Raw genomic sequence first — 288,358 nt, 5'->3', positions numbered from 1 at the left:
TCTGCTCCCAGACCCCGTGGGAGAGAGACCCCACCGCCTGGTCAGGTGGGCACTCCTCAGGCTGCAGAGCGGAAGAGACCACCAACTCTGCCTACCCTTGCCCACATCCCTGGCCCAAGAGGAAACTGTATAAGGCCTCTGGGTTCCCGTGGGGGAGGGCCCAGGAGCGGCAGTACCGCTGCGTCTGAGACACCGCCGGAACATGAAGGAAACAGACCGGATAAACAATTCTCTGCACCCAAATCCCGTGGGAGGGAGAGCTAAACCTTCAGAGAGGCAGACACCCCTAGGAAACCAGAAGAGACTGCACTCTGCACACACATCTCAGACGCCAGAGGAAAACACCAAACGCCATCTGGAACCCTGGTGCACTGAAGCTCCCAGAAACGGCAGCACAGATCTTCCTGGTTGCTGCCGCCGCAGAGAGTTAGTGGGCAGCACTAGCTAAAGCTCAAAACAAACATTGCACCTCACACAATAATAGTAGGAGATTTCAACACCCCACTCTCATCAATTTACAGATCATGGAAACAGAAATTAAACAGAGACATAGACAGACTAAGAGAAGTCATGAATCAAATGGCCTTTACAGATATTTATAGAACATTCTATACTAAAGCAAAAGGATATACCTTCTTCTCAGCTCCTCATGGTACTTTCTCCAAAATTGACCATATAATTGGTCAAAAAATGGGCCTCAACAGGTACAGAAAGATAGAAATAATCCCATGCATGCTATCGGACCACCACGGCCTAAAACTGATCTTCAATAACAATAAGGGAAGAATGCCCACATATACGTGGAAATTGAACAATTCTCTACTCAATGATAACCTGGTCAAGGAAGAAATAAAGAAAGAAATTAAAGACTTTTTAGAATTTAATGAGAATGAAGGTACAACATACCCAAACTTATGGGACACAATGAAAGCTGTGCTAAGAGGAAAATTCATAGTGCTGAGTGCCTGCAGAAAGAAACAGGAAAGAGCATATGTCAGCAGCTTGAAAGCACACCTAAAAGCTCTAGAACAAAAAGAAGCAAATACACCCAGGAGGAGTAGAAGGCAGGAAATAATCAAACTCAGAGCTGAAATCAACCAAGTAGAAACAAAAAGGACCATAGAAAGAATCAACAGAACCAAAGTTGGTTCTTTGAGAAAATCAACAAGATAGATAAACCCTTAGCCAGACAAACGAGAGGACACAGAGAGTGTGTCCAAATTAACTAAATCAGAAATGAAAAGGGAGACATAACTACAGATTCAGAGGAAATTCAAAAAATCATCAGATCTTACTATAAAAGCCTATATTCAACAAAAGTTGAAAATCTGCAGGAAATGGACAAGTTCCTAGACAGATACCAGGTACCGAAGTTAAATCAGGAACAGATAAACCAGTTAAACAACCCCATAACTCTTAAGGAAATAGAAGCAGTCATTAAAGGTCTCCCAACCAAAAAGAGCCCAGGTTCAGACGGGTTTAGTGCAGAATTCTATCAAACCTTCATAGAAGACCTCATACCAATATTATCCAAACTATTCCACAAAATTGAAACAGATGGAGCACTACCGAATTCCTTCTATGAAGCCACAATTACTCTTATACCTAAACCACACAAAGACCCAACAAAGAAAGAGAACTTCAGACAAATTTCCCTTATGAATATCGATGCAAAAATACTCAATAAAATTCTGGCAAACCGAATCCAAGAGCACATCAAAACAATCATCCACCATGATCAAGTAGGCTTCATCCCAGGCATGCAGGGATTGTTTAATATACGGAAAACCATCAATGTGATCCATTATATAAACTAACTGAAAGAACAAAACCACATGATCATTTCATTAGATGCTGAGAAAGCATTTGACAAAATTCAACACCCCTTCATGATAAAAGTCCTGGAAAGAATAGGAAATCAAGGCCCATACCTAAACATAGTAAAAGCCATATACAGCAAACCAGTTGCTAACGTTAATCTAAAGGGAGAGAAACTTGAAGCAATCCCACTAAAATCAGGAACTAGACAAGGCTGCCCACTCTCTCCCTACTTATTCAATATAGTTCTTGAAGTTCTAGCCAGAGCAATCAGACAACAAAAGGAGGTCAAGTGGATACAGATCGGAAAAAAAAGAAGAGGTCAAAATATCACTACCTGCAGATGATATGATAGTATATTTAAGTGATCCCAAAAGTTCCACCAGAGAACTACTAAAGCTGATAAACAACTACAGCAAAGTGGCTGGGTATAAAATTAACTCAAATAAATCAGTAGCCTTCCTCTACACAAAAGAGAAACAAGCCGATAAAGAAATTAGGGAAACCACACCCTTCATAATGGACCCAAAAAATATAAAGTACCTCGGTGTGACTTTAACCAAGCAAGTAAAAGATTTGTACAATAAGAACTTCAAGACTCTGAAGAAAGAAATTGAAGAACTTCTCAGAAGATGGAAAGATCTCCCATGCTCATGGATTGGCATGATTAATATAGTAAAAATGGCCATTCTACCAAAAGCGATCTCCAGATTCAATGCAATCCCCATCAAAACACCAATCCAATTCTTCAAAGAGTTAGACAGAACAATTTGCAAATTCATCTGGAATAACAAAAATCCAGGATAGCTAAAATTATCCTCAACAATAAAAAGACTTCAGGGGGAATCACTATCCCTGAACTCAAGCAGTATTACAGAGCAATAGTGATAAAAATTGCATGGTATTGGTACAGAGACAGACAGATAGAACAATGGAACAGAATTGAAGACCTAGAAATGAACCCACACACCTATGGGCACTTGATTTTGACAAAGGAGCCAAAACCATCAAATGGAAAAAAGATAGCATTTTCAGCAAATGGTGCTGGTTCCACTGGAGGGCAACATGTAGAAGAATGCAGATCGATCCATGCTTATCACCCTGTACAAAGCGTAAGTCCAAGTGGATCAAGGACCTCCACATCAAACCAGACACACTCAAACTAATAGAAGAAAAACTAGGGAAGCATCTGGAACACATGGGCACTGGAAAAAATTTCCTGAACAAAACACCAATGGCATGCTCTAAGATCAAGAATCGACAAATGGGATCTCATAAAACTGCAAAGCTTCTGTAAGGCAAAGGACACTGTGGTTAGGACAAAACGGCAACCAACAGATTGGGAAAAGATCTTTACCAATCCTACAACAGATAGAGGCCTTATATCCAAAATATACAAAGAACTCAAGAAGTTAGATCGCAGGGAGACAAATAACCCTATTAAAAAATGGGGTTCAGAGCTAAACAAAGAATTCACAGCTGAGGAATGCCGGATGGCTGAGAAACACCTAAAGAAATGTTCAACATCTTTAGTCATAAGGGAAATGCAAATCAAAACAAACCTGAGATTTCACCTCACACCAGTGAGAATGGGTAAGATCAAAAACTCAGGTGACAGCAGATGCTGGCGAGGATGCAGAGAAAGAGGAACACTCCTCCATTATTGGTGGGATTGCAGACTGGTAAAACCATTCTGGAAATCAGTCTGATGTTCCTCAGAAAATTGGACACTGAACTGCCTGAGGATCCAGCCATACCTCTCTTGGGCATATACCCAAAAGATGCCCCAACACATAAAAAAGACATGTGCTCCACTATGTTCATCGCAGCCTTATTTATAATAGCCAGAAGCTGGAAAGAACCCAGATGCCCTTCAACAGAGGAATGGGTACAGAAAATGTGGTACATCTACACAATGGAATATTATTCAGCTATCAAAAACAATGACTTTATGAAATTCGTAGGCAAATGGTTGGAACTGGAAAATATCATCCTGAGTGAGGTAACCCAATCACAGAAAAACACACATGGTATGCACTCATTGATAAGTGGCTATTAGCCCAAATGCTTGAATTACCCTAGATGCCTAAAACAAATGAAACTCAAGACAGATGATCAAAATGTGAATGCTTCACTCCTTCTTTAAAAGGGGAACAAGAATACCCTTGGCAGGGAATTGAGAGTCAAAGATTAAAACAGACACAGAAGGAACACCCATTCAGAGCCTGCCCCACATGTGGCCCATGCATATACAGCCATCCAATTAGACAAGATGGATGAAGCAAAGAAGTGCAGGCCGACAGGAGCCGGATGTAGATCTCTCCCGAGAGACACAGCCAGAATACAGCAAACACAGACGTGTATGCCAGCAGCAAACCACTGAATTGAGAATAGGACCCCCATTGAAGGAATCAGAGAAAGGACTGGAAGAGCTTGAAGGGGCTCGAGACCCCATATGTACAACAATGCCAAGCAACCAGAGCTTCCAGGGACTAAGCCACTACCTAAAGACTATACATGGAATGACCCTGGACTCTGACCTCATAGGTAGCAATGAATATCCTAGTAACAGCACCTGTGAAGGGGAAACCCTGGGTCCTGTTAAGACTGAACCCCCAGTGAACTAGATTGTTGGGGGGAGGGCAGCAAGGCGGGGAGGATGGAGAGGGGAACGCCCATAAAGAAGGGGAGGGGGGAGGGGGATGTTTACCTGGAAACCTGGAAAGGGAATAACACTCGAAATGTATATAAGAAATACTCAAGTTAATAAAAAAAATTTTTTAAATAAAAATATATTATTTAAAAAACCAAAAAAAAAAAAAAAGAAAAAAAAGAAAAGAAAAAAGAGGGGCTGGGGATTTAGCTCAGTGGTAGAGCGCTTACCTAGGAAGCGCAAGGCCCTGGGTTCGGTCCCCAGCTCCGAAAAAAAAAAAAAAAAAAAAAAGAAAGAAAAGAAAAAAGAAATAGAAGCAGTCATTAAAGGTCTGCCAACAAAAAAGAGCCCAGGTCCAGATGGGTTCAGTGCAGAATTCTATCAGACCTTCATAGAAAACCTCATACCAATACTATCCAAACTATTCCACAAAATTGAAACAGATGTACCACTACCAAATTCCTTCTATGAAGCCACAATTGCTCTTATACCTAAACCACACAAAGACCCAACAAATAAAGAGAACTTCAGACCAATTTTCCTTATGAATATCGATGCAAAAATACTCAATAAAATTCTTGTCAACCAAATCCAAGAGCACATCAAAACAATCATCCACCATGATCAAGTAGGCTTCATCCCAGGCATGCAGGGATGTTTTAATATATGGAAAACCATCAACATAATCCACTGTACAAACAAACTGAAGCATAAAATCCACATGATCATTTCATTAGATGCTGAGAAAGCATTTGACAAAATTCAACACCCCTTCATGATAAAAGTCCTGGCAAAAAGAGGAATTCAAGGCCTATACCTAAACATAGTAAAAGCCATATACAGCAAACCAATAGCTCATATTAAACTAAATGGAGAGAAACTTAAAGCAATCGCACTAAAATCAAAGACTACACAAGGCTGCCAACTCTCTCCCTATTTATTCAATATAGTTCTTGATGCCCTAGCCAGAGCAATCAAACAACAAAAGGAAATCAAAGGGATAGAGATGGCAAAAGAATAAGTCAAAATATCACTATTTACAGATGATATGATAGTATATTTAAGTGTTACCAAAGTTCCACAAGAGAACTACTAAACCTGATAAACATCTTCAGCAAAGCGGCTGGGTATAAAATTAACTCAAATAAATCAGTAGCCTTCCTCTACACAAAAGAGAAACAAGCTGAGAAAGAGATTAGGGAAATGACACCCTTCATAATAGTTCCAAATAATATAAAATACCTCGGTGTGACTTTAACAAGCAAGTGAAAGATCTGTATGATAAGAACTTCAAGCCTCTTAAGAAAGAAATTGAAGAAGATCTCAGAAGATGGAAAGATATCCCATGCTCATGGATTGGCAGGATTAATATATTAAAAATGGCCCTTTTATCAAAACAACGCTGAGATTTCACCTCACACCAGTGAGAATGGCTAACATCAAAAACTCAGGTGATAGCAAATGCTGGCGAGGATGTGGAGAACGAGGAATACTCCTCCATTGTTGGTGGGATTGCAGACTGGTACAACCATTCTGGAAATCAGTCTGGATGTTCCTCAGAAAATTGGACATTGAGCTACCTGAGGACCCAGCTATACCTCTCTTAGGCATATACCCAAAAGATGCCCCAACATATAAAACAGACACTTCCTCCACTATGTTCATAGCAGCCTTATTTATAATAGCCAGAAGGTGGAAAGGGCCCAGATGCCCTTCAACAGAGGAATAGATACAGAAAATGTGGTACATCTACACAATGGAATATTACTCAGCTATCAAAAACAATGACTTTATGAAATTCATAGGCAGATGGTTGGAACTGGAAAATATCATCCTGAGTGAGGTAACCCAATCACAGAAAAACACACATGGTATGCACTCATTGATAAGTGACTATTAGCCTAAATGCTTGAATTGCCCTAGATGCACAGAACACATGAAACTCAAGAAGGATGATCAAAATGTGAATGCTTCACTCTTTCTTTAGAAGGGGAACAAGAATACCCTTGGCAGGGAATAGAGAGGCAAAGATTAAAACAGACACAGAAGGAACACCCATTCAGGACCTGTCCCACATGTGGCCCATACATATACAGCCATCCAATTAGACAAGATGGATGAAGCAAAGAAGTGCAAGCCAACAGGAACCGGATGTAGATCTCTCCTGAGAGACACAGCCAGAATACAGCAAATACATAGGTGAATGCCAGCAGCAAACCAATGAAATGAGATCAGGACCCCCGTTGAAGGAATCAGAGAAAGGACTGGAAGAGCTTGAAGGGGCTCGAGACCACATATGAACAACAATGCCAACCAACCAGAGCTTCCAGGGACTAAGCTACTACCCAAAGACTATACATGGACTTACCCTGGGCTCCAACCTCATAGGTAGCAATGAATGGCCTAGTAAGAGCACCAGTGGAAGGGGAAGCCCTTGGTCCTGCCAAGACTGGACCCCGAGTGAACATAATTCTTGGGGGGAGGGCAGTACTGGGGGGAGGATGGGGGGGAACACTCATATAGAGGGGGAGGGGGACAGGAAGGAGTTAGGGGGACATTTGCCTGGAAACCGGGAAAGGGAATAACATTCAAAATGTAAATAAGAAATACTCAAGTTAATAAAAAAAAATGGCCCTTTTAGCAAAAGTGATATACAGATTCAATGCAATGCGCTTTGAAGCAATCCAATTCCTCATAGAGTTAGACAGAACAATTTGCAAATTCATCGGGATTAGAAAGAAACCCAGGATAGCTATAACTATCCTCAAGAATAAAAGGACTTCCGGGGGAATCACTATCCTTGAACTCAAGCAGTATTACAGTGCAATAGTGATAAAAACTGCATGGTATTGGTACAGAGACAGAAAGATAGACCAGTGGAATAGAATTGAAGACCCAGAAATGATCCCCACACACCTATGGTCACTTGATTTTTGACAAAGGAGCCAAAACCATCCAATGGAAAAAAGATAGCATTTTCATCAAATGATGCTGGTTCAACTGGATGTCAACATGTAGAAGAATGCAGATCGATCCATGCTTATCACCCTGTACAAAGCTTCAGTCTAAGTGGACCAAGGACCTCCACATCAAACTAGATACACTCAAACTTATAGAAGAAAAGTCGAGGAAGAATCTTGAACACATGGGCACTGGAGAAAATTTACTGAACAAAACACCAATGGCTTATGCTCTAAGATCAAGAATCGACAAATGGGATTTCATAAAAGTGCAAAGCTCCTGTAAGGCAAAGGACATTGTTGTTAGGACAAAACGACAACCAACAGATTGGGGAAAGAGCTTTACCAATCCTACAACTGATAGAGAGCTCATATCCAAAATATACAAAGAACTCATGAAGTTAGACTGCAGGGAGACAAATAACCATAATAAAAAATGGCATCCAGAGCTAAACAAAGAATTCACAGCTGATGAATTCTGAATGGTTGAGAAACACCTAAGGAAATGTTCAACATCTTTAGTCATAAGGGAAATGCAAATCAAAACAACTCTGAGATTCCACCTCACAATAGTCAGAATGGCTAAGATCAAAATCTCAGGTGACAGCAGATGCTGGTAAGGATGTGGAGAAAAAGGAACACTCCTCCATTGTTGGTGGGATTGCAGACTGGTACAACCATTCTGGAAATCAATCTGGAGGTTCCTCAGAAAATTGGACATTGAGCTACCTGAGGACCCAGCTATACCTCTCTTAGGCATATACCCAAAAGATGCCCCAACATATAAAACAGACACGTGCTCCACTATGTTCATAGCAGCCTTATTCATAGTAGCCAGAAGCTGGAAAGAACCCTGATGCCCTTCAACAGAGGAATGGATACAGAAAATGTGGATCATCTACACAATGGACTACTGCTCAGCTATCAAAAACAATGACTTTAAGAAATTTATAGGCAAATGGATGGACCTGGAAATATCATCCTGAGTGTGTTGACCCAATCACAGGAAAACACACATGGTATGCACTCATTGATAAGTGGATATTAGCCCAAATGCTCGAATTACCCTAGATGCACAGCATACATGAAACTCAAGAAGGATGACCAAAATGCGAATGCTTCACTCCTTCTTTAAAAGAGGAACAAGAATAGCCTTGTGAGGGAATAGGGAGGCAAAGTTTTGAACAGAGCCAGAAGGAACACCCACTCAGAGCTTGACCCACATGTGGCCCATACATATACAGCCACCAAACTTGATAAGATGGATGAAGCAAAGAAGTGCAGGCTGACAGCAACCAGATGTAGATCTGTCCTGAGAGACACAGCCAGAATACAGCAAATACATAGGTGAATGCCAGCAGCAACCTCCTGAACTGAGAACGGGACACCCATTGAAGGAATCAGAGCAAGGACTAGAAGAGCTTGAAGGGGCTCGATACCCCATATGAACAACAATGCCAACCAACCAGAGCTTCCAGGGACTAAGCCACTACCCAAAGACTATACCTGGACTGACCCTGGGCTCCAACTGCATAGGTAGCAATGAATATCCTAGTAAGAGCACCAGTGGAAGGGGAGCCCTTGGTCCTGCCAAGACTGAACCCCCAGTGAATGTGATTGTTGGGGGGGGAGGGTGGTAATGGGGTAGGATGGTGAGGGAAACATCTCTATAGAAGGGGAGGATAGGTTAGGGGGATATTGGCCCGGAAACTGGGGAAGGGAATAACAATCAAAATGTAAATAAGAAATACCCAAGTTAATAAAGATGGAAAAAATAAAGGTGCCAACAACATCAAAAAAAGATAATATTATGGAAAATATTTTTGGAACACTTTTTAATTTTTGTGTGTTCTGCAAACTTTCTTAATGACAAGTCTTCCCAGGAACTTACCTTTTCTAGCAAAGAAAAGAAACTTGTTTGTATACTCTGGTCTTTTTTTCACTCACTTGTATAAAATACTAATTACAAAAAGTACAATGTAGCCAGGAGCCTACTGACATCAGCTACACAAACTAGAATTATTCTCAGGCAGGGCATTGATGTTAGCATCCCAACTACAGAGTGCACCATGAGCTTCCTAATTGCCACCCACTAGAGACTTAGTCTTCTATCTTTTAAATAACGTCAGCAGCAGAGATATCTTGAACGTACAACATCACACTCTTTTATTAGTTTGCTCTGACTCACCCTCCTCACATTCTACCCCCAGATAAACTTTCCAGTAAATGATTTACCTTTCCTTCTATCAAATAGCAGCAAGCCATTGCCTTCCTTTTTCCTTATTTAGTACCACATACTTATATAGTGTCTCAATTGTGTTTGGACATTCATATAGACAGCTTTAATAAGACCCGCATCATGATCCAGCTAAGTAGACATCATTCCTTTGGAGTGCTAAAGAGAGAAATGAAGTGGCTCAATGGCTTAGCACTGACTTGTGCTGAGTCACTCCAGAGGCTTCAGTAGATAGATGGGTTTGGGGGATCAGAGAGCAAAGAAAATCCAGAGGTTCTCGCCCTAGAGGATAACACTGTATTGTTTTAAGAATTTGTACAGCCTTTGGAGTGAGAATTGTTTGGATGTTCTGCTCAAACCTAACAAAACTGCTATGTTATTCCATAAATAGGCTCTAGCTCATTAGGCTCTAGCCTCATGAGATCTTATAGTAGCCCTAAAGGAAAGTATACTCTTGTCTTTACTGTCAATTTCTGCTCTTCCAAAGCATAAGAATTGTGCCTATATTTCTTCCACAATTTCTTTCCATTCAAGCTAGAACTTGACCCTGACTCTGTCTATCTGCTATCCTTATACTCACACTTAGACATGACTAGGAGAGAGTACACTCATTTATCATTCATCCAAGTATGCTGGGAAAAGCATTTTCCCCTGTTGCATTGTCTCTAGGATGTTTTCTTTATCTCTTTGTAAGACATGTAATGGCTTACACCTATGTTCTTCTCAGTTATCTCTAAATTGGACCACATGGGATACATACTACAGGACTAACTAGTAAACATTGTTCTTTAAGAAAAAAGAAAGATAATAGACATGATAGACTGAAAAATCATGTTACATCTTTTCTCAATGTATTGGAGGTTTGGCTCAGGTTTGGCAAGTGCATAGAAAGTACTTTAATTCAGTTTGATTGTATGGATTTTACTGAAGCCATTAGTCAAAGAAGAAAAAGAGTAATGATGATTGGTGAGAATGGAGTAAAATATACTAAGTAGCTTTTAGTAGTATTACTTGCTGTCCTAGATACCTAACAAATATCAGAAAGTGTTTTGGCTATCTTTAATTCCTGTTTTCCTTCCTTCTCTGCATATCCTTTCTATGCCTCTAATCCTCTGAGCAAACCTGAACCTGAAAGAGATGTATGCATATTTATTTAAAGAAAGGCTTCCCAAACTTAAAAAGTAAGCAATTCACTCACTAACTAATACCCAGGAACCTAGAGGAGATTTTATTTTGAAGAGCAAAAAAGCTTAAACAGTCCTAGAGAGATGACACCAGTGAAGATACTTCAGGTAAACTGCTTACCTGTTTCCTGTTTGTGAGTGTGATCTATGGAATGCTTCCATTTGTTCTTCTATTTCATACAACTGCCTTCCATTCTACCTCTACCTTTCATATAGTGTTTGCTTCTCTCTGCTGTTCTCTCTGCTAGAGTTTTCTTTCCAGCGTTTCCCCCAAATGACCTTCCCACTCTCCTGTATTATGTCTCCTCCCCTTACACTTCCTCCCCCTTCCCTGTGGGCCTCTACTCCCATCTGCCTTCCATTATTTGTTCTACTACCATTTTTAAAGACCATAAAATATAAGGGAGACTTGATTAAAATAGATTGTGTTTATCACATTTTGTGATCTCCTTTATTTTGCAGGTGAAAAGCACTTCACATTTCTAATAGTTAAAAGTAAATGCCTAATTAGTATACTAAGTTGATATAGTGTCTCTCTAGGATCTAAGAGAAAGTAAAGGTTTTTACTCCCAACAGTACATGTAAAAGGTTCCTAAGGAAACAATAGATTTTCTAATCAGTTTATACTTAGAAAATTTTTCTTATCTCCATAGTGTTTAATCTGAGAAGATAAAGAGGAAAGATGTAATTGATTATTTATTAGATTAGATTATTGAACCAAAAGCTCCTAATGCAGAGGTTGCATTCATTTTCATTTTTGAGTATTTTCTCTCTCCCTCTCTCCTTCTCCCTCTCCTTCTCCCTCTCCCTCTCCCTCTCTCTCTCTCTCTCTCTCTCTCTCTCTCTCTCTCTCTCTCTCTCTCACACACACACACACACACACATACATCAAAGACCTGAAGCTGAGAAATTAGTTTTCTTACATTATATAGTAGCACACTTCTTTTCTAAATCTTCAAATAAAGTTTCAGAATATATTTAACTCTTCACAGACCAAGACCAACACCCTTTCATAATTTTGTCATCATCATGTCAAGTTAACAAAACAAATGCATATTTAATGTCATCAGAAAAGTTATTCAGCATTTGATAAATACTGCAATTATCATCACTGTTTTATCCAAAAGCATGATCTGCTGCCATCTAGTGTTGTAACAAAGAAATTACAGTTAATGACCCATGGAGCCAAGGTCTTCAGGTTCTCTGAATTGAGGATTGGACTCAATTGTTACATCTTCAGACTCTCCTCTGTATTAGGGATCTGTCTATAATGAGCTATTAGATCTTTTGCAACCATTCTGAGTAACAGAGTTTCACCTGCTAAAATCATATAGTGTTACGCTGACCAATACGTGAGAACATTAAAAGAAATGCTCTGATTTCAGATTTTGGGAGGGCAAGGGGGTCGGCTCAGGAACACCTCAAATAAATACAACGATACAGGAGCACATGCATGCTTTATGCCATATTGATGTCTCAAAAGTCAGTATGCCCTTACTGACTTTTCTACTGAACACTTTACAGTCATCATGGACAGGTACTACTTAGCTTCATGCTCTAGAGAGGGAGACACATAACAAACAAATAAATCCATATTGAGATAAATATTACAAAAATAAGAGTTGTAAAATAAACTCATTGGAGAAGACCACTCTGTTCAGTGTATACAGGAAAAGCCTTTTCTTAAAAAGTGGAATTTCAATGATACTTAATACCAAGAATATGTCAAATATAAAATAGCTGGAAAAATCACTCCAGATGGAGAGCTCAGCATGCAAGCACCCTGGGTTTCCTATGGAAAAGAACCCAAAAAAGAGAGATATGTAGTGGAAGTCCTTTGAATGACAGTGGAGTAGCGATTGTCCCTAAATATTGTTGATTAAGGACATAAAGAGAAAGATCATTTCTCTTTAGGCATTTAAATTTTAAAAATCAATGTGTAGTATATTTATTGAAATTCCTGTGGATAAAGGCAGAAATCCAAATTAAAATAAATTATCCATAAACAAAATCAAGTAACAGAGCACTTTCTGGGTTATGTAACCAGAGAGGACTTAAGTATATCTGGAGCTGCTAGGGTCTGGGAGTTCTGTCACTGGCTTCCCTCTCTGCTGCTTTTTGGGTGTTGAATTCAGTCTCTCTTCCATTTATCTAGAGCCATGGCTGCTCATAATTCTCAACTTACACACCCTGCTCCACCGGAGGAAGATCCTCTGTTGACCATCCCATGCTAATTCAACATTATAAATTCATTTCTTATACTGTGAAGAATGAACATTCTTCAATAGAGACTTGTAAGATCTTCAGTACATCATCATCACTCTTGTGCTTCCATGTCTCACTCTGTTTCTGTCTCCTGTCTCATTATGACTTGGACTTCTTATATAGTTAACAGTTAAATATGATTTTCTCTACCAACCATTGCTATTCACAAACATTAAATTTTTGCTTCCTTATCAATCATGTTGTGAGGGAAATTTTACTACACTCTAAAGACAAAAATATACGCACGTCAAGTTTTCGTTATTGAAAAGTGGCTTTTTTGCATTTTACAGTAGCTCTAGGATGGTGTGTGTGTGTGTGTGTGTGTGTGTGTGTGTGTGTGTGTGTGTTCTCATTGGTTTTTAGCTGCCTTAGAGAAGATTTTATATTTGATTGCTTATAAAAAGTAATATTCAATCTTGCTGAAAATGGATTCAATAGTGGATAAAATATGAATAATAATAATATTCAAATGCACAAATGCCTTGTTTTAGATTCCATAAGTTATTTTTTAACATTTTCTTCCATCTATTCACTTTCTGACCTCACTAATATGTATTGAATACTTGTAAAATGCTATGCATTGAGAAAAAGAAAGATTGAAGCTAAATACTTATTATGACCACACTCCACAGTAATAACTTGGTTTCCATTATTATTTAAATTTAATTTTATCACATGTAGAATGAGGTAATAAATACAGTGTGGGCTCTTATAACCTTAGAAATGGAGGATGACATTATCATGCAGGTGTAGGCAGGTACAAGATAGAATGAGGCATGACACTGGACAAGAAGGAATGATGTGGGGGTAGAAAAGTTTTAGAGAGATGAGGAGAGTGGAAGAGGCAGGAGAAGCAGCTCTAAGAACATGAAGGCTAATGTTAAGATTCTTCTCTGCACATTTACAGGTTGTTATGAATATTTTTAAGGGATGGATGTTTCCAAGGCTTATGATTAGGTAGGCAATTATAAAATAAATTGGACGAGAGGTTATTGTGTTGTGTGTCCTTTCATGTGGCAATTTAAGTTTAAGAGAGTATGTGGTGGCCAGAGACACTAAGCCACTACAGAATTGGTATGCATATTTCCAGCATGGTGGAAACCTGCCTTGGGAACTAGATGGGTAGAGAGATTGTTGCCAGGCTCAGAGAGAAGCCATTGACAGTGTGATATGGGATGGAACAGAGTGGGTGAGATGCTTTGCTAACTGAGATGAAGATATTTACTATATGTTTTGGGGCACTATGGTGCAAGATCTAATACAGGGTAAAAGAAAGCATTTTTTTTTTATAATTTTACAGCAACATAGAAATGTGGGACTGGTATCTGCTCCTAAACCCCGTAGGAGAGAGAGTTCACCGCCCAGGCAGGTAGGCACTCCTGAGACTGCAGGGCAGGAGTGACTCCCAGCATTGCCCACCCCTGCCCACATCCCTGGCCCAAGAGGAAACTATATAGGGCCTCTGGGAACAGGAAGATAGGGGCACTCAACACCGCGGTCCCGACACCACCCAGATCTGAAGGAACCCGGTCGAATAGCACCCTGCACCCAAATCCCTTGGGAGGGAGACCTAGACCTTCAGAGGGGCAGACACGCCTGAGAAGTCAGAGGAGACTACTCTCTAACCACATTTCTGACTCTAGAGCAAAACACCTAAAGCCATCAGGGCCCCCTGTGCTCAGGGTCCCGAGTGAAGGTGGGGCAGGTCCTTCTGGTTGTTGCCCTCACAGAGAGTTGAAACCCGGATCTGAGATGTGAATGCAGGCTCTGGACCAGAGGTAAGACCAACTTTTCTGCTCCAAGTGACCTTCCTGGTGAACTCAGTACACACGCTCACAAAAACACCTGAAGACCAGTAGACAGCAACGACTACACACCTGAAAGCAAAACACTCTGTTCCCATAACAGGCTGAAAGAGAAGAGGAAAACAGGTCTACAGCACTAATGACACACAGGCCTATAGGATGTCTAACCACTGTCAGAAATAGGAGAACAAGGTAACACCAGAGACAACATGACGGCAAGAGGCAAGTGCAGGAACCCAAGCAACAGAAACCAAGACTACATGGCATCATCGGAGCCCTATTCTCCCACCAAAGCAAACACTGAAAATGCAAGCACACCAGAAATGCAAGATCTAGATTGAACATCACATTTGATCATGATGATGGAGTACTTCAAGAAAGACGTAAAGAAATCCCTTAAAGAAATGCAGGAAAACACAAATAAACAAGCAGAAGCCTATAGAGAGGAAATGCAAAACTCCCTGAAAGAATTATACGAAAACACAATCAAGCAGGTAAAGGAATTAAAAATGGAAATAGAAGCAATAAAGAAAGCACACAGGGAGACAATCCTGGATATAGAAAACCAAAAGAAGAGACAAGAAACAGTAGATACAAGCATCACCACGGAATGCAAGAGATAGAAGAGAGAATCCCAGGAGCAGGAGATTCCATAGAAATCATCAACACAACTGTCAAAGATAATGTAAAACGGAAAAGGCTACCGGCCCAAAACATACAGGAAATCCATGACACAATGAGAAGATGAAACCTAAGGATAATAGGTATAGAAGAGAGTGAAGACTCCCAACTCAAAGGACCAGTAAATATCTTCAACAAAATTATAGAAGAAAACTTCCCTAACCTAAAGAAAGAGATGTCCAAAAATATACAAGAAGCCTACAGAACTCCAAACAGATTGGACCAGAAAAGAAACTCCTCCCATCACATGATAGTCAAAACACCAAATACACAAAACAAAGAATATTAAAAGCAGTAAGGGAAAAAGGTCAAGTAACATATAAAGGCAGACCTATCAGAATCACACCAGACTTCTCACCAAAGACTGTGAAAGCCAGAAGATCCTGGAGAGATGTCATACAGACCCTAAGAGAACACAAATACCAGCCCAGGTTACTGTGTCCAGCAAAACTCTCAATTAACATAGATGCAGAAACCAAGATATTCCATGACAAAACCAAATATACACAATATCTTTCTACAAATCCAGTGCTACAAAGGATAATAAATGGTAAGGCACAACACAAGGAGGCAAACTACACACTAGACAAAGCAAGAAACTAATCATTTTGCAACAAAGCAAAGAGAAGACAAGCACACAAACATAATGTCATATCCAAACATGAATATAACAGGGAGCAACAATCACTATTCCCTAATATCTCTCAACATCAATGGACTCAATTCCCCAATAAAAAGACACAGATTAACAAACTGGATATGCAATTGGGACCCAATATTTTGCTGCCTACAGGAAACACACCTCAGAGACAAAGACAGACACTACCTCAGAATAAAAGGCTGGAAAACAACTTTACAAGAAAATCATCTGAAGAAGCAAGCTGGAGTAGCCATTCTAATAAAATTGATTTTCAACCAAAAGTCATCAAAAAACATAAGGAAGGACACATAATATTCATCAAAGGAAAAAAATCCACCAAGATGAACTCTCACTCCTTAATATCTATGCTCCAAATACAAGGGCAAGTATATACATAAAAGAAACGTTACTAAAGCTCAAAGCACACATTGCACTTCACACAATAATAGTAGGAGATTTCAACACCCCACTCTCATCAATGGACAGATCATGGAAACAGAAATTAAACAGAGACATAGACTGACTAAGAGAAGTCATGAAACAAATGACTTAACAGATATTTATAAAACATTCTATCCTAAAGCAAAAGGATATATTTCTTCTCACCACCTCATGGTACTTTCTCCAAAATTGACCAAATAATCAGTCATAAAACAGGCCTGATAAGATACAAAAAGAAAGAAATAATCCCATGCATCCTATCAGACCACCACAGGCTAAACCTGGTCTTCAATAACAGTAAGGAAAGGATGGTCACGTATACATGGAAGTTGAATAATGCTCTACTCAGTGATAACCTAGTCAAGGAGGAAATGAAGAAAGTAATTAAAGACTTCTTAGAATTTAATGAAAATGAAGGTACAACATACCCAAACTTATGGGACACAATGAAAGCTGTGCTAAGAGGAAAACACATAGCTCTCAGTGCCTGGAGAAAGAAACAGGAGAGAGCATATATCAGCAGCTTGACAGCACACCTAAAAGCTCTAGAACAAAAAGAAGCAAATACAACCAGGAGGAGTAGAAGGCAGAAAAAAAAATAAAACTCAGAGCTGAAATCAACCAAGTAGAAACAAAAAGGACTATACAAAGATTCACCAGAAACAAAAGCTGGTTCTTTGAGAAAATCAACAAGATAGAAAAACCCTTAGCCAGAATCACCAGAGGACGCAGAGAGTGTATCTGAATTAACAAAATCAGAAATGAAAAGGGAGATATAACAACAGAGTCAGAGGAAATTAAAAAAATGATCAGATCCTACTACAAAAGCCTATATTCAACAAAACTTGAAAATCTGGAGGAAATGGACAATTTCCTAGACAGATACCAGGTACCCACTTTAAATCAGGAAGAAATAAACCATTTAAACAACCCTGTAATTCCTAAAGAAATAGAAGCAGTCATTAAAAGTCTCCCAATCAAAAAGAGCCCAGGTCCAGATGGGTTCGGTGCAGAATTCTATCAAACCTTCATAGAAGACCTCATACCACTACTATCCAAACTATTCCATGAAATTGAAAACAGATGGAGTGCTACCGAATTCCTTCTATGAAGCCACAATTAGTCCTATGCCTAAACCACACAAAGACCCAACAAAGAAACAGACCAATTTCTCTTATGAATATCAACGCAAATATACTCAATAAAATTCTTGCAAACCGAATCCAAGAGCACATCAAAACACTCATCCACCATGATCAAGTAGGCTTCATCCCAGGCATGCAGGGATGGTTTAATATACGGAAAACCATAAACATAATCCACTATACAAACAAACTGAAAGATAAAAACCACATGATAATTTCATTAGATGCTGAGAAAGTACTTGACAAAATTCAACACCCCTTCATGATAAAAGTCCTGGAAAGAACAGGATTTCAAGCCCCATACCTAAATATAGTAAAAGCCATATATATCAAACCAGTAGCTAATATTAAACTAAATGGAGAGAAACTTGAAGCAATCCCACTAAAATCAGGGAATAGACAAGGCTGCCCACTCTCTCCCTACTTATTCATTATAATTCTCGAAGTCCTAGCCAGAGCAATCAGACAACAAAAGGAGATCAAAGGGATACAGATTGGAAAGAAGAAGTCAAAATATCACCATTTGCAGATGATATGATTGTATACTTAAGTGATCACAAAAGTTCCACCAGAGACCTACCAAACCTGATAAACACCTTCAGCAAAGTGGCTGGGTATAAAATTAACTCAAATAAATCAGTAGCCTTCCTCTACACAAAAGAGAAACAAGCTGAGAATGAAATTAGGGAAATGACACCCTTCATAATAGTCCCAAATGATATCACTTTAACCAAGCAAGTGAAAGATCTGTATGATAAGAACTTAAAGCTTCTGAAGAAAGAAATTGAAGAAGATCTCAGAAGATGGAAAAATCTCCCATGCTCATGGATTGGCAGGATTAATATAGTAAAAATGGCCATCTTACCAAAAGCGATCTACAGATTCAATGCAATCCACATCAAAATACCAATCCAATTCTTCATAGAGTTAGATAGAACAATTTGAACATTTATATGGAATAACAAAAAACCCCAGATAGCTAAAACTATCCTCCACAGTAAAAGGACTTCTGGGGGAATCACTATCCCTGAACTTAAGCTGTATTACAGAGCAATAGTGATAAGAACTGCATGGTATTGATACAGAGACAGACAGATAGACCAATGGAATAGAATTGAAGACTCAGAAATGAACCTACACACTTATGGTCACTTGATTTTTGACAAAGGAGCCAAAACCATCAAATGGAAAAAAGATAGCATTTTCATCAAATGGTGCTGGTTCAACTGGAGGTCAGCATGTAGAAGAATGCAGATCGATCCATGCTTATCACCTTGTACAAAGCGTAAGTCCAAGTGAATCAAGGACCTCCACATCAAACCAGATACACTCAAACTAATAGAAGAAAATGTGGGGAAGAACCTTGAACACATGAGCACTGAAGAAAATTTCCTGAACAAAATACCAGTGGCTTATGCTCTAAGAACAAGAATCGACAAATGGGATCTCATAAAACTGCAAAGCTCCTGTAAGGCAAAGGACACTGTTGTTAGGACAAAACAGCAACCAACAGATTGGGAAAAGATCTTTGCCAATCCTACAACTGACAGCAGGCTTATATCCAACATATACGAAGAACTCAAGAAGTTAAACTGCAGGGAGACAAATGACCCTATCAAAAATGGGATTCAGAGCTAAACAAGGAATTCACAACTGAGGAATGCCCAATGGCTGAGAAACACCTAAAGAAATTTTCAACATGTTTAGTCATAAGGGAAATGCAAATCAAAACAACCCTGAGATTCCAACTCACACCAGTCAGAATGGCTAAGATCAAAAACTCAGGTGACAGCAGTTGCTGGCAAGGATGTGGAGAAAGAGGAACACTCCTCCATTGTTGGTGGGATTGCAGTCTGAGACACCATTCTGGAAATCAGTCTGGAGTTTCCTCAGAAAATTGGACATTAAACTACCTGGGGACTCAGTTATACCTCTCTTGGGCATATACCCAAAGGATGCCTGAACATATAACAAAGACACATGCTCCACTATGTTCATTGCAGCCTTATTTATAATAGCCAGAAGCTGGAAAGAACCCAGATGCCCTTCAACAGAGGAATGGATACAGAAAATGTGGTACATCTGCACAATGGAATATTACTCAGCCATCAAAATCAATGACTTTATGAAATTCATAGGCAAATGGATGGAACTGGTATCATGCATTATACCATCCTGAGTGAGGTAAGCCAATCACAGAGAAGCACACATGGTATGCACTCATTGATAAGTGGATATTAACCCAAATGCTCGAATTACCCTAGATGCACAGAACATCTCAAGAAGGATGACCAAAATGCGAATGCTTTACTCCTTCTTTAAAAGGGGAACAAGATTACCCTTGGGAGGGAGTAGGGAGGCAAAGTTTTGAACAGAGGCAGAAGGAACACCCACTCAGAGCCTGCCCCACATGTGGCCCATACATATACAGCCACCTAACTTGATAAGATGGATGAAGCAAAGAAGTGCAGGCTGACAGCAACCGGATGTAGATCTGTACTGAGAGACACAGCCAGAATACAGCAAATACATAGGTGAATGCCAGCAGCAAACCACGGAACTGAGAACAGGACCCCCGTTGAAGGAATCAGAGAAAGGACTGGAAGAGCTTGAAGGGACTCGACACCCCATATGAACAACAATGCCAACCAAGCAGAGCTTCCAGGGAATAAGCCACTACCCAAAGACTATACATGGACTGACCCTGGGCTCCAATCTCATAGGTAGCAGTGAATAGCCTAGTAAGAGCACCAGTGGAAGGGGAAGCTCTTGGTCCTGCCAAGATAGACCCTCAGTGAACGTGATTGTTGGGGGGAGGGCGGTAATGGGAAGGGCATGGGGAGGGGAATACCTACATGGGGGGGGGGGGGGCAGTTAGGGTGATGTTGGCCAGGAAACCGGGAAAGGGAATGACAATCGAAATGTAAATAAGAAATACCCAAGTTAATAAAGATGGAGAAAAAAGGAAAAAAAAGAATTATTTCTAGCAGAATTATTTCTGGCTTGTACGCACGTCTGTGAGGTCTTTTCTTAGTTAGTAACTGCTGTAGGAGGGCCCAGTCCCCCATGGGCAGTGCATAGGAAAGCAGGCTGAGCAATTTATAGAGGAAGTAAACCCTTTCCCTTTGAAAGTGCTTTTGGCAGGGACGATCTCAGCAACAAGAACACAAACTCAAACATTGTTCTTACAGAGAACTATCTTGTGGTTCCCAGCACCCATATCAGATGCTACAGCTACCTGTAACTCTAGTGCAGAGAATCTGATGCCCTCTGGCTTTGGTGGGCATCTGCCTACTCAGTATTCACATAAACTCACAGAGGTACACATACAGACGTATCAAAATAAATGTTACAAAGAAGAAGCAGTAATTCCTCTTCAGCATGGAATTGATTTTGGAACTTCCTCCTGCATAAACAGAAGAAAAAAAAAGAAATATGGGACTAGCGTAGATAGAAATGTTTACAGACAGTTGTATTTAACACCTTGTGGCAGGTTTTAAACAACATGGTCAAGGTGTGCCAAAGAACATAGTAGAAGACATTGAGGATGCTGTGGATCTAGCCTTTATGGAGCATGAATAGGTAATGAAGAGAGTGAAAGTTCTAGGTAATGGACATGAAAGGATTAAATATGTCATTCAGAAGTCTATTAAGGGATATTACATAATTTTATTTGACAGAATCAGATATATCTTTTTGTACGGTTGGATATGCATGAGGTCAATACATAAAGAGGGCATAATTCTTAGAGGTTAGAATTCAGATTAATTCTAAAATCAGTTTTAAAATTTTCTCTGTAACCGGTGATTCCTCAAAGGATGTGTATGTTTTAAAAATGCCTACCCACAAACAGAAACAAACAAACAAACAAAAAACCCAACCCTCCAGCAACCAAGTATCAGGAAACATTCAGAAAGAGGAGGCAGAAAGATTGTAAGAGCCATGGGATTTGCTCTGAGACTGTCTCCTACTAAGGTCAGAAGCTACACTCATAAAGTCTCTCCACCAGTATGACTACTAAATATGAGCTGAACAAGTACAGCAACAAAAGACATCCCAAAATGCATAAAGGAAAGACCATAAGTCCTCAACCTTCTACAAAGAACTTGAAATTGTCAAAAATAGATCCCCTCAGGGAAGGTTACACCAATTGGTTATATAATATTGATTTATCAGACCTAAAAATATACAAGTAACATTATACAAACAAAAGGTTATATTTATGAATATATGTATACACATAAACATATATGCAGAAACAACCATAATAAATGAAAATAGGTCATGCATTTGAAAGAGCAGGGGAGATATATTGGGGGATTGGTGTTGAAGAAAGAGAAAAGAAAGTGGAAATGGTGTAATTATATAATAATTTCAAATATACAAGATACTAAAAACTTTTAGAGCTGAAAAATATCTTTGCCTCAAAAATATATTGCATGAAAAAATTAATAAAAAATGTCTTTGCCATCGGCTCATAAGTATAGTGAGCACAGAGGCAGGAAGGGTGCAGACAAGTGCATCTGGACTCCTCCTTGTCACTTGTACAGGAAAAAGAACAGGGAAGTCTGATTTCTCTTGGTGCTATGGAAGCAGAGGATAGAGAGTATAAGATCTCGGGGTCAGAGAGCTTATCACATTGTATCATGAGAGGAAAGGGGCAGATATAAACTATTTTACTATCCAAAGACAAGTGATGTGATATCACATGGTGATGTAGAAATATGAGAAATGTCATTCAAATTCCAGATACACAGTCTGCAATCCCAAGGAAACAGTCAGATGAACTGTATACCTTTTGATTAAATGTCCAAGTTCCCTGTCATTCTCATAGGCATACTGATGCTTACCTTTCATGAACTGTCTCCATGTGCTCTACACCAAGCTTTAGAACACCTGCTTTATACCTTTACAAGAATAATAAGTACAGAGAGACATTTCATGCAGGTAATGATGGACAGAGTCAGAATTTGAATCTGGCTTTTGTGTTCTTCTAAGGTGTTCACACTTTCCAATATTCTTTGCTTTTCTCCTGTTCCTGCACTGTTTTCTCCTGTGCTTTCAGAAATACCCCAGCTTTACTATTTTAAATGTAAGTAGAAAAATCTCTTCTTCCTTGAAAAGGAAATTGGTAGAATCACTCACTTCATCCTTAGCTAAGGCAGGAGAATAAACACAACTAGAGTATCTCATGCTCCGAGGCATGCAGCTGTGCACCCTGATGGTGAGAAAGTAGTGCTGTGATATGGTCCCCAATAAGGCCTACTTTCTTATGAGGTAAAGAATATATTTTATTAATAAGAAATGTTGTTTGCAGGACTTTCATCGCCAGCTCTTCATTAAATATTATTTGGGACCCTGATTTTACTATTTTATCTTGTTGTGAGTTGGTACAATTTTTTTTATAATTATAGTATCTTCATCTGATAGTACAGCTGTGTTCTCAAAAAGCTTTTGTAAGACCCAGGTAAAGGTGCAACAAGAGAAATTCAGAATTACTTAAATATATATATTTCTTTATATCATTCTTTGGGACCAGTCTTGTAGAGTTCTTTGGAGAACATTAAAAATAAACTGTAGTGGGAGTTATACAGATATTCACAGTGTAGCTGTTCTCCATATGATTCTAGAAATATTTTTATTCTTTGATGATTTCATAATTGTATACAATACATTCTGTTCATTTGCAACTCCTATTACTTTCATTCCTAACCCCATCTAGTTGAACAGACTCTTCTCAATAAGCCCCATCTAACTCATGATTTTGTTTGGTTTTTTTTTTGTTTTGTTCTGTTTTTGTGAACAACTGAGTTTAATAGAGCTCCTTATTTCTCCTTCTTGTGTATATATTATAACTAAACTAAGGTTCAAAAAGGTGAAGTAGAATGTGTGGTAGAATGCTTGCCTAGCATTTACAAGACTTCTGTTCCATCCTTAGAACTGGAATGGTAGGCAGGTTTGTGTACTTTGAGTTATTTTTCTGTCATCAGTGGCTCATGAGGATTATAAGACACAAAATGAGTGAGTTGCAAATCTGGTGCTCTTATAGTCTAGTTTATACTTTGTTTTTGATGGTTTTCTTTATTGGCAACATTTTTCAGTGAAACAGACTAATGTACAAATAAATGACAGTCATACAAACCTTTCTGATAAAAAAAACACTAAGAACACTATCTCCCAAATTTTATGTCTCTATATAAACCAGAGGAACTCTGTTAAAATGTAGTAGAGATTAAATGCTTAATCTCATAGATCTGCCATGGAATTTGAAGGCATTTGGAGATTCTTAAATATGTCTCCAGCAATTTCTAAACTTTTTCATAATTACACATCATTTCATTAGATTTGATGCTAGCCACTTTTTATTATTTAATATTGTGGTTTCTTATTTAGATGTTATGTCTAAGTCACAACTCTATTGGCTGATTATTTAATAAATAATGAAATTAAGGTACAAAATGAATAACAGTCATTGGTGGGAAGTAAAGTAATACAGATGCTGCAGGGTCTATGAACTCACATCAAGAACCAGTCTAATAAACAGAGAAGGTACACTGATGAAGTCCCACCAAAATGGTGCCTCACATGACCTTAACATGACAAAAATAACAGTACACTTGCTGATGTATAAGGGGAAACCTCAGGCTTTCTCAGAAAAACAAAGAACTACAGGCAGCTGAGGAATGGGAAAAATAACCTTCCCTGAAGGAAAGCACACCAATTAGTTTTCCAAATTCTAATGATCAACCATGAAGATATACATATAAGTAACTCTGTGTGGACTGAGACTCAGTGTGCTTTTATTTTGTATTTAGGAACACACATACAGGCATGAACAAACACATATACATACAGACACACACACACCATCCATGCACAGATGCATCCACACATCTCTACAATTAAACAAAGAGGCCATAAATTTCAAAGGATGGGGAGGTGGAAGAAAGAAAAGAGAAATGATGTTATTACGCTATAATCTCAAAAAAATAGAAACAATTTTTAAGTGAATGGGAGAAAGAAAGAAATAGAAACAGGAAGAAGAACAAGGAGGAGGCAAAGGAGTAACAACAGTAGCAATAGCAGGCGCACCAGCAGGAGCAGCAGCAGATTGATAGGGAAATTCCACCAGGTGGCAGAAGTTCTTTATTTTTATCTCCAATGGCTGAATGCTGATTTGTGAATGAAAGGCTAGCTATCAGTGGATGACTGACTGGCTAGGTTAAGCCAGAGATGGGACTCAGGGCCCCACACTCTTTCTTGCTGTCCCCAATAGGCCTGCCCACAAGAGCATTTTGGTTGACAGCAAGTTTTCATTAGATGTATCCAGTTGCAACAGAACTACTCAAAAGCTTTCCCCAGAAACCTTGTCAAGAGGCTTGAAAAGGAAAAGGGAAAGTGAGATTTCCATGGTTTTCTTTCTTGTCATGGTGATTATAATATAAATGCCTAAGCAAAAAAGGGAGGTTCAATATGAAACATTTGGCTGGAGACAAGAAGAGGAAACAAGTTATTTACTCTGGGGTCAGGAGTACTGGTCAAGAAAGGAAACCTGCAGTCCAATCCCAGATTCATGCCACCACATTTGATGGAGAGGACTGTCAGCTTTACCCCAGAGCCCAGCAACCGAGTTTACAAAATCAGACTTAAAGTTAGGGTTAGAGGTTAAGATTCAAGATACCCAAGCCTGATAAAGGAGACCATCAGCTTCACCCCAGAGCCCAGCAGTCCTGTCCAGAATATAGGACACAGAAACTTGTTTCAGGGGACTATTAGATTCATCCCAGAGCCCCAGTAGCCTTGCTTCCAGATTCAGGAAACCAATCCTGATGCAAAGAACTATAATTTTATTCCAGAGGCCAGTATAGGTGTCCCCAGCTATACCATTGTCTCAATTTTTCTTTTTAACAGCAATTTTTAAAATACGGGTTTTAATCATGAAAAGAAACTCATCACTACTAAATCTTTCTTATCTTCAGGTTAGTTGATAACATTCCAGTAGCAGTAAGAAGGGTAATGAGTTCACTGTGCTGTTTGGGACTAGTCTCTAGCATGAGCCTGTGTATGAGGAGGCTCCAGCACTGAACTTTGGTGTGCTTGGTGGCATTTAGCCCTTATCCTGCACTATGTCTCTTGTACAGATGTGTATACCCCAAGGCTGTCTCCCAAAGGATACTGGCACCGTGTAGAGCAGTTTTTTACAATGCAGTGGTGTGGAGAGAGTGGAACAGAAAAGTGTAGCACAGGCCATGATTACTAATGCTGAGGGTGAGCTTACTCAGATCCTATGTTTGGGCTTCAGGGAGGCAGGCCCCTGAGTTTGAGGGGCCTAAGAAAGAATGTAGCTCTGAGTAAAGAACTAGATTATGAATAGCAGTCTTATTGTTTAAAGGTTACCTGCTATCATGTGCTTTAGGAAAAATTAAGGTACATACTACTGCAGTTTACCACCAGGTGCTGTCTACTAGGACAAGTGTCAGGGTTCATTCCTCAGTGTCCAGGTATTTCATCTTCATTTGTATCTCCAGAAGGTGTTCCTCTTAGCCTATAAGTGATCTTCTATTGAGTCATCTCCTCAGAGACCTCTTCCCTAGTTCTGCCTCCACTACAAAGCCCTATGAAAGAGTCAGACATTGGAAGTTTCCAGGGGTAGGTCCTCTGAACTCTAGTATTATCACAACCCCTGAAAGCCCAAGGCTCTATCAGTGTTAATGGAGCTTGAACTCTATCTCTGGCCAACTCGAGTATATCAATACACTTACTCCTCACTATTTTTCTGTGAGGTACTCCTTTTTACATAAGTAAACAGCAGCATAGGATGGTTAAGTCCCTTCAAAATCATATATCTACTAAGGCTACAGAGGAATATGAACATAGATGTGAGTAAAGTTCTGGCCCCAATACATGAGCTTTTAAATACTAATATACAATATTGGTAAGTATAACAAATTATTTATGAGAAAAGTTATACTTTGAAAGATAACATGAAAAACATGAATCCAATCATCCAAAAACAGATTTCTGACCCTAAGAAAGATGCAGCCTTTGGCATTCTGCTGTAGACCACGAGATTCTGTTCTCTGGATGTGAAGGCTGCAGTGTTAACACACCCAAGGGTGTGGTACCCTAACAGCTAGAGCTATATGTGTACTTCCTTGGCACTGTTTTGATAGCACTTCTCATAAAAGTCTGCCTTATCACTCTGACACACTTAGGCCAAAGCTTGAATCATAGGTTAATACACTGAAGTAGGTTACCAACGTGAATCACTTTTTGGATACTTTTAAAATAAATCCTTCCAACTTGAATTTTAATAACCTGTAATCCGATTTTTAGATCATAGCCTTTCTGGGAATTTAGTAAAAACTATCCCAAACACACACACACACACACACACACACACACACACACACACACACACCCTTCCTCATACTCCAAGACTATGACTTTGAGAAAGTTTGTACATTCCCTGAACTCTATGGCGAAATTCCACTCAAGATGACCACTATTTAGGTAGATTTAATTGGGAGGAAACCTACAGTATACTGTTGTCAACATTTTAGCTGGCAATCTAAGATAGGAAAGGCAATGACTCAGACATTATTCATCAAGTTCATACCTTTATACCTTTCCAAAACATATTATAAAATAATTATAAAAGATTAAATAGCCCTGCCTAGTCCCTAAAATATAGAAGATAATTAGGAGGAAACTTTAGCAAGAAACAATGGTATTTTCAAAGTGGACAACAACCAGAAACCTACCCCTACCCCTTAGAGGATACACCTCTGCACACAAAACAGCACAAAGTTTTCTGAGGATATTGGCTAAGGAGAGTTCATGGTTTAGAATCAGAAGACAGCAAAGGTTTGAGACCCATCCAGATGGCCCAACTAATATGATTCCAGGGCCTACATCCAGGTTTCCACCCTTACCAAAACCAGCTCAGCTGAGCCCTCTGGGAAGTCTGTCAGAGCTCCATGCACACTAGACCTAAAGTTAGTATAACAGAACTTTATAATCAGGACAGGGCAACCATTTGTTCTGGCTTATCAGGCATTCTCCAAATTTTAGAGCTGAAAGTTTTGCATCACAGGAAACCCTTAAACCCTGGGGAAAAAGGTCACCCTGTTACAATACATATTCCTCACTTTGTCATCTGCATACTTGAAGAGGGTACTTAATTGCTTGCACCTCAGTTTCTACTTTAAGTGAAAACAAGATCGTTTTATTTTAAGAAATTGTAAAGAGTTGGTTTAAGGTAATGGATATTAGATACCAAGCCCCAGTATGCCAGTCCTGAGTACACTAGCAACCTAATATTGATGATACTTCCAGGTTCCTGCTATGATTGCCCTCATACAAACAATTCTCTGCTCCCTCACCTTATTTGGCTTCAAGGCAGACCTGGCCCTAAATCCCACAGTTAGCTATCAGGAATCAGAAGGACATTTCAAGATTAAAATGTTATAGAAGCATAACTAGTTTTTACCTCTTTTCTTGCTGTTTTTAGCTTCTTCCATTCCTTCAAACTCTACACTTCAAATGCTCAAACTTTCACCTCAAACATTCAAACTTCCACCTCAAATTACTCTCAGAAGAAGATTACAAACTGTCACTAGTGGATTCAATTATTTAAAACAGACTTATGGTAGTGTTTGTATATTAACTTTCTTGTTTACATAACTGATGTTTGTATATCCCATTAAATTCACACCAAAGAATCTGCTGATCCTTTAATAACTGTATCAGTTCAACTAGGGTAAACTGCCCTGTGCATAGGATTGTAGCCATTTAAGCAAGGTAAGAGTATATTTTTCACCAGTCAAGTAGCAGTCTCCTGGCCACTGCTGATCAGTAATCTCCTGTTGTTGTAACAATATAAAAAATAAAAAAATGTAGTTGTCTTTTACCTCACTTGGTCCTACACCGTGGTGCCCCAAGATATCTGCTAGATATCTTGGCAGAAACACATCCCAACTCCTCAGCAGCCCAGTGTCTCCTGCCGCCACACACTTTGCTACACTCGAATCGTCACATAAAAAAACACAACACAATAATATTTGACCCAATTGGTAAGATATAATTGTGCACCTAAACATACAAAGCCCAGTACCATCCATCCCTTGAGAACATTGATAACAACCTGTAAATACACAGCCTTAATGTCAGCCTCCATCATCCTGCCATGGCTTCGCTCTCCCTCCCTCCTCCTGTCTCTTCCTTTCTGTTCTAGTCTCCTCCTCTTCCTTCAAACTTCTCTCCCACCCATCCTTCCTTCTCCTCCAATGACAGGCCTCCTGCTATCCTGTACCTGCCCCTCACCTAGACTTTACAAATTCAATGGGGAGAAGGTTCTGGTGATGCCACAAGACTTGTGAGTACTTGACTAGGCAGCTGTCCTTGGGGCAGTGGAATTAGCATCAAAATACAGATAACTTCAGGGCAAACCACAACATTTCCCCATTTTTGTCCAGTTAAAAAGCCTTTTCACTTATATAGAGAGTACAATTATTACCATTCTACAATTTATAAAGCATATGATATACTCAACACCCAGTCCATCATTATTTTCAGTTAAACAAAACGTTTAGTTATCCATTCCAGCTTAATAAAGCCTTAAAATCTATATTATATCTTGGCTAGTTGGTATACTATCTGATAGCTATCCAATAAACTATGTATATTCAGAGTTAAACAGCCTGATAGGCTATGAGACTATAATCAGTCTTCAGCCCCATCAGAAATCTGAGAATGACCAAATATCTATACACAAAGGAAGCCTAACATGGCTTCCAGAACTGAGAGGTTGTAGAGACAAATCTCCACTAGCACAGTACCTTGTTAGCAACATGTGAACACAAGTCTTCAGCCTTCTGGCCCAAAATCAACTGACAGACTCTTGAAATGCAGATTTCTGAAGGGCTGATCACCCTGTCTTGGCAGAGCTTATCAGTCAACTATTCTGCATTATTTGTCCTTTTCTGGACAGTATTAGTCTGCAGTTGAAACAGGCAGTTTGGTCCAGTGGCTACCTAGGCACAAAGTATTGCCTCACCTAGAGGTAGAGATGTTCAAATTCATCGTTAAATCCACCAAAGGGGAACTGTTAGGAACAGATATGTCTCAACAAAAGATAAATAACTTTAAATTTCAAATTTTGTGGATTTCTGATGTTTTTGAAAACCATCTACCTATGTAAGACAATCTGTACTGTTGTCTTTATATCTTAATAATATTTTGAAAGTACTCTCACAAAGTCAGCAATGTGTTTGCTATTTGGCCCTTAACTCACATGTGTAATAAACTCAGAAGTTTGTAATGACATCAATAGAAGGACTGGCTCTCAACCTTGTACTTTTAAACTCTTTTAACAAATAAATTCTATATCAAAGCAAAGATATGATTTTAGCTTAGTTAACAAATGAGATTACAACTGTATAACTCAATCTAGCTAATTCCTCCCTGTTAAATTATAACCATTTCTAAATTCCTCATAAAAACAACTTTAGAATAACTACTTTCAGCCCCCCCCCCAAAGTCCAGGGAATTGGGGCGATGACTCCTCTACAACTTCTTCAAGCTGTACATGGGCATTGAGATATCCTTGGGGGTAGGGGGTAGGAAGAATAAAGCACATTCTGTAGCCAATGTGTCCTGACTGGACCCAGCTGAAAGTCCTTGAGACCAGGAATCCAAGTAGGCACACTCTGTAAAATACAACTCTCAAGACAAAAGTTTAGAATCCAGGTATCTTTTTGTTTGATTCTCCTGAATAAATATTTCAGGTGGTCTACCTCTATCAAATCTGATCAGTATGACTCTGTGAGGTTTCCAGAGCCTAATCACACTTTTTAAAAACACAAAGACAAAATCTTTCTCCCAAAATACTGTGTTCCTTAGTCTGAAACCAGAAAAGCTTGTATCTTGCACTCTCTCCCACAGTAATAATATAACCATAAAACTCAAAGTCACACCCATCATGACTAAACAATTTTTTAAAAAGGAAGTAAGCTAAACAATGAACCTGATAGGCTTTTGTACACTGTGATATCAGGAAATTAACCCAAAATCCCCATGGAGCCACGTTAAGAGAATCCGAGTTTCCCATTGTGATAATATCAAAAGTAACCACAAACCCTCACTAGCCAGCATTAATGAGCCAATTGGCCTTTGGCAGGGTAATTCATAAAACAAACCAAATATTTTCTATCAATTCCAATATCAATAAGCAACACATCAAACCAGGACTTTAGCCGAAAATATCTCAATCTGTCAAGCTCTCTACTCAAAGCCACAGATTTTTCTTTAACCTTAATAACTTCTATAATATATGTCTGCATTTACTCTCCCTGGTGTTACAGACATTCATCACAACTCTCTACTTGGAGGTAGTGACTAATTTTTCCCTATCTAAGTTCTGAACTGTAGATGAAAATCCCTACCTGATTCAGGTAATCTCTTTACTCTCTTTTTTCTAAAAACAAACTTAATCACCTTTTAATAATACCTGTAATTAAGAAATAGCTTCTCTAACTAGAATTTCAACCCAAAATTCCCTTGAAGCCCACGTTAAAAAGAATATGAGTATCCTGAAAGACTTTCTAAACAACTTTCTTAAAAAAGCAGCTTTTAATGTCTAACTCTCTGAGCTGCCATTGCTTATCACACAGCCTGGGACCTACGGCCTGCCAGCCCAGGCTACTTCCCTTTTTCTTTGTTAAATTCCCACGCTTGAGAGATTACATAACTTAACATGGCACTGGCCTCCTCTTACTTAGAAAATAAAACTTTCTCTCAACTCTTAGGATTACTAGTGGATTCTTGCCCATCACACTGGTTCACCATCTGTGTGGAATCTTAATGTCAGCCTCCATCGTCCTGCCAAGGCTTCTCCCTCTCTCCCTCCTGTCTCTTCTCCTCTCTGTCCTAGTCTTCTCCTCTTCCTTCAAACTTCTCTCCCGCCCATCCTTCCTTCTCCTCCAATGACAGTCCTCCTTCTATCCTGTACCTGCCCCTCACCTATATTTTACAAATTCAATGGAGGAGAAGTTCCTGGTGAAGTCACCTGATTCCTGAGTACCTGACTAGGCAGCTGTCCTTGGGGCAGTGGAATTAGCATCAAAATACAGATAATTTCAGGACAAACCACAACAATCTCCCACCTTTGTCTCATTCCTAGGGCCTTTTCTTTCTCGGCTGTCACTTTCTGGCCCCAGGATTATGTCTGTTACAGCTCTAATCACGGCAGTCCACACAGTGTTTGGATACTAAGGAAGAAAGGGAGACTGAATCTAGAAAAAGCATCAAAGCATCAGCCCATAATGGTGTTCCCCTCATGTGACTGGCTAGTTAGTGGGATATGGCCATGATCACAGCAGCTGCAGGTCTCTGTCCCTCAGTGACTATGCCAAATTTCACTCCTACTCTGGCCAATAAAATAATGGATGGAATTCAGCTGATATTGGAGCTCAATTGTTAGCTCAATGGGCAAGCAAAATATTTAAAATAGACTCTCAGAGTTTTGAATCCCTACAGTACAGAAAATTTTCATATCTGGAGTTTAAAAGAATCTTACAATTTTTTGAGAATTTATTTATACTTTGATAGCTAATCCTTGAGTGTGTTATGAATTAATTCTACAAGTAGTCAGGAACATTTTTTTATTGGATTTTTTTATTTACATTTGAAATATTCTTCCCTTTCCAGGTTTCCCAGTCATAAGTCCCCTATCCTCTCTCCCTCCCCTTATGCTATGAGAGGGTTTCCCCTCCCCAATCACCCATGCTTCACACTCCCCAGACATTCCCCTGCACTGGGGGTCCATCCTTGGTGGGACCCATTGGCCCTTCTTCTCCAACTGGTGACCAACAAGATCGTCTTCTGCTACATATGCAGCTAGAGCCAGGGGTCTGTCCATGTGTAGACTTGGGGTAATTGTTTAGTCATTCAGAGCTCTGATTGGTTGGTACTGTTGTTCGTATGAGGTTACAAGCCCTTCATCTCCTTCAATCCTTTCTCTAATTCCTCCAACTAGGACCGCGTTCTCAGTTCAGTGGTTTGCTGCTCACATTCGCCTGTGTATTTGACATGCTCTGGCTGAGCCTCTCAGGAGAGAGCTATCTTAGGCTCCTGTCAGCATGCATTTCATAGCTTCATCAATATTATCTAGTTTTGGTGGCTATATATAAAAGGGCTGTATAACCAGGTGGGGCAGGCTCTGGATGGTCATTCCTTCAGTCTATGCCCCACACTTTGCTTCCATATCCCCTCCCATGAAGATTTTTGTTCCCCTTTTAAGAAGGGTTGAAGCATCCATGCTTTAGTCTTCCTTCTACTTGAGGTTCATGCTGTCTGTGGATATCATCTTGGGTAATTCCAGTTTTAGGCTAATATCCACTTATAGTGAGTGCATACCATGTACATAACTTTGGGATTGGGTTAACTCACTCAAGGATGATATTTTCTAGTTCAATCCATTTGCCTAAGAATTTCACGAAGTCATTGTTTTTGATAGCTGAGTAGTCCATTGTATAGATGTACCACATTTTCTGTATCCATTCCTCTGGGTTCTTTCCAACTTCTGGCAATAATAAGTAAGACTGCTATGAACATAGTGGAGCATGTGTCCTTGTTGTGTGTTAGAGCATCATTTGGGTATATGCTCAGAAAAGGTATACCTGAGTCCTCAAGTAGTGCAATGTCCAGTTTTCTAAGGAACCTCCAGACTGATTTCCAGAATTCTTGAACCAGTTTTCAATCCCGCCAACAATGTAGGAGTGTTCCACTTTCTGCATATCCTTTACGAGTATCTGTTGTGACCTGAGGGTTTGGGTTTTTTTTGTTTTTGTTTTTTTTTTATTATTAACTTCAGTATTTCTTATTTACATTTTGAGTGTTATTCCCTTTCCCCGTTTCCGGGCAAACATCCCCCCTAGTCCCTCCCCCCCTTCTTTATGGGTGTTCCCCTCCCCATCCTCCCCCCATTGCCGCCCTCCCCCCAACAACACGTTCACTGGGGGTTCACTCTTATCAGGACCAAGGGCTTCCCCTTCCACTGGTGATCTTACTAGAATATTCATTGCTACCTATGAGGTCAGAGTCCAGGGTCAGTCCATGTATAGTCTTTAGGTAGTGGCTTAGTCCCTGGAAGCTCTGGTTGCTTAGCATTGTTGTTCATAAGGGGTCTCGAGCTCCTTCAAGCTCTTCGAGTTCTTTCTCTGATTCCTTCAACGGGGGTCCCATTCTCAGTTCAGTGGTTTGCTGCTGGCATTCGCCTCTGTATTTGCTGTATTCTGGCTGTGTCTCTCAGGAGAGATCTACATCCTGCTCCTGTCAGCCTGCACTTCTTTGCTTCATCCATCTTGTCTAATTGGATGGCTGGATATTTATGGGCCACATGTGGGGCAGGCGCTGAATGGGTGTTCCTTCTGTGTCTGTTTTAATCTTTGCCTCTCTATTCCCTGCCAAGGGTATTCTTGTTCCCCTTTTAAAGAAGGAGTGAAGCATTCACATTTTGATCATCCGTCTTGAGTCATTTGCTCTAGGCATCTAGGGTATTTCAAGCATTTGGACTAATAGCCACTTATCAATGAGTGCATACCATGTGTGTTTTTCTGTCATTGGGCTACCTCAATCAGGATGATATTTTCCAGTTCCAACCATTTGCCTACGAATTTCATAAAGTCATTGTTTTTGATAGCTGAGTAATATTCCATTGTGTAGATGTACCACATTTTCTGTATCCATTCCTCTGTTGAAGGGCATCTGGGTTCTTTCCAGCTTCTGGCTATTATAAATAAGGCTGCTATGAACATAGTGGAGTACGTGTCTTTTTTAAATGTTGGGGCATCTTTTGGGTATATGCCCAAGAGAGGTATAGCTGGATCCTCAGGCAGTTCAATGTCCAATTTTCTGAGGAACCTCCAGACTGATTTCCAGAATGGTTGTACCAGTCTGCAATCCCACCAACAATGGAGGAGTGTTCCTCTTTCTCCGCATCCTTGCCAGCATTTGCTGTCACCTGAGTTTTTGATCTTACCCATTCTCACTGGTGTGAGGTGAAATCTCAGGATTGTTTTGATTTGCATTCCCCTTATGACTAAAGAGGTTGAACATTTCTTTAGGTGTTTCTCAGCCATTTGGCATTCCTCAGCTGTGAATTGTTTGTTTAGCTCTGAACCCCATTATTTAATAGGGTTATTTGTCTCCCTGTGGTCTAACTTCTTGAGTTCTTTGTATATTTTGGATATAAGGCCTCTATCTGTTGTAGGATTGGTAAAGATCTTTTCCCAATCTGTTGGTTGCCGTTTTGTCCTAACCACAGTGTCCTTTGCCTTACAGAAGCTTTGCAGTTTTATGAGATCCCATTTGTCGATTCTTGATCTTAGAGCATAAGCCATTGGTATTTTGTTCAGGAAATTTTTTCCATTGCCCATGTGTTCCAGATGCTTCCCTAGTTTTTCTTCTATTAGTTTGAGTGTGTCTGGTTTGATGTGGAGGTCCTTGATCCACTTGGACTTAAGCTTTGTACAGGGTGGTAAGCATGGATCGATCTGCATTCTTCTACATGTTGACCTCCAGTTGAACCAGCACCATTTGTTGAAAATGCTATCTTTTTTCCATTTGATGGTTTTTGGCTCCTTTGTCAAAAATCAAGTGCCCATAGGTGTGTGGGTTCATTTCTGGGTCTTCAATTCTGTTCCATTGGTCTATCTGTCTGTCTCTGTACCAATACCATGCAGTTTTTATCACTATTGCTCTGTAATACTGCTTGAGTTCAGGGATAGTGATTCCCCCTGAAGTCCTTTTATTGTTGAGAATAGTTTTAGCTATCCTGGGTTTTTTGTTATTCCAGATGAATTTGCAAATTGTTCTGTCTAACTCTTTGAAGAATTGGATTGGTTTTTGATGGGGATTGCATTGAATCTGCATTCAATCTTTTGGTAGAATGGCCATTTTTACTATATTAATCCTGCCAATCCATGAGCATGGGAGATCTTTCCATTTTCTGAGGTCTTCTTCAATTTCTTTCTTCAGAGTCTTAAAGTTCTTATTTTACGGATCTTTTACTTGCTTGGTTAAAGTCACACCGAGGTACTTTATATTATTTGGATCTATTATGAAGGGTGTCGTTTCCCTAATTTCTTTCTCGGCTTGTTTCTCTTTTGTGTAGAGGAAGGCTACTGATTTATTTGAGTTAATTTTATACCCAGCCACTTTGCTGAAGTTGTTTATCAGCTTTAGTAGTTCTCTGGTGGAACTTTTGGGATCACTTAAATATACTATCATATCATCTGCAAATAGTGATATTTTGACTTCTTCTTTTCCGATCTGTATCCCCTTGACCTCCTTTTGTTGTCTGATTGCTCTAGCTAGAACTTCAAGAACTATATTGAATAAGTAGGGACAGAGTGGGCAGTCTTGTCTAGTCCCTGATTTTAGTGGGATTGCTTCAAGTTTCTCTCCATTTAGTTTAATGTTAGCAACTGGTTTGCTGTATATGGCTTTTACTATGTTTAGGTATGGGCCTTGAATTCCTATTCTTTCCAGGACTTTTATCATGAAGGGGTGTTGAATTTTGTCAAATGCTTTCTCAGCATCTAATGAAATGATCATGTGGTTTTGTTCTTTCAGTTTGTTTATATAATGGATCACGTTAATGGTTTTCCGTATATTAAACCATCCCTGCATGCCTGGGACGAAGCCTACTTGATCATGGTTGATGATTGTTTTGATGTGCTCTTGGATTCGGTTTGCCATAATTTTACTGAGTATTTTTGCATCGATATTCATAAGGGAAATTTGTCTGAAGTTCTCTTTCTTTGTTGGGTCTTTGTGTGGTTTAGGTATAAGAGTAATTGTGGCTTCATAGAAGGAATTCGGTAGTGCTCCATCTGTTTCAATTTTGTGGAATAATTTGGATAATATTGGTATGAGGTCTTCTATGAAGGTCTGATAGAATTATAAACTAAACCCGTCTGGACCTGGGCTCTTTTTGGTTGGGAGACCTTTAATGACTGCTTCTATTTCCTTAGGAGTTATGGGGTTGTTTAACTGGTTTATCTGTTCCTGATTTAACTTCGGTATCTGGTATCTGTCTAGGAAATTGGCCATTTCCTGCAGATTTTCAAGTTTTGTTGAATATAGGCTTTTATAGTAAGATCTGATGATTTTTTGAATTTCCTCTGAATCTGTAGTTATGTCTCCCTTTTCATTTCTGATTTTGTTAATTTAGACACACTCTCTGTGTCATCTCGTTAGTCTGGCTAAGGGTTTATCTATCTTGTTGATTTTCTCAAAGAACCAACTTTTGGTTCTGTTGATTCTTTCTATGGTCCTTTTTGTTTCTACTTGGTTGATTTCAGCTCTGAGTTTGATTATTTCCTGCCTTCTACTCCCCCTGGGTATATTTGCTTCTTTTTGTTCTAGAGCTTTTAGGTGTGCTGTCAAGCTGCTGACATATGCTCTTTCCTGTTTCTTTCTGCAGGCACTCAGCGCTATGAGTTTTCCTCTTAGCACAGCTTTCATTGTGTCCCATAAGTTTGGGTATGTTATACCTTCATTTTCATTAAATTCTAAAAAGTCTTTAATTTCTTTATTTCTTCCTTGACCAGGTTATCATTGAGTAGAGCATTGTTCAATTTCCACGTATATGTGGGCATTCTTCCCTTATTGTTATTGAAGACCAGCTTTAGGTCGTGGTGGTCTGATAGTACGCATGGGATTATTTCTATCTTTCTGTATCTGTTGAGGCCCGTTTTTTGACCAATTATATGGTCAATTTTGAAGAAAGTACCATGAAGAACTGAGAAGAAGGTATATCCTTTTGCTTTAGGATAGAATGTTCTATAAATATCTGTTAAGTCCATTTGGCTCATGACTTCTCTTAGTCTGTCTATGTCTCTGTTTAATTTCTGTTTCCATGATCTGTCCATTGATGAGAGTGGGGTGTTGAAATCTCCTACTATTATTGTGTGAGGTTCAATGTGTGTTTTGAGCTTTAGTAAGCTAAAAATATGGAACACTTCACGAATTTGCGTGTCATCCTTGTGCAGGGGCCATGCTAATCTTCTCCGTATCATTCCAATTTTAGTATATGTGCTGCCGAAGCGAGCACGTCACCTGAGTTTTTGATCTTAGCCATTCTGACTGGTGTGAGGTAGAATCTCAGGGTTGTTTTGATTTGCAGTTCCCTGATGATTGAGGAGGTTGAACATTTCTTTAAGTACTTCTCAGGCATTCAATAATCTTTAGCCCATTTTTAATAGGGTTATTTGACTCTCTGGAATCTAACTTCTTGAGTTCCTTGTATATTTTGGATACTAGTCCTCTATAGGATGTAGGATCGGTAAAGATCATTTCCCGATCTGCTGTTTGTCATTCTGTCCTAATGATAGTGTTCTTGGCCTTACAGAAGATTTACAGTTTTATGAGGTCCCATTTGTCAATTCATCTTTTTTTTCTTCATCTTTTTCAAATTGGGTATTCCTTGTTTACATTTCAAATGTTATTCCCTTTCCCGGTTTACAGGCCAACATCCCCCTAACCTCTCCCACTCCCCTTCTAACTGGGTGTTCCCCTCCCAAATCTCCCCCCATTACCACCTTCCACCCAAGAAACCTTTTCACTTGTGGTCCAGACTTGGCAGGACCATGGGCTTCCCCTTCCACTGGTACCCTTACTAGGCTATCCATTGATACCTATGCAGTTGGAGCCCAGGGTCAGTCCATGTATAGTCTTTGGGTAGTGGCTTAGTCTCTGGAAGTTCTGGTTGGCTGGCATTGTTGTTCATATGGGGTCTCTAGCCCCTTCAAGCTCTTTCAGTCCTTTTTCTGATTCCTTCAACGGGGGTCCCATTCTTAGTTCAGTGGTGTGCTGCTGGTATTCGCCTATGTATTTGCTATATTCTGACTGTGTCTCTCAGGAGAGATTTACATCCGGTTCCTGTCAGCCTGCACTTCTTTGCTTCATTCATCTTATCTAGTTTGGTGGCAGTATATGTATGGGCCACATGTGGGACAGTCTCTGAATGGACATTCCTTCAGCCTCTGTTCTAAACTTTCCTCCCTATTCCCTCCCAAGGATATTCTTGTTCCCCTTTTAAAGAAGGAGGGAAGCATCCACATTTTGGTCATCCTTCTTGAGTTTCACGTCTTCTGTACGTCTAGGGTAATTCAAGCATTTGGGCTAATATCCACTTATCAATGAGTGCATACTATGTGTGTTTTTCTGTGATTGGGTTACCTCACTCAGGATGATATTTTCCAGTTCCATCCATTTACCTATCAATTTCATAAAGTCATTGTTTTTAATAGCTGAGAAGTATTCCATTGTGTAGATGTGCCACATTTTCTGTATCCATTCCTCTGTTGCAGGGCATGGATGTTATTTCCAGCTTCTGACTATTGTAAATAAGGCTGCTATGAATATACTGGAGCATGTGTCTTTGTTTTCTGTTGGAACATCTTTTGGTTATATGCCCAAGAGAGGTACAGCTGAGTCCTCAAATAGTGCAATGTCCAATTTTCTGAGGAACCTCCAGACTGATTTCCAGAATGGTTGTTGTACCAGTCTGCAATCACACCAACAATGGGGGAGTGTTCCTCTTTCTCCAATTCCTGGCCAGCATGTGCTGTCACTGGAGTTTTGATCTTAGCCATTCTGATTGGTGTGAGGTGGAATCTCAGGGTTGTTTTGATTAGCATTTCCCTTATGACCAAAGATGTTGAACATTTCTTTAGGTGTTTCTCAGCCATTCAGCATTCTTCAGCTGTGAATTGTTTAGCTCTAAACCCCATTTTTCAATAGGGTTATTTGTCTCCCTGCAGTCTAACTTCATGAGTTCTTTATATATTTTGGATATGAGCCCTCTGTCAGTTGTAGGATTGGTAAAGATGTTTTCCCAATCTGTTGGTTGCCGTTTTGTCCTAACAACAGTGTCCTTTGCTTACAGAAGTTTTGTAGTTTTCTGAGATCCGATTTCCCGATTCTTGATCTTAGAACATAAGCCATTGGTGTTTTGTTCAGGAAATTTTACCCAGTGCCCAGATGTTCAAGACTCTTCCCCACTTTTTCTTCTATTAGTTTGAGTGGATCTGGTTTTATGTGGAGGTCATTGATCCATTTGGACTTAAGCTTTGTACAATTTGATAAGAATGGATCAATTTGGGGTTGGGGATTTAGCTCAGTGGTAGAGCGCTTGCCTAGGAAGCGCAAGGCCCCAGCTCCGAAAAAAGAACCAAAAAAAAAAAAAAAAAAAAAAAAGAATGGATCAATTTGCATTCCTCTACACACTGACCTCCAGTTGAACCAGCACCATTTGTTGAAAATGTTATCTTTTTTCCAGTGGATGGTTTTAGCTCCTTTGTTAAAAATCAAGTGACCAAGTGTATGGGTTCATTTCTCTGTCTTCATTAATATTTAACTGATCTACCTGTCCTTTTGTCACTCTGCCTCTGTAATACTGTTTGAGGTCTGTGATGGTGATTCTTCTCGAAGTTCTTTTATTGGTGAGGATAGTTTTCCCGATCCTGTTTTTTGTTTGTGTGTTTGTTTGTTTGTTTGTTTTGCTATTCCAAATGAATTACAAAAATTGTTCTTTCTAACTATATGAAGCATTGAGTTGGAATTTGGATGGGAATTGTATCTGAATCTGTAGATTGCTTTTGATAAAATGGCCATTTTTCCTATATTAATCCTGCCAATCCTTGAGTATGGGAGGTCTTTCCATCTTCTGAGATCTTGTTCAAATTCTTTCTTCAGAGACTTGAAGTTTTTGTCATACAGACCTTTCACTTGTTTGATTAGAGTCACACCAAGGTATTTTATGTGATTTGTAACCATGCTGAAGGGTGTTATTTCCCTAATTTCTTTCTCAGCCTGTTTATCATTTTACTAGAGGAAAGCTACTGAATTCTTTGAGTTAATTTTATACACAGCCACTTTTTGTGAAGTTGTTTATCAGGCTTAGTAGTACCTGGTGAAACTTTTGGGGTCACTTATGTACACTATCATATCATCTGCAAATAGTGATACTGTGACTTTTTCCTTTCCAATTTTTATCTCTTTGACCTCCATTTGTTGTCTGACTGCTCTGGCTAGGACTTCCAGTACTATATTGAATAAGTAGGGAGAGAGTGGGTGGCCTTCCCTAATATGTGATTTTAGTGGGATTGCTTCAAGTTTCTGTCCATTTAGTATAATGTTGACTACTGGTTTGCTGTATATTGATTTTACTAGGTTTAGGTCTGGGCCTTGAATTCCTGATCTTTCCAGGACTTTTATCATGAAGGGGTTTTTAATTTTTGTCAAATGCATTCTCAGCATCTCATGAAATGATCATGTGTTTTTTTTTCCTTTGATTTGTTTATATAGTAGATTATGTTGATGGATTTCCATATATTGAACCATCCCTGTATCCCGGGGATGAAGCCTACTTGATCATGATGGATGATCATTTTGGTGCGTTCTTGGATTCAGTTTGTGAGAATTTTATTGAGTATTTTTGCATGGATATTCATAAGGAAAATTGGTCTGAAGTTCTCCTTCTTTTTGGGTCTTTGTGTGGTTAGGTATAAGCGTAATTGTGGCTTCATAGGAGGAATTGGGTGGTGCTCCTTCTGTTTTGTACTTTGTGGAATAGTTCAGACAGTATTGGTATGAGGTCTTCTATAAAGGTCTGATAGAATTCTGCACTAAATCCACCTGGTCCTGTGATCTTTTTGGTTGGGAGACTTTTAATAACTGCTTTTAGTTCTTTAGGAGTCATAGGATTGTTTACATGATTAATGTGATCCTGATTTAACTTTGCTGCCTGGTATGTGTTTAGAAAATTGTCCATTTCCTCCAGATTTTTAAATGTTGTGAAATATAGCAGGATCTGATGTTTTTTGTTTTTTGTTTTTTTTAATTTCCTTAGTTTCTGTTATTATGTCTCCCTTTTCATTTCTGTTTTTCTTAATTTGGATACACCCTATGTGCCCTCTGGTTAGTCTGGTTAAGGGTTTATCTGTCTCATTGATTTTCTCAAAGAATCACCTCCTGGTTTTGTTGATTTTCTGTATAGTCCTTTTTGTTTTGACTTTGTTGATTTCAACCGAGTTAGATTATTTCTTGCCTTCTACTCCTCTTGGGTGTATTTGTTTCTTTTTGTTCTAGAGCTTGTAGGTGTTCTGTCAAGCTGCTAATGTATGTTCTTTTTGGAGGCACTCAGAGCTATGTGTTTTCCTCTCAGCACTTTTTTCATTATGTCTTATAAGTTTGGGTATGTCATGCTTTCATTTTCATTAAATTCTAAAAAGTCTTTAATTTCTTTCTTTATTTCTTCCTTGACCAGGTTGTCATTGAGTAGAGCATGTTTCAACTTCCATGTATATGTGGGCGTTCTTCCCTTATTGTTATTGAAGACTAGCTTTAGCCCATGGTGGTCAGATAGGACACATGGGATTTTTTTCTATCTTTCTGTATCTGTTGAGGCCTGTTTTATGACCAATTATATGGTCAATTTTGGAGAAGTACCATGAGGTGGTGAGAAGAAGGTATATCCTTTTGTTTTAGGATAGAATGCTCTATAAATATCTGTTATGTCCATTTGGTTCATGACTTCTCTTAGTCTGTCTATGTCAGTTTAATTTCTGTTTCCATGATCTGTCCATTGATTAGAGTGGGGTGTTGAAATCTCCTACTATTATTGTGTGAGGTGCTTTGAGCTTTTGTAAGGTTTCATTTATGTATGTAGGTGCCCTTGTATTTGGAGCATATATATTTAGGATTGAGAGTTTATCTTGGTGGATTTTTCCTTTGGTGAATATGAAGTGTCCTTCCTTATCTTTCTTGATGGCTTTGAGTTGAAAATCAATTTTATTCGATATTTGAATGGCCATTCCAGCTTGCTTCTTCAGACCATTGGCTTGGAAAGTTGTTTTCCAGCCTTTCACTCTGAGGTAGTGTCTGTCTTTGTCTGTGAGGTGTGTTTCCTGTAGGCAGCAGAATGCAGGATCCTCATTGCATATTCAGTTTGTTAATCTATGTCTTTTTATTGGGGAGTTGAGACCATTAATGTTGAGAGATATTAAGGAATACTGATTATTGCTTCCTGTCATATTCATATTTGGATGTGAGATTATGTTTATGTGCTTTTCTTCTCTTTGTTTTGTTGCCAAGACAATTAGCTTCTTGCTTTTTCTAGGGTGTAGCTTGCCTCCTTATGTTGGGCTTTACCATTTATTATCCTTTATAGTGCTGGATTTGTAGAAAGATATTGTGTAAATTTGGTTTTGTCATGGACTATCTTGGTTTCTCCATGTATGTTAATTGAGAGTTTTGCTGGATACAGTAACCTGGGCTGGCATTTGTGTTCTCTTAGGGTCTGTATGACATCTCTCCAGGATCTTCTGGCTTTCACAGTCTCTGGTGAGAAGTCTGGTGTGATTCTGATAGGTCTGCCTTTATATGTTACTTGACCTTTTTCCCTTACTGCTTTTAATATTCTTTCTTTATTTTGTGCGTTTGCTGTTTTGACTATCATGTGATGGGAGGTGTTTCTTTTCTGGTCCAATCTATTTGGAGTTCCATAGGCTTCTTGTATGCTTATGGGTATCTCTTTCTTTAGGTTAGGGAAGTTTTCTTCTATGATTTTGTGGAAGATATTTACTGGTCCTTTGAGCTGGGAGTCTTCACTCTCTTCTATACCTATTATCCTTAGGTTTGATCTTCTCCTTAAGTCCTGGATTTCCTGTATGTTTTGGACCAGTAGCTCTTTCCATTTTACATTATCTTTGACCATTGTGTCGATTATTTCTATGGAATCTTCTGCTCCTGAGATTATCTCTTCTATCTCTTGTGTTCTTTTGGTGATGCTTGTATCTGCAGCTCCTTTTCTCTTCTCTTGGTTTTCTATATCCAGGGTTGTTTCCCTGTGTCCTTTCTTTATTGCTTCTATTTCCATTTTTAATTCCTTCACCTGTTTGATTGTGTTTTCCTGGAATTCTTTCAGTGATTTTTGTGATTCCTCTCTATAGGCTTCTACTTGTTTATTTATGTTTCCTGCATTTCTCTAAGTACGTTCTTCATGCCTTTCTTGAAGTCCTCCAGCATCATGATCAAATGTGATTTTAAATCTAGATCTTGTTTTTCTGGTGTGTTTGCATATTCAGTGTTTGCTTTGGTGGAAGAATTGGGCTCCGATGATGCCATGTAGTCTTGGATTCTGTTGCTTGGCTTTCCTGTGCTTGCCTCTTGCCATTAGATTGTCTCTGGTGTTACCTTGTTCTCCTATTTCTGACAGTGGCTAGACCTCCCTATAGGCCTGTGTGTCAGGAGTGCTGTAGACCTGTTTTCCTGTTTTCTTTCAGCCAGTTATGGGAACAGAGTGTTCTGCTTTCAGACTTGTAGTCTTTCCTGTCTACTGGTCTTCAGCTGTTCCTATGGGCCTGTGTCCTGAGTCCACCAGGCAGGTCACTTGGAGCAGAAAAGTTGGTCTTAGCTGTGGTCCCGCAGCTCAAGTTGCTCGTGGGGGCTGCTTTTGAGCTCTCCCTGAGGGTGGCAACCAGGAGGGCCTGTGCTGCCTTTTCCCTGAGCCCCCTTGCACCAGGTTCCCAGATGGCAGTAGGTGTTTTCCTCTGGAGTCAGAAATGTGGGCAGAGAGTAGTCTCTTCTGGCTTCCCAAGCATGTCTGCCCCTCTGAAGGTTTAGCTCTCCCTCCCATGGGATTTGGGTGCAGAGAACTGTTCAGGTCCGGTCAGTTTCTGGAACACAGGGGACCTGGTGCTTGAGTGCCCCTATCTTCTGGTTCCCAGAGGACCTATACAGTTTCCTCTTGGGCCAGTGATGTGGGCAGGGGTGGGCAGTATTGATGGTCTCTCCCACTCTGCAGTCTCAGGAGTGCCCACCTGTCTAGGCAGTGAGCTCTCCCAAAGGGGTTTGGGAGCAGTGAGCTGTGGGCCAGGGTCAGCGAGGGTGGGGCTCCAGCTAAAAACCGGAAGTGTCCAGTCCCAGAGGAATTTTCCCTCTGTGTGTCCTGAGTCACCAGGCAGGTCGCTTGGAGCAGAAAACTTGGTCTTACCTGTGGTCCACCTTTTCCCGGAGCCCCTGTGCACCGGGGTCCCAGATGGTGTTAGGTGTTTTCCTCTGGAGTCAATAATGTGGGTAAAGTGCCTGGCTTCCCAGGCTTGTCTGATGGTTTAGCTCTCCCTCCCACGGGATTTGGGTGCAGAGAACTGTTGATTGGGTCCCTTCAGGTCTGGGCGGTGTCTGGATCACAGGGGACCTGCTGCTCAAGTGCCCTGGTTTGCAAGAATATTATTGACTAATTTTATATTGATGTTTATAAGTGAAATTTATCTGAGGTTCTTCTTCTTTGTTGACTTTTCGTGGGGTTTAGTTATCAGGGTAATTGTGTCCTCATCAAATGAACTGGATAGTGTTCCTTCTGCTTTATTTTGTGGAGTAGTTTGAGTCATATTGATATTAACTCTTTGTTGAAAGACTGGTAGAAATCTGCACTAAAACCATTTGGCCCTGGGTGTTTGTTTTGTTTGTTTGTTTTTGTTTTGTTTTGTTTTTTGTTTTGTTTTTGGTGAGGGGACTTTTAATGACTGTTTCTATTTCCCTAGGGGTTATGGGACTGGTTAGTTAATTGATATGATCTTTAGTTATCTTCGATATGTGGTATCTGTCTAGAATATCATCCCTTTCATTTAGATTTTCCAGCTTTATCCAGTACAGGTTTTTGAAGTATGACCTAATGACTTGTTTGAATTTCCTCAGTTTCTGTTGCTTTGTCTCCCCTTTCCTTTCTTATTTTGTTAATTTGGACACTGGCTCTGTGCTTTTTAATTAGTTTGCCTGAAGGTTTGCCTATCTTATTGATTTTCTCAAAGAACTATCTCTTGGTCTTGTTAATTCTTTGTATTATTCTTTTTGTTTCTATTGGATTGATTTCAACCATCAGTTTGACTATTTCCTCTGTCTATTCCTCTTGAATATGTTTGCTTATTTTCCATCTAGAGTTTTTGTTTTTGTTGTTTGTTGTTAATCTGAGATCTCTCCAGGTACTTAGTACCTTTTAGCACTGCTTTCATTGTGACCCCTAAGTTTTGGTATGCTGTGCCTTCATTTTTACTGTATTGTAGAAAGCCTTAATTTTTGTGTTTTCTTGAATGTAGTTACATACTTTTCGTTGGAGCATCCTCTGTAGGGCTGGGTTAATAGAAAGTTACTGTTTAAATTTCGTTTTGTCATGGAATATCTCAGTTTTTCCATCTATGGTGATTGAGAGTTTTGCTACATATAGTAATTGGGGCTGGCATTTGTGGTCTCTTAGGGTCTATAAGACATAGATCCTGGATCTTCTGACTTTTAGAGTCTCCATTGAGAAGTACCATGTAGTTCTGATCAGTTTGCCTTTATATGTTACTTGCCCTTTTTCTCTTGCAGCTTTTAATATTCTTTATTCACTCTCTACATTTAATGTTTTGATTATTATATAGTAGGATGATATGAAGATTTTTCTTTTCTGGTCCAATCTGTTTGCTGTTCTTTAAGCTTCTTGTATGGTTATAGTCTATTCTTTATGTTAGGGAAGTCTTCTATGGTTTTGTTTAAGGTTTTACTGGCCTTTTGTACTGGGAATCTTCGCTCTCTTCTATTCCTATTGTCTTAGGTTTGATCTTTTCTTAGTGTCCCAAATTTTCTGGATGTTTTGGGTTAGGAACTTTTTACATTTGGCATTTTCTTTAACCAATGTATCAATTTCTTCTGGTGTATCTGCTACACTTGAGATTCTCTCTTCCATCTCTCTTATTCTGCTGATGATGCTTATGTCTGTAGTTTCTGATCTCTTTCCTAGATTGTACATCTCCAGTGTTGCCTCCATTTCTGTTTTCTTTATTGCTTCTATTTCTACTTTTAGGCCTTGAACAGTTTTATTAATTTCCTTCACCTGGTTGATTGTATTTTCTTTTATTTCTTTAAGGGAATTATTTATATTTTCTTCAAAGGCCTCTATGATCTTCATGAGATGGGATGTGAGATCACAGTCTTGCTATTCAGCTAGGTTAGGGTATTCACAGCTTGATGCAGTAGGAGAAATGGCTTCTGGTGGTGCCATGCATTGGCTTCTGTTGCTTATATTCTTGTTCTTGCCTTTTGCCATCTGGTTGTCTCTGTTTTGGATGGCCTGAATGTCCCAGATTTAAAGGGTGAAGGAAATTAATAAAACTGTTCAAGGCCTAAAAGTAGAAATAGAAGCAATAAAGAAAACAGAAATGGAGGCAACACTGGAGATGTACAATCTAGGAAAGAGATCAGGAACTACAGGCAAAACTGTGGCTGGGTGTGCTGTTGTATGCTGATCTGCAACTGCAAGTGTGGGTGTGGACCAGAAGGAGGATGGAGGCCAGGATTACTGGGCTTGCTATGGTCCCAGCAGGTGGGGGAGGTTTGTGTGGTGGAGTGGAGGGGCTGGGGGGTAAAGGAGAGGGGAGTGTCTCACCTATGTCTCTCAGTTTAGAGCAGATCTCCTGGGAGGCAGGTGGAATTGTGGGGTGGGATATGGTATGCTGATCCAAGATTGCAGGTGTAGTTGCAAGCCTGAAGGAGGATGAAGCTCTGACCAGCTATTTATATTTTAAGGAAGCAAGCTTGTTTTTCTAGTCAAGTGGTTGACTCCCAAAGAATGTGAGAAAAGCAACACTACAGTGAGAAACCCAACACACTCTAAAGATACTCAGATAACATTATACCTGATGGCTCACATTCTTTCCTTGACATGATGCAGTATGCAGTATGAATGATCCTTCACCTCTCAGATAGCCCTCAAAATTCTATACCTAGAATTGAGAAAACCACCAAACAAACCCAAATTAAAATGCCTGGGTTACATGGTTCAGTTCATTCAAGGATATCAAAAATATAAATTTGAAAAATTATTACGCATAAATGCCTAATAAAATATGATAAATAAATATAGTGTCTAGGATGGGATCTCAAAATAGGGAAAGGGTATTTTGTATCTGTAAATAATTAAAAAATCCTAGTGTGGTGTTTCTTCCCACTTATGACCATTTATGTTCCCAGATGAAAGTCACACACACACACACACACACACACACACACACACACACACACACACAGAGTCTTTATATTTTAATAGGCTTTAAGCAGCACAATAGCTGGCAACTGCCTATCCTCCATAGTATTAGAATCTACTTTCCCCATTGTACCTTCTGTTTCATCTGGGCTGCTGCTACTAACTCCCATTTTATGATTCAGCTAACACATGGAGGGACCTTTCCCCTCTCTTCAACACTCTTCTAAGGCATGGAGTCTCCTATCTCCTCCTGCTCCTCCTTGTGATCTCCAGAATGACAATTGAACCACAGTAATGTACAGTGTCACTAATAGAAGAACTACCAGGTGTAGTCATGCATGCCAGAGATCCCAGCACTTGGAAGCTGGGTGCAGGAGGATCTGAGATGAAGGTCAGTCTGGAATCTATAATGAAACAAAGGTAAATGTAAATTGAATTATGAGCTAAACCACAGAGGATTAAAAAACCCTCTGCTCAATCTCTATGACTTTTCTGTAAATCTGTAGCTTTTCTAAAATATATCTTTGAAAAAATTAAGAATTTATGTATGGGGGGCTGGAATGATTGACCAGTGGTTAAGAGCATTGACTGCTCACAACCATCTGTAATGGGTTCTAATACCCTCCTTTGGTGTGTACGAAGTATATATATTGTTTATATATATATACTGTTTATATATGTGTTGTATATATAATTTTTAAGAAAGAATTAATGTATCTACAACTATACACTTAAAACTGTAAGGAGGAGAGTTGAAAATACTTCCAATTAAATATGAGCTTTCATTTGCTGAAGGCAGTCATAATTTGGGAATGGGGTGTATTAGACGAAGCATAGGAACTATGAGATACACACAGCCTGTGTTCAGATCCTAGCATGGATCACTACTATAGTCAGTCCCTTGATCACTTTGTTCCTCAGTTCCCCATACATGTTACCACTGGGTAATAATGCACAAATGTTGCTTCGTAGGGTCTTTCTGAGGGAGGAATGTGGTGATGGATTAGAGAATTCAGTGTCTTGTATATAATTACACAATACATGTTAGCTGCAATTATTAAACTGCATGAGTTACTATTATATATTGAATTACTGAAAGCAGGTGGTTTTCTAAAGAGACCAACACGTTTTTCCCTGATTTCCAGGTCAGAAGCAACTTCCTGCTTAATAAATGGATGTTCTAGCTCTATCTCCATTCTAGATATTCTAGGCATTCTTCAGACCAGAGGGTGAGACACCTAGATAGAGCAAAACAAGAGCTCTGACCTAGACCATACTCCTGATCAAGCCAGAATTCAACTGAGAGTGCTTATGTCTAAGAATGGTGTCTTTTAATTTCCTGAGAAAATACAAATTCAATCAATGAGTGGGTTTAATTTGTGTCGGTGTAGAAAAATGGCAATTGTTTGAAATAATTCTAGCATTTGTTATGCAACAAAGAACATGAGTCTGGGATGATATATGCTTAGTAATGATGGTATTTAACACAAATCCCTATCATCCACCTATTTAGAGACTAGTTGGATGTTCATTATGGTTTCTCAGACATGAGAGCAGCCAAGGAAACTGAGTTATGCTGTATATGACCTTAACAATTGAGTGGGGTTCTTCAGGATTGGTTGTTGTCCTTTAGTTCCTGTTTTTTTCCCACTCTGTAAATAAACTTTCTATTAGGTTAATTTCTAATACACAAACTTCAATTCTTTCCACAGCAAACATCTCAATTCCAATTCTTTAAAAATTAGAAATTCTTGGAAAAAATCAGTAGCCTACAGATTGAAAAAAAGATCTTCACTAACTCCATATCTGATAGAAGACTAATATCCAAAATATATAAAGAGCTCAAGAAGTTAACCACCAAAAAACCAAACAACCTAATCAATAAATGCAGTATAGAACTAAACCAAGAATTTACAACAGAGGAATTTCAAAGGGCCAAGAAGCACTTAAAGAAATGTTCAAAATTCTTAGAGATCAATGAAATGCAATTCAGAATAACCCTAAGATTCCACCTTACAACAATTAGAGTGGCTAATATCAAAAATTCAGGTGACAGTACATGTTGGCAAGGATTTGGAGAAAGAAGAACACTCCTCCATTGCTGGTGGGATTGCAAACTGGTACAACCACTCTGGAAATCAATCTGGAGGTTCCTCAGAGAACTGGAAACAGATCTACCAGAAGACCCAGCTATACCACTCTTGGGCATACACCCAATAGATGCCTCACCATGCCACAAGGGCACATATTCCACTATGTTCATAGTGGCCTTATTTGTGATAGCCAGAGGCTGGAAACAACCCAGATGTCCTACAAGGGAAGAATGCATACAGAAAATGTGGTTTATTCACACAATGGAATACTTCTCAGCTATTAAGAATAACGACTTCACAAATTTTGCAGGCAAATGGATGGAACTATAAAATATCTTTAGTGGGATCACTCAGACGCAAAGGAGATGTGCTCACTAATAAGTGGATATTAGTGAAAAAAGTACAGAATACCCAAGATACAATCCACAGAACTCAAGAAAGTTAAGAAGCCAAAGGGTCCAAGTGAGGATGCTTCAGCCCCACTTGAGAGGGAGAAGAAAACCATCATGAGAGGTAGAGGGAGGGAAAAACCTGCATGGGAGAGGGTATTATGGGGGTGGTGGTGAAGGAAAATATGATTAAATATTGGGAGAGTAAGCAGGGCTCTTTAGGACCAACAGAAGAATGGAAATAGGCAACCTCAGGATGTGTGTGTGGGGGATGGGGTTTAGGGGCTTCTAGAATGTGCCAGAGACCTGGGAGGTGAGAGACTCTCAGGGACCTTAGATGAAATACCCTACAGTGGGGAGAGGGAACTTGTAGAGTCTTTAGTAGAAAGTGAAGGGATCGGGTTACCTCCCACAGTCAAAAACTTTGACCCAGAATTGTTCCTCTCTAAAAGAACTGCAGGGAAAAAAATGGAGAAGAGCCTGATGGTTCAGTGACAGGCCCAACTTGGAATCCAGCTCATGAAGAGGCCCTAAGGCCTAACACTATTACTGAGGCTACGGTGTGCTTACAGACAGGAGTTTAGCACGGCAGCCCTCAAGGGGCCAAACAAGCAGCTGAAAGAGTCAGATGCAGACACTTACACCCAACCAATGGACTGAAGTCGGGAACCCCTGTGGTTGAATTAGAGAAAAGCTGAAAGATGCTGAGGAGGGCGACCCCATAGGAAGACCATCAGTCTCAACTAACCCAGACACCCCAAGATCTCCCAGACACTGAGCCACCAACCAGGCAACATATACAAACTGATATGAGGCACCTGACAAATATACAGCAACGGACTGCCTGGTCTGGCCTCAGTGAGAGAAGAGACACCTAACTCTCAAGAGACTTTAGGCCCCAGGTAGGGGGGAGGCCTGGTGGAGTTGGGGAGTAGGGACATTCTCTTGGAGACAAAGGAGGAGGTATGGGATGAGGAACAGTAAGAGGGCAGATCGGGAGGGGAATAATGACTGGACTGCAAAAAAGATTTAATAATAATAATAATAATAATAATAATAATAATAGAAAATTAGATTAATTTCTTATCTTTTTGGTTGTGAGTCTAGCCTTTAATAGCTGAGCCATCTCTCCAGCCCTAGATGAATTTCTTAATGTGTTGTTTGATTTTGCCTAGCATTTCTTTGGTTAAAGTGATTCATAGGAATTAACTCTTACAAATCATTTTATGACATATCTAATTAATAGTCTCATTTTTTCCTAATATTTTTATCCAGTCCACCACCTCCTACTGAAAACAAATTTGTCATCTTGGTGTCTCAGAAATTAAAGAAATTAGAAAGGTGTCTCAGTTATTAAAGGCAATAGCAGAGTACCTGGGTTCAATTTCTAACACCTACATGGTGCCTTACGACCATCCATGACTCCAGCTTCATATCATATAATGCCCTCTTCTGACCTCCTCAGGTACCAGGTATGCATGTGGTGCACAGGCATAGATGCTGGCAAAACACTCATACATATAAAATAAATAAAATCTAAATCCAAGTCTCTTGATATACTTAAAATTAATTATAAGAAAATTCACATTATACACACACATGTATGCATGTATATATACATATATAATCTGAATTTTCTTATATGACTATTGCCTATGGAAATTCTGAGTACACATACATATATATGTATATCTGGCCTTCATCTTTCAGTGACTTCTTCCTCTCCTCTACCTTCCCCTTCTTCTTCCCTTCCCTTCCCTCTCCTCTTCATCTCCTCCCTTTCCTCTTCCTCCCCTTCTTCCTGCCCTCCTCTTCTCACCCCTATGCATCTCAGACTGGCCTCAAATACCATACTTCTGCTCCGTCTCCCAAGTGCTGAAATTGCATGCATACTCTAGCACAAGGCTGTTTGGAGAATATCCAGAAGGCATTCAGAGTGGATGGTATGCTCAACAAACCACATTCCTCCATTGTAAAGAGACAGGAAAAACCCTCACTGTTGGTCATCCGTGTGACTCACGACAGACTTCCACCACCACACCCAAACACAACATTGTAGAAGATCTGGTTAGACCTGACTCAGAAAATAAAATCATCATGGGTAAAATTGTGTTTCAGTGTCTGTCAACTGCCACTTCTCTCTGGTGCTTATAGTAGTCTGGATTTTTCTTGCAAATCACTTCACATTCCATGTATAGTTTTTTACTTATTTTATTTAAAATTATTAAAAGTTATTTTTGTTTGTGATACTTGCAGCATTCTAGCAAGTATGAAATCACTGACTAGTATCCTGGGGCCTTGGATTTGCTTTTATTTTATTTTCCTTTCTGTGTCAGGTTCAGGCCACCACATGTGGCAGGAACCCAGACCTGGGCTTCATATGGGGATTGAAGACCTGAAACTCAGCCTCTACAATAAGGACCACCAGGCCTCCAAGGAGAAGAAAGGGAGTGGGAATGGAACACTTGAAGATCCTCACAGCCCTCTGCACACCCCTTTATGGAGGGCCAGTTGCACTCAGAAGTCCTTGATTGTGAGAAGTGTTTTATATCTCAGAAGTAATCCTTCTGGTTTTTGTTTGAGTTAGCACAGGGTGCTTTTCTGCTACTTAAGAACTAAGGTGCTAAGAAATTTAGAGGAAAAAATAAAATACATATGAAGTATGTAAATCAATTTTTGATGAATTGTTTTAACTTTTCTCCTATATTGATTGTCCTGAGAAAGAAAAAAGATTCTACCCTGCAACAAGTCCATATTATTTGTTCAAATAACTACACCATGAGGTTTCATAAAACAAATTTTATCTTCATTACTTATTGTCAAGTAAAAACATAGTAATGTAAAATATGTCCTATAGATGTATAGGCATAAATGGGAAAAATTCCAAAATGACAATAAAAAATAAGGAATAGGAAAAATGCCTTTTAATACACACAGTGGTAGTTTCTTACTCAGTTTCATTTCAGTCTGGAACACACAACAAGAGGCTCACCTGTGTCTCTGGTACAGTATTCAATGTGGTTTTCTTTTCTTTCTTTTTTAAAAAAAAATTGACTCAAGGTTGAAAATCTTGGCTTACAGAAATAAATTATTGAGAATGATGATGATGGCAGTTCATGTTTAAGTTTTATATTTGCCCTTTCATTCTATCTTTATTTCTCTGTTATCCTCTCTATTTCTCTCTTATTTACTTGTTTACCTTGGCTATATTACACTTACACATAGATCAAGCTGACCTTGAATTCACAGGGGTTTGGCTCCTGAGTACTAGGATTAAAATTGCTGATAGTGACCCACCAAATTTTACAATATACTGAATGTACCCTGGCTTTAAAAGCATTGGGTCAACTACTTTATTAAGCACCTAACCACAAAGACAACTAAGGAAAAGTAAGATATTTCAAATAATTACAAGTAATATCCTTTCTGTAACCTAGACCACTATGGTTTTAGAAACTCTCCCCATTAGAAATCCCTCTTCTCTTTTTGTATTGATTGTATTGATTTAAACTACTACTTTGGGATTAGGAATGAGTTTGACAATGTGCCCCAATCCAAACCCACTTCTAAATACTGGTTTTCAGGAATGATAAAGAACAAGTCCCATTTGCCCTTCTTTTGCCTGTGTCCATCTTTCTTCAGCTTTCTTCATCTTGTCCACAGCCAGCCAGTTCAGTTGTCTTCCTGATCACAGTGCTTTCTCCCACTAGACCACACATAAACCATGTTGCCCTTGCAGGTTTCCCCATTGTTATTCTTGCCAAAGATGGCCTCTCCCTATAATCCAAATCCTGAATATTCTACAAGACATAGCACAGCCTCAACTTCATTCTGTCCCACAGTTTTCTTTTCTTTTTCTGATGTCTTAAGGGCCTTCAAGCATTTCTGTAACATTCAGTAACAGAGAAAAGTTTAGGAATCAATGTTAGAAAAAGTATCACATATATTATGCAGCTGTATAGAAAAAACATGGAATGCATTAGCATTTGGGGTAAACAATCTTGGTTTATGTTTTTTCCATCATTTTTGCAACAAGAACATAGTAGAGAAAGTGAAAGGAAATTTTTTAAAATGGGGAATTTCAACAAGATAACAACAAAGAAACAAGGGAGATCCAAGAGAAAAAGAGAGGGAAAGAAGGAAATTGATTGTAACAGGGCAGGAGTTAAAGGGGAAATTGAGGTGGGAGCTTCAAAGGAAAATTAAATATTAGAGCAAACTGCCCATAGCAAAGGACTGGAAATGCCTATGGGATGAGTACTTGGTTGTTGTGTTGACTGATATGTGTATTTTGTTGATACGCATGTTTGACTGATAATGCTTGGTTCTTATACATGCTTGTGAATATTTAAGAAAGCTGTTACAGTTCCTGAAATCTTTTACTTTCCACCTGACACAGTCAAAATAAATTATTCCTTGGTTTTCCAAATATTGGATCAAAGCACAAAATTAAGACCAGAGGGAATACAAGGAAAAGAAAATAATTTTTAAAGGTATTTGTGTCTTCATCTACAACTTCTATAGTTTTGTGTATTCAATGAATCCTTGCAGGAATAGTTTAAGATTTCATTGGCATTCTCATGTTACAGAGAAGCTGGTGGCTGCTTGAGAAGATAAGTGCTCATCCTACAGGTGGAGGTGGCAGGCCAGGCTCCAAAGACAGATCACAGGTTCCTGACCCCAGGTGCTGCCCTTCCTTCAGAAGCAACACCTTCATCTTTACCTTTTAACTGCCTCTTTTCTTTTTCTGGAAATGCTCCCCCCTCCCAAAAAACACACACACACTCTAAGTGACAAGAGCCTATTTCTCATTTAGTCCACTCACACAGCCATATTGACAGCCAGTGCTCACCCCTGTACCCAGGGAAAAGCACTAAATGGCTAGCTTTGGAAAAGAATGCCCTGATGATGAACACCTATCTACTTATCTTCAATTACAAGCTTGGATCTGGCTCTGCTGCAAGGCAAGATATCGAGATTAGTCAGCCTGAAGTCTATTAACTCTCCCTGGGAGGTCTGTCCCAACTCTGAAGATAGAAGATAAACTGAGGTAGAGAGTAGTATCTCTCTGGAACCTGTAAGAATATAGTCCAGGCACTTGCTCTTTAATCTGTGAAATAATGGCTGATGGAAGGGCAGTAACAGAGGAAGCCTGGTGAGTCTTCTGAGAGATGCTTCTCCAGCATTCAGCTAGACTAGTTCAGATCCTTGTCTTATTTCGGGTGTTGTGTTGTCCAGTCACCTTTCTGAAACCCGTGAAACTACAAGAAAGGGTCCCATGCAGTGTGTTCATTTGGCAAATGTGCAATAATCAGCTTTTGGAATACAATCCTTGTGACCACCACTTCTGTTTCCACCTTTTCTTGTTTAAGGGACCCTTCACTCACTATACTTTATATTTTGCATTGCACTATGCTAAGATAGACAAGATGCCCATATATGCAAAGAGTGCATGTCAAAGAACAATCTCAAACAGTGACCAACATCTCATTTCTTATGTGAGTTTGGCGGACTGCTGAGTATCAGGATTGTCCATGAACACTTAAGGATGCTTCAAATAGGAGTCACTTAACCATTGGGTTTCCTTTTGTGGGTGTGCCTGATTATATCAGTAGACAAATTTATAATTAAGGACTATATCTTTTTTAGTTCTGTTTCATGACTCTCCTCCAGAGTTTTAATTGTACACTATTTGGTGCATAGAATAAATGAAATTATATCAATTATCTTTTCTTAAAGATAGTCCCTGTCACCCATTCATTGCATATTCTCCCTGAACTGTGTTATTCTTACACTGTGAATATTCTAATTACAGGTGTAGGTTGGAAATCACTTGTAATTTTCAAATTTTTACAAGAAAGGTCAAACATTCTGCCCAGTGTTGGGAAAGATTTAGTGTTGGTCTACCTTGCACGACCTGAGTGTTGTCTTAGAGCCCTAAGACAGTGGTTGTCTGGTTCCCAGATGGCCATGGAAAGAAAAATTCTGTATAGAAAAAGGATATAGTCTTTAGACTAAGGTAAAAAAAATAGATTTGATTCACAGTCCTAAGAGTTAGTTGTGAGACTACCTAGTGAACCTCTCTGAGATTCAATATATTTTTTTATAAGTTGAGTCTGTTAATTAGAGCTGTTATTTTAACCTATATCACAGAGAAATTCTAGGTTAATGAAGAGATTTTTCGTGTCTTTTTTCCCCTTCTCTTCCATGGGGAATGAGTTTAAATCAAAAAGGAAAATTATAAATTATTACAGATAAAAGGAATAGGACATGGAACAATTGCAGACATAAGATCTTAGTACATTCTTACACATGGAAGGTAGGAAGGGAGCAATGGAAATGATCTCTTATAGAGTGGAGAAAGATGGACTGTGACAGAACAGAGCCAGAGGCAATGCCAGTCTGAGGACTCCACAGGCTGAAAAGAGGAGGCTTTACAGCTCGTGGTCAATGTCTCAGGTAACCTTACTCCACACAGCACAGTAAGTACACCACTTCAATATTTAGAAGAGTAAGAGTTCACAACAAAGCAGACAGTGCAGAAGAATAAGATATTAGAGAATCTATAAAGCATATAAGTGTCTGCCTAGTAGAAGTTCTAAAAAGAGACAACAAAACCAAGAAGGTACAATCCCACAGTGAATATGTACACACTTGGCAGGCACATCACTGGCATTTTGACACAAAACATTCTAGAGATACAAGGAGTCCCCTTTACAGTGCCATAGAGTGCTATGAGCCCTCATCTCACCACATGTTTCTTCGGGAAACTCTGACTATTGTTGAGGAGTACAGGCCACAACAGGTTTTTGCTTGATTCACATAGCTGGCATGAAGAGAACTAAGTCAACAGTAGTTTCTCTCCAGTGTCATATTGTCCCATTTTTTCATTTTGTTCATTATAAAATTATGTATAGATAAAATATTATGTATAGATTACCTATACATATTATTACCCATGTTTGATTATGTGAGAAAAGAATATATTGACATATTAATGAACAAATACTTAAGTTTCAAACAAGAAAATAGAATTTCAAATTTCAAGCACAACTCTAATTATCTGATTTGATCTAGTCCCTTGAGAAAAAAGCTTTCCTAATTCTCTTTACATTCATCTCTAAATCTGTAGTGTAAATTTGAAGAAACAATAAATACTGTTTTGAATGAGATCTTTTCTTTCTTTGCCTCCATTTATTCTCTAACACAATGTAGTCATGTATGTGTCAGAGAGACACATTAATTACCTGGGTTTATCACTGGCATTCTGTCCATATATGCAAATACAACACACATACGAGATTATGTATGAAATAGATTGTATGCTTTTGGAATCTGCATTGAATCTAATTAACAAATATAATGTGCCTAAATCCCCAGGGTTTTGTTAACAGCATGGATGATTTGGTTTTCTTCATAATTAGAGGACCACGATGTCACAATAAGAAGGTGAAAATATCCCAGGAAAGTCTGGTTCTTTCTAGTATCTGGTAGCAGGAAGACATGAATTAGTCTTTCCAAGTCAGATTCTATAATCCTTGGAGGCCATACTGAAGGCTCTCAACTTGTTTCTTCTTGGCACCTAGCAACCATCAAGACAATAAATCCTGGGATGGGCTGACTCAAGTAGCCCTCTTTGGATAATGGCCTAGCAAAGACACTGATTTTAAAGAGTGGAACTCTTTCCAGAGTTCCATACCTCAGGGAATGTAAAATTACAAGCTTCAGAAAACTTACCAAAGAAGGCAAACACATAGACAGAAGGCTCATGTGACTTCCTAATGAGCAGAAAGTACTAGATTTCTCTTGTGGTTTCCAGACATGTATTTGTAACTTTGTTTTGTGTTACTACCATTGGCCAAACCTAGAAATAGAATTTTTATGTATCTTTATGTTCTATTAGTTTTAGCAATTCATACCTGCAGTGTTGTTTCTGTAATCCTAGAGGATAATATTAACCACATGGCTACACTGTGAATCAAATTTTTCTTCAGTGACCCCCACCTGCCAAGGCAAATGCAAACATCATTGCAGAAAGAGGGGAAATCTAATTAACTGGGCAATATTTTCATTCCTAGTACTCCATGATGAAGCAGTCTGACAACACACTTCTGCAATGTGTATTCACTCCTCCATTTTATTTGCTAAATTTTATGGCACTGTGTAATAATAATATAATAGTATAATAGATGGGACAAGCCATTCTGATAATCTTCCAGCAGTAAGAGAATCATTTCCAGGAGACAGATCTTAACTGTTAGCCTATTTTTGGAGTTGCTATCTTCTCACTAATAATTATAGTTAGTAATTGGTTGTTCCAAGTATATTCAAGGGTCAGCTCCTGATCTCCAGACTCAGCCCCAGACATCTGATGGACCAACCTCTCCCTTTGCTTTTCATCTCACTTTCCTCAAGTGTCCATTCCAAGAGGACTCTTATGAAGAAGATCCAAACTGTTCTTTTTGATCCACAGAAACAAGAAGCAGGGAGTTTTGCCATTAAAAGAAGAGCTCGTGAAAATAGTTTGCAGGCATTTTTGTTTTGTTTTTGATCCAGAGCAAAGCTGAGCATAACTCATGAAAGGACTCAGCTGTAGGTACTGTATGACTCAAGTTCTTGTTTGGCCACAGTGCCAATCAAAAACTGCTTTTTGTCATTATCTTTCTTCTTCCTTTACTTTTCTGTATCAATTCCTTTCTCTGCATTTATTATATGATATGATCACAGTTTGAGTGGGTGACCTGAGAAGCATAATTCTCAAAGGAAGACACTTTCTTCTCTCTTATGCATAGATTTTACCAGTGAAACCACGCTTTGGGGGAATTTAGTATATGCCTATTGCATGAGGAGAAATGGTGAGCAATGTACCTGTTTTGCAATTAGCCTGTCTATTCATGAAGACTCTTTTATTTTATTTTCTGTCAGGAAACAATAAGACACTACATGTCACCTTACAAGGTCCAAGATTTCTGGTAGTGCTTCTTTTATAGGGATCTGAGTTGGTATAGAAATAAGCACTTCCCAAAGGGACTTCCAGGACATTGTGTGCCTCAAAAGGATTCTTTTTTTTTCTTGATCGGTCAAAGATCTAAATTATAATTTTTAAAGCATTAGTTCACATGTATAACATACATTCATTTATTGAACAATACTTTGCGGTTGGATTAAAACATGACTAAGACCAAAAAAGACCTTGTTACATTGGAACTTGTATCCTAATAAAAGCAGACAAATATGAACTTTTTAGAAGGTATATAAATTAGATTAATTTTAGATAGTAGTATGTGTTACAAAGAAAATAAAACTCAATAACGGTATAAGAAAGTGACCAGAAACAGGGTATACCTGTTACAGGTAGAGTGTTTGTGATGGCTTGAATAAGAATGCTCCAATAGGTTCATAGATTTGAATGCTTGGTCACCTGGTAGTGGCCTAATTGGAGTAAGTGTGTTTCTTTTTTTTTTTTTTATTAACTTGAGTATTTCTTATATACATTTCGAGTGTTATTCCCTTTCCCGGTTTCCGGGCAAACATCCCCCACCCCCTCCCCTTCTTTATGGGTGTTCCCCTCCCCATCCTCCCCCCCTTGCCGCCCTCCCCCCAACAATCTAGTTCACTGGGGGTTCAGTCTTAGCAGGACCCAGGGCTTCCCCTTCCACTGGTGCTCTTACTAGGATATTCATTGCTACTTATGAGGTCAGAGTCCAGGGTCAGTCCATGTATAGTCTTTAGGTAGTGACTTAGTCCCTGGAAGCTCTGGTTGCTTGGCATTGTTGTACATATGGGGTCTCGAGCCCCTTCAAGCTCTTCCAGTTCTTTCTCTGATTCCTTCAACGGGGGTCCCATTCTCAGTTCAGTGGTTTGCTGCTGGCATTCGCCTCTGTATTTGCTGTATTCTGGCTGTGTCTCTCAGGAGAGATCTACATCCTGCTCCTGTCAGCCTGCACTTCTTTGCTTCATCGATCTTGTCTAATTGGGTGGCTGTATATGTATGGGCCACATGTGGGGCAGGCGCTGAATGGGTGTTCCTTCTGTGTCTGTTTTAATCTTTGCCTCTCTATTCCCTGCCAAGGGTATTCTTGTTCCCCTTTTAAAGAAGGAGTGAAGCATTCACATTTTGATCATCCGTTTTGAGTTTCATTTGTTCTAGGCATCTAGGGTAATTCAAGCAGTGGCTAATAGCCACTTATCAATGAGTGCATACCATGTGTGTTTTTCTGTCATTGGGTTAGCTCACTCAGGATGATATTTTCCAGTGCCATCCATTTGCCTACGAATTTCATAAAGTCATTGTTTTTGATAGCTGAGTAATATTCCATTGTATAGATGTACCACATTTTCTGTATCCATTCCTCTGTTGAAGGGCATCTGGGTTCTTTCCAGCTTCTGACTATTATAAATAAGGCTGCTATGAACATAGTGGAGCACGTGTCTTTTTTATGTGTTGGGGCATCTTTTGGGTATATGCCCAAGAGAGGTATAGCTGGATCCTCAGGCAGTTCAATGTCCAATTTTCTGAGGAACCTCCAGACTGATTTCCAGAATGGTTGTACCAGTCTGCAATCCCACCAACAATGGAGGAGTGTTCCTCTTTCTCCGCATCCTCACCAGCATCTGCTGTCACCTGAGTTTTTGATCTTACCCATTCTCACTGGTGTGAGGTGAAATCTCAGGGTTGTTTTGATTTGCATTTCCCTTATGACTAAAGATGGTGAACATTTCTTTAGGTGTTTCTCAGCCATTTGGCATTCCTCAGCTGTGAATTTTAGGGTTATTTGTCTCCCTGCGGTCTAACTTCTTGAGTTCTTTGTATATCTCAAAAGGATTCTTATTTTTACCTGCTCTCTGAATTGAAAAACAAACAGACAAACAAAACAAAAACGGATTCTTAGCTGTCAGATTCCACAGGACTCTTCCTTGCCTCTTGTAACTTTTGGACTAGATATACATATCTTGGGCCAACCTAATCTTTGAGAAGTACTCCTTGTCTTGGCTTCTGGAGTCTAATACTCTATCAGTTTCCTTCTGCTCCTGCAGTTCCCTCTCAGCTCCTTTATTTCTTTCTTGATTTCATTTTACCCATTTCCTAATAAAAGTGGAAGGTTTCTGAATCAGAGAGGATGAAAAGGATGTAAAAGATGAAGTCTGCCTATAGAGGATCTCAACTCTTTGGCATCAAGCACATGATAAAGGAACAAATCAGAGGAGGCTCTCTCCTGGGTTGACCACCAGTCCCTCCAGAAAGGCAATATGCCCCTTGTTGGGATCCTACAGCGCTCCTTGGAAGATTTCTTCATGACTGAGTGTTCTGTTTGTTTGTTTGTTTGTTTATCTTTTTTTAAAATTAACTTGAGTATTTCTTATATACATTTCAAGTGTTATTCCCTTTCCCGGTTTCCGGGCAAACATCCCCCCAATCCCTCCCCCTCCCCTTCTTTATGGGTGTTCCCTTCCCCACCCTCCCCCCATTGCTGCCCTCCCCCCAACAATCTAGTTCACTGGGGGTTCAGTCTTAGCAGGACCCAGGGCTTCCCCTTCCACTGGTGCTCTTATTAGGATATTCATTGCTACCTATGAGGTCAGAGTCCACGGCTTAGCATAGGTCTCTAATACCTCCTTGTATCAAGAACCTGGTGCTAGATTTTTTTTTTTTAAGGATAAATAGTTGCAATATCCACAGACATTGTTATAGGAAATGCTGCCTCTATCTGTGCAGGGATTCTCTAAGATCCCCAAATGTGAAGACCTTCCTTTCATGGTTTCAGTAACTCTCAGTTACAAAGCAAAATACTTCAACTTCTGACATTAGTTTTTACTCATAGCCATTAATGTGCTGGGAAACAGTGTTTGACTTAAATACTGAGTCAAGCAAAACCTGAGAAATAGCATTGTTAAGCTTTATGGATTTTCATAACTTGTGGCAAATTGTAGTCAGTAAGTTATAGAATGCCAAATAGATCTGTTGATCTGAACGGAGACCCTCAGCTTCATAAGACAAAAAGATGAGAGTGTTCCCTTTATTTCCTGCAGTGTCTCTTCTCTTCCTGTCCACACTGTACCAACACCCTCTACATTTCTCTTTTCTTGTCTATAATCAACAGTACCCATGAAACACCACATTCCAGAAGCACATTTGTCTTTATTTACATACTGTATATTTCCCATTGCCACCCAATCAATCACCAACTAAATCCAAATAACTTGTAAGTTCCTGGGTCCCAGGGGAGTCCCAAGTTTAGTCTTTGCATATCCTTCTCTCTACTATTCCTCCCATAGGGCTTTACATAGAAGACTCTCAATGAATGCAAAATTAACTGGTTTAAATTCAATTTTTAAATATTCTGCTGAAAAACATAAGACTTTTTTTTTTCAGTCTAACGATTTTCCCTATTTTGGATGTAAATGATGCATGCCACCAACCAATCTTTGCTAATGACAGTTTGTACACCAAAATGTTTCAATTTATGTATGCATTCTTGCACTGCTACCTATCTTTTGAAATATTGGTGACATTATACATAGAGCACTTCACGAAGAAATGCATAAAATCCAAGAACATTGCTAATTAATTTGTGAGAAGTTGAGAGATATCCCTAAAATTGAAGGGGCACTGGACAACCATAATTCTGTTCTGCCAAGCTCCTTATAGCATGGCAAATCTTGCTCTGTAATGGGGCTTCTCTCTTGTCATCTGTCTAAAACCTAGCTCTCTAGCATGTTGACGAAAAACCACAAATCACAATGCTATTGTGGTGGCACAGGCTTTTTTTGTGGCTGGCACTAGTCAGCAGTATCTGCAGGCTGACAAACCCTTTGGATGAGTACTCAAAAAGATTGTTAAATTTCACTTCCAGCCCCAAACCAGGAAGTACTGCCTAAAATGAAGCCAAGTCAAAAGCAATTCAACATCAGAAATGTAGGCTCCAGAAAAGGAGATGACTTTAAAGTCCGTGATTGTCTGCTGATTTGGATTAGAGCAGGCAGGCTAGCTTCTGCTTGTAAACCATTAGTACACTTACAGAATTGCCTATATAAATAATCAAATACAGGACATAGCACACTCAGAAGTACACAAACACTGAGAGACCAATTTCTTCTCAAGATCCTTTCTCTTATCTTTAGTTCGGATTTAGGCTAGAGTTGAATTAGTGACAGATTGCAGAAAAGTGTCTAATTCTCCAAATTCTTAGGAAAGGAAGTCTAGACCACGCCCCAGTTTAGCTCTCTGGTTACACAATGTCTAGATTGGTCTGGACAAGTCCACCCGGGAACTGCAACCTCCAGCTTCCCCAATTTGTGATCCACTGAGAACCCTGCAGTTTTGGGGCCAGTCTGGGGAGGGTCTTGTGTACGAACCCTGAGCAGAGGGCGTTAAACTGCAGTTCAGGGTTGCTGACAAATTGGGCAGTGAGCGGCCCACAGGAAGAGGAGGGCCTAACCGGGCGAGGGGGAGCTGGCCCGGGCTCAGGGCTGGGTCGGAAAAGCTGCCTCACTGCGCCGTTCCGCTCCACCGCCCCGAGCTCTGGCCTGGGCCTCCCGTACAATTTCTCTGCGCTTTCCCAGAGGCTGCACTCGCAGCAGTTTCACCAAATAATGTCCCGGCCCGGCCCGAAGCCCGCCGCCTCTTCCAGGCCCCGGCGCGGGGCGGCAGCTAGCCACACCCAGGAGGTGAGTAGTACTCCGAACCGAGCCGCGGGGCAAGCGGCAGGGGGCCGTAGTCCAGGAGTGCCTCGCAGCAGTTCTGGGGCGTTGCCCCTCCTTGGCACCTTCCAGATAGGAAAAGGATCAGAGCTCTGTGACTGCGGGCAAGCAGGTGGCCCCAGGCTCTTTAAATTTGGTAGTGTCACGAGTTGGGTGGAGGGGCTCTTGGAGCAACACGGGCTAGTGAGACCAAGGCAGTGCACAAGGCATGGAAGCAGAATAAAGTATACTCCGGACTTTCGGAGTGAGTGGGCTCGTACGGCACGGCAGAGGGCCTCTGCCCTCCATGTGAAGTCACCCCCCACCCCCACCCTCACACACTTTCCATGTAGGGAGTGGCGGCTGAAGAACTGACACACACCTCTTTCCTAATTAGCCAGATCGGACAGGGCGGGACCACGCTAGCTGTGGGCGGGTCCTATCGCTCCTTTCCCTTGTGCCCTCCCACCGGGCAGCTGCGTAACACCCTGTGCCCTGTCAGAAAGGTCCCAGCCAGGCAGAGAGTCGTAGTGGTGCCACCAGCACCTCACTCTTCGTCCTGGACAGCTTCCCAGCAGCGCGGCTCGGAGCACGTCAGGGTTGTCGCCATGGCATTCGCAAACTGGTGGTACAAGACGGTAAATAGAAGGGACCGAGCTTGGGCAGCACTGGGAAGGGAGTGTATTTACCTCGCCCCACTGGCAGGTTGAGGAAATATGGCATGAAGTTGGAGGGCCAAGGGTGAGACCGGGTGAGAACTCCTTGCAGACCTTCTGGTTAAGCTCGGGCAGAAGCTGGAGGCTCTCCCTTCCGTGGTATGCGGACGCATACTGGGCGGTACAGTCTGGGCAGCGAGGTGCACCAGGCTCAGCTCGCATTCCCAAATTGAATGGACAGCAATCCTTAATTTCTGCCCTTTGAAACACTTACCTGGATACATAGAAAAGAAGCACTGAAGCCCAGGTTTAGTTTTTCGACTGCTAAGTAAAGATAAAAACTTACAAAGAATGGTGGGTGAAGCAGTTTCAAACTCGAAAGAGGAGGATGGGGAATGGAAAAGAAGAAAAGATCAGAGAACAATTGTGATCAATTAATACTCTGGCGGGAAGGGGGATGGGGGAGAGAGAGAGAAATGAGTATATGTCACTACTCTGTATTACTTTGCAAGAGGACAAACGTGTTCCATTTGGTTAGTGGTTAGTCTGTCCTACCAAGTATGTGTTATACCCAGTCAAACTGGAACTTGTAATGTTTTGAAACCAGGAAGCATGGTTTTTACATTACATTTAAAAAAGAAAAAACAACAACAAAAACAAAAGTTTCCAACCCTTTGTTGACAGAGAGTCATGAGGTGATTTATGGTGAGAATTTCAAAATCTTAGGTCCACCTTCTCAGGAGGTGGTATGGACAAAGTAAAGATGCAGTAATCAGATAATCTTTGCATCTACAAACTTTGGGTTAGAATTAGAAAATAGGCATTGAGAACTGATTGATCATCTAAGTGTGCTAGCCTTCAAGTGCACTGTAGAGTTCTTAACTCAAGTGGCAATGATTTCAATGTGTGAGTCTTTATGTTTTCATATCTGTCAAATACCAAATATTTACATAAGGACTATTCAGCAGTAGACATGCCACATATGTGTTTTCAGTGATGTTTCTTCATGAATGTTCTCCCTTACACTTTTCTGTGCTGTTTAAATGTATAGTTTTATTAATTTGCTGAGAGCGTATGTTTGCATTGAGTCATGATTGTCCCAGAATTCTTATCAAAATGCACCCATTAAATTATCTGCAAATATGGGTGGCAGGTGTTCAACTAACATCAGATTTCTCTGTCCAAGCTTGGCGTTGTCTAAAGGAAATTGTGCCAGCTACTTAGATGAAGATAGCTTAGATCTTTGCTTTTAATACCTACTGCACTGTGTGAGACACTTTGATATTTTTGCCCAAATTCCACTACAAGCCAGTTTGGGGATTATTATTTAAGACTTCTGCTTGTGCTAACTTTCTAGAACTTTCAGCATGCTTGTGATCAAGTTTTGACTTTTCTCCAGCAGAAAAGTACTATGATACCCAAAAGGGCTTTAAAAATTTGTAACAGTCCCATTAACAAAAATATTTTAAGAAGTCAAGTATGTTAATAACATTTTTGTTAACTGGCTCTATCCTAGGTGACATTTAAGTATGTAATCATGTGCTAAAAATGACAAGTCACCTCTTTTTGTGCTAATTACTCAAAAATCTGGCTGTGCAGTTATGTTATACTCACAGTATCTCCCAATTCCCATATTTCAGAGTTTCACTTGCCACTGTGGCTAGTGAAATAACACAGGCAGGAAAGCTCTAAGTGGCTTGTTCCTAATCTTCTTTTGTTTTTATTGTTGTTGTTTGTTTGTTTGTTTGTGTTTTTTACATTTCATTTTGAGAATGAAATATAGTACTTTCTCTCAACAATATACATATATAATTTGCCTCTTCAAGGCATGCAAAGTCTGCACAAATCTTTCTCCAATGCCAATTTTAACATATAGATACATATAAATGCATATGTTCTTATATTCTGTGCATATATAAAATATGTGTACATATTTTCATATGTGCAATGTATATATTAAGTAGTTTTGTTTATGTGCCTATGAATAAAAGTGTGCTGTTAAACCCTTTTATCACATATTCAGCCACCAATCAAAAATAATTTTTAAAAATTGAATCTTCATTGAACATGTATCAATTTCTTTTGTCATTATTCCCCAAGCAATATAATATAAAAATGTGGATATGCCTTAATATTGGGTATCATAGAGCACAGGAAGACAGTGAATAGTTTAGATGTGAACATGCTATTTCATACAAGCCATTTGAGCATCTGCAGGATTTGATTTCTCAAAACATTTCTAAAACCAGTTTCCGAAAGATACCAATGGAATTCTACACACACCGCACACACATCCTTGTAGAATACTTCTAGTGAGTCCTATAATTAGAATATCCTTAGTATCCTTAGTAAGATTCTTTAAATACTAAAAATAATATGAGTGATCTAACTTTATACAGAATAAAAGTAGAGTAATGCAAAGATATGTTCATTTAAGAGCATGCTACTTGTAAAGCCAACCAAGGAAACATAATATTGTACATTTTCACACTGATTACCATCTGAATATTTTTGATTGTAGTAAAAACCAACTTTATAAAATTTGTTAAAAAGCTACATTTAGAGAATATCTGATGAACATCATAATTATCAGAACTCAGTATACTTGGCTTACATAAATAATTAGATTCCTGACTCATATCTTGATTCTGTTACCTTGTGATAATTAAAGGTGTTTTTTAGTTTATTTAGATTTATAGCCCCAGTGAGAGCATAATCAAGGTACTCAGTCATTTGGAAGGCTCCACCATTGCAGCTAGACTGGCCAAAGTGTTGCAGACTACCCATGGCAAAACAGACAACTTGGTTGCAATAGATTTTCCGGGGGCAAGGGTGGAGGCAAAATTATGAGGTCTGCATAAAGGCTGTAGTATAGTATTTAAGGCAGCAAGAATGAAGAGGTCAAAGGTCACAATTTTTTGATTGGCAGTCCCTGAATGGAATATTTTTCCATTGCATAAAAGTTTTTTAAAATGAGTAACATATGATGATATTGCTCTTTAATCAGTTTTAAACCTTCTTAGAAAGTTAATTATATTATTCAAGTGGTTGGGTTGGAAACAAAGGGTAGTCATTGAGAGTCCAAGGTGGACAGACAACTGGTAGTTAGTTCTAAGCAGGTTATTTCAGCATCAGCAGGGTGTCTCAGTCAGACTTCCATTTTCTCACTTTGGAATACTTTCAAGATCTAAATCTTATTAGCATGGCAGTAAAGTTCTGTTCTTCAAGTTGTTTCATTTTCCTTTTATGAAAACTTATTAAGACTGTGACTACCGTGAATTGGAAAAGAGTCTCATCAGTTAAGAAAACATTTTAAAACTGTTCCATCCAGTGGAGATGGAGAACCAGTTAATTCAGTCGGGGTGTGTGTGTGTGTGTGTGTGTGTGTGTGTGTGTGTGTGTGTGTGTTTTGGTGTGGGGGTGGAGGGCAGTCAGTATGCCACAATGTACATGTGGAGATCAGAGAACAGCTGGTGCACACAGTCCTCTCCTACCTGCGACGTGGGTTCCAGGAGTCAAATTCAGCTGTCAGGCTTTGTTTGGCACCAAGTGCCTTTTCCTACAGAGAATCTCATTGTCCATATTCTCTTATAATATTTATTTTGTCTCCATGACATCTAGATTGTAGGGGACACTCACTGATTTTTCTTTTTCATGGTTAATAAACCCTAGTAGCCTTTTCTGTGAGTTTTGACACTTTTCAGTTTTAAAACTAGAACAGCTATGATTTTACCTTTAAGTGACTCTAGCCAAACACTCTTGAGATAACAGTCACTTAAAATTTTCAAAACTTTTTTGTAGTAAAACTTTCCATATGAGCAGAAGAAAAATGGCATAATTAGCACCCACAAATCAACTGGCATCATTAATGATCAACATTGTGTCAGTGTATCTCCAGATCCCACTTCCACACAAAGGATTTAAATGAGTGTAAATTGTCAGTTTAAGTTACACATATAGCCAAGTTGTATGATGTTGAAAAGAATGGATTTTCATTCTCTGTGTGTTTTTCCCCTCTCTGGTGTAATCTGGGGTGAGACAAGCACAGTGATGAGATAGAACACTAAATAATTGCTTATCAGCAACCAAACTTTTGACTTAGAAAAATGAAACTTTCATATTTACATGTCATTTCATGAAATCAAACTGATGTCAAAGGGAAAAGAGCTATGAAACCAACTGTACTCTTTAAGGTCGGCTTTGTCTCTGTGGCTTACCTCTGTTCTTTACTGTTGGCTTTATTCTCTCTGACAATGCAGAAGGAAACATGGGCTTAGACAATTCTAAAATCTCATTCTTTCTGCAATAGTGTCTTTTTCAATATGTCTTGATAAAAGCTATTAGCCAGAGGAGGAAAACAGACTTGGACCAGTTTACACTTTAACACTGAAATATACTGAAAGGTTGAATTATTTACCCAAGATCACACAGCCTTTGAATTTCTATTCTATCAGTTTTTCACTGTCAGCTAAGAGATAGAAGTGATTCTAAGCATTTATGTCTGTGCAATGTAAGACAGGAAGCAGGTTACCCAGGCAACAGATAAGATTGGAAAAACCAACAGAAAATGACAAGGCAGCCAGACCTTAAAAGTTATGAGATCTGCAGTAGCCCTAGGCAGGAGGAGCTGTAGTGTTACCTTGTAAAAGCCAAAATGACAATACTTTTGGCCTACTATCCTGGAAAGGCCCCAAGATCAGAGAGAAGATCAATGTGTGTGTGTGTGTGTGTGTGTGTGTGTGTGTGTGTCCCACCTATTCATACCACTCTAGATCCTTGATCAGTGGTTCTCAACTTTCTTAACAATGCAGCCCTTTAATAGTTTTCTCATGTTATCTTGATTCCCCAACAATAATTTTGCTACTGATATGAATTGCTGCAGCCCTTAAATAGTTTCTCATGTTGTGTTGAATTCCCAACAATAATTTTGCTACTGATATGGATTGCAATGTAAATCTCTGTGTTTTTCGATGTTCTTTGGCATTCAGTGAAAGGGACCTTAGACCTCTCAAAGCGGTCACAACCTACAAATTGAGAACTGCTGCTCTAGGTTCTCACCCAACTAGTAGTTGCCTCTTATTGGCCAACCCCAGGTTGAGATTATTCATTCTGAGAAGCAGCCAGAGAATATCTCTGGTAAAACCACTGTGTAAGTGACAACCAAGTGATTAGAAGATATATTCTTTGGCTTGGACTTGGACCAGAAATGCCAGTGTGAAATAGGGCACTGAGCTTCCTCCTTAAGCAATCAGTTTTCCTAGGAGATACCCAGAACTACACAGCCTGCCTAGCCCTGGGAAACTCCCCAAGGGTACCAGCTCAGTTGGTGTTTTGAGAAGCAGTGATTTCTGTTATAGTATCCATGAGTCTCCTTTAGAAGCCATTGTTCCCAATCCTGAATGCACAATAGAAACAGCAAACAAATTATAGAAAACTATATTCACATCCTGACCTACACAGACACAGTCTAATGTCCTACTCTCTGGCACAAGTGTTTTCCAAAGCTTCGTGGCTGCTTGTAGCATAATTGGCAACCCTGCTAATCTAATTGGGTGCTTCTCTGTCTTCTGCAGGATGCTGAAAAGAGCCTTCCTCGAGAGTTTGTGACAATACTGATAGAGCTGAGCTGCATGTGCTGGGGAGATCGGGGCTCCTATGAAAACCTTGATCTTGTTTTAATTTTTCTGTCATGTCTCTGGACATGATTATGTGACCTATGTCCAAACTGATGGACAGTTTTCAAGTAACATTTTCAATTTTTATCAAACAACTTTGTTTGGACATCAAATTCATTAACCATGTAGTTTATTCCTGTATAAACTCAATATTTAAATTTTATTTCCAGATTGAGGAAGTCAATCTTCCTAAAAGCAACTTTGTATCTGTTTTTTAATCCTTAATTTCAGAAGCACACTAGCTTTAAGCACTACTCTAATACTACTGGAATTGCTGGTGTTCTTCTTCCTTTTTAGGTAGACTTTTGTATTCTTCTGTGTATGGTATGCACCCTTGTCTGTGTGTGTATCTGTGTGTACCTTGATAAGTTAGGAAGGTCCCCAGATGTGGCAAAGCTCAAGTCCTTGTGACTTCTGACTCCTGATTTCTTAATAGGTTTATGGCTTTGCTGTGGAAAACATTTCTAGCATAAAACTGTCTTATGTCCTAGATATTTGTCCTTGCCAAATATCTGGGTAGAAAGAATTTGGATAATTATTCCTTTTTGACATAAGATAGGAAAGCTCTTCTTCTGAATTCTCCCAACCATCCACCTGCCATTGAACTCTTATAGCTAGTCACATTAGCCACTTCTATCTATCTACACCCTATGTGGTTTCCTGTCTGCTCTGCTTTAAGGCTGGCATTATGTCTTGCTTCTTTCTGCTTTGACATTTTCTCTGCTAGTCTACAACAGAACACATGTGTATTGAGCTTTGGTTAAATCTTTATAACAGATTGGTTTTAAACTAGGATCATGTTTTGCTTTCACGTTAGAGTGCTAGATTACTCTAAAGACTTGGTGCAAATCACACAATCCCAGCTAGGTTTTACATGTTTCTCTAGGACCCCATCTTTGACTGGACTGTAATCATTAAGTGGCATGACAAAGCCGAGCATTGACTTTCTTTACCCATAGATAGGACAACAGTGTCTGGTCCCTAGAGTCATTATGGAGAGAAAAGGGGGGCACATAGGGAGCTCCTGGCACTGGCACCAGATTCTTTTCCCTCACATATATAATCAAATCCATTAATAATATAGTCCATTCTCTCCTGGAATCTGTCATTGCTTCCCTCCCCATGCTTCTCTTCTCTGTGGCAACCTGTAGGTTCCTGAACTGGATCAATGTGATGTGTATCATCCCCATGAATTTGGTTCACCAACTTAATAGACTCAATTGTAGCCAGTTATTCCCAATGTAGGGAACTTGAATTTCAGTGAAAACATTTAACTACCTTAACATTATTAATAGATAGCTAAATATAGAATAAGCCCAAGCAACTATGAGGGCAATGATTAATCTATAAAATGACTGTTTAATACAAGAAAGCTAAATGTCAATAGGAAGTTCTTGATAATGTTCTTAGCATAATTATAACATTTGGCTTATACAGGGAACTGTGCTACATTTAATGAAGTGATTAGTGTTTGAAATGTCTAGTGTTTTCAATGTTTTTGCAATTTACTTTCTTTTTTATTAGTTATTTTGTTTGTTTTATTTCAAATGTTGTCCTCTTTCTTGGTCTCCCAACCACATTCCCCTTCCCTTTGCCTCTGAGAGGGTGCTTCCTCTCCCTACCCAGGTACCCACTTGTGACTGACTCATCCTTCTCACATTCCCCTTTGATGGGGCATCAAGGCTGTACAGGACCAGGTGCATCCCCTCCCACTGATGCCAGATAAGACAGTCCTCTGCTATATATGTACCAGGAGCCATGGACCCTCCCATGTATACTCTTTGGAGGTGGATTAGTCCCTGGGAAGTCTTGGGAGGTCCCGTTAGTTAATATTTTTCTTCCTATTGAGTTGCAGCTCCTTCAGTGCTTCCTCTAGCTCTTCCATTGGGGTCCCTGAACTCTGTGCAATGGTTGGCTGTGAGTGTCTGTACCTGTCTTAGTGAGATGCTGTTAGAGCCTCTCAGAGGACAGCCATGCTGGGGCTCCTGTCTGCAAGCACTTTTTGACATCAGCAATAGTGTCCAGATTTGGTGTCTGTGGATGGAATGGATCCCCAGGTAGGGCAGTCACTGGTTGGCCTTTCCTCCAGTTCTGCTCCATTTTTGTCCCTGTGTTTTCTTTAGACAGGAATGATTGTTGGTTAAAAATTTTGAGATGGGTTAGTGGCCCCATCCCTCAATTGGAGACCATGTGTATCTACTGGAGGTAGTCTCTTCAGGTTCTATCTCCCTGCTCTTAACAGTTTTGGCTAATGCCATCTCCATTGGGCCCTGGGAGCCTCTCCCATCCAGGCATCTTGGACTTTTTAGTGGTTCCCCTGTCCCTTATACCCCTCCTCCCTTGCACTACATCTTTCTATTCGTTCTCCTAGCTTTCTGGACTTCTGTCTTGTCTCTTCCCATACCTGATCCTGTCCCCTTTTTCCCTCCCTCTCCACTCCCCTGTCCCACTCAGGTCCCTCCCTCCTTCTACCTGCTGTGATTATTTTATTCCCCCTTCTAAGTGGGATTAAAACATCCACACATTGGCGTTTCTTCTTGTTATGCTTCATATGGTCTATAAGTTTTATCATGGGTATTCTGAGCTTTTTGGCTAATGACTGCTTATCAATGAGTACATACCATGTATGTCCCTTTGACACTTTTTTTGTCCTTTGTCACTAGGGTGATATTTTCTAGTTCCATCCATATGCCTGCAAAATTTGTGAAGTTGTCATTTTTAATAGCTGAGTAGTATATTAATTCTTCCATTGATGGACATCTGGGTTATTTCCAGTTTCTACCTATTATAATTAGGGCTGCTACAAACATAGTAGAGCATGTGTCCTTATTATATGTTGGAGCATCTTTTGGGTTTATTCCCCGTTGTGCTGGATGTCCACATCCTCGCCCTCATTTGCTGTCACCTGAGTTTTTGATCTTAGCCTTTCTGACTGATCTGAGGTGGAATCTCAGGGTTGTTTTTAATTGCATTTCCCTGATGACTAAGGATGTTGAACATTTCTTTAGGTGCTTCTCAGCCATTCTATATTCCTCAGTTGAGAATTCTTTGTTTACCCCTCCCCCTTTTTTATTTGATTCTCTAGAGTCTAACTTCTTGAGTTCTTTGTATATATTGGATATTAGCCCTCTTTCGGATGTAGGATTGGTAAAGATCTTTTTGCAATCTATTGGTTGTTGTTTTGACATATTGACAGTGTCCTTTGTCTTACTTTTCAGTTTCATGAAGTCCCATTTATCAATTTTTGATCTTAGAGCCTGAGCCACTGGTTCAGGAAATTTTCTTCTGTGCCGACATGTTCAAGGGTCTTTCCCATTTTGTCTTCTATTAGATTCAGTGTATCTGGTTTCATGTGGAGTTCCTTGATTCACTTGGACTTGAACTTTGTACATAAATAATTTTATTTGTGTGAATTATTGTTGATGAAAACCTTTCTATTCATTTAAAATGTAATTGTTTTGATATTAAAAATGTACCAATGCCTACAATACATTTTAAAGTTGAAGTTGTAACTTAGCATTTTCAAAAGCATTAATTAAATATGACTAACTCTCTGAAAATGTTATTTGGAATCTCCAAAACTTGGGGTGTCTTGTGTCTCTCCACAGAAGAAGCTAAATGCTTGGGTGGGAATTTACATTTAAAGTACCACAAGAAAACAACTTTTAAAATGGGGAAATTGCTATCACCATGCTTTTGGGCAGAGGTCGCTAGTGACTAGGTTCACACTTACCTGATAAGCCAGAAGCAGAGTGAGGGTTTGAGAAGGGAGACTTGTACTGGAAAGAGCAACTTAAGTTTTTCCACTTGTAGATTGAAATGTCATACAGAAAATGAACAGAGAATGAGCACTCAGAAAAGTGAACAGCCTCGGCAACACTGGGAGCCATGGCAGGAATACTGGGTATTATTCCTTCTTATTCTGAAAAAAAATATGAGGTTACAGAGAGCTTGTGAATGTGCTGTCCTTGTTCTGAAGTTTCTGAGTCTGTAAAGAGACAGAGTGGACAAATCTCATTGTTGTTTTGACCATGTCAAATACATTCTTCAAACTGAGTGGCTCTTTAGAAGTGGGAAAAGAAAAGTGTTCAGACAAAAATCAATCAGCCCTAAAGCCTAGGAAAAGTTGAGAGAGCTGGGTTTCAGCAGCAGGACAGCATGAGTTCACAGGCTGAACAAAGATAAAGAAATTACTGGATTGGCTACAGCTAGGCCTTTGTCCTATTTGGGTTATAATCTACCAGGGGCCCTCTAATTTTGTACCCAATCATCTAGCTGGCTTTTTGTAATTATCTGAGGTATTGAATATATATGAGTATATATTCAATTATAAATACAGTGTCCAGCTTCTGTCTTAGTACTCTAACAAGAATGTCCTACAGCGCTAACCTCAAGATAATGGATTCACGATTTGAGGAATCTATTCTCTAGCCCTTAGTCTTTATGAAAATCGATTGTAGCTTGTATTTAGTTCTAGTGTGCATGTGAGCTTTGTAGAATTACATATTTATTACATATTTGTTTGATAACTAAGACCCAGTCTGAACATGTTGCCCAGTCTGGTTCATGTTCCTGGATTCAAGTGATCTTCCACCTTAGCCTCCCCAGTAATCCTGCATCATCACACTTGGGTTATACATGGGCTTTTAAGTGGAGTTGTTTGGTTGTTTGCTTTTTTTTTTTTTAAGATTCATCAATTACTCAGTCAGTATTGATTGCTCTTAGTTTTAGATAAACAAACCCTTGACCTGGACACATAGTGATGCTAATCTCTACAGGAAATGTTTTTCATCCAACTCTTTCTTTTTTTTTTTTTTTCTTTTTTCCTGAGCTGGGGACCAAACCCAGGGCCTTGTGCTCGCTAGGCAAGTGCTCTACCACTGAGCTAAATCCCCAACCCCTCATCCAACTCTTTCAATATGACTCATTTCAGTGGATTCCCTTCACTTATCCCTGTGAGTGCTTCCTAGTGGAGAAAGTTTGCATTCAGTAAAGCATTTCACTGAAAGTTATGCATACAAAATACAGTTAAGGAGTATTCCTGCCATGAGTTCTTATGTTTTGGTCATTTTCTTTTTCTTCTAATATATCTACTGATATGAGTAAGGGCAATATCGCCTAATGTTATCTTCCATGCTAATGTGGGAAACAACAGTCTTGAAGTAACAAACTTGCTTTGTAACTGTTGAACATTTAGTCACATGCATCCTAAACACCACCAGATTGCTATTATGCTTTATTTTCTCATTTTTTCAGTATCAAATAAGATAATGCAAAATTATTACTATCATCACTACTATTACTCTTCTTATTTGACATAACTTTTGTCTACCCATCCATGTTATAATTTTTGCCCTAGAAAATATGATATTACTTGGTTTATATTTTATTTTATTATTTTATGTTTATAAGTGTTTTATCTGTATGTCTATGCACCAAGTATAAGGCTAGTAACCAAACCAAGGTCCTCTGGAAGAGCAGCCAGTGCTCTTAACCACTGGAGCTGTTTCTAGCACCAATAATTTACTGGTTTCAGTAAAAACGATGAGGATTAAAACAAACAGAGAACCATCATTTGATTTACATTTGACTCCCTTGTCTTATTTTTCCCAGTGTCTATCATTTCTTACAGCATGTAAGAAATTAATAATCCTTTGTCTTCTCTTCCAAAGAGCATACAAATATTTCTCTCAAGATGATCAATAGACAAAACTGAATAGACTTATTTTACCTTATTTTCAAGGCAAATGAGCATATGACCTTCTTGAAGATCTGTGTTCTGCATAAAATACTTATATGTATCCCTATTATCTGGATAATCTATCCTTACTGTCTAGAAAAATAGTGATGATTCTACTCATGAACATAGTTAAAATGGAAAAACATAAATAGGAGCAGTTGGATGCATGGATTTTCCTTCACATTTTATCATTCTGTGTTGGTAAATATTGAATGGAAGAATTCTAAGAGAATTCAGAGCTGTTGGAACTTATGTTTGACCTAGAATGTTGTAGACCTCTGTCTTTATCACATGCAACCTGCTTGTGCCCATGCTAAACTGATGCTTAAGACATAGCATGGTCCTTAAAAGATCTCATCTGAGTGATAAGCAGATGTCTCCCAGACTTGTAATCAGAAACCTATGATATACAGAGGATGAGATGTCAAAATGGCATTACTGTCAAGCTTTGTATCTGGTTAATTATAGACTGATTTCCTGGCTCCAAAATTAATATCTGTCTGATCTGTCAGAGGGTTTTGAAATCCTCTGACAAATTGAGACTTCCCAGTATTCTCTAGGAAAACATCAAAGGGATGCTTGTTTCTTTTCATTTGTTTGTTTTGTTTTTTGTTTTTGCTGTTTCTTATGCGTTTAGCCTTTTGAATTAAAGAGGCAATTGTCTTAAATCGCTCTACTCTATTAAATATTATCTATTTTCTTTTATATTTTAGCATGTTAATGAAAAGAATATTGGATCATCTTCTAAACCAGCAGAAAAGAAAGGATCTGATGAGGTAATTTCTGCAATAGTTATTGCCATTTTCTTGGTGATGCTTTTAAAATTATGAATTCTGCTTTTCAATATTAATCAATAATGTAGTAAGGTGTACTTACTTGACTGTTGCAAATTTAGGGAATTTTTGTATGTCTTTATACTATTCTCTGTGTGTGTATGTGTGTTTGTGTGTAAATGTGAGTGCTATGGGTGTGCATATACCCATGTACCTAGGTGTAGATGTCAGAGGTCAGTTGCCTTCAACTGTTGTTCAGGGTCTCTGCTATTTCTGGTATGTACTTAAGGTTAGCTGATCCAGACATTTCCAGGGATTCTCCTCTCTCTGCCTCTCATCTCTCTGTAGAAGCCTGCAATTACACACACACACACACACACACACACACACACACACACACACACACACAGTATATATATATATATATATATATATATATATATATATACATATATATATATATATATCAAACTTTTCATGAGTTTTGGAGACTTGAACTCAAGTCTTCATGCTTGCACGGCAAGTTCTTTTACCTGTTGCATGTAGCTTTTGCTACTCTGCCTAATATCCGGGAATAGTCTACCAGCCCCCGCCCAAAGAATATTGAATCCACAGATGAAAAACACAGACACACATTGCCCAATTTCAACCTGCCTTATTGCTCAACTGCTAGGCACTACCAATATACTGTGGCTAGTGTGCTCTCTATTAATACTAATATAATTATTAATACTCTTAGCTCATCACTTCTCAACCTGCCCTAGCTTCAGTTGCTCAGTTGCCTCTAGTCCCAGCCCAAACTCCAACCTCCTGCCTGGAGAGAAGCATGGTAAACACTCCTTCTCTTTCCTCTCATTGTGCCTGATAGCTTGCCCATGGGGACCTGGGGAATTTCCGCCTATTCCTTCCACCTAGCAATTGGCCCATGACATCTTTACTGATAGATGAAGAACCAGTTGGGGAACAGTTGGGAATCAGAACCACTCCTACATTTACCCACTGAGCTACTTTCCCAGTCTTGAAAAACTTACCTTTAACTATGATTTGATTCAAGAATGTTAATGGGAAATCATGAAAATAAAATCTTCATAGTAATCCTCAGAGTGGAACCTTTTTAGACAATTTCAGTTTACAAACAGAGCTCAGTTTTGGATGTCTTCCTGTGACTTGGTAACTTTTGTTGGTGAGCATGGCAAATATAGAAGGAAGGTGAATGTAATGGCAGGAGGGGACATGTTTTCATGTGAGTGTACCATGATGGCCTAGGTTAATAGATCATTCAGGATTGGAAACAAAAGCAAGAGAACTATTTTTATCTGCATCAGTTCAGTTGAGACACTGAAAGAATAAATTTTCCTGTTTTGAGATGTGTGTGTGTGTGTGTGTATGTGTGTGTGTGTGTGTATGTGTGTGTGTGTGTGTATGTGTGTGTGTGTGTGTATGTGTGTGTGTGTATGTGTGTGTGTGTGTGTATGTGTGTGTGTGTGTGTGTGTGTGTATGTGTGTGTGTGTGTGTATGTGTGTGTGTGTGTGTATGTGTGTGTGTATGTGTGTGTGTGTATGTGTGTGTGTGTGTGTGTGTGTGTGTGCTTTCTTCTTGTGAATTTATGCTTTGAGCTATTACTAGCTCCCCATTGTGAGCTACCAGTGCTGACCTAGTTCACTATGGAGGTATCCTGTGATAATTATGTTGTCCAAAGGGTACTGGGTTTGCATTTCTGTCTTGTTACCAATTTTTAGAGAATTGAATTTACTAAACCTTAAGGTTCTTTTGGAGAAGAGTTTATAGTTGTGGAAGTGGTTCGTGGCTAAGTTGTACACAAAAAATTTTAGGGAAGCATTGCACCCTGTCTTCTGCTATGGTGAATATTCTCAGTGGACCTCATCACTTTTACTTATAAGAAATTGTCTCACTTCCCATTATTAGTGACTATATGACCCAAAAGACTGGATATATAAAATGCATAAGTGGCTATCTTGTTTTTTGTTTTCATTATCAATATTGCACAGGTATTTTTATAAATTGACACTATGTTTCTGCTCATTACCTGCAGTTCTGGAACATTCAGTACGTAAGGAGGCTGTACTTATTTCTTGTCAACTTTCTACCTAAGTCTATAAAAATGTACTTCAGAGTATTTCTGTTTTTTTTTAAGAATTATTTATTTATTTATTTTATGACTACACTGTAGCTGTCTTTAGTCACAACACAAGAGGGGATCAGATCCCATTACAGATGATTGTGAGCCACCATGTGGTTGCTGGGAATTGAACTCAGGACGTCTGGAAGGGCAGGCAGTGCTTTTAACTGCTGAGCCATCTCTCCAGCCCAAATATTTCTTTTTATTACATTTTAACATTTATTAAATGTGTGTGTGTGCTTGTGTGTGTGCGCGCGCGCGCGTGTGTGTGTGTGTGTCTCTGTGTAGGTCACAGATATGACAGTGTGTGTATGGAGGTTAGCAGACAATTTTTTCAGAAGTCAGTTCTACCCTGTGGGTCCCAGAGGTCAAGCTTAGGTTACTATGCACTACAGCAAGAACCTTGACCCAATGAACCATACTGATCCTAATTTTCAATGTTCTGACCATAGACATTTGTGTTGAAAATTCTTCTTTCTGTGGAATGAATATTTTTAAAAATAAAAAGGAAAAGTAAGATTTCATTCTATTTTCTTTGAAATATATAATAAATTCCCATATAAAAACACACACCTTTTTTTCTATGAAAGTATCTTCTAGGGCCACTTAGAGGCAGGGTAGGTTATTGAGTCTTGGTTGGTTGCTGTTGGTTGTGGTTTGCTAAGTAGTTGTGGACAAAGGAGAAAGAACAGGAAGGAAATATTTGATATCCTGATGGAAAAGATCAAACTTGCCCAAACAAACTCTATATCCCTAATCAGAGGAAAGTTATCTAAGGATAATATCACCCCTTTTCCCCCTCTATCCTTTTTTTCTCTCTCATCTTGTGTTAGGGGGTTGAAAGGGTAGAAAAGGGAGACAAAAGAACCCACAAAGTAGCAAACACCAGCTACAATTTATCATGTTGCATTTCACATGCAAACCTTGAAGGTAGAACTGGATAAAAGCCTGTGAGAATTCCTGTACATCGTTGTTAAGAATTCATCACATTTTTCTCAGATGTAGGGACATTCTAAGACCAACAGACACATGGGCTGAGAAGGCCAAAATAGATCCAGAGTCCAGGAAAAGCAAAAACATTTAACACCAGCATCTTTAAATACAGTGGAAGGAAGAAGTCTCCCAAAACCTGTAATCAAATCTATTTAAGGTATTCGACTGACCCATCTGGCCACAATTGGGAAGTATAAGCTTTTTAGAAATTTACTTTAGTGATGTCCTGAAAAGTAAATTTAAAGACAACATGAAAGGATATGATCTTTCAGAGACAAGTTTAGTGATAGATGTGTTCTGTAACAAAAGAGCTATGTAGGTAGCATTAAAGGGAAGTGGACATTTATATGTTTATCTTGTCTGAATAACCTGGCTAGCCTTTTCTTCCTCATCATTATTTACTTCTCCTTCTAACATTTGTAAATCTATTATTGAATGATTCATGTTTCTGATACTATTTTTTTTAACAAAGTCAGTGTTTTTATTTAAAATCGGAGAATTAATATATACTGCTACAAAAATTTGTGTATATTTTTAAATTAATGTTATATATTCACAGTTGTTAAATATATTGACTTTTATTAACTGTTTAAAAGTACTGCATTTAAATATAATTATTTGAAAACAAATTTAAAGGAACCAGTATCATCTCTACAATCTAAAACCCAGAAATATGGCTACCTCTATATCTTTTTGCATTTACCTATGTCTTTGTAATACCACCATATATCCATTTTAATGGAGGACTGGCTTCAAGGCCAACTATGACTAATAAACTCCATGGATATTCACATTCTTTTATGTGAACATAATGTAACTTAGGATGTCCACTTAATCTAAGTCCTTCCATAATCCTCTATTACCTCTAGAATATTAAAAATGCTCAGTACAGGGATTGGGGATTTAGCTCAGTGATAGAGCGCTTGCCTAGGAAGCGGAAGGCCCTGGGTTCGGTCCCCAGCTCCGAAAAAAGAACCAAAAAAAAAAAAAATGCTCAGTACAAAGTTAATGTCATTGGAATAGTTGTTGTGGTATATTATTTATGGAAAAATAATAAGGGGAACATACCTATGTTCTATACATCTGTAATTTCCCTGAATATCTGTGGTCCATGATTGGTTGACTCCATATATAAGGACAACTGTATGTTTAATGAAATACCATTTTCTAAGCAAAGACAAGAATGGAGCATCATTAATAGGGTATGGACTAGAAATTAGTAATAATTTACTTTGATGAAGATCAATCTTTTCCAGTCAAAATAAAGAAGAGTCATCAACAGGATGTAGTAGCATCATGGACCTATGCGCACTGAGGAGAAAGGGGTTGGAGGATTGACCCTGATTTATATAGCTAGGTTCCTGGCCAATCATGGAAAGATTTTGTCTAAAATACTTTTGGGCAGGATTCCTGCATTATTATCAAATCCTGGTGTGGACTTCTAAATATTATTTTATGGTATATGTCAACTCAAGAGTCCATGCTGACTGCGGATCATTCATTATGGCTTGCGATCTCATGTTTCATTGTCAAATGGGGCATAGTATGTTAGAGATGTGCCAAGATCAGTCTCACTTGGCTTTCCTGCACACTAGTGCCCAATACCAAATCCACTTAAACTCAGGTTCTGATTTTTATATTCAGAATTCCCAATTTTAGTTTTTTTTTTAGTTGTGTGTATCTTTGTGTGCACACGCATGTTTCTATGAATGTATAGAAGTATGCAGGTGCCTATGTACCCGTGTGCATATGAAGGCCAGAAGTCAACTTTTAGTGTTATCCCTCAGAAGTGGTCTAAGCTTACTACCATACCTAATGCTCAAAAGGAAAAGTTTTACTAACTTACCTCTATCTCTAGCACCCGCCCATGCTCATGTTTAATTCTAAATTTAATTCTAAATTTTATTCACAGTGTAGAGTGTTTTTAATGTTATTTTGGGGGCGGGGAGAAAGCAGAGTTATGTGAATGTAAGCATACTTTCCTATTTAGTTTCCCCCAACAAAGTGAATCAACAAAAAATTATTGTGGATATGTTTGATTTTGCCTCAAGGTTCTGCAGAGAAGGTGACAGATGCAGCTCCATTCTGGTATATTAGGTGACTTATTTGTTTCTTTTGTTGTCTTAGTCCTTGTACACCAGTGTCTTAATTTTGTCTTCAAAGTTTAAACATTCATAAATATACCCCCTTTGTGATTTTTAAATATATTTTTCCTAGCATGTTTGATTTAAAAATGTGTCTCTTTGTTGTACATACTTTAGCTCCTCTTTCTCTAGTGGTGCTAGGGATTGAACCCAGAAATTTATACAGTTTGATAAGTACTGTACCACTCAGCTGTATTTCTACACCTCTCTTTTCTTGATTATATTGAAGCAAACTGCCTCAAGCTGTCTGTAACCTCCCTATAGTGCAGACAAATCCTCTTTTGCTTCCATTCATGTAATACTGAAATTTGATGTGCTAATTATCTGCTTCCAGACAATCCTCTTTTCCAGTTGATAGTTATATTGCACTATTAGTTGTTCTGAAATTGGTCCTTACTGTTTGTAAATTTCTGTTTGTAAATTATGCTCTTTGCAACTTAAAATACAGGTTTAAATGTTATGTTTTACTTGTTTGTGATTCTCTTGTCTTTTATCTCCACTCCAGTCTCCCTGTTATCTTTTTATGTCAGTTATGGTGGCAATACCATTGTGTTTAACAGGACATATACTCTTTCTTCTTGTGCTGTTATTATGTTATGCAATGTTCAGTCTTTTTATCTTCAGGATAAAAATTTCTAACTCCCTTTCTCTAGTATTTTTTTAAGTTTCCCCTTTGTCTTTACTCAAGATTAAATAGACCATTGTCGATCCTTGGAGCTTGACAGTGATATGAGTACACTGCTTTAATTCTGTTCCCTGTGTGTGTTCTTACGTTTTACCTTCTCTGTCGAACGCCTTTTTGGCAGGGAGTATTCAGACCCTGCTAAAATTCCATTTTCTAATGGGATTTTTACTCTGCATGAATCATGTATGAAATAAAATGCAGGGAGGAACTTCATTCCTATTACAGAAAGCCACAGCGAGTTAAAATGTAGAGACCACTGATCATGGGTTACCCAACCCCAACTGATACATATAACAACCTTTACAACTAAGGCTCAGGGACTATCAGAGAAGAAGGGCTAAAAAGATTGTGAGAGCCAGAGGACCAGGATGGGACATCTATTTCAAGGTAGTGTATTCTACATATGAAAGGGAAGGTTGCACTCATGAAACCTCAAAAATATTCTCCCAAACAAGGCCTGAAAAGTGACATTAATTGTCATGGTGTTCTTGTTAGTTTATGTCAAAAAGTAATTTGGCTAAAGTAATTTGGTAAGACTCTCCATTGAGGAAATTCCTTTATAAGATTTGCTTATAGGTAAGTCTGTTTGACTTCTTGATTAATGGTTGATGTAGGAGGGCCTATCCCAGCGTGGATAGTACCAACTCTGAACATCTGGGCCTGAGTTGTGTTAAGAAAGCAAGGTGGTATGCAGCATTTTTTACATGGTCTATTTCATTCCTATCTCCAGGTTTCTATCTTGAGTTCCTGCCCTGACTTCCCTCAGTGAAGGGAAATGAAAAAAAAAAAAAACCTTTTCTTCCCAAGTTGCTTTTTGGGCATGGTATTTTAAAATAGTAATTGAAATCCTAACTAAGACATATACCAATGTTGATGGGGGAATCCTTACAAGGCCCCTAGATGATGAACTATGGACAATTAATACTCAGAGAGAGAGAGAGAAAGAGAGAGAGAGAGAGAGAGAGAGAGAGAGAGAGAGAACATATATGAATTAATCACTCTTCTCCAGGGATAATAGATTATCCTGTCCTAAGTGGTCAGAGCTGAACTGTTATACAGTGCACACTAAATTGACGCAACGGGGTTATATATTTGTGTGTGTGTGTGTATTTGTATGTATATCGACATGTATATGTATAAATGTATATAAGCATGTATATATGTAAATATATGTATTAATCAGGCTTCTCTAGTGCAACAAAACTTATAAAATGAACACGTAAGGGGATTTATTGGAATGGCTTTCAGGTTGCAGTCCAGCTAATCTAACAATGACTGTCTGAACAGAAAGCCTAAGAATGCAGAAGTTGCTCTGTCCATGAGCTGGATGTGTCAGCTGGTCTACAGTAGATGGTAAAATTCCAAAGTAGTAGACTGTAATGCTAGTGAAGGAACGGACTTGCTAGCTGGTTGAAGGAAAGCAGGCAAAGAACAAAACCTTCCTTCTTCCCTGTCCTTATGTAGGCTTCTAGCAGAGGGTGTGGCCCAGATTAAAGGTCCATCTTTCTGCCTCAAGATCCAGATTAAAGGAATGAGTCTTCCTGTTTCAAGATCCGGATTGTAAGTGAATCTACCTACTTCAAATTAAGCAAAATTCCCTCATAGATGTGCCCTGCATTTTGGGATTTTAAAAGTTCTAAATGTAGTCAAGTTGACAACCAAGAATAGCTATCATTATGTGTGTGTGCCTATGTGCGTGTGTGTGTATGTATGTATGTATGTATGTATGTATGTATGTTTGTATGTATATATATATGTGTGTGTATATGTAAGTGTATACATACATATATATTTAGAAAGTAGTCATTAATTTAAGATGAGAGACATAAGAAGAAAAGGAGAAATTATATAAATATAGTATTCATGTATGAAATTCTCAAAAATTTTTAAAATTAAATTCAAAAACAATTCTGCACTAAAATACAAAGACCATACTCCATAGACTTTCATATTATGGTTGTCACAATTCTGTAATTTGTTTCTGTAGCTCCGTATTTTTCTTTTTCTTCCTTATACTTTATCACTCAAAGTCATATAGCATCATGGACCTCCGTGGTATAGCTAGGGTCCTTCCTCCTTGCAGATGGCAAGTGAAGGAAGCTGAGTCAGAGTACAGGGACAGCCAGCAGAGGGCAGCATCTCCAGACTCCTTGACAGCTCAAAGCCAGATGACACTGGAGTTCTTTGCAGATTTATACCCAGAGACTGATAAACAGGAAAAGAAGTAGGAGAAGGAGAAAAGAAGGAGGAGGAAGAGGAGGAGGAGGAAGAGGAAGAAGAAGAGGAGGAAGAAGAGGAGGAAGAGGAGGAGGAGGAGATAAAACAATAGAAACATTGCAAGAATAATTATAGCACTATAATTGAACCTGCCTGCCCTTTAAAAAGGCATATTTTTTCTGGATAATATTTTCAAATAATATGCTCTCATTTCCTGTTACTTAATGTAGTGACTATTAGTATGCAACTGATTTAACAAACATGCCAAAGCCTAAATATTTTAGCAAGGGATTATAAATCATGGTCCACCAAATCTAAGGTGGTGTTAATTAACATGAATAGGTTAAAGGCAAATAAGAAAATAATATAGGAAAATATGAGCAACCTTGTTTTATATTGATTTTAAGGTGTATATTAATTCCTAGAGTAATGAAGCAAGAAATGCATGACTTTAGAACAATAAAATTCAACAATTATCTGATGTTTTTCCATTATTGACATAATTGGAAAGCCATTTTTCACTGCCTTCACACTACAAAATACCTCTACCTGCCTCCCCCTAGGTTATTTTCACTAAAACTAATATTATTTGCTCCTGTGTTTACCCAGATAGGAATCTGAGTAACTTTGGCAGTTTTAATGAAAAGGTATACCTTTTTTCCTTTTTTTTAAGAAGATAAGCATTTGATTTACCTTTGAGAATATTCAGATAGTGTATTACATTTGTTCAGATAGTTCAACAAACAGATCCAACATCATTTTCAACAGTTATTTACATCATTTCAACAGTTATTTGATCATGTTAGTTTCCAAATTAAACCTTTGAAAGTTTCAAGAGTCAATCAGATACAAAAGTTTGTGTACTCAAAACTGTCAGGTAGAGATCCCGTCAGTCACTTGCTGTTCATGGCATGCTAGAGTCAGCATCTCCCCAGTTGAAGACTCAGGGACAGTTTATGTGCTTTAAGTGGGGAAGTGGACCAATATCTCCACACACTTATAGTCACTCTATGTGGAGATGGAAAGAGAATTTTTGGGTTGTACCTGGGAACTCACCAACTTCTTTGCAATGAGGCAGATGCATCATTACTGGGTGTCTCGGTATAAACTTAAAACCTGCTTGTTCTTTTATTATATATTCTTCATATCCATCACTGCAATAATGATTAACTAAAAGTCACCGATAATGCATTAATGTTTCATTAAGATAGATAGATAGATAGATAGATAGATAGATAGATAGATAGATAGACAGACAGACAGACAGACAAACAATAACTTTAAGTTAGAGTCATTTAACTAAAGGCAATCCAGATTTGAATTTTCTTCTCCATGATCCTGATGCCTTTCATGTTCCCTTTCTTGTTTTGAGTCTGAATCCATACCTACCTAAATGTGTTCTGTCTGTGTGTCTCTGTCCCTAACAAAGAGTTTTTCATTACTTTAGGTCAGGGGCATGGAAGAATACATAATTTATTGAACAGCACAAAAAGTATCCCATGGTGGGAAGGGATGGGATACTTCACAGAAATCTTTAACAGATTTTCACAAGAGATTGACTGATTCCAACTTATCAGACAAAATACAACACTATAAACATCATTGTTCACCAGCCATTGTCCACAGTTGTTCAACTCTTATGGTGGTTTTTACATGGTTGCTTTCAGCCTCTATATTTGCTGCTTTCAACTATGCATTACTCTGGGTCAGGGGCATGGAAGAGAACATAATTTAAGATTACAGCTGTGCTGTAGCTTAACTTGATTAACTTGATTAACTTAAAAGTTGATTACTTGGAAATCCAAGGCAAGTAAGGTTGTTACATTGTCCCTTAAAGACAGAGTACACAGTAGGATAGCAGTCTTTAGTGGTAAATGACCTCAAAGTGATCTTCAGTTACCAGGTCCAGCAAAAGTTCCAGTCTCTTAGAATGTAAGAAATGTTTTCATTATACTTCATTGTTACAGTATTTAATCCCTCGTGAGATTTATTAAAATTCTTAGATTGTTACATTTATAGTTACCATAAAATTGGGAAATATTTTGACCATATTTTCTTTAAACTCCTTGTTTCTATACATCCCACCTTTTCTTGGAAGTTGGCAGTTACATGTGAACTAGCAGCTTGACTTTGCCCCACTGTTGCCTGTGGCTGCTCTTTGGCTTTACCCCCGGATTAATACATGTGGATGTGTCTTCCCTTTCCCTCACTAATGGTCATGGATGCTCCTGGTACTTTCCTCTTACCTTTTTGCTCTGTAGGGTCTTTTGGGATATTTTCTGCTGCCATATTTCCAAGTCTTTTCTAATGAGTTCTTAATTTTACTTGCTTTAGTTTTCATTACAGACCCATTATGTTTGCTTGTAGATACTTGACTCATATCTTTATTATACATACCATCATGTCTTTCCTTAGCACATTTAAAACATTTTTTATTTCAGAAGAATTATAGATTCATAGGAATGTGGAATGCTTCAGCAGCATAAATATTGAGTCCTGTTATATACACAAAACTAGAGAATTGATTTTTATACATCATGTAAACATTGTTCTGGCCATGTTGTTATATGTTTAGATCTGTGTATCTAGCAGCACAATCAAAATTCTGGTGTAGGACATGCCAGGTGCCTACTCAACATTTAGGGAATTAGGCCAAAGTGGAACATGCATCAGAAGATCAAAGACTGATGATCTCTGGCCTTATAATTTATGCTGATAAGCACTGGTTTCTTTTCTCTCTGGCTCAAGCTTCCTCTCACTGGCCAGGCAATAGGCTTGGAACTCATTAACTCTTCATGAATTGGAGAAAAAAGAAAGGAAAAGGAAAAAAGTCTTTTATACAAGTAACACACACACACACACACACACACACACACACACACACACACACACACACTGGTTGGGCCTGACAACCTGTCGCATCAACACCACATGTGTTCATGTATACTTATATGCATACAGTATAACTACACACACACAGGCACACATATGCGCGTGCACACACACACACACACACACACACACATACACACACACACAATAACTTTAGCCTTTCCAGGATGACTTCTGACTGGGACACAAGACACATAGTCTCAGAATGTATGAAGAATGATGCTATGTTTTATTTTGTCTTTGCATGTCTTGTCTTAGCTTTTTATTAAACTTCCAGATAGTGTCTTGTTCATATAACTTTTTTAACCATATTTATTCCCTTTAATGACATTAAGTATGTTTTGGGAAAGATTATATATTCTGCAAATAATCCTAGGGGTCTCCACAACTGCTTCTCATTTTTCCATGGTTCCTAGAGGACATTTTCTAAATATAACTCCACTATAGTTACCTTCCTGAAGTACTTTGAGAGTAGTCAACTAGTGGACACCTAGATGTCATCTTGTGAGAACACAGACATAAACATTGCATTTCCTACCTTCTATGACATTGTTTATCCCAAAGGCAAAGAATATTTCAATTCATACTTTTATAGCAGGCATTTCAAGAAGTTAAATAATATTAGTCTGGCTTCTGCTGAGTCTTAAAAATTAATCAAAACCAAATTATCATGTTATACAATAAAATGTTTACTGCCCATATATGTAGAGTACCCATATATGTTATGTTTTCTAATCAGTGTCTTGGCAGCCCATACATATTCAATTTTGTCAATTTTTGTGGAGTTATCTCATAAGCCACTTATGAGTCCTTTGACTCAACTTCCCTCTTTCACTTCCCATCTGGAGGGAAGGGCTCTGGCTGCACCATAGAGGTCCATGATGCTATATGACTTTGAATGATAGAGTATAGGGAAGAAAAAGAAAAATAAGGAGGTACAGAAACAAATTACAGAATATGAAAGTCTATGGAGTATGGTTTTTGTATTTTGATGTAGAATTATTATTTAGATTGTGAGGTATAGAATGCACATGTTGCTTTTTTTGAAACACATTTATTCAAAGGATACTAGATATGAAGTTATTCATAAATGTGCATTTTATTTTCCTTCTTATTGCCTTTATTTTCTTTTTTTACAATTAAATAGTCTAATAAGAAACTAGAAAAGTCAAAGAAATATTCTTCTCAAATCTCTTAAACTGAAAATATAGCTCAGTTAATAAGATCCTAGTCTAACTTACACAAGGATGTTGTGTGGGCCTTGGATAATATTCCTATCTAAAAGTCAGAAATAATGAATATATATATATACATATATAAATATGGATACTTTTTTATACTGACTTTTCTCAGTGTGAAATACAAACAATGTGTTTTAATTTTAGGATATAGTTCATTAGAACATTTTATCCTGCCATTTGTCATAATATAACTCCGTCTCATGGGTATGTAGAGGAGACAGTCTGAAGCTGACATCCTGCACTTAGTACCTATGACCATAAAAAAGTTATTTATCCTATACCTCAGTCTTTTCAGCTTTAAAATGGAGATAACTGTAGTAGCAGATTTGTCAGCTAATGTCAAGGTTTAAAGCTTTTGCATTTGGTCCTCAGAACACTGCATGCACTCAGAATGCTGTTTTCTTAGATTTTTTTATTGGAAGAGTGCCATTATTTTCTTTTTGTAGAATAATTGCCTGGCACATCATAAGTATTCAATATTCCCAAGTACTGCATATTCTGTTTTCAATTTTTCATGTTACAGTAGTTCACATTTGAATAAAAATGTACTTGCTTTTATTTTTCTAAGACGTTTTTCTCAGTATAATTATGTCTTTGAGATCTATTGCTAAATCACCTCTATATGGGTTGTGTGACTCATTACACATTCTCTGTTGAACCATAAGAAAGGAGGTAGCCACTGCACTGGGAGTGACATTTTTGGAAGGGTTTCACTTTTATGAAACTTGCTTTTTGAAACACTCCTTATATATTATTTATATACTACTCTTCAGGCAACATTATGAAAATTACAAATATTCACTTACTTTGTGTATGTTTAGTGTGCTAAACTGACTGTTGTTTGATAAAATGTTTGTAGTAGTATAATAGTTTGCACAATGTTATGGTGTACTCTCCCACTGAAATTAATATTTTTGTTTTCTAAGAAAAAAGCAGCAACTTTGAGGAGTAGTCAGCCTCCCAGACCACATGTTGGTAGAGCAGTCACAGCCACCAATGTCAGTCATTCCTGAATCCAAGAAAGCCTTTGATCCTCATTGCTTTACAAGGAAGGCATCTGTGGGTAGGGCACAGAGGGAAAGCAGCAAGCATGCATACATACACCTCAGGATGCCTTCAAGGGCACACTTCCTCTAAAACTCCCTAAACAGTATCACCAATTGGTTCAAGTCTTGGAGCCCACAGGAAGCATTTATCACTTAAACAGCCACATAGTTGCTTGTTTATTAGTTTTGATAATTGATTGAAAGGCCATTACTCACAAAAATTATTGGATATCATACTGTTTCTGTGTTGGAAGAGAGGATGAGCTTCTCTTTTAGAAAATAAATTTATTTATGTGTTTGTTAGCTCCTGTGTGAGCTTTTGTGCATCATGTATGTGCAGGTGCCCTCAGAGGCAAGGAGTGTTAGAAGTACTAGAACTGGAGTTACAAGCAGTTGATAGCTGACATGAGTGGGAACTTGAACCCAGGTTTAAGAGCAATATGGGCTCTTACCCACTAAGCTATTACTGATTTAAAAATCTAGTAAAACCATTTATGGTATAATTATTGCTATACTAACACTATATAATGTGTTTTATAACTATTATTATAATAAATATCTGTAGATAGTCTTGGGCTTTTGCATATATTGCAGGTGAACGATTGTTCTCTGGATTCTTTAGAAAATTATTCAAATCTCTCACATGATCATTCTTCACACCAGGTTCTCTGCTAAGTGTTGTTTATAATTATCTTATAAGATCCATTCATAACATTGATTTATTTATTCCTCTATTACTTAGGAAACAATGACTCAAGAGTTAGGTTACCTTAATGAGCTCCCCAAGCCAGTAAGATGGAGGTAGGATTGGCCTGGGTTTCCGGAGTAGTCTGTGATGACGCGTTCCATAAACGCAGAGTCTCTTCTTGTAATAGTAACACCTCTGAGCTTTGCAACTTATAAAGGGATTACTGAAACATCACCATTCAACTCAAATGATCACTGTAGCTAGTAGTTTGGAATGCATACAATTTTCCTATTAATCCTATTGCAGTTCTGTGGCTGATTATGTACAAGATTATTTGAAACATTGTATATCTCATAATTCCCTACACAGCATTTTATGTAAATATCTTTTCTTTAAAACTGATGGTTATCACATGAAGTTTGTTAATCTTTTAATTTATGCCATTTGTTTGATGAATGATTGATACTTTAGCTTCTCCAAAATTCTCAAGGTACTTGGCAAAAAAGGAATCCAAACTTTGAAATGTTTGACTAAGGAAGCAGTACTTCTTCAGTGAGCATTAGTGTTGTAGAGTCCCCAACATTAGCAATAAAGGCTAAAACAGTGCAGTTCTCAAAGTCAAACAGCCCTATATTTAAGACTCATAGTCTTTCAATGTTCTTTGCGATTCTTACTGGCTGACAGAAGAGAGATTTGAAAAGGTCTATAGATACACCCAAAATGGTAAATTTGGGCAATAATAGCCCTAGCCTAATATTACAGATGCAACATCTTTTTAACTGACTCTTGAGTATCAAAATAGCTTGTATGGAATGTCTTTATAGAAAATTTTGCTGTTAGAATATAGTAGTCAAAGTTATTTCTGATTAGAATCTACCCTGGATCGTTTAGGATACAAATGAATTTCTTCAGGGAGAGTGTGATGGTTTGTATATGCTTGACAGAGGGAGTGACATTATTAGAAAGGATGGTCATGTTGGAGATGTGTCCCTGTGGGCATGGGCTTTAATTCCCTTGTCCTAACTGTCTGGAAGCCAATCTTCCCCTAAGGGCCTTCAGATGAAGATGTGGAACTCTGAGCTCCTCCTGCACCACTGCCATGCCTTGATAATAATGGACTGAACCTCTCAACCTGTAATCCAGCCCATTTAAATGTTGTCCTTATAAGAGTTGCATTGGTCATGGTGTCTGTTCACAGCAGTAAAGCCCTAACTAAAACAGACAGTAAATAGCTAAAAGATAACTCACAAGAATTAAGCAGAAGGAAACTAAAGCTTTGTTGCCTGGAATACTCCACAGCAGTACAGGGAACATCTCCAGTTAAATCCTGCTACAACCACAGCTCAACATTTAGTTGAGGACCTTATACCAGAAACTTCTGCCATCAAATCCATTTTGTAGCATTTCTGCCTTTATGGATAGAGGCATCCTTACATTGTTCATTTCCAAGCTCATCTTAACAATGACAAAAAAGGTTTATTTTTATTTACATGAATGTGTGTGCCTGGATATAGGTGAGTGGGAGCCCTCAGAAGGCAGAAGGTGTTGGACATGCTGTTATAAGCAATAGCTAATTGCCTGGTGTGGGCTACTAAGAACCAAACTCAGGTGTCCTTGAAGAGGTTAAGCACTCTTAACCTCAGCCTTCTCTGAATTCTCCAAATATAGCACATTTGACTGACCAGTGTAACTAACATGACTCAATCTTTCTTCAAGAGACTATGGATTGTATGAAGGCCATTCTTGTTCAAACTACCACACCAGGCATCTTGAATCATGTTTAGTTTATGAGATAGATGACTGTGTAAATAGGAAAGGCTTTTATTTTAATAATCATACATGTACTTTAATGTACTATAAATGACACTTTAAATTCATCATATCAATAATTTTGCTTAAGACAAGGCTAGATTATCAGTTTAAAGGGAAATCTATTTTAAAATTAATAATCATGATATATATGTAGCAGATTTTAAAATAATATGTAAATAATATATAAATAACTAACATTTGGTGATATGTTCCAGTTGGTAATTCTTATGTTTTTATATACATACTGAATATGTGGGAGTTATTGAGATGAAGTTTTTGATTCAGGACACCTGGAGTGAGGCTTGTATATCCTGCCTTTCTAACAAGCTCCCGGCTGTTGCTTTTGCTATGGTTTAGTGTTTAAATACCTCTGCCTTGGGTTACCTGTGTATCAATGGAGAATTTTGTGGAAATGAAGATTCTCAGGCTTGAGGCTACAGAATTGGTTCCCTAGAGTGGAGCAAAGCCTAGTACTTAAGTATTGAATAGGCGGCCCCATGTAGTGAAAATACCATAGTTTCTGAAAAACCCACTCAGTTGGAGGACAACACTCAGGGAAGATGACAACCACAGCAGTGGCTGGTGAGGGAATCAGTAATTAAGTAACATCCTTGCCTATTTCTGAGCATGGAAACCCCTATCTCCCTGGCCCGCAAGCTAAGAACTGCTGTAAAGTTCACTTCTATCTCTGTGGTTACTATTCTGACTCATCTGGAGCACAGAAGCCTGCCCCACTGCCTTCATTGAAGAACTCACAGCTACCTAATGCCAGAAGCCAGAGTAAAAGGAAAAGGAAAATAATCCACTGGGAGATGCACCTCGACAAGGCAGAAGGCAGATAGTACCACTGTGCTAACAATGGAATGTGGAGAACACAGCAGTTAAGGGGAGAGCTCCCCTCTTTTAATGATCTCTAATTATCATCTCTTTATTGGCTGAATGCATCCTGAGTCTTTGCTCATCTGTCATTACCTGGGTCTAAGGTCTCATTTGTCAAACACTGTACACCTACACTTCCTCAAGTTTAAGCCCAAGCAGAGGGGCCAGGGTGGTTATCCTAGTTGGTTTATGCCTTTAGGAAAACATTGATTTCCTTATGTCTTTTAAAATATGGTAACTAACTGCATCAGTCACTCTGTAACTTGGCTTTCTTTTCAAAAAGTATTGCCTTTCCCTTAATTAATTAATTAATTAATTATCAACCTAGAATAGCAGTATAGATTTCTGAATTTATAAATTTGGTGGTTTCAGATCTATTCTTCAGTTTTCAATCATGAAAATGATTTAGTACAATTCATATTATGTTAAGCTGTTCTTCTAAAAATCCAATATGAAGTTTTAGAGATTTTTATAATCTGGGATTATCACTGCCATCTTTCATTAACTTCATGGCTTCAATCATTGAGGTTATTTTGTTAGTCAAAAAGTGTTATCCTGGAGCAGTAGACCTGCCAGCCTTTGCTGCTGCGTATAGTACATAGTGTGTGTCCTACATAGTGTGTATTACGGGATACAGAGGAAGTTAACCAGTTTGGATATGCCAAGCCCTACTAAGAAGCACCACTAGGGAGCACTAATGGATTTCGGCCCAGGCGCTGCTGCAGGTTTCAGGTTTCAGGGCCAGCGTTCTGCGGAGGAGGGCGGGAGCCCTGGCATACCTCGCCCCGCCTTGTGAGCCTTGTGCGTCACTCTGCAGGTTCAGTTTAGGCTGGGAACTGAAACGGCAGAGGTTGAATTCGACCGACCCGGAATGCTGTCATTCCCTAAACCAAGCTGAAGTCTTGGCGCCAGTCACACTCTGAGTAAGTACTGACCTAGGTCATACTGCTTCAAAGCCGCTCCTGTCTGTCACAGGCCCAGAATGTATTCCCGGCCAGGGACACATTCTCTTACTGTTGTTATTGAAAGATCCCACGCAGAGAGACCCTTACTCAAGTCTTGGGAAATTGCGGACCCCAGACACAGAGAGACCATTTTGGATGTAATAAGCAAAGGCGAGGTTTATTACGGAGACCTATTACAGAGATCTCCGGGCCGACACATATCCCGCGCAGGAGACAGAGGTGTCGGCCCCGAAACTCAAAAGTCAGAGGGTTATATAGAGAAGGCTAGGGGGTTTTGGCGTGGTTACATACAATTGGCTCATTCAAACATAGCAGTGAGAACAAAGCAGAAAGAGTACGTGCTAGAAGTCAGGGGCTTATCAGGGGCCGGAGGATGGCCCTCAGTGAGCTGGGGGGAGATGTCTTCCTGCCAGACGTCCCATGAATCAGTCCCATTAACTCAGGCTGGTTCTTGCATTCCTTTTCTTTATGGCTTGTCAGTCCTGCCTGAACAGTGTTTCCTGTGCTCCTTTATCTTTATGGCCTGTTAGTCTTGGCTGCAGGGCTTAGCCCTGGGTCTGTGGCCTTTTGGGGTTTATTCTTTTAATTTTTATATTTTTAAACCTAGAATTCGTATAATTTTCTTTTCATTCCCGTCTTCTCCTACTAAATAATTCTAATCTTAGAATTTTGATATCAAGTCTCGTATTTGGTCTCACCAGTTGTCCTAACTGACTGGTACTGTTGTCTCACAACCATCAACCGCACAGCACCCACTCAATTTTTAACAAAAGCAATTAACCTGTTTGTCACGCAGGAGCCAAAAACTAAAACCAAGAAAATTATTAATAATGGCCCAGCTGTAGCAGAGTGTAGGGTAGTCATCCAGGGAGATCTACTAAACTAGCTCTCGAACCATCTCTGATGTGTTTTTCTGTCTGTCTTTTGTCTAACCTTTTTTTAAGTTTATTTATGGAGTCTTTAATTATTCTTGAATGGTCTGTATAGAAGCAACATTTTTTTTTCAGTATAGCACACAGACTCCTTTTTTAAGGAATATCAGGTCTAATCTTTTTTTTATTTTGAAGGACTACCTCTGAGAGGGAGGTTAGGTATTCTTGGAGGTCAGCTAAAAAGTCTTTTACTCTTTTTATATCTGAGTCAATGGCAGTTCTGAATTCTCTATAAGCCTTGTATTGTAGGGCAACAGCAGATGTCCTTGTGCTGCCCTTGTAGCACCTAGATAGCCCTAGCCCTAAGTAATTCTCAACTCCTTTTTTTTGTCTCTTACTAAGTCTTTAGCATCAGGATTCCAATCTGGACACTATCTGAACCTATACACCAAGGTCATGACTGTCTTTCAGAACTTCTAAACTTATATAGGTTGTGATCCCTGAGGCACAGTCCCAAGAAGTGTTAGGAGTACTAACATATGTAATGTTACATCATTTGTAATAGAAATCAAGCCTATCCCACACCTATCTTGATAGAACCCAGGACAAACATGACTGAATTTCCCTCTAGGTCCCAGCTCTCAGCCCTAACAGCTAGTACACGGCTGGTGAGGGCTGAGAATTGACGGCTGTCAGGGTGGTCAGCAGCACCAGGCACGGTCCTTTCCAGCGAGGCTCGAGTGTCTGGGCTCAGTGTAGCTGCTTCCGACCTGGAACTGATGGGATGTCTCAGGGGTCTCCGGGGCATAGGCTGCTGTCAGCTGTGAGCAGATTTCTTTCTGTATCACCTGTAGGTCTTTTAGCCTGGCACACAAATCATTATTACTATGGCACTATGACATGTTGGTTCAGTAACATCATCTAATACAGTCAGGGGAGCTTAGGCCCCATATAAGATCTCAAAGGGGGTAAAGCTGAGTCTGGAAGGGGTATTTCTTGCTCTGAAGAGAGCAAGAGGGAAGGAGTGTCACCCAGTCTGTGCCAGTCTCCATGGTCAATTTGTTTAGGGTCTCTTTTAGAGTTCTGTTTATTTACTCTACCTGTCTTGAACTTTGAGGTCTGTAAATATAATGTAATTTCCAATCGACCTCTAAATATTTGGCCACACCCTGGCTTACCTTGGCAACGAAAGTAGGACCGTTGTCTGACCAGATTACCTTGGGCATTCCAGACCTGGGGAAGATTTCTTTCAGTATCTTCTTGATGATTGTAGAGGCCGTCTCTCGTTTGGTGAGGAAAGCTTCTGTCTATTTCTGAAAAAGTATCTACAAGCACTAGGAGATTATATTTTTCTGGTTTTATCTCAGTGAAGTTCATTTCGACTTTTCGTTAAACTCTCTAGGTCTCTTTGTCCTGTTTGTTTGTTAAGCATTTATTTATTGACGTATTTTATACTTTTTTATTGTCTCTCTTGGCTAAAATCTTAAAGTCTATTATATATATTTTAACTATTTGGACAAACTTCTTATCTCTTAAATGAGTCTATTTTTTTTTTTTTTTTTTGGTTCTTTTTTTCGGAGCTGGGGACCGAACCCAGGGCCTTGCGCTTCCTAGGTAAGCGCTCTACCACTGAGCTAAATCCCCAGCCCAAGTCTATTTTTTTATTTGGCAAAGTGAGTCTTTTCTTTGTTCTCTGGGGAGTATAGCTTCCCCTCAAGTGTGCCATTGTCCTTTATCTTTTAAGCAATTTGGGCCTTTTCTAAGTGAGGCCATCCCTTAGTCTAATCCTAGTTCTCAGTGGCTGTCTCTTGCAGGCCTGTAACCAGGATAGGCTCCTGTATAGCCATTTCCCGAGCCACTTTATCTGTTTTGTCACTGCCCCATGTCACTGAATCTCTTCCCTCCTGTTTTCCTGGGCAATGAATAGTACTCACAGTTGTTGGCTTCATCCGGGCATCCAAGAGATGGCAAAGGCATCTGTGGCGCTGATGTGCTGGGGGGGTAGAGGTTCAGCCATTCTAGATGACATTGTGTTGTCCACCATGGCAGCACCCACTTATCTCTGACCTTTATTCATGAAGAGAACTGTTCCCGTCTGTGGACAAGGTCCTCGGCTTTCAGCAGGGGTCAATCAGCCAGTCGCACAGGTCTTTCCTCCACCCATGTGCTTCTGTCAGTGTTTGACACTCGTGCTGTGGTGGCTCCAGGTCCGGATTGGGCAGCAAGGTGACCAGATTGTCCCCAACCGGTGGAGAATCTAGTCCATGGCTGCTGACCAGTGGTCCCATCTTTGGACACTCTATCAGCCACTCTATCACAGTTTAAGTCCTGGATTGGGTGATAATTGTTAGTGCCCGGCTGGCAGGAACGGTGTGTTCCAAGCAGAAAAGCACTAACTCATTCATCTCCCAGCATCAGTTACTGGTGTACTGAGACAGGTCTTAAGCTCCACATATACAGTCTATAGATATGTATACACATGGCCTCATCCAGCCATTTCAGCCCACGCAAGCCAATTTGGAGAGCAATTTTCTCATGAGCAAGGGATAGGGGCAGTCAGGGATGACCATGAATTAGTGGGTGGGTTACCCGGCCCACGCCAAGGTCCACTGTTCTTCGGGCAGTCCATAAGTATTGTTCGTTGTCAGTAGCTCCTTGCACTCAAGGTCTTTGGATATTGGCCCACAGGGGGGCATAGGAGCACAGAGCATTGGGTCCCTGTATCCACAAAACAACTGGGCGGGCTTCCCTTCCATCTCTGTGCATAGCCAGCACCAAGAGGCTCTCCAGTGTCCCCTCTTGTTCTTTCTGGGGCAGTCCCTGACCCAATATCCTTTTTCTTCGTATTAGGCACACTGATCTTTAGTCAGGAATTCTCTTCTGTTGCCAGGTACTATCTTCCTAGGTTCCCTAACTACTGTGGCCAGTATATGTTCCTCTCTCGTCTTTTATCTCTCTTTATCTCTCTAACTTCCTCTTCTTTTTGTCTCTTTTTTTTTTTTAGCTTTCTGTTCTTTTTACCTCTTTCTCTGTAACTTGTACTAACTCTCAGCAACTTAACTTAACCCTTTAAATTTTTGTAACTTTTTCTTCATATCCTTTCTTTATCTTAGCCAGATTGGTGGGGCATTTTCTAGCCCCTCAGAGACCCACCCTTGGAGCCTGGCGGCAGACCTGGCACTCCCTACCTTTAGGCGTCTGAAGAGAGCAGGCAGAAGTGAGGGCCTTCTATCCATCTCTGGAACACTTTTTCTGGCCTCTAGTAGGATTCCGTCTTTCCTCGGTGGTAAAGAAGACCTGTAACAGTTACTAACAAGCATCTCAAATGGGATGGTGAGAAAACAAGAGAATCTTGAGAATAGAGGTCCACTGAAGAGGGCAAATAGCATTTAGTCACACAGCTAAGCCAAGAGGCTTTCTTGGGACAAAAAGACCTTGTGTCTGTGAAACAGAAAAGTGAGCAGAGGGGCAGCCTATCTGTTACCGGCTGTCTCTCTGGACTTAGATTTTCCCTTAAGGAGTACCTTCCTTTAGTGCCAGCTCAGTGGCTTTATCACTCAAGAGACCCATCCTCTAAATGGCACTAGGCTTTCAGTAACAACTAATAATAAAAGGATGGAGAGACGATAGAACCTGAGTGTTAGATACTAAGCAGCTGACAAAAGAATTGTAACCAGTTCACCTGGGGCTTCTTGTCTCTTATATCTAATAAAGAGATTGTTAATACTATAGTACCAACCTTTAATAAAAAAAACTATAGCTCTCTCCATGTCTCTGAATATCAGGACTGTAGTAGTAGTCCTTTACCAAACTGTCTCAGTGGGCTAAGGGCCCATGGAAACGAAAACATTAATCCTGACCTCGGCCACAGCCAAAGCCTGAATTCTAAATTTAAACTGGCAAAACAAAACAAAGTTCTTTACAGTTTGTTGTAGATTCTTTGAAACTATTTTAGGGGCTTCTCTGCCCCCCAACCTGGGACATTTCTACCACAGGGGCAGGAACTGGCTGCTGTGGGGATAGGATCAAAGGCATTCTCCATGCTAATGATGACCAGTGAGAAAAGTAATTTAATGCTGGAGACTGGCTCCTCTCTTGGAATAGGGCCAGCAGATAAGGCAGGCTCCTTAAAGAACTTCTCTTAATGAGCACCCTCTTTCTGTGAGCAAGAGTTGAAGGTCTGGTCACTAAAAGCAGAAATTCCTTTCTTGTTCTTGTTTTTCTTAGAGTCCTCTCCCACCTCACTCTCAGCCTTTTTAGATTATTCTTTATGTAGCATTTTTAACACAGCCTGTCCCTTTTTTATAGCCTGTTGACAGCATTTCTGATCTTTTAGGCAGCTATGCACTAAGTGTCATACCGGCTGAAACTCCACCTTTAAGATTCTTTGTTTCTAAGCAAAATTTAAATCCTTTTCCAGCTTATCTCAGCTGTCCACCATGAGATTCCCAGAGATCGCAAACCAAGGTGTAGTAATTCACTAAGAAATCTTTTTATAGTGTTTCTTTTTACCTTAAGCCTTTTTCTTTTAAACAGCTCCTGAAGAGCCAGAAAAATTGGGAGAGACTTGAGAAGTCCCCATGCTCGCTGCAGCAGCTCCGCAGCTAATTTCGCTCCCCCCTACTGTGTGTTTCAAGCACAAGCACAGATAAAACACTATGTTTTAAAAAATTAACGTTGGCTATCAACCAAAACACCGACACTAGAGCGGGGTCCATAAAATTAAGTTTCTTACTCACTATACTTGTTTCATACCGGAGGCCTAATCTGGGGAACTTTTTTATTTACGAGCAGTTTTGTCCTCAAGGTTTTTGTTAATGTCTGTTTACACAACTGTTAACAGCAGCTAGGCTGATCAAGGGGAGTAAAGGGAGGGGTCTCTCTCCTTGGGGAGGAGGCTCAAGAGAGAAAGACAAAACTCCCTGGCAGAAAACAATTTCTCTCAAGCAAATTATTTTTAACTCTTAACTTAAGCACCAAGAGGACCAAGTAAAACTCTTTGACGAACAAAGCAAACAGTTTCATGATTTCAAACACAGTCATCAGTCCAAGATTTTAAACACAGTCGTCAGTCCAAATTCGAACACAGTCGTCAGTCCAAAATTCAAAAACGAAACAAAAGCCAAAAAGACACTCGACAATACCACAGAAAACAAGCCAGACAAACAAGACCAAGACAAAGCATCTTATAACCAACTTTCACAGATGTCTGGTACCTTCAGTACGTGGCCCAAACTGCAGCTTAACCTTAGCTGCTTTTGGGATGAGATGGACCATCTGATTCCACCTCCCAACAGGATTCCAGAGTGTCCTCTTGTCTTAACGACCAAGCACACTTGTCCGTGCCTATATTTAAATAGGCAGCCGAACTCGACCTCTGACGGAGTGGGATTCCTCGTCCACTCCCGCCTAGGTAAAAGGAGCATTCCATCTCCTTTGTTCCAGAAAACCAAAGTCAGGTCCTCCTGACTGTCTATAGCCGGGCTCTCCCGACTGTTCTCCGCCCGTGGAACGTCTTCCAGGGGCTGCAGCCTTGCGGGCCCGGGGCGTCCCCCCTTCCGCAGCCAGGGGGTCCTCACGGACCACAAAGGCAGCTGCACTGAGTGGGGATACACATCCACTCTCCTACAGGGCAGGAACACACATCCACCCTCCTAGCACAGGGCAGGAATACACATCCACCCTCTCAGCACAAGGCAGGAACACACATCTGCCCTCTTACCACAGGGCAGGAATACCCATCTGCCCTCTTAACACAGGGCAGGAATACCCATCTGCCCTCTTACCACAGACCAGTACTAAGACACACATATATACACACACGGCGGAACCAAAACAGAGACAGACACAGACTGACAATTGCGGCGCCGCTCACACAGAAACACTCAGACAAACATCCAACTCACCTCCAAGGGGTCTTCGGAGTCTGGGGTAGTCGCGCAGATCCCGGACGAGCCCCCATAAATATGAAAGATCCCACGCAGAGAGACCCTTACTCAAGTCTTGGGAAATTGCGGACCCCAGACACAGAGAGACCATTTTGGATGTAATAAGCAAAGGCGAGGTTTATTACGGAGACCTATTACAGAGATCTCCGGGCCGACACATATCCCGCGCAGGAGACAGAGGTGTCGGCCCCGAAACTCAAAAGTCAGAGGGTTATATAGAGAAGGCTAGGGGGTTTTGGCGTGGTTACATACAATTGGCTCATTCAAACATAGCAGTGAGAACAAAGCAGAAAGAGTACGTGCTAGAAGTCAGGGGCTTATCAGGGGCCGGAGGATGGCCCTCAGTGAGCTGGGGGGAGATGTCTTCCTGCCAGACGTCCCATGAATCAGTCCCATTAACTCAGGCTGGTTCTTGCATTCCTTTTCTTTATGGCTTGTCAGTCCTGCCTGAACAGTGTTTCCTGTGCTCCTTTATCTTTATGGCCTGTTAGTCTTGGCTGCAGGGCTTAGCCCTGGGTCTGTGGCCTTTTGGGGTTTATTCTTTTAATTTTTATATTTTTAAACCTAGAATTCGTATAATTTTCTTTTCAGTTATGACTGAAGTTTGTATTTCTTTCCAGATAGGCTCTAAGTTTGAAGGAAATTAACTTACCAGCCTTGCTGTCCATAATACTCTTAATGATCTTATAGCATGGAATGTCTCTGCTGACTGGACATGAAAGATTACAAAACATGGGTTTGTGTCCCCTGGACCTCATGTTGAAAAATCATTAACATCTTATTTAATGATTTGGCTTGACACTTTCTGATCTTTAGCATTAGATGCTCCCTGACCCCACCTACGCTGAAGGTCTGTGACTCCCCCCTCCCCCGCTCCCAAGCCCCTCCTTCATGACTTGTGTTTCAGAGAATGAGCTCACTGTATGTGACCTTTCTGTGTACCTGACACTTACTGGGTGTGGTGGAGCAAGTGTTGTAACATGTTTTAGCTCTGTTTTCCTGAATACAACCAGAGACTGTAGAAAGATAACATCACCAATAGAAACTTTTAAGAACATGTTGTTTTATCAGATTTCAGGATGTCTTCTGTAATGTTAAGGTCCCACATTCTCCAGTTGTTTATACTTTCTGAGAAGGAAGTTCATTATTCCCTCTGTGATCCCTGAGAAAATGAGGCAGAAAGTTTATGCACCTCATTCAGTGTGACTTGGGAGCCAGGGAGTCTTAAAGAACACCCCCCCCCCCCATGTGTCCTATTCATCAGTGAGAGCAATGCTTACTCAGCAACTCTGGAAAGTTCCTGCTTGTCAAGATGTTTTTCTAGAGGAAATTTCTGCCTTGCACAGTAGCTCCTTAAGGACAGCTCAAAGGTGGAAAATGTATTCCCTGACCAATGGTTGATATTTTGCTTGTGGGAATGAATTTGACTTTTGTGCAATGATTTTCCAGTATCTGAAATGAGTATTAAATTTCACTAGGATGTGATAAGTGGTGCCACTTGGATTCTAAGAGGCATAAAGTGCTAAAATGAAGTGGAAAAGGCTAGCAAATTTACTTCAAACTAGAAAATTAGCATTAAAGACTGATGGAGAAGGGAGACAGCCATTCGGGTGTGAGAAGCTAAAGAGGGAAACTCTGGGTGTGTGTGTGTGTGTGTGTGTGTGTGTGTGTGTGTGTGTGTGTGTGTGTGTGTGTGTGTGTTTTAATTTTGTGTCTGTTACAAACTTGAGCTTTGCAAGCTTTGAGATGGCATTTATGAAGCAGCCATTCTGATAAGAATGCTGTCTTTGTGGCAGTTCAGTTGTTTTGACAGAGGATTCCCAGAGCATAAAGGGAGCTGATTATATAGAGTTAGTCTCCAGCAATTTACTTTCAGTTCTCTGTTAGAACTGGATAAGAATATATCTCTCCCACTAGGAAAATGTAAGAGGTATAGTGTAAAACAATAATTTAGAAGACTGAAACCAGAAAGAAAACTACCAGCCAAATCCAAGTAATTAATCGGAGCTAACTTCTTAAAAATGTCAGATGTTAGTTTTTCTATTGATGATTTATAAGAACAATTGTATCTCACAACTTAGGCAGAAGTACTTCCTTCCCTCAAATATGAACTGTCTGATGAATCTAGGCTTGTATTCCTATGCACACATATATCTTTGTATCTTCACCCTTTTTATAGCTTACAGTTCCCACATTTTGGAAATATTATGAATCTGAAATCTATATATTTCATTCTTATGTTTGGCCAGAGAACATATTTTTCCAATATGCTGCATGAATAATAGGACTTCTGGAATAGCACAGTGGTTCTTCATAAATAATTATATGTTGCTCTGAATGGCTAGAAGGAAAGTAAGTTGGCTACCTGATGCTTTTCAACATATTCTTGGCACTTTTCATGACAGTCCCGACTTTTTCTGTTAACTCCATATTTTAAGGCTAATTTACAACATCTAGAACTTGATGGCTTCTGAGTAAGTCTGTTTATTTGAACATTAGCTATTTTGGTAACAACTGTGCTCATGCTATTAACAAAGAGGCATTGATTAGTTCTTCCCGAGTAGTGCTCTATTATCTACACTAAACAGGAGTAAGTTAGTTCAAAGTGACTGCCATAGGGCCTCATAAAAATAATTAGCAAATTCAATTAATATTGAAACAATATTAATCCTTATGACTATATTTCCTGAAAAATATTGTATTCTCACCTACACTGAGCATTGATGTATCATGGTCATGGTGCAGATATAAAACACTTTTATTATATCCATTTAAAAATTTAGAAATGCAATATCCACCCAATTTATTACTTCCTATGTCTATTAAACAGCTCTCTGTACTTACCAAACATTGAGTCTTATTACATGGGAAGTTATTACATAATCCAGTCTTGTTGGCCTATAGTGACGTCAGTGAATTCAAGTTTTACTATTCTGTGAGCCTGTAAAAAACATAAATTTATCTCTGAATCTCTACAGTATCTGCCATGATACCTTCAACGAAGCATTTGCTCAATAATTATTTCATTAAATGGATTGCAAAATATCTGACCCTCATTTCTATTTTTGCTATAATACACTCAAACTGTAGTCAAGTAACAAACATGTTAAGTTTCAAAAACCATATTTGCAATTTGTAGAGAACCAATAATAACGAATGTTGTTTTACCATTGCTATCTAACCCGAAAGAAGTCTCTACATTGATGCAACAGTACCCAGGGACTCTGTTTATATTAAAACAAAACCAATTTGCAGATTTAAAAACCCTGTGGTTAGATGCTCTTGACTACCTTCCCTTGTGTATGGATTGGATTTGCATTCTCTGTCATGTATGTCAGAGATTTTCATTTTGTCCTGTAGCTTTCCACAGCTAAGCTGGAAACCTCATAGCAGCAGCAGCAGCAGCTGTCCAAACTTCTTTTCAGTGTCCAGTTACTGATTTTGAAGTGTGTGTGTGTGTGTGTGTGTGTGTGTGTGTGTGTGTGTGTGTGTGTGTTTAATGTACAAAGTACACCAAGGTATAAAATAGGAGAGGGAAGCTTATGGACAGCTAGAATTACCTGCCCCAGAATTTTATGCGTTTCCTACCTCCAGTGACACATTTGGGTCACTCAAGTTTCCGACTTCATATTTGGCATCTAGCATCTGGAGGATGTGTGCCTTTAGCTAAAGCAAATTCCACTGTGTTTGTAAATTCATGATCATCCATTGCCCAGTGCAAGGAATTTTGGGATGGTGTTCAATATGTGCTTGTGGCTCATCTGTTCTTTGTATTTCCCAGCTTCATGCCAATAACTCCGCACAAGGCCTGTAGCAGGATTCCTCTCATCTGGACTTACTGGGTTCCCAGTTCCAGCCGTGGGGTTTCTTTCTGACATCATTGTGAGCCAATTATCTTCCAGTGTGCTCAGAGGAGGTTTCAACAACCGTTAGGCTAAATGATTCATATAACATTTCATTTTCCCTTCTCAGTATTTGTATATTTATAAGATAAAGGTACTTAAGACATATTAATATATCTTAACCTAATAACATAATATTACATATATTTATATATGTCATATACATAAATATGACATATTTATAAATGAAAAACCAGAGTCTCAAAGAGTTTAAATATGTAACAGATAGCAAGATTAACCTTGATTCTGGTTATTGTTTGTTGACAAATCATACAAAGTATAGGACTTAGCTTACTTATAAATTTTATGTATAACTAAGCAGAACGTATATCAAAATTTAAGTAAGCACTGGAAATCAACTTACACTTTTATTGTTGTACCTATTGTGTTAATATTATTTGATTTTTTTTAAATAAATAAGGTTTATGTCTATTGATTGGAATTGGGAAATCTGCTGGTTAGTTTTGTGTCAGCTTGATGCAAGCTAAAGTCATTTGAGAGGAGGGAGACTTAATTGAGAAAATGCCCCCATAAGATTGACAAATGTCTAGGCCATTTTTTGTATTAGTTATTGATGGGAAAGGGCCTAGCTCACTGTGGATGGTACCACCCCTGGTTTATGGTTCTGTGTTCTATTAGAGAGCAGAATAAGCAAGCCACGAGGAGCAAGCCAGATAGCAGCACTCCATGGACTCTGCTTCAGTTCCTTCTTCCAGGTTTCATTGAATTTTTGCTTGGCTTCCCTCAATGTACTGGGACATGGATAAATAAGCCAATTAAAATCTTCCCTCCCCAAGATGGTTTTGGTCATGGTGTTTCATCACAGCAGTAGTTATCCTAACTAAGATAGAAGTAGTAGCTTAATTGGTCTTCTTTAAACCATTTAAATCGGCAGCACAAAAAGAAATATTAGCCATCTTTTAATATAGAAAATATTACTACTTATTAATGCTAAATATTATTAATAATAATAATAATGGCATATATTAATAGGAGTTCTAATACTGTTATATAGTTGAAGTATTAGTGGTATGTAACTAAAAATTCCCTTGCCATGTAAGAAATACAGGACTTTTGCTCAGATTGAGAGATAAGCAGTATTGCTCATTTTGTTAAATTTCAATTGAATTTCAATATACTTTAAAATATACCTTATTCCACTGCATTTCTGCTTGAAATGAGAGTGGAGTGAATTAGTAATAAACTGGGGGGGGGGGTGCTTGCTGCTCTGTGAAATAGGCACAGGACAGTTCAGAACTATGCTAAAGGTCACACAGCACTCATGTGATCCAGACTCAGAGTCAAGACCCACAGATACCAATTATTCTCTTTGCAGTCATGCTGACTCTTCAGTATTTGTAAAGATGTTACTTTCTATCAGTGTATATTTTGAATTTCCTAGTGCCATTTTATTTCATTCCCCATTTTAATTTTAGTCATCAGAAAGTCAGCTTGAATAAGAAAACATTGTTATAATTTTTGCCATTTTAACACTTTTATTGTTCAGAGCCAGACACTATGATGCATACCTATAATCCCAGCATTGCAAAGGCAAGGTTAGTTTCTTCTTTGAGAATGATAAAGAAGATTAGTGTATAACTTTTCAGAGCAATGATAACCATAGGACTGCCTGTCATTATAGGACAAATTGAATCAAAGTCAGTAAACTCTTACTGGTTAACTTTGACTTAATGACTTATGTGGACTTTTCTAAGCTTATAGGATGGTCAATGATAGGACTCATAATCAGACACCGTCACCTACTCTTTGATCTTTCTAGCTTGTGTTGAGATCATATATTAGCTGTGGTTATTGTCCAATTGCTAGGCAGCATTTATGTGTTTATTTTTATTACATCAGAGGCCAAAGTTTCATGTATGCTCCACTGCCAAGAGAGATTAATGTTTTGGCACTCAATTTTTATCTTAGATTAGTCATCTTTTTCAATGTGCTCTCATAAATGTATGACGGTCTCTGATGAGCTGTTACTATTCTTCTTTCCCGGATTGCTTCATTCTGAAGTACTAGATCAGCTACACTTTGAGGTGAATATCTGTAGGATTTCCCCATATCCAAGTTATGTGTAAGCTATTTTGCTTATCTGGAATGCTTACCTCATTTAAGAATTCATTTGCAGTTTTTGTAACCTCCAACATTTTTAGTTTTTTTTTAAGTTGAATAAATGAAATTTGTCATAGCAGAATATTCATGAACCTTGTCCATGAACCTTGTCCATGAACCTTGTGTTCAGGCCTAGGCTCTATCACTTCCAAGCCTCACTTTGTTCATTTATTAAATATTGGTAATGATGTTTACTTCCTAAGTATTTGTAGAGATGTCCTGAAATCAGGCATGTAAAGCATTTGTCCTAGTTCCTGACAAGATTCTGTGCTTCCTCATCTCCCTATTGATCACATTATACTAAATATGCAATAAATAGCAACTCTTTCTTTGATGCCTTTCCTAACCATCTCTGGGATCATACTTGAGAAATACAGACTATGTCTGCTAATTACCTGTTATATTTAGTTCTACATTAGGTATTCTTAGGACCAACAACTTGCTAGCACACTTTTGCGTTCTTCCTAAAATAGCTCAACTTCATTTATAAATAACCATTTGTTTCTCTGCTACCAGATTTACATGTTGTTATATACATGTATTGTATAGCTCACAGTACATCCCAAACTCTCTGCCTTAATGCTGTAGAGCCCACAATGATTCTTATGTGTTTGATTTTGAATTAGGTTTTAGTCATTTCATTTTAGAATATCTTATTGTTTGTAATTATTGTAACCTCCCTGTTCAATTTATATTGAAATTATATGCAATTATAAGAAATTGCATGATAGATGACTATATTGTAGCTCTTACTAAAAGCACACTTGAGGAAGGAACCCAGTCTGGTGTGACAGCAGGCAGTAAACAGAGAAGGGTCGATATTTCACGATAAAGCTGCAGACAGATTGATTGTTGTCAAATGGAAAAGTAGAGCACAGGCATGGGGCTTGACATTTTTGATAACCTTCAATAAAGGCTCACCCAAAAGTATAAAGGCCCATCAGTGCTCCAGTTCGGGATACTTTAAGGATCTCATTGCTAACTTGGGAAAGGAAGCAAGGTCTACCTTCGGAGAACAAAATCTAATATATCTGGTGTTGTATTCAGTATTTTATCAACTGAACCATCAGGCAGAGGTGAGGAAAGAGATTGACATGAGTGTAGAGGAATTTTAATCTAGAAACATGGCTGCTCTGCCAAGAGATTGAATCCAATGACCTTTAGGTTTATGTGATCCAGCTGTAATGCAGACATGCCACACACCTTTAATCCCTCTGACTTGAACACACACACACACACACACACACACACACACACACACACACACACGAGAGAGAGAGAGAGAGAGAGAGAGAGAGAGAGAGAGAGAGAGAGAGAGAGAGAGATTGATTGATTTTACTGTGACAATTTTACAGAGACACGTTGCCGGTGAAAACAGAACAAGCAAGATAATCAGAAGGAGACAGAAGATTAGAGCAGATTGCCAGTCAGTCAGATTGAGGTCAAGCAGAGCAATTCAGCAATTCAGTCAGCAGCCAATTTGAATCAGTCATTTTGAAGAGGAGTTTCAAGTCAGAACAACTGAGTTGATCCAGCCAGCTTGAGTTCAGAAAGAGAAAGAAAAGGTAAACTTGTTCAGAAGTGAGCATTTGAGATGATAGTTAATGTCAGGCAAATAAAAGTTACTTTATAAATCTGGCTGGCTGGCTCCAGTGGAGGTAGTGAAGATATAAAAGCCATGTATATATGCCTGGAAAGAACTCAAATGCCTCCAGCACCCAAGCATTATGTTTAGGTTTATGTTAGGTTCTGGCTTTGTAGCCAGAGAGTTAAGAAGCTGAGGGAGTACTTTTTCTATTACCTGGAATTAGTGTCAAGAGAATGGATAAAAGATCATTCCAGAAGCCTGTCCCTTAGTCAGAAACTCAATTCTCTCACCTTTATAATAACCCATTTATTTATAAATGGGAATTTATAAGAACCTTCAGGGGCTCTCAAAACCAAATTTGATTCCACCTTTACAAATGGCCTTCCCTTCTCATGCAACCTCACTAGATATACACATTCAACCCTAGGCCCTAGAGAAAGATGCAGTGGGTATGAAACGGGTCAATAGCTTATTTAAAGGAGGCAGATTTGGTAGAGGAGGCCATTCATGATGCAACAATGTTACCACTTCCTCTTTATGATAGAGTGACCTGGGGTTGAAGGAGGATTCTCAGCAAGACTGACTAAGGTAGAGAAGTTATGATGCCAGGCTGAAAGCTGGGGGGTGTACCTTAAAGGGCACATGTGATACTCATGTTTTAAGAGGGAAAAAAAGTTCTTACCAGTGACATTTTCATGATAATAACAAAGATAGGGATGATTATATGGTGTGTGTCCAAAGATCCAATGTGCTAGCCATTCTATAGTAGATGATTGGAAATGATGATGCAGTACTGGAGACTTAGGGACTTTAAAGGCAAGTGAAGCAATTTCTGGTTTTGTATGATATATTTCACAGTAGGAACCTTTGCTCATTCTGCCTAAGCATTGGAGATGTGGCAGAAAGGAAGGCTTATATGCCCAGAATGGGAGACTTTGGGGAAATAGAACCATTTCTATTTTTTTTTCAGAGGTCTTAAAACCAACTTTTCTTTCACTCATCTTTCTAATCTTCATTGTATTAAATTTCAGGAATTCTTACAATAATGAATATGCAAATTTGAGATTTTAAAAATAATGTCAGAAAATATAATATTTAGTTAGAAAATTAAATGTTTATTTTTTATTCTATAGCTAATGTCTTATCAGCATTGTTTTATTTTAATGTAACTTGTTATAACACGCTTGAGTTGGACCTTTGTTTTATCCCATGAGAAACCTTTTAACACTTCTGCTGCATCACTTAAGTTATGAAACAAACCTTGGTGTGCTTGTTTATTTTGTTTGCTTTTTTGCCACTGGACTCAACTACTCAAGGCCATAGTTATGTCTTATTGTGTATTCTCAATTTCTGGAGCAGTGCTTTTTAGATTATGTCTCTTTGGTGGGAGGATGGTGAATTATTTTTATCAGGGCATTACCCTGACGCTTGTTACTTGATCCTGCTTTAGCTCACATAAATACTCAGCATCTCTGGGTACTTAGACATTCCTTGGGTTTGCAAAGGTATGTATAGTTTCAACTGTACCCTGGTCTGACATGCAGTGCTAGCTCCATGGAGGTATTTTAGTGAATGTATGAGAATATTTGAAAACTGATAGCTCTTGACATTCCCAGGACCAGTGAGTGCTAGGCATTGCAGTGCTGGGACACAATGGGCCTGGTGTTTGTGCTAGCATAGGCAACTATCCATTTTACATGGATGCATCTCCTTGGACTTTTGTTTATATGCTCCCCCCACATCCTGTGTTCATATGTAATCTATCATACCTTCATATCATAGTCTGAACTTTCATGGGACTCTCACTTGCTGGAGTGATTGTTTAACTCATGTCATTTCTGCCTAGGTTCTTACCTTTCACAAAGGCAAAGATATATATCATCATCACAATATCCTCAGAACTTAACACAGACTCATACTGTGTTCCACATAAACTGAAGGAACCAGTAAACAGTGGTGAACCCTGGAAATGAGACTCCATTTTTCCATCTGTTTAGAGTCTATTAAGTTAGTCATTAACAAGGTCATTGCTAACACTCTTTAAAGATCTCGAAGTTAGCTTTTCATAGCTTTTCACTCACTATCGGCATTGATGTTCATGATTGGCTATGCAGATAGTATGGAATGAAGGTATATTCATCCAGTTTCTTACATGAAATAATAAACATTAAACACTCCTTGCTTTCACCTATGGGATAAGAGCTGAACAAGCCATAACAACCCAGAGTTGAGAGGGTTAGTAATGGTATGGGGTCATTTCCATTTTTTCAAGTCCCCGAAATCAGAATTTATATTTCAGTTTTTGGAAAATTTGGCATGTCTTAATGTGGAATTTCCATGGAGGACTCTATACAGATGCAGCCAATGTCTAAGTCCCATTTTGACCATGCTTCTGTATAGCTGGTATGTGGAGAGGTTTTATTATTCCTAGTGAGCATTTAATGTCTCCATTATTGGACACGAGACTCCGTTTCAGGATTTATTTAATGGAGTAGTAGTTGGGCAGAGATAATCCAAAGATATGTGCTCTTATAAATATTTTAATAAATTTAGATGTTTAAAATCAACATTTTATGAAGCCAGAGAAGAGTCCTTGGTACTCTTACAGAGTATTCTCGTTCAATTCTAAGCACACACATGGTGGCCCACAACCATTCATAATTCTAGTTCCAGGGAACATGATATTCTCTTTAGATTTCTTCTGGGTACCAGGCATGCACATTGTGTGTGTGTGTGTGTTTGTGTGTGTGTGTATATTTACATATAGGCAAAACTCATACAAATAAAATAAATAACAAAAAACTTTACAAATTTAATTTTCACCTAAATATTTTCATCATAGAAAACACTTTTTTTTCCTACAATTTGTTTCTGCTGCTTGTTTGACATAGATGAGGAAAGGCACTTGCTGAATTTGGTTAGAAATTCATAAATTTCTATCTTCACAATATGTGAAGAACAAATTTTATTCTCAGTGAAAAATATGGCTATTTATATATTTCTCCACTAATTTATCTATAAAGATAATCTATCTTTCTTATCCTTAAAAGAAAGTGTAAGAGAGATTATTATAGTGCTTGTGGAGAAGGTGGGGAGGATATGCACACATGCTGTTGGGACACACAACTGATTCCTGCCTTAAGAGTGCTCAGAAAAAAAGTATTTTCATATGGTTTTGTTTGAAAAGTCAGTGTGCTAAAATTGTAAGTTACCATAGTTGAGTTACTGTAGTGTTAGCCGAGGTCTGTGGATAAGTGATTTCAGTCATGGGAACTAGGTAACAGGATCATACTACGATCCTCTCGCGTGGGAATATGAGTGGGAGAAAAGGAAGGAGGAGGAGTGAAAGGCTCCTTGTGATGCTTCTTGACATAACTTCTGAAGTGGCTCAGGGCCAGGCATTGGAGACAGAGTGAGGCCCACATTATATCCTTTCCACCTTCCTAATAGAGTTACAGCTATATTGACAGTGAGTTGTTCAAGTAGGCAACTTGTGTGAGATGAGATTCCTTAGCTGTGAAGTCTAATGTATTCAAATGTGAAGAGCTTTAAGTGAACCTGAGTTGGCATTTGCCAAAATGGCCAATATCTGTTTTAATATTATCAGCTAAATAATAATATAAACCAAGTAATGGAATAATACTCAATATATGAATGCATCCACAGGCTCGGGCATCTCCCACTTCTTAGGTGATTCACTTGTAGGACTCCACCTCCACTATGCATTCCAAAGGAGGGCATTTCAGTTTCTATTTGCCCTGTCTTCCATCTTCTTTTTCCTTATATGGCATTAAAGGACAACTGCCATTTGTGTTGTGTACTTGTTTATTCAAATTTTATAATGTATTTAGTTAATTACTTGTTAATTACTAGTTAATTACTTCAATACCTGAAATAATTTATGTAAAGAAAGCAGACTTTATTTCAGCTCACAGTTTTGGTGTTCACAGTCCACTTATAACCATGCCATCCTAATGGCTCCATTCTTCCAGCTAAGCTCCACTTCAAAAAATTCCATAGCTTTCAAACAGCACCAGTGCAGGACCAAGTATTCAGAAGCATGTGGGGATTCCTTCTCATTCAAACTATTTCATATTAGAAATAATGTGCTAGTATAATGTACACAATTATCACAAATACTTATAAAACCAGCAAAATAGGAATATGTCATATTTTACATGGCTGAAAAACTGAGACAAAGTAACAGGTGCTAGTAAATAACACCTAGCTAGGATTTAAATAAAGTTATAAAAGGGTTCTAACAAGTGTCAAAGTACACATTGTTTTTAAAAATATTAACAATTATAACAGTTTACCATATATATATGCCATATATATATTTATATATATATATATAAATGTACAAGGTAATTGTTATCTACTGAAGGAAAAACCTGTTTAGGAAACTAAACATAAAAAACTCCTGGCTAGTATTATGTAACACATAATAGACTCTAAATTTGAATCCATGATCACAAAGACTTTGCCCTCTGGCTGGCAATACAGATTGGAGTTTGTGGACATGGTACTACAAACAAGGAAAAACCATGGTGGAAATATGGGCAGTGCAGTGAAGAAAAGATGAGGGCAATTTTAAGGGGTTATGACAAGTCTGACTTTTTATTTCTCTCTTTTCTAGGTGACAGCTTCCTCTGCTGCCACTGGCACATCTCCCAGAATGAGTACCACAGGAGCTAAGGTAAAATCCTTTGGGGGGCAAGCTGAATGCATGCCCTTTAACTTGTTTGTCAGCAATCTCCTTAGCTTAGGAAACTCGCATTCTGTAAGTCAGCATCTTCTTCCTGAGTTGGAACCTTGTGCAAATTCTCTGTTGTTTGAGACTCTTTCAAAAGAGTCACTGCAGAATTTTTTCCCTTGATTACATTTTGGAAAGAAGAGATAATCACTCCAAATAACATCTCCTGGCACTGAGTGAATAGCAATCCTTGTTTCTTGGTAATAATTGTAATATTTTTGGTAGATATTTACAAGTAAAAAACTTATACTAAGTGACCCCAGAAGCAAAAGAAAAGGATACTGGTTGATTCAGATGCTTTCTGATATGTGGATCATGGAGTAGAGTGCCATTTCCTTGACAAATTTCTTTGAGCTCTGTTGGGTAGTTAAACTTATATTCCTTGGAACTTTAGGAGAATAAAAGGCGTGGAGTTGCTACATAGGATAGCCTAGTTCTAACAGATGACTGAAGCTATCTTAACATCTCTACCTTAGTTACTGCAACTCAAGCTGTTTCTTAGAAGTATTTCAGGGTTCAAATTAATGAGGAGGCATTTGCAAAGTGTTCTCATCCTGTTTGTTTATGTATTCCAGTATTTGACTATGTTAAGAGCTCCTGGCTCCATTAGTATCAAATTGCTTTATCTACACTTTCCAGCTTTTGTTTGTTTTCTATCTCCCATGCCATTATGTTGCCTAGGCATTTTCCTGTTCCAGGTATGTGAAAGCATAAGTTACTACTAGGGATTCTTTTACCTCATTTTGAATTAGAACAGTGCAAATATCTGGGAGTAAACTGTCCATTTATCTAAATTTTATAAAATTTAGCTTTAAAATTTATATTTGCCTGATGGTTTTATTTAATAGTTTACCTGTATATTGATTTTTAAATCATAGTATAATATTAATTCCACTATCTATTAGTAACGTATTAGTTGTCTTTTGTTCAAATATTTTTAACATCATACATTCTTAGCAAACTATCTCCAGTGTTATCTTTTTAATTTGTCTTTCCCATTTTTTATTACCCCCCTCTCCCCCCAAATTTAGGCTGTGAAAATAGAGTCTGAGAAGTCACAATCAAGTGAGGTAAATAGTTTAATGCTGTGAGTTAATTATTCTGACCCTTTTTAAATAATAATGAATGAGTAGTTTCCTTTATGGGTATAGGAATTTGTCAGCTAATTTAAATACCTTTGACTATTCTGTAGAATATAAACTCATAGAATACATATAAAATCCTTAAAACATTCAATCCATACATTGTTAAAATATATAATATTTTATAACCAAAAAGCATTTAATAGGTTATTTTATTAAAAAATAGGTTCTAATTCACATTTTTAAAGAAAGGAACAAAGGAAGAAAGATCAAGCAGAGGAGATGGCCTGGTAAGTAAAGGTGCTTTCTAGTAAGACTGAGTTCACCCAGAACCCACAGCAGGAGAAAACCAATTCCTAAAACTCACCTTTTAACTTCTACTACACCACTCTGCTATGTGCATGTGCACACATACAAATATACAGTCAAACATACACACATATTTATGAACATGTATAAATATATACACACACATGTATACGTGCATGCATGCATGAGTGCACATGCTAACATACACATAGACAACATATGCACATAGGCACACATACATGCACACACATAATACATTCACATGTACTCATATACTAATAATTTTAAAAGGGAAAAAGACAATATAAGTAATAGATACCTTGAAACACTAGGAGAAGCATGTTGAACCTGCCCCTAGATCATTGGAGGACAGCAAGTGGGTGAATCTTGACAGTTCTCTGCAATGATGGAGCTGATATGAGTCACTCAGGCCCTTTCACCTGAGAACAACTCCTCCTGCTTCCATGCCACTTGATTGTCAAGTCTGAAAGTCATCTTGCCTCCACAGAAGGATGGCGTCCAGGGTGCCAGGAACTTCTTTCCCTTCAGTACAGTGTCACTATATTACTTCAAGTGTTTAAGCAAATACTTGGGACCATAAGGTTTTCTTTAGGGCACAGAACAAAGGGAAACATTAGAAGCCCAGATATAGGTGGGGTCAGAGAGTGAAAGGTAAGGCTTATTTGATTCTTATAAGGGACCCTGCCTGCAGCCTTTGCAAAGTGGATTCTATTAAAAAAAAAATTTAGAAATAGAAATAAGGTGAAAATTGTCTTCTGTTCCACATTTCAATGCTTGTGTTTATCTACCAAATGTCAAAAGAATTGGACCTTTGGGGATATGATCATACTTCATCTCCTATGGACAGAGACTTCAAAATCAGTGCAATGGGATATGGCGTGTGTTACTACTCGGCAAACTTCATGCTCACTTTAATCTTTTGATGCCTTTACAATTAGCCTGGTATCTACTAATCAATCTCAGGGAATGTGCAGAGCAGCAAGATTTTATTGAGTGAGTGTCTTTGAAGACATCTTTCTAGAAAAAAGACAATTTTTTTCCTGTGTCTGATAGTGGCCACCAATAGAATCTGCTGGAGGTCACTGTTGACCACAGTATATGCCTGGATTCACTCATGAGGACAGGATAGTTTAGTTGGGATTGTATTTGGGGAACAATTTGTGATTATAAAAATAGTAGATTTTAATACAGTAATTCAGGTTTTACTTCTTTGAAATTAACAGCCACCTGTGATTCATGAGAAAAAGCCAAAAGGAAAGCCAAAGGAAGGGTCAGAGGTGAGTGATTGTTGTTGGCACTTCATCCTGTGTAGCAATATCTGTTGCAATATGACACTAACTTGTTTCTTCAGCTGACCCAGTGCCATCATATGTTAACAGCAGTGTTCTGTGATTTTGTTTTGTTTTGATTTGCTTTTGTTCTTCAAGACAGGACTTCTCAGTAACCCTTGACTATTTGGGAACTAGCTCTGTAGACCAGACTTGCCTCAAACTCCTAAAAATGTGCCTGCCTCTGTGATCAATGACCACCTGTAGTGTTCAGTGATTCTTAATGAAGATTTTGGGAGGATTTCCAGTATTTCAGATTTTGTACCTAATGTACAATGGCATTTACCACATACTAATTGATATTTTCACGGTTCAGAACTGTAAAAAGCACAACTGTTATACACAGCTTTTATTCTATCAATAAAAATATCTGAACTGTTTTAAACCACCATCATGTTAATAATATATGTATGTGCTTTCAGCCCCAAACTCTTCCTAAGCATGCATCAGATACAGGAAGTAAGCATGCTCACAAAGAAAAAGCACTTTCCAGATCAAATGAGCAGATAGTGTCAGAGAAATCATCAGAATCAAAGGTGAGCTTGATGAAGACACTAATATCATCTTACTTTTAGGTGTGCCCTCCCCTTATCCCAAAGTGTACAGTTGGCCAAGCCAGCTCAGTCAATCAACAGGTTCTCCAGGGCAGGAATGAGGGTTGAAAAGAAAAAAGACAGTTAGACAAAACTATAACGTGACTCCAGCCATTTCTGAGGCTGAAGCAGATGTTTTATTTTCCAATCTGCTTTTATGCCACTTTAATTACATGTAGAATGATAAGATCAGTTCTCAGTTGAGGAACAAGCAAGGTGATAATCAAAATCCTGTAAACTCCTTTCTGGGGGCTGGTCAGGATGAGCAAGACAAAAGGACTGCCATGCATGCTTCTGCTGAGCCTGCTCTGCTCTTTATATTAACTCAAATGTAAATGTTCTTAATCAGAGCCCATTTCCTGAGCCCAAGCCCAAAGCCAGATTCCTGCCCTGGGCTTCTTTCTTTTGTCCTGATAATGTCAAATTCCTGCCTAGTGTTTAGAAGCCTGTAGCCCCAAAAAGGCTCTCAACATACAGTTGAATTTGTGAGGTTGCACTGGATACATTTGGTATTGTAATGACATCGTGCTTTTGTTGCATTGGTTTTGCAAGAAGCATTGTAGGAATATGGGATAATGGAGTGCCTGAGGAAGGCCAGCAGGTAGATTTGGGCAAATGCACTTCTCATGCTGCCCATAGGCAGCAGTCATGACTCTGGTGTCCAGCAAGCAGAAAACTTTGAAATGAGGTTGCTTTTCAGATCCCTGTAAACTTCAGCCAACAGATGCCTTGCATTCTCGCTCATATTTGTTCTGTCTCTCTTTTTCTGTCTCTCTGGGCCCATCCATCTGTCTGTGAAAGTTAGAGACACTTTGCTCTTAAAAGAAATATATGAGAAGATTCTCATTGAGAACATTTGGAAGATAAAAACTAGACCTACTTCAAAATACATTTTACATCAGAGTTTACAAATAAGTGGTTCAGCAGTTAAATATAACCACATTGTTTGTTTAGCTTACAATATTGTTTAAAATTATTTTTAACTTATTACAATTGTTTTTAATTAGATGCTGGCAACAGATGTCAGGACATTTCACATAAAATACCCATCTATACTTTCTTTTAAAAATCAGACTATCTGGAGAACTGGGCTCAGATGACAACTGTTGGGAGAAGTGTCCACAATTCCTTTGTGGGCTCCAGTTTGCAACTGCACACTGAGCTCATTGGGGCCAGGTATAATGGTGTTTGCACATCTGTGTGACTGACCTAAATGGACTCTGTAAGTTCTTGAGACCAGCCCTATGTTGTGCATAACTTTGTATCACATGGAGAAGAAGTTAGCAAACTCTCTCCACAGTAATTTTCTAAAAGCAAACTGGCAGTGTAGGACCCGATGAGCCCTATGTCCAGGAGGTCCCACTCACGAAGAAATGGAGATGGAGATCGATGCAATAAGGAAGAGGTTTAATAATCCAGTACACTGGGGTGACTCTGTAATTGGGACAGAGGTGACCTGAAGAACAGAAGCCCACACCCTTTATACTGTTTCAGGGCTTTAGTAACCTAAGCATGAGTCGGTTATTCCTCATTGGTGAGGGCTATTACTTTTTGAATTCATTGGTGGTCGCCTAGCCTATTGTCCTTTGAATTCATTGGAGGCCCTTGGTGGGGGAAATATCTTTGGCATGCAGAAGAGGGTGGTGAAGGACCCCTGCAAAGGGCGGTTAGCTCATTTCCTGGAACTGGATGTTTTCCTAAATTCCACCTACTATTTGCCTAAGGCAGCCTTTGTCCTTAAGTTTGAATCTTACTGCAGGTTTTGGTGACATTTGAAACTCATGATCTTGGTCACAGTCAAAGATACTTAGTCCTGTCACTCTTCTATCTCTGCTCTCAGACAAAATTTCAAGATGCTCCTTCTGCTGATGGAGAGAGTGTGGCTGGAGGTGTGACTGTGGCCACTGCCTCAGACAAGGTGGTTGTTAAGGTGAGCATTCATAGACAGACATAACATGAGCCATGCTTATGAGGCTCTGGTTCTAAGAAGCACATTATCAGACAACCATTCAGAAATAATGGATACTGTTTGTGTATTTTTGTGAAGAAGAGCATATGTTTTTGGAATTTAAAGTGAGAAAAACACTGAAATAATTTTGAAACTATATATCTAGTAAATATTTATTGGGAATCTGGCATATAAGGCCTGATATCAATGCCAAAGAAATCAAAAAGTTGGTTCAGGCTTTGCCTTCCAGGTCACAGTTATGAAATCAAGGACATGAAACGTTCATGAGTGTATTGCACTCAGCTTTGAATGTTCACAACAGCAGCTTTGACACTAATTCACAATCACAGCAAGGGTGTGAGTCGATAGCATGATGTGTTGGCCAGTCCCAGGAAACCTGCCTTAAAGGACCTTCAGGTACCAGTCTGGGAGTGTGCAGAAAGTCACAGAAAAAGCTACAAGTTCCCTGAAACATATTGCTTTCTTGGGATGCCAGGCACATTATTTTAACCAAACTCACAAAAACTTTTTCATAAAAACACTCACATATGAGGGGTTTTGTGATAGATTACTTGTATATTATCTCAGGACTTACCATCACTCTGGGAAAATCTGTGACCGAGTGTGTATTTAAGTGAACTAATTTGAAAAATAGTAGACTTAACTAGAAATGTTAAAACATAACCTTTTAAAAGTTTTCAAAATTTAAGGTTTGATGTTAGCAATTAAATAGCCCATGTTATCAGTAAAAGGTAAATGATCCAAAGGAGAAAAAAGTTACATGGAATTCTGTCATTCGTTGGCTTGATTCTGGACTTTCCATAAGTATTTTATTTTACTTTACTCCTGATTCATACCCATCTCAGTAGGACTAATCAAACCTGTCTTATTTTAGTATGAGGCAGGTTTGAAGCATTATAGTTGACTATAGAATGTGTTGGCCAGATGAAGAAAATCCCCTACCTAGAGAGACATTCTATGAGGAAAGGTAGATTCCATCTGACTCAGGGAATTCACAGAACTTCAAGAGAGAGCTCTCCTTTGACAGGACAGCTGGGATTCCAGGCTTGCAAACACTTTGATGTGTTGAGCAGTTTCAGATGAGTTCTGGGCACAAGCACATTCCCGTGTCAGAAAGCACAGAGTCTAGAGGTGACTGAAAGACCAAAAAGACAGGTTAGGACTGCTGGGGAGAATGCTGTAGGAGCTTGTGGGTAGTGGCAGGAAGCTGCAGTTTGCTTGGGGCTGTTTCAGCGATGCTGGTGAGTCATTATGTAGCTAATAGAGCTATACTAGAAGAAAAGAGGAGGGGTTAGGGATTTAGCTCAGTGGTAGAGCATTTGCCTAGCAAGCACAAGGCCCTGGGTTCAGTCCCCAGCTCCGGGGAAAAAAAAAGAAAAAGAAAAAAAAAAAAGTAGAAAAGAGGAAAGCTGTTTAGTTATTGCAGAGGGAAAACATTCAGATTTCGGAAGGAGTTGGCCGAAGAGGGCAGAGGTAAAGAAAACGCACAATGTGCTGGGGCTTCAAAATAGGGCATAAGTAGCCTGGTGACACTGAAGTAAGACAAGATAAATGCCACAACACCAAGGTTTTGGAGGTGCTCACTATGTGGTCCAAGGGTCAACACTAAGAGCACATGCCTGCTTAGCAGTGGAGTGGGGGAGCACAGCACTGTGCTCGAACTTCAAACTTCAGTTACTTTCAGAGATCAACAGAAGTTTATAGAGTGCATGTGGAAAAAGGGCTGTGCCTAATTAAGGCTAGACTGGATTTAAATGTTTGTTAGACCTAAGGAAAGGTATGTAGCAAAATAATTAACATATTGTGTGGTGCACAGAAAAAGGGAGGAAGTAGGAATAGAGATAGAGATAGAAAGATGAGATAGGAAGAGGGGAGGAAGCATTGTGAGTGCACGAAACTACACAAGGAGGCAGCTCACTCCAGGAAGGGGCTCAGATGACCAGACTTTGGCTTGCACCTGGCACCGTGTTTTAGCACCAAAATCATAGCAGTTGCTAATTTGCCATTTAATTATGCAGCAAGTGTTTACATCGTACTTACCAAGTATCAAACATTAACATAACCTTCACAACCCCTAGGTAGTTACCATTGTTGTCTTCATATCACTATTAAAACAAGGGACAGGAGAAACGATTTAGAATTCTCAAGTACCTGTGTATGCACTGCTGGTATACAAATTCAGGCAGTCTGAGATTTGCTGCCTGAAATTATTATGTTCAAATGATTTAGAAGGTCCTAAATGAAATAACCTAACCAATATCATTGCTGCCAAGAGTCCCTGGCCCTAGAGGATTTGGCATAGACCACCATCATAAGTCAGGAGTATACAGAGTATGTGCTACTGGAAATGTCAGAAGAAATATCACGGTGACATGACAAGGACAGAATGGTAATGCTGCTTTACTGTGGCAGGTGTGGAAGATAAGAGCTGACACAGTGATCCCCAGGGCCATCTTCAGAGATTATGTCTGGACAGAGGCAGGAAGGTTGCTGGTTGGAAAGTTACCAGCTACACGAACTGCAATAATTTGTAGTAAAAGGAGAAAATATAACATGAAAATCAGGGAAGGAACAATGAGTAACCAAGTAAAGAGACATAGTTGTCCTGGTGAGCGGAAGCAAACAGGGAACAGAAGCTACCAGAAGCAGCTTCAGAAACAACTTGTAGGGTTTCACGGCCCAGGGTAAGTATGGTGGATAAAGGAACAGGCAATCCTGGTACAGATCATGGTTTTGTTTCTTGCTCTATAACCCAGGGAAAGTCACTTCATCTCCACTATTTGCCTTCCTCTTCTCCTCTCCATTTTTCCCTTCCTATCCTATTCTGTTTCTCTTCCCTCCCCTCTTCTCCCTTCCATATACCAAACATTTTAATTGCTTTTCTTTATATCTTTCCTTGGATTTATCACATAGTTAAACCAGTCTATCCAATTAAGACACATATGTTCTTTTCCTCTATGAGCTGATCTCTCTAACCCTTTCTTTCCCGTCACTAAACAGGCTTAATGTTTGTAGTAGTTTTGAAGCATTTGCTGTCACCATCCAGGGTTGTTCATGGGACTAGAACATGATCTAGGCTGTTAATATTTGAATAATTCATCTTAAATGTGCCATAATGCTGTTTCATAAAGTGTATGAACGTTTTTAAGTCCTTTAAAACTCCCTCTAGAAAAAAGAGAAGAAATCATTAACACCTACTTTACCTATGGAGTCCACACTAAACAAGCTATCTGACAAGGTATGGAGACCAAACTTCATCATCAGATATTTATCTTCTGCTTCCTGTCTCAGCCTGATTTCTTGTTATTTTAAAGGAAAAATGTAATGACTTAAAATTTAAAAAGTTATGACTAAGTTGACAATGTGGCCATCACATTGTATTTGTACCATTTTATGATATAAAGCTCTATTTTGAAAATCCTAGTTTCATTACACCAAGTTCATTTGCAGTTTCTCTTCTGGAAATATGTGTTCTTTATCAACATGCATGGATGCTTGAGACTTGGCAAGTCTCTTGGTTTTAGTGTGGGACATCTAAGGGTTGTCTAAGTAGTTTGTATTACCTCTCTACTGGTAAAGAATATAAGGTACTTTAAAAAAATCTATCCCCTATCCTAAAAGAAACCACAATAAATAAAAAGGGGAAGAATAGTCTAAAGCTAATGTGCCCTAGTTTCTGTTACATATATCAATAGTCTAATGAGGCCTAAAACCATTATAGGATTGTGGTAGTTCTAAAAGGAAACCATCAGACATATTCAGTGACACTTTTAAGTTTGAGCTGTGTAGTAAGTGTCATACAAGTCATAAGACAAAGTATGTGTTATTGGAAACAGTAGTAAAGATGCCTAAGGTGAGAAGACAGAGATTGTTTTCCATGTCAGGTGCCTGTTCAGAGTGAACTATCCGTAACTACAGAATAAGGTGACAGCAACCTCTCATTAATATGTTAAGTTTATGTTGTCAAACTAAACTGGCAATTCATATGTCTCTAGGATTGATCTCACATAATTTCTCTTCAGGGTTGTCTTTGGGCAAGTCAGTGAACAGCAACAGCACTCATTAAAGAATGGAAAAATACAAGAAAATTTACTTTTTAAAATGGCTTCTTTTTGGAAGAGTTACTGTCTACACATTTTGCTAGAATAGAACTATGGGGGATACTAAAAACCAACAAGTACCACATGGCTAATCCTTGCATTCATTGTCTTTTTCCTTCTTGACTGACAGTACACTGGCTTGGTAGCTTTTGTTGCTGTAGTTAATGAGTTGGAATTTTTTGAAATGGTGATTCTTATGTGAATGTGGCTTTTTATCATTCCAATTCAGAATTTAGACTCTGTATCTTCATATTAAAAATGAACTACATTTTAATTATTTTTGAACTTGGAAAAATTACAGTATTTGATACATTTTAGTAGTTAAAAATCAAGGGAAATATATCTACCAAATAACAAACCTTATCTCTTCCATTTCCAGTCAGGCGTGAATGCTGCTTTGGATGACCTGATAGACACCTTAGGTGAATGTGAAGATACTAACAAAGATGATCCACCATATACTGGACCAGTAGTTCTGGTACGTGTTGGATAGCAGTAAGAATTCATCCTTAATGGGTAGGAAAGCAAATAAAGCTATGACTATCAAACATAGGACTGCATATCATGTTCTGTTTATTATGTAGAAGCAGGATGGTATTAGAATTGATATTAGAAACCAAAACTCAGAGGTGAAGGTGAAAATGGTCTGCCTTGTGACACTACGCAGTTGCTTTGATTCAGAATATGTGTGACAATGCTCAAACTCTTACTGGAACAACTGAGTAAGTCAGAACATCTTGTTTTCTATCCTTTAGATTTGATGCAGTAGACTTGAACTTATTTTGAATTTTAGGTCCTTATGATCCTAAGCTAATATATTCTTGATTTCCAAAGAACGGTGTAATTTTTTTTCTGGTATTAAAAAGTTCTAGATTAGACGAAAACAATTGTTTCTATAGTTTGCAATAAATAGAAAAACAGAGACAAAGACAACTCAGTAGAGAATTAAGAGAAAGTTGCTTGGAGAATGAACAAATAGTACAAGGGTCTATCAGGGAATTAGGAAAATAGCATGAAGCATGTTGTGGTGCCTTTGAATCAACCAGACTGCCAAAGGTTTAGGTTAAACTGACAGGTCAGTTTAGGCATTAGTTTCTAAAGAGATGTTCCCTTCAGTCACAAACCCCTCCAGAGAGTCTTGCCACTGTGTACAGTGAATGATAATGGAAGAACATTTGAAATCAGTGTGATCAACAGAAAAGAAGAAGCTATTTGGTGCCTTCTAAAAGGAAAATGACTTACTTATGCATCAACATGGATACTTTACAAAGCCATGATTTTGAATAAAATAAACCAAAGCAACAAAATTATAGAATTTATATAGCATTTGAAAACATGCAAAGTTATAATGTATATTGCTTATGAATTCCTATGTTCACAATACTTTTAAAACATTCTCCCCTTCAGTTTAAATTTAATGGTAAAATGGTACAAGTATCACAGCATTAAAAATAAACCTTAGAATAAATGAAAATATTTTCAAAAGTTACTTCTTGAGTTTATAAAAAAATAAAAAGCCACAGAGAAGAATATAATTCAATAGAAAATGATAGGAATGATGGACTTAAAGTGGAAGTCCTATCTCTAAAGCTAATTAGTTAATTGTTAGTATACAAGTAGAACTTTAGGGATCTATTTTAGTTCCTAAATGATTTTTTTTTCATCTCAATAGGTACAGAAAAATCAGTACTGGAATAGTACTTTAGTTTCACATGTCATTCTCATCAGGTTAACTGTGTAGTAAGTCTTTATGTATGATTTTCTTCCAGGACCCAATGGATTCTACCTACCTTGAGGCACTGGGTATAAAAGAAGGGACTATTCCTCCAGAGTATAGGAAACTTCTGGAGGTAAGTTATCTTTCACTTTTATTTTACCATTTCCTTCTTAGAAGAAAATTCTATAACAATATCAACATTTAGAAAATGAAATGGGCATATGCAATTGTCATTATTGAGAAGTACCCTCTGTAATGTTGTGTTATCCTTTGAACTTCTCTGACAATGTACTACAGACTGGATAGTTTAACTGAGAAAAATGCATTGCCTGGTGTTTATGGAAATCATAATTAGGGTGTGGAAACAGATGGCTCCTTCCAAGTGTTTGGAGGGGTAACTCGCTTCTAGGCTAGTGTCTTCTCCCTGGGTCCTTTCATATCACCTTTCCTCTTTGTTTTCCTCTGGGCCCAACTTTGTTCTTTTCATAAGGATATTAGTCCCATTTGATAAGGATTCCCATTAATGACCTTGCTTTAATGAATTCCTTACATATATGTTCTATATCCACATAAATTACCATTCTAGAGTTCTTCAGGACTTCAGCATGTGAGTGGGAGAATACACAATTTAGCTCATCATAGACTGAGAATACATATTGTGGATCAGAAGAATTAATTTTTCCTTTTTAACTTCTTCCATTTTTGTTTCAGAAAAATGAAGCTATCACAGGACCTCTTCCAGATTCTCCTGTGAGTTTGTATGCATGTCTTTTAACATCTGTATCGACACTGTCAATAGATAGAACTACCAGTACCTAACTGGGTTTGGTGGAACAGTCCTGTAATCCAGTTACACAAAAAGCTGAATTTAAGGCCAACCTGGATAATTTAGACCCTGTCTGAAATTAAACTAGAGCTATATCTCAGATATCTGGGTGGCAGAGTACTTGCCTAGTATGTAAGGCTCTGGGATCAATCTCTAAGACCAGGAAAAATACAAATGAAAAAAATCCTATCAAAGCATGGTAGTAGGCATGGGGCTCTTCCTCTGTCCTTGGCCATATATAATATGAAGGTAGAAATAATAGGATGGAAGGATATAATAAATACTAATAGTTGTTAGTATGAGCACATACCACATGTAACTCCTTTGGAAGAAGGAAAAGGAGGAAGAGAACCCACCCCTTCCAAACATGGCTTCTTTCTGAGTTATTTCATTAACATATCTCATTTGGCATCTAAGGAATACAAAATTCTTTGCTGGACTCTTTGGTGTTATCTTGTGCTCTTTTCTCTAGAAACCTATGGGAATCGACCATGCTATAGATGCCTTGTCATCTGATTTCACCTGTAGCTCTCCAACTGGAAAGCAAACTGAGAAAGAGGTATTGATTTCAGCCCTATTCAGAAGGACTTTGCAAGAAAGTATCTTGGCTGTAAAAAGAAAGTTTTAGTTCTGTTTGTAATAATTGTATTTTCATTTTTAGAAGTCTACTGGGGAAAGTTCGAAAGCTCAGTCTGCAGGAGTGACCAGAAGTGCTGTTCCTCCCCAGGAGAAGAAAAGGAAAGTAGAAGAGGTACTTACTTACTTACTTCTTTAAATAGCCAGGGCCCATATGACAGCAGTTACTTGTTTGGGTTTGCTTATTTACGAATGCTTCTAAAGCACAGCCAGTTTTACTCTAGTCATGCAAGACTTGTAAATCAGGGCCTATGCCATTTGACTCAGTGGCAACCCTACCCTAGATCTCTCTCTCTCTCTCTCTCTCTCTCTCTCTCTCTCTCTCTCTCTCTCTCTCTCCTTCCTCCTTCTTTCCCTCCCTCTCTCCCTTTTCTCCCAACTCCCTCTTCCTCTTTCTGTCTTTCTTGTCCTTTCTCTATTTCCCAGTAAGTCTAGGTCTGTCTGTCTGTCTGTATCTCTGTCTCATGTCCCTACACTGACACAGCTTTTTGCCCCCCTTTCCCCGCCCCCCACAAAGTAAACCTTTTGCCCTAGATCTGTTTCATGGAGTGATTTCTCAGTGGCATACACTTGGTATATGCCCCCACCACCACTTACCCCTACCCCTGACATCGATTTATCCTAACAAAGATCATCTATCTTCTAATTCACAATTGACACTATTCACAGACCATGAAATCTTAGACTTGAAGCTCCCTAAAGGGAGCTTTGTGAGTCACTACAGGAATGTCAGCACAGCTGTTTCTGTCTGCCTCTTGTAACAACAACCATCTATACCTTAATTCTCTGTCTTCAAATTTGATCCTGTAGCTCCAGGCTGAATGTGGGTGTATACACCCTGTGAGTGGTGCTGATAATGCTAAGGACCATTTCTATCAGGGCTGCCTCTACTCTGCCCTGCAGGCATGAACAGTTTATTTTTATCTGTAGAATGGAAGGAACACCACACCCTGAGGGTTTTCATAGCCCCAACACTGTGTCTTTAGAATTTACTTCAGCTTCTCACTTACTTGAGCTTGGCTGTTTTGCTGAAGGGTGGGACTTTCAGAAAATGCTTTACAAAGACATTTTTAAAAAACAGAAAAATAGTTGTGCAAGTTTACTTGCTTCCAGCTTTAATTTTGATAAAGGTCTTTTGCAATATCATTACTATAATCATATATCTTACTTGCCAAGTAAGGGTTGAAGTGTGCCCAATAGCAGTTGCTATAGGAGCAGGTCTGGTAACTTAGACCAAGTTTTCATTTGTAAGTTCTTTTTCCTAACTCTTTTAATTTTCAAATAATGTTTCCTCCACATAGTAATTTCCCAATCCATAATTCATCTTCTGTATTTAAAATGTATATTTCACAAACAATTAAGTAGATAATATGGATTGTCTAAGTTCTAAATAGTTTTTTGTTTTGCTTTGCTTTTATGTACAGACTTTTTCATTTTTAACAGGAGGTCATGAATGATCAAGCCCTGCAGGCTCTGTCAGATTCACTGGGCACCCGGCAGCCAGACCCTCAGAGCCATCTTAGGCAAGCCAAACAAGTCAAAGAGGTAATAATTTTTAATTCATAATCAAAGCCTGTTAGTCTACAGCTCACAGCTGAGCACTGGCACATAATTAGAATTCTTATACATTGTTAGAACTGAAAATGAACTACTCTTCGTTTTCCTTCCCTTTCAGAGTAAATGTAGGTATTTATTGCTGGGGAGTGAGCAACTGACAGAAACAGATACTTAAGTATTCATGTAAAACATCTGTTGTGTTCAATATGTGGAAAGTAAGGATAGAGAAGTGGCTCTGTAATCAGTCATTGACCTGGCCTATACAAGGACCTGGGCCAGAATCTAGCATTTGAAAAATGGAAAACCACTTTGTCCAGTATATTAGCCTACATCTGAGTTTCTAGAACTAGAGAAGCTGAGGCAAGAGGATTGTGAACATGTTTTAGAACAGCCTGGGCTACATGATGAACTCTTATCAAGACAAAAAGGGAAATGATGAGAGGGGGAGAAGAAAAAGAAATACCTCACTTGCCAAAGCAAAGGAGGCATCTAAGCAAGGTAACAGTAGTAGTGTACTGAGAACCTGTGAGATTTGATGTTTCTAATTATTGGGAATTTGTATTTTCAGGAGAGCTTATGGAGGGAGATGATTATAGAAGAATAACCCTTCTTTTATATTACTGTGGGAGCGAAGGTTGAAAAATTGTCTCAGTTTGAAATAAACTGAAGAGTTGCTTAACAGTCACTCTACCACTTGCTTACTGGAGCATATGCACACTTAGCGCATAGTCTCCATTCCCCTAGCAAGCCCTGTCAAGCTTGCCACTAGTATACAAGTGTGATATTTTATATACTTTTTCTGAATCAGTTCTCCTAGGGAAAGAGAAAGGACAAAAATAAGTTGACTGTGTCTGACAAGACAGGAATCCTAGAAGGAAGTGAATGGGCAACCAAAGGCTTTAGGAGTACTATACTATCAGATCAGGGAAAGGAATGTAGTGAGCAGCATTGTCACAATGCTCATAGCTTTGCTGTCACTTCCTGTTTAGGGTTGTCAGGGAAGTGCAGTTTTCCTGACTCCCAGGAACTCTGACTGAGTCTGAATTGGCCCAGGTCTACTATGGGCCAGTTTCTGTCTACTACTTTCTGGGAAGGCTCACCAACTGCAGTGTGGCATGAGAAGCTTCATGAGGGTGAACATAAGGGAGCTGGAGAAACAATCTCTGTCTTCCAGGACCATGTGATATGCTTAGAAGAAAGGGAACATGGGTCCAAACATCATGAGGTGCACATTCAGAGGCTGCTGTTTCTAATGAGGGGTTCTTGGTGGATAGATAATTAGAGTAATTTAATAAGACAATATATGTGGAGAGAGAAAGTATAAACCTGGTCAAAGTTTTAGTACAGTCTAACTTTGTCACTAATTCACATGAATATGTAGGAAAAGTGACATAAAAGTAACTCATTTCACAGCATTCTTAATCTCATTACTTTATGGGGTATGCATGGGAATGTGTTCACTGTCCACTAGTAACCAGTGAGGACTAGTAAACTAATAAAATAACTTTCCACCCTTTTGTCATGCAAGCTTTTCCCTGGTCCTAAACTACAACTATTTCCTAAAAAGATCTCCCAGTTCTCTAAGTTCTTGAGCTAATTTGTGGAATCTCGGGTGGTCATTTACAGTGAGTAGACTGGTGTTTTGATAAGGCTCCCAAAGGTCCTCCTTATAGGAGTCCATAGCTACCATAGCCCACCCCACACCCATGCTAGGACAAACTATGGAAATTTCCAGAGAAGAGACCCAATCCCACTTCAAGTCTTACATCATAGCATAAAATAAACATTTTAAGTATAATATCTTTTAAGCCATACCCTATTTTTATGTATTATGTATATCTGGTCCAACATGTTTGCAATTTGGCCTTTTTGGTATCTCTATATATATAGTGTGATAATGAAAAAAAAAAAACAAAGAGGTAAAGAAAAGTTTCAGTTCTGTGTGTATCTGTCACTGCCCATAGCCTGGAAGTATGAAGAGTTCTCCTTTGCAGATGGCCATCGATATTGATGGTGTTTCCTTAGGAGCTAGAAATGGCACACCTTCCAGAATTGGGCAGTACTGCTACATAACAGAACCCAATAGGCAGTAATAGAGTAGAACCTGAAATTCAAATAGAAACAAAGTTCTTTCCATCCTAAATTATATAAAACTCTAGTCCCAGAACAGAGAACAGTACCTGGGTAACTAAAATTGCTTAATATTTTTAAGAACTAATAAAATTTACTGAGGTTGAAGTGGAGAGGGGAACAGTGGGTTGAGTCAGAATTTGCTTAAATTGTGCCACATATCTTAGGTTCTAAGCCCTTGCCTTGAAGTAGATCCAAATCCTTACACATAGAATTTTAAGACTCACCTGTAGATTCCATTGTAAATTATATTGATTTGTTCCTGGTTCACTGATCTTGCGATGTAAGTCTTGCTGCTATTGAAGGGAGTCCTTTACAAATCATTAATCAATTCTCCATGAAGAAACCCTATCTGTGACTCTCTGCTTTTCCCATTTCTGAATTGGATGAGAGATTTGGATATGATTTTTTTTCCCTTCTTAGATAACCACCCTGTTGGGTCAAGATATATGGGAATTATGCAATAATTAATAATTATTGCAGCTAATTTCTCTGCTGTGCTTACTCTCTTCCAAGGAGCCTTTATTTACTTTGCTGAGCCTTCAAAGTCAATGAGCTACGGATTATTAGCAAGAGAGTTAACACTCTTAAAAAACACTTTGTCCTAGACCAAGCAGAGTATCTCAGTGTGCCTACTCACAACTGCTCTCCACAGTCTTTTTTGGTTAACAAAAAATTCCAAATGCTTCAATCCAATTGTATGTTTTTTTTTAAATAGTACATTAAGTAGGTGACATCAGTCTATATGACATTCATTATTTAATTGCTGCTTTTTTTCCTCTCCATTTTCATCAGGCAAAAGCAAAAGAAGAAAGGCAGGAGAAATGTGGTGAAGATGAGGACACAGTACCTGCTGAGTACAGGTTAAAACCAGCCAAGGTAAGCTCTCTGCATAACTGCACAAATATGGTAAAGGTAAGGACACACTCCGGGCCAGGTACAAGTTAAAGCAAGCCATAGTAAGTTCTCTGTATAGCAGTACACTTCTCTGTAGTCATGCTTACAATATACCTTCCTTTGACAAAGCTGTCCCATTTCAGAGATCAACTCAGAAGATGCTGGACCCATTTCTCTTGCTTTCATCTCCTCAGTGATGTTTTATCCTTTCATGGCTTCTAAAGTAGTCTTTAAAGCTATTACCTATTTGACTGTTGGGGAAGAGGAGAACACATTCCCTAAATTGTGAAATCTCATGTTCAAAAGGATACACCTGTATCCTCCTCTACCTCCCAGCTGCTGGCATCATAGGGATGTGCCTTCAGACCGAGCTCGGTAGAACAGAATATTTTTTACCCCAGTAAGTAGCGGGTACCCCAGATCACTAGCGGGTAGAGGGACTCAACACCAAGACTTAGATCCCTGGGTCCTAAGTGATAGGGAAAGAACCAACTCTGCAAATGGTTCTCTGACCTCCCTTCACATGTGACCTTCCTTCACATGTGCACCTACACACACACTCTGAATATTAAAAAAATTCACTAACATACTTGTACTATACTTGTCAAAGACCTTTAGTTTGTTTGTTTTATCCTTTTGCATCACCAATAAATCCTTCGGTATCTTGTAATGAAGAACAAATTTCAGCATGCTTACAAATATTTGATCTTTTAGTCAGATTCCTGTTTTGGTACTTTATACAAATTAAATCTAAAACTAATTTACTCAAGTATAAGAAAAAATAAGCTTACCTCTCACATCCTGGATTTGCCTAAAACAAATATAATGGAACATGAAAGCAAATTTTTCTATTTTTTTCAATGTATTTCCAATTTCATTTACAGGATAAAGATGGAAAACCACTATTGCCAGAACCTGAAGAAACATCTAAGGTTAGAAAATAACTTTTTCCTAATACTTAAACATAGCAGAAATATAAGGAGCAATTAAGATCTTTTAAAAAGACCATATTTCACTTGTAGTCTACTGCTGAGGAGAACTGATGGTAACTCAGTGCTGAGGCCACTGCTCTTTTGCATATATTTTAATGATGCTTTCCCTCATGAATTATTACTAGACTATTATTAGGTTCTAAGTAGCATTCATCAATCATTAGGAGCTAATGCCAAAAGAGCTTTTACATTTTATTATTTTAGCATTTAATATAGATTTTGATTTAGGAACAGCATGAACTACCCTATTATTTTTATATTGCCTTAAATATGCATAGTTTCCTATCATGCTAACACCATTTAACGGCCTTTACTAATCACCTACTAAATGCACACAGCTAGAAAATACAAGGTCAACAACTCAGAACTTCGGTTGTCCTACTAGGGGCCCAGGTTCTAAGTTACGCATTTTCACCATCTGCTATTTTAATAGAATTCCCACATGGACTGGCTCTGCTGAAGAAATGGGGTTATCAAATTTTCCTGACAGAAATAATTTCATATTATTTCCTCTCCTGAAACACGTATGAGTTGTGTTTCCTCTGCTTTATTCTAAAAGGAAATCATTAAGAATTAGGAGTTGATAGTCACTTTTAAAACTGCAATTCTTTATCAGTGGAATTAGAAAATTTTGATAAAAAGTCTATAACAATTTTTTTCAAAAGAGATTTTATTCATAGCTTCTTCTTTTTTTAAAAAAATTTTTATTAGCTACATTTCTTTACTTACATTTCAAAGATTATTCCCCTTCCCGGTTTCCATAAACCCCCATTCCTTCCCCTCCCCTTCCCCGATATGGGTATTTCCCCTATACATCCCTCTTACTGCCCCCCCATATTCCCCTGCACTGGGGGTCCAACCTTGGCAGGACCAAGGGCTTCCCCTTCCCCTGGTGCCCCGACAAGGCTATTCTCTGCTACATATGCAGTTGGAGCCCTGGGTCAGTCCATGTATAGTCTTTCGGTAGTGGTTTAGTCCCTGGAAGCTCTGGTTGGTTGGCATTGTTGTTCTTATTGGGTGGCAGGCTCCTTCAGCTCTTTCAATCCTTCCTCTAATTCTCCTAAGAGGGTCCTATTCTCAGTTTGGGGTTTGCTGCTGGCATTGACCTCTGTATTGGACATGCTCGGAATGTGTCTCTCAGGAGAGATCTATATCCTGTCCCTTTCAGCATGCATTTTTTAGCTTCATCAATCTTATCTAGTTTTGGTGGCTGTATATATATGGGCCACATGTGGGTCAAGCTCTGAATGGCCATTCCTTGAGTCGCTGCTCTAAACTTTGCTTCAATATCCCCCCTATGGATATTTTCCCCCTTTTAAGAAGGAGTGGGAGCATCCGCATTTTGGTAATCCTTCTTCTTGAGCTTCCTGTGGTCTGTGGATTGCATCTTGGGTAATTTGAACTTTTTGGCTAATATCCACTTATCAGTAAGTGCATGCCAAGTATGTTTTTCTATGATTGAGTAATTGCTGAAGTTGTTTATCAGGCTTAGCAGTTCTCTGGTGGAATTTTTGTGGTTACTTAAATATACTATCATATCATCTACAAATAGTTTTATTTTGACTTTTTCTTTCCAATTTATATTCCTCTGACCTCTTTTTGTTATCTAATTGCTCTGGATAGGACTTCAAGTATTATGTTGAATAGGTAAGAAGAGAGTAGGCAGCATTTTCTAGTCCCTGATTTTAGTGGGATCGCTTCAAGTTTCTCTCCATTTAGTTTGATGTTGGCTACTGGTTTGCTGTATATTGCTTTTACTATGTTTAGGTATGGGCCTTGAATTCCTGATCTTTTCAAGACTTTTAACATCAAGGGGTGTTGAATTTTGTCAAATGCTTTCTCAGCATCTAATGAAATGATCATGTGGGGTTTTTTTTCTTTGCGTTTGTTAATAGAGTGGATTACATTGATGGATTTCTGTATGCTGAACCATCCCTGCATCCCTGGGATAAAGTCTACTTGATCATGGTGAATGGTTGTTTTGATGCATTCAGTTTGCTATAATTTTACTGAGTATTTTTGCATCGATATTCATGGGTCTTTCTCTTTCTTTGTTGGATCTTTGTATGGTTTAGGTATAAGCGTAATTGTGACTTAAAAGTGCAAATTGGGTAATGTACCTTCTGTTACTATTTTGTGGAATAGTTAGAAGAGTATTGGTATTAAATCATCTTTGAAGATTTGATAGAATTCTGCACTATACCCATCTGGTCTTGGACTATTTTTGGTTGGGAGATGTTTAATAACTGCTAATATTTCTTTAGCATTTATGGGACCAAGTTATCATTGATTAGAGGATTGTTCAGCTTCCATGTATATGTGAGCTTTCTGTTATGTTTTTTGTTACTGAAGACCAACCTTAGTCCATGGTGATCTGATAGAATGCATAGGATTATTTCTATCTTCCTGTATCTGTTGAAACCTGTTTTGTGATCAATTATATGGTCAGTTTTGGAGAAGGTAACATGGGTTGCTTAGAAAATTGTATATTCTTTTGTTTTAGGATGAAATGATCTATAGATATCTGTTAAGTCCATTTAGTTCATAACTTTTGTTAGTTTCGCCATGTCTCTGTTTAGTTTCTGTTTCCGTGATCTGTCCATTGATGAGAGTGTGGTGTTGAAATCTCCCACTATTATTGTGTGTAGTGTAGTGTATGCGTTGAGCTTTAGTAAAGTTTCATTTATGAATGTAGGGCCATTGCATTTGGAGCATAGATGTTCCGAATTGAGATTTTATCTTGGTAGGTTTTTTCCTTTGAGTGTAAGTGTCCTTCCTTATCTCTTTTGATAACTTTTGGTTTTAAGTTGATTTTATTCAATATTAGAATGGCTACTCCAGCTTGTTTCTTTGGACCATTTGCTTGGAAAATTGTTTTCCAGCATTTTATTCTGAGGTAGTGTCTGTCTTTGTCACTGAGGTGTGCTTCCTATATCCAGCAAAATGCTCGGTCCTGTTTATTTATCTAGTCTGTTAGTCTATGTCATTTTATTGGGGAATTGAGTTCAATGATGTTAAAACATATTAAAAATAGTGATTTTTGTTTCTTGTTATTGCTGTTGTTAGAGGTAGAATTGTGTTTGTGTGGTTATCTGCTTTTGGGTTTGTTGGAAGAAGATTACTTTCTTGCTTTTTCGAGGATATAGTTTTCCTCCTTGTGTTGGAGTCTTCCATCTATTATCCTTTGTAGAGCTGGATTTGTGGAAAGATATTGTGTATATTTGAATGTCTTATCAAGCTAGCTTTTTATTTGAGATAATATAATTTAACTATGTCATGTTAAAGCAAGTTAAAAAAACAAACAAACAAAACACAAAAGAAAAAACACACTGTCTTTTTTTTTTTTCCTTTTTCTTTTTTTCTGGAGCTGGGGACCAAACCCAGGGCCTTGCGCGCTCTACCACTGAGCTAAATCCCCAACCCCTACTGTCTTTCCTTTTACACCACAGAGTATATTCTAATCCTGCATTTCTTTTTACAGTGCCTGAGTGAGTCAGAGCTGATTGGGGAGCTTTCAGCAGATTTTGTCCAACCTACATATCAAGAAAAACCATCTATGCCAGCTGCAAAAATAAAGGTATGCTTCTGATAATATGACTTGTGGGGTCTTAATGTTCATTTTTAATCTGAGCTGGTTAAATAAAATTGCCATACTTCTCAACCCAGAAATCTTCACTCTCCTTCCTATGTTCATGTCCACCAGAATCATTCTTTCTGAAGAATATTTCCAGTCACAACAGTCCTGCTCCCTGTGAAAGGATTCTATATATGCTGCTGTTAATATACTCTAGCCCTGGCTTCCTTTCCATCAGCTCATCCCTGTCTAAAAGGAGTTCTCATGGCAGGGTTCTTAGTTGTTTATTTGGTGTGTGTGTGTGTGTGTGTGTGTGTGTGTGTGTGTGTGTGTGTGTGTGTGTGTGTGGTGTGTGTGTGTACGTTTTAAAGCAATCGCTTAAAAGGTTCTAAGCTATATTGGTGCTTCTTCAACCCCAAGATTTATCAGTTTAAAAAATGCAGCCCTGAAACGATGACAAGAGCATGCTTTGTTAGTGCTCTTTCTCCTGAGTGCTTGGCTAGGAAAACATTGCTAAACTGTCCAGATTAAAATTTGATTAAGATTTGAAAATTACTGGACCCTGCCCCTAGAATTCCTCAGTGTATTGGGGTGAAAATCTGAGAGTATGTTTTCTCACAACATTTCCAGGGATGATTCAAAGATTCCTATTCAGTATTATTTCATACATTGGTACACATATTTAAGACTTACAAGATGCTCTCAGATAGCCCTTGAGTTACTATCTATATTAACAGTGTTCTTCTTTCACACATGTGAAAACAGTCTCCAAGTTCCAGTTACAGTCACTGAAAAGTTTTTAACATGTCTTGGCATGAATATTGCTCAACAAGCATTCAAAAGGACCATGCTTATAACTTGTATCTAGTAGCATCTGAGCTACTGTTGTTCAGTTTATTTGTCAAGTAGTTCTTAAGTTATTCAGAATACTTGCTTCTTTTCTCAGAAATCTAAGGACACATCCCAAACTCCTATGGTTGAGATTGTGCCTTTCATCTCCATGTGCAGTATGCCGTCAGCACCACCCAAACTAGCATATTCGATGACTTGAACAAGCTCTGTTTTGTCTCCTCCGACTTGCTATTGTTTGTCACCATAATATTACCCCCAAGAAAATGAAGCAAAACTAATGCACAGTCGCTGTTTATTGTTATTGGGCTTCAGGGTTGTGCTGGAAACCTCATCTGCACTTAACTTTTTAACTCAGGTGTTGCTTTGCTTTTATCTTCCGAAACCCTTTGTATTTATTTTTACAACCATCTCTGATATTCCATCAATCACCCCTTTGTCCTATAATTTGACAGAAAGTCCAGTGCCACATGTCTTCTGGATCTCATAGAATGCTTTATACTCAAATCATGACAATGACCCTGACCCTTTCCACATTGGAAGAAAGATTGCTTCATCCTTCTATCTGACCTTTCTTTTTTTTTTCTTTCCTTCTAATTTTTGAATGAAGTGTGGTATTTAACTAGTTTAGTCAGTATTTGCTTTTGTTCTTTGTGGGTTTTCCTCCTATTCTCTAATGACTCAGGGACTACTGCTTCACACTTACAAAATCGGCTAGCTTTCTTCTTTTAGGACATGCTTTCCAGATCTTGTGTAGTATCTCCTTGTTGCTCATGATGTTAAGGATGGTCTGATCTGGAGATTCATTACTACTTTCCAGGCATGCCTTCACTGACCTCCCTCTGCTAGTCTCTTCATTTGATATTTAGAAGGATACTATGAAGGCTTTATGATGACCATGAGGAGTGTACCTATTATCCAGACCTGTCATGAGATTGAGAAGTGTGGTTTGGCTCTTGATTGCCTTTCAGCTATCTATAGATAAAGCCAGACCTCAAGTTAGAACATACTCTCAACAGTCCCATATGGAAAATGGGCAGCTTTCTCTTGAATAATTTACAAATGCTTCCATGCTGATAAGTGAGAATAGCATTTCCCAGGAAAAACAGTTCTTGGGATGTGTTTACTCAGATGTTTTACAGAACCAGCACCTACATAGTGAAAAAATTAATAAACACATTAATGTTGGGTGCTTGTGATAGTTTAGCATGGTATCTTGTTTTCTATCCATGAAAAGCTTTCTGGTGAGGAAACATTCAGCAAAGTTTTAAAAGTCACTATGGAACAGTTATGACCCATAGTTTGGAAAGCCAGAACAAAGTCCTGTCTTTTGGACCATACATTGTTTCTTCATTTTCCCTACCATCTCTCACTTGTGCTTCCTGTTCTTTCTTTTAATATCAGTGTAGCCAAATCTGCAGAGCCAGGGACAGGCTCACAGGCTCCCAGTTGAGGCACCGGGTGTAGGGGTGGTTCTGTGGCAGGCCTGGCTAGGACCCTGGCAGGTGGGGCAGAGCCTCCTACAGGCAGCAGAGGAAGCCCCAACCAATGATTCTGGCTTCGGTTTGGTGCTGCCCCCTCCCTGACCCCACGCCATCATCAACCCCAGTCCCCTCCCCCCAACCCCCGGTGGGCAGGGGGAAGGGAAGTACCTAAAGTTGCATCTTCTCCAGGCTTCATCCGGCTTAAACAGAATTATAATCAAAGAAGACAGGCCGATAGGGGCAGGCAGGGCCAAAGCTGATTTTCCTGCTGCTGTGAACCAGGGGCTGTAGCTCCTGCAGCAGTAGGCAGAGCACAGAACCCCTAAGTGTGGGAGTGCCGGAAATGTAGGGGCAGCAGATGGCTGCACTCCAGTGGGAAAGTACGTTTCAGAGACAAGAGACCCTGGCAGGACACAATGGGCGGGGCCAGACCTGCTTTTCCCAGGTTGGTGAACCAGGAGCTGCAGCAGCACAGCAACCATGAGGAAGGGAGGGGGAAGCCTAGGCTAAGGATCGCTAGCAAGAGAATGCCAGAATAGTGGCCACATAGAGACATTGCTTTCTGCTTACTGTGTATTAGATCAAAACATCCCAGGAAATAGGGACAAGGCAGATCCATGGGTGAGAGTGGTTATTAACTGCCCCTACCAGTGTCCTGAGGGCATCATTAATAACCAGAGAAATTCTAGCACAGGCCAGATCACCAGGCATTCATGTGGTAGACTGGGACTATGCTTGGAGCCAGTGCTCCTGAGCCAGAGAGCAGTTTACCCTGGCCTGGGAAAATACCAGGCCTAGCTTGGTATTTTCAGCAGCAAGAAACAGTCTTAATAGGAGAAAGTAAAATCTCACCCAAGAGAAAAAGTCTTAAATGAGGATAAGTGGAAAGACTGAATGTCTCCATCCTCAATGGCACCATCCTCAGGGGTAGCTCCAAGCTCAAGAAAGCTCCCCTGGGACCTTGGGGACATTTACTCTGACCAGTATGGGGAGGGGGCTTACTAGTTCTCCGAAGTTTAGGCTAGCTAGCATTGGATAGTTGCAGGGGGATGCAAAACCTCTAGAGTTTCTAAATCTGAGTTATGGCACCATATGATGTGTTAATAAAAAGATAGAGACTGGGTTATGTTCTATGGACGTGTGGTGAGGTATGGGAAAGGGGGTGCCTTAGCGGGCCCATGCTGAGGCATCCCTTCCCCCTGAGAGACCAGCCACAGGACAGGACGATATAGTATAGAATTCAGTTTATTCAGGACATGGGGAAGGGAGTTAAGAGGGTAGTAAGGAGAGAGAGAGAGGTAGAGGAGAGGAGAGGAGAGGAGAGAGAGCGAAGGGGAGAGGAGGGGAAGAGAGGGGGGAGAGACAGAGAGAGAGAGAGAGATAGAAGCGAAGAGAAGGGAGGGGAGGGGAGGGGAGGGGAGGGAAGGGAAGGGAAGGGAAGGGAAGGGAAGGGAAGGGAAAGGGAAAGGGAAGGGAAAGGGAAGGGAAGGGAAGGGAAGGGAAGGGAAGGGAAAGGGAAGGGAAGGGAAGGGAAGGGAAGGGTAGAGGCTGGCCACGAGCACATGAAGAGAAGTGGGGAGGGAAATTGGGAGACAAGGGACAAAGGGGAAGAGGCAGAGAGCAAGACAACAAGAGAGCAAGAGAGGAGCAGTGAGGAGGGGGCAAGCAGCTCCTTTTTTTTTTTTTTTAACTCGAGTATTTCTTATTTACATTTTGAGTGTTATTCCCTTTCCCGGTTTACTGGCCAACATCCCCCTAATCCCTCCCCCTCCCCTTCTTTATGGGTGATCCCCTTCCCATCCTCCCCCCATTGCCGCCCTCCCCCCAACAATCACGTTCAGTCTTAGCAGGACCCAGGGCTTCCCCTTACACTGATGATCTTACTAGGATATTCATTGCTACCTATGAGGTTGGAGTCCAGGGTCAGTCCATGTATAGTCTTTGGGTAGTGGATTAGTCCCTGGAAGCTCTGGTTGCTTGGCATTGTTGTTCATATGGGGTCTCGAGCCCCTTCAAGCTCTTCCAGTCCTTTCTCTGATTCCTTCAATGGGGGTCCCATTCTCAGTTCAGTGGTTTGCTGCTGGCATTCGCCTCTGTATTTGTTGTATTCTTGCTGTGTCTCTCAGGAGAGATCTACGTCCGGTTCCTGTCTGCCTGCACTTCTTTGCTTCATCCATCTTGTCTAATTGGGTGGCTGTATATGTATGGGCCACATGTGGGGCAGGCTCTGAATGGGTGTTCCTTCTGTGTCTGTTTTAATCTTTGCCTCTCTATTCCCTGCTAAGGGTATTCTTGTTCCCCTTTTAAAGAAGGAGTGAAGCATTCACATTTTGATCATCCGTCTTGAGTTTCATGTGTTCTAGGCATCTAGGGTAATTCAAGCATTTGGGCTAATAGCCACTTATCAATGAGTGCATACCATGTGTGTTTCTCTGTGATTGGGTTACCTCACTCAGGATGATATTTTCCAGTTCCAACCATTTGCCTACGAATTTCATAAAGTCATTGTTTTTGATAGCTGAGTAATATTCCATTGCGTAGATGTACCACATTTTCTGTATCCGTTCCTCTGTTGAAGGGCATCTGGGTTCTTTCCAGCTTCTGGCTATTATAAATAAGGCTGCTATGAACATAGTGGAGCACGTGTCTTTTTTATATGTTGGGGCATCTTTTGGGTATATGCCCAAGAGAGGTATAGCTGGATCCTCAGGCAGTTCAATGTCCAATTTTCTGAGGAACCTCCAGACTGATTTCCAGAATGGTTGTACCAGTCTGCAATCCCACCAACAATGGAGGAGTGTGTCAGGCATACCTGGCTGTTGCCAAGTAACTGAGGGTGAAGCTTAAACAGAATGTTAACACAAGCTATTAAAGAAAATGCAGACTTGAAATATGTGTGTGCCTTTCTGAATTGGTAAGGGTGACTAATCACCTGTGCTCTTGCAGAAGGGCGTAGTGCCAGATGATGCTGTAGAAACCTTGGCTAGAAGCCTGGGGACAAGGAAAGAAGATCCAGAAGATGAAAAATCTCTGGTGGATAAAGTCAAGGTAATGGCAAGTCAAATGTTTTTATAAAATAACTTATTAATTTCTGCCCTCCAACAAGTTAATGCTCTGTTTTTAAAAAATATATCTATAAAGCATGATCATCTGTCTTTCTTTAATACTGCACATAATAAGCTAACTCCTAGGAAGTTCCAATGTTGATCTACTATAGTAGATAGGTTACATGCCTATGTCCAGGTTCCATGAATCACACTTTTGTCTACCTGTATTCATCCTTTCTGATCACAAGTAAAGTAGCATATACCTAATATACCTCCCAACCTGCCCTTAGGCCAGTAGGCTGAAATCTGGTTTCTGAGCCAGCTAAAGTTTAACACTGTTAAATTAAACAATGGTAATGTTTAAGCTGCTGAGGAACTCATACCCATGACCATGTGCTTGTTTGAAGTTAACAGGGTTACCTTAAATTTAGTCTGTGAAGAATGAATTGTAGAAAAGGAGACAACAACCCTGAAAATGATACCACTTTTATTTAGGAGAAAGCTAAAGAAGAAGATCATGAAAAACTTGGTGAAAAAGAAGAAACAATTCCTCCTGATTATCGACTAGAAATAGTCAAGGTAAACAGGCTGATTATTTTCCTATTTTGTTTCCCATTTTGTTTTGAATTTTACATACATAAATATGTACCGAGAGCAGACCTGGAATATAAAGATCCCATTTCTTTATGTTCGGACTCTATGTTGTATTAGCACTAATACCATGTTAGAATACCAGATATGGGGATAAAACATACTCTTATACATATTTTTAAAATTTCGTATATGTATGTGTCTGCTGAACTTATTACCCTCCTTCTTCTACCTCCTCCCATGTCTTTACACCTTACCTTCTCCCTCTCAAATACTACTCTCTTTTTCTTAATTATTATTGTGCACCTCTCTCTCTCTCTCTCTCTCTCTCTCTCTCTCTCTCTCTCTCTCTCTCTCTCACACACACACACACACACACACACACACACACACACACACACACATTGATACACAGAACTTAATATATAGATACAAGCTAATGAGCCCATTTAGTGTTGCTTTTCTGAATGTTTGTTTTTAGGGCTTATCACTTTCTTTTGGATGAGTGATTATGAAGCTCATCCTTGGGAAGATTATCTCTCCCTCCCACAGCATTCATTGTCTAGGGGTAGAACCCCATTAGATTTCCCTCTTACACATTAGCATGTCAACTGATATTGTCATTGTTCAAGTCTTATTTAGACAATCATATTGTTGGGATTTTATGGATACAGCTTCCCTGACATATATAGAAGATGCAGTCCTGTAGCACACATCCTAGTCTTCTTCTTCTTACACTCATTAACCTGTTGTTCTGTGATATTCCCTAAGCCTTTGGTGTAAGGGTTGTACTAGATATCATTTGGGAATAGACTCATGTCAGTTGTTCTCTACCCTGTGGTCAGTTGTAGCTTTCTCTAAAGTCTTCATTTGCTATAAAAGAAACCTCTGATGAGTGACAAAAGCTACACTTACCTGGGGGATAAGTATTAAGAACATAGTAAAGATGCATACAGTAACATTATATGGACTCAACAGCTTATATTTGGGGATATATATGAATATACAAATACATGCATGCATACAATAATAATGAAAAAGTCCTTGAAGTAATTTGGAAGGAGAAAAGGAAATAAAGATGTTGTAATTAAAATACAACATCAAAAACAGAGAATCCCATTAAAGGCAATACTGGTTTGGGAAAGTGGCAACAGTAGATTCTCCTTAAAGTTCCATGACCTCTCTAGCCATGGACAGTTGGCTATGTTTGCAGTACCATACATGAATTCTTTTCTACTAGGCAGGGCTTAAGGACATTTAGGAAGCTGATAGTTAGTCCTACTTCACTTTTAACGACATCTTGCCATACTGGGAATGGGTTGGACTATGACAGCTTTTCTCTCTTTGCAACTTGTATAGCACTTTATAATGTAATGAAAGCTAATCCTCAAGGAGAGGTTTCGAGGTCAGATGCAGCTCAATTCCTCTAAGTCCTGTGTCCAAAGTGAATAGTAGTATCAGCAATAGGAACGTACCTTTAAATTCTGGGAATCAACCAAGTGTGTCAGTAATAGAGGCTTAAAATATACTCTTACGTAACCTTTCTACCTTCATAATGTAAAAAAAAGTGCCCTCTCACCCACTAAATATTTTTCCTTTACAAGTGGTTTGTTACAATACCGCAAATATAGGCAAACCTGTTGCAGGTACAAATTTCAAAATGAAAAATTATTTCTTATGTAGAAAACTTTGTATTCCTTAAATATAAGTTAAAAGTGTGAGAAGTTAAACACTGAGTAAAGTGATACATTGACTGTCTTCTTCATACTGAAAGGTTTGGCTATATAGACCAAGTGACCAATAGAGAGACCCCATTGTGGTCAGTTTCAGGATGGTCATTTACACAGGGCAGATACATAGCCAGCTGAATAGTCATCTACATAACATACCACTGACAAGAAGGTTCAGATCACTTTAGTACTGTTATGAGAAGCTGAATTCACAGTCCTCATCCATCCACATGCACTAATTCATTGTGCAAGTCAAGATCTTACATTGAGTTCTTCTTAACTTAAAAGTTTATTATCCTAGATACCTCTCCATTTTATTCTGCAACCAAAAGTGATGGGATTCCTATAATTTGGGGACTTAGATATACATTGTTTTACAAATTATTCAGGGCACTTTGAGGACCACAAGTCCCTCCATTTCTGATCTCTGTTCCATAGAAGCAGGCCATATGCAGTTAGCTCAATAGAAAGCTGGCTACTTTCTCTAACTCCTCCATTGGGGACCCTGTTCTCAGTTCAATGGTTGGCTGTGAGCATCAACCTCTGGTTTGCAACCCCATAAGAAGAACACAATATCAACCAACCAGACTCCCCAGAGCTCCCAGGGAGTAAACCACCATCCCAAGAGAACACAGGGGTAGGTCTATGGCTCCATCTGCTTATGTAGCAGAGGATGGCCTTGTCAGGTATCAATGGCAGGAGAGACCCTTGTTCCTGTCAAGGCTGGATGCTGCAGTGTAAGGGAATGTCAGAGTGAGGAGGTAGCAGTGAGTGGGTGGGCGGGTGAGGAAGCACCCTCATAGAAACAGTGCTGCAGGGCGAGGGGAGATAGCAGGATAGACGAAACTGAGAAATGGGATAACATTTAGAGTGTGAATAAAAAATGCAATTAAAAAAAAGAACAAACAAACAAACAAAAGAAGCTGGCTCCTTTCTCCCTGTCATCAGTGAATCTTAGCACTATTTCAAGGTTTTCCTGGCCCCTTTATTTAGTAGTAGTTTCCATCTCTGAACTTACCTCATACATTTGTCAGTTAACTCTTACTCTATGACAGTTCCAGGTTACTGTCTTGACCTCTTGTTTAAACACTGTTGTCATTCATCACCTATGCTTATATCAGGTCTCTCTCTATAGTGAGGGTCTGTGCTGTGAAATCAAATTTCCCCCTTCCTGGCACTGAATGGTGAGATGGTAGAATGTAGATTACAATTTGAATACAGAGCAAGGGAGCACCCAGGGTTTCATGCCTTACTTGGGATCTTTACTACCTTTGCCACTAAGACTTGGTTTAGAATTAGTAGATTCCTCATATTTAAAAAAAAGGGCCAAAGCTGCAAGTGAATTCAGAGGACAAGAAGAGGGTTGAGTTAGCTATAAGAAAATAGTAAATAATTCTAAACCATGGCACAGCACATTTGAAATATAGAGAAGAAAGCATAGCATTTTGAACATTTCACAGGCGAAATCTTTATATGTACCTATGTACTCACTGATTTTTGTACATATAAATAATTGATCATTGATTTCTAAATCTTTTTACTAAAGAGGCTCAAGTGATTCATTGTTTTTGTTCTATTACTCAAAAGTGGCATTTGAAATCATTTGAAGATTAACATAATCTGAGCCCTAAGTTTGAGAGTGCCCCACCCACAAGACGAGGTCCCTGAGGGTTAGGACTTTCAGCTGGTTTTTAATATGGTCCCAGTGTTCCCTTATAAATGAGAGATTTGTTGGCACACCCTTGTAACATGCTACTTTAATGATTCACGTGCTTTTCTTTTCTGGTCATCTCTGGTCTTCTGGGTCACAAGCCATACCAAATGTGCTGGCAGACTCCTTGGCCAAGGAAGGTTGATGCATGTAAACTGACTGTGAATATGAACTGAATTAGACTGGATATAGTCTCTACTAAGATAATTTTCTCAAGTTAAATAATCAACATTAAATATACAGTAGGTTTTAGCCTATTGATTTCTTGTAATGTGCATAGGTTTCATATTTGGGATAATATGTGAAATGATTGATCCGTGTTTTCACTCTGAACAGGATAAGGATGGAAAACCGCTCCTGCCAAAAGAAGCCGAGGAACAACTTCCAGTAAGCAATCTGCTCTCTCTGAGACTGTATGTCTTCTGTGGACACTGATTGGTAATCTGGGAAGGGCAGAAGCTTCTAGGGAGCTTATCAGAATGTGATACAGTGGACACTGAAGAAACTTGTCAGCATTATGATTGTTTGTTGACATGTTTTCTGCTTCTTGTAGCCCTTAAGCGATGACTTCCTTCTTGATGCATTGTCTCAGGACTTCTCCAGTCCTGCAAACATATTGTCTCTTGTAAGTATAAATTTTCTGGTTCGTTCGTTCTTTCCTTCCTTCCTTCCTTTCTTAGTTTTGTTTGTTTGTTTTGTTGTTTTTTGGTTTTGGTTTTTAAAGGCAGGGTTTCTTTACACCTCTGGCTATCCTGAAACATTCTCTGTAGACTAGGCTGGCTTAGAACTCAGAGAATTCTCAGGGCAGAAAGGCATGCACCACCACTGCCTAGTGTTCTCCTGGATAACATGGGATATAGGGTAGGGAAAGGTTATAAATATTAATGATCAACCCACCATGAATAATTTCTTATACCTGAAATATTATTCTAGAACCTAGGATGTTTTCAACAGACTAATTGAACAAATAACCAGGTTTTATATTAGGTGGCCTTATGAAAACAATTTCAATTTGAATATATCTAACATCACTTTTCATACTACCTCATTTCTACCATTTGTCACTTTACAGATTATCCTAAGTTAGCTTCATGTAGAATAATGGGTACTCAAAGAGAATTCTATTACCAGGTGGTTTAGACAATTTTTTTTATTAACTTGAGTATTTCTTATATACATTTCGAGTGTAGACAATTTTTAATAATGTTGAGCATGTTCTTTAGGATTTGTATGGCTTATGCAAACATGTAAATCTATTAAAGTTCCCAAAATTATACAGCTAAAGCATCCAGGCTATCTATTTACAGTAAACCTAGTTCATCATAAAGTTTACATATTTTTCCCAGTCAGTTAGAAAATGAATATGTTCCTATATGCACAATGACATGAAATATGTATTTGTTGGGATAGTGAGAAGAAAGAAGGGCTCTTGTGATTTCCTGAAGTTTTTGTGCTTTAAAGCCAATCATTACTTGGTCTTACAATGTCTTAAATCTGAAAATGTACTGGTGGGTATAATAGAGGAAAGAGATTGCAGTAAACTCAAATTTAAAGTAAAAGTGAAAAAGATGTAACAAGCAGCACAGAGTTAAACTGATTGTGGGAGAAACATTGTGCACAACAATTTTAAAGAAATTCTAGAGAAAAATGTCAGTACACTTCATAAAACCTAAACAAAAGCAAAACTAAATAGAACACTAAACAGAAACTACAATCTAAAAAAACTGCTCACAAAGTCCTTCCATTAGATATTAATTTTTCTAAATGTCAGTATCTAAGAAATCACTGTAGAGTGAGCAGCTCAGAGGTTAAGATCTCTGTTGCTCTTACAGAGGACCCAGGACCTACAACTGTACCTCTAGGCCTAGGGGGTCTGATTACACTTATTACATTCACAGACACCGCACACATACATGGTATACATATTTACATGCAGGTAAAAGAACACTCATATACATAAAATAAATATTAAAAAGCTATTTATTTGAAATTTAATATACATTCTTGCTTTAAATAAAAACCTTGAAAGAATGGCAATTCCATAATTGTATCTGTTCAGTTTCTCTTTTTTTAGTAATTATTTATTTACATTTCAATTGTTGTACCCCTTTACTGTCTCTCCTCCAAAAAGCTCCCACCCCCCCCTTTGCCTCTAAGAGGGTACTCACCCACCAACTCACCCACTCTCGGCTCACCCCTCCAGCATCCTCCTTCTCTAGGACAACAAGCCCCAGAACCAAGCTCCTCCCCTCCCATTGATGCCAGATAAGACAGTCCTCTGCTACATATGTAGCTGGAGCCATGGACCCACCCATGTATACTCTTTGTTTGGTGGTTTTGTTCCTGGGAGCTCTGTGGGGTCCCGTTTCTCTCTATCTTTTCCTGTGTGGCTTGTTCTCTCTGTAAACTGTCAGTGCAAAAAACTGTCCCATTAAAGCTGTTACCAACAGGCATCACACCTCAGGCTCTCTCTCTCTCTCTCTCTCTCTCTCTCTCTCTCTCTCTCTCTGCTCTTAAGTAGACTGATTTCCCTGTGCTGTTCTTTTATGAGTTGATGTTGTTCTTCCTATGGGGCTGTAATCCCATTCAGCTCCTTCAGTTCTTCGCCTAACTCTACCATTGGGGACCCTGAGCTCAGTCCAATAGTTGACTGTATCTACATCTGTCTTAGTCAGGTGCTGGCAGAATCTCTCAGAGGATATTCATACCAGACTGCTGTCTGCAAGAACTTCTTGGCATCAGCAATAGTGTAGGAGTTTGGTGTCTGCATATGGGGTGGATACCAAGGTGGAGCCATCTCTAGATGGGTTTTCTTTCAGTCTCTGCTCCATTTTTTGTCCCTGTATTTCCTTTAGAAAACATCTGATTGGAGGTAGTCTCTTCAGTTTCTATTTCCTCATTGTTGGGAGGTAATGTCATCCTCATTGGATCCTGGGAGCCTCTTGCATCCCTGGCATCTGGACTTCCTAGTGGTTAACCCCACCCCCTCTGATGCTACTTATTTCTATTCCTTCTCCTGGCCCTCTAGACTTCTTTGCTGTCTCTTCCCATACATCGTCCTGCACCCCCCTTTTCCTCTACTCTTTCTCCCACCTAGGTACCTCCTTCCCTCTGCCTCTCATGATTATTTTGTTCCCCCTTCTATGTGGAATTGAAACTTCCACATGTTGGCTTTCCTTCTTGTTAAGCTTCATATAGTCTGTGAGCTGTATCGTGAGTATTCTGAGCTTTTGGGCTAATATCCACTTATCACTGAGAACAGACCAGGTATGTAATTTTGAGTCCAGGTTACTTTACTCAGGATATTTTCTAGTTCCATCCATTTGCCTGCAAAATACGTGAAGTCGTCATTTTTAATAGCCGAGTAGTATTACATTATGCAAATGTACCACATTTTCTGTATCAATTCTTCCATTGTGGGACATCTGGTTTGTTTCTAGTTTCTACCTATTATAAATAAGGCTTCAATGAACACAGTGGAGCACATGTCCTTGTTATGTGTTGGAGCATCTTTTGGGTATATGCCCAGTTGTGCAGGGTGTTCATGTCCTTCCTTACCAGTATCCACTGAGCTTTTGATCTTAGCCTTTCTGACTGGTGTGAGGTGGAATCTTGGGGTTGTTTTTAATTGTATTTCCCTGATGACTAAGGATGTTGAACATTTCTTTAGTTGCTTCTCAGCCATTTGATATTCTTCAGTTGAGAATTATTTCCTTAGCTCTGTACCCCTTCTTTTAAAATAGGGTTATTTGAGTCTAACTTCTTGAGTTCTTTGTATATATTGGATATTAGCCCTCTATTGGATGTAGGACTGGTAAAGATATTTTCGCAATCTGTTGGTTGCCATTTGATCTACTGAAAGTGTCCTTTGCCTTACACAACCTTTACAATTTTATGAGGTCACATTTGTCAATTCTTGATCTTAGAGCATAACCCATTGGTGTTCTGTTCAGGAAATTTTCCCCTGTGACCATGTGTTCAAGGCTCTTCCCCACTTTCTCTTCTATTAGTTTCAGCGTATCTGGTTTGATGTGGAGGTCCTTGATCCACTTGGACTTGAGCTTTGTACAAGGCAATAAGAATCAATTTGCATTCTTCTACATTCTGACAACCAGTTGAACCAGTCCCATTTGTTGAAAATGCTGTCTTTTTTCCACTGGATGGTTTTAGCTCCTTTGTCAAATATCAAGTGACCATAGTTGTGTGGGTTCATTCTGGGTCTTCAATTCTATTCCACTGATCTACCTGCCTGTCTCTGTACCAATATAGTACAGTTTTTATCACTATTGCTCTGTAATACAGCTTAAGGTCAGGGGTAGTGATTCCCCCAGAAGTTCTTTCATTGTTGAGAATAGTTTTCACTATTCTGGGTTTTTATATTCCAAATGATTTTACAAATTGTTCTTTCTAACTCTAGGAAGAATTGAGTCGGAATTTTGATGGGGTTTGCATTGAATCTGTAGATTGCTTTCAGAAAGATTTGACCATTTTTACTATATTAATCCTGCCAATCCATGAGCATGGGAGATCTTTCCATCTCTGAGATCTTTGTTTTCTTTCTTCAGAGACTTGAAGTTTTTGTCATACAAATCTTTCACTTGCTTGGTTAGAGTCACACCAAGATATTTTATATTATTTGTGACTATTGTGAGGGGTGTCATTCCCTAATTTCTTTCTCAGCCTGTTTATCCTTTAAGTAGAGGAAGGCTACATACTTGTTTGAGTTAATTTTAAATTCAGCTACTTTGCTGAAGTTGTTTACCAGGTTATGAATTTTCCAGTGGAGTTTTTGGGGTCACTTAAGTATAGGTACCTCTTGGCCATTCGAGATCTCTCAGTTAAGAATTCTTTGTTTAGCTCTGTACCCCATTTTTTTCGTTGGGTTATTTGGTTTTCTGGAGTCCAACTTTTTGAGTTCTTTGTATATTTTTAATGTTAGCCTTCTATTGGCCATACAGTTGGTAAAGATTTTTTCCCAATCTGTAAGTTGCCATTTTGTCCTATTGACAGTGTTCTTTTCCTTATAGAAGCTTTTCAATATAATGAGGTCCCATTTGTAGCCTGTTGACCTTAGAGCCTGAGCTGTTGGTATTCTGTTTGAACAGAATTTCCCATGTTCTCTTTTATTAAATTCAGCATGTCTGTTTTTATGTAGAGACCCATGAACCTCTTGGACTTGAGCTTTGTACAAGATTCAAATGGGTCAATATGCATTCTTCTACATTCAGACTGCCAGCTAGACCAGTACTTTCTGTTGAAAATGCTTTCTTTTTTCCACTGTATGCTTTTGCATTCTTTGTCAAAGATCAAGGGACCATAGATGTGTGAGTTTATTTCTGTGTCTTCAATTCTATTTTATTGACCTACCTGTCTGTCTCTGTACCAGTACATGCAGTTTTTATCACTGTTGCTCTTGTCTTAGACTTTTACTGCTGTGAACAGATACCATGACCAAGGAAACGCTTATAAGGACAACATTTAATTGGAGCTGGCTTACAGATTCAGAAGTTTGGTTTAGTAGGAGCTAAGAGTTCTACATCTTCATCTGCAGGCTGCTAGCTGAGTACTGACTTCCAGGCAGCTAGGATGGGGGTTTTAAAGCCCACATTTACAGTGACACACCTACTTCAACAAGGCCACATCTCCTCCAACAGGGCCACACCTTATAATAGTACCACTCCCTTAGCCAAGCACATACAAACCATCTCAGCTCTGTAGTATAGCTGTAGTTCAGAAATGGTGATTCTTCCAGAAGTTGTTTTATGATTTAGAATTGTTTCTGCTATCCTGGGTTTTCATTGTTCCAGATGAAGTTGAGAATTGCTCTTTCTATCTCTGTGACAAATTGGGTTGGAATTTTAATCTGTGGATTGCTTTTAGTAGGATGCCCATTTTTACTATATTAATCCTACCAATCCATGAACGTGGGAAATTTTTCCATTTTTTGAGGTCTTCTTCAAATTCTTTCTGCAGAGACTTGAAGTTCTTGTCGCACATATCTTTTACTTGCTTGGTTAAAGTTGTGCCAAGATATATTATATTATTTGTGACTACTGTGAAGGTTGTTATTTCCCTAATTTCTTTCTCAGCCCATTTAGCCTATATGTAGAGGAATGCTACTGATTTGTTTGAGTTAATTTTATATGTAACCACTTTGCTGAAGTTGTTTATCAGTTGTAGGAGTTCTCTGGTGGAATTTTTGAGATAGCTTATGTATACTATCATATTTTCCACAAATAGTGAAACCTTGACCCCTTCCTTTCCACTTAGTATCCCATGGATCTCTTTTTGCTGTCTTATTTTTCAAGTACTATATTGCATAGATATGGGGAGAGTTTAGTAGGACTGCTTCATGTTTCTCTCCATTTAATTTGACATTAGCTATTGGTTTGTTGTATGTTGCTTTTATTGTGTTTGGGTATGTGCCTTGAATTCCTGATCTTTCCAAAACTATTAACATGAAGGGGAGTTGCATTTTGTCAAAAGCATCTAATGAGATGATCATTTGATTTTTTTTCTTTGAGTTTGTTTATATAATGGGTTATGTTGGTGAATTTCCATATATGAAACCATCCCTGCATCCCTGGGATGAAGCCTGGTGATTTATCATGATGAACAATGCTTTTGATTTGTTCTTGGATTTGGTTTATGGGAATTTTATTGAGTATTTTTGCATTGATATTTATAAGTGAAATTGGTCTGAAGTTGTCTTTCTTAGCAGGGTCTTTGTGTGGCTTAGGTATCAGCATACCTGTTCCTTAATAGAATGAATTAGGGAGTCCCTCTGTTTTTATTTTGTGGAAAACTTTCAGAAGTATTGTTATTAGGACTTTTTTGAAGGTCTGACAGAATTCTACAATTAAAGCATCTGGTCCTTGGCTTTTTTATCTTTTTTAAGATTACAATGACTCCTTCTATTTTCTTGGAGGTTATGGGACTGTTTATCTGTTTTGGATTTAACGCTGGTACCTGTTTTCTATCTAGAATCATTCATTTCATCTAGATTTTTCAATTTTGTTGGGTGTAGGCTTTTATAGTAGGATCTGATATTTTTAAAATTTTTCTCCTTAAGCTTTTATTGTTATACTTCCCTTTTCATTTCTGGTTTTATTAATTTGGATATGGTCTCTGTGCCCTTTAGTTAGTTGGGTTAAGGGTTTATCTTATCTTCTTGATTTTCTCAAAGAACCGGCTTTTAAATTTTGTTGATTCTTTGTATAGTTGTCTTTGTTTCTAATTGGTTGATTTCAGCCTTGAGTTTGATTATTTCCTGCTGCATCCTCCTCTTCGGTATGTTTGCTTCTTTTTGTTCTAGAGCTTTCAGATAAGCTAGTAAGTTGCCAGTGTAGGATCTCTCCAATTTCTATATGAAGGCACTTAGTGCTATGAATTTTTCTCTTACCACTGCTTTTATTGTGTCCCATTAGTTTGGGAATGCTGTGCCTTCATTTTCATTGACTTCTAGAAGGTCTTTAATTTCTTTATTTCTTCCCTGACCAAGTTATCTTTGGGTAGAGAGTTATTCCGTTTCCTTGAGTTATTGAATATCAGCCTTAATCTGGGGTGATCTGACAGAATGCATGGGATTATTTCAATCTTCTTGTATCTTTTAAGGTTTGTTTTTCATCCATTTATATGGTCAATTTTAGAGAAGGTACCATGGGGTACTGAGAAGAAAATATGTTTTTTTGTTGTGGGGTGAAAAATTCTGTAGATATCTATTAAGTCCATTTGTTTCATAACTTCTGTTAGTTTCACTGTGTCTATGTTTAGTTTCTCTTTCCATGATCTGTCCATTGGTGAGAGTCGGGTGTTGAAGTTTCACACTATTATTGTGTGAGGTGCAATGTGTGCTTTGAGCTTAGTAACATTTCTTTTACAACTATGGGAGCCCATGCATTTGGGGAAAAGGTGTTCAGAATTTAGAGTTCCTCTTGGTGGATTTTTCCTTTGATGCGTATGAAGTGTCCTTCCTCATCTCTTGATAACTTTTTGTTGCAATTCTATTTTTATGCAATATAAGAATAGTGACTCCAGCTTGTTTCTTGGGACAATTTGCTTGCAAAAAATTTCCAGCCTTTTACTTTGAGGTGGTATCCATCTTTGTCCCTGAGGTATGTTTGTTTCTTGTATGCAGCAAAGGTCCTGTTTAGTTATCCAGTCTCTTAACCTAGGTTTTTTTGTTACTGGGGAATTGAGTCGATTGATGTTGAGAGATATTAAAGACCAATGATTGTTGGTTCCTATTATTTTTTGTTAGAGGTTGTATTATGTTTGTTTGATTCTCTTTTACTTTTCTTTTTTGGTTTGTTATGAGATGATTAATTTCTTGGTTTTCCTTGGGTGTACTTTCCCTCCTTGTGTTGGAGTTTTCCTTCTATTATTTCCTGTAGGGCTGAAAGATATTGTTTAAATTTTGTTTTGTCATAGAATATCTTGGTTTCTCAATCTATGATGATTGATAGTTTTGCAGGGTATAGTAGCCTGGGTATAATAGCTCTTTGGGTCTGCATGACATCTGTCCAAGATCTTTTCACTTTTAGAGTCTCTGTTGAGAAGTTTCATGTAATGTACCTATAAGGTCTACCTGTATATGTTTCTTGAACTTTCTCCCTTAGTGCTTTTAGTATTCTTTCTTTGTTCTGTGTATTTGGTATTTTTATTATGTGATGGGAGGGATTTCTTTTCTGGTCAAATTCTATTTGGTGTTTTGAAGGCTTCTTGTACATTTACAGGCATCTCATTCTTTAGGTTAGGGAAGTTTTCTTCTATAATTTGTTAAAGATGTTTACTGTCCCTTTGCATTGGAATTTTCCCTCTTTTGTATAGCTATGATTCTTGGGTTTCATCTTTTCATAGTGTCTTGAATTTCCTAGATGTTTTGGTTTGTGAGCTTTTTGCACTTCTGTGTTTCCCCTTTAAGGACTTCTACCTGTTTACCTATGTTTTCCTGTATTTTTTTTCCTCCATCTTTATTAAATTGAGTATTTCTTATTTACATTTCAATTGTTATTCCCTTTCCCAGTTTCCAGGCCAACATCTCCCTAGCCCCTCCCACTCCCCTTCTATATGGGTGTTCCCCTCCCCATCCTGCCCACATTACTGCGTCTTCCAGCAACAATCAGATTCACTGGGGATCCAACCTTGGCAGGACCAAGGGCATCCCCTTCCACTGGTGCCCTTACTAGGCTATTCATTACTACCTATACAGTTGGAGCCCAGGGTCAGTCTTTGGGTAGTGGCTTAGTCCCTGGAAGCTCTGGTTGGTTGACGTTGTTGTTCATATGGGGTCTCAAGCCCCTTCAAGCTCTTTCAGTCCTTTCTCTGAATCCTTCAATGGGGGTCCCATTCTCAGTTCAGTGGTTTGCTGCTGGCATTCACCTATGTATTTGCCATATTCTGGCTGTGTCTCTCAAGAGAGATCTACATCCAGTTCCTGTCAGCCTGCACTTGTTTGCTTCATCCATCTTATCTAGTTTGGTGGCTGTATATGTATGGGCCACATGTGGGGCAGGCTCTGAATGGGCGTTCCTTCAGCCTCTGTTCTAAACTTTGCCTCCCTATTCCCTCCCAAGTGTATTCTTGTTCCCCTTTTAAAGAAGGAATGAAGCATTCACATTTTGGTCATCCTTCTTGAGTTTCATGTGTTCTGTGCATTTAGGGTAATTCAAGCACTTATCAATGATTGCATACCATGTGTGTTTTTCTGTGATTGGGTTACCTCACTCAGGATGATATTTTCCAGTTCCCTCCATTTGCCTATGAATTTCATAAAGTCATTGTTTTTGATAGCTGAGTAGTATTCCATTGTGTAGATGTACCACATTTTCTGTATCCATTCCTCTGTTGAAGGGCATCTGGGTTCTTTCCAGCTTCTGGCTATTATAAATAAGGCTGCTATGAACATAGTGGAGTATGTGTCTTTGTTATATGTTGGGGCATCTTTTGGGTATATGCCCAAGAGAGGTATAGCTGGGTCCTCAGGTACTTCAATGTCCAATTTTCTGAGGAACCTCCAGACTGATTTCCAGAATGGTTTTACCAGTCTGCAACCCCACCAACAATGGAGGAGTGTTCCTCCTTCTCCACATCCTCGCCAGCATCTGCTGTCGCCAGAGTTTTTGATCTTAGCCATTCTGAATGGTGTGAGGTGGAATCTCAGGGTTGTTTTGATTTGCATTTCCCTTATGACTAAAGATGTTGAACATTTCTTTAGGTGCTTCTCAGCCATTCGGCATTCCTCAGCTGTGAATTCTTTGTTTAGCTTCTTCTCTATTTCTTTATGGGAGTTATTTATGTCCTCCTTAAGGTCCTGCATCATCATCATGAAATGGTAAAACCAAATTTTGCTTTTCAAGTGGGTTCAGGTATCCAAGGCTTGCTGTGGTGGGAGAACTGGGTTCAGATAATGCTGGTTTCTGTTGCTCATGTTCTTGAGCTTGCCTCTCCCCATCTGGTTATCTCTGGTGTTAAGTGGCCTTGCTCTCTCTGACTGGAGCCTGTCCCTACTGAGAGCCTGGTTATGAAGACTTCCTTTGAATCAAGCTATCTCTGGATGTGGGTGTTTGGGCGCAGGGCAGGGGAGTGGATCACCTGATCTGTGAGCCTTTTAACAGACCTCCTAAGGAGTTAAACTGTCTCTGGGTATAGGAGGGGATCTGGGCAGCTCTGCCTGGGCAGAGTTGCTGACTGGAGGAAGAATGATGTATCTCTCATGGGCCCTATGGGGGTCTCAGTTAGGCCAGGTATTAGGGAAAGGTGGGGTGTGTCTCACCTTCCAGCCTGGTTATGATGGACTTCCTAGGCATCAAGCTTTCTCTGGGTGTGAGAGGGGTCAGGAGTGCAGGCCCTGACTGGGGCTGAGTTGTTTTGTTCAGTTTTTAAAACAAAATATTTAATATAAGACCAGAAACATTTTCTAAAATTATGAACCTTTGATTTTTTGTTAAATGTTATAAGAAAAAGCCATTAACAAGAAATGAAAAGTAATTGGCACCCAAAAGGAATGCCTGCATGTATTGTAGGCATGGTTGCTTATAGATAAGACATGCCTATGTGCTATCCTATGTGCTAGTTTTTCGGTAAAAACAAATCAGTTTGTAATATTAAGTTCTAAACTTCTATTAGAAAAACAAAATAAATAATGAATAAAAAGTAGACACCGGGACTCAAGTCCTGGCTGTGGAAACTAGAAGGAGGACTCTGGATCTCTAATCCATGAGCATGAGAGATCTCTCCATCTTCTTTCTTTCTTGAGAGACTTGAAGTTATTGTCCTACAGATCCTTTACTTGGTTGGTTAGTGTTACCCCTGTGGCTATTGTGAAGGGAGTTCCACTAACAATTGGGTAGAGGCTGTTTCTGATTCAGTTGCCTAAAATTGGATCCCCTACCTGTGACTGGACTACCTATTTGGGCCTCAGTGTGGGAGCATGCTCTTAGGCCTATGGCAACCGGGTGTCCCAGGGTGAGCTGTACCCAAGGGAGTCTTCCCCTTCTCTGAGGAAAAGGGTAGGAGGTAATGCGGGAGGGACTTATAAGGTAGGAGAGGAAGAGGGTGAGGTGATTACAATGTAAAGTGAAGAGAGAGAGAGAGAGAGAGAGAGAGAGAGAGGAAGGAGGGAGGGAGAGAGAGAGAGGCAGAGAGAGAGAAGGAGGGAGGGAGGGAAAGAGAGAGAGAGGAGGGAGGGGGGATAGAGAGAGAAAGAGAGAGAGAGAGAGAGAGAGAGAGAGAGAGAGAAGGGAGGGAGGAAGGGAGAGAGAGAGAAAAGAAGGAAGAAAAGGAAAGAAAGAAAGAAAGAAAGAAAGAAAGAAAGAAAGAAAGAAAGAAAGAGAAAAGCAAATTTTAAAAATGGCATCAACAGCTTCATTTCATGTAAACAGGAATAACTTCCAGACACTATGTAGAGGACTGACAACACATTTAGTATTTACGTCGTAATCTGAACCAGTTCTGCAAGTGACTGTGTTTTCTGTGAAGATATGGAAATGTGGTGCATTACAGTTTAAATCAATTGTAATAATAACTTATTGGTTTCTACATTTCTTTTCTGAACCTTCTTGGGGAGGTTTCATTTCAGAATCAACTTTTCCATGTTCTTATTTCAAATTCCTTTTTAGTAGTAATCCAGAAGTGTTCGATTGAATGGCAGAGCCCTTAATGCATCCAGGCTTGGGGTCACAGATTAAAATGGCTCCTGTGGCACATACTCTGGAGGTTACATCTGTCTGTGACAACAGGAAGATTTCTTGTGTATACCTCATTTGCTGATGTTTTAAGTTGATGACTTCCTTCCCAATAAAAATTCACCTACACCCCCTGCATTCATAGCTCTGGTATTCACTTTACCTTGTGATAGAAGTAGCATGTTGCTGCCAGAATACAAGCATTGCTTTGGGCAAATTAAAATGCATGTCCTTTCTTAAATCCACTAGAAAGGAGAAACAAAGTATACAAGTCCAAGTCTAAACTTTAGTACTTTTCCGTGCAGATTTGTGCACATGTGAGAAGGTATCTGGTTTGTCAAGTGACTGTTCTTTAGAAAGTAGGACCACAATATTGTGTGTTTGCTAATCATTGACTGTAGTCCCCAAAAAGTCTTGTGAAAATGTTATGCTCTATGTATATGTAACAGCAGAATAACATAAAATAAAACTACATTTTATAAATCTAAAAAAAAAATTAAATAAAGACACAGAAATGTGAATCTATGCACCAATGTGGTCTAACTGTTCTAAAAGAATGATGGCTACTCCTTCATACACTTTATAAATTAGTTTGTTATTAAAGTATTCATAAGGTACTTTCTATAGCTCAATAAAATTATTTTAAAATGCATTTGAGAAGTAAATATACAAAGATATGAAAGCATTTAAAAATGTTTTAGGAATTATTAACCCAGTAAACTTTTCGGTCTTTGCTGCAGTGATGATAAGTAAAAACTGCAGCCCTGATTCTGAGAGAAAACTTATAGCAGAGTTCACAGAAGTAAAAGGAAATGATTTAGATAGGGAATGTAGGATAGGGAAGAGAACCAGAGAATAAATCATTATTTCAGAAAGTTTCTCAAATAATTTGTTATATTCAGAATAAACTACTACTGATGGTTTAATGTATATAATACAATATGTTAATGACAGTAGTATGTTACCATGCAGTTATTTGAAGTGAACATGTGATATAAACGTGTAATTATGACAGTAGGAAACAGCCTACTGTTCCTTGTTTTCACCAATATATATTCCTAGACAGGGTGAGGGTTGTAAATATTTAAAGACCCATTTATTACAAAATAATGAAGTGTATGTTTCTAAATAGAAGAAAATATTTTGAAGATTTTTACCATAAAGAAATAATAAATATTTACATAGATAAATTTACCATGATTTAAACATTATATAGTATAAAAATGTACCTTGTGAGTATACTTTACTCCATTAATACGTAAAGATTTTTCACTTTTATATATTGGTTAAAAATAAACTTAAGTTTAAAAATTCCTCTTCCAAAAAATTCTCATCAGTGCCTGTAACAGTGAATATTACAACTTTTAAAGACCTAACTTTTCTCTTTTCCAAATGGAGCATCAGACATAAGGTTATACTTCTCCTTCTAACCTCCAAACTCCTCCTCAACTTGGCATCCCCAGACCTTTGGCCATCTGAGTGAAATATTCCATGTTTGAATATACTGTCTTTAGGCTATTCCAGGATTCCATCATAATTTTGATAGGCCTTAACTCATTGGCATTTCCCATTACATCTTACTTCTGATTTTGAATTCATTTGAAAAGAAAAATGATTTCAAAGCGGGGGGGGGGGGGAGATGTGTCTATAACTTATATAAAGCAACAGAGCAAATAATTGCAAAATAATTTTTAAAAGATTTTGATAATCCAGTGTAAACAAGCCACAGAACTCTTAGTAGAGTATTAGAATAACAAATATGAAAGAGAAACAGAAAATCATGGGCTGGACAGATATCTCCATAGTTAAGAGCACATATTATTCTTGCACAGGTACAAATTCAGTTCCTAGTACCCACAGAAGGTGACACACAACTTTCTGTAACTCCATCCCCAGGGCATCCAATGCCTTCTTCTGACTTTCATGGGCAACTACACTCACACGCGTAATCACCCTCATGTACACATGCATACACACATTAATAAAAATAGATCTAAAATTAGCAATGAGAAATTGTAAAAATACTATAGAAATGAAAATTAAAAAAAAAAAACAGTGCTTTAAAGATGCTATGAGGCATGTATTTGAATAAAATGAAAAAAGCAGCCATAAAGCAGATTTAAGAGTTGTATTTTAAATGATGATATTGTGATGATAACCTTATTTGCAACCTGTTAATGGTATACTTTTTCCATAAAAGGGTTTTGAAGATGCCAAACTTTCTGCTGCTGTTTCTGAAACAGTTTCCCAGGTGCCTGCTCCAAGCAACCACACAGCAGCCCCACCGCCTGGCACTGAGGTGAGCAGCATACCTTCTGTCTTAGGGTTTTAGTGCTGTAAACAGACACCATGATCAAGTTAATTCTTATAAGGACGTTTAGTTGGGGCTGGCTTACCCATATTTAGAGGTTCAGTCCATTATCAACAAAGCAGGAAGACTGGCAGCATTCAGCAGGCATAAGGCTGCTAGTAGAACAACTGACTTCCAGGCAGCTAGAGTGAGGGTCTTGTAGCCCACATTCACAGTGACACACCTACTCCAACAGGGCCACACCTTCTAATAGTGCCACTCACTGGGCTGAGTATATACAAATTATCACACTTACCTTGGGAATTATTCTTACACAAGAAAGAAAATAAGGCACCTGTGTACCACAATTGAAAACAGGAAAAATTATTATCTATAGTGCCAAACCATCCATTGAACATCAAAAGATAAAGGGGCTACCCTTAACCCAGTTGTGCCCTCTCTGTTAAAGGAAGTGCCTCATTTGCTAATAGAAATTCCCATAGTGAAGTCAGCTCAGCTTTCCTTCCTTTTCTTTTGATATGATATGAAAGCTTCCTTAATGCAGTAGCCTTGAATTTTGGTGAGTTCTTTTACCCTGTTGTGACAGCTCAAAATATCTAAAAATATCCAGAGACAGAGATGACAAAGCCCAGACTAGCCACGGGAAGCTCTACCGTTTACAGCTGTGTTCTTGAGCTCTAATGGAAATTGATTGCTTAAAACAAGCAAAATGCTCTCCCTCCTTCCCTCCCTGTGTGTCTGTGTGTCTTTGTCTGTCTGTCTATCTGTCCCTCTCTTGCTCTCTCTTCTTCGCTACCCCTTCTCTGTCTCTGATCTCTGTCTGTATGTGCCTGTCTCTTTCTCTGACTGCGTGTGTGTGTGTGTGTGTGTGTGTGTGTGTGTGTGTGTGTGTGTGTGTGTGTGTCTATGCAACAAAAAGATGGAGCAGAAACCCAGGCCAAGTCCATAGGTTCCCTGAGGCAGTTCCTAACTATGAGCCACAAGCATTTGTCTTCCAAAATATCTTACAATAATTCCTTTCCATTTTACAATGATTCTCTTCCCTTCCCTTTTCCCATTAGAGAATCATGTGTGAGTGTGAGTGTGCATATGCATGAATGATGTCAGTAAAACTAAGAGAAAAGCTCTATCTTTAATGAATTATGTATGAGCATCAGAATCAACTAAACTATCATAATTCATGCAACCTTTCTTTGCTGAGTTTAACATCCTGTCATAAAAATTGCATGTGTGTATATCCTGAGAAATATTTTTAAAAAGCTGTAAGATTACATCATCCTTGCAGGAAAGCCAGCTTCAGAAGGACCTAGTAAAACATAAGTGTGACTGATAATTACAGAGGAAAGCTCACCATGCTTTCAGTATCAGAACCTGGCTTCCATTCACTTTTTAGCAATGTGTTTTAAGCACGTAGGTTAGCCTCCATCAACTTTCTTCTCCGAAAATATACTGTTGTTACTCAGATGGTTCCTCTGGACAGCAAATAAAACTGGATAAGTATGATAACACCATTTTAGAAAAACTACAGAACAGTTCAAGACAGCCCAGCAGGATAATTTGTACAATATAGATGCTAAAGATATTTTTAATGGAACCTGTATGGATATAAACTAAATTCATATAGGTATGGACAGCCAACATTTTGACCCTATTATGTTAAGAATAATTTGAAAAAGCTTCATAGAACTTTACTACAATAACAAGATCAATAATGATGCATTATTTACTTATTATTACTGTCAACATATAGTCCTCTCTCCCAGTCTAAGAAAACTCAGACTGGAGGGCTAATTACATAGTAAACAATGTAAACAAATGTAAAATAAAGTGTTGTTTTAGTTAGCTTGACTGTCACCATAGTTTATTGATCAGTTTCTTCCCCTAAAATACCTTTCATTAATTTCTTCTGTTTAGCTTTAATGGTCTTCCTGGAGGTAGGGACAATCCCAACTAGTTCAGAACTTCTCTGAAGTCTTTTTGTGAACCCTCATAATTTGTCAGAGACAACCTGTTCAATCAATGACACCATATTTCTGTGGGTTTTTGTGCTCCAAGAAATAGCAGGATAATGGTACTGAGTTTTATGGTGTACTTAGTAATGTGTGCCCCTCCCCCACCTCCATCATGATCTCCTGAAAACTTGTGCTAGCTTACTACATCAGTGGATTCAAATTAAGTTTGATTTCTTAATGGAAGGAAAGTGCAGTGTTTGTTTATGGAACCTCTAGGTAAGATTTACCTCATTCATTGGGTACAGCATTGATACTTCCACTAAGACTTCTTTAACCTTTCATGATGCAGCTGGGTAGGAGAGGCAGATGCTTTCACTACTCTCTGTCTCTTCCGCTGTCAGCATATCAGTTCTCTGACATTGACTGGCCCCATGACTTACTCCTAGATGTCCATGTTAAAAAGATGGCTTTGCTGGGTGACTTCCCTGAACAATTTGGCCTGCTTATAACTAATTCAGAATTATTTACCTTTTAGAGGAGAGACAAAGAACTCGATGATGCCTTGGATGAACTTTCTGACAGTCTTGGACAAAGACAGCCTGATCCAGATGAGAACAAACCACTAGATGATAAAGTAAAGGTAAAAGATCTTCCCTTGCCCTCCACAGAGAAGGAAAAAGACATTGGTATTATCTGGAGGTAGCGAACAGCTAGCCTGCTCCATCTAATTTTCCTGTTTTAGTGCTGTAGGTAATATTTCTCTTTTTCTCACTGATAAATGTTTCTGGAACAGATTCCATTGTAGGAAACATCCTGTTTATGAAATGAAAGCAGAGCTATGTTTTAAGTTTTTTCTCTCCCAATATTTTTTCTTGGTCTTATTTGGAAATAAGGACATACTACCCAAAAGGCATACAATTTTAGTGGATGTACTTTATATTCATAGTGGCAGAGATCACACACCTAGCACAGGTTTCCCCTGCCCCTCTTTTGCAAGCATAACTGAATCTGAATTCAAACTGTGTGTGAGAACTTTGACTCTTCAGAGGTATCTCTAGAAGGACAAAATGAACTGTCTCCTACATGATGTGTACAAACATGTATATTTAAGATAATATTTAACAAGCCATTTCAACTGACTTGATAATATTTTAGAATCAAGAAGTAACTGGAGTGGGGACGATGGCCTTACAACATGAGTACAGTCCTTGGTCATGTAGTGTTAGTATCTGTGATTTCAGCCTGGACAGAGATGGGAGTCACAGACAGGAGAGCTATAAGAAGTCTGTGGATCAGCTAGCCTGTCATGTGCATTGGGAAAACAACAGATCGTATATCAAGCCTAATGAAAGTTGAAAATGACATTAGAGATATACATGCTGTGGCAAGTGCATGTGTATAGGTGTATGCACACAAGTCGTACACATAAGAAAAATAATGAAAATAATAGAAGAAAAGTAATGTAACGAGCATCTGAAACAATGGGACAAAGACAGGACACTGTCATTGTCATTCTATCATTATTATATAAATATTGAGATTAACTTACCATATATTTTAAAACCTAAATTTTAATGCTGCACAGAGGTGTATCCTTACTCCATAGAGACCAGGGAACCTCACAGGTAAAGATACCAGGACGGGTGTGGCTTGCAGCAGGTATGCTCAGGCTTCAGTGTCTCCAGTCTTTCTCCTTTGCAGTGCCTTAAAATGGAGCTATAAATATTATCTGTCTACCAAGGCTTTGGAACCTGACTTTTATTATGTAAAGCAAAATCGAATCAGAAAAATATTTTATCCCTTTGGGCTTTTAACTACCAGTAAGGTTTCTGAGGGTTTCTGTTTGATCCTTTCAGTTGAAAATTCACAAATTTGGCTCACGTATAGAAAAATAAGGAGTCACAATTTTCATCAGCTCTCTGATTATCATCTATTTTGTTGTTCCTTATGTTTTGCTTCATGAAACTATAAAAACTGTAGTTTCTATACTTTGGATTGTAGTTTGTAAGTAAAGAAGGATGTGAACATTCCTTTATCTCTTCAATGTTTGTAGGAAAAAATCAAAGCAGAGCATAGCGAGAAACTGGGAGAAAGAGACGACACCATCCCCCCTGAATATAGGCATCTCCTGGATAATGATGGGAAGGTAAAACTAAGGCAAACAGCCTAGATTAGGTCATTGCTCTCAAACTTTTCAATTATAACTTCCCAGAAACTGAATAGAGGCTGAAGCCGCTATTTATCTAGCAATAAAAGCACATCATGACTGAGTACTTTTAATGTCCCAGAGGTATCAAACAGGCTTTCTTAGCCCTCTGTTGTATCTACTTGAGATGGTCTTATTAGATATTCATGTTTGGGTCCTACCATAAAGACACTTGAATAATACTAGGTATAATGATGATTCCAAGAAATATATAATTAAATTTTTTAAAGAAAAGGCTCTAAAACTGATGGAATCAATGAGATGTCAAAGAAGCAGTCTGTGTGGGGAAAGCAGAGGTGGGATGGTACAAGAACTGAGAGGTCAAATAAACACAACAGCCAACATTCCCTTCTCCACAGGAGCACAAGCAGAAACCTGGAGTGCAGGCAAAACCCTCTCTGGTGGGGTTGGGGATTTAGCTCAGTGGTAGAGTGCTTGCCTAGCTGGGTTCGGTCCTGAAAAAAAAAAAAACCCTCTCTGGAGGCACCAGGTCTATCTCCCCATCACATAGGCCAATCTGACTGCCTCCCCTTATCTGTTTGATTTACAAGAGCTTTAGAGCTGTTAGAAGATGAATCATTCTTCCCAGGTCTGCTCATCAAATGGAAACAAGGGAGTCCAAGTTCCATCAGTATACTCAGATGCCATGGGTATGGCAGGCTCTCCCTGGCCAAAGCCTAGGAGTCCTTGTTCCCTATAAATCTGCCTCCTGCTATCAGTCACCATCCTCTATGTTGATATTGCCACATCTTGTTTGTCATCATTGGAGGAGCTTCATTTATTGCTCTTGCCTTAAGAACTTTGTAAGTTAGTGGTACTTGCAATTCCTGCCTGAAAATAATCTTTAAATTTTTTGAAACTGTAATGAGCATTAGGTGTGGTGGAGGCCTACATCCAGTTATTTGGAAGTATAAAGAAACATTGGAAGTTCATCCTGGGCAACTTAGATTTTGTTTTTTGTTTTAAATGAAACAACAACAAAATAAACAAACTGGAATGTATTAGTCTCTGGGTTCATTCCCAGGACCACCCAACCCAACCAAACAAAAACCCAGGGTATCTGGTGGGAATTCATGATAATACCTGGTACCAGAAAATTCCTACATAGTCTCTGTACTTCCAGAATCAGATCTTTGCATCAAGCTACTGAAATGGCTATGAAAGTGAAGATTTGGTAGAAATCTGGGTTAGGAGCCTAGTTCATCAGTTTTGTATAATAGATGCTCACTCTATGACTGAGTGAACCTAAACAGAACTGTGGTTAACCAAAAAACTACCTTGTTTTCAAGGACAAACCAGAGAAGCCACTGACAAAGAACACAGAGGTAAATACTATAATGTATACTTTCATTGTTTTCATTATACATGTAGTTTTCTTTCAAATTTTAAAGAAATTAAAATTTAAGTATCTCTGACCCGTGCCAATGTATGCAGATAAGCCTATATTACTAACTTTAATTTATTTCCCACAAGGAAAAAGTAATAAGTAAAAGTAGTACCAGATTTCTAAGTAAGAAAACTTGTATTGAAGAATGTAACATGACCCAAGCATGGTGGCACATGACTATAACCAACAAGGGTTAAGGGAAACAGAACGATAAGGAATTCATAGTTGCATAGTGAGTTGAGGTTGGTTTGGACTACATGAGACTATCTAAAAAAAATAGAATATGGTAAAATAAAGATGTTCAGGTTTCCATGTCTCCTTTACCTAGTGATTTTAGGAAATAAATGCCAGTGAGCTTTTCATCTTAAACTTATCTTTACTTTTAACTATAAGAGAAGTTGTTCTATAGCGATCTCCATGTTTTCTACTAACATGTTAGAAGCCTGGTCAGGACCAGGACCCCATTGATGCCCTCTCAGAAGACTTGGATAGCTGCCCCCCAACTACAGAGACTTCACAGAATACAACAAAGGTACTGTGCTTTTTCATACCGATTTCTTTGAAATACCCATATTTTTAGAGCAGAATGAATGGAATAATGTTGTAGAGAACCTTAAAATAAAGCTATAATTCTACTGCCCATAACACTATTTTTAATGTATTCCTTATTTTTGCCAGTAAATACTTTTACAAAATTGTCCTTATGTTTTATTTATTACACCGTTTAACAGCTTTCATCAGGTTTCTGCATGTGGTATAGTCTCCACAGTCATTATTTTTGGTTGCTACATTGTCTTGTGAGTGACAAATAATTCTGTGCTTATTTTGCATGGCAGTCTTGGACGCCCAGGACCTTCTTCAGCCTAATTGTTTTGTGGAATCTCCTCCTGTTCCTTCCTGGTGCAGCTGGCTGACTTAGACTTTTCATGATCATTTCTGGTCTTTTGTGTCTTCTCAGGCCAGCCTAGCACCCTTTGAGCACTCCTCCCTGCATGTGGTTACCTGGCACTAGCTATCTATTTCCCATTGAGCTGGGCATTATATATATAGTAATTGGATCTTTGATTTTTATGCTCAGATTAGCAGAGTGCTGATATTTAATAAGTGCTCAAAACATGCAATTTGAACTGAATAAAAAACTAAATCCATTATTTTTCAATTAATACAAGTTAATAAAATGAATGAAAACTATAGAATGTGTCATTCTATAGTTTCAGGGCACCTAATCTATAGAGCTCGTCTTGTAAATCACACAGAAGGAAGGGTGGATATTGCAGTCTGTTCATTGTTGTTTCAGCTACTTTTAAACCCAACTTGTGGCTGCATCTTCATACCTTCCAAGTGATTTAATTTACAGCCTCCCTTGGCCTCCTACTTCTCTCTTCTGAAAACTAATAACTAATGTTTCTGTTTTCTTTCTTTTCCTCTTTTCTTCCCTTTCCCCTTTGTGTTCCCATTCTATCCTTCTCCTCTCAAACTGTTTTATCTTCGCTCCTTTCCAATCCATTCTTTCCTTTTATTTCTTCTTTTTGGTAAATGTACTGTGCTTTTGCAGTCAGTTTCCATTGTTACTTGCATTTCTCTCCCTATCATTGAAAACAGGTGTTTGTGTTTTGGCACATAAAAGCCAGCCTAAGTGAAGAAAAGCTTTGATTTTTCTGAACCTGTGGTTTTCTAAAATAAAATTGTGGGTATATATTTGGGGTTCATGTTATAAAATGATGGAATATGCTAAACACCCATGTGACCCCCCATTTTCCTCTCATTTGTAGCCTTTCTAATGTCCTGCCTAAAATATAGGTATATTCAGTTATTTTAGAAATAAGTACCAAGCTACCCATTTTTATTCAGTTATTTTGGTGGATATAGGCTGCTAGAAGGAATATCCTGGATTCATCTAATGGCAGCATTTAGTCAGGGTCTGCGTGGATTTATCATGACAGAAACTTCATTACATTTCCATTGCTTTAGGAGAAGGGTAAGAAGACTTCAAGTTCCAAAGCATCCAAGAATGAAGAGAAAACAAAGGATTCCTCCAAGGTAAACATGGTCATAAACATACCAGTATTAGATTAACAATTGGCAAGGAAGTAGGATTTAACTGTTAATCATCTAGCTTGATATTGTAAGCTATTTAGAGCAAAAGGCTTTTAAGCAATAGCTATCCCCTAGCATGCCTTGCTTAAAAAGAAAAAAAAAAGTAAAGTAATCTCTTGAGGGCTGGAGTGATGGCTGTCAAAGCACTGGCTGCTCTTTCACAGGATCTGAGTTTGGTTCCCAAGGAGCACATGCTGCTTACAACTATCTGTAATCCAGGAGATAGGATGGATGCCCTCTTCTGACCTCTGGGTCACCAGGCATGCACATGGTACATGATATGCATTCAGGAAAAACACATAAAATCTTAAAAAAGGGATTTTAAAAGTTAAAGATTTAAAAATAGAAATTTATAATGTGTTAAATATATATTTTAGTAACTAGTGTTTTTAAAATATAAATGAAATGTGTCCTTAACATATTTCAAGTGGCATGTGATTCTTGCTTTTATTAAAGTGCCTCCAGATCATATGATTTACATGTGAAAACATGGAAGTTGTTCTATTTTGATTTTTGATGCTATTATAAAACACCCTGTCAAAAGTACCTTAGTGGAGGAAAGTTTATTTCCTGGCTTACACTTCCAGATCATATTAGGTCACTGAGAGCAGTCTAGAAATCAAGCAGTAACTAAAAGCAGATACCATGGAAAAACATTGCTTGCTAGCTCTGTCACAGCCCCCTGCTTAGCTAGATTTTTTTTTCTTTTTCTTTTTTTTCGGAGCTAGGGACCGAACCCAGGGCCTTGCGTTTGCTAGGCAAGCGCTCTACCACTGAGCTAAATCCCCAACCCCGCTAGATTTTTTTTTTAACCACCCAAGTCCACTTGCACAGGGACAAATGCTGTCCTTAGTGGGCTAGGTCCTCTTAAATCAAATAACAATTAAGATTTAGTCTTCCACAGACATACCTGATATGTTTTGTAAAATGTGGTATGCTGTGGTCAGGGGTAGGGGGTGCCTTAGTGGGCCCATGCTTGAGGTTTGAGCCATAAGATGGGTCTAGTATAAAATGAAATTTATTTGAGGGCATGGGAAGAGGAGTTGAGAAGGGAGTAGAGACAAAGAAAGGGGGTGGGTGGGGGGCTGGCCACAGTGGTGGGGTGGTGGTGGGGGGGCACAAAGAAAGAGGAAGGGAGGGAGAAACAGAGATACAGAGACAAAGAGACAGAGAGAGGACACAGAAAGGGGAGAGGGGTCAGAGAGAGATAGAGAAAGGCCAAACAGTCCTTTTATAGCAAGCCAGGCTCCTACCTGGCTGTTTCTAAGTAACTGTTGGGCAAAGGCTAGAAGGATGCTAACAGTACTCACAGACGAGTCTGATGGAACAAACTCTCAACTGAGAATCCCTTCTCAGGTGACTCTAGGCAATGTCTAGGTGACAGAATTAATTAGGACAGACGGTAATTTATACAATTAGAGAAGTTTTTCTAGTTCATTGTATTTATTGGTTGAGAGGGAGACTAGTAATAATGGTACAATTCATATAATGGCCAGCATTATGTCACTGTATACTTGAGATAATTAAGTTATAAGAAGAGATGAGTCTGGTCAATGATTTTAAAAGCTTTATCTTATTATTGCCTCTGTACTAAGGTAGTGCTTTATAATAGGAGTTTTTAGGGATCAAACTGAACATCCCATAAGTCAGGAAACACTTGCCCTGAGTGAGAGAGGGGCACACCCACAATGGCCTAAGGATATCATATAAGGCCCTGGCTTGTAAAAATGTCTCAGGAGTTCCACCCCAGGGTCAAGCATTTTACACATGGCTCTTTGAGGGGCCTGCAATATCCAATTCACATAGCATATAGTTGTGCAAAGTAGAATATAAGCTAATGGTTGGAAGGAACAGGTTCAAGATTACATAACATTACATAACTTATATAAGTACAATCTTCTGACCATAATGAAAATTAAAAATACCAATTTAACAATCTAATTGCATCTCTTTTATTTTTGAGATTATAATATAATTAAATCATTTTCCTCTTTCCTTTCCTTTCTCCAAACTGTCCCATGCACCCTTCCTTTGTCGCTTTCAAATTTATGGCCTATTTTTTTATTAATTACATCAACACTTCTTAAGAATAACTAATGAGGGTTGGGGATTTAGCTCAGTGGTAGAGCACTTGCCTAGGAAGCGCAAGGCCCTGGGTTCGGTCCCCAGCTCCGAAAAAAAGAACCAAAAAAAAAAAAAAAAAAAAGAATAACTAATGAAAACTTCATGCAATTGATTTTATCTCACAGGATACAAGAACATTATATCTCAAATAAACTAAAAATTTAATCCTTTATCAATTAATTATAATTTTTAAAGTGTCTGATCTACCCACTAATTATAAAAATGCATGATCAATCCATTCACAGGAAGTAAAAAGTATAATTGCCCTACACAGTGGAGATTAGCCAGCCAACCTCTTCTCAGTGCAGGAAAAGGATGGGGTCATTGTGGGATGGTGAAACACTGTCATCCTAATTCCAACAATACTTCTGCAATTGAAAATTTTTACAGGATCCGTTAAAAACATAAGTTTAAAGTGAGAAATTAGGATTAATTAAGGCTATTTAACTTAAAAATTAAGTGGGAAGAACAGAGCATGTTTGTGTCGAATGAAGAGTATAGACTAAGCCACCCTCTTTGTCTTTTGTTTGGTCAATATCTAGGAGTTCATTTTCTCATTTCCTTTCCTGGTGAGTTAGAAAGCACTTACTATAGTTTTTGCTTCCCCTTAGAAGACAGAGGAAGTGCCCAAGCCAAAGGTGGATGAAGATGCAACATAAAGTTTATGCATTTTGTAAGTTGAACTTCCATTGTAAATAGCAATAACTGCCTTCTAGCAGCTGTCACTGTGGGGAGTGACAGGGAAGTTTATCACTTTATTATTTCATTTTTGTTCCTGTTTTCAGAAACCATAGGTTGCAAAGTTCAAAGTATTCCATTATCTAACAAGCACTAAAGGGATTATTGTGCTACTAGAACTTTTTTTTTTAATCATATGATTAAGAACACTTTAAGTGGCCTGGCAGTGGTGGTACACAGTTTTAATTCTATCACTCTGGAGGTAGAGGAAGGCAGAGCTCTATCAAGTTCAAGGCCAGCCTGGTCTACAGAGCAAGTTCCAGGACAGCCAGGGAAACTTGATCTTGAAAAAAGAAAACAAACAAAACTCTTTAAAGTATTCAAACTTTTTAAGAAAATCATGCACTACAAGCTAGTTGAATCTTTGAAATCTGAATGATGACACAGATTTTTCTTGCAAAATATTTGTTGCAAAATGGCATTAATTGATATCTGAAATACAAATGCATGTTGAGTAGTGGAAATCACAGTTTAACCTTCTGACCTTTTTGGTTTGTCTTAATTGTGGAAGAACAATGATGGATTCTGACCCATTCTTCAATAGGTGGGTTCTGGACTTCCTAAAAGTAATAAAATGAAGGTGCATGCTCAACAAAGCCTTAAAAAAAAAAAAGAAAAGAAAAGCAGATAAAGATGCTTTCCACCAAGCCTGATCCAAGCTTCATCCTTGGGATGCATATGGTGGATTCATGGAAGTTGCCCTCTGATGTCCACATGCATACTGTGGCATACATATATTAAATGAAAATGTAAAGTGAGTTTTTTTTTTCAAAGAAAACTGTGAATTAAGTGGCTCAGCCCTCTTACCAGGATCCCTTTCAATTCCCATAGTGGAGTAAATATACTAACCAGAGCTGCTCCACATTTTCTCCGAGTAACTGAAGAGCTTATATTAGTAACCCATATTTCCTTTTGTTTTCAGGGTATCTGAATAAAAATTCTTCAGCTGGTGGATGGTGACTTTTGAAGATCAAAGGCTTTGATGACAATTTTTCTGGGTGGCTTCTAGACAGTTGTATTTGTTATGTCTTTTGACACCTTAAACATTGAGTTGATATTCTTTTCCAGAACAAAAAAGAATTTGTCTGGTTCATCTGTGTTCTGTATTGAGTATTGATAAACTTCAAAGATTTTTAATTGCCTTTAGGTAGGAGAAGGAAGCTTTATATTTGTAAAAAATATATTTGACAGTTTCTTAAAACACCAAAAATCCCAGAAAACCTTTGCAAACATTTGCACATTATATACATAGTGCCTGTAAAACTCATTAGTAATTTTGGTTTACACCCAATTTTTTTAGCAATTGCAATATAATGCTCTTATAGTTTGTCAATATTTTGATTTCTTATTATGTCTTTTTCTTGGGCTTTGATGTATCTTTGGGTTAATGTTGATAAGTCAAATGTGGAATATTGTACTTTGGGTGTATAACTCCTTTGGAGATGCTAATAATAAATTAATGATAGATAACCCAGGTAAACCTTGGGAGCACCAATCTCCTTTCCTACCTGAACTCTCCTTTCCTAGGAATGAGGACTTCTACTCATGGTCAGACAAGACACATTGAGATTTGAACTAAACAGAAAAATGAGGCACAGACTCGAGTTTAAATTTTAGCAATAAACTGGGGATTCTTAGAATACTCATATGCCTTGAACTATCCTGGTTTACCATGACATTAAACTGTGGATTCCACTCTCTACATGAAAAACAAATTGTAATCCTTTGCTTATAGCCATTCGCCACATTGTCTAAAGCATCTGGCTTTATGGAAGTCAAATTACCAAACACAAAAATGAACTCTTTTAAGTAAGTTGTGTGTGTGTGTGTGTGTGTGTGTGTATACAATGTATACACTGAAATTTAAAATCTGCTGCTATATCAAAGCAGGTTAAATTATCTTAACATCTTTGAATGGTATCAGATTTTTCTGAGCACTACACTGGTATCATTGATGGAAATTTGATAAACAATTCCATTTCTATTTCCTGGAAATAAATGCTGGAAAAGATGTCAGGTACATATAAACCCGACTTCAACTTTCTTATTTCCAGAAATCACAGCCTTCGTTGCCATCAATTTAAAGGTTTTATTAGGATTTACTTAACTTTACTAAGCATAACTTACATTATGAGGACAGAAAAGACAGGGGACAGATAACACAAAGGAAAACTAAAAATATTCATAATGAACACATTTTGTTAACTGTCTCTAAAAGTACTCTCTACAAATCATGCATGTACCTTAGATTTCAAATGCTACCCACAAAAGTTTTTAATTCCCAGTCCTATAAAAAGGACAGTCACTATTCTGTTTTTAAGGCACTGACAAGAGAAGAATGTACTCACTGTCTTAGTTAGGGTTTTACTGCTATGAACAGACACCATGGCCAAGGCAACTCTTATAAGGGCAGCATTTAATTGGGGCTGGCTTACAGGTTCAGAGGTTCAATTCATTATCATCAAGGTGGGAGCATGGCAGCATCCAGATAGGCATGATGTAGGGAGAAACTGAGCATGCTACATCTTGTTCCTAAGGCAAACAAGAGAAGACTGGCTTCCAGGGAGCTGGATGAGTGTCTTACAGCACATGCCCGCACTGATGACACACTTCTCTAACAAAGCCACTCCTATTTCAACAAATCTACTGCATGTGCCAAGCATATTCAAACAATCATACTACCTGTATTTTGAACTCAGTGTCTAATCCTTGTATCTTGGCAGTGTAGGTATCTGTTTGCTCTTTTTGTGTCTAAAAGCACGCTGAAAACTTTGACGTTGGCAGATATGCTTCCAAGTCTATGACTGTAATATGCACACTTCCATGCACACATAGGAATATGTTTCAATGATGTTACAAAATACATAAGTTTAAGAGTGCCTATAAAATTGCATACATACTTAAGGTACCAAAAATATTTTTTTAATTAAGAATATTCTCAAGACTTTAGTGTTTGCTGGTAACTCACAGTGACTTGCATAAGCCATTAGGATCTAAAGGAATCCTTTTTATTCTTTTCTACTGTTTACTTTTAAAATTCTAGTCAGGTGAAAACAACTGCAGATATTGCCTTAGAAGTAAAGAACAGGTGGTTTTCATTACTAAAAGTTGCTGCATATGTAATATTTTATCTGTTTAGAAAATGGGCTTTCCAAAAGTGATGGTGACCAAAACAAAAATCAGTATTTGTGTTTCCTTAATCAAGATTAAAATGTAATTAAAGGAAAATATTTTACATAAAAATCTTGGTTGTGTGTTCTATGTAGTCTGGGGAAAAAATTACCAGTGAATCATTCTCTATTTTCAAGCCATCAGATGAAGTTAATATAAAAATAGAACTGTAAACATGCTCTTTGTGGTTTAGATATAAAGTATCCCTCCAGCAAGCTCATACATTGAAGTCTTGGCTTCCAGCTAGTGGTAATAATAAAAGAGGAGACTGGATCATGAGGACTCCGCCTCTTAGTGGATTAATCCATTTGTAGTCACCAATTTACTTATGATTCATACTTGAATGGGAGGTAGGTCCCATTGAAGAGGTAGGTCCAGTCTGTGGGAGTATGGCTTTAACCAGTACACTGTGTCCTCGGACTTCTATCTGGCTCTTCTATTTTCTGACCACTACTGAGTAAGCATTCGTCCTGATACCTGTTATGATAGCCATAATGTCTCACCACAGGCCTATGATAACAGAACTAATAAGCCATCAACTAAAATCTTTCCTCATAATTAAACTGATTACCTCAGGTATTTTGTTAGACCAATGAAAATATGACAACTGAGCCCCCAACCCCAAAAGTCACTTTATTCCATAGTATATTACAGTACTATATATTGATATCTTTCCCATCATTTATGCTATAAACCTAAAACTTCTTATGTAAGACTTAAAGAATTCTTTCCTCATACTTACATAAACACATTATTCATATTGTCCTTTATTGGTGAGTCCTCAATGATTTCTTTGCAACAAATGCCGATATGAGTTATTTAGGAATTTACAACACCACTCCCTATTTAAGGGATCAGTTAACTGTCAAGTATATCTTAAAAGGAGATATTTCTGATACCGATCTGAATACATTCTACATTGTTAAAAGTAAGCTTCCAGAGAAAGTAGGTGGCTCTTCTATTTGACTTATCCAAGGAGGGTTCTAAATGCAACTTTTTAAGAACAGCTGTGCAAGTAGGTTATGTGAAAATGACAAGTACTACCATGACCAGTATCAGTAGGTTTCCACTGTTTTCCCTTGCCCCAGTGGATGAAAAGGAAGTAGTTACTAGAGCCAAGAAATAGAATAGGACTGTACAGAAACAAAGGCCACCTCTTAGGAGTAAGACTTGCCTTTGGCTGGTTTTCATCACCTCAAGTACAAGGAAATAAATGCCTCTATGCACTCCCTCATGAGTCACAATCCCAAACACTATCAACAAAATCAAGAGAGCAAAAATGCCTGGTTAACTATACCCTGCAAAGCAGTACCAATAATTGAAACCAGGAAGAGAGACTGCAGGACCATAGACCCAGAGAGGTCAACAGGAGAACTGCTGTGCAGCCACTTTCTAGCATGACTAATGATCCAAGCAATGTGCCTCACTATTCACAGTGTTACAAAGACACTGATGAATGACTGACACAGAAACATGAAGTATATACTGAGAAGAAGCCCCTTGGTTTTTCCATGGCAAGGAGCTGGGCACTGGGGTTTATACCTGTCAACCACAGACATTGAAGCTTTTCCCAGACATGGTCAATGAAATTAAATAAGAAAATATCCTCAGTGGTAGCCAAAACAACTATCATTTGTTTGAAAATACTCACACATGGTTTGCACTCACTGATAGGATATTAGCCCAAAAGCTCAGATTACCCAAGATACAATCTACAGTCCAAAAGAAGCTCAAGAAGGACAACTAAAGTGTGGAAACTTCAGTCCCTCTTAGAAGGGGGAATAAAAATATCCACTGGAGGAAATACAGAGACAAAGTTTGGAGCAGAGACTGAAGGAATGGCCATTCAGAGCCTGCCCCACCTGGGGATCCAGCCCATATACATACAGCCACCAAACCCAGACAATATTGCTGATGCCAAGAAGTGCATGCTGACAGGAGCCTGATATAGCTGTCTCCTGAGAGGCTCTGCCAGAGCACGACAAATACAGAAGCAGATGCTCACAGCCAACCATTCAACTGAGAACGGGGTCCCAATTGGAGGAATTAGAGAAAGGACTGAAGGAGCTAAAGAGGTTTGCAACCTCATAAGAATAACAATATCAACAACCAGAACTCCCAGGGACTAAAGCACCATCCAAAGAGTACACATGAACAGGACCATGGCTCCAGCTGCATATGTAGCAGAGGATAGCCTTGTTGAACACCAATGGGAGGAGAAGCCCAAGGGCTTCTTGCCAAGGCTGGAACCCCCACCCCCAGTATAGGGGAATGTCAGGGTGGGGAGGTAGGAAGGGGTATGTGGATGGGTGGGGGAACACCCTCATAGAAAAAGGGGGAGGGGTTTGGGATGGGGGTTATGGACAGGAAACTGGGAAAGGGGATAACATTTGAAATGTAAATAAAAACAGTCCAATAAAAAAATGTTTAAAAAAAAAAAGAAAATACTCAAATTGAAGAAAATTTTACTAATTATAAATTCAGGAACTTGGTATGAAACAAATTGTCACAGCAACTCCTGCCTTTCTTTTTGAAGCCACAGTCTTATTTTATCAAAATTTTTATCCATCCATCGTATGTTTTCTTCAATGGTTTCAATGGTTTGTTGAACACAACGGAGCTGAGAACCATTTTTTTTCAAGGAGCTGAAGAATCCTTTTACCTTGGGGGAAAAAAGTAGACTTTAAAAGCATTAGTTTGGTTATATTAAACAAATGGTAAGTTAAGGCCAATTAAAAGAAAAGCTACAATTCCAACATAAGCTAACATTCTACATAGAAGAAAATACCAGATATCTGGTATATCTTATGTTTGAGCTATACAAAATGAACTCATGTCACATGATATCAGGTTTGTATTTCTTCCTCTAGCTTTTTATATATTCACAATTGCCAGACTTTAAAAGGTTTTGCTGTTTACCAATTTATATTTGAGGTTTATTAAGTGTTTCTATTTAATATGGGTTCTATTATATATACACGGATGTAGACTAAAGTTTTTAAAAATTATATCTGAAAGGCAGAATGTGCAGAATACCTTCTTTGCCAAGAAAAAAATCATATCAACTACATAAATGCAGTCTTTCTGTGAAGCCTGACCTTGTGTGTTATTACTGCCAACACTGTAAGGAATGGGGCTCTTAACAAACTATGTTGGTAAGATCTCAAACCTTGACAATATTTTTACCCTAATCCACAATTCCTGCTTTGTTCCCTCCAGATAAAATCTACAGTTTCCCACAGTTCCAGAGATTTAGAAGACTTGCAGCACTCTCCTCAAAATGTATTTTGTTCTTGTCAAATCCCTGGGCATCCATCTGAACCTTTAAGCTTGAATGATGGATAGGCTGCCTTTGTCAAAGCACAGAAAACTGTACTATTTCGTTTCACCTTCAAGAGTAGTCAACATCAACCCATAAATTTTCACAGCACTAACCCATTTTTTTTATAGACAGAAAGTAAGAACAGGCCAAGACATTATTGGTCATGAATTCCAGACAGCTAATTCCTCAAAATTTCATTTCATAATATCATGTTATGAGTTCTGAAATAGTGGGTGGGGGCAAGATTGAGTTTTATGAAGGTCAAGTTCCATCAGGAAAGATGCAGAGTTGTTCTAAAATTACTTGAGAGCCTGGTTGCCTCCTACTGGGGAAGAGAGGAGACATACCCTCCTCCCTGCCCCACCTTGCTCAGTATCCTGCTGCAAGATTGATTCCTTATCAACTAAAAATCACTTTCGGCTCTCTTCAACAATGAGACATCAATATTTTTGCTTCGTTTTTGGCTAAAATATTTCATTTATCCTTATGGAGCCCATTGTGATATTAAGGCTGAATTATGAACTTCCATACAAACTCTAGCAAAGCCAGCTCTTAACATTTTCCCCAACCGTAGATGGTGTCTTCTGCCACATCAATACAGCTGAATACCTGTCTTATATACACATCGCTAAGAACATACTCAGCAGCCTTGAGAGGAGAGGAAGAAAGTCTTCTTTTGTAGGACACATGTACGGTCGTGGTCCCTCTTACCAGCTAGTTTCATATCAATTTCTAATTTTTGCCTGAGCAATAAGAACTGTACATTAATTGTTCAATGTCATTGTAATAAACCTCTTCAGTGTAAGTCCTCATACTCCTACCTTCTAAACAGTTTTCATTCTTTAATATTTATTTCACAGTTAGATTTTTATAGATTCCCAAAAACTCATAAAGTATAGAATATTATAAGTGAGAAGAAAAATATAACTTTGGATACTAAAGCACCTGGACCCTCTCTGCCTCTTCCACCATAGCTGGTCACATCAGGTGTTCAAACCTCTAACATTCACTTTTAACATCTTTAAATGAAAACCAATTGTGTTGTTGTTGTTGGTGGTGGTGGTGGTGGTAGTAGTTTTAAGCTGAAGGTTTTTTTGTTGGTTTGTTTTGTTTTGTTTTGTTTTCCTTCTTTTTGGTGACAGAATGTTACTATTTAGTCTTGACTGACCTGAAACTTGCTTTGTAAACCAACTTGACCTTTAACTCACAGGTATCTGCCTGCTGCTGCCTCCAGAGTGCATGGATTTAAAACACGCTATCATGCCTGGCAATGTCCAAGTTTTTAATTGAGAAATAAAGCTTGTCACATGAGAGCATATACACTGGAACTCAAAAGTTGCATCCAAATGACAAGATTCATTCTCAGTGTGCCACAGCTTTTGTTCCTGCCCATATTTAGTAGCTAACTGTCACTCAAGTTTAAAAGAGAATTTCTCTCACATACACCCCTTTACCTCTTCAAGACGTGCTCTGGTGGAAAACTGGTTTGTTGTTCCCATTACCATGTGAGCTATGGATGATGAGCCAAGTTCAAATCTAGAAAATGTCAAAAGTTGTCCATTCGATATATATTTTAAGTATTTTATATATCCTATAACATTTAAAGAATCTTTTTGTAAAACTACAATCCATACCAATAACGAAGTAAAAGACTAGGACCCTAAAACAAATTACAGCTATATACAGGGCTGAATGACCTTGGAGAAGAAAGGTTTCAGGCAAGCGAAAGAGGACAGGACAAAGCAGATGGGATGGAAAACATTACTACCTGGATGCAAGGGGTAGCAGTGGACTAAAGTTTCAGATCAAATAAGGATATTTTAATTTGAAAAGTTATCTTCAACATAAGATGTACCTTCATATAACTAGCAAAGGCTAAACACACACACAGGCAAAAGGGTGTAATAAAAATATATCCAATCTCACCACAGTTTTTGGTACTACTTACTTCTGTACAATCTTGTTCCAATTTTCCTTCAGAAACTTCCAGGCCAATGGATAACCCACTGGGTTTCTGCCAATGAGCGTGAGAATATGTGGGAATTCCTGAGTTTTTATTATCTCTCCCTTAAAACTTTGGTCTAGAAGCCTTTAAAGATCAGAGAAAGAGATGTTAATAATGAATTATAAGTGATTGAAGACCTACAAAATCTTCAATAAAATAATTTATAAATGAAAATTTCTGTTTGCCAATCATGAAGTCCCCAAAGGTAAATTGGTAGCATCTTGATAAACCCACTACAACAACATGATTAAAAGCTAACATTTATATAGCATTTAAAAGACCCATACTATTTTGCCTCTTGTTTCCTCAAAACAATGGTTTCTACAGGTATCATACTCTAAATATTTCAAATATGTTACTGCTGTAAAGGCACACAATACATACTCCTTAAATATTTTCCCCAACTCTTGGTTCTAATTACTCGGCACCCTCTTGCACATATACCCACTTGCATAGTGGTTCCAGCAGAATAAATAAATCCTGGTCAATAGAGCTAAAACAAGAGTCAAAATAAACCTATGCCATTCAAATTCCCTTGGCCATTCAGGAATCCCATGGACATCAATGCATGACTACTCACCACTGAAGTTTTTCTGGGTCTTGGCTTATGCAGAGGGAAAATTCAATTTGGCTTTTCTCGGTACTAGACAAAGAAGACTGATATTTACTATAAAGAAAATCCCAGCCTTCTGTGTTCTGGGCCCCAACAGCAAACACCGCCAAGGTCACATCAATAGGGAGGCTATAAGAAAGAATAAACATTTTAGACCCTGAGACAGAATAAATGCTCTTAGGTGCATAATGCGGACCAATTGTGAACTAGTTTCATACTAACAGGTACACTATTGAAAACTAACATAAACTACCATTTCCTTCTGTTACACTTTATAGAAAGAAGCAAGAGAAAATGTCTAAAATTAGATTTGTGCAGCCTCAGAAATACAATAACACATGTTATGCATAAATGCTTACACATATACTATATTTTTTAAAATGATGTGAAAGAAAGACAATTGAGTCTCAAATTTTATTACATGAGGAAAGGTCAGTAATCTCAACAGCATTATGGTTAGTAAACATGTCCTTTAAAGCCAAATATTCAGATTGTTGCTATAAATGATTCTTGGATGCCATTAAGTTCCAAATACAAAAAGACTGATGCCTAGCAGGAGTGGAGATTCCAGACATTGTTCCTTTCCAGTGTAAATAATAACTACATACTGTGGGCAGGGATTTTGAAGAGAGAAACTCTGTAGAATCTATTGCCTCTGTTTAATATGGCATGGCCATGTCATTTCAGTTATTTTATACAAACTACACAAAGTGGGAGTTACTGTGATCGTATCCTAACTCTCCAGACATTTGATTTTTAGGCACAGAAATTCTTTGTTATATTTCTTGAAATAGAAAGTTGAAAAATATAAATTTTAAAAGGCAGTTTTTCCTCTTCCAAAAAGGTGCAGTAGGGGGACTCATCTATCCAGCTTTTCCCAGTGGTTAATGTCAGTGATGGAGAACAGGATGAATAAGTTAAAGAATACCCTTTACATCAATAGGCTGGACTGCATGTTCAGTGGGAACTGACCTCATGTTTCCATTGGATGCCTTCCACTCTCTGAAATAGCGCTCTGCCCTCTGCACGCAGAGCTGATACCTGTGCACACATGCTAGGAGTAAGAGCTGGCTCCTGAGCATCCTCTCTGAGACAGAGCCTTCATCTGTCCAGGTCTGCTTATTAATAAGGTCCTTTAGCAGCCTGAGGAGAAAGTCCTATGGAATCCAGCAAAAACAGTGGCAAGTATTATGAGCAGTGTCACAGAACATTTCAAACTCACACAGGCTAGTACTACTGGTGATGAGAAACGTGACATAAATACATATTGAATGCATTTTAATAATGCTGAGTGGTCCTCCTTTCAAGAAAATAAGAAATTCAGGTGGTAACATCCTTAAAGCTCAACCCCACTGCTTTAAAAGCTAGAAACTCATACTGAGTTCTAAAATGGACAAATAATGACTTTAATATTATCACAGTAATCTTTTCTAAAGGTGTCCCATCTACTTAATTCAGGGTAAACAGAGTCCTAAAAAAATACCAGGATTAGTAATCACAGGAGGTAAGTCAAATGAAATAAAATACTTATAAGAAGAAAATATGAAAATTACAGAATCTAACAATATTCCTATTTAATACAAGCATAACATTTGCTAGTTAATTCAAATAATTTTTATTTGCTTTTCTTTAATGCATAGAAAGACATATATGTGCATTTGTGTGTGTGTGTGTGTGTGTGTGTGTGTGTGTATTCAAACACATAGAATAAGCACTCTTTCATCAATAAGAAAAAATATATTTTTTTGTATTTGATTCATCTCAGGCTTTACCTTGAATTGAGTTTCCACCTCAACCATATCTCTTTTCTCCATTAACTTATACATAGGTATCAGTTCATTCAAACCTTGGAATATGGGCATAATTTCAGTTTCATTTTTCAAGTACAGGATTAAATCCAGGGCTTTTTCAATTGATAACTTTCCGATGCTGAGCAAGAAACAACATGGTTAAAGGTTTATGGGAAATTATATTTTTGCTTCAATATATATTGCAATAATCTTTTAGCAAAGCAGCAAACATATATAAATAACGAGTTTGCCTTAGAATTGCTTCTGTTACACACAAGACAACACTGGGGAAGAAGACTCACAATTATAGAGCAAAGTCCAACCTGTGGCTAGGATAAAATGGCACATGTTAGTCTGTCACATAGAATATATCAAACTGTGTGCTGAAGTTCAGACTAAGCTTAGAATGTCAATCCAAGATCAAGGGATCCAGGGAGATTGCTGCTTATGAAAAGTAAGAATTCCTTTCATAAATTCATCATCTCTGTTCAAAACTTAACTGGATATCAGGTCACTCTAGTTCATGAAGATGAACTTAAAGTATAGAGAAAAACAACAGATTAGGTATTCTTTAGTTTCTCTGCGCTTTTATCACCTTGGGAGGCTCATATAACCAATAAGAGAACCAGAAGAAAAGAATCTACATTTGCATAGATGGACATAGGATCTGATAATTATAGAGCTGCCTCATTCCACCCAGATGGCTCACTTAGAACTTCATCACTGCCTAAATAATGAAGACATTCATATTTTAAACTTCAGAAATAATTTCTTTCCCTTTCTTTTTAAGATAAGAAAGAATGGGGCTGGAGAGATGGCTCAGCGGTTAAGAGCACCCGACTGTTCTTCCAGAGGTCATGAGTTCAATTCCCAGCAACCACATGGTGGCTCACAACCATCTGTAAAGAGATCCGATGCCCTCTTCTGGTGTATCTGAAGACAGCTACAGTGTACTTATATATAATAAATGAATAAATCTTTTAAAAAAAAAGATAAGAAAGAATGAATAATAACGTTCACTCCAGCCTCAGATCACTCAGTTCACTCAGCCTTCATCAAAGATCATTTGATAAGGCCAAATTACATAAACTACATTCCATAAAGATGCTGTATAAATTATCTTTAAAAGAAATCTCTTATTTGCTACAATAGTTGCAGTGTGAGCAACTGGACCTGCATTACTTAGTTTCACAAGAAGACTTCCAGAAGGTTAAGGACTGGGCTGGAGAGATGGCTCAGTGGTTAAGAGCACTGATTGCTTTTCCAAAGGTCCTGAGTTCAATTCCCAGCAACCACATGGTGGCTCACAACCATCTGTAATGGCATCCGATGCTTTCTTCTGGTGTGTGTGGAGACGGCAATAGTGTACTCATAAATAAAATAAATCTTGAAAAAAATTTTTTAAAAAGAAAAGAAGGTTAAGGACTCAGCATGGGACAAAATCCATTATCATAGCCAGAAAAGTTTCAGAGCAAAGCTGAGGCAAAGGAATCAATAGGATGCAGTCTCAAGGTTTCCTACACATTTGCCTCAGCCTGATTTTAGCTATTAATAAGAAAGATTAAAATACTGATTCTGAATTTTATACCAGCTAGTAGTAAAAGACCACAGTTAAGCATCAGTGAAAACTATGTTGGCCTGTTGGGAGAACTTGGAGAGAAGATGCCTTTCCAAATTCTCATTAGCAAACAATCAATTATTGTCATCTTCAGGAACTAAGTATTTGAACAGTAACATGTTTTTAGAAATAAACCACAACTTTACATAGCCTGTATTACCTGACCAGCTGAAATGCATTGTTGATGAGACTTGCCCGATCATTACTGCTGATTGTTGTATGTGCTTCTTTTAAGAGGCCATTCAGAGAAGCCCATCCATCATCCCCGTAATGCACAATGTAATAGCCATTCATTCCTACATTAAATTTGATCCATTCCACTGCTTCTGGGAGGATGATCACATCTACAGCATATAGGATAAATCTCAGAACCATCTACTCTGTGGACGGATAGAAGCTTTTCTGATCAGGAAACTGGGGAAACTCCAATATTGAAAAAATGGAGATCATTTACTTTTTGTAGAAACTACAACACAGCAACCCAGCAGACAAATGTCAATAGTAGTATTAGATACATATTCTGTGATATTTATAAATCTTCAGAAATATTCCAACCACATTTCTGACCAACATATATTTTCCAGTATTATTAACAAAGTAATGTGAATTTTCATTGTTAATATATTTTTCAGTGTTACAGTGCTCAACTGTTTAAATTTATATCATGATATTTCCTTTTTAAAAACCCATTCTCGTTGAGTATTTGAATGTATGCTTTTGAGGGGTGTGTGTGTGTGTGTGTGTGTGTGTGTACGTGTATGAGAGCCACGGAATGATACTGGCTGTTTCTCAGATTCTGGACATTATTTTTTGTCAGGAAGGAGTTGAGATAGGAACACTCACTGGACTTGCCAGTTAGTATTTTTCTGTCCTTACCTTTCCAGAACCAGAGTCACAACCATACACTGCAACACTCATTTTTTTGTTTTTAAGCGTAAGTTCAGGAGCTCAAACTGAAGTCCTCACATTTATAAGATAAGCACTCTACCAACTAAATCACCTTCCAAGTCCAGCAAGTATTCTAAACCTATTCTTTTCCTTTTCACCAAAAGCAATAGCTAAAAATACTTGATAGTTAATTTCTACCCATTTCTTTATTTCTTACTTCTTAAACTAATTATTTTCATAATAAAGTACCTGTCTTTGTCTTCAGCAAAAATCTCTGGACTGAATCTGATTTGCTGGTAATGAATGTCAGCGGAACATGCCACAGAGACCTAAAGAAAGCAAATATACATTGCTCATTGTTTTTATTCATGTAATAAACAACTTTTAAGACAGCTACCCATCTAGTAGGTGTCAGGCTAGTATAAAACAGAATGGTATTAAGAATGTTACACCAAGATCTGATAGTGTGCTGAGCCTGTCTTTCACCTCAACTGCTATTCGTCTCTCTCAGACCCTACAGTAGAAAGAGAAGAGCAAGCTCAAGTGATTAATGACTAGTGTTCCAAGCTTAATCTCAAATAATAACCACTAGTAATGACACAGATTGGCATCACATCCCTCCTTAATAATGTACCAAAGAAACAGATGTCACTTCTCTTTTGTGGAGTTTCTCCAAACATCCTGAATCTCATCAAGAAGAAATAGGAATAATACAAGTTGAAGGAAATCCTAGCAAAATAAAGGGCCTGAACTGGGGTAAAAATATCAAGAAACGCAAGGACTACAGAATTGCTGCAAAAAGGGAAACCAAGATAATGTGGCAATGAAATATGAAATGTGCTAAATTTGGGAGCAGGATTTTCCCATTTTTCACACAAAGACATTTTACAACAAATAGAAAAACTGAATAGGCTTATTTTGTAAAGTTTATTTCCTAATTTTGAAAATTCGTTATGATTGTAAGTGAGTGTTTTTACTTTTTTGAAAATAAAACTTCTCTATAATACATCTTGGTGTTCATGTAATATATTACATATGTTATTATTATACTCATATTACCTACATATAAGATATATTATATAATGCTTTCCTTTTATATATACATAGAAAATCATAACTCGATAGAGTTAATACATATTTATAAAAAGCATATATAGAATTTTTTGCCAATTTTTCTGTGTTCTGATTGAATTAGTTTAAGATACATCAAATATTTCATAAGTTACAATACATTATTTCTAATAATAACTCTTCCAAGGCACATGCTAATGTCTTTTAGGATGTAACTCAGACATCTGAAGAAGAGAATTGAATATTCCTTAATTCCTGGAAATCACATAAATTCTTTTGTCAAGTCCTATCAATGTTGGTGACTATTGTGACTTCACAGCAACTACTTACTTAGATCAGAGCTGACTTTAAGCCAACAACTAGAAATGACATCCTATTAAACTGCAGATGGGAGAATGTAAAAGTGACAGGCTGTCAGTTTTACAGAGATTCAAAGCCTTTGAATCCTTTTGGGAAGGTAGGACTACAGGTCAACTATATAGAACACACAGCTTCAGCTGAAGGACTTAAGGAAAGGAGTAAGGGTTAGGTTTCAAAATGAAAACTGTATCCCACCCAGAAGGAGATTCCCACTGTGAACATTACCCAGTCTCTGGGAAGCATTCAGAACCTTTCATGTAGTGTTCTTGCTTCAAGTGCACATTCCGCCCTCTTACAGTGATGGTTATCAGAGGAAAGCCCTTCTGCAGTGTCCATGTGTTCATCATGCTCTTTATATCTATAACCTCCTGACGCCAGTGCTGGTTTATAGACAAAAGGGGGAGGGATGCATCATATGAGATCTGCCTCTGAGGAGGCCAGCTTGTGTTCCATTGTTCTCCAGCTTCTTACCTTGCCTACCCTCCCCTCCTGTTCCCAACCATTAATCCTTGACTGTCTACCTTTCTATTACCTCCTCCAAACCCACATTTCTTGTCCCTGCTTGGCACAGCTAACGGCCAGGCATACCACATGGATACCAAGCTGTCGTGTAAGCAAGAGAATGAAAGAAGGGATGAGGAAGCAGTCAGGTTTTCAAAAGCAGCATGACTGTGCTGGCTCTTGAACAAAAGAGTGGAAAAACTATTCCATGAATAAGCTGTGCTTCTATTTTGACAGCTCAGTGATGGCTTGCACCTAAGCAGCAACTGGAAATACAAAGTTCCTCTGTATTGAAAACGCTCTTGGGAAAACATAAAGAAAAAGTATTCTACTGCATAAGCTAGAAACTATTAATGAAACAATCTCTGAAAGCAAGTAAAACAAGGAAATAAAAATATGGCAAATAAAATTGTTTTTATTTCTAGTCACCCATAGCTGTCTATGGAAATATTCCACAAATACAGATTAAACAGAATCAGACCATTTTGTGGCTAAGATGACATGAATATTTGATAGCTGAACAGTTGAAAACATGAGTCAAAATGGAATTTAAATCCCTGCTCTGCAAGTTAACCCACCATATGATTTCGATATCACATTCCTATCACAAAGACCTGAATAGTAATAGCACGTGAGTCATGGGTCTGTTGAGAGAAGTAAAGGACATTATATGCCCAATCATTCAACATGTGCCTGATGCACAGTAAGTGTCTAAGATTTCTCTGCCCTTTTGTCATTTTTCAAATTCAGTGCTCTAGAATGACTGGTATAATCCAGTCCTAACCTGCCACTGAAACTTGTCCTAAATCCACTGTTGTAGGAAGAGTGAAGTGAAAGGAATTAGTGTTTGTGAGAAGTTCTGTCCCTAAGGTTCAGACCCCCTTTGCATAGACGATTCTTAGGAAAATCTGTAAAAGACTGTTAGCCTGATTCAATTTGAATGCAGATCTGCCTGGAATGAGGTGATTTAACTGAGGACCTCAAAAATTTGGCAGTGATACCACTCAAAGAATATGGAGAAGAACATGCATGGGTGGACAAAGACAGGCTGAGAGACTTACTGAGGTTGATGATGAGTGTTGGTTCCTAGAGCAAAAGCCATCCATTGTTTGTGTGCCATCTGTGGGACAAATCTAAAACCAAAAATAACAAGTCACTCTCATTTCTCTAGAAAATACTTTGGTTCTTTTAAGGCAGTCAGCTGGCCAGCTACAAATGCAGAGCTTTTGAGCACCACTCACATGCATCATGCTATTCCACAGGTCCTCATTTTTCGTGTTTTTATAACTATACTTTTGAAGATACTGTACAATTCCTCTTTTAAATGTATCTGCACTCAGATAATCTCTTAGCATATTCAGAATACAAGCACCCTGAAAAGATAAGAAAAAATGTCCCTATCTGTAGTTTATATATTTCAATGAAGCTACATTTAGTTTTTCAAGATTGATGAGAATCTTATCATTAGGATTGACGGCCAACTACTAATGAATTTAGTAGTTGCATCACTGCAGTCTGCTTTTACCTTTTCATAAGAAACCTCATCAAACATCTCCCGAATCTGTGCAGGATTCTCCACAGGTGTGGATACAGGGTGAGAGGAGTTTAATGCATCAACTTCCATTGCATTAAAACACTTGCCAAAAAAATATTCTTCCTATTGGCAAAGAGAACAGAAATAAAGGAGAGAAAGTATCACTCCTAACCTACATTTAGGTAAATACAATGAAATTAGGAAGGCTTAGTCTGCAGAACAGGACTAGAATTCCAATTTCTGTGCCAACTGACCTCATATTTCTAGCTAATACTATTGCTAATCTTTCTAAAGAAAGATCTAAACATCTAAGAAACTGAGGCTGTAAATAAGCCATTAATATTTCATTTATTTTCACCACTTTGGAATAAATTTAATTTCACCTTAACCTAGAAAGATCATTTTACTTGTATCCCAAAAGCTACAAAAATAGGGAAGTAAAATGTATAGTGATTCTATACAAGCATATATATTTAACTTTGGGACTTACGGTGAAAAACAATGAATTAAATTGATAAATGTGTAAGTAGCTTTCTTTACTTGGTATATTCAGTCAACTGTGAATCCATAGTAATTTTTATTATTAAAGATTATGTAGAAGCAGAATAAACTTATAATGCATGGCATAATAATAAAATATGTACACTATAACTACTTATAAATGGATTATAGGTACATATATGTGAATGTGGAAAATAACTACCCATAAGTAAAAAGAATTTTACTAAACATTGACTTTTTTATAAAAGTGAATTTATTTTTGCTTGCTGCTTATGATTTCTCTACAGTTAAAACATGGTGTTTAAATTTACATATAACCCGCGGATCCCGGCCTGCAGCAGCTCTCTGCCCCCAGACCCTGTGAGAGAGAGACCCAACCGCCTGGTCAGGTGGGCACTCCTAAGGCTGCAGAGCGGAAGAGACCACCAACACTGCTCACCCCTGCCCACATCCCTGGCCCAAGAGGAAACTGTATAAGGCCTCTGGGCTCCCGTGGGGGAGGGCCCAGGAGCGGCAGGACCCCTGTACCTGAGACACCACCAGAACCAGAAGGAAACAGACCGGATAAACAGTTCTCTGCACCCAAATCCCATGGGAGGGAGAGCTGAACCTTCAGAGAGGCAGACAAGCCTGGGAAACCAGAAGAGACTGCTCTCTGCACACACATCTCGGACGCCAGAGGAAAAAGCCAAAGACCATCTGGAACCCTGGTGCACTGAAGCTCCCGGAAACGGCAGCACAGGTCTTCCTGGTTGCTGCCGCTGCAGAGAGCCCGTGGGTAGCACCCCACGAGCGAACTTGAGCCTCGGAACCACAGGTAAGACCAACTTTTCTGCTGCAAGAAAGCTGCCTGGTGAACTCAAGACACAGGCCCACAGGAACAGCTGAAGACCTGTAGAGAGGAAAAACCACACGCCGGAAAGCAGAACACTCTGTCCCCATAACTGACTGAAAGAGAGGAAAACAGGTCTACAGCACTCCTGACACACAGGCTTATAGGACAGTCTAGCCACTGTCAGAAACAGCAGAACAAAGTAACACTAGAGATAATCTGATGGCGAGAGGCAAGCGCAGGAACCCAAGCAACAGAAACCAAGACTACATGGCACCATCGGAGCCCAATTCTCCCATCAAAACAAACATGGAATATCCAAACACACCAGAAAAGCAAGATCTAGTTCCAAAATCATTTTTGATCATGATGCTGGAGGACTTCAAGAAAGACGTGAAGAACTCCCTTAGAGAACAAGTAGAAGCCTACAGAGAGGAATCGCAAAAATGCCTGAAAGAATCGCAAAAATCCCTGAAAGAATTCCAGGAAAACATAAATAAACAAGTAGAAGCCCATAGAGAGGAGACACAAAAATCGCTGAAAGAATTCCAGGAAAACATAAATAAACAAGTAGAAGCCCATAGAGAGGAGACACAAAAATCCCTGAAAGAATTCCAGGAAAACACAATCAAACAGTTGAAGGAATTAAAAATGGAAATAGAAGCAATCAAGAAAGAACACATGGAAACAACCCTGGATATAGAAAACCAAAAGAAGAGACAAGGAGCTGTAGATACAAGCTTCACCAACAGAATACAAGAGATGGAAGAGAGAATCTCAGGGGCAGAAGATTCCATAGAAATCATTGACTCAACTGTCAAAGATAATGTAAAGTGGAAAAAGCTACTGGTCCAAAACATACAGGAAATCCAGGACTCAATGAGAAGATCAAACCTAAGGATAATAGGTATAGAAGAGAGTGAAGACTCCCAGCTCAAAGGACCAGTAAATATCTTCAACAAAATCATAGAAGAAAACTTCCCTAACCTAAAAAAAGAGATACCCATAGACATACAAGAAGCCTACAGAACTCCAAATAGATTGGACCAGAAAAGAAACACCTCCCGTCACATAATTGTCAAAACACCAAACTCACAAAATAAAGAAAGAATATTAAAAGCAGTAAGGGAAAAAGGTCAAGTAACATATAAAGGGAGACCTATCAGAATCACACCAGACTTCTCGCCAGAAACTATGAAGGCCAGAAGATCCTGGACTGATGTTATACAGACCCTAAGAGAACACAAATGCCAGCCCAGGTTACTGTATCCAGCAAAACTCTCAATTAACATTGATGGAGAAACCAAGATATTCCATGACAAAACCAAATTTACACAATATCTTTCCACAAATCCAGCACTACAAAGGATAATAAATGGTAAAGCCCAACATAAGGAGGCAAGCTATACCCTAGAAGAAGCAAGAAACTAATCGTCTTGGCAACAAAACAAAGAGAATGAAAGCACACAAACATAACATCACATCCAAATATGAATATAACGGGAAGCAATAATCACTATTCCTTAATATCTCTCAATATCAATGGCCTCAACTCCCCAATAAAAAGACATAGATTAACAAACTGGATACGCAACGAGGACCCTGCCTTCTGCTGCCTACAGGAAACACACCTCAGAGACAAAGACAGACACTACCTCAGAGTGAAAGGCTGGAAAACAACTTTCCAAGCAAATGGTCAGAAGAAGCAAGCTGGAGTAGCCATTCTAATATCAAATAAAATCAATTTCCAACTAAAAGTCATCAAAAAAGATAAGGAAGGACACTTCATATTCATCAAAGGAAAAATCCACCAAGATGAACTCTCAATCCTAAATATCTATGCCCCAAATACAAGGGCACCTACATACGTAAAAGAAACCTTACTAAAGCTCAAAGCACACATTGCACCTCACACAATAATAGTGGGAGATTTCAACACCCCACTCTCATCAATGGACAGATCATGGAAACAGAAATTAAACAGTGATGTCGACAGACTAAGAGAAGTCATGAGCCAAATGGACTTAACGGATATTTAAAGAACATTCTATCCTAAAGCAAAAGGATATACCTTCTTCTCAGCTCCTCATGGTACTTTCTCCAAAATTGACCATATAATTGGTCAAAAAACGGGCCTCAACAGGTACAGAAAGATAGAAATAATCCCATGCGTGCTATCGGACCACCACGGCCTAAAACTGCTCTTCAATAACAATAAGGGAAGAATGCCCACATATACGTGGAAATTGAACAATGCTCTATTCAATGATAACCTGGTCAAGGAAGAAATAAAGAAAGAAATTAAAAACTTTTTAGAATTTAATGAAAATGAAGGTACAACATACCCAAACTTCTGGGACACAATGAAAGCTGTGCTAAGAGGAAAACTCATAGCGCTGAGTGCCTGCAGAAAGAAACAGGAAAGAGCATATGTAAGCAGCTTGACAGCACACCTAAAAGCTCTAGAACAAAAAGAAGCAAATACACCCAGGAGGAGTAGAAGGCAGGAAATAATCAAACTCAGAGCTGAAATCAACCAAGTAGAAACAAAAAGACCACAGAAAGAATCAACAGAACCAAAAGTTGGTTCTTTGAGAAAATCAACAAGATAGATAAACCCTTAGCCAGACTAACGAGAGGACACAGAGAGTGCGTCCAAATTAACAAAATCAGAAATGAAAAGGGAGACATAACTACAGATTCAGAGGAAATTCAAAAAATCATCAGATCTTACTACAAAAACCTATATTCAACAAAATTTGAAAATCTTCAGGAAATGGACAATTTCCTAGACAGATACCAGGTATCGAAGTTAAATCAGGAACAGATAAACCAGTTAAACAACCCCATAACTCCTAAGGAAATAGAAGCAGTCATTAAAGGTCTCCCAACCAAAAAGAGCCCAGGTCCAGACGGGTTTAGTGCAGAATTCTATCAAACCTTCATAGAAGACCTCATACCAATATTATCCAAACTATTCCACAAAATTGAAACAGATGGAGCCATACCGAATTCCTTCTACGAAGCCACAATTACTCTTATACCTAAACCACACAAAGACACAACAAAGAAAGAGAACTTCAGACCAATTTCCCTTATGAATATCGATGCAAAAATACTCAATAAAATTCTGGCAAACCGAATTCAAGAGCACATCAAAACAATCATCCACCATGATCAAGTAGGCTTCATCCCAGGCATGCAGGGATGGTTTAATATACGGAAAACCATCAACGTGATCCATTATATAAACAAACTGAAAGAACAGAACCACATGATCATTTCATTAGATGCTGAGAAAGCATTTGACAAAATTCAACACCCCTTCATGATAAAAGTCCTGGAAAGAATAGGAATTCAAGGCCCATACCTAAACATAGTAAAAGCCATATTCAGCAAACCAGTTGCTAACATTAAACTAAATGGAGAGAAACTTGAAGCAATCCCACTAAAATCAGGGACTAGACAAGGCTGCCCACTCTCTCCCTACTTATTCAATATAGTTCTTGAAGTTCTAGCCAGAGCAATCAGACAACAAAAGGAGATCAAGGGGATACAGATCGGAAAAGAAGAGGTCAAAATATCACTATTTGCAGATGACATGATAGTATATTTAAGTGATCCCAAAAGTTCCACCAGAGAACTACTAAAGCTGATAAACAACTTCAGCAAAGTGGCTGGGTATAAAATTAACTCAAATAAATCAGTTGCCTTCCTCTATACAAAAGAGAAACAAGCCGAGAAAGAAATTAGGGAAACGACACCCTTCATAATAGACCCAAATAATATAAAGTACCTCGGTGTGACTTTAACCAAGCAAGTAAAAGATCTGTACAATAAGAACTTCAAGACACTGAGGAAAGAAATTGAAGAAGACCTCAGAAGATGGAAAGATCTCCCATGCTCATGGATTGGCAGGATTAATTTAGTAAAAATGGCCATTTTACCAAAAGCAATCTACAGATTCAATGCAATCCCCATCAAAATACCAATCCAATTCTTCAAAGAGTTAGACAGAACAATTTGCAAATTCATCTGGAATAACAAAAAACCCAGGATAGCTAAAGCTATCCTCAACAATAAAAGGACTTCAGGGGGAATCACTATCCCTGAACTCAAGCAGTATTACAGAGCAATAGTGATAAAAACTGCATGGTATTGGTACAGAGACAGACAGATAGACCAATGGAATAGAATTGAAGACCCAGAAATGAACCCACACACCTATGGTCACTTGATTTTTGACAAAGGAGCCAAAACCATCCAATGGAAAAAAGATAGCATTTTCAGCAAATGGTGCTGGTTCAACTGGAGGGCAACATGTAGAAGAATGCAGATCGATCCATGCTTATCACCCTGTACAAAGCTTAAGTCCAAGTGGATCAAGGACCTCCACATCAAACCAGACACACTCAAACTAATAGAAGAAAAACTAGGGAAGCATCTGGAACACATGGGCACTGGAAAAAATTTCCTGAACAAAACACCAATGGCTTATGCTCTAAGATCAAGAATCGACAAATGGGATCTCATAAAACTGCAAAGCTTCTGTAAGGCAAAGGACACTCTGGTTAGGACAAAACGGCAACCAACAGATTGGGAAAAGATCTTTACCAATCCTACAACAGATAGAGGCCTTATATCCAAAATATACAAAGAACTCAAGAAGTTAGACCTCAGGGAAACAAATAGCCCTATTAAAAAATGGGGTTCAGAGCTAAACAAAGAATTCACAGCTGAGGAATGCCGAATGGCTGAGAAACACCTAAAGAAATGTTCAACATCTTTAGTCATAAGGGAAATGCAAATCAAAACAACCCTGAGATTTCACCTCACACCAGTGAGAATGGCTAAGATCAAAAACTCAGGTGACAGCAGATGCTGGCGAGGATGTGAAGAAAGAGGAACACTCTTCCATTGTTGGTGGGATTGCAGACTGGTAAAACCATTCTGGAAATCAGTCTGGAGGTTCCTCAGAAAATTGGACATTGAACTGCCTGAGGATCCAGCTATACCTCTCTTGGGCATATACCCAAAAGATGCCTCAGCATATAAAAGAGACACGTGCTCCACTATGTTCATCGCAGCCTTATTTATAATAGCCAGAAAATGGAAAGAACCCAGATGCCCTTCAACAGAGGAATGGATACAGAAAATGTGGTACATCTACACAATGGAATATTACTCAGCTATCAAAAACAACGAGTTTATGAAATTCATAGGCAAATGGTTGGAACTGGAAAATATCATCCTGAGTGAGCTAACCCAATCACAGAAAGACATACATGGTATGCACTCATTGATAAGTGGCTATTAGCCCAAATGCTTGAATTATCCTAGATCCCTAGAACAAACGAAACTCAAGACGGATGATCAAAATGTGAATGCTTCACTCCTTCTTTAAATGAGGAAAAAGAATACCCTTGGCTGGGAAGGGAGAGGCAAAGATTAAAACAGAGACTGAAGGAACACCCATTCAGAGCCTACCCCACAGGTGGCCCATACATATACAGCCACCCAATTGGACAAGATGGATGAAGCAAAGAAGTGCAGACCGACAGGAGCCGGATGTAGATCTCTCCTGAGAGACACAGCCAGAATACAGCAAATACAGAGGCGAATGCCAGCAGCAAACCACTGAACTGAGAATAGGTCTCCCGTTGAAGGAATCAGAGAAAGAACTGGAAGAGCTTGAAGGGGCTCGAGACCCCAAAAGTACAACAAAGTCAAGCAACCAGAGCTTCCAGGGACTAAGCCACTACCTAAATACTATACATGGAGTGACCCTGGACTCTGACCCCATAGGTAGCAATGAATATCCTAGTAAGAGCACCAGTGGAAGGGGAAGCCCTGGGTCCTGCTAAGACTGAACCCCCAGTGAACTAGACTATGGGGGGAGGGCGGCAATGGGGGGAGGGTTGGGAGGGGGACACCCATAAGGAAGGGGAGGGGGGAGGGGGATGTTTGCCCGGAAACCGGGAAAGGGAATAACACTTGAAATGTATATAAGAAATACTCAAGTTAGTAAAAAAAAAAAAAAAAAAACTTGAGAACAAAAGAATTCTAAAAGCTGTAAAAGTGTGTGATTGAGTAAATGAATCCCATGTTTCTAAAAAAAAAAAAATTTACATATGAGAAGAACCCAGATGCCCTTCAACAGAGGAATGGATACAGAAAATGTGGTACATCTACACAATGGAATATTACTCAGCTATCAAAAACAATGACTTTATGAAATTCATAGGCAAATGGATGAAACTGGAAAATATCATCCTGAGTGAAGTAACCCAATCACAGAAAAACACACATGGTATGCACTCATTGATAAGTGGTTGTTAGCCCAAATGCTCGAATTACCCTAGATGCACAGAACACATGAAACTCAAGAAGGATGACCAAAATGCAGATGCTTCACTCCTTCTTTAAAAGGGGAACAAGAATACCCTTGGCAGGGAATAGAGAGGCAAAGTTTAGAACAGAGGCAGAAGGAACACCCATTCAGAGCCTGCCCCATATGTGGCCCATACATATACAGCCACCCAATTAGATAAGATGGATGAAGCAAAGAAGTGCAGGCTGACAGGAACCGGATGTAGATCTCTCTTGAGAGACACACCCAGAATACAGCAAATACATAGGCTAATGCCAGCAGCAAACCACTGAACTGAGAATGGGACCCCCATTGAAGGAATCAGAGAAAGGACTGGAAGAGCTTGAAGGGGCTCGAGACCCCATATGAACAACAATGCCAAGCAACCAGAGCTTCCAGGGACTAATCCACTACCCAAAGACTATACATGGACTGACCCTGGACTCCAACCTCATAGGTAGCAATGAATAGCCTAGTAAGAGCACCAGTGGAAGGGGAAGCCCTTGGTTCTGCCAAGACTGAACACCTAGTGAACACGATTGTTGGGGGGAGGGTGGTAATGGGGGGAGGATGGAGAGGGGAAGCCCATATAGAAGGGGAGTGGGAGGGGTTAGTGGGATGTTGGCCCGGAAACCGGGAAGGGGAATAACAATTGAAATGTAAATAAGAAATACCCAAGTTAATAAAGATAAAAAAATTACATATGAATTCTAAATTAAATTTGTGATCTAGAAGTCTAGGTTGATAATGTAATATGAGGTTACCTGAATAAAAATTGAATAAAATGCAGTGTGCCAATTTGGATTCTATGCATATTAATAGTAATATGTATCAAGTATTTAAATCACAATGAATACCCTGAACATTGGAAAATGGCAGTCAGCCTCTCATTAGCTCTATTTCTTTAATGTTAAGGGAAGATATCATTTATATTGAAAGTCCAGTTAGCATTTTCAAACATGACTTGTCTCTAAGTTTCCAGTGAAGTTATCATTTCTATAAATTCTATACTTAAAAATGCTTAATATGCTTGTTGAAGCTCAGAATACCCACGATACAATTCACAAACCATATGGAGCTTACGAAAAAGGAAGACCAAAGTATAGATGTTTCAATTCTACATAGATGGGAAAATAAAATAATCAGAGGAGGAAGAGGAAGGGAGCAACTGGAGGGAAAGAAGAGGGGGAGGGTAAAGAGGGTCAGGATCAGGTATTGGAAGGGACAGGAGAGAAGTACAGAGGGTCAAGAAGTTGAATAGAAACATGTAGCAGTAGGGAATGGGGAACTGGGGGTAGTCACTATAAAGTCCCAGATTCCAGGGAAGTGAGAGGCTCACAGGACCCAAAGGCAATAACTTTAGCTGAAATACCCAACAAAGGGGAGATAGAACCTGTAGAGACTGCCTCTAGTAGATAGGCACTGCCCCGAGTTGCAATCACCTTCACCTACCTCAGTCCTTTCCATAGCTCTTCCACTGAGGTCCTCAGGCTCATTCTGATGGTTGGCTGTGAGTATTTGCATCTGTATTGGTCATGTACAAGTAGAACCTCTCAAGAAACAGCCACACCAGGCTCCTGTCAGCAAGCACTTCTTGGCATCAGCAATAGCTGAAGGTGATGAGATCACCCACCCATCTCAAAATTTGTAACCCAGAAATGTCTTTCCAAAGGAAAGACAGGGACAAAAAATAAAATAAAATAAAATAAAATAAAATAAAATAAAATAAAATAAAATAAAATAAAATAAAATAAAATAAAATGAACAGAGACTGACCCACCTAGGAACCCATCCCATCTGTTCATACATTAGTCATGACACTACTGCTGATGCCAAGAAACTCTTGCTGAGAGCAGTCTGGTGTGGCTGTTCCTTGAGAGGTTCTACCTGCACCTGACTAATACAGATGCAAATACACCTAACCATCAGACTGAGCCCAGGAACCTCAAAGGGAGAGCTATGGGAAGGACCAAGGGAGCTGAAGGGGATGGCAACCCCATAGGAAGAACAATATCAACTAACTAGACCACCCACAGCTCCCAGGGACTAAACCACCAACCAAAGAGTATATACAGGGAGGGATCCATGGCTTGAGATACATGTGTAGCAGAGGATGGCCTTATCTGATATTAGTGGGAGGGGAGGCACTTGGTCTTGTGGAGGCTTCATTCCCCAACAGAGGGGAATGTTAGGGCAGTGAGATGGGAGTGGTTGAGTGAGTGGAAGAGCACCCTCATAGAGGCAAAGGGGAGGGGGGAAAGGGGTATAGGATGGGGGATTGTGGAAGAGTAACCCAGAAGGGGGATATCATTTGAAATGTAAACAAAATGTTTTTTAAAAAACACCAATAGATTAACCTAAGATAAAAACATAAACAACTACGTACAACTTTTAATTCAGGATGGGTCACAGTGACAGACACAAACTCCATAAATTTGGCAAATCCTTCATTGAGCCAAAGGTCATTCCACCATTCCATTGTGACCAAGTTCCCGAACCACTGAAAGGAAAATATGACTGCTTATTTTCAATTTTATGGTGAAACTGTACTGTCTATATGTACTATGGCAGAAACAAATATAACAAACTTAGAGACATGGAAAATGATTACCAGTTTAACAATGTAAATGTATTTAACATTTTATCAGAGTAAACATAAGGACTTTTCAACATTAATTAAAAAACTCAAAACAACTTTCCTCTGAAATGAAAAAGAAAACACGATAGCTATATGAGTAGCTTCATTTGTCCCATGTGGCTGCCGTCAGACTGCCTATTCTCCAGCAAAGGATCCCAACCATGCTTATATGTATAGCACTAATTGGGTTTGGTGAGTTATTAAAAAGAAAAAAGGAAGAAGACATGAAGTTGGGATGTAGTTGTTTTGCTAGGAGGATCCAGGAAGAGTTGAATGGGAGTAGAAATAGAGTGGCTATAATCCTATGTCATTTTAAGTCCCTATGAAATTTTCAAAGAACAAAAAATTAAGTATGAGTAAACTTTCCTACCTGGTGAGCCAGTTCATGGGATACAGTCATTGTGATGCCAAGCTTACTGGATGCAGAAGACTTTTCTTTATCATATAACAAAGCAGATTCTCTGTATGTGGTCAGGCCCCAGTTTTCCATAGCACCAGACTGAAAGTCTGGAATTGCAGCAAGATCTTGGGTAGGAAGGAATACAGCTCATTATCAATCTCATAGCTGCATATTGCCCTAAATATCAGAATGAAGGATAAAATGAAAACCTAAGCCCAAGAATGCAGAATTACGGAGCTCCAGGGGCAAGGACCTTTTCTGGTGGAAAAAGACTCCCTGAATATCATGTTGCTGCCAGTGTGACTAAGTCAGCCTTAGGTCTCAAGCCTCTCAGTACATCTCTTCTGATTTCTTTTTCCTTCTATCCCCTTTTATTCGTCAGTATTTGGATTGAACCTAGGGCCCTGTACATCCTAGATGAGTGTTCTGCCATTGAGCTACATACCCCATGCTTCTCTTTACTTTTTATTTTGAGACACGTCTCCCTCAAGTCTGACCTTCAACTTCCAATTCTTCTGCCTCAGCCTCTTGAGTATCTGGAAAAACAGGTCTGAGGCTTGGCCCCATCTCTCATATTTAGACCATGAGTTTGGGAACTGAATAATCAAAAAAAAAAATACCTGAGTAATGTACTATATTTTGGATGCCTACAGCTATACTCCTAAAACACAATAGTCAATAGCTTTGAGAGTGCACATAAAATCTGCACTTTCTTACAGTTGGCATATGTAGTCCTTCAGAGTTTTTTGAGCTGGTTTCTTATTTTCCTGAGAAATATGTACTGATAATGACAAAAGGAAAGAAATGAAGCCCTGCACTCTTCTGCCTCCTGCTAATGACCCTAGGGCAAAGCCATCCTCAGACTGCACTGTCAGGAACTGCATAGTGATCTGTCATTAACAGTTGATTGGATACACCAGAGGTGAGGGGACTATCAGAAGGATCAGCCTATTGTTTGAACCTTGCTGGGAATTTCATTACCTGAAAGGCAATATAGAGAATCATGGGGATGCACCAGTAACAATAATATTATCTATGATAGGGGTCATCAAATGCCACCTGGAAATGCTAATAGTCCTCTACCTTGCTTGGGTAAAGGATATGGAATGCTGAAATAATCCTCATAAAACTCTAGAAGAGTCACTGCAGCATCCAGAGCATAATCTGCTTGATTTATCTTGTCTGGCACAGCATACACAGAGACCTAAAGTGGAAGAACAGGATGATACTCAGATAACATAATGGCTTCCCACTAGAGCTGGAGAGAATAATGGCTTCTTACTATGAGATATGGATGTCAATACTACAGAAGACAATTAGGAATTCCATTATTTTAATTCTGACTGCTCCTAATCAACTTCATTTCTGAAAATAACTACAAAAAGCTACAAAAAAGCCTCAAAGCAGTTTTCTCAACTATTTTCAGAAAGCAGTAATATAATACTATATGAGAGGAAGTCAGTAGGGCACCATAACCATCTTTCCCCTGTAGATCCAAGACCAATACAAATGGACTCGATCTCTGATTCTCATATCATTGACAGGATTCTAAGAACAAAAGTTGGGATCAGGTACTAGCCAAGGCAGGAAGAATAGCAGGAAATATGAACCCTCCATAAAACCAAACTCCAACGCTTCTTCATTAGCATATTATTAAACTAAAAATAAATCACACTTCTCTCAAAGAAACTGTAAGTGAAAGAAAATAAAACAGGATGGAATGAAGGAAGGACGGAAGGAAAAGACAGAAAAGGAAGGAAGAAAAGTTTTGTTATTCAATGGTATTACATATAGAAGAATGGAACAATCTTTAAGAAAGCTATAGTTTAAAATGAACCCTCAAAATTCTTAAAAGTTGGAACTAAAAGTAACTAGGCAACATAAAGTCCTGAATCTAATACCCTTATTTAAGGTTATCTTTGAATTGGAAGTATTCTGTGATTTGGCAGGAGCAAAGACACATGTTCTAGAAGAGTCCACTTTTGACTGAGGAATAAGCATAATAAATACAAAGAAACAAGATAACATGAAAAGCTACAGAAATAAAATGCACAAAAACCTCAGATATGATGATAGCCATGACCAGAATATAAAATACATATATTTGCATACCCAATGGCCATAAAATATGTATGTTTATTTAGTATGTTGCACGGAAGATGAGAACTAAAAATATAAGCCTAGCTTAAACATTATAAATAAATCATGCACAATAGAGTCAGCAAAACATGCAAAGCAATGAGCAGATTATAGTATTCTCTTCACCTAAGCCACTAACTTTCTTTCAGATACCCACAGCAGTAGAAGAAGAAATGGCAATTCAAAATAGCCCAGCTACTCAGGCCTCAGGGACAGCATTACATATACAGTAACTTCAGTTCTCCTTAAAGTATGTTTTCCTTCTGGGCCACATGACAGTACTGTGAAAGCAGAAGTGCTAAGGCCGGACTGAAATGATGCTTGAAGCAAGACCTTTACTAGATAATTCTAACATTCTCTGACTTAGATTGTCCTTCCCAAAGATTCCTTCTCAAAACCAGCAAGCAACTTTTTCTTCTTTCCTCTCCACAACTAGTAACATTGCCTTTAATGTTGTAGATAATTAAAATGAGACACAAGCTTAAAAACCTCTACAAGATGTTGTCCATTCTCCTTATACTCTGTTTGCTTATTTTTTTGACATGGCATCCCACTCTGTAGCTCTGGTTAGCCTGGAACTCACTATGTAGACCAAGCTGGCCGTAAAGTCCTAGAGATCTGACTATCTCTGCCCTGGTACCTGGACAGCTCATACATTTTAAAGAAGTATAATCTACATTCCACAAGGAAAAAGTCTGAGGTCAGAGAGCTAAAGAGCAGTAGAGCCAGGTAACTAGTGACTTACACATGGCTAAGTGCTCTATACCCTTCTGCTACTAGGACATTGCTATTAAGTAAACATCTGTCACACTAGAATCCTGTCTTTCCTAAGATTGAAGAAATCCTAAGATGTAGCGCTACCAGTCTTGAAACCAGAACCATCAGCATAGGTTGATCATCTTGTGAGGCAATCATGGGCTTACCTTGACTCCACTCTTAGTCATCTTGCTCACAGACTTAAAATCAGAAATAATGAAGGCCACAAGGTAGGTGCTCATTTTCACAGTGATGTCAAAATGGTCTTCTATGAGTCCTTCAGCAACAGTCACAGATTTCACCTATTATCAGAGTAAATAACCAAGTAATCCAATTGTTCAACACATTAACATACATCATAAGAAGAAATCTCCCAATGTAAAATACATATTGAAGAGACCAGTACAATAATTTCTATAATTATTTTTAAAAGTCTCTACGAGCTATCTGACTATAATTTAGAGGTCAGAGCCAGACCATTTGATTCTATTTCTTTCTCCTTTTTTGTGGAATATAAGTACACTCTACACTGGACAAATATAACCATTCACTACCTAAAAGAACTTCTGATGTTTATATTAAGTTGAAAATACCCTATGACTTTACATAATGTGCAAAATCTTTTTCAAACTTAGCCTTACTTTATTTGAATAAGTTTTAAGTAAAACCATGATACAAGAAGTCTTGAAGAAAGAAAGGGTTGCATGCTTGTGCATACAGTCTAAGAGATGTGCTCCCAGAGGGAGAGCCTAACACTTTAGCCCAGTAAGTGTTTCTTACAGAAAGAAACAGCCCAGGGAGAAGCAAGCAGTTGGACACATTTCCTATGGTCAGTTCCACTGTTGCCTGTTTTTGTGTCCTCATACTTTCTAACTCCCATCAGTTACAAAGTATGGTGCTTACCTGTCACTTTCTGGTCATTTCAACCAATTCTGCTAAACAACTTAGCTTTACTCCTTAAGAATCTCAAGCTATCCTTTCCTCTAAATGGTTTCTACATATGTCCAGCCCAAGTTTCTATTTTTGATGTGCTAATTAATAAGAAAGCAACCTGATTGTACTAATATAAAGTAAGATGTACTTAATCTCTTACAATTGCCTAAACTTTCAACATTCTAGTGGTATATAGAATCTCACTTTCCAGCCCCCACCACCAAATATCTATTGTTCTTCCTCTCAGCACCACATCCGTTTGGAAAGCTAGCCCACTCTTATTTAGATTCTACCAGTGAAAGGCTTTCCTGATCCAGGAACAAGATGGTATTAGAGGCTTTCCTGTGCTTTCAGGTGGGTCCCAGATACCCAGTAAATTCGGATGTTATTATCTTTGTGCTATCTCTAGAGCGCCTTGCCATTCATATACAAGGTTATGAATTTTTTTCTCAAATGCCCGATGCTCTGTTATTTTCCTAGAACTGTGATACTCTTATTAGGTAATCCATTTCTGTGCTACAGAGCAATGGTTAACATTGCTTAGGGTGAGAAATCATAATATGAAAAGTGTATTTTCTATTCATATGCAAAAGTAGAAACAGGAACAGAGCTAGCTAGTAAGAGTTTGCAAAGAACACAGCCCTTTAGGGTGCACAGAATTTACTTGATAAAGGAATCTTTTGGGTGTTTAAAAATATAGGCACAGGTTTGTAGTGTAGATATGTTTATCTTAGATTCTATGTACCTTTGTCATGGCTACCATAATGAAAATGAATGCTCTTTAGAATCCCAGATAGATTATTCTACCCTGGACCTCATCAAATAAAAATAAATTATGAACAATGAAACCACGTATTGCCTGGTTATGGTGCTCACTAGCTGCACCACAGCTGTACCATAGCTGCAGTTGTACTTGATTCAGTAGCCATGATCCATGAGATAAAGAAAGCAGATGAATGGTTTTATTTCTTGGGCATGAACATCTTCCTGCCTTATAAATCTGGGAGAGTGCTACGCACGTCTACCTTGAAAAAATGACTACTCAACAGAGCTAAACTCTAAAAATACAGGCTCTGAAAATACTATTCTTCTTTTGGATGCCTGTCCAATGTCACACATATAACTACCTGGTATACAGTTAATGTCAGTAGCGATTAAATGGTAATTATTATTATTATTTAGATTGAAATGTAACTACACCATTTCCCCCTTCCCTTCCCTTTCCTCTGTGCAAACCCTCCCATATACCCCTCCTATTCTCTTTCAAATGCATGGCCTCATTTTTCATTAATTATTACATGAATATATGATCACTCTGCAAAATGCTACTTGTATGTAGGTTTTCAGCTTCTTTATTTTCTGTCTTGAATTCAGAGTTGATTAGTTTGTATAACCAATTGGAGTGCTCTTTCCTGGGAAAGACTTATTTCTCCCACTCTCAGCATTCCTTAGATGCCAGTAATTATTTGTTTAGGGTTGAGGCTCATCATAGGCTTTTTCTGTCTACTCTGGCATTGTCCTTGTTCAGCTCATGCATTAGTGGCACTATATGGATGTAGCATCTGACATTACTAGGAGATGCTGTACGGCTTAATTTCACAAAGCTCTTTACTTAACATCCTCATAAAGTAACACAGGAGAAAGTAGGGTGAGAGCAGTTTCTGAAGGGAACTATTTGTTGAACCTGGTGTGAATTCCTGACAGTTCCATCCCATGTGTATCATTCATATTGAAAACCTGAACTTTCTAAGGGGCATTGTTTTGTTGGTTATCAACAAACTTGAAACAAAAGCATTGGTTCGAGGGAAGAGAAAAGCCATTAAACATAACTGTCGAGAAATAAAACCAAAGGTAACTGAAATGTTAAAGTACTGGACATCACAGAGAAGGGCAGTTTTCCCCGGAGCAGATTCCATTCACACTCACCAAGGGCATGTTGGAGATGGCCAGGTGCCTTGGATCCCTCTTTATCTTGATGGAAAAACTTGCCTTGAGGGCAGGCTCATCAAAGCAGGGAAAAGCCATTCTAGCAGCTGTGGGTTCAAACTGTGTTGCTGCAAGTATTCTACAACAAGAAGTGAAATGAAATCAATGCAATGAAACAGGGACTCCAAATGAGGTATTTGTATTATAATTCAAGATCCTTGGATATTACTCCTTATTTATTGATTTATTTATTTATACACAGGATCTTGCTGTGTAACCCTGGCTAGCTATGGACAGCAGGCTGGCCTCACAGAGATCTACCTGCCTTTGCCTCCCAAGTTCTAGAGTCAATAGATTTTTTCAGTAAAGAGAGGCTATGGAGATAGCTCAGCTTGTAAAGTGCTGTTCCTACAAGCATATGGACCTGAGATCAAATCTCTAGCACCCACATGAAAAAGCATGTATGAAGATATATATGCAGTTGTAACCTTAACACTTAAGGGACAGACAAGTAGCTTCCCAGAGATCACTGGCCATTCAGTCTCTAACCAAGTTCAGTTGCTCAATAAAGAATGAAAATACTCAGAAGACATTATTTTCACCTTATATACATATGGGTGCATACACATGTATAACACATGTTAATGCAAATACAAAAGAAAAAATTCTATAACAAAATCTCTTATAAAAAAACAAAAAATTACATGAAAAATATGGACAGCATTAACAGCTTTAAGAAACAGTGAACTCTAAATGGATTAGAAAATCCTCAATGACCAGTGGAATACCAGGTATAAGCTATTCAGAAAGAAAACATACACATTATTAGTAAACATGCCTAAACAGTTCCACTTTCTTAACCATTAAACTAAAGAAAATGTTCACTACGTTAATCCTACCTACCCATGAGCATGGGAGGTCCTTCCATCTTCTGATACCTTCTTCAGTTTCTTTTTTCAGGGACTTGAAGTACTTGTCATATAGATCTTTCACTTGCTTGGTTAGAGTAAAACCAGATTTTATACTATTCAAGGCTATTGCAAAAGGTGTTGTTTCCCTAATTTCTTTATCATTTGTATAAAGGAGGAATACTGATTTCTTTGCGTTAAGTTTGTATACAGTCACTTTGTTGAAGGTGTTTATCAGCTACAGGAATTTTCTGGTAGAATTTCTTGAGTCGCTTATGTATACTATCATAATTATCCACAAATAGTGATACTTTGTCCAATTGTTTTGGACCCACATGAAGACCAAGATGCATATCTGCTATATGTGTTGTGAGGCCTAGGACCAGCCTGTGTATGCTCTTTGGTTGGTGGTTCAGTCTCTGAGAGCCAATGTGTTCAGGTCAGTTGACTCTGTTGGTCTTCCTGAGGAGTTCCTATCCCCTTTGGAACCCACAATGTTTTCTCCCATTTTTCCATAAGAGTCCCCAAGTCACTGTTTGGGTCTTGGTATCTGCATCTGTCAGAGTTAGCTACTGCATGGAGGCTCTCAGAGGACAGTCATGTCAATCATGTGATTTTTTTTTCTTTCAGTTTATTAATGTGGTGGATTGTATTGATGGATTTTCATATATTGAACCATCCCTGCATCCCTGGGATGAAGCAAGTCCAAGTAGGTGGAGGATCTCAACATATAACCAGATATGCTAAATCTCATAGAAAAAGAAAGTGGGAAATAACCACGAACTACAGGAGACAATTTCCTGAAGAGAACACCAATGGCTCAGGCTCTAAGAATGACAATTGATAAATAGGACCTCATAAAACTGAAAAACTTCTGTAAGGCAAAGGGCAAAACAACAGCCGACTAGGTAGATCTATACCCAGTAGGGTAGATCTAATATACTAGGTAGAAGCTAGTATCTTTACCAATCCTACATCTGACAAAAGGCTAATTAATATCCAAAAATCTAAAAAAGAATTCAAGAAGATAGACACCAACAATTGAAATAACCTAATTAATATTGGCCTAATGCTAATTTTGGCCCCAAGGCTGGTCACCCCAGAGAGGAGAGAGTCAGTATGTAAGAAGCTAAGTGACCCTACCCCCAAGTTATTTCTGATTAGTAAATAAAGATGCCAACAACCAATAGTTGGGCAGAAGAGATAAAGGTGGGGTTTAGAGTCAGAGAGGAACAAGGAGGTAGTTGAAGAAGAAGCAGGAGGAGGAAGAAGAAGCCACCATGTGTTAGGAAAAAAGAAAACTTGTCCCTGAGGGCTGCCCAATTGGAGTTAAGAGGAACTCAGATGAAATGTAGTAATAACTCGGTGCTTTGATAGGAAAGTAGATTCTAACAACATGGAGATCAGTATTGCCCTGTTCTTCTGTTGTGTAAGGATTGTTGTGCACATAAAGGTTATGTGTGTCTCTCATCCAGGAACTTAAATAGCAAAGATGGGGTAGAAACCTTGAACCATAGTTTAATAAATTTCTACAACACATACAAAGCTAAACAGAGAAATCTCAACAGAGGAATTTCGAATGGCTAAGAAGCACTTAAAGAAATGTTAAAAGTCCTTAGTCATCAGGGAAATGCAAGTCAAAACAACCCTGAGACTCCATCTTACACAAGTCAGAATGGCTAAGGTCAAACTCTTAAGAGATAGGACATGCTGGAGATGATGTAGAGCAAGGGAACACTTCTTCATTGCTGGTGGGAGTGCAAACTCGGACAGACACTCAGGAATTCAATTTTTCTCAGAAAAATTGAGTATAGGGCTACCTCAAGACCCAGCTATACCACTCACAGGAATATACTCAAAAGATGCTCCACCATCCCTTAAGGACACTTGCTCAACTATGTTTATAGCAGCTGTATTTGTTAAAGCTAGAAATTGGAAACAACCTAGATGTTCCTCAACTAAAGGATGGAACAAGAAAATGTGGTACATCTATAAATGGAATACTATTCAGCTATTAAAAACAATGAATTTTTCAGGTATCTGGATGGAACTTGAGAATATAATCCTGAGTAAGGTAGCCCAGCCCCAAAAGGACATGCATGGGGTATGTGTTCACTTCTAAGTGTGTGGATTATATCCATAAAATATAGAATACCCATGCTACACTCCACTGACTCAAAGAACCTAAAGAAAAAGGAAGGTTCAAGTGAAGAAGCTTGAATCTCACTTAGAAGGGGGAATAAAATAGTTATAAAAGGAAGATGGAGGGAGGGAACTGAGTGGGAAGGAGAATAGGGAGGGGAATGGAGGGGATTCAGGATCAGGTATGAGGAGGGACAGGAGAGAAAGCCAGATGGCCATGAGAATTAATGGAAATCTCCAACTGACAGAGGTGGGGGTTAGGGAGCATCCTCAGGACATGGCAGAGACCTGGGATAGGGGACAAACCCAAAAATCAATGGCTATGACATTAGCTGTTGAATAGGCCACCTCCTGTAGCAAAGGAGGAACCCCAACAGACACCAACCCACCCACAAAACTTTTGATCCAAAATTTATCCTGTCTACAAGAAATGCAGGACTGGGCAGGCAAGGGATATGGTGCAGAGACTGAGGGAATGGCCAACCAATAACTGGCCGAACTTGAGACCCATTCCATGGGCAAGCACGAATCCCTGACACTATTAATAATACTTTGTTTTGCTTACACACAGGAGTCTGACATGGCTGTCCTCTGAGAGCCTCCATGCAGTAGCTAACTCTGACAGATGCAGATACCAAGACCCAAACAGTGGATGGAGCTTGGGGACTCTTATGGAAAAATGGGAGAAAACATTGTGGGTTCCAAAGGGGATAGGAACTCCACAGGAAGACCAACAGAGTCAACTGACCTGAACACTTTGGCTCTCAGAGACTGAACCACCAGCCAAAGAGCATACACAGGCTGGTCCTAGGCCTCACAACACATATAGCAGATATGCATCTTGGTCTTCATGTGGGTCCAAAACAATTGGAGCAGGGGATATCCCAATAAGCTCTTGCCAGTTTGTGGGATATGTTCTTATAGCTGGGCTGCCTTATCTGTCCTCAGTGAGAGAGGATAAATCTAGCCCTGAAGAGATATAATGTGCCAGGATAGTGGGCAAATTGGAGGGGGGCAGGTTAAGAGGTGACTCCACCTTCTCAGAGGAAAAGGGGAAGGGGTATGGGAGGGAAGGTTTCTGGGAGGGGGTGACTGGGAAGATGGTAGTGAATGGGATGTAAATTGAATAAGTAAAATAAAAACAAATGAGAACTAAAGGAGATATTTTAAGCCTTTTGCTCTTAAAAGATTCCTTTAGTGAGAAGAAAACACTGAGGGTTTTCAAAATGTTGTAGCATCTGACTTACTGGCTTTACTTCTAGATAGTTATTCTAATGAATATTTATTTACATTTTTCAAGGATATTTTTTAAGTTTTTTGATATTATAAAGTTGAGTCCACATACTAAATATTAAATACTTCAATAAAGTCACTGACATGATGCAAAATAAAAATGTTTTAAAACCCTGCTTCTAACGAATAAAATATGAGTTTATTCATATATAAAAACAATACTTGCATATCCAGGAATAAGTCTACAAAGTTATCCCCTGGGGGCTATGAATAATCTGATTTTGACTTTTGATCTTACCAAAGTAATATGAAATCAATATTATCTAAAAAGAAATTTTGATACTAAAATTTAGCATAAGATTTCCTCAAACAGGTCAGGTATGGTAGTGCACATTTATTTCCACATTTGGAAAGCAGAGGTTCATGAATATTTGTGAGTTCAAGTCCAGCCTGGGCTACAAAGTGAGATCCTGTCCCAATAAAATAAAATAATAAAAATAAAAAATAAAAAGAAATTGCTAATTTAAAGACTGTAGAGATGGATGGCTCAATGGTTAAGAGCACTGGTTGCTCTTTCAGGGGGGTTTGGGTGCTATTCCTAGCACCCATATGACAGCTTACAACCATCTATAACTCCAGCCCAAAGTCGTTTTCTGGTTCCCTTGGGCACAAGGCACAAAAGTAGTATACATACATACATGCATGCAAAAACACTCCTAAATATAAAAAGTAAAAATCTAAATTACTACAAAAATACTCCCCCCAGAGAATCAAGAACCTTGTCTTGCCTACCTGCCTTGTGAAATATGTGTCATAGGTTTTTCAGGATAGAGTCCATGGCTCTTGGAGCATAGTGTATCTTTCAGTTTCTGAGAAATATAAGCAGTCTTTCAGGTAGTGACGTATTCAAGCTGCTTTGTGTTTTTCTGTATGTTCCCTTAGAAGTCAAGGAAGAATGAAAGCTTGACAGGACAACTGGCCTTTGGCATTAACCTACTGAGGGCGTTCCATCAGGTATCCTGGCAGTGATTTGAACCCCATGAAGAAATAAGAATGAAAAACCAGTGCAGACTGACTTTGTTAATCAGAATCAGATTCAGGGGAGTCTAATAACAGGTGGTTTATTCCTAATGTATTTAAGCCCAGTATAATTTGGAAAAAAGTTTCCTGGTGTAGTGCAATCCCCATTACCCAGGGAAACATAATTATATTGAAACTCAACTCAGGATACATGTCATTTCTTCCAAGAAGATGTTTTCTAGAGATGTAATATTTTTACTAGCTTAGGGCCTATGGGTCTGTCCTGGTCTCCAGATAGTGTAAAGATAATTTTGCCTATTATCCACCTCTGGCCCTGGTTGTAGGTACTTGATATGGCCTGGCCCAACAGATAACACAGATTACCAGGCTGTTAATCACTTTCAGTTCTCAACTCTCTAGATGGAAGAACAGGTTTTTCATCTTTCCCATTGGAAAGACAATCCCATTATCTAGTATTCTTGCTTTCCTGGAGATCTGTGGGCTCAAGGACCTTCTTGCTGTGCTTCCAACAGCAAATAACAATGTCTCCTGGCAACTACAACCACCTAGTACAGATCATTGCCAATGGGGAAAAAAAAAACTAAACTGAGGATGCTGAACTGGGCCTCAAGCAATATGACTGGTATTTTGATTTGAAAGTTTGTATTTTGGACATGTGAAGTGCAGGGAGGATTATCGGGGACCAGGAGACAATAGAGCTGAAATGCAACTCTCCATCAAGGATTGTGAAGGATGAACAGCTACCACCAGATTCTAGGGAGAAGTAAGAAGGGATTGCACTCAGAGTCAGAGAGAACATAGGCCTATCACAGCTTGATTTCAGCATTCTAGCTTCTAAAACTAGGAGAAAACCAAGACTATGCTAAGGGGCCTACTATGTGGCACCTGTTACAAGAGCCCCAGGACAGTATTGCATACTCAAAAGAATTAAGGTATTTACTACAGCTCAGAAATAGAGCTAAAAAGAAGGAAAAAATAAGGCAAAAAAAGTAAAAGAGAAGATTTAGTCCTTTTTAACAGCATAAAGATGATAATATGAACAAATTTCCACAAGAAATGGGAGTTTGAAAGGAACAGCATCTAAATAATACATTTAGTGTGGGCACACTTGATGATGAAAATTCCCCTTACCTCCTTTCCCCCTCCTGTGTTCTGTAGGTGCTTTTATAGAATCCATGGAAATTCTCAGACAGGTTGGCAGCATAGGTGATGATAACTGTGTACACGGACCCAGCAAGGAGCGGCTGGGCAGTCAGCAGTGCAACTTGCTCATGAGCAGAATATTCCATGAGCTTCAGTGGTTCTTCAGGCAGCATCTCTTCAGCTCCTCTCCTGAGGGTGGCCTTAGATATTTGCAGCTGGTGACTATGCATGATAATGGTGCTGGTGGGCTGGCTAACTGTGATTTCTACTTCTGTTTTCCCCCAGAAAGTCAGAGTGCTAAGGTTTGCATGGATCATGAGATCATAATGAATTGGGGTGATATACTCAGGAAGTCGCATATTATTCCAAAGGAATGAGGCCCCATTACTAGCTTTTGGAGATGCTGTGTCACTGTTCTGACAACAAGAAGGAGAAGACACAGCTAAAAAGGTCAATACTAGGGAAAGAAGAGAGGGCATGCTTGCAAGTGACTATTTGAGGACACCACCTTCTTGCTCAAATTACCTACAGGCACAATGAAAACAAAATATAGAAAACCAAAAATAATAGTCAGTAGTATTCAATGTCATTATGACAGCATGTCAAAATGCATCATCAGACACAGATAGAATGTTCCAAAAGTTCCAGATATTTAAAATCACCTTCCTTTTGCCATTGGGAGCTCTCTTCATTGTGCTTATTTTTACTTGGACGCCCTCAACTGTGTATATCTGGGTAGCCTAAAATTTGTTACATAAAGTAGGCTGGCCCTCAACTTGTTTCTCTGCCTCTGTCTGTTAATACAGGAATTGCAGGCACAACTGGCTTCAGACCCACTGGAAAGAATCATTTGACTTTGAAATTTTAACTCGATTTTAGTTAAACTAAGATGCTAGAATAAAATAGCAAAGTAGTAGGACAAATTCTACAAAAAAAAGAGGAACTATTAGAGTGTCTAGAGTAGCTCAATAAATGGACATTTGGGGATAAAACAGGCAAGAGTGGTCAGGCAGAGCACCATTGTTCATACACATTCAGTCTCAGGGGAGTCCTGTTGTGCTCCATTGCCCTGGAATTAGAAACTTGCACTGCTGCTGCCATTTCTACAATGATGCCCTACAAGAGCTTCACCAGCTTTAAAGTTCATTTATCTGAACTGAAATGAGGTGTCCACAACACTAATCAGGGGGAAGAAACAACAAGAACTAGACTGTTCAGCTTCTGCAGTCAGAGACCAGTCTTGCAGCTCAGCAATGCTAAGAAGATAGAGAGGATATTGATCATTCAAGTAGGAATAGAAAGCACAACACAGAGTAGTGGAGCATTTTAATAACAACAATAATAGTTTGGTATTGGTATTGGGAAGAATACAGCCATTTACAAAACAAAAGAGTAAGTCTAGCTGCAGTGCAAGGCCAGCATCTAATTATAGCCCAGAAGGACATGTTAGATTTGGAAAGAAGCATGAAATTCAAAGTGCTGTGTGTGAGGTAAGCAAGTCATGAGCTCACTTCTTTTGGAAGACATAACATGGAGGAAGAATTGGTATTGTCTCCCATCCAAGTGCTTAACAGGTCTAACCCTGCTTAGATTCCTAGATCAGATGAAATCAGGTAAGTTAAGGGTAATATGACCATAGCCTGTACAACTCCTGTGGAATGAAGGGTATTCCAGAGAGACTTGTGGGAAAATGACTAACCCAAAAGAACATATATAGATTTGCTTACAGCCTACTGGAAGTAATGCCACAGCCTATACATTTTTGCTGTATACAAATGTCATGGGATATAAAGATTATATGAACTTTATGATTGTTTGAAATCTATCCTCCAGAATCAAGCATAGTTCATTATCCTACACACACCCATTTCTATCAGTTTTCCAAGGCTTCCTAAGAGAAGAGCTCAAGAGAATGGTTGTAATTCTCTCAGACTTCTCTGGCTGCTGGATATTTGAACTACATTAGAAATGGGGATCCCTAAAGCTGATCATGTCCCATTGGCCCAAGACAGAAGAAAGTGATATGAATGTGGCAGGTTCAAACAGACAAGTACTTTGTAAATCCCTGGCACTCTCCAGCAGCTCAGAAGATGAAAAAGCTACAAGTGTTTTTGAGTTGACAGAAAGGATCATGAGCAGCTGGTGTGGTAAGGCCTCATACTAAGAACTTAGCACAAATGAGCTAGGGAGATTATACCTGTGTTTGAAGGCTTCAATACCAGGAAAAGACAGAACAAATGTCAATGCTTATCTATGGAAAGTCAGTGGGTATATGAAACAATTTCCCATAAGTATTTGGTCTTTCCTAAAAAGTAAACTATCTGCCTTATATTTGTACCTTATTTGAGGGAATAAGTTTAACATTATCAATAGGTATTAAATGCCACTGAATTTTGTGTTCAGCTTAACTCGGCGTAGAGTTATGGCATTTTAGTGAACTAATTTTTTTCACCTGTATTTTTCTCTTTTCTAAAAAGGGCCAGAGAACTGTGTCCTTTTATCTGGTGATCCACAGGCACTCAGTGGATGTTTGGAACCGAGTCACTGAGATGCAGAGTCTTCATCACCAGACTGGAAAACATCTCCAAAGAAGTTATCAAAGGCTCCTCTTCTCCCTAGACTGTTGAGCCAGGTAATTAGGCTCTCCATCCCCTGTAGGTTGATGTCATTATACAGGTGAGGGCTGGCACAAGTTAGGTCAAGGCCATGATTGGACAGGTTAAAAAAATACAATTCTTAAATATTAAAACTTGACAATAGCTCTGCCATATTCCCTCAACCTTCATTTTGTAGCTTTTAACCATACCTTGACCTATTCTTCCTTGCCCTGGCAAAAACAATTTGTTGTTGTGCTGTGTCAGGAGCCTTATGGACTTTGGAGATTCCTTAGCCTCCTTGTCCCTAGACTCACCCTAGCAGCTTAAAGTCAAGCAGTGCTGTTTTGTCAAGATAGCCTGAATGTTGCAAAGGATGTAAATGTTGAAAATGCACCTATTTGTTGTTTTTCCCTATATAAAAACTGGTTCTGGGGACTGTCTGGGGTCACGGCTCTGGATCCTGACTCCTGGCTGCATCCCTGATTAAAATCAGTCTTGGAGTGTACATCCAATAAACTATCCACACCTGAATGAAATTGGTGTTTTAGTGGTTTGTGTGGCTATTTCTGGAACACAATAACTTTTGAAGGGAGAAAGAATTGTGGGTTCATTTATTAACATGTTTAACTTTGATATCTAAAAGAAAACTCCCAAATAAAATTTCTAGGGGGCACTCTTAGCACAGATATGTCATAGCACTCCAGGCTGTTTTAATTTTAAGAACATTGTAAAATACTTTCCTTTTTCATGTGATGAAATGGAAGTTATCCATTGTTAATGTGTGGTACCTTCTATTACCTAACTTACTTCAAGCCAGAGAGTTTGCCATTTTAGAAATCTTATTAAAGCTGTCTGTGATGCTTCTGATTTCTCATGCTCCTTGGGAAAGTTAAAGGTAATTGTTTGGATGATTTCCCACTTGTATTAGGGCACTGAATGTAAAGCAATCTATGCTTTCAAACTTCCCACAGTATAATCCAAAGTTAACATGCACTGAAAATGACTCATCATGTCTGACAAAATATTTCAATGTAGAGTTAAAACTATGTAAATATACTAGAATTTTCCTCTTGGGTCCACCTTAAAAAGCTACCCATTCAAGGTACATTTCCAAATCTAATCAGGAAAGGGGAGGAGGTGGGAGCTTTGACAACTGGCCAATTTAAAAAGCTTTTAAACTGTTGACCATATATGGAGCTGACAGGAATTCTGGTTTTCAAAAGAAAACACAGTATTTCTTTCCAAATCCGGGTTACCCAAAGAACTGTCACCAAAAGTTTAACAAAGTGTGTTCTAGTGCTCCTTTCCTTCCTCTTAGGAAATTAACCATTCCAGCAACATACCAGAAAAGAAACTCATTTTGCTCAAACAACCTCAAAGAAAGCTTTCTTTATAAAGGCTACATGCAGCCATGGGATCATGGAAACAGGATCCGGAGCAGGATCTGGATCAGGATTAGGATCCGGATGCGGAAGAGGAGGGAGAATGGGAGTGGCTATGGGGGTGGGGGTGGGGTGGAGGCAGATTCGGCACCGCACTGAGTACTGGAGCAAAAGAAGGAGCCTTCCGGACACTCCCTGCCCTCCCCAGCGCTTCCGCTTATGTGGGAACAACACCCTCAAGGTGTTCTCTACAGGCTGCCCGGGAGATCCGCCCAGCCCTCCCTGGTCGCCATTAGGCTTTAGTGGAATGGAGCGCTGGCCAGTCTCCAGCAGTTAGGCGGAGCGTGGTCAGCTCCTGCAAGCTGCCTACCAGGCGGGCCGGCCTGCAGCGTACTACCACGACCCTGCGCTCCTAGGCGCGCTCGGACTCCAGCCCCGGACCCACTGCGCCGGTCCTGCCCGCGCCACCCCCACCCCTACCCTCAGCCGCCGCTGGGGCCCGTTTGCCAGAGCCCACACTCAGCTGCCCACAGTCCGGTACCGCGCGAGCCTAGCATTCCACCCTGCTGGACGGAGCCGCCTCACCTTCAGCACCGCCGCCAGTCTAGCCGCCCGGGATCGAAAGTGAAAGTGAAGCTGGGCGCAAGGGCACGTGGGGCCAAAGCGGGCCGCAGGCGCGCGTCATCACCTGCTAAGGCGCTAAAAGAGAGCAAGCGCAAGGGCGCGGTCTAGCCAGGGCTACCAGGACTCAAAGTTAGGGACCCTGATAGGGAATGAATTCTCCAAGGTTGGCCGTGCACTAGGCAGGGAGGCACACCCACCAGAACATGGACTGTTTCTCCTCTTCTTAGTGTATTTGATTTGTTTGCTAACTTCACTAAGGAAAGAAATGCAGCAATGTGCAAAGTTAGTGCTCAACAAGGTATTCAGACTGCCTTGGCCTGCCAAACTTGGAGGGACACCCATTGGATGCAAAAGATGTTCTCAGTGAGCTTGAGAGTCTTGCCCCACCCCCAAAAGATACAATCCCGGAAGTCAAATTCTGAGTGTTCTGAGGTTGAGGATTAGAGATACTCCGGGACTTCTCTACCCCTAAAAAAGAAAAGACATTGCACTACGGAGGATCGTCATGTATGTATGCATGTATGTATGTATGTATGTATGTATGTATGTATGTATGTATGATTTTCGACACAGGATTTCTCTGTGCAGCCCTGTCTTGGAACTCATACTGTAGATCAGTCTGGCCTCGAACTCACAGAGATCTGACCAAAGATGTGTGTTACCACTACCAGGCAATGTTAGATGGCTCAGTGGTTAAGAACCTGCTGCTCTTCCCAGAAACTACAGGATAGCTCACAACCCTTTATAAAGGGATCTAATGCCCTGACATGTAGGTACACATGCAACATGCCTACATTTAAATAAATAAATAAACAAACAAACAAATTTAAAGACAATTTTGCACAGAAGTAATAAAACACATATTCTAGTCCCTGTTCAAATATTATCCTGGCTGCTCCCCAGGCTTTTGCTCAGGCTTAGTTCTCAGTCTCCTGCCCACTAAGAACTTGGCATGCAAACCTCTGAGCATTGTTACTCAACACTGTTTTCAATGCTTCTTTTTTTTTTTTTTTTTTGCAAAAAATATGTACCACAAGGGACATCTTTATTATAAAAATAAATATCCCAACCCCAGATTCAAATAGAAAAGAATTATGGGAAATATTTTATTAAAATTCAGCAGAATTGTGAGAGTTTCAGAATCTGGCAATTTCTGTGATAATGTGATGGTTGGCATTACTGTGCTTTTGAAGTCCCCAAGCATCTCTAAGAACTCCCAGCTACCTTAGCTTGTTCAGGGCCTTGCATTGCATTATTTTACATTTTATTTTTATGTAATGGTTTCCCTTTTGTTACTAGTAAACTTTCCTTTGCCATCATTCAGTCTGTCTTTCCCCTCTCCACTTCTTCATAAGTCTTGTGGGTGCTAGGCATGTGGTACTCAACCATTGAACTATACACATAGCCATAAAGACATTTCTTGAAGATCAGTATAGCAGAAGCAAATAGAGCAGAAGGAGCTGATATAGAAAGTCTCCTAAAAATACAGGAGGAAATAGGTTCCTCTGTGAACTGGCAGGAAGGAGCTGGCCAGCGGCGAGGAGAGCACACTGCAGTGTGCACTGAGCTGTGCACTCTGGCTCCGAGAGTTACACTGGCTGTGCTTTCATGTTTAGAATCAAAGAGCAGTGCAGAGTGTAAGCATGGATCTGGAAGCATTCACCTCCAGTTTTAAAGCAGTACCTGGGACTTGGCTGATCTTGGACTTCAGATTTTATGTTGTTATAGAGTCTATGAAATCAAAACTAAGAAAACTGCCAAACTTAGTAATTGTCAGAGGGAAGAGAAAAGGTACCAAGTTGATGACTTACCTACCCATTACATAGTATATTGAATGCAAGCCACAGCTTACTTGCTTGCTCATTCTCTATCTTTCTATCTCCCTCCCCATAACAGAAAAAGCTACATTTATCCATTCATTTCTTGATTCCTGCTACATGTGTGTAACTGTCTTAGTTAATATTCTATAACTGTGAAAAGACACCATGATCAAGCAAAACACACACACACACACACACACACACACACACACACACACCCCACAGCATTGAATTGGAGGCTTGCTTACAGTTCCATTGTCACCATGGCAGGAAGTATGGTAGCAGGCTTAGCAGGCATGGTGTTAGAGCAGTGAAGAATGGCATCCTGGTCTACAGACAGATAGGGAGAAACTGAACTTGGTGCTGACTTTTGAAGCCTCAAAGCCCTGCCCTAGAGACACACTTTCTCCAACAAGGCCACACCTCCTAGTCCTTTCAAATAATGTCACTCCTTAGTAACTGGACATTTAAATATATGACTCTGTGGGACCATTCTTACTTATTCAACAACCACAGTAACCCACAGGCTTCTCAGTCCTAAAATTCAAATTTGAAAATACTATTGAAAATGAATAATAATAAAGCTTTCTTGATATGCTTTAATAAAAAAATGACACTTTTTTTTCGTTCTTACCTTTTATTTTAAAGCAAATTCAGTAATACTGACTTTATAATTAAGCCAGCATGAATCTTGAGACAGATTTTATTTATAGCATTAGAGTCAAAAGGCTTTCAAAATGTACTCTTAGCGTACAGTCCAGCTCTCTAAGCCAACCAGGACGTGTCTCCAACATCTGTGTCCATTTGTCTGAATTGGAGGGTGAAAACAAATGCTAGAGCTCTGTGAACAATGTGAGCTACTGTCACATTTTTCAACACTGCGAATGGAACCTAGAGTTATAGGATAATCTTCAAGCAAGTGTACAAATTCTGAGCTCTGTTCTCAGCCCTACCTTACTGCCTCTCCATATTTTTTGTATATTTTATGTATTTACATTTCAAATGTTATCCCCTTTCCCAATTCACCCTCCCCCATCCCCTCTACCCCTGCTTCTATGAGGATGCTCCCACTCCCACCCACCCATTCCCACCGCAACACCCTGGCATTCCCCTACACTGGAGAAAAGAAGCTTCACAGGACCATGGGCTTTTCCTCCTATTGATGCCAGACCATGCCATCCTCTGCTACATATGTCAGTGGAGCCATGGGTCTATCCATGTGTACTCTGTGGGTGGTGGTTTAGTCCCTGGGAGCTCTGGAGGGTCTGGTTGGTTGACATTGTTGTTCTTTCTATGGAGTTGCCAACACCTTCAACTCCTTCGGTCCTTTCTCTAACTCTCCATTTGGGATCCCCATGCAAGTCAGATGGTTAGCTGCAAGCACCTCATCTGTATCAATAAGGTTCTGGCAGAACTTCTCAGGAGACATCCATGTCAGGCTCCTGTCAGCAAGCACTTCTTGGCATCAGAAATGGTGACTGGGTTTGGTGGCTGCATATGGGATGGAACTCCATGGGGCAGTCTCTAGATGGCCTTTCCTTCAGAGTCTGCTCTACACTTTGTCCCTGTATTTCCTGAGTATTTTGTTCCCCCTTCTAAGAAGGACTTAAGAATCCACATTTTGGTCCATCTTTTAAAAAATGACACTTTTTATAAGACAAATTTCAACTTTAAAAAAAATCTATACCATTGTAGTTATCATCAGAAAAAGAGAAATAGGTATAGATTAAAAAGATAGATTAAAAGAAAGAATATTTTAAAGAAGGCTACTAAGTTCATAAGAACCAGTCATTTTATCTAAATGTTATAGTTTGAAAGTGGTCATATGTAATCTAGGTCACTGGATCCTCATTATAAAAAGGTTAAAGCCCACAGCCAAACAGTGGATGGATCCTGGGGACTCTTATGAGCGAATACAAGGAAGGACTGAGGGCCCTGAAGGGGATAGGAACTCCACAGAAAAACCAACCTGAACCCTTGGGGCTCTCAAGAGTCTAAACCACCAACCAAAGAACATTCACAGACTAGACCTAGGCCTCCCTGCTCATATGTAGCAAACGTGCAGTTTGACCTTCATGTGGGTCCTGACCAACTGGAACCTGGGCTATCTCAAAACCTGTACGTGGCCTATATTGTCTGGCCTCAGTGAGAGAAGAAATGCATAGCCTCACAGAGACTTGAAGTGCAGGGGTTGGGGAGTTTGGGGGGGATAAGGAAATGGAGTTCCCAGGAGGGGCCCACCCACTCAGAGGAGAAGGAGAAGGAGGAAGAAGAAAGGATTGTGGGAGAGGGTGACTAGGAGGGAGGCAGTGAGCAGGATGTAAAGTGAATAAGTAAAACAAACAAAAAAGGGTTGAAGCAATATTTTTCTAGAATGAAGAAATATGGGGGAGGGGTTGAAATGGCGGGTGCAGTCTCATATAGGAGATGGATTTAAAGGTATGCTAATTCAAAGGAAAACAGAAGGAACAAACAAACCCTAGGAGGCCTCTGTTATGGTCCATCTTGTCAATCTGGCTAGCGTGATAATTTGGATGAGGATGATCTTCATGTGCTTATACACTTGAATTCTTGATCCTAAATTGATAGAACTGTTTGGAAGGATTAGGAGGTGTGGTCTTGTTGGAGAAAGCATGTTACAAGGAGTGAGCACTCTCTGTCTCATAATTGTTGTCTCAAGATGCTTCAGCACTGTGCCTGTGTGCCTGATGTCATGCTCCCTGCCATAATGATCAGGGACTCGCCTTCTGAAACTGTAAAGCACCAATAAACTCTTCTGTAAGTTTCCTTGGTCATGATATATTCACAGCAATAGAAAATTAACTAAGACTGCTGGATTGAGAATTGCCTGGGACAGGAGCAGCACATCTCAATTTAAGAGAAAATTGACTAAAGGGGAAATGATCTGTCCTGATGGGATTATTCCATCAAGTAAGTATTAGGATGGGATCAAAGGGGAGCACCTAGAAATAAGATATTTTATTTCCTTCTATCATGTCTTCCCTGCCATGATAGACTGAAACATCTAAAGTTGAATACAAATAGTAATAATAATGATAATAATAATAATAATAATAATAATAATAATAATCCTACAAGTTGTTTTCCAAGGTCTTAGTAACACACTGTGGGATTCAGTTGTGCTAATTAGGTATACTGTTGGACTTTGCAGTCAAGATAGACATTATATTATTTTCTAATTCACCCAAGTGGATCCAGGCATTAAGAAGAGTTCCAGTCATCTTGAGAGAGCACCATAAAAGGAAGAAGTGGATGCTAGCCATGGTAAGAATCACATGTGTTGTGGTAAATCTCCAAACCCAATAAGTCTGTGCAAAGAACACACAACTCAGTTATAATATTTTAAGTTGAATGCCTTGGTTGGGCAGATTTACCACTCTACATTCCCTAACTATGAAATCTCTTGCTATTTGTGGCTTCTTCAGATCATGTTTTTGTCCATCTTCCTTCCATCTCCTCTTCCTCCATCTTCTCCTGTCTCCTTGTCTCCTGCTCTCCTTCTTCTCTTCCCCTCTCTAAAACCTCTCATTCCACCTTTCCCTTCCACTGCCCAATCACAGGCTCTAGCCTTTTTTTGACCCTATAAAAAGGGAAAAGGTTTACATGAAATCACCTGAGTATGTGATCCACTTCTTGTTGGGGAAGCTCCTTTTGAGGAAGCATAATTAACATCAAAAACAGCACCAGGGCAGTCCACAACATTTTCCCCTTTTTCTCCAATTAAAAGGATCTTTTCTCTCATATAAATTGAGCACAAGTATTACAGTTAATAATTTATAAAGTATAAGATATACTCAACACCCAGTCTATCAATTTTGTCAATTTTGATAAAGCACTCTACCATCTATTCTAATTTAAAAGTCTTGTAATTTTACACTTGAATTATGTCTTGGTTTTAGCTTGTCTACTATCATCTCTCTCAATGCTAAAGAGTTTGAGTTGGCTGTGAGACTACAGCCAGTCTTCAACCTTGTCAGAAATCCAAGAATGACTTTAATATTACTTGAAAATATAGGAAGCACAAAACATAGCTTCCAAAATTTCACCAATTTGTAGTGACAGCTGACTACCATGACAGTCTCTTTAAAAAAAATATGTTGGAGTATTAGTCTTCAGCTCTTTGGCCCAGGATCATCTAACAGACCTCCATAATGCAGACTTTTTAAGGACTGTATTTGCAGACCTGTTAGTTGACTACTCCACATAATATGTCCTTTTTCTGGACAGTATTTGTGTTTGTAATGAACTGAGGCAATTCTTGCCTAGTGGCTTTCTCAGCATAACTGGAGCAACTATATTGATGCTCAATTTCTTCTTTGAATCCAAGAAAGGGGTGCTGTCAGGAGTAGGCATGTATCTAGTCAAATGGTCTTTAATAAAGAAATGGCCATAAATGTTGTATTCTGTGGATTTCTAATGCTTTTGAGGATTGTCTATGCAAAGCATTTCTGAACTGTTATGCCTTGACTACTCTCAGTCATTTCTAATTGAAATATCTCCAAAGCACCCTTTTATAGTTATTTCAGAACCATGAGCTTGCTATCTGGCCCTTAACTCATATTGTTTAATCATCGAAAAACAGCATGTAGTAGCAGTTATAAAAGGACAGAGTCTAAGTTTTATATTCTTAAATGTGTTGCATATGCACAATGCCTAAGGGTAATAATATTAATCTCAATTTATTATCAATATAAGAAATTCATACCAATAAAATCCTTAAATCTGTATCAAAATAAATTCTGTAAAAATAGAAGAAATTATAATTTCAGCTTTATATCACTTATGAACATTTCTAACAATGGAAGATATGGCTATACAATGTTTTAAGAGTAAATTTGAAACCCTATCTCTATTTGTCTATTCTTTTAATTTCTATGTTATTACTATATCCCCCCTTTTCTTTTCCAAACCCCTCTGCTTTACCTAAGAAAGAAGGATAGAAAAGATGAAAGGAAAGGTAGAAATCCCTGAGTCTAAATTCTCTAGTTCCCTCCCTATCCAAAGCTATAACATTTGTATTCTTTAAAATGACAACATACCTATAATTCATAAAATAACCAGAACTATCCACCCCAACATAAGGGACTGGGACAATGATTTTCTTTTATCTCTTTCCAGATGAATTGGGATGAAGAATTCTCTCCTGGAGACCCAAAGGGAAATAGGAAAATTGGTTTGTCAAAGGAGAACTAGCTGGCATCCTTTGCCTTCCAGTCACTATGTGCTGAGAAAGTTTATTCCTTAGCTGACATCTTGACTATGACACTCTGAAAGACTGGATAGGCAAACTAGCTATTCAGAAAAAGTTCTGGAAGTAACTGTTTAAAAGAAACTGATTTGTTGTAGTTGAGGTAGAATCAAACAAGGAACTGGAATGGAAAGTCCCAGTCTCAGAATCACAGAGTGTGAATTTTGTCAAGGCTTCCTCTTCTCTTATCCTGCAATATACAAAACTTATAAGCAAGATGTTCTGTAAAGACATTCAAGTGGAGTGTGCAGGGTGCACATAATAGTTAATGAAGATCAATAAAGAAGGACCTTTCTTCAAAGGTTAGTTTTATTAATAAACAATAATAATGTCTTTTTGCCATGTGAAGGATGGCATAAACGAAACTTTACCATTCCTGTTTGACTTTCTCAAACTTTTATAGTTCTTCAGGGGGTCTCACCCTATTATATCAGATCCATATCACTCTGGATGAGATCAAGAGCCTCTTTTCCTTCCATGTCAACACAAAGTATTTTCTCCCAAAATAGTATATCTTTCGTCCAATAGCTGGAAATCATTAAGCATGTAGCTTGACCTCTCTTCCAGAGGAATTTTAATAAAATCACCAAACTCAAAATCACACTCTTTTTGATAATGAAAACAATTCAAAGCAATTAAAACCATCTAAACAAATATTATCTGTTGAGATAGTGCTTCTTGAATCTTGGGAGATTATTCAATTTTTAATAGCCCAAGAAGTCATAATTTGTTTTACAAGTGGACAATGCATTCCAAAATTAGTTACACCTTCAATAAATTTTCTTAGTTCTAAGACATCCATTGATTGTCATTTGAATTCCTGATAACACTGTGAATGATCATCATCTGGGGGTCTTTGATATATACTAACTGGATAAAATAAGTTCATTTTATAATAACCTTTGGTTGACTTTCTCTAATTTTATCTTCTGTCTCTACCTGAGTATTTTCCTTAATTGAAAATTTAAGAGACCTACCTGGTGGACTCAAGACACACACTCACAGGAACATATGAAAGCCAGTGGACAGGAATAGTCACACATCTGAAAGCAGACCACTCTGTTGCCATAACTGGCTGAAGAAAACAGGAAAACAGGTCTGCAGCACTCCTGACACACAGGCCTATAGCACGGTCAAGCCACAGTCAGAAATAGAGGAACAAGGTAACACCAGAGACAACCTAATGGCAAGAGGCAAGTGCAGGAACCCAAGAAACAGAAACCAAAATATCATCAGAGCCCAATTCTCCCACCAAAGCAAACAATGAATATCCAAACGCACCAGAAAAGCAAGCTGTAGATTTAAAATCACATTTGATCATGATGATAGAGGACTTTAAGAAAGACATAAAGAACTCCCTTAGAGAAATGCAGGAAAACACAAGTAAACAAGTAGAAGACCTTAGAGAGGAAACACAAAAATCCCTGAAAGAAGTACAGGAAGCACAATCAAACAATTGAAGCAATTGAAAATGGAAATAGAAACAATAAAGAAAGCACAAAGGGAGACAACCCTGGATATAGAAAACCAAAGGAAGAGACAAGGAACCGTAGATACAAGCATCACCAACAGAATACAGGAGCAGAAGATTCCATAGAAATCATCAACACAACTGTCAAAGATAATGTAAAAGCGAAAAACTCCAAGCCCAAAACATACAGGAAATCCAGGACTCAATGAGAAGATCAAACCTAAGGATAATAGGTGTAGAAGAAAGTGAAGATTACTAACTCAAAGGACCAGTAAATATCTTCAACAAAATCATAGAAGAAAACTTCCCTAACCTAAAGAAAAAGATGCCTATAAACATATAAGAAGCCTACAGAACTCCACATAGATTGGACCAGTAGAGAAACTCCTACACATAATAGTCAAAGCACCAAATGCACAAAACAAAGAAAGAATATTAAAAGCAGTAAGGGGAAAAGGTCAAGTAACATATAAAGGCAGACCTATCAGAATCACACCAGACTTCTTACCAGAGACTATGAAAGCCAGAAGATCTTGGACAGATGTCATACAGACCCTAAGAGAACACAAATGCTAGCCCATGTTACTATATCAAGCAAAACGCTCAACTGACATAAATGGAGAAACCAAGATATTCCATGACAAAACCAAATTTACACAATATATTTCTACAAATCCACCCTACAAAGGATAATAAATGGTAAAGACCAACCCATGGAGGCAAGCTCACCCTAGAAAAAGCAAGAAACTAATCATTTTGCTGCAAAACAAAGAGAAGAAAAGCACACAAACATAATCTCACCTACAAATACGAATATAACAAGAAGCAACAATCACTATTCCTTAATATCTCTCAACATCAATGGACTCAAATCCCCAATAAAAAGACACAAATTAACAAACTGGATATGTAATGAGGATCCAGCATTTTTCTGCCTACAGGAAACACACCTCAGACACAAAGACAGACACTAACTCAGAGAAAAGGGCTGGAAAACAACTTTCCAGTGGTCTGAAAAAGCAAGCTGGAGTAGCCATTCTAATATCAAATAAAATTGATTTTCAATCAAAAGTCATCAAAAACTATAAGGAAGGACAATTCATATTCATCAAAGAAAAAAATCCACCAAAATGAACTCTCAATCCAAAACATCTATGCTCCAAATACAAGGGCACCTGCATACATAAAAGGAAACCTTACTAAAGCTCAAAACACACATTGCACCTCACACAATAATAGTAGGAGATTTCAATACACCACTCTCATCAATGGAATCAGATCATGGAAACAGAAATTAAACAGAGACATAGACAGACTAACCGAAGTTATGAACCGAATGGATTTAACAGATATTTTGAGAACAAAAGGATAAAACAAAAGGATATACCTTATTCTCACTACCTCATGGTACTTTCTCCAAAACTGACTGTATAATCAGGCACAAAACAGGCCTCAACAGATACAGAAAGATAGAAATAATCCCATGCACCATATCAGACCACCATGGGCTAAAGCTGGTCTTAAATAACAATAAGGAAAGAACGCCTACATATACATGGAAATTGAACAATGCTCTACTCAATGAAAACCTGGTCAAGGAAAAAATAAAGAGAGTTATTAAAGACTACTTAGAATTTAATGAAAATGAAGACACAACATACCCAAACTTATGGGACACAATGAAAGCTGTGAAAATTCATAGCTCTGAGGGCCTGCAGAAAGACACAGGAGAGAGCATATATCAGCAGCTTGACAGCACACCTAAAATCTCTAGAACAAAAAGAAGCAAATACACCCAGGAGGAGTAGAGGGCAGGAAATAATCAAACTCGGAGTTGAAATCAATCAAGTAGAAACAAAAAGTACTAACTGAATTCACCAAGTAACAGATTCCGCTGGCGAAATTTTGATATATCTTGAAAAGTACACATATTACTAGAGCCTGCTAACGGGAATTACTTTATTTCACAAATAAACAGTGTTTCAGTTCGTTATAATGTTGCTGTATCTTGAATTGTACCTTTATTACATGCGAATCCTATTGGGAACATTCTGAATTCAACATGATACTTAAGATATAACAGCATTTTAAGGAACGGAATCTAAGTATCATGGTGAATTCAGTAGGTGCCCAATAGGATTTGCATGTCATAAGGGGACTATTCAAGATACAGCAACATATAACGAACTGAAACACTGTTTTTTTGTGAATTCAGGTAGTTCCCTTTAGCAGGCTCTAGTAATATGTGTACTTTTCGTGATATATCAAAATTTCATGAGCCGAATCTAAGTAACTTGGAGAATTCAGTTAGATCCCAATAGGCCGCAAAAGTAATAAGTGGACTTTTCGGGATATAGAAACATTTTATCAAATGGAATCAAAATTTCTAGGCGAATTTAGTGAGGTCCCAATGGGACATGCCTGTATGAGTGTACACTTCAAGATATACCACTATTTGAACCCACGTTATCTAAGTATCATGGTGAATTCAGTAGGTTCCCAACAAGATTGCATGGATTTAGATACAGCAACATTTCAACGAACTGAAACACTGTTTATTTGTGAATTAAGGTACTTCCCATTAGCAAGCTCTAGTCATATGTGTACTTTTCAAGATATATCAAAATTTCGCCAGCGGAATCTAAGTTACTTGGTGAACTCAGTTAGATCTCAATGCCGCACTAGTAATAAGTGGACTTATCGGGATATAGAAAAATTTTCACGAATGGAATCAAAATTTCAACACGAATTCATTGAGATCTCAATGGGACATGCTAGTATGAGTGTACTCTTCAAGATATACCAACATTTTAACGAACGGAATCTAAGTATCATGGTGAATTCAGTAGGTTCCCAATAGGATTCGCATGTAATTAAATACTATAAAAGATACAGCAACATTTTAACGAACTGAAACACTGTTTATTTGTGAAATAAGGTAGTTCCCATTAGCAGGCTCTAGTAATATGTGTACTTTTCGAGATATATCAAAATTTCGCCAGCGGAATCTGTTACAAATATAAGTTACTAGGTTAATAGGCCGCACAAGTAACACGTGGACTTTTCGGGATATAGAAACATTTTCACTAATGTAATAAAAATTTCTACGCGAACTTAGTGAGTTCCCACTGGGACAATCTTCAATATATACCAACATTTTAAGGAACGGAATCTAAGTATCATGGTGAATTCAGTAGGTGCCCAATAGGATTTGCATGTCATAAGGGGACTATTCAAGATACAGCAACATATAACGAACTGAAACACTGTTTTTTTGTGAATTCAGGTAGTTCCCTTTAGCAGGCTCTAGTAATATGTGTACTTTTCGTGATATATCAAAATTTCATGAGCCGAATCTAAGTAACTTGGAGAATTCAGTTAGATCCCAATAGGCCGCAAAAGTAATAAGTGGACTTTTCGGGATATAGAAACATTTTATCAAATGGAATCAAAATTTCTAGGCGAATTTAGTGAGGTCCCAATGGGACATGCCTGTATGAGTGTACACTTCAAGATATACCACTATTTGAACCCACGTTATCTAAGTATCATGGTGAATTCAGTAGGTTCCCAACAAGATTGCATGGATTTAGATACAGCAACATTTCAACGAACTGAAACACTGTTTATTTGTGAATTAAGGTACTTCCCATTAGCAAGCTCTAGTCATATGTGTACTTTTCAAGATATATCAAAATTTCGCCAGCGGAATCTAAGTTACTTGGTGAACTCAGTTAGATCTCAATGCCGCACTAGTAATAAGTGGACTTATCGGGATATAGAAAAATTTTCACGAATGGAATCAAAATTTCAACACGAATTCATTGAGATCTCAATGGGACATGCTAGTATGAGTGTACTCTTCAAGATATACCAACATTTTAACGAACGGAATCTAAGTATCATGGTGAATTCAGTAGGTTCCCAATAGGATTCGCATGTAATTAAATACTATAAAAGATACAGCAACATTTTAACGAACTGAAACACTGTTTATTTGTGAAATAAGGTAGTTCCCATTAGCAGGCTCTAGTAATATGTGTACTTTTCGAGATATATCAAAATTTCGCCAGCGGAATCTGTTACAAATATAAGTTACTAGGTTAATAGGCCGCACAAGTAACACGTGGACTTTTCGGGATATAGAAACATTTTCACTAATGTAATAAAAATTTCTACGCGAACTTAGTGAGTTCCCACTGGGACAATCTTCAATATATACCAACATTTTAACGAACGGAATCTAAGTATCATGGTGAATTCAGTAGGTTCCCAATAGGATTGGCATGTAATAAAAGTACTATTCAAGATACAGCAACATTTTAACGAACTTAAACACTGTTTTATTTGTGAAATAAGGTAGTTCCCATTAGCAGGCTAGGTAATATGTGTACATTTAATGATTTCTCAAAATTTCGCTAGCTGAATCTAAGTAACTTGGTGAATTCAGATAGGGCCCAGTGGGCAGCAATAGTAATCAGTGACTAGTCGAGATATAGAAAAATTTTCATGGGTGGAATCAAAATTTCTAGGCGAATTCAGTGAGTTCCCAAAGGGACATGCTTGTATGAGTGTGCTTTTCAAGATAGCAACATTTTAACGAACGGAATCTAAATATCGTGGTGAATTCAATAGGTTCCCAATAGGATTCGCATGTAACAAGGGTACTATTCAAGATACAACAACATTTTAATGAACTGAAACACTGTTTCTTTGTGAATTCGGGTAGTTCCCATTACCAGGCTCTACTACTATGTGTACTTTTAAAGATTTATCATAATTCCGTGAGCCGAATCTAAGAAACTTGGTGAATTCGGTTACTTCACAATAGGCCAAAATAGTAATATGTGGACTGTTCGATATAGAAAATTTTTCACGAATGGAATCAAAATTTCTAGGCGAATTCAGTGAATTCCCCATGGGACATGCTTGTATGAGTGTACTTTTCAAGATATAGCAACATTTTAAGGAACACAATCTAAGTATCAAGGTGAATTCAGTAGGTGTCCAATAGGATTCGCATGCAATAAGGGTACTATTCAAGATACAGCAATATTTTAACGAACTGAAACACTGTTTCTTTGTGAATTCGGGTAGCTCCCTTTAGCAGGCTCTAGTAATATGTGTGATTTTCGTGATATATCAAAATTTCGCGAGCCGAATCTAAGTGACTTGGTGAATTCAGTTAGATCCCAATAGGCCGCTCACGTAATAAGTGGACTTTTCGGGATATAGAAACATTTTCACACATGGAATCAAAATTTCTACGCGAATTTAGTGATTTCCCAATGGGACATGCCTGTATGAGTGTATTCTTGAAGATATACCACGATTTGGACCCAAGCTATCAAAGTATCCTGGTGAATTCAGTAGGTTCCGAGTAGGATTCGAATGTAATAAGTGTACTATTCAAGATACAGCAACTTTTTCACGAACTGAAACACTGTTTATTTGTGAAATATGGTAGTTCCCATTAGCAGGCTCTGGTAATATGTGTACACTTAATGATTTCTCAAAATTTCGCTAGCCGAATCTAAGTAACTTGGTGAATTCAATTAGGTCCCAATAGGCCGAAATAGTAATAAGTGGAGTTTTCGGTATATAGAAAAATGTTCACGAATGGAATCAAAATATCTAGGCGAATTCACTGAATTCCCATTGGGACATGCTTGTACGCGTGTACTTTTAATTATATCAAAATTCCGCTAGCCGAATCTAAGTAACTTGGTGAATTCAGATAGTGCCCAGTGGGCAGCAATAGTAATCAGTGACTGGTCGAGATATAGAAAAATTTTCATGGGTGGAATCAAAATTTCTAGGCGAAGTCAGTGAGTTCCCAAAGGGATATGCTTGTATGAGTGTGCTTTCAAGATATAGCAACATTTTAACGAACGGAATCTAAGTATCATGATGTATTCAGTAGGTTCCCAATAGGATTCGCATGTAATAAGGGTGCTATTCAAGATACAGCAACTGTTTATTTGTGAAATATGGTTGTTCCCCATAGTAGGCTCTAGTAATATGTGTCCATTTAATGATTTCTCAAAATTTCGCTAGCCGAATCTAAGTAATTTGGTGAATTCAGCTAGGTCCCAATAGGCCGAAGTAGTAATAAGTGGGCTTTACGGGATATAGACAAATGTTCACGAATGGAATCAAAATATCTAGGCGAATTAGTGGGTTCCCAATGCAACATGCTTGTATTCGTGTACTTTTAATTATATCGCAGCATTTTAACAAACGGATTCTAAGTATCATGTTGAATTATGAATGTTCCCAATAGGATTCGCATGTATTAAGGGTACAATTCAATAGACAGCAACAATTTCACAAACTGAAACACTGTGAAATAAGGTAGTTCCCATTAGCAGGTTCTAGTAATATGTGTATTTTCAAGATATATCAAAATTTCGCCAGCGGAATCTAAGTTACTTGGTGAACTCAGTTAGTTCCCAATGCCGCACTAGTAATAAGTGGACTTTTCAAGATATAGAAAATTTTTCTCGAATGGAATCAAAATTTCTAGGCGATTTCAGTGAATTCCCCATGGGACATGCTTGTATGAGTGTACTTTTCAAGATATAAGAGCATTTTAAGGAACACAACCTAAGTATCATGGTGAATTCAGTAGGTTCCCAATACGATACGCATGTAATAAAAGGTCTGTTCAAGATACAGCAACATTTTAACGAACTTAAACACTGTTTTATTTGTGAAATAAGGTAGTTCCCATTAGCAGGCTCTAATAATATGTGTACATTTAATGATTTCTCAAAATTTTGCTGGCCGAATCTAAGTAACTTGGTGAATTCAGCTAGGTCCCAATAAGCAGAGGTAATAATAAGTGGGCTTTTCGGGATTCGGAAAAATGTTCACAAATGGAATCAAAATATCTAGGCGAATTAGTGGTTTCCCACTGGAACATGCTTGTATTCGTGTACTTTTAATTATATCCCAGCATTTTTACAAACGGAATCTAAGTATCATGCTTAAATATAAATGTTCCCAATAGGATTCGCATGTAATATTCAATATACAGCAACAATTTCACGAACTGAAACACTGTTTGTGAAATAAGGTAGTTCCCATTAGCAGGTTTTAGTAATATGTGTACTTTTCAAGATATATCAAAATTTCGCCAGCGGAATCTAAGTTACTTGGTGAACTCAGTTAGTTCCCAATTCAGCACTAGTAATAAGTGGACTTTTCGGGATATTGAAAATTTTTCTCGAATGGAATCAAGATTTCTGGCCAATTCAGTGAATTCCCCATGGGACATGCTTGTATGAGTGTACTTTTCAAGATATAAGAGCATTTTAAGGAACACGATATAAGTATCGTGGTGAATTCATTAGGTGCCCAATAGGATTCGCATGTAATAAGGTTACTATTCAATATACAGCAACATTTTAACGCACTGAAACACTGTTTTTATGTGAAATATGGTAGTTCCCATTAGTAGTTCACATTAAATGTGTACATTTAATGATTTCTCAAAATTTCGCTAGCCGAATCTAAGTAACTTGGTGAATTCAACTAGGTCCCAATAGGCCGAAATAGTAATAAGTGGACTTTTCGGTATATAGAAAAATGTTCACGAATGGAATCAAAATATCTAGGCGAATTCATGGAGTTCTCAATGGGACATGCTTGTACGCGTGTACTTTTAATTATATCAAAATTTCGCTAGCCGAATCTAAGTAACTTGGTGAATTCAGATAGGGCCCAGTGGGCAGCAATAGTAATCAGTGACTGGTCGAGATATAGAAAAATTTTCATGGGTGGAATCAAAATTTCTAGGCGAAGTCAGTGAGTTCCCAAAGGGACATGCTTGTATGAGTGTGCTTTTCAAGATAGCAACATTTTAACGAACGGAATCTAAATATCGTGGTGAATTCAATAGGTTCCCAATAGGATTCGCATGTAACAAGGGTACTATTCAAGATACAACAACATTTTAATGAACTGAAACACTGTTTATTTGTGAAATATGGTAGTTCCCATTAGTAGGCTCTGGTAATATGTGTACACTTAATGATTTCTCAAAATTTCGCTAGCCGAATCTAAGTAACTTGGTGAATTCAATTAGGTCCCAATAGGCCGAAATAGTAATAAGTGGAGTTTTCGGTATATAGAAAAATGTTCACGAATGGAATCAAAATATCTAGGCGAATTCACTGAATTCCCATTGGGACATGCTTGTACGCGTGTACTTTTAATTATATCAAAATTTCGCTAGCCGAATCTAAGTAACTTGGTGAATTCAGATAGGGCCCAGTGGGCAGCAATAGTAATCAGTGACTGGTCGAGATATAGAATAATTTTCATGGGTGGAATCAAAATTTCCAGGCGAAGTCAGTGAGTTCCCAAAGGGACATGCTTGTATGAGTGTGCTTTTCAAGATAGCAACATTTTAACGAACGGAATCTAAATATCGTGGTGAATTCAATAGGTTCCCAATAGGATTCGCATGTAACAAGGGTACTATTCAAGATACAACAACATTTTAATGAACTGAAACACTGTTTATTTGTGAAATATGGTAGTTCCCATTAGTAGGCTCTGGTAATATGTGTACACTTAATGATTTCTCAAAATTTCGCTAGCCGAATCTAAGTAACTTGGTGAATTCAATTAGGTCCCAATAGGCCGAAATAGTAATAAGTGGAGTTTTCGGTATATAGAAAAATGTTCACGAATGGAATCAAAATATCTAGGCGAATTCACTGAATTCCCATTGGGACATGCTTGTACGCGTGTACTTTTAATTATATCAAAATTTCGCTAGCCGAATCTAAGTAACTTGGTGAATTCAGAGTGCCCAGTAGGTAGCAATAGTATTAAGTGGATTTTTCGGGATTTAGAAAATTTTTCTCGAATGGAATCAAAATTTCTAGGCGAATTCAGTGAATTCCCCAAGGGACATGCTTGTATGAGTGTACTTTTCAAGATATAACAGCATTTTAAGGAACACAATCTAAGTATCAAGGTGAATTCAGTAGGTGTCCAATAGGATTCGCATGTAATAAGGGTACTATTCAAGATACAGCAATATTTTAACGAACTGAAACACTGTTTCTTTGTGAATTCGGGTAGCTCCCTTTAGCAGGCTCTACTAATATGTGTACTTTTCGTGATATATCAAAATTTCGCGAGTCGAATCTAAGTAACTTGGTGAATTCGGTTAGTTCCCAAATAGGCAGCAATAGTTATCAGTGACTGTTCGGGATATCGAAACTTTTTCACGAGTGGAATCAAAATATCTAGGCGAATTCACTGAATTCCCATTGGGACATGCTTGTACGCGTGTACTTTTAATTATATCAAAATTTCGCTAGCCGAATCTAAGTAACTTGGTGAATTCAGATAGGGCCCAGTGGGCAGCAATAGTAATCAGTGACTGGTCGAGATATAGAAAAATTTTCATGGGTGGAATCAAAATTTCTAGGCGAAGTCAGTGAGTTCCCAAAGGGACATCCTTGTATGAGTGTGCTTTTAAAGATAGCAAAATTTTAACGAACGGAATCTAAATATCGTGGTGAATTCAATAGGTTCCCAATAGGATTCGCATGTAACAAGGGTATAATTCAAGATACAACAACATTTTAATGAACTGAAACACTGTTTATTTGTGAAATATGGTAGTTCCCATTAGCAGGCTCTGGTAATATGTGTACACTTAATGATTTCTCAAAATTTCGCTAGCCGAATCTAAGTAACTTGGTGAATTCAATTAGGTCCCAATAGGCCGAAATAGTAATAAGTGGACTTTTCGGTATATAGAAAAATGTTCACGAATTTTTCTCGAATGGAATCAAAATTTCTAGGCGAATTCAGTGAATTCCCCATGGGGACATGCTTGTATGAGTGTACTTTTCAAGATATAACAGCATTTTAAGGAACACAATCTAAGTATCAAGGTGAATTCAGTAGGTGTCCAATAGGATTCGCATGTAATAAGGGTACTATTCAAGATACAGCAATATTTTAACGAACTGAAACACTGTTTCTTTGTGAATTCGGGTAGCTCTCTTTAGCAGGCTCTACTAATATGTGTACTTTTCGTGATATATCAAAATTTCGCGAGTCGAATCTAAGTAACTTGGTGAATTCGGTTAGTTCCCAAATAGGCAGCAATAGTTATCAGTGACTGGTCGAGATATAGAAAAATTTTCATGGGTGGAATCAAAATTTCTAGGCGAATTCAGTGAGTTCCCAAAGGGACATGCTTGTATGAGTGTGCTTTTCAAGATAGCAACATTTTAACGAACGGAATCTAAATATCGTGGTGAATTCAATAGGTTCCCAATAGGATTCGCATGTAACAAGGGTACTATTCAAGATACAACAACATTTTAATGAACTGAAACACTGTTTCTTTGTGAATTCGGGTAGTTCCCATTACCAGGCTCTACTACTATGTGTACTTTTAAAGATTTATCATAATTCCGTGAGCCGAATCTAAGAAACTTGGTGAATTCGGTTACTTCACAATAGGCCAAAATAGTAATATGAGGACTGTTCGGGATATAGAAAATTTTTCACGAATGGAATCAACAGTTCTAGGCGAATTCAGTGACTTCCCAATGGGACATGCTTGTATGAGTGTGCTTTTCAAGATATAGCAACATTTTAAAGAACGGAATCTAAGTATCATGGTGAATTCAGTAGGTTCCCAATAGGATTCGCATTTAATAAGGGTACTATTCAGGATACAGCAACATTTTCACGAACCGAAACACAGTTTTTTTGTGAATTCATGTAGTTCCCTTTAGCAGGCTCTAGTAATATGTGTGATTTTCGTGATATATCAAAATTTCGCGAGCCGAATCTAAGTGACTTGGTGAATTCAGTTAGATCCCAATAGGCCGCTCAGGTAATAAGTGGACTTTTCAGGATATAGAAACATTTTCACACATGGAATCAAAATTTCTACGCGAATTTAGTGATTCCCAATGGGACATGCCTGTATGAGTGTATTCTTCAAGATATACCACGATTTGGACCCAAGCTATCAAAGTATCCTGGTGAATTCAGTAGGTTCCGAGTAGGATTCGAATGTAATAAGGGTACTATTCAAGATACAGCAACTTTTTCACGAACTGAAACACTGTTTATTTGTGAATTATGGTAGTTCCCATTAGCAGGCTCTGGTAATATGTGTACACATAATGATTTCTCAAAATTTCGCTAGCCGAATCTAAGTAACTTGGTGAATTCAATTAGGTCCCAATAGGCCGAAATAGTAATAAGTGGAGTTTTCGGTATATAGAAAAATGTTCACGAATGGAATCAAAATATCTAGGCGAATTCACTGAATTCCCATTGGGACATGCTTGTACGCGTGTACTTTTAATTATATCAAATTTCGCTAGCCGAATCTAAGTATCTTGGTGAATTCAGATAGTGCCCAGTGGGCAGCAATAGTAATCAGTGACTGGTCGAGATATAGAAAAATTTTCATGGGTGGAATCAAAATTTCTAGGCGAAGTCAGTGAGTTCCCAAAGGGACATGCTTGTATGAGTGTGCTTTCAAGATATAGCAACATTTTAACGAACGGAATCTAAGTATCATGATGTATTCAGTAGGTTCCCAATAGGATTCGCATGTAATAAGGGTGCTATTCAAGATACAGCAACTGTTTATTTGTGAAATATGGTTGTTCCCAATAGTAGGCTCTAGTAATATGTGTCCATTTAATGATTTCTCAAAATTTCGCTAGCCGAATCTAAGTAATTTGGTGAATTCAGCTAGGTCCCAATAGGCCGAAGTAGTAATAAGTGGGCTTTACGGGATATAGACAAATGTTCACGAATGGAATCAAAATATCTAGGCGAATTAGTGCGTTCCCAATGCAACATGCTTGTATTCGTGTACTTTTAATTATATCGCAGCATTTTAACAAACGGATTCTAAGTTTAATGTTGAATTATGAATGTTCCCAATAGGATTCGCATGTAATAAGGGTACAATTCAATAGACAACAACAATTTCACAAACTGAAACACTGTGAAATAAGGTAGTTCCCATTAGCAGGTTCTAGTAATATGTGTACTTTTCAAGATATATCAAAATTTCGCCAGCGGAATCTAAGTTACTTGGTGAACTCAGTTAGTTCCCAATGCCGCACTAGTAATAAGTGGACTTTTCAAGATATAGAAAATTTTCTCGAATGGAATCAAAATTTCTAGGCGATTTCAGTGAATTCCCCATGGGACATGCTTGTATGAGTGTACGTTTCAAGATATAAGAGCATTTTAAGGAACACAACCTAAGTATCATGGTGAATTCAGTAGGTTCCCAATACGATACGCATGTAATAAAAGGACAGTTCAAGATACAGCAACATTTTAACGAACTTAAACACTGTTTTATTTGTGAAATAAGGTAGTTCCCATTAGCAAGCTCTAATAATATGTGTACATTTAATGATTTCTCAAAATTTTGCTGGCCGAATCTAAGTAAATTGGTGAATTCGGTTAGTTCCCAATAGGCAGCAATAGTAATCAGTGACTGGTCGAGATATAGAAAAATTTTCACGAGTGGAATCAAAATTTCTAGGCAAATCAGTGAGTTCCCAATGGGACATGCTTGTATGCGTGTACTTTTAATTATATCGCAGCATTTTAAGAAACGGAATCTAAGTATCATGATGTATTCAGTAGGTTCCCAATAGGATTCGCATGTAATAAGGGTACTATTCAAGATACAGCAACTGTTTATTTGTGAAATATGGTTGTTCCCAATAGTAGGCTCTAGTAATATGTGTCCATTTAATGATTTCTCAAAATTTCGCTAGCCTAATCTAAGTAATTTGGTGAATTCAGCTAGGTCCCAATAGGCCGAAGTAGTAATAAGTGGGCTTTACGGGATATAGACAAATGTTCACGAATGGAATCAAAATATCTAGGCGATATAGTGCGTTCCCAATGCAACATGCTTGTATTCGTGTACTTTTAATTATATCGCAGCATTTTAACAAACGGATTCTAAGTTTCATGTTGAATTATGAATGTTCCCAATAGGATTCGCATGTAATAAGGGTACAATTCAATAGACAGCAACAATTTCACAAACTGAAACACTGTGAAATAAGGTAGTTCCCATTAGCAGGTTCTAGTAATATGTGTACTTTTCAAGATATATCAAAATTTCGCCAGCGGAATCTAAGTTACTTGGTGAACTCAGTTAGTTCCCAATGCCGCACTAGTAATAAGTGGACTTTTTAAGATATAGAAAATTTTTCTCGAATGGAATCAAAATTTCTAGGCGATTTCAGTGAATTCCCCATGGGACATGCTTGTATGAGTGTACTTTTCAAGATATAAGAGCATTTTAAGGAACACAACCTAAGTATCATGGTGAATTCAGTAGGTTCCCAATACGATACGCATGTAATAAAAGGACTGTTCAAGATACAGCAACATTTTAACGAACTTAAACACTGTTTTATTTGTGAAATAAGGTAGTTCCCATTAGCAAGCTCTAATAATATGTGTACATTTAATGATTTCTCAAAATTTTGCTGGCCGAATCTAAGTAAATTGGTGAATTCGGTTAGTTCCCAATAGGCAGCAATAGTAATCAGTGACTGGTCGAGATATAGAAAAATTTTCACGAGTGGAATCAAAATTTCTAGGCGAATTCAGTGAGTTCCCAATGGGACATGCTTGTATGCGTGTACTTTTAATTATATCGCAGCATTTTAAGAAACGGAATCTAAGTATCATGATGTATTCAGTAGGTTCCCAATAGGATTCGCATGTAATAAGGGTACTATTCAAGATACAGCAACTGTTTATTTGTGAAATATGGTTGTTCCCAATAGTAGGCTCTAGTAATATGTGTCCATTTAATGATTTCTCAAAATTTCGCTAGCCTAATCTAAGTAATTTGGTGAATTCAGCTAGGTCCCAATAGGCCGAAGTAGTAATAAGTGGGCTTTACGGGATATAGACAAATGTTCACGAATGGAATCAAAATATCTAGGCGATTTAGTGCGTTCCCAATGCAACATGCTTGTATTCGTGTACTTTTAATTATATCGCAGCATTTTAACAAACGGATTCTAAGTTTCATGTTGAATTATGAATGTTCCCAATAGGATTCGCATGTAATAAGGGTACAATTCAATAGACAGCAACAATTTCACAAACTGAAACACTGTGAAATAAGGTAGTTCCCATTAGCAGGTTCTAGTAATATGTGTACTTTTCAAGATATATCAAAATTTCGCCAGCGGAATCTAAGTTACTTGGTGAACTCGGTTAGTTCCCAATGCCGCACTAGTAATAAGTGGACTTTTTAAGATATAGAAAATTTTTCTCGAATGGAATCAAAATTTCTAGGCGATTTCAGTGAATTCCCCATGGGACATGCTTGTATGAGTGTACTTTTCAAGATATAAGAGCATTTTAAGGAACACAACCTAAGTATCATGGTGAATTCAGTAGGTTCCCAATACGATACGCATGTAATAAAAGGACTGTTCAAGATACAGCAACATTTTAACGAACTTAAACACTGTTTTATTTGTGAAATAAGGTAGTTCCCATTAGCAAGCTCTAATAATATGTGTACATTTAATGATTTCTCAAAATTTTGCTGGCCGAATCTAAGTAAATTGGTGAATTCGGTTAGTTCCCAATAGGCAGCAATAGTAATCAGTGACTGGTCGAGATATAGAAAAATTTTCACGAGTGGAATCAAAATTTCTAGGCGAATTCAGTGAGTTCCCAATGGGACATGCTTGTATGCGTGTACTTTTAATTATATCGCAGCATTTTAAGAAACGGAATCTAAGTATCATGATGTATTCAGTAGGTTCCCAATAGGATTCGCATGTAATAAGGGTACTATTCAAGATACAGCAACTGTTTATTTGTGAAATATGGTTGTTCCCAATAGTAGGCTCTAGTAATATGTGTCCATTTAATGATTTCTCAAAATTTCGCTAGCCTAATCTAAGTAATTTGGTGAATTCAGCTAGGTCCCAATAGGCCGAAGTAGTAATAAGTGGGCTTTACGGGATATAGACAAATGTTCACGAATGGAATCAAAATATCTAGGCGATTTAGTGCGTTCCCAATGCAACATGCTTGTATTCGTGTACTTTTAATTATATCGCAGCATTTTAACAAACGGATTCTAAGTTTCATGTTGAATTATGAATGTTCCCAATAGGATTCGCATGTAATAAGGGTACAATTCAATAGACAGCAACAATTTCACAAACTGAAACACTGTGAAATAAGGTAGTTCCCATTAGCAGGTTCTAGTAATATGTGTACTTTTCAAGATATATCAAAATTTCGCCAGCGGAATCTAAGTTACTTGGTGAACTCGGTTAGTTCCCAATGCCGCACTAGTAATAAGTGGACTTTTTAAGATATAGAAAATTTTTCTCGAATGGAATCAAAATTTCTAGGCGATTTCAGTGAATTCCCCATGGGACATGCTTGTATGAGTGAATTCAGTAGGTTCCCAATACGATACGCATGTAATAAAAGGACTGTTCAAGATACAGCAACATTTTAACGAACTTAAACACTGTTTTATTTGTGAAATAAGGTAGTTCCCATTAGCAAGCTCTAATAATATGTGTACATTTAATGATTTCTCAAAATTTTGCTGGCCGAATCTAAGTAAATTGGTGAATTCGGTTAGTTCCCAATAGGCAGCAATAGTAATCAGTGACTGGTCGAGATATAGAAAAATTTTCACGAGTGGAATCAAAATTTCTAGGCGAATTCAGTGAGTTCCCAATGGGACATGCTTGTATGCGTGTACTTTTAATTATATCGCAGCATTTTAAGAAACGGAATCTAAGTATCATGATGTATTCAGTAGGTTCCCAATAGGATTCGCATGTAATAAGGGTACTATTCAAGATACAGCAACTGTTTATTTGTGAAATATGGTTGTTCCCAATAGTAGGCTCTAGTAATATGTGTCCATTTAATGATTTCTCAAAATTTCGCTAGCCTAATCTAAGTAATTTGGTGAATTCAGCTAGGTCCCAATAGGCCGAAGTAGTAATAAGTGGGCTTTACGGGATATAGACAAATGTTCACGAATGGAATCAAAATATCTAGGCGAATTAGTGCGTTCCCAATGCAACATGCTTGTATTCGTGTACTTTTAATTATATCGCAGCATTTTAACAAACGGATTCTAAGTTTCATGTTGAATTATGAATGTTCCCAATAGGATTCGCATGTAATAAGGGTACAATTCAATAGACAGCAACAATTTCACAAACTGAAGCACTGTGAAATAAGGTAGTTCCCATTAGCAGGTTCTAGTAATATGTGTACTTTTCAAGATATATCAAAATTTCGCCAGCGGAATCTAAGTTACTTGGTGAACTCAGTTAGTTCCCAATGCCGCACTAGTAATAAGTGGACTTTTCAAGATATAGAAAATTTTCTCGAATGGAATCAAAATTTCTAGGCGATTTCAGTGAATTCCCCATGGGACATGCTTGTATGAGTGTACGTTTCAAGATATAAGAGCATTTTAAGGAACACAACCTAAGTATCATGGTGAATTCAGTAGGTTCCCAATACGATACGCATGTAATAAAAGGACTGTTCAAGATACAGCAACATTTTAACGAACTTAAACACTGTTTTATTTGTGAAATAAGGTAGTTCCCATTAGCAAGCTCTAATAATATGTGTACATTTAATGATTTCTCAAAATATTGCTGGCTGAATCTAAGTAAATTGGTGAATTCGGTTAGTTCCCAATAGGCAGCAATAGTAATCAGTGACTGGTCGAGATATAGAAAAATTTTCACGAGTGGAATCAAAATTTCTAGCCGAATTCAGTGAGTTCCCAATGGGACATGCTTGTATGCGTGTACTTTTAATTATATCGCAGCATTTTAAGAAACGGAATCTAAGTATCATGATGTATTCAGTAGGTTCCCAATAGGATTCGCATGTAATAAGGGTACTATTCAAGATACAGCAACTGTTTATTTGTGAAATATGGTTGTTCCCAATAGTAGGCTTTAGTAATATGTGTCCATTTAATGATTTCTCAAAATTTCGCTAGCCGAATCTAAGTAACTTGGTGAATTCAATTAGGTCCCAATAGGCCGAAATAGTAATAAGTGGAGTTTTCGGTATATAGAAAAATGTTCACGAATGGAATCAAAATATCTAGGCGAATTCACTGAATTCCCATTGGGACATGCTTGTACGCGTGTACTTTTAATTATATCAAAATTTCGCTAGCCGAATCTAAGTAACTTGGTGAATTCAGATAGGGCCCAGTGGGCAGCAATAGTAATCAGTGACTGGTCGAGATATAGAAAAATTTTCATGGGTGGAATCAAAATTTCTAGGCGAAGTCAGTGAGTTCCCAAAGGGACATGCTTGTATGAGTGTGCTTTTCAAGATAACAACATTTTAACGAACGGAATCTAAATATCGTGGTGAATTCAATAGGTTCCCAATAGGATTCGCATGTAACAAGGGTACTATTCAAGATACAACAACATTTTAGTGAACTGAAACACTGTTTATTTGTGAAATATGGTAGTTCCCATTAGCAGGCTCTGGTAATATGTGTACACTTAATGATTTCTCAAAATTTCGCTAGCCGAATCTAAGTAACTTGGTGAATTCAATTAGGTCCCAATAGGCCGAAATAGTAATAAGTGGAGTTTTCGGTATATAGAAAAATGTTCACGAATGGAATCAAAATATCTAGGCGAATTCACTGAATTCCCATCGGGACATGCTTGTACCCGTGTACTTTTAATTATATCAAAATTTCGCTAGCCGAATCTAAGTAACTTGGTGAATTCAGAGTGCCCAGTAGGTAGCAATAGTATTAAGTGGATTTTTCGGGATATAGAAAAATTTTCTCGAATGGAATCAAAATTTCTAGGCGAATTCAGTGAATTCCCCATGGGACATGCTTGTATGAGTGTACTTTTCAAGATATAACAGCATTTTAAGGAACACAATCTAAGTATCAAGGTGAATTCAGTAGGTGTCCAATAGGATTCGCATGTAATAAGGGTACTTTTCAAGATACAGCAATATTTTAACGAACTGAAACACTGTTTCTTTGTGAATTCGGGTAGCTCTCTTTAGCAGGCTCTACTAATATGTGTACTTTTCGTGATATATCAAAATTTCGCGAGTCGAATCTAAGTAACTTGGTGAATTCGGTTAGTTCCCAAATAGGCAGCAATAGTTATCAGTGACTGGTCGAGATATAGAAAATTTTTCATGGGTGGAATCAAAATTTCTAGGCGAAGTCAGTGAGTTCCCAAAGGGACATGCTTGTATGAGTGTGCTTTTCAAGATAGCAACATTTTAACGAACGGAATCTAAATATCGTGGTGAATTCAATAGGTTCCCAATAGGATTCGCATGTAACAAGGGTACTATTCAAGATACAACAACATTTTAATGAACTGAAACACTGTTTATTTGTGAAATATGGTAGTTCCCATTAGCAGGCTCTGGTAATATGTGTACACTTAATGATTTCTCAAAATTTCGCTAGCCGAATCTAAGTAACTTGGTGAATTCAATTAGGTCCCAATAGGCCGATATAGTAATAAGTGGAGTTTTCGGTATATAGAAAAATGTTCACGAATGGAATCAAAATATCTAGGCGAATTCACTGAATTCCCATCGGGACATGCTTGTACGCGTGTACTTTTAATTATATCAAAATTTCGCTAGCCGAATCTAAGTAACTTGGTGAATTCAGAGTGCCCAGTAGGTAGCAATAGTATTAAGTGGATTTTTCGGGATATAGAAAAATTTTCTCGAATGGAATCAAAATTTCTAGGCGAATTCAGTGAATTCCCCATGGGACATGCTTGTATGAGTGTACTTTTCAAGATATAACAGCATTTTAAGGAACACAATCTAAGTATCAAGGTGAATTCAGTAGGTGTCCAATAGGATTCGCATGTAATAAGGGTACTTTTCAAGATACAGCAATATTTTAACGAACTGAAACACTGTTTCTTTGTGAATTCGGGTAGCTCTCTTTAGCAGGCTCTACTAATATGTGTACTTTTCGTGATATATCAAAATTTCGCGAGTCGAATCTAAGTAACTTGGTGAATTCGGTTAGTTCCCAAATAGGCAGCAATAGTTATCAGTGACTGGTCGAGATATAGAAAATTTTTCATGGGTGGAATCAAAATTTCTAGGCGAAGTCAGTGAGTTCCCAAAGGGACATGCTTGTATGAGTGTGCTTTTCAAGATAGCAACATTTTAACGAACGGAATCTAAATATCGTGGTGAATTCAATAGGTTCCCAATAGGATTCGCATGTAACAAGGGTACTATTCAAGATACAACAACATTTTAATGAACTGAAACACTGTTTATTTGTGAAATATGGTAGTTCCCATTAGCAGGCTCTGGTAATATGTGTACACTTAATGATTTCTCAAAATTTCGCTAGCCGAATCTAAGTAACTTGGTGAATTCAATTAGGTCCCAATAGGCCGATATAGTAATAAGTGGAGTTTTCGGTATATAGAAAAATGTTCACGAATGGAATCAAAATATCTAGGCGAATTCACTGAATTCCCATCGGGACATGCTTGTACGCGTGTACTTTTAATTATATCAAAATTTCGCTAGCCGAATCTAAGTAACTTGGTGAATTCAGAGTGCCCAGTAGGTAGCAATAGTATTAAGTGGATTTTTCGGGATATAGAAAAATTTTCTCGAATGGAATCAAAATTTCTAGGCGAATTCAGTGAATTCCCCATGGGACATGCTTGTATGAGTGTACTTTTCAAGATATAACAGCATTTTAAGGAACACAATCTAAGTATCAAGGTGAATTCAGTAGGTGTCCAATAGGATTCGCATGTAATAAGGGTACGTTTCAAGATACAGCAATATTTTAACGAACAGAAACACTGTTTCTTTGTGAATTCGGGTAGCTCTCTTTAGCAGGCTCTACTAATATGTGTACTTTTCGTGATATATCAAAATTTCGCGAGTCGAATCTAAGTAACTTGGTGAATTCGGTTAGTTCCCAAATAGGCAGCAATAGTTATCAGTGACTGGTCGAGATATAGAAAAATTTTCATGGGTGGAATCAAAATTTCTAGGCGAATTCAGTGAGTTCCCAAAGGGACATGCTTGTATGAGTGTGCTTTTCAAGATAGCAACATTTTAACGAACGGAATCTAAATATCGTTGATATTATCATAATTCCGTGAGCCGAATCTAAGAAACGGTGAATTCGGTTACTTCACAATAGGCCAAAATAGTAATATGAGGACTGTTCGGGATATAGAAAATTTTTCACGAATGGAATCAACAGTTCTAGGCGAATTCAGTGACTTCCCAATGGGACATGCTTGTATGAGTGTGCTTTTTAACGAAGGGAATCTAAGTATCATGGTGAATTCAGTAGGTTCCCAATAGGATTCGCATTTAATAAGGGTACTATTCAGGATACAGCAACATTTTCACGAACCGAAACACAGGTTTTTTGTGAATTCATGTAGTTCCCTTTAGCAGGCTCTAGTAATATGTTTGATTTTCGTGATATATCAAAATTTCGCGAGCCAAATCTAAGTGACTTGGTGAATTCAGTTAGATCCCAATAGGCCACTCAGGTAATAAGTGGACTTTTCGGGATATAGAAACATTTTCACACATGGAATCAACATTTCTACGCGAATTTAGTGATTTCCCAATGGGAAATGCCTGTATGAGTGTATTCTTCAAGATATACCACGATTTGGACCCAAGCTATCAAAGTATCCTGGTGAATTCAGTAGGTTCCGAGTAGGATTCGAATGTAATAAGGGTACTATTCAAGATACAGCAACTTTTTCACGAACTGAAACACTGTTTATTTGTGAAATATGGTAGTTCCCATTAGCAGGCTCTGGTAATATGTGTACACTTAATGATTTCTCAAAATTTCGCTAGCCGAATCTAAGTAACTTGGTGAATTCAATTAGGTCCCAATAGGCCGAAATAGTAATAAGTGGAGTTTTCGGTATATAGAAAAATGTTCACGAATGGAATCAAAATATCTAGGCGAATTCACTGAATTCCCATTGGGACATGCTTGTAAGCGTGTACTTTTAATTATATCAAAATTTCGCTAGCCGAATCTAAGTAACTTGTTGAATTCAGATAGTGCCCAGTGGGCAGCAATAGTAATCAGTGACTGGTCGAGATGTAGAAAAATTTTCATGGGTGGAATTAAAATTTCTAGGCGAAGTCAGTGAGTTCCCAAAGGGACATGCTTGTATGAGTGTGCTTTCAAGATATAGCAACATTTTAACGAACGGAATCTAAGTATCATGATGTATTCAGTAGGTTCCCAATAGGATTCGCATGTAATAAGGGTGCTATTCAAGATACAGCAACTGTTTATTTGTGAAATATGGTTGTTCCCAATAGTAGGCTCTAGTAATATGTGTCCATTTAATGATTTCTCAAAATTTCGCTAGCCGAATCTAAGTAATTTGGTGAATTCAGCTAGGTCCCAATAGGCCGAAGTAGTAATAAGTGGGCTTTACGGGATATAGACAAATGTTCACGAATGGAATCAAAATATCTAGGCGAATTAGTGCGTTCCCAATGCAACATGCTTGTATTCGTGTACTTTTAATTATATCGCAGCATTTTAACAAACGGATTCTAAGTTTCATGTTGAATTATGAATGTTCCCAATAGGATTCGCATGTAATAAGAGTACAATTCAATAGACAGCAACAATTTCACAAACTGAAACACTGTGAAATAAGGTAGTTCCCATTAGCAGGTTCTAGTAATATGTGTACTTTTCAAGATATATCAAAATTTCGCCAGCGGAATCTAAGTTACTTGGTGAACTCAGTTAGTTCCCAATGCCGCACTAGTAATAAGTGGACTTTTCAAGATATAGAAAATTTTCTCGAATGGAATCAAAATTTCTAGGCGATTTCAGTGAATTCCCCATGGGACATGCTTGTATGAGTGTACGTTTCAAGATATAAGAGCATTTTAAGGAACACAACCTAAGTATCATGGTGAATTCAGTAGGTTCCCAATACGATACGCACGTAATAAAAGGACTGTTCAAGATACAGCAACATTTTAACGAACTTAAACACTGTTTTATTTGTGAAATAAGGTAGTTCCCATTAGCAAGCTCTAATAATATGTGTACATTTAATGATTTCTCAAAATTTTGCTGGCCGAATCTAAGTAAATTGGTGAATTCGGTTAGTTCCCAATAGGCAGCAATAGTAATCAGTGACTGGTCGAGATATAGAAAAATTTTCACGAGTGGAATCAAAATTTCTAGGCGAATTCAGTGAGTTCCCAATGGGACATGCTTGTATGCGTGTACTTTTAATTATATCGCAGCATTTTAAGAAACGGAATCTAAGTATCATGATGTATTCAGTAGGTTCCCAATAGGATTCGCATGTAATAAGGATACTATTCAAGATACAGCAACTGTTTATTTGTGAAATATGGTTGTTCCCAATAGTAGGCTTTAGTAATATGTGTCCATTTAATGATTTCTCAAAATTTCGCTAGCCTAATCTAAGTAATTTGGTGAATTCAGCTAGGTCCCAATAGGCCGAAGTAGTAATATGTGGGCTTTACGGGATATAGACAAATGTTCACGAATGGAATCAAAATATCTATGCGAATTAGTGCGTTCCCAATGCAACATGCTTGTATTCGTGTACTTTTAATTATATCGCAGCATTTTAACAAACGGATTCTAAGTTTCATGTTGAATTATGAATGTTCCCAATAGGATTCGCATGTAATAAGGGTACAATTCAATAGACAGCTACAATTTCACAAACTGAAACACTGTGAAATAAGGTAGTTCCCATTAGCAGGTTCTAGTAATATGTGTACTTTTCAAGATATATCAAAATTTCGCCAGCGGAATCTAAGTTACTTGGTGAACTCAGTTAGTTCCCAATGCCGCACTAGTAATAAGTGGACTTGGTGAATTCAACTAGGTCCCAATAGGCCGAAATAGTAATAAGTGGACTTTTCGGTATATAGAAAAATGTTCACGAATGGAATCAAAATATCTAGGCGAATTCATGGAGTTCTCAATGGGACATGCTTGTACGCGTGTACTTTTAATTATATCAAAATTTCGCTAGCCGAATCTAAGTAACTTGGTGAATTCAGTCAGTTCCCAGTAGGCAGCAATAGTAATAAGTGGATTTTTCGGGATACAGAAAATTTTTCTCAAATGGAATCAAAATTTCTAGGCGAATTCAGTGAGTTCCCCATGGGATATGCTTGTATGAGTGCACTTTTCAAGGTAGAAAAGCATTTTAAGGAACACAATCTAAGTATAAAGGTGAATTCAGTAGGTGCCCAACAGGATTCGCATATAATAAGGTTACTATTCAAGATACAGCAACATTTTTACGAACTGAAACACTGTTTCTTTTTGAATTCGGGTAGTTCACTTTAGCACGCTCTACTAATATGTGTACTTTTCGCGATATTTCAAAATTTCGCGAGCCGAATCTAAGTAAATTGGTGAATTCGGTTAGTTCCCAATAGGCAGCAATAGTAATCAGTGACTGGTCGAGATATAGAAAAAATTTCATGAGTGGAACCAAAATTTCTAGGCTAATTCAGTGAGTTCCCAATGGGACATGCTTGTATGCGTGTACTTTTAATTATATCGCAGCATTTTAAGAAACGGAATCTAAGTATCATGTTGAATTCAGAATGTTCCCAGTAGGATTCCCATGTAATAAGGGTTAATAGGCCGGACAACTAACAAGTGGACTTTTCGGAATATGGAAACATTTTCCCTAATGTAGTCAAAATTTCTAGGCGAATTTAGTGCGTTCCCACTGGGACATGCCTGTATGAGTGTACTCTTCAAGATATACCACTATTTGAACCCACGCTATGTAAGTATCATGGTGACTTCAGTAGGTTCCCAATAGGATTCGCATGTAGTAAGGGTACTATTCAAGATACAGCAACTTTTTAATGAACTGAAACACTGTTTTTATGTAAAATATGGTAGTTCCCATTAGCAGTTCTGGTAATATGTGTACATTTAATGATTTCTCAAAATTTCGCTAGCCGAATCTAAGTAACTTGGTGAAATCAACTAGGTCCTAATAGGCCGAAATCGTAATAAGTGGAGTTTTCGGTATATAGAAAAATGTTCACGAATGGAATCAAAATATCTAGGCGAATTCATGGAGTTCCCAATGGGACATGCTTGTACGCGTGTACTTTTAATTATATCAAAATTTCGCTAGCCGATTCTAAGTAACTTGGTGAATCAGTTAGTTCCAGGTAGGCAGCAATAGTAATAAGTGGATTTTTTGGGATATAGAAAATTTTTCTAGACTGGAATCAAAATTTCTAGGCGAATTCAGTGAGTTCCCCATGGGACATGCTTGGTGAGTGTACTTTTCAAGGTATAAAAGCATTTTAAGGAACACAATCTAAGTATCAAGGTGAATTCAGTAGGTGTCCAATAGGATTCGCATGTAATAAGGGTACTATTCAAGATACAGCAATATTTTAACGAACTGAAACACTGTTTCTTTGTGAATTCGGGTAGTTCACTTTAGCACGCTCTACTACTATGTGTACTTTTCGTGATATATCAAATTTTCGCGAGCCGAATCTAAGTAAATTTGTGAATTCGGTTAGTTCCCACCCTAACCCTAACCCTAACCCTAAATCAGTGACTGTTCAGGATATAGAAAAATTTTCACGAGTGGAATTAAAATTTCAAGGCGAATTCAGTGATTTCCCAATGGGACATGCCTGTATGCGTGTATTTTTAATTATATCGCAGCATTTTAAGATACGGAATCTAAGTGTCATGTTGAATTCAGAATGTTCCCTGTAGGATTCCCATGTAATAAGGATTCCCAATGGGACATGCTTGTGTGAGTGTGCTTTTCAAGATCGGGCAACAATATAACGAAGCGAATCTAAGTATCACGGTGCCATCACTAGGTTCCCAATAGGATTCGCATGTAATAAGGGTACTATTCAAGATACAGCAACATTTTAATGAACTGAAACACTGTTTCTTTGTGAATTCGGGTAGTTCCCATTACCAGGCTCTACTAATATGTGCACTTTTAAAGATTTATCATAATTCCGTGAGCCGAATCTAAAAAACTTGGTGAATTCGGTTACTTCACAATAGGCCAAAATAGTAATATGTGGACTGTTCGGGACATAGAAAAATTTTCACGAATGGAATCAACAGTTCTAGGCGAATTCAGTGACTTCCCAATGGGACATGCTTGTATGAATGTGCTTTTCAAGATATAACAACATTTTAACGAACGGAATCTAAGTATCATGGTGAATTCAGTAGGTTCCCAATAGGATTCGCATTTAATAAGGGTACTATTCAGGATACAGCAACATTTAACGAACTGAAACACTGTTTTTTTTGTGAATTCATGTAGTTCCCTTTAGCAGGCTCTAGTAATATGTGTGATTTTCGTGATATATCAAAATTTCGCGAGCCGAATCTAAGTGACTTGGTGAATTCAGATAGATCCCAATAGGCCGCTCACGTAATAAGTGGACTTTTCGGGATATAGAAACATTTTCACACACGGAATCATAATTTCTACGCGAATTTAGTGAGTTCCCAATGAGACATGCCTGTATGAGTGTATTCTTGAAGATATACCACGATTTGGACCCAAGCTATCTAAGTGTCCTGGTGAATTCAGTAGGTTCCGAGTAGGATTCGAATGTAATAAGGGTACTATTCAAGATACAGCAACTTTTTAAAGACCTGAAACACTGTTTATTTGTGAAATATGGTAGTTTCCATTAGCAGGCTATGGTAATATGTGTACATTTAATGATTTCTCAAAATTTCGCTAGCCGAATCTAAGTAATTTGGTGAATTCAACTAGGTCCCAATAGGTCGAAATACTAATAAGTGGAGTTTTCGGTATATAGAAAAATATTCACGAATGTGAAGATATATCAAAATTTCGCCAGCGGAATCTAAGTTACTTAATATAAGTTACAAAGTTAATACGCAAGACAAGTAACAAGTCGACTTTTCGGGATATGGAAATATTTTCACTAATGTAGTCAAAATGTCTAGGCGAATTTAGTGCGTTCCCACTGGGACATGCCTGCATGAGTGTACTCTTCAAGTTATACCACTATTTGAAGCCACGCTATGTAAGTATCATGGTGACTTCAGCAGGTTCCCAATAGAATTCGCTGAATAAGGGTACTATTCAAGATACAGCAAGTTTTTAACGAACTGAAACACTGTTTTTATGTAAAATATGGTAGTTCCCATTAGCAGGCTCTGGTAATATGTGTACATTAATGATTTCTCAAAATTTCGCTAGCCGAATCTAAGTAACTTGGTAAATTCAACTAGGTCCCAATAGGCCGAAATAGTAATATGTGGACTTTTCGGTATAGAGAAAAATGTTCACGAATGGAATCAAAATATCTAGGCGAATTCAGGGAGTCCCCAATGGGACATGCTTGTACGCGTGTATTTTAATTATATCAAAATTTCGCTAGCCGAATCTAAGTAACTTGGTGAATCAGTTAGTTCCCAGTAGGTAGCAATAGTAATCATGTTGAATTATGAATGTTCCCAATATGATTCGCATGTAATAAGGGTACAATTCAATATACAGCAACAATTTCACGAACTGAAACACTGTTTGTGAAATAAGGTAATTCCCATTAGCAGGTTCTAGTAATATGTGTACTTTTCAAGAGATATCAAAATTTCGCCAGCGGAATCTGAGTTACTTGGCGAACTCAGTTAGTTCCCAATGCCGCACTAGTAATAAGTGGACTTTTCAACATATAGAAAATTTTTCTCGAATGGAATCAAAATTTCTAGGCGAATTCAGTGAATTCCCTATGGGACATGCTTGGATGAGTGTACTTTTCAAGATATAAGAGCATTTTAAGGAACACAATCTAAGTATCATGGTGAATTCAGTAGGTTCCCAATACGATTCGCATGTAATAAAAGTACTATTCAAGATACAGCAACATTTGAATGAACTTAAACACTGTTTTATTTGTGAAATAAGGTAGTTCCCATTAGCAGGTTCTAGTAATATGTGTACATTTAATGATTTCTCAAACTTTTGCTGGCCGAATCTAAGAGACTTGGTGAATTCAGCTAGGTCCCAGTAGGCAGAATTAGTAATAAGTGGGCTTTTCGGGATATAGAAAAATGTTCACAAGTGGAATCAAAATATCTAGGCGAATTAGAGGGTTCCCAATGGAATATTCTTGTCTTCGTGTACTTTTAATTATATCGCAGCATTTTAACACGGAATCTAAGTATCATGTTGAAGTATGAATGTTCCCAATAGGATTCGCATGTAAAAGGGTACAATTCAATATACAGCAACAATTTCACGAACTGAAACACTTTTTGTGTAATAAGGTAATTCCCATTAGCAGGTTCTAGTAATATGTGTACTTTTCAAGATATATCAAAATTTGGCCAGCGGAATCTAAGTTACTTGGTGAACTCAGTTAGTTCCCAATCCCGCACCAGTAATAAGTGGACTTTTCGCGATATAGAAAATTTTTCTCAAATGGAATCAAAATTTCTAGGCGAATTCAGTGAATTCCCCACGGGACATGCTTGTATGAGTGTACTTTTCAAGATATAATAGCATTTTAAGGAACACAATCTAAGTATTGTGGTGAATTCATTAGGTGCCCAATAAGATTCGCATGTAATAAGGGTACTATTCAAGATACACCAACTTTTTAACGAACTGAAACATTGTTTATATGTGAATTATGATAGTTCCCAGTAGCAGGCTCTGGTAATATGTGTACATTTAATGATTTCTCAAAATTTCGCCAGCCGAATCTAAGTAATTTGGTGAATTCAACTACGTCCCAATAGGCCGAAATAGTAATAAGTGGACTTTTCGCTAGAGAAAAATGTTCATGAATGGAATCAAACTATCTAGGCGAATTCAGGGAGTTCCCAATGGGACATGCTTGTACGCGTGTACTTTTAATTATATCAAAATTTCGCTAGCTGAATCTAAGTAACTTGGTGAATTCCGTTAGTTCCCAGTAGGCAGTAATAGTATAAATTGGTGAATTCGGTTAGTTCCCAGTAGGCAGCAATAGTAATCAGTGACTGGTCGAGATATAGAAAAATTTTCACGAGTGGAATCAAAGTTTCTAGGCGAATTCAGTGAGTTCCCAAAGGGACATGCTTGTTTGAGGGTGCTTTCAAGATATAGCAACATTTTAACGAACGGAATCTAAGTATCATGGTGAATTCAGTAGTTTCCCAATAGGATTCGCATGTAATAAGGGTACAATTCAATATACAGCAACAATTTCACGAACTAAAACACTGTGAAATAAGGTAGTTCCCATTAGTAGGTTCTAGTAATATGTGTACTTTTCAAGAGATATCAAAATTTGGCCAGCGGAATCTAAGTTACTTGGTGAACTCAGTTAGTTCCCAATGCCGCACTAGTAATAAGTGGACTTTTCAAGATATAGAAAATTTTTCTCGAATGGAATCAAAATTTCTAGGCGAATTCAGTGAATTCCCTATGGGACATGCTTGTATGAGTGTACTTTTCAAGATATAAGAGCATTTTAAGGAACACAATCTAAGTATCATGGTGAGTTCAGTAGGTTCCCAATACGATTCGTATGTAATAAAAGTACTATTCAAGATACAGCAACAATTTAACGAACTTAAACACTGTTTTATTTGTGAAATAAGGTAGTTCCCTTTAGCAGGCTCTAGTAATATGTGTACATTTAATGATTTCTCAAAATATTGCGGGCCAAATCTAAGTAAATTGGTCAATTCGGTTATTTCCCAATAGGCAGCAATAGTAATGAGTGACTGGTCGAGATATAGAAAAATTTTCACGAGTGGAATCAAAATTTCTAGGCGAATTCAGTGAGTTCCCAATGGGACATGCTTGTATGCGTGTACTTTTAATTATATCGCAGCATTTTAAGAAACGGAATCTAAGTATCATGTTTAATTCAGAATGTTCCCAGTAGGATTCCAATGTAATAAGGGTTCCCAAAGGGACATGCTTGTGTGAGTGTGCTTTTCAAGATCGGGCAACATTATAACGAAGCGAATCTAAGTATCACGGTGCCATCACTAGGTTCCCAATAGGATTAGCATGAAATAAAGGTACCATTCAAGATACAGCAAGATTTTAAAGAACTGAAACACTGTTTCTTTGTGAATTCAGATAGTTCCCATTAGCATGGTCTACTAATATGTGTACTTTTAAAGATTAATTAAAATTTCATGAGCCGAATCTAAGTAACTTTTTGAATTCGGTTAGTTCCCAGTAGGACTGTTAGGAATATAGAAAAATTTTCACGAATGGAATCAAAATTTCTAGGCGAATTCAGTGAGTTCCCAAAGGGACATGCTTGTATGAGTGTGCTTTCAAGATATAGCAACATTTTAACGAACGGAATCTAAGTATCATGGTGAATTCAGTAGGTTCCCAATAGGATTCGCATGTAATAAGGGATACAAGATACAGCAACTGTTTATTTGTGAAATATGGTTGTTTCTAATAGCAGGCTCCAGTAATATGTGTACATTTAATGATTTCTCAAATTTTCGCTAGCCGAATCTAAGTAATTTGTTGAATTCAGCTAGGTGCCAATAGGCCGAAGTAGTAATAAGTGGGCTTTTCGGGATATAGACGAATGTTCACGAATGGAATCAAAATATCTATGCGAATTAGTGGGTTCCCAATGCAACATGCTTGTATTCGTGTACTTTTAATTATATCGCAGCATTTTAACAAACGGAATCTAAGTATCATGTTGAAGTATGAATGTTCCCAATAGGATTCGCATGTAAAAGGGTACAATTCAATATACAGCAACAATTTCACGAATTTAAACACTGTTTGTGAAATAAGGTAATTCCCATTAGCAGGTTCTAGTAATATGTGTACTTTTCAAGATATATCAAAATTTTGCCAGCGGAATCTAAGTTACATGGTGAACTCAGTTAGTTCCCAATGCCGCACTAGTAATACGTGGACTTTTCGGGATATAGAAAATTTTTCTCGAATGGAATCAAAATTTCTTGGCGAATTCAGTGAATTCCCCACGGGACATGCTTGTATGAGTGTACTTTTCAAGATATAAGAGCATTTTAAGGAACACAATCTAAGTATCGTGGTGAATTCATTAGGTGCCCAATAAGATTCGCATGTAATAAGGGTACTATTCAAGAAACACCAACTTTTTAACGAACTGAAACCCTGTTTATATGTGAATTATGGTAGTTCCCAGTAGCAGGCTCTGGTAATATGGGTACATTTAATGATTTCTCAAAATTTCGCCAGCCGAATCTAAGTAACTTGGTGAATTCAACTACGTCCCAATAGGCCGAAATAGTAATAAGTGGACTTTTCGCTATAGAGAAAAATGTTCATGAATGGAATCAAACTATCTAGGCGAATTCAGGGAGTTCCCAATGGGACATGCTTGTACGCGTGTACTTTTAATTATATCAAAATTTCGCTAGCGGAATCTAAGTAACTTGGTGAATCCGTTAGTTCCCAGTAGGCAGCAATAGTATAAATTGGTGAATTCGGTTAGTTCCCAGTAGGCAGCAATAGTAATCAGTGACTGGTCGAGATATAGAAAAATTTTCACGAGTGGAATCAAAGTTTCTAGGCGAATTCAGTGAGTTCCCAAAGGGACATGCTTGTATGAGTGTGCTTTCAAGATATAGCAACATTTTAACGAACGGAATCTAAGTATCATGGTGAATTCAGTAGGTTCCCAATAGGATTCGCATGTGATAAGGGTACTACTCAAGATACAGCAACTGTTTATTTGTGAAATATGGTTGTTCCCAATAGCAGGCTCTAGTAATATGTGTACATTTAATGATTTCTCAAAATTTCGCTAGCCGAATCTAAGTAATTTGGTGACAATAGGCTGAAGTAGTAATAAGTGGGCTTTACGGGATATAGACAAATGTTCACGAATGGAATCAAAATATCTAGGTGAATTAGTGGGTTCCCAATGCAACATGCTTGTATTCGTGTACTTTTAATTATATCGCAGCATTTTAACAAACGGAATCTAAGTATCATGTTTAATTATGAATGTTCCCAAGAGGATTCGCATGTAATAAGAGTACAATTCAATATACAGCAACAATTTCACGAACTAAAACACTGTGAAATAAGGTAGTTCCCATTAGCAGGTTCTAGTAATATGTGTACTTTTCAAGAGATATCAAAATTTCGCCAGCGGAATCTAAGTTACTTGGCGAACTCAGTTAGTTCCCAATGCCGCACTAGTAATAAGTGGACTTTTCAAGATATAGAAAATTTTTCTCGAATGGAATCAAAATTTCTAGGCGAATTCAGTGACTTCCCCATGGGACATGCTTGTATGAGTGTACTTTTCAAGATATAAGAGCATTTTAAGGAACACAATCTAAGTATCATGGAGAATTCAGTAGGTTCCCAATACGATTCGCATGTAATAAAAGTACTATTCAAGATACAGCAACATTTTAACGAACTTAAAAACTGTTTTATTTGTGATATAAGGTAGTTCCCATTAGCAGGCTCTAGTAATATTTGTACATTTAATGATTTCTCAAACCTTTGCTGGCCGAATCTAAGTGACTTGGTGAATTCAGCTAGGTCCCAATAGGCAGAATTAGTAATAAGTGGGCTTTTCGGGATATAGAAAAATGTTCACAAGTGGAATCAAAATATCTAGGCGAATTAGAGGGTTCCCAATGGAACATTCTTGTCTTCGTGTACTTTTAAATACATCGCAGCATTTTAACACGGAATCTAAGTATCATGTTGAATTATGAATGTTCCCAAAAGATACGCATGTAATAAGGGTACAATTCAATATACAGCAACAATTTCACGAACTGAATCACTGTGAAATAAGGTAATTCCCATTAGCAGGTTCTAGTAATATGTGTACTTTTCAAGAGATATCAAAATTTCGCCAGCGGAATCTAAGTTACTTGGCGAACTCAATTAGTTCCCAATGCCGCACTAGTAATAAGTGGACTTTTCAAGATATAGAAAATTTTTCTCGAATGGAATCAAAATTTCTAGGCGAATTCAGTGAATTCCCCATGGGACATGCTTGTATGAGTGTACTTTTCAAGATATAAGAGCATTTTAAGGAACACAATCTAAGTATCATGGAGAATTCAGTAGGTTCCCAATACGATTCGCATGTAATAAAAGTACTATTCAAGATACAGCAACATTTTAACGAACTTAAAAACTGTTTTATTTGTGATATAAGGTAGTTCCCATTAGCAGGCTCTAGTAATATGTGTACATTTAATGATTTCTCAAACCTTTGCTGGCCGAATCTAAGTGACTTGGTGAATTCAGCTAGGTCCCAATAGGCAGAATTAGTAATAAGTGGGCTTTTCGGGATATAGAAAAATGTTCACAAGTGGAATCAAAATATCTAGGCGAATTAGAGGGTTCCCAATGGAACATTCTTGTCTTCGTGTACTTTTAAATATATCGCAGCATTTTAACACGGAATCTAAGTATCATGTTGAATTATGAATGTTCCCAAAAGATACGCATGTAATAAGGGTACAATTCAATATACAGCAACAATTTCACGAACTGAAACACTGTTTGTGAAATAAGGTAATTCCCATTAGCAGGTTCTAGTAATATGTGAACTTTTCAAGAGATATCAAAATTTGGCCAGCGGAATCTAAGTTACTTGGCGAACTCAGTTAGTTCCCAATGCCGCACGAGTAATAAGTGGACTTTTCAAGATATAGAAAATTTTTCTCGAATGGAATCAAAATTTCTAGGCGAATTCAGTGAATTCCCCACGGGACATGCTTGTATGAGTGTACTTTTCAAGATATAATAGCATTTTAAGGAACACAATCTAAGTATCGTGGTGAATTCATTAGGTGCCCAATAAGATTCGCATGTAATAAGGTTACTATTCAAGACACACCAACTTTTTAACGAACTGAAACACTGTTTATATGTGAATTATGGTAGTTCCCAGTAGCAAGCTCTGGTAATATGTGTGCATTTAATGATTTCTCAAAATTTCGCCATTCGAATCTAAGTAATTTGGTGAATTCAACTACGTCCCAATAGGCCGAAATAGTAATAAGTGGACTTTTCGCTATAGAGAAAAATGTTCATGAATGGAATCAAACTATCTAGGCGAATTCAGGGAGTTCCCAATGGGACATGCTTGTACGCGTGTACTTTTAATTATATCAAAATTTCGCTAGCCGAATCTAAGTAACTTGGTGAATCCGTTAGTTCCCAGTAGGCAGCAATAGTATAAATTGGTGAATTCGGTTAGTTCCCAGTAGGCAGCAATAGTTATCAGTGACTGGTCGAGATATAGAAAAATATTCACGAGTGGAATCAAAGTTTCTAGGCGAATTCAGTGAGTTCCCAAAGGGACATGTTTGTATGAGTGTGCTTTCAAGATATAGCAACATTTTAACGAACGGAATCTAAGTATCATGGTGAATTCAGTAGGTTCCCAATAGGATTCGCATGTAATAAGGGTACTACTCAAGATATAGCAACTGTTTATTTGTGAAATATGGTTGTTCCCAATAGCAGGCTCTAGTAATATGTGTACATTTAATGATTTCTCAAAATTTCGCTAGCCGAATCTAAGTAATTTGGTGAATTCAGCTAGGTCCCAATAGGCCGAAGTAGTAATAAGTGGGCTTTTCGGGATATAGACAAATGTTCACGAATGGAATCAAAATATCTAGGTGAATTAGTGGGTTCCCAATGCAACATGCTTGTATTCGTGTACTTTTAATTATATCGCAGCATTTTAACAGACGGAATCTAAGTATCATGTTGAATTTTGAATGTTCCCAATAGGATTCGCATGTAATAAGAGTACAATTCAATATACAGCAACAATTTCACGAACTAAAACACTGTGAAATAAGGTAGTTCCCATTAGCAGGTTCTAGTAATATGTGTACTTTTCAAGAGATATCAAAATTTCGCCAGCGGAATCTAAGTTACTTGGCGAACTCAGTTAGTTCCCAATGCCGCACTAGTAATAAGTGGACTTTTCACGATATAGAAAATTTTTCTCGAATGGAATCAAAATTTCTAGGCGAATTCAGTGAATTCCCCATGGGACATGCTTGTATGAGTGTACTTTTCAAGATATAAGAGCATTTTAAGGAACACAATCTAAGTAACATGGTGAGTTCAGTAGGTTACCAATACCATTCGCATGTAATAAAAGTACTATTCAAGATACAGCAACATTTTAACGAACTTAAAAACTGTTTTATTTGTGAAATAAGGTAGTTCCCATTAGCAGGCTCTAGTAATATGTGTACATTTAATGATTTCTCAAACCTTTGCTGGCCGAATCTAAGTGACTTGGTGAATTCAGCTAGGTCCCAATAGGCAGAATTAGTAATAAGTGGGCTTTTCGGGATATAGAAAAATGTTCACAAGTGGAATCAAAATATCTAGGCGAATTAGAGGGTTCCCAATGGAACATTCTTGTCTTCGTGTACTTTTAAATATATCGCAGCATTTTGCCACGGAATCTAAGTATCATGTTGAAGTATGAATGTTCCCAAAAGATACGCATGTAATAAGGGTACAATTCAATATACAGCAACAATTTCACGAACTGAAACACTGTTTGTGAAATAAGGTAATTCCCATTAGCAGGTTCTAGTAATATGTGAACTTTTCAAGAGATATCAAAATTTGGCCAGCGGAATCTAAGTTACTTGGCGAACTCAGTTAGTTCCCAATGCCGCACGAGTAATAAGTGGACTTTTCAAGATATAGAAAATTTTTCTCGAATGGAATCAAAATTTCTAGGCGAATTCAGTGAATTCCCCACGGGACATGCTTGTATGAGTGTACTTTTCAAGATATAATAGCATTTTAAGGAACACAATCTAAGTATCGTGGTGAATTCATTAGGTGCCCAATAAGATTCGCATGTAATAAGGTTACTATTCAAGACACACCAACTTTTTAACGAACTGAAACACTGTTTATATGTGAATTATGGTAGTTCCCAGTAGCAAGCTCTGGTAATATGTGTGCATTTAATGATTTCTCAAAATTTCGCCATTCGAATCTAAGTAATTTGGTGAATTCAACTACGTCCCAATAGGCCGAAATAGTAATAAGTGGACTTTTCGCTATAGAGAAAAATGTTCATGAATGGAATCAAACTATCTAGGCGAATTCAGGGAGTTCCCAATGGGACATGCTTGTACGCGTGTACTTTTAATTATATCAAAATTTCGCTAGCCGAATCTAAGTAACTTGGTGAATCCGTTAGTTCCCAGTAGGCAGCAATAGTATAAATTGGTGAATTCGGTTAGTTCCCAGTAGGCAGCAATAGTTATCAGTGACTGGTCGAGATATAGAAAAATATTCACGAGTGGAATCAAAGTTTCTAGGCGAATTCAGTGAGTTCCCAAAGGGACATGTTTGTATGAGTGTGCTTTCAAGATATAGCAACATTTTAACGAACGGAATCTAAGTATCATGGTGAATTCAGTAGGTTCCCAATAGGATTCGCATGTAATAAGGGTACTACTCAAGATATAGCAACTGTTTATTTGTGAAATATGGTTGTTCCCAATAGCAGGCTCTAGTAATATGTGTACATTTAATGATTTCTCAAAATTTCGCTAGCCGAATCTAAGTAATTTGGTGAATTCAGCTAGGTCCCAATAGGCCGAAGTAGTAATAAGTGGGCTTTTCGGGATATAGACAAATGTTCACGAATGGAATCAAAATATCTAGGTGAATTAGTGGGTTCCCAATGCAACATGCTTGTATTCGTGTACTTTTAATTATATCGCAGCATTTTAACAGACGGAATCTAAGTATCATGTTGAATTTTGAATGTTCCCAATAGGATTCGCATGTAATAAGAGTACAATTCAATATACAGCAACAATTTCACGAACTAAAACACTGTGAAATAAGGTAGTTCCCATTAGCAGGTTCTAGTAATATGTGTACTTTTCAAGAGATATCAAAATTTCGCCAGCGGAATCTAAGTTACTTGGCGAACTCAGTTAGTTCCCAATGCCGCACTAGTAATAAGTGGACTTTTCACGATATAGAAAATTTTTCTCGAATGGAATCAAAATTTCTAGGCGAATTCAGTGAATTCCCCATGGGACATGCTTGTATGAGTGTACTTTTCAAGATATAAGAGCATTTTAAGGAACACAATCTAAGTAACATGGTGAGTTCAGTAGGTTACCAATACCATTCGCATGTAATAAAAGTACTATTCAAGATACAGCAACATTTTAACGAACTTAAAAACTGTTTTATTTGTGAAATAAGGTAGTTCCCATTAGCAGGCTCTAGTAATATGTGTACATTTAATGATTTCTCAAACCTTTGCTGGCCGAATCTAAGTGACTTGGTGAATTCAGCTAGGTCCCAATAGGCAGAATTAGTAATAAGTGGGCTTTTCGGGATATAGAAAAATGTTCACAAGTGGAATCAAAATATCTAGGCGAATTAGAGGGTTCCCAATGGAACATTCTTGTCTTCGTGTACTTTTAAATATATCGCAGCATTTTGCCACGGAATCTAAGTATCATGTTGAAGTATGAATGTTCCCAAAAGATACGCATGTAATAAGGGTACAATTCAATATACAGCAACAATTTCACGAACTGAAACACTGTTTGTGAAATAAGGTAATTCCCATTAGCAGGTTCTAGTAATATGTGTACTTTTCAAGAGATATCAAAATTTCGCCAGCGGAATCTAAGTTACTTGGCGAACTCAGTTAGTTCCCAATGCCGCACTAGTAATAAGTGGACTTTTCAAGATATAGAAAATTTTTCTCGAATGGAATCAAAATTTCTAGGCGAATTCAGTGAATTCCCCATGGGACATGCTTGTATGAGTGTACTTTTCAAGATATAAGAGCATTTTAAGGAACACAATCTAAGTATCATGGAGAATTCAGTAGGTTCCCAATACGATTCGCATGTAATAAAAGTACTATTCAAGATACATCAACATTTTAACGAACTTAAAAACTGTTTTATTTGTGATATAAGGTAGTTCCCATTAGCAGGCTCTAGTAATATGTGTACATTTAATGATTTCTCAAACCTTTGCTGGCCGAATCTAAGTGACTTGGTGAATTCAGCTAGGTCCCAATAGGCAGAATTAGTAATAAGTGGGCTTTTCGGGATATAGAAAAATGTTCACAAGTGGAATCAAAATATCTAGGCGAATTAGAGGGTGCCCAATGGAACATTCTTGTCTTCGTGTACTTTTAAATATATCGCAGCATTTTAACACGGAATCTAAGTATCATGTTGAATTATGAATGTTCCCAAAAGATACGCATGTAATAAGGGTACAATTCAATATACAGCAACAATTTCACGAACTGAAACACTGTTTGTGAAATAAGGTAATTCCCATTAGCAGGTTCTAGTAATATGTGAACTTTTCAAGAGATATCAAAATTTGGCCAGCGGAATCTAAGTTACTTGGCGAACTCAGTTAGTTCCCAATGCCGCACGAGTAATAAGTGGACTTTTCAAGATATAGAAAATTTTTCTCGAATGGAATCAAAATTTCTAGGCGAATTCAGTGAATTCCCCACGGGACATGCTTGTATGAGTGTACTTTTCAAGATATAATAGCATTTTAAGGAACACAATCTAAGTATCGTGGTGAATTCATTAGGTGCCCAATAAGATTCGCATGTAATAAGGTTACTATTCAAGACACACCAACTTTTTAACGAACTGAAACACTGTTTATATGTGAATTATGGTAGTTCCCAGTAGCAAGCTCTGGTAATATGTGTACATTTAATGATTTCTCAAAATTTCGCCATTCGAATCTAAGTAACTTGGTGAATTCAACTACGTCCCAATAGGCCGAAATAGTAATAAGTGGACTTTTCGCTATAGAGAAAAATGTTCATGAATGGAATCAAACTATCTAGGCGAATTCAGGGAGTTCCCAATGGGACATGCTTGTACGCGTGTACTTTTAATTATATCAAAATTTCGCTAGCCGAATCTAAGTAACTTGGTGAATCCGTTACTTCCCAGTAGGCAGCAATAGTATAAATTGGTGAATTCCGTTAGTTCCCAGTAGGCAGCAATAGTTATCAGTGACTGGTCGAGATATAGAAAAATATTCACGAGTGGAATCAAAGTTTCTAGGCGAATTCAGTGAGTTCCCAAAGGGACATGTTTGTATGAGTGTGCTTTCAAGATATAGCAACATTTTAACGAACGGAATCTAAGTATCATGGTGAATTCAGTAGGTTCCCAATAAGATTCGCATGTAATAAGGGTACTACTCAAGATATAGCAACTGTTTATTTGTGAAATATGGTTGTTCCCAATAGCAGGCTCTAGTAATATGTGTACATTTAATGATTTCTCAAAATTTCGCTAGCCGAATCTAAGTAATTTGGTGAATTCAGCTAGGTCCCAATAGGCCGAAGTAGTAATAAGTGGGCTTTTCGGGATATAGACAAATGTTCACGAATGGAATCAAAATATCTAGGTGAATTAGTGGGTTCCCAATGCAACATGCTTGTATTCGTGTACTTTTAATTATATCGCAGCATTTTAACAAACGGAATCTAAGTATCATGTTGAATTTTGAATGTTCCCAATAGGATTCGCATGTAATAAGAGTACAATTCAATATCCAGCAACAATTTCACGAACTAAAACACTGTGAAATAAGGTAGTTCCCATTAGCAGGTTCTAGTAATATGTGTACTTTTCAAGAGATATCAAAATTTCGCCAGCGGAATCTAAGTTACTTGGCGAACTCAGTTAGTTCCCAATGCCGCACTAGTAATAAGTGGACTTTTCAAGATATAGAAAATTTTTCTCGAATGGAATCAAAATTTCTAGGCGAATTCAGTGAATTCCCCATGGGACATGCTTGTATGAGTGTACTTTTCAAGATATAAGAGCATTTTAAGGAACACAATCTAAGTATCATGGAGAATTCAGTAGGTTCCCAATACCATTCGCATGTAATAAAAGTACTATTCAAGATACAGCAACATTTTAACGAACTTAAAAACTGTTTTATTTGTGATATAAGGTAGTTCCCATTAGCAGGCTCTAGTAATATGTGTACATTTAATGATTTCTCAAACCTTTGCTGGCCGAATCTAAGTGACTTGGTGAATTCAGCTAGGTCCCAATAGGCAGAATTAGTAATAAGTGGGCTTTTCGGGATATAGAAAAATGTTCACAAGTGGAATCAAAATATCTAGGCGAATTAGAGGGTTCCCAATGGAACATTCTTGTCTTCGTGTACTTTTAAATATATCGCAGCATTTTGCCACGGAATCTAAGTATCATGTTGAAGTATGAATGTTCCCAAAAGATACGCATGTAATAAGGGTACAATTCAATATACAGCAACAATTTCACGAACTGAAACACTGTTTGTGAAATAAGGTAATTCCCATTAGCAGGTTCTAGTAATATGTGTACTTTTCAAGAGATATCAAAATTTCGCCAGCGGAATCTAAGTTACTTGGCGAACTAGTTAGTTCCCAATGCCGCACTAGTAATAAGTGGACTTTTCAAGATATAGAAAATTTTTCTCGAATGGAATCAAAATTTCTAGGCGAATTCAGTGAATTCCCCATGGGACATGCTTGTATGAGTGTACTTTTCAAGATATAAGAGCATTTTAAGGAACACAATCTAAGTATCATGGAGAATTCAGCAGGTTCCCAATACGATTCGCATGTAATAAAAGTACTATTCAAGATACAGCAACATTTTAACGAAATTAAAAACTGTTTTATTTGTGATATAAGGTAGTTCCCATTAGCAGGCTCTAGTAATATGTGTACATTTAATGATTTCTCAAACCTTTGCTGGCCGAATCTAAGTGACTTGGTGAATTCAGCTAGGTCCCAATAGGCAGAATTAGTAATAAGTGGGCTTTTCGGGATATAGAAAAATGTTCACAAGTGGAATCAAAATATCTAGGCGAATTAGAGGGTTCCCAATGGAACATTCTTGTCTTCGTGTACTTTTAAATATATCGCAGCATTTTAAAACGGAATCTAAGTATCATGTTGAATTATGAATGTTCCCAAAAGATACGCATGTAATAAGGGTACAATTCAATATACAGCAACAATTTCACGAACTGAAACACTGTTTGTGAAATAAGGTAATTCCCATTAGCAGGTTCTAGTAATATGTGTACTTTTCAAGAGATATCAAAATTTGGCCACCGGAATCTAAGTTACTTGGCGAACTCAGTTAGGTCCCAATGCCGCACGAGTAATAAGTGGACTTTTCGGGATATAGAAAATTTTTCTCGAATGGAATCAAAATTTATTGGCTAATTCAGTGAATTCCCCACGGGACATGCTTGTATGAGTGTACTTTTCAAGATATAATAGCATTTTAAGGAACACAATCTAAGTATCGTGGTGAATTCATTAGGTGCCCAATAAGATTCGCATGTAATAAGGTTACTATTCAAGACACACCAACTTTTTAACGAACTGAAACACTGTTTATATGTGAATTATGGTAGTTCCCAGTAGCAAGCTCTGGTAATATGTGTACATTTAATGATTTCTCAAAATTTCGCCAGCCGAATCTAAGTAACGTCATGAATTCAACTACGTCCCAATAGGCCGAAATAGTAATAAGTGGACTTTTCGCTATAGAGAAAAATGTTCATGAATGGAATCAAACTATCTAGGCGAATTCAGGGAGTTCCCAATGGGACATGCTTGTACGCGTGTACTTTTAATTATATCAAAATTTCGCTAGCCGAATCTAAGTAACTTGGTGAATCCGTTACTTCCCAGTAGGCAGCAATAGTATAAATTGGTGAATTCGGTTAGTTTCCAGTAGGCAGCAATAGTAATCAGTGACTGGTCGAGATATAGAAAAATTTTCACGAGTGGAATCAAAGTTTCTAGGCGAATTCAGTGAGTTCCCAAAGGGACATGCTTGTATGAGTGTGCTTTCAAGATATAGCAACATTTTAACGAACGGAATCTAAGTATCATGGTGAATTCAGTAGGTTCCCAATAGGATTCGCATGTAATAAGGGTACTATTCAAGATATAGCAACTGTTTATTTGTGAAATATGGTTGTTCCCAATAGCAGGCTCTAGTAATATGTGTACATTTAATGATTTCTCAAAATTTCGCTAGCCGAATCTAAGTAATTTGGTAAATTCAGCTAGGTCCCAATAGGCCGAAGTAGTAATAAGTGGGCTTTTCGGGATATAGACAAATGTTCACGAATGGAATCAAAATATCTAGGTGAATTAGTGGGTTCCCAATGCAACATGCTTGTATTCGTGTACTTTTAATTATATCGCAGCATTTTAACAAACGGAATCTAAGTATCATGTTGAATTTTGAATGTTCCCAATAGGATTCGCATGTAATAAGAGTACAATTCAATATCCAGCAACAATTTCACGAACTAAAACACTGTGAAATAAGGTAGTTCCCATTAGCAGGTTCTAGTAATATGTGTACTTTTCAAGAGATATCAAAATTTCGCCAGCGGAATCTAAGTTACTTGGCGAACTCAGTTAGTTCCCAATGCCGCACTAGTAATAAGTGGACTTTTCAAGATATAGAAAATTTTTCTCGAATGGAATCAAAATTTCTAGGCGAATTCAGTGAATTCCCCATGGGACATGCTTGTATGAGTGTACTTTTCAAGATATAAGAGCATTTTAAGGAACACAATCTAAGTATCATGGAGAATTCAGTAGGTTCCCAATACGATTCGCATGTAATAAAAGTACTATTCAAGATACAGCAACATTTTAACGAACTTAAAAACTGTTTTATTTGTGATATAAGGTAGTTCCCATTAGCAGGCTCTAGTAATATGTGTACATTTAATGATTTCTCAAACCTTTGCTGGCCGAATCTAAGTGACTTGGTGAATTCAGCTAGGTCCCAATAGGCAGAATTAGTAATAAGTGGGCTTTTCGGGATATAGAAAAATGTTCACAAGTGGAATCAAAATATCTAGGCGAATTAGAGGGTTCCCAATGGAACATTCTTGTCTTCGTGTACTTTTAAATATATCGCAGCATTTTGCCACGGAATCTAAGTATCATGTTGAAGTATGAATGTTCCCAAAAGATACGCATGTAATAAGGGTACAATTCAATATACAGCAACAATTTCACGAACTGAAACACTGTTTGTGAAATAAGGTAATTCCCATTAGCAGGTTCTAGTAATATGTGTACTTTTCAAGAGATATCAAAATTTCGCCAGCGGAATCTAAGTTACTTGGCGAACTAGTTAGTTCCCAATGCCGCACTAGTAATAAGTGGACTTTTCAAGATATAGAAAATTTTTCTCGAATGGAATCAAAATTTCTAGGCGAATTCAGTGAATTCCCCATGGGACATGCTTGTATGAGTGTACTTTTCAAGATATAAGAGCATTTTAAGGAACACAATCTAAGTATCATGGAGAATTCAGTAGGTTCCCAATACGATTCGCATGTAATAAAAGTACTATTCAAGATACAGCAACATTTTAACGAAATTAAAAACTGTTTTATTTGTGATATAAGGTAGTTCCCATTAGCAGGCTCTAGTAATATGTGTACATTTAATGATTTCTCAAACCTTTGCTGGCCGAATCTAAGTGACTTGGTGAATTCAGCTAGGTCCCAATAGGCAGAATTAGTAATAAGTGGGCTTTTCGGGATATAGAAAAATGTTCACAAGTGGAATCAAAATATCTAGGCGAATTAGAGGGTTCCCAATGGAACATTCTTGTCTTCGTGTACTTTTAAATATATCGCAGCATTTTAACACGGAATCTAAGTATCATGTTGAATTATGAATGTTCCCAAAAGATACGCATGTAATAAGGGTACAATTCAATATACAGCAACAATTTCACGAACTGAAACACTGTTTGTGAAATAAGGTAATTCCCATTAGCAGGTTCTAGTAATATGTGTACTTTTCAAGAGATATCAAAATTTGGCCACCGGAATCTAAGTTACTTGGCGAACTCAGTTAGGTCCCAATGCCGCACGAGTAATAAGTGGACTTTTCGGGATATAGAAAATTTTTCTCGAATGGAATCAAAATTTATTGGCTAATTCAGTGAATTCCCCACGGGACATGCTTGTATGAGTGTACTTTTCAAGATATAATAGCATTTTAAGGAACACAATCTAAGTATCGTGGTGAATTCATTAGGTGCCCAATAAGATTCGCATGTAATAAGGTTACTATTCAAGACACACCAACTTTTTAACGAACTGAAACACTGTTTATATGTGAATTATGGTAGTTCCCAGTAGCAAGCTCTGGTAATATGTGTACATTTAATGATTTCTCAAAATTTCGCCAGCCGAATCTAAGTAACTTCATGAATTCAACTACGTCCCAATAGGCCGAAATAGTAATAAGTGGACTTTTCGCTATAGAGAAAAATGTTCATGAATGGAATCAAACTATCTAGGCGAATTCAGGGAGTTCCCAATGGGACATGCTTGTACGCGTGTACTTTTAATTATATCAAAATTTCGCTAGCCGAATCTAAGTAACTTGGTGAATCCGTTACTTCCCAGTAGGCAGCAATAGTATAAATTGGTGAATTCGGTTAGTTTCCAGTAGGCAGCAATAGTAATCAGTGACTGGTCTAGATATAGAAAAATTTTCACGAGTGGAATCAAAGTTTCTAGGCGAATTCAGTGAGTTCCCAAAGGGACATGTTTGTATGAGTGTGCTTTCAAGATATAGCAACATTTTAACGAACGGAATCTAAGTATCATGGTGAATTCAGTAGGTTCCCAATAGGATTCGCATGTAATAAGGGTACTATTCAAGATATAGCAACTGTTTATTTGTGAAATATGGTTGTTCCCAATAGCAGGCTCTAGTAATATGTGTACATTTAATGATTTCTCAAAATTTCGCTAGCCGAATCTAAGTAATTTGGTAAATTCAGCTAGGTCCCAATAGGCCGAAGTAGTAATAAGTGGGCTTTTCGGGATATAGACAAATGTTCACGAATGGAATCAAAATATCTAGGTGAATTAGTGGGTTCCCAATGCAACATGCTTGTATTCGTGTACTTTTAATTATATCGCAGCATTTTAACAAACGGAATCTAAGTATCATGTTGAATTTTGAATGTTCCCAATAGGATTCGCATGTAATAAGAGTACAATTCAATATACAGCAACAATTTCACGAACTAAAACACTGTGAAATAAGGTAGTTCCCATTAGCAGGTTCTAGTAATATGTGTACTTTTCAAGAGATATCAAAATTTCGCCAGCGGAATCTAAGTTACTTGGCGAACTCAGTTAGTTCCCAATGCCGCACTAGTAATAAGTGGACTTTTCAAGATATAGAAAATTTTTCTCGAATGGAATCAAAATTTCTAGGCGAATTCAGTGAATTCCCCATGGGACATGCTTGTATGAGTGTACTTTTCAAGATATAAGAGCATTTTAAGGAACACAATCTAAGTATCATGGTGAGTTCAGTAGGTTACCAATACCATTCGCATGTAATAAAAGTACTATTCAAGATACAGCAACATTTTAACGAACTTAAAAACTGTTTTATTTGTGAAATAAGGTAGTTCCCATTAGCAGGCTCTAGTAATATGTGTACATTTAATGATTTCTCAAACCTTTGCTGGCCGAATCTAAGTGACTTGGTGAATTCAGCTAGGTCCCAATAGGCAGAATTAGTAATAAGTGGGCTTTTCGGGATATAGAAAAATGTTCACAAGTGGAATCAAAATATCTAGGCGAATTAGAGGGTTCCCAATGGAACATTCTTGTCTTCGTGTACTTTTAAATATATCGCAGCATTTTGCCACGGAATCTAAGTATCATGTTGAAGTATGAATGTTCCCAAAAGATACGCATGTAATAAGGGTACAATTCAATATACAGCAACAATTTCACGAACTGAAACACTGTTTGTGAAATAAGGTAATTCCCATTAGCAGGTTCTAGTAATATGTGTACTTTTCAAGAGATATCAAAATTTGGCCAGCGGAATCTAAGTTACTTGGCGAACTCAGTTAGTTCCCAATGCCGCACGAGTAATAAGTGGACTTTTCAAGATATAGAAAATTTTTCTCGAATGGAATCAAAATTTCTAGGCGAATTCAGTGAATTCCCCATGGGACATGCTTGTATGAGTGTACTTTTCAAGATATAAGAGCATTTAAGGAACACAATCTAAGTATCATGGAGAAATCAGTAGGTTCCCAATACGATTCGCATGTAATAAAAGTACTATTCAAGCTACAGCAACATTTTAACGAACTTAAAAACTGTTTTATTTGTGATATAAGGTAGTTCCCATTAGCAGGCTCTAGTATTATGTGTACATTTAATGATTTCTCAAACCTTTGCTGGCCGAATCTAAGTGACTTGGTGAATTCAGCTAGGTCCCAATAGGCAGAATTAGTAATAAGTGGGCTTTTCGGGATATAGAAAAATGTTCACAAGTGGAATCAAAATATCTAGGCGAATTAGAGGGTTCCCAATGGAACATTCTTGTCTTCGTGTACTTTTAAATATATCGCAGCATTTTAACACGGAATCTAAGTATCATGTTGAATTTTGAATGTTCCCAATAGGATTCGCATGTAAAAGGGTACAATTCAATATACAGCAACAATTTCACGAACTGAAACACTGTTTGTGAAATAAGGTAATTCCCATTAGCAGGTTCTAGTAATATGTGTACTTTTCAAGATATATCAAAATTTCGCCAGCGGAATCTAAGTTACTTGGTGAACTCAGTTACTTCCCAATCCCGCACCAGTAATAAGTGGACTTTACAAGATATAGAAAATTTTTCTCGAATGGAATCAAAATTTCTAGGCGAATTCAGTGAATTCCCCATGGGACATGCTTGTATGAGTGTACTTTTCAAGATATAAGAGTATTTTAAGGAACACAATCTAAGTATCATGGTGAATTCAGTAGGTTCCCAATAGGATTCTCATGTAATAAGGGTACAATTCTATATACAGCAACAATTTCACGAACTAAAACACTGTGAAATAAGGTAGTTCCCATTAGCAGGTTCTAGTAATATGTGTACTTTTCAAGAGATATCAAAATTTGGCCAGCGGAATCTAAGTTACTTGGTGAACTCAGTTAGTTCCCAATGTCGCACTAGTAATAAGTGGACTTTTCAAGATATAGAAAATTTTTCTCGAATGGAATCAAAATTTCTAGGCGAATTCAGTGAATTCCCCATGGGACATGCTTGTATGAGTGTACTTTTCAAGATATAAGAGCATTTTAAGGAACACAATCTAAGTATCATGGTGAGTTCAGTAGGTTCCCAATACGATTCGCATGTAATAAAAGTACTATTCAAGATACAACAACATTTTAACGAACTTAAACACTGTTTTATTTGTGAAATAAGGTAGTTCCCATTAGCAGGCTCTAGTAATATGTGTACATTTAGTGATTTCTCAAAATATTGCTGGCCAAATCTAAGTAAATTGGTGAATTCGGTTAGTTCCCAATAGGCAGCAATAGTAATCAGTGACTGGTCGAGATATAGAAAAATTTTCACGAGTGGAATCAAAATTTCTAGGCGAATTCAGTGAGTTCCCAATGGGACATGCTTGTATGCGTGTACTTTAATTATATCGCAGCATTTTAAGAAACGGAATCTAAGTATCATGTTTAATTCAGAATGTTCCCAGTAGGATTTCCATGTAATAAGGGTTCCCAAAGGGACATGCTTCTGTGAGTGTGCTTTTCAAGATCGGGCAACATTATAACGAAGCGAATCTAAGTATCACGGTGCCATCACCAGGTTCCCAATAGGATTAGCATGAAATGAAGGTACCAGTCTACTGAAACACTGTTTCTTTGTGAATTCAGGTAGTTCCCATTAGCATGCTCTAGTAATATGTGTACTTTTAAAGATTAATAAAAATTTCATGTGCCGAATCTAAGTAACTTTTTGAATTCGGTTAGTTCCCAGTCGGACTGTTAGGAATATTGAGAAATTTTCACGAATGGAATCAAAATTTCTAGGCGAATTCAGTGAGTTCCCAAACGGACATGCTTGTATGAGTGTGCTTTCAAGATATAGCAACTTTTTAACGAACGGAATCTAAGTATCATGGTGAATTCAGTAGGTTCCCAATAGGATTCGCATGTAATAAGGGATACAACAAGATACAGCAACTGTTTATTTGTGAAATATGGTTGTTCCCAATAGCAGGCTCTAGTAATATGTGTACATTTAATGATTTCTCAAATTTTCGCTAGCCGAATCTAAGTAATTTGGTGAATTCAGCTAGGTCCCAATAGGCCGAAGTAGTAATAAGTGGGCTTTTCGGGATATAGACAAGTGTTCACGAATGGAATCAAAATATCTAGGCGAATTAGTGGGTTCCCAACGCAACATGCTTGTATTCGTGTACTTTTAATTATATCGCAGCATTTTAACAAACGGAATCTAAGTATCATGTTGAAGTATGAATGTTCCCAACAGGATTCGCATGTAAAAGGGTACAATTCAATATACAGCAACAATTTCACGAACTGAAACACTGTGAAATAAGGTAATTCCCATTAGCAGGTTCTAGTAATATGTGTACTTTTCAAGATATTATCAAAATTATCAAAAAGTTACTTGGTGAACTCAGTTAGTTCCCAATCCCGCACTAGTAATAAGTGGACTTTTCGAGATATAGAAAATTTTTCTCGAATTGAATCAAAATTTCTAGGCGAATTCAGTGAATTCCCCACGGGACATGCTTGTATGAGTGTACTTTTCAAGATATAATAGCATTTTAAGGAATGCAATCTAAGTATCGTGGTGAATACATTAGGGTTCCCAATAAGATTCGCATGTAATAAGGGTACTATTCAAGATACACCAACTTTTTAACGAACTGAAACACTGTTTATATGTGAAATATGGTAGTTCCCAGTAGCAGGCTCTGGTAATATGTGTACATTTAATGATTTCTCAAAATTTCGCCAGCCGAATCTAAGTAACTTATTGAATTCAACTAGGTCCCAATAGGCCGAAATAGTAATAAGTGGACTTTTCGCTATAGAGAAAAATGTTCACGAATGGAATCAAACTATCTAGGCGAATTCAGGGAGTTCCCAATGGGACATGCTTGTACGCGTGTACTTTTAATTATATCACAATTTCGCTAGCCGAATCTAAGTAACTTGGTGAATTCCGTTAGTTCCCAGTAGGCAGCAATAGTATAAACTGGTGAATTCGGTTAGTTCCCAGTAGGCAGCAATAGTATAAATTGGTGAATTCGGTTAGTTCCCAGTAGGCAGCAATAGTAATCAGTGACTGGTAGAGATATAGAAAAATTTTCACGAGTGAAATCAAAGTTTCTAGGCGAATTCAGTGAGTTCCCAAAGGGACATGCTTGTATGAGTGTGCTTTCAAGATATAGCAACATTTTAACGAACGGAATCTAAGTATCATGGTGAATTCAGTAGGTTCCCAATAGGATTCGCATGTAATAAGGGTACTATTCAAGATATAGCAACTGTTTATTTGTGAAATATGGTTGTTCCCAATAGCAGGCTCTAGTAATATGTGTACATTTAATGATTTCTCAAAATTTCGCTAGCCGAATCTAAGTAATTTGGTGAATTCAGCTAGGTCCCAATAGGCCGAAGTAGTAATAAGTGGGCTTTTCGGGATATAGACAAATGTTCATGAATGGAATCAAAATATCTAGGTGAATTAGTGGGTTCCCAATGCAACATGCTTGTATTCGTGTACTTTTAATTATATCGCAGCATTTTAACACGGAATCTAAGTATCATGTTGAATTTTGAATGTTCCCAATAGGATTCGCATGTAAAAGGGTACAATTCAATATACAGCAACAATTTCACGAACTGAAACACTGTTTGTGAAATAAGGTAATTCCCATTAGCAGGTTCTAGTAATATGTGTACTTTTCAAGATATATCAAAATTTCGCCAGCGGAATCTAAGTTACTTGGTGAACTCATTTAGTTCCCAATCCCGCACCAGTAATAAGTGGACTTTACAAGATATAGAAAATTTTTCTCGAATGGAATCAAAATTTCTAGGCGAATTCAGTGAATTCCCCATGGGACATGCTTGTATGAGTGTACTTTTCAAGATATAAGAGTATTTTAAGGAACACAATCTAAGTATCATGGTGAATTCAGTAGGTTCCCAATAGGATTCTCATGTAATAAGGGTACAATTCTATATACAGCAACAATTTCACGAACTAAAACACTGTGAAATAAGGTAGTTCCCATTAGCAGGTTCTAGTAATATGTGTACTTTTCAAGAGATATCAAAATTTGGCCAGCGGAATCTAAGTTACTTGGTGAACTCAGTTAGTTCCCAATGTCGCACTAGTAATAAGTGGACTTTTCAAGATATAGAAAATTTTTCTCGAATGGAATCAAAATTTCTAGGCGAATTCAGTGAATTCCCCATGGGACATGCTTGTATGAGTGTACTTTTCAAGATATAAGAGCATTTTAAGGAACACAATCTAAGTATCATGGTGAGTTCAGTAGGTTCCCAATACGATTCGCATGTAATAAAAGTACTATTCAAGATACAACAACATTTTAACGAACTTAAACACTGTTTTATTTGTGAAATAAGGTAGTTCCCATTAGCAGGCTCTAGTAATATGTGTACATTTAGTGATTTCTCAAAATATTGCTGGCCAAATCTAAGTAAATTGGTGAATTCGGTTAGTTCCCAATAGGCAGCAATAGTAATCAGTGACTGGTCGAGATATAGAAAAATTTTCACGAGTGGAATCAAAATTTCTAGGCGAATTCAGTGAGTTCCCAATGGGACATGCTTGTATGCGTGTACTTTAATTATATCGCAGCATTTTAAGAAACGGAATCTAAGTATCATGTTTAATTCAGAATGTTCCCAGTAGGATTCCCATGTAATAAGGGTTCCCAAAGGGACATGCTTCTGTGAGTGTGCTTTTCAAGATCGGGCAACATTATAACGAAGCGAATCTAAGTATCACGGTGCCATCACCAGGTTCCCAATAGGATTAGCATGAAATAAAGGTACCAGTCTACTGAAACACTGTTTCTTTGTGAATTCAGGTAGTTCCCATTAGCATGCTCTAGTAATATGTGTACTTTTAAAGATTAATAAAAATTTCATGTGCCGAATCTAAGTAACTTTTTGAATTCGGTTAGTTCCCAGTCGGACTGTTAGGAATATTGAGAAATTTTCACGAATGGAATCAAAATTTCTAGGCGAATTCAGTGAGTTCCCAAACGGACATGCTTGTATGAGTGTGCTTTCAAGATATAGCAACTTTTTAACGAACGGAATCTAAGTATCATGGTGAATTCAGTAGGTTCCCAATAGGATTCGCATGTAATAAGGGATACAACAAGATACAGCAACTGTTTATTTGTGAAATATGGTTGTTCCCAATAGCAGGCTCTAGTAATATGTGTACATTTAATGATTTCTCAAATTTTCGCTAGCCGAATCTAAGTAATTTGGTGAATTCAGCTAGGTCCCAATAGGCCGAAGTAGTAATAAGTGGGCTTTTCGGGATATAGACAAGTGTTCACGAATGGAATCAAAATATCTAGGCGAATTAGTGGGTTCCCAACGCAACATGCTTGTATTCGTGTACTTTTAATTATATCGCAGCATTTTAACAAACGGAATCTAAGTATCATGTTGAAGTATGAATGTTCCCAACAGGATTCGCATGTAAAAGGGTACAATTCAATATACAGCAACAATTTCACGAACTGAAACACTGTGAAATAAGGTAATTCCCATTAGCAGGTTCTAGTAATATGTGTACTTTTCAAGATATTATCAAAATTATCAAAAAGTTACTTGGTGAACTCAGTTAGTTCCCAATCCCGCACTAGTAATAAGTGGACTTTTCGAGATATAGAAAATTTTTCTCGAATTGAATCAAAATTTCTAGGCGAATTCAGTGAATTCCCCACGGGACATGCTTGTATGAGTGTACTTTTCAAGATATAATAGCATTTTAAGGAATGCAATCTAAGTATCGTGGTGAATACATTAGGGTTCCCAATAAGATTCGCATGTAATAAGGGTACTATTCAAGATACACCAACTTTTTAACGAACTGAAACACTGTTTATATGTGAAATATGGTAGTTCCCAGTAGCAGGCTCTGGTAATATGTGTACATTTAATGATTTCTCAAAATTTCGCCAGCCGAATCTAAGTAACTTATTGAATTCAACTAGGTCCCAATAGGCCGAAATAGTAATAAGTGGACTTTTCGCTATAGAGAAAAATGTTCACGAATGGAATCAAACTATCTAGGCGAATTCAGGGAGTTCCCAATGGGACATGCTTGTACGCGTGTACTTTTAATTATATCACAATTTCGCTAGCCGAATCTAAGTAACTTGGTGAATTCCGTTAGTTCCCAGTAGGCAGCAATAGTATAAACTGGTGAATTCGGTTAGTTCCCAGTAGGCAGCAATAGTATAAATTGGTGAATTCGGTTAGTTCCCAGTAGGCAGCAATAGTAATCAGTGACTGGTAGAGATATAGAAAAATTTTCACGAGTGAAATCAAAGTTTCTAGGCGAATTCAGTGAGTTCCCAAAGGGACATGCTTGTATGAGTGTGCTTTCAAGATATAGCAACATTTTAACGAACGGAATCTAAGTATCATGGTGAATTCAGTAGGTTCCCAATAGGATTCGCATGTAATAAGGGTACTATTCAAGATATAGCAACTGTTTATTTGTGAAATATGGTTGTTCCCAATAGCAGGCTCTAGTAATATGTGTACATTTAATGATTTCTCAAAATTTCGCTAGCCGAATCTAAGTAATTTGGTGAATTCAGCTAGGTCCCAATAGGCCGAAGTAGTAATAAGTGGGCTTTTCGGGATATAGACAAATGTTCATGAATGGAATCAAAATATCTAGGTGAATTAGTGGGTTCCCAATGCAACATGCTTGTATTCGTGTACTTTTAATTATATCGCAGCATTTTAACACGGAATCTAAGTATCATGTTGAATTTTGAATGTTCCCAATAGGATTCGCATGTAAAAGGGTACAATTCAATATACAGCAACAATTTCACGAACTGAAACACTGTTTGTGAAATAAGGTAATTCCCATTAGCAGGTTCTAGTAATATGTGTACTTTTCAAGATATATCAAAATTTCGCCAGCGGAATCTAAGTTACTTGGTGAACTCATTTAGTTCCCAATCCCGCACCAGTAATAAGTGGACTTTACAAGATATAGAAAATTTTTCTCGAATGGAATCAAAATTTCTAGGCGAATTCAGTGAATTCCCCATGGGACATGCTTGTATGAGTGTACTTTTCAAGATATAAGAGTATTTTAAGGAACACAATCTAAGTATCATGGTGAATTCAGTAGGTTCCCAATAGGATTCTCATGTAATAAGGGTACAATTCTATATACAGCAACAATTTCACGAACTAAAACACTGTGAAATAAGGTAGTTCCCATTAGCAGGTTCTAGTAATATGTGTACTTTTCAAGAGATATCAAAATTTGGCCAGCGGAATCTAAGTTACTTGGTGAACTCAGTTAGTTCCCAATGTCGCACTAGTAATAAGTGGACTTTTCAAGATATAGAAAATTTTTCTCGAATGGAATCAAAATTTCTAGGCGAATTCAGTGAATTCCCCATGGGACATGCTTGTATGAGTGTACTTTTCAAGATATAAGAGCATTTTAAGGAACACAATCTAAGTATCATGGTGAGTTCAGTAGGTTCCCAATACGATTCGCATGTAATAAAAGTACTATTCAAGATACAACAACATTTTAACGAACTTAAACACTGTTTTATTTGTGAAATAAGGTAGTTCCCATTAGCAGGCTCTAGTAATATGTGTACATTTAGTGATTTCTCAAAATATTGCTGGCCAAATCTAAGTAAATTGGTGAATTCGGTTAGTTCCCAATAGGCAGCAATAGTAATCAGTGACTGGTCGAGATATAGAAAAATTTTCACGAGTGGAATCAAAATTTCTAGGCGAATTCAGTGAGTTCCCAATGGGACATGCTTGTATGCGTGTACTTTAATTATATCGCAGCATTTTAAGAAACGGAATCTAAGTATCATGTTTAATTCAGAATGTTCCCAGTAGGATTCCCATGTAATAAGGGTTCCCAAAGGGACATGCTTCTGTGAGTGTGCTTTTCAAGATCGGGCAACATTATAACGAAGCGAATCTAAGTATCACGGTGCCATCACCAGGTTCCCAATAGGATTAGCATGAAATAAAGGTACCAGTCTACTGAAACACTGTTTCTTTGTGAATTCAGGTAGTTCCCATTAGCATGCTCTAGTAATATGTGTACTTTTAAAGATTAATAAAAATTTCATGTGCCGAATCTAAGTAACTTTTTGAATTCGGTTAGTTCCCAGTCGGACTGTTAGGAATATTGAGAAATTTTCACGAATGGAATCAAAATTTCTAGGCGAATTCAGTGAGTTCCCAAACGGACATGCTTGTATGAGTGTGCTTTCAAGATATAGCAACTTTTTAACGAACGGAATCTAAGTATCATGGTGAATTCAGTAGGTTCCCAATAGGATTCGCATGTAATAAGGGATACAACAAGATACAGCAACTGTTTATTTGTGAAATATGGTTGTTCCCAATAGCAGGCTCTAGTAATATGTGTACATTTAATGATTTCTCAAATTTTCGCTAGCCGAATCTAAGTAATTTGGTGAATTCAGCTAGGTCCCAATAGGCCGAAGTAGTAATAAGTGGGCTTTTCGGGATATAGACAAGTGTTCACGAATGGAATCAAAATATCTAGGCGAATTAGTGGGTTCCCAACGCAACATGCTTGTATTCGTGTACTTTTAATTATATCGCAGCATTTTAACAAACGGAATCTAAGTATCATGTTGAAGTATGAATGTTCCCAACAGGATTCGCATGTAAAAGGGTACAATTCAATATACAGCAACAATTTCACGAACTGAAACACTGTGAAATAAGGTAATTCCCATTAGCAGGTTCTAGTAATATGTGTACTTTTCAAGATATTATCAAAATTATCAAAAAGTTACTTGGTGAACTCAGTTAGTTCCCAATCCCGCACTAGTAATAAGTGGACTTTTCGAGATATAGAAAATTTTTCTCGAATTGAATCAAAATTTCTAGGCGAATTCAGTGAATTCCCCACGGGACATGCTTGTATGAGTGTACTTTTCAAGATATAATAGCATTTTAAGGAATGCAATCTAAGTATCGTGGTGAATACATTAGGGTTCCCAATAAGATTCGCATGTAATAAGGGTACTATTCAAGATACACCAACTTTTTAACGAACTGAAACACTGTTTATATGTGAAATATGGTAGTTCCCAGTAGCAGGCTCTGGTAATATGTGTACATTTAATGATTTCTCAAAATTTCGCCAGCCGAATCTAAGTAACTTATTGAATTCAACTAGGTCCCAATAGGCCGAAATAGTAATAAGTGGACTTTTCGCTATAGAGAAAAATGTTCACGAATGGAATCAAACTATCTAGGCGAATTCAGGGAGTTCCCAATGGGACATGCTTGTACGCGTGTACTTTTAATTATATCACAATTTCGCTAGCCGAATCTAAGTAACTTGGTGAATTCCGTTAGTTCCCAGTAGGCAGCAATAGTATAAACTGGTGAATTCGGTTAGTTCCCAGTAGGCAGCAATAGTATAAATTGGTGAATTCGGTTAGTTCCCAGTAGGCAGCAATAGTAATCAGTGACTGGTAGAGATATAGAAAAATTTTCACGAGTGAAATCAAAGTTTCTAGGCGAATTCAGTGAGTTCCCAAAGGGACATGCTTGTATGAGTGTGCTTTCAAGATATAGCAACATTTTAACGAACGGAATCTAAGTATCATGGTGAATTCAGTAGGTTCCCAATAGGATTCGCATGTGATAAGGGTACTACTCAAGATACAGCAACTGTTTATTTGTTTAATATGGTTGTTCCCAATAGCAGGCTCTAGTAATATGTGTACATTTAATGATTTCTCAAAATTTCGCTAGCCGAATCTAAGTAATTTGGTGAATTCAGCTAGGTCCCAATAGGCCGAAGTAGTAATAAGTGGGCTTTTCGGGATATAGACAAGTGTTCACGAATGGAATCAAAATATCTAGGCGAATTAGTGGGATCCCAATGCAACATGCTTGTATTCGTGTACTTTTAATTATATCGCAGCATTTTAACAAACGGAATCTAAGTATCATGTTGAATTATGAATGTTCCCAATAGGATTCGCATGTAATAAGAGTACAATTCAATATACAGCAACAATTTCACGAACTAAAACACTGTGAAATAAGGTAGTTCCCATTAGCAGGTTCTAGTAATATGTGTACTTTTCAAGAGATATCAAAATTTCGCCAGCGGAATCTAAGTTACTTGGCGAACTCAGTTAGTTCCCAATGCCGCACTAGTAATAAGTGGACTTTTCAAGATATAGAAAATTTTTCTCGAATGGAATCAAAATTTCTAGGCGAATTCAGTGAATTCCCCATGGGACATGCTTGTATGAGTGTACTTTTCAAGATATAAGAGCATTTTAAGGAACACAATCTAAGTATCATGGTGAATTCAGTAGGTTCCCAATACGATTCGCATGTAATAAAAGTACTATTCAAGATACAGCAACATTTTAACGAACTTAAAAACTGTTTTATTTGTGATATAAGGTAGTTCCCATTAGCAGGCTCTAGTAATATGTGTACATTTAATGATTTCTCAAACCTTTGCTGGCCGAATCTAAGTGACTTGGTGAATTCAGCTAGGTCCCAATAGGCAGAATTAGTAATAAGTGGGCTTTTCGGGATATAGAAAAATGTTCACAAGTGGAATCAAAATATCTAGGCGAATTAGAGGGTTCCCAATGGAACATTCTTGTCTTCGTGTACTTTTAAATATATCGCAGCATTTTAACACGGAATCTAAGTATCATGTTGAATTATGAATGTTCCCAAAAGATACGCATGTAATAAGGGTACAATTCAATATACAGCAACAATTTCACGAACTGAAACACTGTTTGTGAAATAAGGTAATTCCCATTAGCAGGTTCTAGTAATATGTGTACTTTTCAAGATATATCAAAATTTCGCCAGCGGAATCTAAGTTACTTGGTGAACTCAGTTAGTTCCCAATGCCGCAGTAGTAATAAGTGGACTTTTCGGGATATAGAAAATTTTTCTCGAATGGAATCAAAATTTATTGGCTAATTCAGTGAATTCCCCACGGGACATGCTTGTACGAGTGTACTTTTCAAGATATAATAGCATTTTAAGGAACACAATCTAAGTATCGTGGTGAATTCATTAGGTGCCCAATAAGATTCGCATGTAATAAGGTTACTATTCAAGACACACCAACTTTTTAACGAACTGAAACACTGTTTATATGTGAATTATGGTAGTTCCCAGTAGCAAGCTCTGGTAATATGTGTACATTTAATGATTTCTCAAAATTTCGCCAGCCGAATCTAAGTAACTTGGTGAATTCAACTACGTCCCAATAGGCCGAAATAGTAATAAGTGGACTTTTCGCTACAGAGAAAAATGTTCATGAATGGAATCAAACTATCTAGGCGAATTCAGGGAGTTCCCAATGGGACATGCTTGTACGCGTGTACTTTTAATTATATCAAAATTTCGCTAGCCGAATCTAAGTAACTTGGTGAATCCGTTAGTTCCCAGTAGGCAGCAATAGTATAAATTGGTGAATTCGGTTAGTTCCCAGTAGGCAGCAATAGTAATCAGTGACTGGTCGAGATATAGAAAAATTTTCACGAGTGGAATCAAAGTTTCTAGGCGAATTCAGTGACTTCCCAAAGGGACATGCTTGTATGAGTGTGCTTTCAAGATATAGCAACATTTTAACGAACGGAATCTAAGTATCATGGTGAATTCAGTAGGTTCCCAATAGGATTCGCATGTAATACGGGTACTATTCAAGATATAGCAACTGTTTATTTGTGAAATATGGTTGTTCCCAATAGCAGGCTCTAGTAATATGTGTACATTTAATGATTTCTCAAAATTTCGCTAGCCGAATCTAAGTAATTTGGTGAATTCAGCTAGGTCCCAATAGGCCGAAGTAGTAATAAGTGGGCTTTTCGGGATATAGACAAATGTTCATGAATGGAATCAAAATATCTAGGTGAATTAGTGGGTTCCCAATGCAACATGCTTGTATTCGTGTACTTTTAATTATATCGCAGCATTTTAACACGGAATCTAAGTATCATGTTGAAGTATGAATGTTCCCAATAGGATTCGCATGTAAAAGGGTACAATTCAATATACAGCAACAATTTCACGAACTGAAACACTGTTTGTGAAATAAGGTAATTCCCATTAGCAGGTTCTAGTAATATGTGTACTTTTCAAGATATATCAAAATTTCGCCAGCGGAATCTAAGTTACTTGGTGAACTCAGTTAGTTCCCAATCCCGCACCAGTAATAAGTGAACTTTTCAAGATATAGAAAATTTTTCTCGAATGGAATCAAAATTTCTAGGCGAATTCAGTGAATTCCCCATGGGACAGGCTTGTATGAGTGTACTTTTCAAGATATAAGAGTATTTTAAGGAACACAATCTAAGTATCATGGTGAATTCAGTAGGTTCCCAATAGGATTCGCATGTAATAAGGGATACAACAAGATACAGCAACTGTTTATTTGTGAAATATGGTTGTTCCCAATAGCAGGCTCTAGTAATATGTGTACATTTAATGATTTCTCAAATTTTCGCTAGCCGAATCTAAGTAATTTGGTGAATTCAGCTAGGTCCCAATAGGCCGAAGTAGTAATAAGTGGGCTTTTCGGGATATAGACAAATGTTCACGAATGGAATCAAAATATCTAGGCGAATTAGTGGGTTCCCAACGCAACATGCTTGTATTCGTGTACTTTTAATTATATCGCAGCATTTTAACAAACGGAATCTAAGTATCATGTTGAAGTATGAATGTTCCCAACAGGATTCGCATGTAAAAGGGTACAATTCAATATACAGCAACAATTTCACGAACTGAAACACTGTGAAATAAGGTAATTCCCATTAGCAGGTTCTAGTAATATGTGTACTTTTCAAGATATTATCAAAATTATCAAAAAGTTACTTGGTGAACTCAGTTAGTTCCCAATCCCGCACTAGTAATAAGTGGACTTTTCAAGACATAGAAAATTTTTCTCGAATTGAATCAAAATTTCTAGGCGAATTCAGTGAATTCCCCACGGGACATGCTTGTATGAGTGTACTTTTCAAGATATAATAGCATTTTAAGGAACGCAATCTAAGTATCGTGGTGAATTCCTTAGGGTCCCAATAAGATTCGCATGTAATAAGGGTAATATTCAAGACACACCAACTTTTTAACGAACTGAAACACTGTTTATATGTGAAATATGGTAGTTCCCAGTAGCAGGCTCTGGTAATATGTGTACATTTAATGATTTCTCAAAATTTCGCCAGCCGAATCTAAGTAACTTATTGAATTCAACTAGGTCCCAATAGGCCGATATAGTAATAAGTGGACTTTTCGCTACAGAGAAACATGTTCATGAATGGCATCAAACTATCTAGGCGAATTCAGGGAGTTCCCAATGGGACATGCTTGTACGCGTGTACTTTTAATTATATCACAATTTCGCTAGCCGAATCTAAGTAACTTGGTGAATTCCGTTAGTTCCCAGTAGGCAGCAATAGTATAAATTGGTGAATTCAGTTAGTTCCCAGTAGGCAGCAATAGTAATCAGTGACTGGTCGAGATATAGAAAAATTTTCACGAGTGGAATCAGTTTCTAGGCGAATTCAGTGACTTCCCAAAGGGACATGCTTGTAAGAGTGTGCTTTCAAGATATAGCAACATTTTAACGAACGGAATCTAAGTATCATGGTGAATTCAGTAGGTTCCCAATAGGATTCGCATGTGATAAGGGTACTACTCAAGATACAGCAACTGTTTATTGGTCAAATATGGTTGTTCCCAATAGCAGGCTCTAGTAATATGTGTACATTTAATGATTTCTCAAAATTTCGCTAGCCGAATCTAAGTAATTTGGTGAATTCAGCTAGGTCCCAATATGCCGAAGTAGTAATAAGTGGGCTTTTCTGGATATAGACAAATGTTCACGAATGGAATCAAAATATCTAGGCGAATTAGTGGGATCCCAATGCAACATGCTTGTATTCGTGTACTTTTAATTATATCGCAGCATTTTAACAAACGGAATCTAAGTATCATGTTGAATTATGAATGTTCCCAATAGGATTCGCATGTAATAAGGGTACAATTCAATATACAGCAACAATTTCACGAACTAAAACACTGTGAAATAATGTAGTTCCCATTAGCAGGTTCTAGTAATATGTGTACTTTTCAAGAGATATCAAATTTCGCCAGCAGAATGTAAGTTACTTGGCGGACTCAGTTAGTTCCCAATGCCGCACTAGTAATAAGTGGACTTTTCAAGATATAGAAAATTTTTCTCGAATGGAATCAAAATTTCTAGGCGAATTCAGAGAATTCCCCATGGGACATGCTTTTATGAGTGTACTTTTCAAGATATAAGAGCATTTTAAGGAACACAATCTAAGTATCATGGTGAATTCAATAGGTTCCCAATACGATTCGCATGTAATAAAAGTACTATTCAAGATACAGCAACATTTTAACGTACTTAAACACTGTTTTATTTGTGAAATAAGGTAGTTCCCATTAGCAGGCTCTAGTAATATGTGTACATTTAATGATTTCTCAAAATTTTGCTGGCCGAATCTAAGTTACTTGGTGAATTCAGCTAGGTCCCAATAGGCAGAAGTAGTAATAAGTGGTCTTTTCGGGATATAGAAAAATGTTCACAAGTGGACTCAAAATATCTAGGCGAATTAAGGGAGTTCCCAATGGGACATGCTTGTACGCGTGTACTTTTAATTATATCAAAATTTCGCTAGCCGAATCTAAGTAACTTGGTGAATTCAGTTAGTTCCCAGTAGGCAGCAATAGTAATAAGTAGATTTTTCGGGATGTAGAAAATTTTTCTCGAATGGAATCAAAATTTCTAGGCGAATTCAGTGAGTTCCCCATGGGACATGCTTGTATGAGTGTACTTTTCAAGGTAGAAAAGCATGTTAAGGAACACAATCTAAGTATAAAGGTGAATTCAGTAGGTGCGGAATAGGATTCGCATACAACAAGGTTACTATTCAAGATACAGCAACATTTATCGAACTGAAACACTGTTTCTTTGTGAATTCGGGTAGTTCACTTTAGCACGCTCTACTAATATGTGTACTTTTCGTGATATATCAAAATTTCGCGAACCGAATCTAAGTAAATTGGTGAATTCGGTTAGTTCCCAATAGGCAGCAATAGTAATCAGTGACTGGTCGAGATAAAGAAAAATTTTCACGAGTGTAATCAAAATTTCTTGGCGAATTCAGTGAGTTCCCAATAGGACATGCTTGTATGCGTGTACTTTTAATTATATCGCAGCATTTTAAGAAACGGAATCTAAGTATCATGTTGAATTCAGAATGTTCCCAGTAGGATTCCCATGTAATAAGTGTTCCCAATGGGACATGCTTGTGTGAGTGTGCTTTTCAAGATCGGGCAACATTATAACGAAGCGAATCTAAGTATCACGGTGCCATTACTAGGTTCCCAATAGGATTAGAATGAAATAAGGGTGCCATTCAAGATACAGCAAGATTTTAAAGAACTGAAACACTGTTTCTTTGTGAATTCAGGTAGTTCCTATTAGCATGCTCTAGTAATATGTGTACTTTTAAAGATTAATTAAAATTTCATGAGCCGAATCAAAGTAACTTTTTGAATTCGGTTAGTTCCCAGTAGGACTGTTAGGAATATAGAAAAATTTTCACGAATGGAATCAAAATTTCTAGGCGAATTCAGTGAGTTCCCAAAGGGACATGCTAGTATGAGTTTGCTTTCAAGATATAGCAACATTTTAACGAACGGAATCTAAGTATCATGGTGAATTCAGTAGGTTCCCAATAGGATTCGCATGTAATAAGGGTACTATTCAAGATACAGCAACTGTTTATTTGTGAAATATGGTTGTTCCCAATAGCAGGCTCTAGTAATATGTGTACATTTAATGATTTCTCAAAATTTCGCTAGCCGAATCTAAGTAATTTGGTGAATTCAGCTAGGTCCCAATAGGCAGAAGTAATAATAAGTGGGCTTTTCGGGATACAGAAAAATGTTCACAAATGGAATCAAAATATCTAGGCGAATTAGTGGTTTCCCACTGGAACATGCTTGTATTCGTGTACTTTTAATTATATCGCAGCATTTTAACACGGAATCTAAGTATCATGCTGAAGTATAAATGTTCCCAATAGGATTCGCATGTAATATTCAATATACAGCAACAATTTCACGAACTGCAACACTGTTTGTGAAATAAGGTAGTTCCCATTAGCAGGTTTTAGTAATATGTGTACTTTTCAAGATATATCAAAATTTCGTCAGCGGAATCTAAGTTACTTGGTGAACTCAGTTAGTTCCCAATTCAGCACTAGTAATAAGTGGACTTTTCGGGATATTGAAAATTTTTCCCGAATGGAATCAAAATTTCTGGCGAATTCAGTGAATTCCCCATGGGACATGCTTGTATGAGTGTACTTCTCAAGATATAAGAGCATTTTAAGGAACACAATCTAAGTATCGTGGTGAATTCATTAGGTGCCCAATAGGATTCGCATGTAATAAGGGTACTATTCAAGATACAGCAACTTTTTAACGAAGTGAAACACTGATTATATCTGAAATATGGTAGTTCCCATTAGCAGGCTCTGGTAATATGTGTATATTTAATGATTTCTCAAAATTTTGCTGGCCGAATCTAAGTAACTTGGTGAATTCAGTTAGTTCCCAGTAGGCAGCAATAGTAATAAGTAGATTTTTCGGGATGTAGAAAATTTTTCTCGAATGGAATCAAAATTTCTAGGCGAATTCAGTGAGTTCCCCATGGGACATGCTTGTATGAGTGTACTTTTCAAGGTAGAAAAGCATGTTAAGGAACACAATCTAAGTATAAAGGTGAATTCAGTAGGTGCGGAATAGGATTCGCATACAACAAGGTTACTATTCAAGATACAGCAACATTTATCGAACTGAAACACTGTTTCTTTGTGAATTCGGGTAGTTCACTTTAGCACGCTCTACTAATATGTGTACTTTTCGTGATATATCAAAATTTCGCGAACCGAATCTAAGTAAATTGGTGAATTCGGTTAGTTCCCAATAGGCAGCAATAGTAATCAGTGACTGGTCGAGATAAAGAAAAATTTTCACGAGTGTAATCAAAATTTCTTGGCGAATTCAGTGAGTTCCCAATAGGACATGCTTGTATGCGTGTACTTTTAATTATATCGCAGCATTTTAAGAAACGGAATCTAAGTATCATGTTGAATTCAGAATGTTCCCAGTAGGATTCCCATGTAATAAGTGTTCCCAATGGGACATGCTTGTGTGAGTGTGCTTTTCAAGATCGGGCAACATTATAACGAAGCGAATCTAAGTATCACGGTGCCATTACTAGGTTCCCAATAGGATTAGAATGAAATAAGGGTGCCATTCAAGATACAGCAAGATTTTAAAGAACTGAAACACTGTTTCTTTGTGAATTCAGGTAGTTCCTATTAGCATGCTCTAGTAATATGTGTACTTTTAAAGATTAATTAAAATTTCATGAGCCGAATCAAAGTAACTTTTTGAATTCGGTTAGTTCCCAGTAGGACTGTTAGGAATATAGAAAAATTTTCACGAATGGAATCAAAATTTCTAGGCGAATTCAGTGAGTTCCCAAAGGGACATGCTAGTATGAGTTTGCTTTCAAGATATAGCAACATTTTAACGAACGGAATCTAAGTATCATGGTGAATTCAGTAGGTTCCCAATAGGATTCGCATGTAATAAGGGTACTATTCAAGATACAGCAACTGTTTATTTGTGAAATATGGTTGTTCCCAATAGCAGGCTCTAGTAATATGTGTACATTTAATGATTTCTCAAAATTTCGCTAGCCGAATCTAAGTAATTTGGTGAATTCAGCTAGGTCCCAATAGGCAGAAGTAATAATAAGTGGGCTTTTCGGGATACAGAAAAATGTTCACAAATGGAATCAAAATATCTAGGCGAATTAGTGGTTTCCCACTGGAACATGCTTGTATTCGTGTACTTTTAATTATATCGCAGCATTTTAACACGGAATCTAAGTATCATGCTGAAGTATAAATGTTCCCAATAGGATTCGCATGTAATATTCAATATACAGCAACAATTTCACGAACTGAAACACTGTTTGTGAAATAAGGTAGTTCCCATTAGCAGGTTTTAGTAATATGTGTACTTTTCAAGATATATCAAAATTTCGTCAGCGGAATCTAAGTTACTTGGTGAACTCAGTTAGTTCCCAATTCAGCACTAGTAATAAGTGGACTTTTCGGGATATTGAAAATTTTTCCCGAATGGAATCAAAATTTCTGGCGAATTCAGTGAATTCCCCATGGGACATGCTTGTATGAGTGTACTTCTCAAGATATAAGAGCATTTTAAGGAACACAATCTAAGTATCGTGGTGAATTCATTAGGTGCCCAATAGGATTCGCATGTAATAAGGGTACTATTCAAGATACAGCAACTTTTTAACGAAGTGAAACACTGATTATATCTGAAATATGGTAGTTCCCATTAGCAGGCTCTGGTAATATGTGTATATTTAATGATTTCTCAAAATTTTGCTGGCCGAATCTAAGTAACTTGGTGATTTCAACTAGGTCCAAATAGGTCGAAATAGTAATAAGTGGACTTTTCGGTATATAGAAAAATGTTCACGAATGGAATCAAAATATCTAGGTGAATTCATGGAGTTCCCAATAGGACATGCTTGTACGCGTGTACTTTTAATTATATCAAAATTTCGCTAGCCGAATCTAAGTAACTTGGTGAATTCAGTTAGTTCCCACTAGGCAGCAGTAGTGATTTGTGGATTTTTCGGGATATAGAAAATTTTTCTCGAATGGAATCAAAATTTCTAGGCGAATTCAGTGAGTTCCCCATGGGACATGCTTGTATGAGTGTACTTTTCAAGGTATAAAAGCATTTTAAGGAACACAATCTAAGTATCAAGGTGAATTCAGTAGGTGCCCAATAGGATTGGCATATAATAAAGTTACTATTAAAGATACAGCAACATTTTAACGAACTGAAACACTGTTTCTTTGTGAATTCGGGTAGTTCACTTTAGCACGCTCTACTAATATGTGTACTTTTTGTGATATATCAAAATTTTGTGAGCCGAATCTAAGTAAATTTGTGAATTCGGTTAGTTTCCAATAGGCAGAATAGGTTAGTTCCAAATAAGTATCATGGTGAATTCAGTAGGTTCCCAGTAGGATTCGCATGTAATAAGGGCACTAGTCAAGATACAGCAACTGTTTATTTGTTCAGTATGGTTTTTCCCAATAGCAGGCTCTAGTGATATGTGTATATTTAATGATTTCTCAATATTTCGCTAGCCAAATCTAAGTAATTTGGTGAATTCAGTTAGGTCCCAATAGGCAGATAGTAATAAGTGGGCTTTTCGGGATATAGAAAAATGTTCACGAATGGAATCAAAATATCTAGGCGAATTAGTGCGTTCCCAATGGGACATGCTTGTATTCGTGTACTTTTAATTATATCTCAGCATTTTAACAAACGGAATCTAAGTATCATGTTGAATTATGAATGTTCCCAATAGGATTCGCATGTAATAAGGGTACTATTCAAGATATAGCAATATTTTAACCAACTGAAATAGTGTTTTTTTTTAATTCAGGTAGTTCCCTTTAGCAGGCTCTAGTAATATGTGTACTTTTCGGGATATATCAAAGTTTAGCTACCCGAATCTATGTAACTTGGTAAATTAAGTTAGTTCCTAATAAGCCGCTAAAGTAATAAGTGGCCTTTTTGGGGTATAGAAACACTTTCACGAATGGAATCAAAGTTACTAGGCGAATTCTCCGAGTTCCCAATGAGACATGCTTGTATGAGTGTGCTCTTCAAGATATACCAACATTTTAACGAAAGGGATCTAATTATCTTGGTGAATTCAGTAGCTATCCAATAGGATTCGCATGTAATAAGGGTACTATTCAAGATATAGCAATATTTTAACCAACTGAAACTGTTTTTTTGAATTCAGGTAGTTCCCTTTAGCAGGCTATAGTAATGTGTGTACTTTTCAAGATTTCTCAAAATTTCGCGAGTAGA

General features: G+C 38.2%; 2 protein-coding genes, 2 long non-coding RNA genes and 1 other non-coding gene across 24 annotated transcripts; 2 read left to right on the top strand and 3 right to left on the bottom strand.

Annotated features, from left to right (window-relative positions):
- Positions 1 to 37,840: 37,840 nt before the first annotated feature.
- Rnu6-1303 (RNA, U6 small nuclear 1303) lies at positions 37,841 to 37,947 on the bottom strand. The gene has a single exon (XR_005501549.1). It is a non-coding gene; the product is annotated as a U6 spliceosomal RNA (small nuclear RNA).
- A 25,673-nt stretch (positions 37,948 to 63,620) lies between these two features.
- Positions 63,621 to 173,201, top strand: Cast (calpastatin). Of its 12 annotated transcripts, none has more exons than NM_053295.2 (29): positions 63,848 to 64,069; positions 76,866 to 76,928; positions 113,699 to 113,758; positions 114,847 to 114,885; positions 116,451 to 116,504; positions 116,978 to 117,091; positions 118,989 to 119,078; positions 122,287 to 122,355; positions 123,597 to 123,695; positions 124,987 to 125,067; positions 125,646 to 125,684; positions 126,233 to 126,319; positions 126,422 to 126,511; positions 127,840 to 127,941; positions 130,879 to 130,962; positions 131,865 to 131,912; positions 135,454 to 135,549; positions 140,826 to 140,927; positions 141,422 to 141,505; positions 145,295 to 145,345; positions 145,512 to 145,583; positions 159,344 to 159,442; positions 161,942 to 162,046; positions 163,460 to 163,552; positions 164,902 to 164,937; positions 165,439 to 165,531; positions 166,971 to 167,039; positions 169,832 to 169,893; positions 170,881 to 173,201. In NM_053295.2, exons 1-28 carry the CDS (start codon positions 63,995 to 63,997, stop codon positions 169,877 to 169,879), a joined length of 2,142 nt encoding a protein of 713 aa, NP_445747.2. In that variant the 5' UTR covers positions 63,848 to 63,994; the 3' UTR covers positions 169,880 to 169,893; positions 170,881 to 173,201. The 12 variants fall into 12 exon arrangements, with proteins under 12 accessions (XP_038957719.1, XP_006231761.1, XP_038957720.1 ...); XM_006231698.5 differs by lacking the exon at positions 63,848 to 64,069 and adding an exon at positions 64,539 to 64,719; XM_039101791.2 differs by lacking the exon at positions 114,847 to 114,885 and having other exon boundaries at positions 63,621 to 64,069.
- Positions 94,758 to 102,364, bottom strand: LOC134485561 (uncharacterized). 3 transcript variants are annotated; one of them, XR_010063687.1, is made up of 3 exons: positions 100,717 to 102,036; positions 98,689 to 98,809; positions 94,758 to 97,828 (listed from the first exon to the last, which is right to left on the bottom strand). It is a non-coding gene; the product is annotated as an uncharacterized LOC134485561 (long non-coding RNA). The 3 variants fall into 3 exon arrangements; XR_010063689.1 differs by having other exon boundaries at positions 101,407 to 102,036; XR_010063688.1 differs by having other exon boundaries at positions 98,689 to 102,364.
- A 2,376-nt stretch (positions 173,202 to 175,577) lies between the features above and the next one.
- Erap1 (endoplasmic reticulum aminopeptidase 1) lies at positions 175,578 to 214,497 on the bottom strand. Of its 7 annotated transcripts, none has more exons than XM_008760601.4 (20): positions 214,358 to 214,497; positions 209,782 to 210,318; positions 203,327 to 203,465; positions 200,635 to 200,769; positions 198,656 to 198,776; positions 197,543 to 197,697; positions 196,921 to 197,034; positions 195,987 to 196,058; positions 186,823 to 186,954; positions 186,539 to 186,670; positions 186,359 to 186,430; positions 185,022 to 185,176; positions 183,615 to 183,694; positions 182,638 to 182,821; positions 180,842 to 180,998; positions 180,042 to 180,226; positions 179,037 to 179,198; positions 178,400 to 178,540; positions 177,906 to 177,987; positions 175,578 to 175,810 (listed from the first exon to the last, which is right to left on the bottom strand). In XM_008760601.4, the coding sequence occupies exons 2-20, from the start codon at positions 210,270 to 210,272 to the stop codon at positions 175,724 to 175,726; spliced, it is 2,796 nt and encodes a 931-aa protein (XP_008758823.1). In that variant the 5' UTR covers positions 210,273 to 210,318; positions 214,358 to 214,497; the 3' UTR covers positions 175,578 to 175,723. The 7 variants fall into 7 exon arrangements, with proteins under 7 accessions (XP_008758823.1, XP_006231763.1, XP_006231762.1 ...); XM_006231701.5 differs by having other exon boundaries at positions 175,578 to 175,791; positions 214,358 to 214,496; XM_006231700.3 differs by having other exon boundaries at positions 175,578 to 175,791; positions 209,782 to 211,049; positions 214,358 to 214,374.
- A 258-nt stretch (positions 214,498 to 214,755) lies between these two features.
- LOC102548635 (uncharacterized) lies at positions 214,756 to 222,139 on the top strand. Its single transcript, XR_351230.5, has 3 exons — positions 214,756 to 214,903; positions 219,427 to 219,501; positions 221,356 to 222,139. It is a non-coding gene; the product is annotated as an uncharacterized LOC102548635 (long non-coding RNA).
- The last annotated feature ends 66,219 nt before the right edge of the window (positions 222,140 to 288,358 follow it).

Source organism: Rattus norvegicus, chromosome 2 (genome assembly GCF_036323735.1).
Source record: "Rattus norvegicus strain BN/NHsdMcwi chromosome 2, GRCr8, whole genome shotgun sequence".
In the NCBI taxonomy this organism is placed as follows: domain Eukaryota; kingdom Metazoa; phylum Chordata; class Mammalia; order Rodentia; family Muridae; genus Rattus; species Rattus norvegicus.
Note: the sequence above shows the minus strand (reverse complement) of the source record. Positions and strands in the feature narration are given on the sequence as shown.

Excerpts from the sequence above, each read along its gene's own strand:
- Cast (NM_053295.2), top strand. The coding sequence starts at position 63,995 with ATGTCCCGGCCCGGCCCGAAGCCCGCCGCCTCTTCCAGGCCCCGGCGC. Across the intron at positions 122,356-123,596 it reads TAAACAAGCTATCTGACAAG|TCAGGCGTGAATGCTGCTTT; the intron begins GTATGGAGACCA and ends TTCCATTTCCAG. Across the intron at positions 135,550-140,825 it reads TGCCAGCTGCAAAAATAAAG|AAGGGCGTAGTGCCAGATGA; the intron begins GTATGCTTCTGA and ends GTGCTCTTGCAG.
- Erap1 (XM_006231701.5), bottom strand. The coding sequence starts at position 210,272 with ATGCCCTCTCTTCTTTCCCTAGTATTGACCTTTTTAGCTGTGTCTTCT. Across the intron at positions 186,955-195,986 it reads GAGCTATGGAAAGGACTGAG|GAAGAATATTTTTTTGGCAA; the intron begins GTAGGTGAAGGT and ends CTTTGCCAATAG. Across the intron at positions 186,671-186,822 it reads ATGAGGTTTCTTATGAAAAG|GGTGCTTGTATTCTGAATAT; the intron begins GTAAAAGCAGAC and ends TTATCTTTTCAG.